Source organism: Aphidius gifuensis, linkage group LG4 (genome assembly GCF_014905175.1).
Source record: "Aphidius gifuensis isolate YNYX2018 linkage group LG4, ASM1490517v1, whole genome shotgun sequence".
Taxonomy (NCBI): Eukaryota; Metazoa; Arthropoda; class Insecta; order Hymenoptera; family Braconidae; genus Aphidius; species Aphidius gifuensis.
This window is the reverse complement of record NC_057791.1, coordinates 6,637,654-6,926,011: the sequence shown is the minus strand read 5'-3', so window position 1 is coordinate 6,926,011 and position 288,358 is coordinate 6,637,654. Positions and strand designations below refer to the sequence as shown.

At 28.3% G+C, this 288,358-nt stretch overlaps 4 protein-coding genes across 5 annotated transcripts; 2 read left to right on the top strand and 2 right to left on the bottom strand.

Moving 5' to 3' along the window:
- The first annotated feature begins 15,642 nt into the window (after positions 1–15,642).
- Positions 15,643–16,488, top strand: LOC122853804. The gene has a single exon (XM_044154226.1). It carries the CDS (start codon positions 15,643–15,645, stop codon positions 16,486–16,488), a length of 846 nt encoding a protein of 281 aa, XP_044010161.1.
- Positions 16,489–26,876: 10,388 nt separating this feature from the next.
- Positions 26,877–30,077, bottom strand: LOC122853803. Its single transcript, XM_044154224.1, has 4 exons — positions 29,871–30,077; positions 29,629–29,786; positions 27,388–28,268; positions 26,877–27,286 (listed from the first exon to the last, which is right to left on the bottom strand). Exons 1-4 carry the CDS (start codon positions 30,075–30,077, stop codon positions 26,877–26,879), a joined length of 1,656 nt encoding a protein of 551 aa, XP_044010159.1.
- A 32,527-nt stretch (positions 30,078–62,604) lies between these two features.
- On the top strand, positions 62,605–63,378 carry LOC122853802. Its single transcript, XM_044154223.1, has 2 exons — positions 62,605–63,034; positions 63,104–63,378. The coding sequence occupies exons 1-2, from the start codon at positions 62,605–62,607 to the stop codon at positions 63,376–63,378; spliced, it is 705 nt and encodes a 234-aa protein (XP_044010158.1).
- Positions 63,379–93,240: 29,862 nt separating this feature from the next.
- On the bottom strand, positions 93,241–287,561 carry LOC122854945 (homeobox protein homothorax). 2 transcript variants are annotated; one of them, XM_044155982.1, is made up of 14 exons: positions 285,672–287,561; positions 280,567–280,838; positions 276,670–276,811; positions 270,381–270,431; positions 264,324–264,374; positions 260,124–260,312; positions 224,363–224,492; positions 198,739–198,747; positions 174,665–174,775; positions 159,167–159,315; positions 129,743–129,819; positions 105,346–105,404; positions 96,054–96,222; positions 93,241–95,940 (listed from the first exon to the last, which is right to left on the bottom strand). In XM_044155982.1, exons 1-13 carry the CDS (start codon positions 285,684–285,686, stop codon positions 96,056–96,058), a joined length of 1,422 nt encoding a protein of 473 aa, XP_044011917.1. In that variant the 5' UTR covers positions 285,687–287,561; the 3' UTR covers positions 93,241–95,940; positions 96,054–96,055. The 2 variants fall into 2 exon arrangements, with proteins under 2 accessions (XP_044011917.1, XP_044011918.1); XM_044155983.1 differs by having other exon boundaries at positions 96,054–96,201; positions 285,672–287,554.
- Positions 287,562–288,358: the final 797 nt, after the last annotated feature.

Genomic DNA, 288,358 nt, shown 5'->3' with positions numbered 1-288,358 from the left:
AGAATCAATACAAACTAATCTCTGAATCTCTGGAAAAACAAGTAAACCTGAGTCATGTAGATACTTCAGCCGTCTTTATCAATTTTTTAAGGAAGCGAGAAAAATTATTTATACGGACAATATCTTTTGAAGTCTTACCAAAAACGTAACTATAAATATCGAATTTTTGATTAATAAATATATCTACAACTATATTTATATTTACTAATTTTAGTGGTTTCAAAAACAACATAACGTTTATAGCTTCAGCAGGAACGTTATTCTATAAAGTTGCAAATACTCGAGAATCTATGATGGTTTTTTAGAACCACATAGAAAGAATGAAATTAATCGTCGTAGCCCTGGTAGAAATATTTCTCCGACTTTTTTTTAACTTTTTCACACCATTTCTCCACTTTTTCACGAAAATGACCCATGGTTGGAGAAATGGCGGACAAATTTCTCCAACCTTTCTCTAACCAAAAATTTACTCCAACTTTTTTCCGACTTTTTTTCAACTTTTTTCCACCATTTCTCCAACCTTAAATTTACTCCAACTTTTTTCCAACCTTTCTCCAACCAAAAATTTACTCCAACTTTTTTCTAACTTCTTTCCAACTTTTCTCCAACCATGAGTCATTTTCGTAAAAAGCTGGAGAAAGTTGGAAAAAAGGCGGAGAAAGTTAGAAATAGATGGAGAAATATTTCTACCAGGAAGTCTTTTAAGGTCTTTGAAACTGCCTAACTATAAACTTTTTTGTTTATGGAATGGTGGTTTTAGGGACAGGTAGCCTAGATTAAATATGTATAAATGTTAAGGAGGTTATGCACAAACTCATTGCGGGTGTGGCGGGGCGCTTCTGACGTCACAGACAAAACTGAAATCCGGCTACACTGTAAAAAAATAAAGTGAAAAGCGCCTGCGCCCCGTATACAATATATGAGACTGCGGGTTTATGTTTATAATTAATTATTCATTAATTGAACGATCAACATATGAAAATTTTTCGCGCAATTATAGAAACTCGGCTTCTAGTATATGTGTGATTTTTTTCAAGACTTTTTCATCATTTTTTCTATGTGAAAAAAATGATTGAAATCTCCATGAGAACCAATGTTAAATAATATTTCCAATAATTAACTACAAAAAATTAAACCGATCAACATAAGAAAATAATTATACCGTTGTATTCAGAATGAAAAGATCTAACTGTGTACAAAATTTCAGAACATTCTCATTATATTTATAAAAAAAAAGAGTGATAGCTGCATAACCCCCTTAAATATAAAAACTTTTCTTCGATTTTCTTCGATACTCTTCCGTTTCTCTCCGATACTTTTCCGTTCCTCTTCGATATTTCTCCAATTTCCTCTGTATAGCTCAAATTCCTTACGATTTTTTCCGGTTTACCCCGATTTTTTCAGTATATTGTTAAATAAAAATTTTAAGCAAAAATTGCAGTAAAAAAAAATCATTTTTTCCGAATTTCTCCGATTTTCTCCGACTTGTTCTGATTTTCATCCGCATTTTCTCCGATTCTTTCCGAATGACTCCGATTTTTAAAAATCGGAGAAAATCGGAGAAATCATTTTCACCAGAATTTCTCTACAACCGTCTCCATGTACTTTATAAAAACGTTGAAATCTACTTTATCGACGTAGTATTCAAATGTCGTCAAAACTACCAAACCATAAACTTTTTCCGTTAGTGCTTTAAGGAACATGAAGCCCAAACTGAAATTCATACAATCGTTAAATATGCCTTAAAAAATAGCCGCATTGTATGTTTACTCTCAGAACTCTTTAATTGCAAGTTCAAAAATTTTTCTCTCTATTCACCTCTTTATAAATTTCGAAAAAAAGGTATCAGAGGATTTGAGGACTTCATGTAAAAATAATACAAAGAAAATAGCACCGTGACAATAGTATTCAACTTATGTTAATGTGCTCATTAGAATTCCGGGCGGAAAGTTCTTGAAACCTCGATTTCATAAGTTTCGAAAAAAATCTATCGGAGGATTTGAGGACATCAAATTAAAACAATAACAACGAAGTCCTATCATATGGCCCTAACACATTTCATAAATTGTCATTCAATATAAGTATTAATCAATAGATATAAGAAATATTGCAACCGTCAAGGCAGTCATTGGGTTGAATTAAAGTGATAATTGAATTTTTAAAAGAAAAGTCCTTGAAACCTCCATTACATAGTTTTTTAAAAAAATCTATCGGAGGTTTTGGGGACATCAAGTTAAAACGATAACAAAGAAGTCCTATCATATGGCCCTGATACATTTTATGAATCATATTCAATATAAGTATTCATCAATAGATATAAGGACTTTTGCCACCGTCAAACCGTCATTGAGTTATTTTAAGAAGATAAGTAAATTTTTAAAAGAAAAGTCCTTGAAACCTCCATTACATAGTTTTTTAAAAAAATCTATCGGAGGTTTTGGGGACATAAAGTTAAAACGATAACAAAGAAGTCTTATCATATGTCCCTGATACATTTTGTGAATTGTTATTCATTATAAGTATTAATCAATAGATCTAAGGACTATTGCCACCGTCAAAACAGTTATTGAGTTATTTTCAAAAGATAAGTGAATTTTTAAAACAAAAGTCCTTGAAACCTCCATTACATAGTTTTTTAAAAAAATCTATCGGAGGTTTTGGGGACATCAAGTTAAAACGATATTAAAGAAGTCTTATCATATGGCCCTGATACATTTTGTGAATTGTTATGCAATATAAGTAATAATCAATAGATATAAGGACTATTGCCACCGTCAAAACAGTCATTGAGTTATTTTAAGAAGATAAGTGAATTTTTAAAAGAAAAGTCCTTGAAACCTCCATTACATAGTTTTTTGAAAAAATCTATCGGAGGTTTTGGGGACATCAGGTTAAAACGATAACAAAGAAGTCTTATTATATGACCCTGATACATTTTATGAATTGTTATTCAATATAAGTATTAATCAATAGATATAAGGACTATTGCCACTGTCAAAACAGTCATTGGGTTATATTAAAGAGATAATCAAAATTTGAAAAGAAAAGTCCTCGAAACCACCATTACATAGATAAATTCTTCATGCATCGGTTGTTTTGAGGACTTGTGTCAAATCTTAAATTTTATGTATTAAAAATGTAAAATTTACTACTTCTATTTTTTGTACCTTCTAAATTCATGCCAACACAATACTAAAATACAAAGGATTCGAATAAATAAGGTAAGTGAAGGGTTGAAACAGTGTAATAACGATAGTCCTCAAAAGTACCAATCGATGAAAATTTTTTTATTTTGGTGTATACAATATAATCGTCTTATACATGAATGTACATTGATGTACAAAGTTCAATTACTGAATAAAATCGCAAAAAAAAAAAATGTCCCCGAAACCACCACTGGATATATATATATACATACATACATACATACATACATACATACATACATACATACATACATACATACATACATACATACATACATACATACATACATACATACATACATACATACATACATACATACATACATACATACATACATACATACATACATACATACATACATACATACATACATACATACATACATACATACATACATACATACATACATACATACATACATACATACATACATACATACATACATACATACATACATACATACATACATACACACGTACATACATACATACATACATACATACATACATACATACATACATACATACATACATACATACATACATACACATACATACATACATACATACATACATACATATACATACATATATACATCTATACATACATACATACATACATACATACATACATACATACATACATACATACATACATACATACATACATACATACATACATACATACATACATACATACATACATACATACATACATACATACATACATACATACATACATACATACATACATACATACATACATACATACATACATACATACATACATACATACATACATACATACATACATACATACATACATACATACATACATACATACATACATACATACATACATACATACATACATACACATACACACATACATACATACATACATACATACATACATACATACACATACATACATACATACATACATACATACATACATACATACATACATACATACCTACATACATACATACATACATACATACATACATACATACATACATACATACATACATACATACATACATACATACATACATACATACATACATACATACATACATACATACATACATACATACATACATACATACATACATACATACATACATACATACATACATACATACATACATACATACATACATACATACATACACACATACATACATACATACATACATACATACATACATACATACATACATACATACATACATACATACATACATACATACATACATACATACATACATACATACATACATACATACATACATACCTACATACATACATACATACATACATACATACATACATACATACATACATACATACATACATACATACATACATACATACATACATACATACATACATACATACATACATACATACATACATACATACATACATACATACATACATACATACATACATACATGGTAAGTCAGACACTTACTCTACAGCAGAGGATAAAGCAATTGTTTTGGGAACAAAAGTAGAGGAGTTATAAGAGTTCTGGCACACTTAATATTCATGGGTGGGTGGGTGGTGTGTGAGGGTGGTTGAGGGAGAAGGTAGTGAAAGGCAGAAGACGCGCCGCCATTTTTTTTTTTGAAAAATAAAAAAGTGTTTAGAGGGAGATTTGAAGGGTGGATGTTCAAAGTGAAAGTCCAGCAAGCTATCCCCAGGACCACGGCAGCAACTTGTGATAGAAATGGGTGAGGTGAGTGATACTTTGTTTTAAAAAATGGTTTGTTGGAAAACCGAATTAATTTTTTTTAATTTATTCTTTATAATATTATTTTATTATATTATTTCTAAATAAAATTTATTTTAAAACCAAGTAGAGCGGGAGAGATTTTTTCAATAGTGGGAGTAATTTTAAAAGAGGAAGAACTTGCTTTAAAATTAATATTGTAGAAAAATATTATTAGTTAGATTTTCTACATCTTAGAGTGTACATCATTTATCAAAAAAAAAAAATAAAAATGTCTGCATTTATCGATTTCCAAGGTTTTCAAGAAGATCGAGGTTTATTCGTGTTAAAAGAGCTAGCTATTCAACCATTGAGCTCTAAACTTAAACGAATAGTTAAAATATTTAAACCACCTTGTGAAAGAACTCAATTAAGTGATAAATTCAATAAAATTATATCTAAATGTGAATCAACCTATCATGGTATGTGTTGGGAATTCGATAGTGAAGAATATAGCGAAATCGCAAATATTATTAATCAAGAAATTGAAAAATTTTCATACTTATACGTAAAAAGTGAAGATAAAAAAAAGTGGTTAGCTTTTGTTATACGCAATAATCCAAAAACAATTTTCAACTGAAATGAGCTAGGATGCCCAGATATAAAAATATTAGAAGAAGAACATCCAGCTATACGACATTCACAGATGCATTTACACTGTGAGTCTTATACATGCTTTCTAGAAAACGTTGAGCGGATAAAGTCATGGTATATTAAGACTTTTACAACAAAAGCCAATATGAAAAAATCAATAATACATTTTTGTGGTGTGGATAATATTGCGGATTTAGCTCAAGCTGAAATTAGAGAACTTCCGATAATGGCAATTATCAAATTTGGTTTTCACCAAATAGATGAAATCTGGTATAAATTATCTGAAAAACAAAAGAAAAATCCAATAATTTTAGGATTAAGAAAATGCACTCAACATCCTCTACAAAATGATTTGGATTCAACAGATGACTTTGGACTTTTCTTACACGTAGCAATGAAAGATTGTTCAAAATGTAGAGAAGAAAGTTCAAATATCGAATCATAATGTAAAATAAATATTGCAATAAATAAATAGCTTTAAAATATATATATAATTGCTTGTTGTTTGCTTTTTATTTGAAATAAATGTATATTTTAATTGATTAGATTTAGATTGAGCTTCATAATATATATATATATATATATATATATATATATAATGCATTATCAAACAGGTCCAAACACGTTTGTGCTTGACTATTTCAACAAAGCAATGTAAAGAAAAAAAAAAAAAAGTTATTTTTTTTTTGTCAAACATTCACAGGTTTCACTATTTTCCAAATTCTATATGGTAGTAAAGAACTTGCGCATGGCAAGAGTCAAAGATCTTTTTAATAGGGAGGATAAAATTGAAAGAATTTAAGGTACCGCTGCATATTTTGAATTGGATCGTAAACAAACCTTTCAATCAAAAAAGGTCGATGCGACTCTACAAATTTTTCAGGTCAAGAAGATATAAATTCTTTCAAATATCAAATTATTTTTTCCTAAACATTCACAGGTTTCACCATTTTTTTCAAATTCTATATAGTATAGAAAAACTTGCGTATGGGAGGAGTCAAAGATCTTTTTTAATAGGAAGGAGTATAAAATTGAAAGAATTTAAGGTATCGCTGCATATTTTGAATTGGATCGTAAACAAACCTTTCAATCAGAAAAAGTCGATGCAACTCTACAAATTTTTCAGGTCAAGAAGATATAAATTCTTTCAAATATAAAATTATTTTTTCCCAAACGGTTAAAAATTTCAACATCTATTTAAATTCTATACGCTAGGGAAAGACTTGTGCACAGCATGAGACAAAGATCTTTCAAATATTTGAGAACACTAGATGATGAGGTCAAAGAATTTACGATGCCGCTACATTTTCAGATCATTGATCGTTTTTTTTTTTTTTTTTTCCTACATATTTGAAGGGTTTACTGTCTTTTCAAATACTTGTTAACCGTAGGAGGCAAAGATCTTTCGAAAATATTTGAGGGAATTTGAGATGCTTACACATATTATTTTTTTATTGATTTATAAACTAACCGTTTACCTGAATAGAAAAATCTTTTTGTTTTTATTTCAATGGACTTGATTCAACCTAATAAAAATAATGTGATATTTAGAGGGGATATTTGGTTTGTATTATAAATATGGATGTTTTTAACATCAGTACCATTAGTTCTCTTAGGAAATCTAAAGATTCAACAACAATTCCCAACTGATAAGTTTTCATATAAAATAAATAAATATATATTTTATATGCATAATAATATATCTATAATAAATACTAATTTCTTCATGTGTATAAATAATTTTGTTCTAGAATTCATGAAATGGCGTTCACAAAGACAAATCAGCTCCAGAAAGGTAAACAACGCAAAGTTATAAAAGATTTATCATAAAATTTAGCATACAGAATCACCAAATTGCTCAAGTTTGATTCTGGAAAATTCAAGTAAAAAAACTAATTATGAAGATGATGCTCCTGAGGTTGATGAATCAAGTAGTGAAGAGCATATATTCCATAAAAGTAATAGTAATGTAGAAGAAATATTTGATTCAACTAAGGAAGCAAGTTTTAACCCATTTTCTGAAGAATACCTTCAAAAAATTAATACTTTACATTGGGATGTTGATTATGGTGTAAAAAAAATGAAGAACAAATTAAAAATTGGAAATTCTGATTTAATATTTAAAAGTTATAATAAAATTAATATTGCACACACAACATATGAAATAACTCCTGGATTAATGGAATTATTGATTCTTAAAAAACCAAATAAAACAAAAATAACTCATGATGATGAAAAAAATTATATTGAAATTCTTCTCAATAAAAATGCTCATTTAAGGTATCATAGCATTAATAATTATATTAAAAATCCAGCGTCTATAAAATATATAACATTTATTGAACCATATATTGAGAAAAAGAAAAAAAAAGGGTTTGGCTTGCTTCCAACAACAGTAGTGTCTCTACCAGAGTTGTAGATACGCGGGTGGTAAGGGGAAAGGTAGATCGGAGGGGACAGGGGACTGCAACCTGATCGGTAAAACAGGGATGGTAAAATAGTATAATTGATTTTTATTATCAGTCGGTATAGAAGAATTTTATGTTGTATCTGTATATTATAAATTAAAAAAAAAAATTTCCGAGCTGGATTCGAACCAGCGACCTATGAACAAATATATATATATATATATATATATATGATAGAATTATATTTGATACTAATTTATATTAGAATAAAATATATTTTACATTATAATAAAACCAATCATGACCAATTTTTTTATTATTTATAAACATGAAAAACGAAAAAGAAAAAAAATTGCTGACTTTCCATACGTGTTATTTTTCAAATCGACCTATGTATATATAAATACAATTTTGCAAAAAAATTAGCTGACTCTTTATACGTGTAATTTTTCAAATATAAAATAATAAAATGCTGTAGTAGTATTTAATTGTTTATGATAAAAAATAAATATTAATTGCAAAAAATTAATATGCACGTGAGAATTTGCTGACTCTAAATACGTGTCATTTAAATAGGTACTCCTTCTACTATTCTATTGTTTTTATCCTTATATAAACGAGAAGTTTTTGTGAAATTTTATCATTCGAATATCAAGACTGTCAGGAAAGGTAAGAAAGCAATTTAATAATATACATATACACTAGTAATTATTATATTTATACATATTTATTTACTTGAAATTATAATGTTTGTAGAAAAACAACATTAAATAAAAATGGAACAGCAATTGAATAATGTTGCTAAAATGGAAGGCAAATTGGATCTTAAAAAAATGTCTGACTTGGATGTTAATGGAAAGTACAAAGTAACAGCTCTGCAGAAGATTCATAATGAATACAATGGAGTTATGGCTACATTAAATGATGAATTTAATGTCTTTCTACCAAGCAGAATCGCCAAGTTTATGAAAAATAATGATTATTTTACGAAAATTGAAAAAGCAGCGATCGATGGATGTTTGGATCTTCTTTTTTTGGGAGGAAAATACAACAAATGTGAGTTTATTTTCTCATAAAACGAGGAAAATAAAAAAAGTTTGTTAACTCTTCTTCAAATGTAATTATTATTATCTAGACAAAAAAAATAATTATAATATAAAACTGATAAACACCAAGACTAAGCGACTTTCAAAAAATTGTAAATTATTGAAAGATTTGACAAAAGATGTTTACTATGCTGTGACGAAAATTCAAAGTTACTATGGAAAAATGTCTGGTGCAAGACTAGCAGTCGAAATAAATAATAAATATACTGTTTTTTTACCGAAAAATAATGCTGAATATTATTTTTATAATAAAAAAAAGTTCCTTGAATTAGAGGATGGTATTAAAAGAAAAGTTTTACAATTCAATGTATTGGAGAAAATAATCAAGTTGTATTATTAGAAAATTGGCCTAAGCCTATACACACAATATTCAATAAATAAATTACATTTGAAAAAATTTATTTTGTTATAATTTTTTATTGAAAAATTCTTATACCTATATACATTGTAAATATAATTATTCATAATTCTGATTCATTTTCCCATGTATCATGTTCAGAATCGAAACCTAACCATCTTACAAGTACTTTATTTTTACGTTTTTCTAAAATTTTTTCAACAAGATATATATCTGGATAGCGTACTGGACTCAGTTCTTCTTGATAAAAACATCCTTCAACATTGTTATCTTGATAGTCAGCAAGCTTGTAAGTTATCGGTATTGTATTCAATACTTTTGTGATTGTAAAAACTTCAGTTGTCCAATTGGGAGTGTAGCCTTTTTCGAAAATTTTTTTATATTTACTTATTCGCACTTTATCACCAATTTTAAATTTTCTTTTCAACTTTAATGTGACACAAAACATTGGATTTTGATTATGATATATTTCCCTCAATATATCCTTTTCATTGTTTTTAGTTACATTTTATAATTTCTAATCAATTCAGGAAGTATAGTCAACCATTTATAACTGCCTTGGAATGTAAATCTTTCCCACATTTGATTTTTCAGGGTTCTATTAAACCTTTCGACTATACTTGCTTTTAAAGTACTATATGTTGAGTACATATTTATATTATATTTTTTCATGAGATTCTTAAATTCACTGTTGTAAAATTCTTTGCCTTGATCGACATGTAAATGTTTTTTTGGATATCGACCTTTCAGGAAAACAGATTTTATCGCTGCAGTAACATCTTTTGCACTTTTTGTCTTGAGTGGTACAGCAAATGCATATTTGGAAAAATTATCAATTATTGTAAGTATAAACTTGTAATTTTCATTTACGGAAGCATATGCACTCATGTCGACAAGATCACATTGCCATGTTTCATCGAGAGCTCTAATGTCAACATGTCTACGTTGATAATATCTGCGAGCAGGCTTGTGTAGCTCATGTGCCACAACGCTTCTCAAATAGTTATTGTCTTCTTTTTTATTATTTTTTTTTGTTTTATTCATTTTTATTTTTGATTTTCTAAACGTACTCCCAAATTCTCTGTCAAATAGTGAGATATACTTGCAACTTCTGTACTCAGCTCATCTAATGTATGACGTGATTTTTCAACACTTTTTTGCAATGTGTCCACTTTGATTGTCAGTTTACTAATGACTTCAGTGATATATTTTTGACTATCTTCTTGCATTATTCTAAGTATATTATTAGTTTCATTTTTAATTAGAATCAGTGCTACTTTTTTTGAGACAGCATCATTTATGTCTTGAGCATCGGCAATGTGACATAATTTTTTTTCTGCAATGTCATAATTTCCGTCTTCTGTAAATTTGAAACCTTCTCCAGGTGGTCCTCTTATTGTATCGCCATCACTTTTTCCTCCGATAGAATATTTTCGTTTATTTGATAATTGACGTCCAAATATATCAACACTAGACATTATTCCACTCCAATGTCCTTTTAATGACTGTACATTAAAGACTGAATGAACATATATATTAACAAATAATACCAGCTTCTCTTAATTCTTCAATAATTGAAAGAATTTCATTAGCGTGACTATTATTTCCAGCTTTTTCTGAAGCTACAAGTAATTGAAGACGATTGACAAGCTCATTGGGATCATCCCAATATATATAATTTGTATTATTTATTTTCTTATTTTTTTGTAGTGTTTTGTATTTTGGTAATACAAGTGCTGAACCTTTTTGCTCTCTACTTTTGTTTTTCAAAGACTTGACAAACAGTGATACATAATTTTTATATTTTTGTGTCCTGTTTGTCAGAAATGCACCATCAGGTTTGAAATTTTTACGATGTGCATTTGTTAATTTTATAATTTCAATAAAAATTTCTCGATCAACTTTCCGAATAATAGATGCATTAGGTGATTGTTGAAATAATAACTCCAAGAGACCTTGAGTAGCCGGATAAATTTTATCTTTCACATAAATATGATGATTTTTTATTTCAATCATTGAATTACCAAACAATAATTTATTGTTTTTTAATTTTTGAATGGTGTACATTATATTTTGAGCCTTGTCATGAGAATTTATTGATTTTTGCCTTTCAAGGTGCTTCTTCATCATCCAAATTTTTTTTTTTTTCTCCGTTATATCTTCGTCTGTGTCATCATCATCAGCATCACTAACATTATTCTTATGAAAAGTTAACGGATCAATATCAATTTTTTCGTCATTATTTGTCAATATTGATTTTTCATCTTCTCCTTCTGTCTCGTATTCTTCTTCTTCTGTCGTGTATTCTTCTTCTTTTCTTTGAGCACTATTTTTTTTTTCTGCTTGATTTTTACTGGAACTTGGTGTTGGTTTTTGTTTTGATACATCTGCTAGCATTTTTTTTAAAGGCTCAGTTATAGGTCCTAACACCTCACTTGTTATTCTTTCATTTTCAACTCGACCATATTTAATTAATTTATGTTTACGTCTTATAGAGTCACTTGCTTTTTCAATTTCATGCAATAATGATTTTTCAGCATGTAAGTTTGTATGCTTCATGATAGATAATGATGCTGTTGACAGTTCACAGTACACAATCCTACTGTCTTTTATTTTGGAATTTTTACTATATATCGTATAATATTACTCTAAATTATCTGATATTTTTTTTAGATAGTAGAAGTACCAGTGGTGGTAGCAGAGGGAGAAACTGTATTTTCAGCGGAATCGTTTGAAATGTTTATATAACAATCAAAACCTTTCCTGTATCGGCCATTATTAATGTCACTATCTTTGTCAATCACAAGGAATCCATATTTATCTTTATTCCAACATGTCGAGCATATATTGCGGAATTTTACAAATTCCATGTCAGTATTTACATGATCATTGTATATATGCTTTAAATTTCTTTCATCTTGACGAAAAAGTACAAAAAAATTGGCATTATCTCTCACCAAATGTTTGGGTATGTGAGCATAGGTCTGAGATAAATAAAAACTATCAACTGCTTGATGTCTACCCATGCAGAAAAATGCTCGAACATTATCTTGTTTTTCTGTAGATATATCATCGAAAATCATCAGTGAATTTGGTCTAGCCTCTTCAGGTTGAATAACTTTCTCATGTTCATTGAATGGAAAATAACCGATTTCTTCAACATTATTAATAATTTTTTCGAGAAATTTGTACTTTTGCTGATTAAGCGATTCGGAATACACATAAACATTCTCAAATCTTAATCCATTTGGGTGAATTATTATTGCAAGAAGAGCGTTTGTTTTGCCAGAATTTGAAGGTCCACAAAATACACCTCTCACACTATTCGGTAATAAACTTCCATGTCTTTTTTCAGATGGTTTTTTTGGAGCAGTTTTTTGCACAATTTGATCAAAATTGATGACTGGCAACTTTAACGGTTGTTCTTGAAATTCCATGTTTCTTTTTTACAATTGAACAAGCTGCTAGCTTAATCTGTCCTAACGTAAAACCATATAAATACTCGGGATTTTATTGAATGCAGTTAGTTCTTCAAAGACAATGATTGAGCATCAACGTGCAAAAAAAAAAATAAAAAAAAAAAGGAAGGGGTCTGTTGAACAGTATCATCAATAGCCTGCCATTTGAATTACACGTTCCACAGTATAATTATTGTGGTCCGGGTACAAAGCTCGATAAAAGATTAGCTCGTGGTGATCGCGGTGTTAATCCGTTGGATGAACATTGTCGTGAGCATGATATAAGCTATTCAAAAAATCCTGACAATCTCGAAGAACGACATAAAGCTGATAAAATACTTGCCGATAAAGCTTGGCAACGTGTATTTGCCAAAGATTCGTCACTTGGTGAAAGAGCCGTAGCTTGGGGTGTGACAACTGCAATGAATTTGAAAACGAAACTTGGTATGGGTTTAAATAGAAGCAAAAAGAATAAAAAAATTCATCATAAAATCAAGAAAATACAAACAACTGAAAAGAATGATAAAAAAGTTAAAATCATCCCAAAACAAAAATATAAAAAGTATTTAACAAGTCTCAACAGGATTATAGATATATCAAAACAATCTATAAAGCCTGAAATCACTGATCCAATAAAGACGGTTCTGGAAAGTGCACGTGTTGCTGTCAAAAAAGTTGGTGGAAAAAAAAAAATTCGTTTACCACGAATTTTACCTCTTCTATTGAATAAAGAAAATAACAGTGATGGTAGTATACCATTTTTAATACCACTATTTGCTGGATTAAGTGCATCTGGTGCAGCAACAATTTCAAAGACAATAAATGTTGTACATGCAGCAAAAAAATTACTACGAGAAAATCAACGTCATAATAAGAAAATGGAATCAATTGTATTGGGCAAAGGATTATTTTTATCTCCTTATAAAAGAGGACTAGGTCTGTTTTTAAAGCCCGCAAAAAAAGTAAATAAGAAAAAAAACTTGTAATGCTACCACATCGAGCTCTCACAAATATTGATATCATCAAATACGCCAAAGCTTTTAAAATTCCTTATTTCCGAGGAGTTTTCATGAGGAATGGATTACCAATAACTGGTCCTCGTAAAAATGAATCAGCAATTGTAAATATTGATGATAAAGATGGTGCTGGTACACATTGGGTTGCATACAAAAAACGGCTCAATGATGTCATTTATTTCGATAGCTTTGGTGATTTGAAGCCTCCACAAGAGCTGATTAATTATCTCGGTGTTGGTAGCATTAAATATAATTATGAAAAATATCAAAATTATAATACAATTGTTTGCGGTCATCTATGTCTCAAATTTCTGGCTGGCAAGAGACTATAAATAATCATGACACACGCTAAAATAATCATTAGTCATGGATGATTCATTTACGTTGACATTGTCGGGCAGGTCATCGACTCTTGAAACACAATACTTCCCGCCGATTGAGTTGTCAGCAAATAAAAATTATGTTGCTGGGCTTGTCGAGTTTACAACATTTAATTCTATACCGAATATTGACACTGGTAACAATAAAGTCTACATTGAAGGTTGTAAACTAATCACAATTCCAACAGGAAGTTATGAAATTGAGGATATTGAAAGTTATATCCAAAAAGCAATATGTCAGAATGACGTTACTATTAGTATTAAACCAAATAACAATGAACTACATAGTGAGGTTAAATGTAACAAACGTATTCATTTTGAAATAGAAGACTCGATTGGAAGATTGTTGGGCTTTACAAAACGAATCCTCGGAGCTGATATTCTACATAAATCTGACTTGCCTGTTGCCATATTAAAGGTCAATACACTCCAAATTCAGTGTAACATAACAACCGGTGCATATATGAATCAGCACAAAGTTCACACAATACATGAATTTTTCCCAGTTGTGCCTCCTGGATATAAGATTGTTGAAGTACCATCTCATGTCATTTATCTGCCAGTCACAGTGCGAGCAATACATCAATTGCAATTGAAAATTGTCGATCAGGATGGTGAAATTGTGAATTTCCGTGGAGAAACGATTACAATTCGACTACACATTAAAAGTGTCAAATAGGAAAAAAAAATATGGGCATCGTTTTTAAAAAAAAAGAAAAAAAAATAAAAATAAACATAATAATAATAATAATAATAATAATAATAAAATAATTGGACAAAGCTATAAATGCGAGACATTATGCCAAAAAAAAATCAGTCAAAAGCAAGGAAGCAAAGCGATAACACATCAGAGTATTCAGTTTCTCAAGAGTCTCGGTCTGGATCCACGTCAACAACATCAACGGAAATAAAAGTATCATTTTGTTGCTTTTTTTGTATTATACCATGGATGAAATTTTGAGTATACAAGATCCAATCATTTTTGATGAATCGATTGCCCATTGTGAGTTACATAAGCTCATCAGCCTTATGGCTCTTCAACATTCAATAACAACGATGAAATCCGGATTGGAATTCAACATCAAGATTTATGTGTACTACCAAGTAAAAGTTCACTACATATTACTGGACAATTTCTCACAAGTGACGGAAAATCTGTGCCAAAAACAACTTCATTGGTACGAATGGCAATAGCACACATGTTTGAAGAAATTCGCTATGAGATAAATGCAATTAAAATTGATCGGAGCAAAAATGTTGGTCTTACGACTCTTATGAAATATATATTTCCTTAAGTCCAAATCAAAAATCTTTATTGGAGAATGCCGGATGGTTAATGTCTGATGAAGAATCATTATTTGATTCGAGTGGTTATTTTGATATATCAATACCACTGAGCCTGCTGCTAGGATTTGCTGAAGATTATAAAAAAATAATTATCAATGCAAAACATGAACTTATTTTAATAAGAGCAAATAGTGATGTGAATGCCTGCCTACAAGAACAACCTGCGGAAGGAAAAAGTGGCGAAAAAATACAAATTAAACTTCAAAAAGTGGAATGGATTGTTCCATATATCAAAGTGTCCGATAAGCAGAAAATTCAACTTTTAAATTACATTGCCAAGGATCCATCCATAGCAATCAGTTTTCGTACATGGGAATTGTACGAGTATCTACTATTACCTGCAACTACAAAACAAAATTGGAGTGTGAAAACATCAACACAATTGGAAAAACCGAGATACATAATTTTAGGCTTCCAAACAGGACGAAAAAACTCTGTAACAAACAATTCAAGTGTTTTTGATCATTGTAACTTGCGTGATGTTAAGCTGTTTTTAAATTCACAATCATATCCTTATGGAAATTTAAATATTGATTTTGCTCATAATCAATTCTCATTATTATATGATATGTTTGCATATTTCCAAGCTTCCTACTATTACACAGAAACACCACAACCATTATTTACAAGACAAAAATTTTTGGAAGAAGCTCCACTTATTGTCATAGATTGTTCAAAGCAAAATGAATTTTTAAAATCTGGACCAGTAGATATTCGACTTGAATTTGAATCAACAACACAATTTCCAGCTCAAACATCAGCTTATTGTTTGATTTTACATGATCGAATTGTTGAATATAATCCAATTAGTGGTTCAGTACGCAAGCTCGTTTAATATATATTCAATTAACCTGTAAACTTATTAATCCTATATTTATCTCATAACAATATGTAAACAAAATAAATAAATCAAATAATGTACATAAAAAAAAAAAAAAAAAAAATTGTTGTATATATATATATTATTTTCTCCTTATTTTATAAATTACTGAAAAATAAAAATTATTATTCAAATAAATAAACAAATAATGTATGTTAAAAAGAATTTTTTCATTTATTCATTTTTATTTTGACATTCTTTACAATCTTTTATCATGGGTGATGGCCCGTCAAATTCATCTGATTTTCCGTCTAGATTATGATAATGTTCAATGCAGAGTTTATATTGGATGAAATCTTTTTTTGTTTTAAATTTTTCTGGCAATTTATCCCACACGGTATTTATTGAGTTTGGTGTAAGCAGAAAAATATATCTCTCTGGTAAATGCGCAATATCTTCTGTTGACATTTTTTCCAGACTCTCGAGATGACAGAATAGCTGAATCGATTTTTTCAATGATGAAACTGATCCCCAGTTAGTTCGGAACCATGCTCTCAATTTTTGTACATTATCCAATGCACAAGTAAGAGTCCATAAATTGAGATGATAACTTAGATGGTGAACATAGTTTTTTTGACATATCTTAGTTGGTAGTTTGCCATGCGCTGGACAATCCATATCAATCAAATCGATAATAGTTTTATTGTCTTTCAAAATATTGCTGAGCCATTTTTTTTTCTCATAACCTTTTACATATACGTAAATTGATGACTCAAGGCTGTCATTTATAATTTTTCCATGTTCATTATAATCAACATCTCCTGAGTTCCATAACAGTCCATGATGATTGTTCGTTAACCAATTATTTGTGTGTTTGCAAGCAGATGATAATGTACCCATAGCACAGGGAGGCTTGAATACCACCGACTTGATATCATCTTCTTGATTCAAATTTGCTATTGCAAATTCTTTAACAATAAAACTTTGATCAACATCATAAAATCCTTGAACATCAACAATATATTCAACCATTATAACTGAAATCTTATTCAAGACTGAATTTTTTTTTCTTTGGTACTCATATACGAAAGAGTAAAGACGCGCGCACTTTGGTATCAAATTTCAATTTATATATATTTATAATAATTAAAAAATATGACGTATGCACTTTTTCTTTGAATTTTGATAAATATTGCTTACGTGCACTCTTTTTTATCATAACATACTTATTATTATTATTATATTTTGTACTTTATTTTAGTATTATATTTATTTATTCATTTGCTTAAAAAGTGCATACGTACACTTTTTTTTATCATAAAATACCTATTATTATGTTGGAAATTGAACTTAACGACGCACACACAGATACAAACAGTTGCCTTGGTGACATCACATACACACACATATACATTCATGCACACACAAAGTACATACACTTTCTGGCGACACCTCAAGCGAGGATGTCACACATTCCACCTGTAATTAATATACTTTTACTCTTTATTAAATATCAATAATATAATTGTTGTTGTTACATTATTGCACCATTTTCCTAATCATAATCACAATAGGTTATGGGCCCAGGACACAATCCAAACGGATTAATAAAATTGGAGCAATAAAATTATTTAATAAAAGTGAGTAAAACGTGGTATCGTGGAAAGTTCCAGAAGCGTCATATTGAAAAGAAGTATTAATAGAACATTGAAATAGTGAATAATTAAAATAACAATTGAAAATAAAAATGGGTTCAAATAATGCATCAAGAATTGAACTATTAAATAAAGAGAATTTTGATACTTGGAAAATGCAAGTTGAAGCAGTGTTGGTGAAAAATAATTTGTGGGGTTATGTGTGTGGTGAACAAAAAGAACCCGAAATAGATCCAACATCAGAAACAACAAGAACAAGCTCAGAAAAATTAATTAAAACATGGAAAGAAAATGATAGAAAAGCAAAATCAGAATTAATATTGTGTATTCAACCGTCTGAATTAAGACAAATCAAGAAGTGTACAACATCAAACGATGTCTGGAAAACATTGCATGAGATATATCAATCAAGTGGACCGGCAAGAAAGGCCACGTTATTGAAAAAATTAATCTTGAATAAAATGGATGAAAATCAAAATGTAAGAGAGCATATAAGTGAGTTTATGAGTTCAGTGGATAAATTGTTGGACATGGACATAGTCATCAATGAGGATATGTTGTCAGTTATGCTATTGTATAGTCTTCCGGCAAGTTTCGAGAACTTTCGATGTGCCATAGAAAGTCGTGACTCATTGCCAAATCCAGAGGCTTTAAAAATAAAAATTCTTGAAGAAAGTGATGCAAGACAAGTTAAAGATTGTGAAAATATAAATAATAATAAAACAAATGCTTTTGTGTCAACATGTAATAATAAACAAAGTTGGATACAACAATAATAAAAACATTGAAAAAACTCAAGGTAAAAATAATAATCATAATGCATCAAATAATTATAATAAACACAAGTTTCAAATAAAATGTTACAAGTGTGGTAAAGTTGGTCACAAAATTGCCGACTGTAATTTTAATGTGAATCATAGTAATGAAACGACACAAATGGCGGATGAAACTGGATGGTATTCACAAGTCGCTACATGTGAATCGTCAATGCATACATACAAAAATGAACATAAACAATACAAATGGTGTCTTGACAGCGGGTCAACGTCACATATGAGCTCTTATGAAAATAAGTTTACAAATAAAAAGGGATGTATTGGCACAAGTGTAAATATGGCTAATGATACAACTGCAGATATTGATTCACAAGGAACAATAAAAATTAAGATTAAAAATGATAATGAAAACAGAATAGTGAGATTGGATAATACACTATTGGTACCTAACCTTAGAACACAGTTATTATCAGTTGGAAAAATCACAGATAATGGTTTTACAATATTGTTTGATAAAGATAAAGCAAAAATATTGGATAAAGATAATAAGGTTGTTGTTGTTGCAAGAAAAGAAAATGGTTTATACTTTGTTAGTGAAGAAATTGAAAAAGCAAACTTGTCAAGTGAAAATAAAAATAAAAGTTTGTTGTTGTGGCACCAAAAACTTGGTCATGTTAGTTATAAAGATTTAAGATTGTTGTTGAAACAATTAAATATAAATTTTAATGACATTGAAACACCACAATGTGAAATTTGTATTAAAGGAAAATGTTGTCAAAAGTCATTCCCAAAGAAGTCACAAAGAAAAACAAAGTTACTTGAAATTATACATACAGACTTGGCTGGACCTTACAGGGTACCCTCCAAAGGTGGTATGAGGTTTGTGATTACGTTTATCGATGATTTTTCTCGAATGTGTACTGTAAAATTTTTAAAGCACAAGAATCAAGCTTTAAATGCATTCAAAGAATATAAAAACATGGTGGAACCACAAACAAACATGAAGATTAAACAATTACAATGTGACAGGGGAACAGAATATTTAAACAATGAATTTGATAAGTTTTTATCCGATGCTGGAATTATTAGAAGATTAACTGTGGCACATACACCACAGCAAAATGGTATTGCAGAAAGAAAAAACAGAACATTATATGATATGGCAAGGTGCATGCTATTACAAGCAAATTTAAAGGGACACTTTTGGGCTGAAGCAATAGCTACTGCCAATTATTTAAGAAACAGGTGTCCATCAAAAAGCATCAATGGAGAAATACCTTATAAATTGTGGAATGGTAAAGCACCATGTATTAAACATTTAAAAATATTTGGATCCAAAGGTCATTGTTTGAATAAAGATCCAAACAAGGATAAAATGGCTGAAAGAACAAAAGAATGTATTTTTCTTGGATACGATGATGACAAGATGACAACAGGAACAAGTGAAACTAAAGCATATCGTGTTTGGTTAACAAATGAAAACAAATTAAAAATAAGTAGAGATGTTATTATACTTGATGATGATGTTGATAATAACAATATAAAAATTATTAATGAAGAACATTTGTTGTCAGAAAATGAGTTTATAAACAATGAAGATAATGAACATGAAGAAAACATGATACAAAATTATGATAATAATACCAGTATAAATGATGGTTTTAAAGGATTCAGTCCTGCTTCAATAAGTAAAAGTAATCAAAATGTAAATAAGCATCAAAAAAAAGATGAACAAAATAATAAATTTAGATCTTGAACAAGATAATGTAACACCAAGAGGCAAAGGACGTCCAATGATAATTAGAACTGGTGGACGTGGTAGACCACGTAAAGTATATCAAAATGTTCAACATCAAAAGACGTTAAACTATGAAGAAGAGTCAGCATGTATTGGTGAAGTACGAGTTGAAGATGCACTAAATGGTGATGATACAAATGAGTGGAAGATTGCCATAAAAGAAGAATTTGAGGCAATGCTCAACAATAAAACCTGGAATATTGTAACTAGACCAAATGACAGAGAGGTTATTGGTAGTAGAATAATATTAAAAAATAAATATGATGAGTCAGGTAAAATAAATAAAAGAAAAGCACGTCTTGTAATTAAAGGTTATTCACAACGTCCAGGGTTGGATTATAACAATACATTTGCACCAGTAGTGAGGCTGAGCACAGTAAGAGTGTTCTTGTCACTGTCAGTACAATTTGACATGAAGGTACACCAAATAGACGTGAATACAGCGTTTTTAAATGCTAATTTAGAAGAAAATATATACATGGAAATACCTGAATATATACATGAATCATTAAAAATGATTGTACAAGAAAATAATAATTGTTCACATCAAGCAAAACAAATGTTAAACAAGTTAAAAAATGGTAACCAAGTATGTCACTTGAACAAGGCTTTGTATGGATTGAAACAAGCCAGTAGACAATGGTACAAAAAGTTAAATAGTGTGTTAACAAGCTTGAATATGGTACAGTCAAAGTATGACAGCTGTTTATATATGTCAAAGAGAAATAAACAATTATTATTAGTAGTGGTATATGTAGATGATATATTGATATCATCCACAGATGAAAGTTGGACACATGAAATTAAAATGAAGTTGAAAAATTGTTTTGAGATCAAAGATTTGGGTAAAGCAAGTTATTGTCTTGGTCTTGAAATAAAGCAAGACAATGATGTAATGACAATAACACAAACAAAATATATAAGTGACATGTTGAAAAGATTTAACATGGAAAATTGTAAACCTGTTAAAACACCAATTGAAAAAAATCTACAATTTGATGATAATAAATTACAAGAAAATCAAGTGTTACATGAAGGACATAAGTATCAAGAATTAATTGGAAGTCTCATGTATCTGGCAGTGGGTACCAGACCAGATATTATGTTTGCTGTAAACTTCTTGAGTCAATTTAATAATAATAACAATGCACAACACTGGTCAGCAGCTAAAAGAATATTAAGATACCTACAAGGAACCAGAGATGTTGGTTTAAAGTATATAAAGGGAAACAAATCACTTGAGGGATTTGTGGATGCTGACTGGGGTCAATGTCTTCAAGACAGAAAATCATATACAGGATATATATTTTTGTTATCAGATTGTGCAATAAGTTGGCAAACTAAAAAGCAAAAAATGGTAGCTAGTTCGTCAACAGAAGCAGAATATGTGGCTTTGTCACAAGCGACAAAAGAAGCAATGTATTTATCAAGGTTGGTCAAAGAGATTACGAATGACAACGTTTACAACACAGTGAATTTATCAAATGATAATCAAGGTTTTAGAATCTCTTAAAAAATCCTCTATTTTAATATGATAGAGATTTGTTATACTTCCGGTTATTATATTACCTTTAAAAATATTATTCAAATCACTCCATTTCACTCTATTACCTAACACCGGTTCATGTTCGTTTTCTGTGCTCATACCAGCACCATGATGTAAAGTTTTTTCTCTTCTCATATGAATCTTATCAATGATACTTGTAAGTCTAATTATAATTAATTGTATTCTTTTTTTTACACCCACTGACTCGGCTGAATTTCGTAAGAATTTATTTAATAATTTTTTATTTGCTTCACCCCATTTTATCCATCTATCAATGCTCTCAACAGTATCAGCTGATTTGTATCCCGCAGTTAAAATATTAATAAGCTTTTCACACCGTTCGACCGAATACATTTTTAATATAGTATGTCAACCAGTTATCACGAGATCAACTGACCACTGACTGATAACAGACAGAATTTATAATGCATTCAATAATAATATACCTTTTTTATTTATTGTTCAAAGTAAAAAAAGGGGAAAAAAATATTTCATCAATTTCTATTTAAAATATACAGAAAAAAAAGAAATGAAAAAACAAAGCGCATCGTCAGTAAAAAATAAATCTTGGCACATGATTGAAACAATACAGCTGGAATGACCGCGCGTGCCCGCTGCCCAACAACAGATCATGTTTCGATGTAGATCTAACATAAAATATGTATTCTTTAAAACATCATTTAAATATGTATATTAAAAAGAGATGAAACTTTTCTAATTACTCTGCATTTTTTTTATCATGTTTGAATATATTTTACCTGGACGACATATCAGTTTAGTCGGGATTAACATTCAAGCAATACGTTGCTTCATTTTTATTATATTTCCGTTGTGAATTAATAAGTGTTTATAAATATGGATATGGACACATTAAAACCTCTGGTAATTATTATTTTTAAATATTATATTAAATTTTTTTGGTAAAATTTTTATTTTGTTTTAATTTTTTAAAGTTGAAACCTCATCGAGAAGCTCTTCGGAGTTTATCTGGAACGGAGATGTGGTGTCGATACAGACAACGAACTAATCGAGATGTTCCAGTAGTATTACGTAAACGAAATTTAATTTTGGTTAGTTTTTATTGATGGATAAATTATTTTAAAAATTAAATTCAATAATTTAATAATAATAATCAAACTTATTTATCAGATTCAATATCATATTGAAGCCATCTTCGGTTTATAACGTGCTTCAAAATTATTTCCCACATTAGCTGGGTTTATAATGTTTTACGATGATGATTTGGATGCAAAACCTAGATTCAAAATTGGTATGTTTTTTTCTTTTTTAGTTATGTTTATTTATTTATTTATTTTTTTGGAAAAAAAAAAAAAAAAAAAACCTATTGAAGTTTTTTACTGATATAATTTTTATTATTAGTGAACTATACACCAGAAGAGGATGATAATGTCAATGCTAATATGGAAGATGAAAACGACTTGGCTATGGATGAAATGGAAGATAACATATTATTACAACACATGGCAGGTAATAATTTGTGACTTTTACTTCTTATTTCGATTTTTCAAGTAAAAAATATGTGCAAATTAATCAACAACTTTCTTTCTAGTGAGCTATACATTGGTCCCCGATGATAGATATGGCACAATTATAACTGCTCACAAGTAAAAAATTTTTTTGTTTTTTTTTTTTTTTTTTTTTAAATAAAAAATATATAATAATAATATATTATGTGTACCCATGTTACAGAACTTTGTAATGTTGAGTACGTATCGGATGAGGAGCCAGAACATGTTGCGGCTGATCAAGGATCTGACACCGAAAATGATGGAGTGTCAAGTACACAACATGATGATGATATTATTATTGTTAAAGAATAATAAAAAGTTAATATTTTATAACAATCAGGATAAAAAAAAATATATATTAAATAAATATTGAAGGTCAAGGATCATGTTTCAAATATAATAATCCTATCATTGAGGAATTTACTGATTGTATAAAATAAAAATTAAAAAAAAAAATTCTATCATTGAGGAATTTACTCATTGTATAAAATAAAAATAAAATAAAAAAAAACGATTTGTTATTTTATTATTTATAATATTTTATTTTTTTAAAATTATTTACTGACGTCCTATAGATACCACTTCCCCGCTTTTGATGATCTCGACGCATCGTTCTCCTTCTTCTCGTATCCTCTTTGTGCTGATCTTTGCGTACTGACCACTGAGTGTTCCATCATTTATTATTTTATATATTTAATTAATTCATTATTTTTTATATTCAGCGTCGTTATACATGCAAGCCTGCGGTGTTGCCGTTTTTATTATATCTCTCTGACTTGAACTCTGTCGAAAAGAGATCGCGTTGTTTACATTCGATATGCATATGTTGTGCGTGTATATATACATATATAATGAGAATATACATTCAAAATATTATGAACATATATATTTACCTACATAAATATATAAATATTTTATTATTTAATATACATATATATAATATACATATATATATACATATATATATATATATTTGTTCATAGGTCGCTGGTTCGAATCCAGCTCGGAAATTTTTTTTTTTAATTTATAATATACAGATACAACATAAAATTCTTCTATACCGACTGATAATAAAAATCAATTATACTATTTTACCATCCCTGTTTTACCGATCAGGTTGCAGTCCCCTGTCCTCTCCGATCTACCTTTTCCCTTACCACCCGCGTATCTACAACTCTGGTAGAGACACTACTAACAACAATGTCTCTTCAAAAGAAAAATAAATCAAACGTTAATTATATTTATTGGGACGATGGCAATGAGCTCGTTGAACGATTACGCTTACTTATCGCTTCACAAACAGCTGGTAATGGGAGTCATAATAATAAAATAATGTCAATTATTGAAGACTTAAGAGAGGCAAATATTATATATTAATATTTGAGAAAAAAATGAAAATCTCAGTCGTTGTACAACTATCAAAAGAAGATGAGTAAATTTAAAAAAGATATTGTGCGAGAACTGCACGCACCAGCAAGGAAAAATTTTTTAAGAAGAAAAGTTGATATTCGTGACAAAGATGAGTCATGGCAAGCGGATCTTATTGATATGATTGAATATTCAAACATTAATTCGGGATACAAATATATTTTAACAGTGATTGATAATTTTTCAAAATTCAGTTGGGCTGCTGCGCTCAAAACAAAAACTGGAAAGGAAGTATCAGCTGCAATGGAATCAATTTTTAAAAAAGGTCGTGTTTGTTAAAATCTTCATGTTAATGAAGGTACGGAATTTTATAATTCAAATTTCAAATCAATGTTAAAAAAGTATGATGTGCATATGTATTCTACGTTTTCGAAAATTAAGGCAGGCATTGTTGAGAGATTCAATCGAACAATTAAAAACAAATTATTTTTTGAATTTAGCCTCCAAGGCAACTACAAATGGATCAAAATATTATCAAAATTAATTGATCAATATAATAAAACAAAACATCGAACAATTAAAATGGCACCTGTGGAAGTTGTTGGTGAAAATGAAAAAATCTTAAAAAATACTGTATTTAAAAAATTTAATTATGATAATAAAAAACTCAAATTTAAATTACATGATAGTGTTTGAATAAGCAAATACAAACAATTGTTCGAAAAAAGTTACAAACCTAATTGGACAACTGAAATTTTCACGATTAAGAAAATTAATAAAACATTACCAGTTACATATATGCTGGAGGACTATCAACATAACCCAATTCAAGGATGTTTTTATGAAGCTAAACTACAAAAAGTACGACACAAAGATATATATTTAATTGAAAAAGTGTTGAAAAAAAAAGGAAATAAAATGTATGTAAAATATCTTGGTTTTGATGCATCACACAATCAATGGATAGAGAAAACAGCTTTGTAAACATATCAATAAATGAATAAATAAAGAATAATTTTTTTTCCATGGTTGTTTTATTAAAAAGAGTTACATAAAATTACAATATTAATAATTTATATATCTCTAAGCTCTTGTGCATAGCCCCAAGGCAATGTATAATTTTTATTCTCAATGGGTTCTCGTTTATCATCGTCCCAGCTTAAAGCGATTTTCTCTGTAGTAATTGTATAAACTTGATGCTTTTCTGACCTTATTAAATTTTGTTTTCTAGATATTTTTGCATGATTTTCCAATTTCCATTTTTTTATAATCTTCAAACGTAATTGTTTTCATTGGTGACTTTTTTACCCCTTTAGCTTTTTTATGAAGTTTCACATTATTATTGCACGATTCATTTTCAACTAAAAATGAGTATGCTTTTGAACGCAAACTAATAAATTCCTTCATAATTTTCCCATTATATTCATCTTTCATTATACCTGGCACTTTTTTATTTTTTTGAGGAATATTATAGCGGTTATCAAATGGATAATCAGACGTATCGAAATTATCACATTCTTTGCGAATAAATTCATAAATATTAGATGTAAAAATGTGTAAAATTGCACTATCAGTATCCATATATACAAATTTAACTTTATCTTGAAATATTTTTTTAATATAATTGTAATAAAAATCATAAATAACTGTTTTTGAAATATCTAAAATACAAAAACCTCCATATATTGGTTTATTAAAAAGAATACTAAGACGTTTCATCTCAATAATAACTCAATCATCTATGATTAGTGCACTGTGAAAATTGGGCTTTGATATTAGAGCTCTTGCTCCACCACGTACTCCATATCTAGAAACTAATTTTATTATTCTTTGCGAACGAGTTGATTCCAACATTTTTCCGAAAGATATATTTATTAATGATTTAAAAAGATTTTTAGCAAAAAGTGATGTTGCCTTAGTTCGCAATTCCGTATTCAAATCAATATAAGGTTTCAACCATGCTCGTTGTTTAAACTTCAAAACTCTATATAATTTTCTAATTTTCATTCCTAGAGATACATATTGTTTTAAATTTTTATAATGAATGATATATTTTTCTCTATTGTAAAGCGTTGCTAATAATTTTGGACATTTACTTGTTGATAGAGGTGGTATTCGACGTTCTGGCGCTAATGGTAAGTCTTTGTGTTCATTATGTAAATTAATTGGATAATCTAAATCAACCTCAAGTATGTAGCCCCACTCTGAGTTATCTTCGATTGAATTTAATTTATTTACATACGTATATCAAAATTTTCTTCCCACTGAAAATCACTTACTGGTAGAGTAGAAGCCATTGCAAATCCATATAAATTATTTACATCAAAATACATTAAATAAGAATCTTCAATGTTCGGATTATATTCGCTTATATATTTATTATTTGCGATAACATGGCGATGTGAACATTGTGATAAACCTCCTCTAATACCTCCTTCAATAAACAATAATTTATCAGCATCAGTTATCAATTCTAATTCAATTTCTGTGAATTTCAACATAGCGTTAAAGCTTAATCCCGGCAATGTAAAATAGTGAGCTGGATCTAACTCATACGTTTTTAAACAAAAATATCTAAAATTGTCAAAAATATCAGCCAACAAAAGAACATCAGTACGCAGATATAAGTCTGAGTACTCGCCTAAATTTTTTATATGAAATTTTTCCCAAACATTGCAAGCATGATTATAATCAATTTCAGTTATATGTTCCTCATATAATTGTGAATAAAAATCAAGTTTTGAAGGTAATTGTTGTTCATTGAATTTTTCCCAAGAATCAATGTAGTCATATGGGAATAATCCTTTTTTAGTAATCAATTTAAATTCTTCTAGATTGTTGCAAAAACTAAGACTGATACTTTTATCTTTATCTTCTAATTCATTTGCTAGCGTGCTAATTGAGCTTGCCATAAATTTATATGAATCTATAAAACGGAATCTAATTCTAGTACTTTTTACATGTTTAGTGAAACTTATATAGCTCTCTTTATTAAGTGCTAATAAGTCAATCGTTCCTGGAAATTGTTTTTTTAACTGTTTAATTAAAAAGTGGCTATCATAATTACTCAGACCATGAAAAACAACAGCTATTGCGCAAGACTCTTGATAATTGAGATTACATCTGTAAAATTAAAAAAAAAAAATTGAAAATTTTCATTTGCTTTTTTTTTTTCTTATTGAATAATAATAATGATAGATAATTAAATTTACTTGCCCCACATGTGCAGCACCTCGGTAAGCTCCTGTAAAGTGACAATGATCTCGAACCTTGATATCGTCTGGCGTAAATTTTTTTGTGCAAATATGACATTTTGCATTGACATTCTAATTGTTCATCGAAAGTTAGATTCATTAGTTTAATATCATCATATATATTATCAACATTGTGTGCCAACTCTTGAAGTTCATTAATAAACCACGCGTTGCAATTTTTAGATTTTTCTAATTTGAATGTTGAAAGTTTTTTATCGTAACTACATTTAGTGTAATAAGCTATACTACTTGGTATGTGTTTTTGTTGAAATTTCTTTTTTATTAAATCGTTAGAAGTATCTGTTACTTTTTCTAATATACTTTCAAGGTCTGCATACACTACAAAAGGTACTCTGAGCTGATATTTATAATTTTTAAATTTCAATATATTATTTTGTTCGGTAGGCATCACCATTGCATATTGATTTTTTTCAAGACATTGTTACTTATGATTTTCAATTGATTTCGGTGAATGAAATATGATAAACAACTATCACAAATAAATTTTTACCATTGTACAATGATATTTGTTTACTTACAAGTCTCGATAGATTTTTAATCCAAGCAAAGTGATGATTTGTAAATTCGCTCAGTTTTTTTTCATTTAATGGATTATTAAAGTCGTATTCATCAAAATCGTCAGCATTAGACTCATCTTCTTCTTCTGCTTCTTCATCTTGTGAGCCATCAATTTTTTTTTCATTTTTTTCAATAATCAAAAGATGGATATTTTTGTAATTTGATTCAATATTATTAGACAAATAATATGGAACAATCCGCTCTTCACGTTTTTTTTTCTTATTGTTCTTATTCAAATTATCAGCTTCTTCATCCTCAGATTCAGCTTCTAAATTATCCGTATTATCAATACCATAAACATTTATTTTTAAATGATTATTCTTTTCAAATTGTTTAATTTTACTCCATGACATTGGGAATGTTATTCCATCTAGATTTAAATTATTTTTATATTTTTCATATGAGCTAACCCTTTGCGGATTTGTTTCAAGTTTGTAGATTGCAGCTAACACACTCTAAATAAAACAATAATTGTCATCATAATTTTTTACATTTACAACTGATCTTGTGCTTTTAATCCATGTTGGCATTTCAATAAATGTTGATAAACCACCACGCAAAGGTATATAGTCATTTATATTTATTTCTAGATGCATGATTTCATGCAGGGTCCAGCCTGAGCACTCCATTTCTTTTTCTTCTTTTTTAACTTTTCAAAATTTTTCGTCAATACTTCATCTAAATCTGTTGATTGTAGAATTCCTATGCATCCATCAGTAAAATATTTCGTTTCAATCATAATTTCTTCCTCTTTAACGATTTCAAAATTACATGCTAAAATTGTGTTGAGTTTAATAGCACTTTTTTCCTTCAATAAATTATGTAAACGAATAATCAGCAGAATTTTCACATCTTTAAAGAACGAATTCAAATTTTTATGTATTATATTAACGAACATTCCAGTTGTCATTCGCTTTTGAAATGCAGATTCTAAATCAGTCCATCTTATTCTTTTATTAATAGAATCTGCTTGAATGACATTATCTATAATTGGTGATGATGATGTGGAAATTTTATTTTGCATTGTACCACCACTTTTTTGTAAATGTTGTAATTTTAATTTATATGAGGTTAACAAAGCAACTGTTGCAGAGGTCATTTTTTTCCTAGATGTTGTAAGGGTACTCAATGATTTATTAAGATCTTTAATATGGGCTTGAATTTGACATATAGCAGCAGCAGTTTCTGTGTTATTTGGATTCTTCTCAAGTTGCCTTAATACACTACCGAAGTAGTTGCATCTGTAGTAAAAGTTGATCCATTGCGACAATTATAACTATGAAAATAAAAAAATTTTAACCTCATGAGATAAAAAATTATTAAAAGAAATGTATAATACACAAATCAACAGTGCATCTTCAAAAAATAATAATTGAAAAATTTGGACAATAAATTTAAATTGAATTTCGATACTCGTAACGAATAAAACTACTCGCACTCACCTTTATGTAAAAATAAAAACTAAAAGAACTTAACAAATTGAAACAATCTAAATAAGAATAATTTTGAACCGAGAGAACTTAACGCTCAAACGAGCAAGTTTCAACTAGATACAACGCTGCTAAGTAGTGTACTTATAAGAGTTCTGGACCACGGAAAACCGCGAGACTGTGGGTGGGATGGGTGGGTGGTATTTAAATAAATTTGGGGTAGAAAGAAAGAGAAGAGAATGTGAGAGGGGAATATGAGTGAGGAGTTTTTTCGAATTTCGGCCATTTTTATTTTTATTTTTTTTTAAATTTGTGAGAAAAAAAAAAAGTGTTTCGAAGGAGATTTGAACTCACGGACTTCGGATTTAATATCGAGCGCGCTATCCCCAAAACCACGGCTCAATCTTATTGGATGTTGGAAGTAGAAGGTGAGTGATACTGAAAAATTCGAAAATTTGTTGAAAAGAAGAATTGTTTATTTATTTATTTAACAATTAAATAGTTGATAAAATTTTTTTCTAAATATATAATATAATTTTTCATGAACTTTTAAACATAGAGTTTTAATGCAAATTGTTTAATTATGAAAAATGTTTATATTATTTTTATTTTTCTCATACGTATTGCTTTCATGTGAAAATTAATATCAATTCCCACCGCAAGGTTTGCTGATTTGTGAAATAGTTTTTTCATTTTCATTTTCATTTTCATTTTCATTTTCATTTTCATTTTCATTTTTTTTTTCTTTTCGTTTTCATCGTTTCGCGAGTGAAGTTGCAAATTTAAAAAAAAAAAAAAAATATTAATGAAGTCAAATTATAGAAGAAAAATGAAGGCCTACGTGTTCTTAGATTCATTTCGAGACGAGGAAAGTGTATGCTGAGTTTCTAAAACTTGAGGAAGACAACCGAGTGCATGATTGGATTTGGAAACACCAACGTGAATACTATGTGCATTATGTAATAAAGAAACTTTTTTTTAATAAACAATAATTAGTAATAAAAATAATAATAATGGCTCATTTTATGTAAATATTTAATTATCCATTCATTTTACAGTATAATCAAAAAAATTCTTCAATACGTGAAGATATAAAATTATTGGAAAAATTGGAAGAGAGTAAGAGAGGTAAAAAAAATTTTTTGTAGGTTTTCAACATTTTTTTTTTTTTTTATTTATAAATAAAACAGTTTTTTTCTTTTTCTGTTATAGAAATTGCTTAGTGTCAATATGAAGCTAAATTAACACCAATCACTAGAGATGGAACTTTTAAAGACCTGCAAGCTCTTTACCCTGAAGAAGTTGAAAAGTATGAAAGAGGTCCAACTACATGCAATGCAAACACAACCCTTAATCAGTTTGAAAGATGTCTTGAAAGGAATAAATAAATGTATTATATAATCAAATGAATACAGTTGAAATAAATAAATAAAAAAAATAATAATACAGGAAAATTCAAAAAAAAATCTTCTCATTTTTACCCTTAATTCCCAAACCTAGAGAAGCTATAAATAATTCAATAAAAAAAAAAATAAATAAATAAACAATAAACGAATAAAAAAGCAGAAAACAATTATGTGGCATAAACAAAAAAAAAACTAACCTAGAGAAGCTATAAATAATTCAACAAATATATAAATAAATAAATAAATAAATAAATAAATAAACAAATAAAAAAACAGAAAACGATTATGTGGCATGAACAAAAAAAAAAAAAAACAAAAAAACAAAAAAACAAAAATGGAAAAATAAATTAAATTTCAAAAATGGAAAAAGAAAAAACACACAATTAAATATATTTTTACAATTATTTTTTTTTATTTAAAAGAAACTTATTAATATTATTATTATTACAATTATGAAAAAAAAAAATATCCTTCTTTTCTCCTTTCCCATCCTATGGTCCCTCACTATCGGAGTCATGGATGGGGTCATCTAGAGGGCATGGAACGTCTGCCAGGACCCTTGCAGCACCAGTCTCTCTTTCCAACATTCCTGAAACAAAATAAATAAAAAAAACAAGATTGAAAAATGCAATAATTAAAAGAATGTTTTTTTAAAAAAAAGAGGAGGAATAAATGTAAAAAAAAATAAATCACTTACTCTCAATAACAATTGTTGCATTTCGAATGTCCATGTCCAGCTGCTCGCTAATTATGTGGAGATCGATAATCTGTAAACAAAAAAAAAACAAACAAAACAACTGAATTAGTATAAATACAAATAATCATTGGAAAAGAATAAGAAAATAAAGGAAAAAAATAGATAAATAAACAAATAAAATCTACAACTTATTTTTTCGTTGATCTGATATCTCCTTCCGGGTGATCTGTTCAGTCCTATAGCTAGATTCCTCTTTAACAGCTCATCCTTTTTGTTTCTCCTCCTGGTGATTTTCCTCTCCACTGACTCCCTCTGAAAAATGAAGAAAACATAACAAAAATAATTTTTAAAATTTTTACATAAATTAATAAAAAAGAGAGATGAACAAATAAATTATGGAGAGGTAAATGATTATATATGAATAGATAAAATGTGAAAATAAGAATAAACACGTGCACGAACGAAATAATAGCAAGAGTAATGAGATGGAAAAGTTTTATGATATGGAAAATAAAAAGAAAAACATTTCAACCTCCAATAATTCGTTGAAAAAAACAATTCAACAAAAACATATTCCAAACAGTGTAGCATACTATATTAAATGTTCTTATGATAATACGCTCTCTAAATTTAAATTAAAACGAGACAAAAATTGTATTAAATGGTTTATAAAAGAGCTTGAAGAGCTGGCACACAATGTTGATAATATATTGGAAAATATCCAACCGATGAATTTAACATTTGATGAAGAATTGTAATTTTTTAGTGCAACAAAGTGCCATATATGTAACAAATTGTTCACAGCGGAAAACATTAAAGCACGTGATCACTGTCATCTCAGCGGGGTGTATAGAGGAGCCGCCCATGCTGCGTATAATAGCCTAATTAAATTTTTTAATTTTTCAATTTTTTAATTTTTCTCTGATTTTTTTCGTTTTTTTTTTCACTTTTTCTGTTTTTCTTAAGAAATAAAACTTTATAAAAATAAAAATTACTGTTGAAATAAATATTAAAATGAAAATTTATTATTTCAGATGCAACCTTAATTATCAAGACTCTTGCATAATAGCTGTGGTGTTTAATGGTCTCAGTAATTATGACAGCCATTTCCTAATTAAAGAATTAAAAAAACAATTTCCAAGCAAGATTAATCTTTTGGCTTTAAATAAGGAGAGCTACATAAGCTTTACTAAATTTGTGAACGATACTAGGATTCAATTACGTTTTATAGACTCATATAAATTTATGGCCAGCTCAATAAGTACACTTGCTAATGAATTAGAGGATAACGATAAAAGTATAAGTCGTAGTTATTGCAACAATTTAGAAGAATTCAAATTAATAACAAAAAAAGGTATATTTCCATATGATTATATTGATTGTTGGGAAAAATTTAATGAAGAACAATTGCCTTCAAAAATTGATTTTTATTCTAAGCTTAATGAAGAGCATGTGAGTGATGATGATTATGCTCATGCTTGCAATGTATGAAGAGTATTTAAAGTAAAAAATCTGGGGGAATACTCGGATTTATATCTCCGTACAGATGTTCTTTTAGCTGATATATTTGAAAATTTTAGTTATTTTTGTTTAAAAACCTATGATTTAGATCCAGCTCACTATAACACCCTCCCAGGGTTGAGTTTTAATGCAATGCTAAAATATACAGAGATTGAGTTAGAATTATTAATGGATGCTGATAAATTATTGTTTATTGAGGGAGGCATTAGAGGTGGTTTATCACAATGTTCACATCGCTATGTCATTGCAAACAATAAGTATATGAAAGAATACAATTCAAATATTAGAGATTCATATTTAATGTACTTTGATGTTAACAATTTATATGGTTGTGCAATGGCTTCTACACTTCCAGTAGGTAATTTCCAGTGGGTTGAGAACTTTGATATAAATTCATTACAATCTATTGGGGATGATGCTGAGTGGGGTTATATTTTGGAAACAGATCTGGACTATCCAGTAGAGCTTTATGATGAACATAGGGATTCACCTTTGGCACCAGAACGACAAATACCTCCTTTATCCACAAGTAAATGTCCAAAATTATTAGCAACTCTTTATCCTGAAGAAAGGTATGTAATTCATTCATACCTTTCATATGATTTAAAAAAAAAAAAAAATTAATATGATTTAAATGAACAAAATTAATATGATTTAAATAAACAAAATTAATATGATTTAAATAAACAAAATTAATATGATTCAAATAAACAAAATTATATGATTAAACAAAAGAAAATTAATATGATCACAAAAAATAAAATTAACATGAAAACAAAAAATAAAATTGATATTAATAAATAACAATATTGCTTTGAATAAATAAGAATAACAAATAAATCAGATGGCCTCAATAAAAAAAAAAAATAATAGTATCCTACATTTATAAAATATCTATCTATTTTGATATATCTCAACAATTTATTAAATGTTTTTTTTTTTTTTTAAATTCCATGTATGCTTTTTTATATATATAAACTCTTTTGATTTTTTTTGGCATTAGTTTCACTGTCACATATGACATTATCACTCATTAAAACAGTTTTTGCAATTTTATTTAATTTTTTTTGTTAATATGATATATTTTAATTATTAATTTTTGTTGAAATAAGATTGTATTTTGTTGTTAAACTGTCTCAAGCTGTCACTTATATTTAGACAGAATGTATACAAAGCCATGGTTATGTTTAGTTATGTTCAGCATGTTTAGTCGTCAGAGGGCTGCACCAGTTTATAAAAAAAAAAAAAATATCACACCGTCATACAATGTTTAGTTGTGTTGGTGGTTTCCCATTAAAAATTGAAAAAATAATGTGTAGTTTTTCATTTTACGCATTATTTCAGTCAAAACAATGTGTAAAATGAAAAACTACACATTATTTTTATTAATGTGTATATTGAAAACTTGAAAATACGGGTGTAATGTAGTCTTTTTTAAGTACGAATGCCAAAAAATTTGTTTAAATATTTACCATTCGTATATTTCCAGCTCGCGATGTTTCATAATAACTAGTCCTATTTTCATGTCTTTCTCTCATTTCTCGAGATAATTCATCAACTTTTGGTCTTTCATGATTAATCTGAAAAGAAGATACAATATTATATTTACATTCTAAAAATTTAACAATAATACTGAAATACATCTATATCCGGAAATGCAAAGCTTCGAGAACTATATTGTGAAAAACTATAAAACCAATCGTCTAAATTTGTTTTTTTTTTTTTTAATAAAAAGTTGTATCGATTACGATTACTTAAAGTATGATTTTTGAATTAAATAAAGAACCGAGTTATTAATTATTCTCAATAATACTCTTTTACGCGTCAGTGTCAAGAAGGGTCACTTGGACACCAGTGGTTGCTCTATATTTACACAATCACTGACGTTGTAAGTCTACTATTCTTTATATAGAATATTTTGCTGATATTATAATATTGATATTTCTATATTATTGTAATTTTACCAGTATAAATAAAAACTACATCTTTCAAAATAGATAAATTCAAAAAGTTTTTCAAAGAAATTTTCTCTTTTATTTTTTTTTCATTGAAATTTTAATAATAATAGTTTCTTTCTGATATTGTCTAGTTTTAGCTCTATAATGTTATTAACATAATAATTAACAATATTTGACCGCATATTTTATTTATTTTCACTGTTACTCTCACTATTATTACTGTTAGCATATTCAATATTTGCTTAAAAAATAAAAAATCAAATCCGCTTGAAAAATTTATAAATACGAGTGCAACTATTAGACTGTTTAAAAAATAATAAAATGACACTATATATTGCAACTGATTTTTCCACCGATAAAGTAGAAGCCTCAGTTACTATGGGATCAACGAGGAGTTCTCACCATCCTCCTCTCCTACCGCCAGGAGGGAGCCAGCTGGTGTATAACGGCAACCAACGAACCGTGGGGTAGTTTTGGGAGCAATGGCCGCCGACAGCCATTTCAGTAGCGACTAGTTCAGTAAGAAATGGTAGAGGAGCGCGGTACACCATATTAGTTCCAAAACGTCACTCTGGCACCATTACTATAATGTATATTGTTTTTAGTATTGGCCGGGAGCGTAATAACCTCACCCCGCGGCGGCGGTTATTACCGTGATCATTAACTTTGGTTTAACTCACTCGCACAACCCAAGTCAATACGAGAACGAGGATATTCGTACCTCACAGGCTTTACCAAATATCCTCCTATTGCCTATTCACTCTAGTGCACCAAGTAGTCGAACATAAAGTTCATCCGCAGCCACGCTGGTTTTACGCCGGACCACTCTATGCATTTGGCTACTCGATTATAGGTTACCCTGACAGTAAGTAACCACACTAGAGCGAGAGAGCGAGTGATATACAACGTCCTACCTATACAGCGTAGCGACATCGTCAATCACCCCCGAGAGCATGCACCACGCATCGGGAGCTTGGTTGGACTCATCAGTGACATCAACTAGTTCCAGCCTAGGACCTAGTCGACGTCATCGTCTAAGTCGGCTAACTCCACCAAGGAGTCATGCCAGCTTCACCAATGATATCAACTAGCTCCTCTATAAGAGCATGTCGACATCACCAAGTCACCAGCCAACTCCACCAAGGAGTCGGCTAGCTTCATCGGAAGCCAACCACGGACTGTCACCAGTCCCGGTGCCATCAGCCAGCTCCGAGAGCCGGCCGACGACTAGCAGTGAGATGCCAGCGATCACCAGTTTTATGGACTCTCTATCCCCACTGCCGTTTGACCAACTCCATACGACCATCTGTGCGCACACCTCGATGCGACTCTCCGGTGGGAGTGTTGAAGTAGGGGATACGAATCTGTCGTAGCCAGGGTAGGAATCCGGATTATCCACTCCTGGTGGATGTCTACCAAGTCAACACTGACATTCAGGCGAAAATGGATGTCACTACCGAGGCCACTCACAAACCGGTGGTATTAATTAGCGTCTTAGTCGATAAAACCCCTCAGACCAGACCTCTAATTATTTTCGGGAGCGCGAGATCTGCCAAATCTCGTTACACCACCTTTCCCGCGGAAGTTTCGACCCGAAACTTAACAATCGTCAATTCTCAGGTCGCTCCCCTCTTCTCATCTCCTCGTCTCCTCCTGGGTCACGATAAAGTTTGAGGTCAACTATTGATAGTTTACCTCTATCCTTACCACCGAGATCGGACAATCTATAGACTGTCCTCGATAGCTTCTGCGTTATAACCCACGGCCCTATGAATGGCTTGTTCAAGGCGGCCGTTCGATACGCTTGGGCTTTGGATAGTTCTCGATTTCGCACCAGTACTAACTGACCAACTTCGAATTCGACATTTCGATGTTTTCGGTTGTACTGTTCAGCTCGTCGAGCACTAGCCTCATCGAGAGCAAACCGGAAAGCTAGTCTTAGTGCGTCATGACACTTCATGTATTCAATCCACTCTTCAGACCCTATTTCAACAGTTTCAAGATCATTCGTCAAATCTCGTTGGAGAGAACCTTTCGATTCTAATTCTCGCCCAAGATTTGCGAATGCCGGGGTCGCCATAAGAGAACTATGGTACGAAGTATTATAAGCGAATTGTATTTCACTCACATACTTATCCCACTCTCTATGGTCGAGATCAAAAACCGCACGCACCATCATCTTGATACTCCGATTAACCCGTTCGGTGGGGTTAGCCTGTTATCGTCGCTAGAACAGCGCCGCCTTCGGGAGCACGCGAGAGCGCATCTGGAACATGATGTAGTGCACCTTTCCTGTGTACTATCTCAAAATCATATTCCATCAGGCCGAGAGCCCATCTACCAAGTCGACCACCAGGGTCCTTCAAATTATGAAGCCAGCGTAAACTGCTGTGATCAGTGATGACCGTGAACTTGTATCCCTCCACGTATGCACGAAATTTCTTGATAGCCCACACGACTGCCAAGCATTCTTGCTCCGTGACGGTATACTTTCTTTCGGGAGCAGTTAACCCTCTACTTGCGTAAGCGATAACTCTTTCTTGTCCATCTTATACCTGGGTAAGTACGGCGCCAAGACCTACACTGCTCGCATCGGTTTGCAGTGTGAACGAGAGCCTCCTCTGGTTTTCTGGCCAGAGTTACCAGGTTTAATGATCATTATCACAAACCATATCGGGAGCGTTCAGAGAACCTACCTCCAGATAGTTAAAGCCAGAAGTCTCGAGAGCGTTCAGAAAACCTACCTCCAGCTCGTTGAAGCCAGAAGTGATTGCTCTTTACTCGGGATCGGCCTTATATACCCAGTTTTGAGTGGTGGGAGACTTGCATCCCTCCTCTCTATTCCTGCGCAAAGCCCGTGAGCGCATCTTTCCCTGAAAGGGGAGTGATGCCAGCGTCATCTGCTAATGTCCGTAGGTGGGGATCTACTGAACATTAGCGGAAATAGCCGAGAGCGTAGATTTCTGAAATATCACAGCCTGTAGGAGGACAGCCAAGATCGCCTTCAGAGACTACCGAGATCGTAGATCTTAAGACTGTCTTAGTTTTTCAACGACTAAGACTACCCGAAGGCTACCGAGAACGTAGTTCTATAGACTATCGTATACTGTACCAAACAGTTCTGACTGTGCCCGAGAACTACCGAGTCCTGTATCCACAGATACAGCGGGAACCAACAACCCTTGGAGCACGAACGACCAGTGAGTTGTCACAAGAACGAATAACCAAAGTTATTCCGGGCAACGAAAAAAAACGAGAATTTCCGATTGCAAACGAGATCAAGTGGACAGAACCACTTCGGGAGCGACTTAAAACTAGCCTGAAAAGATGAAGGGGAATGAAACGCAAAAGTCAGGTGATTAGAGAAATATAAAAGACTATTTATTTATTTCTTTACAGCCTTCTTCTTTTTCTCGTTCTTCTTCTTCTTCTTCTTCTTCTTCTGCTTGTCTTCGGGAGCGGCCTGAGCCCCGGATGTACTGGCTACGGCCCTCGCAACATTGCCTCCCAATGCCGCCACATAGGGTCCCTCAGCATTCCACCCATCTTTGCAGCTTTGGCAGGTCTTTAGCGTCACCCCCTTTCTACCACAACGCTTACAGAATCCACCTTCCACCATAGGTAGTGGACATCTGCTGAAGCGGTGTCCAGGGGCGCGACAGTTGTGACATAGAAATTGCTTGGCAACTTCTACCACACTTGCTGCGTCGTGACGTATTGGTGGACCACCAAAGATTTCCCCTGAGCCATCGAGAAGACCATGTCGTTTGGAAGGTACTTTGTATGCTTCTTTCATCATACGTTGGTGATGTACCTCCGGCGAATAGCGCATCCCTTGACCAATATTTAGCGCCTCTAGCCCACTTAGCTGTGAGGTGCCGGGTGTTGGCGTTTGGGGCCAACGAGGCATGATCGGAGGAGTGGGAGCCGAGGATGTCCTAACAACGACATCCAAGTGACTCCGCTTGGCATCCGGAGTCGCCATCTTCTCCTCTCTACCCCGCTTCATGGCTGCCTCTAGTTGGAACCATAGCCCAGGGTCTGCACGAATCTGCTGCAAGATGGATTGCAACGCATGCGACCGTGGTCCGTCATGAGCATAGTATGCTACTGGACTTGGTGCAATCGATCTTGCAGAGGAGGTGCTGCGGTATGAGTTGACTGAACGTCTCCCCATGAGGCGAGCGACCTCATGCTCCGTCTCATCAGCAGACTCGGAAGGTGTAGATTTAGCCTTTTGGCTAGGTTGACCCTTCTCAACCTCGGGAGCAAAAGGCTTAGCAACCTCTTCGATTGGAGTCGGCGGTTCAGCGGCCGATGGTGTTTCGTCCATCTTCCCCTGTACTGCTGCCTCCACGGGAGCGAGTGGAGCCATTGCTGGATCTGCCATCGTAGGTGGTGATAATGGGTCCACCAACTCGAAGTTAGTCCAGTGTTGGACGTCCTTCATCACCTCCTCGAAGGTCGGTTCAGTGGATCCTTTCACAAAGGTTCCCCCGGCTGACCAACCGATGGACTTGGTTCCTGGATTGACAGAGAATTCCCTTCGGGCACACCAGCACCAGGTTCCTCTGTTGGAGTCCATTCCATTGCTGGATCAGACTCCCCAGTCGAGAGCGAGTTGGTCTCTACCAACTCCAGTGGCTTAGGATCACCCATGTTCTCCATAGCCTTGCTTTCAGAAATTAGCTATCACACAAGCTTGGTCTCAAAGAGCAGTATCCCTCGTCGTAACCGGACGAGGAACGAGCTTCTTCACTCGATGCAGCTCCTTATATACGCGTGGAAGCTCGATATTTCGCCCCTCCAATTTGCTACAACAAGTATCGATCGTCTGCGCAACTCCGTCTTCCCCACCAATCACGCGAGGGGTTCACATGACCAATGAGAATGGAGCGCACTAACGCCGAGCCCTGATGCGGCAAGAGTTGGAACTACAGTACCAGACTTGCCGTGAGTGTCGCTTCGAAACCTGCATGGCAGGCCCCACGTTGGGAGCCATTTTGCAACTGATTTTTCCACCGATAAAGTAGAAGCATCAGTTACTATGGGATCAACGAGGATTTCTCACCATCCTCCTCTCCTACCACCAGGAGAGAGCCAGCTGGTGTATAACGGCAACCAACGGACCGTGGGGTAGTTTCGGGAGCAATGGCCGCCGACGGCCATTTCGGTAGCGACTAGTTCAGTAAGAAATGGTAGAGGGGCGCAGTCCACCATATTAGTTCCAAAACGTCACTCTGGCACCATTACTAAAATGTATATTGTTTTTAGTATTGGCCGGGAGCGTAATAACCTCACCCCGCGGCGGCGGTTATTACCGTGATCAATAACTTTGGTTTAACTCACTGGCACAACCCAAGTCAATACGAGAACGAGGATATTCGTACCTCCCAGGCTTTATCAAATATCCTCCTATTGCCTACTCACTCTAGTGCACCAAGTAGTCGAACATAAAGTTCATCCGCAGCCACGCTGGTCTTACGCCGGACCACTCTATGCATTTGGCTACTCGATTATAGGTTACCCTGACAGTAAGTAACCACACTAGAGCGAGAGAGCGAGTGATATACAACGTCCTACCTATACAGCGTAGCGACATCGTCAATCACCCCCGAGAGCATGCACCACGCATCGGGAGCTTGGTTGGACTCATCAGTGACATCAACTAGTTCCAGCCTAGGACCTCGTCGACGTCATCGTCTAAGTCGGCTAACACCACCAAGGAGTCATGCCAGCTTCACCAATGATATCAACTAGCTCCTCCATAGGAGCATGTCGACATCACCAAGTCACCAGCCAACTCCACCAAGGAGTCGGCTAGCTTCATCGGAAGCCAACCACGGACTGTCACCAGTCCCGGTGCCATCAGCCAGCTCCGAGAGCTGGCCGACGACTGGCAGTGAGATGCCAGCGATCACCAGTTTTATGGACTCTCTATCCCCACTCCCGTTTGACCAACTCCATACGACCATCTGTGCGCACACCTCGATGCGACTCTCCGGTGGGAGTGTCGAAGTAGGGGATACGAATCTGTCGTAGCCAGGGTAGGAATCCGGATTATCCACTCCTGGTGGATGTCTACCAAGTCAACACTGACATTCAGGCGAAAATGGATGTCACTACCGAGGCCACTCACAAACCGGTGGTATTAATTAGCGTCTTAGTCGATAAAACCCCTCAGACCAGACCTCTAATTATTTTCGGGAGCGCGAGATCTGCCAAATCTCGTTACAATATATATATATATATATATATAAATACAAACCTTTCACAACACAATTTGTTTTGTTAAGTATAAGGGTTCCGGAAGCACAAAGTCTCTATCTTCTGATTCTCCAAGGCTGAATATTCTTGACATTTTTTATTTCTAAATCGATGTTCACACTCGAAACACTTAAAATAAAATGACCTTTTTAGCTCTTTTCAATAAAATTTCCTTATGCAACCCCTCTTTTCTGAAGGTTAAAAACGCAGTGGGATAAATCTTGCAGGTTCATAATTTTAGATATCTTTCTATGATCATTGTAAATTTATCATAAAACCTCTCGTCTTTAAAAAAAAAAAACATTTCATCAAAAATCTTACAACTCTTGGAAATAAAAAAAAATAAATATTTGAAAAAAAAAAAAAAATATATATTTCTTCAACCCTTTCTCAAAATAAATTCTTGAAATATATCATGTTATTGTTATAAACAATAAAATTTCTTTCATAGCGATAATTATTTCTAGCGAAGACTCATGTTATTTTCAATATTTTTCATCGTTATAGCCCATAAATTAAAAAAATGAATTCCATTCTCCAACAAATCATTTTTTAAAACAAAGTATCACTCACCTCACCTATTTCCATCACATCAAGTTGCTGCCGTGGTCCTGGGGATAGCGTGCTGGACTTTCACTTTGAACGTCCACCCTTCAAATCTCCCTCTAAACACTTTTTTTATTTTCAAAAAAAAAAAAATGACGGCGCGTCTTCTGCCTTTCACTACCTTCTCCCTCAACCACCCTCGCACACCACCCACCCGGCCACCCACCCATGAATATTAAGTGTGCCAGAACTCTTATAACTCCTCTACTAACAAATCTTCATGCATTGACTGATGAATCAGATCCTGGATATTAACTTCAAGAAATCAACGATGACATGAGACGTTTTATTATGAAACAACAAAACGTTGAATCAGATGATGAACCATGGTTAAGAAAAAAAATAAAAAATGTGACAATTCAAGTTCAGACAGATGTTCATGAAACTAGAGGAATTACTTAAATAAACTCATTAAGTATAGGTACGTCTATCAAACAATTATTATCATAAATAATAGATAAATAAGTCAATAGTAAAAATATTTTCTTACAGACCCTCATGAGATATCACCAAACATATTAAACTTCGATAACAGTAATAAAAATTATATCATTACTGAAAGTTTGATTTTACGTTCAGAAGATGTTCAACCCGAAAATAATAATTATGATATAATTATAGACGAAAAAACACTTAACCCGATAAAAAAAGGAATGCAGAAACTTTGAAGCACAATACTTATTGTGATGGACACCCTAAATTTAATAATCAAAGGAATTGATGAAATAAATAATAAATTTTCTCAATTTGATGCCACATGTAAGGCTTCAGGTGAAGAAATATTACAGTTGAAAATGGAAACAATAAAATATGCAGCTACTCTGTCAAAATTCTTACTTTTACTTTTAAGAGATGAACATAATATTACTCTGCTAATAAAAAAGGAATCAAAGTTGAAAGAATTTGAAAAGCTTTTGGAGGATTCTTTATTGAATAATGAAATTGTACGTTTGAATAACTTAACAAGTGCTAAAAGTGTAATCAGTACTTTTCTCTCAAATGATCTAGAAATGGGTTACACAGCAGTCAAATTGACTGATAGAAAAATAGTATCTAGCGCTGACTTTCTTAAATTATATTGATGTTTTAAACGGTAAACTGAAAAGATAAGTCAAACTTTCAAACATTTTCGTGGTTTTCGTAGGAAAAGTAATGTTATTATTCTTTATTGTATAGATGGAATCCTTCAATTTGAAGATGCTGATATGATGTCAGTTATTACAGTGATTAGAAAAACTTTTACTGATGCTCGAGACTGGCATGGTGGCAGACCACTAAGAGTTGCAAAAAAAAAAACTATATGATTTAATGACAAATAAAAAGTTATTTGCTCAAAATGAAAAGACAAGGAAAGATCTACCAGCCAAAAATATAATAAACTCACCCTATGCTCCTGGTGAAGAAAATGAAAATTATGAGAAAAAAATCTTAATGTATTTACTGGACTGCACTCACAAAATGACAATAAAAAAATTAAAATAAAGCCAATATACGAGTTCAAAATGAAAAATTTATTATGCAAAAATACGTTAGCAATCTACACGCTTCGATTTTGATAAACAAATTCCTTTACTGTTGTGTAACCATGAAGTAATGGTTTTGCAAAATAATTATTTCTTTGAGTTCTGTCATTTGACTTCAAAGTAATCATTATCATTTTACTGATTATAATTTGTACTGGAAATGTGTTAACGATTGTTGTTGTTGGATTTTTCAATTCCCATGAGTGTAATTCACCTAACTTCATTTCAGGATAATCATAGATGTGACCTTCCATTGTAAGCCATTTACTAGAATATTATCACTTCTTTCTTCGTGATTTTAATTAAACAATGTGGCGATTCTTAAGTAAGACTATGTTGTCAGGTGCTTGTGGAGTCAATTCTCCTTCTCTGTATTTCAATCTTTTTATTTCGTTATTATGTTCTCTAATAACCTGTATTTCGAACAGTAATGGGGTTTTACGATTAATTGTATTATATTCATGAAGTCGACGAAGCAAATGTATTAGTGGGTGATCGTAGCGATCTCTTAATTTTCATATTTTCTCTTTGCTTTATATTTAGAAAACTCCAACAACATACGCATTTTTCTTGGAAATTCTGTTGGTAAATTTTTCTAATTAATTCTAGTCTTCTGGAGACTTCGTTTTTGCAAGTTCGGCTAGTTCTGAATGGCTTGTTGCTTTTCTTCGAAAACCAATACTCTAGCAACTAATCTATTACACTAAAGGCCACCAAGTACATAAAATTGAGCACAAATGAATGGACCATATCGACAGTTGGTGTAATCATAAGTAACGGAGATTGACTAAGGTGATGATTAATATCTTCGTAATTTCTAAATAAGTTATTAGTTCGTACAGCTTCAATGACAGTAAATACTGTAGTAATACACTCTAACTCCAGTGTTACATCTTAAAAATAATATTTAGGATAGTTGTTGTACGAAGTTTCGAAAAAAAAATTGATTTTTCGAAAAGTTTTATTTAGAAAAACTGTTTGTCCTGATGTGAACAATTTTTTAGTAAAAAAAATTGCACCTAACCTCAAAAAAAAACGATGTTCATACTTCAAACTCCATTACTTTTTTGAATTTTTTATTTTTTTTTCGTATTCGTCTTTTTGAACGTTCAAACTTTTTTTTTTTTAGAAAAAACTAAAAAAAAGAACTAAACAAAACTAAATCGATTTTTACATTGCCGAATTGATAGACGGCGGAGGTTTTTAGTTTTGAGAAAAAAAAACTAAATCGATTTTTACATTGCCGAATTGATGGACGGCGGAGGTTTTTAGTTTTTAGAAAAAACTGAAAAATTAAAAAAACTAAAAAAAACTAATCCAATTTTACATTGCCGAATTGATGGATGGCGGAGGTTTTTAAGTTTTTGGGAATATTAGTATTAAATACTTAGAAAAATATCTGCAAGATTTGAAAAAACGTAAACGATTACCAGTCTACAATTATAAACGAATATTTATGGATCTTTTAGAAGAAAAAGAAAACAAGTGCATAATTGTTACAGGAGAAACTGGGTTTGGTAAATCAACTCAAATACCTCAATGGTGTTTAGAATATTCTAGAAAAATAAATAATACAAAATCAATTGTGTGTAACCACGAAAAGTTGTAGCAATAGAGCTTGCAAAAAGAGTTGCATCTGAAATTGACGTTGAACTTGGTACTATCGTTGGTTATAATGTTCGATTTGACAGAATATACGATGAAACTACAAAATTAATATTTATGACAACAGGAGTCTTCTTACATGAAGTAATATCAGATATAAAAAATGATAAATATTATATAATAATTATTGATAAAGCACATGAACGTCGAATTAATATTGATATGTTGATTTCATTAGTATACTATCCATTGAAAAATACAGATAATTTAAAAATAATTATCATGAGTGCAACTCTTGACGCTGCAAAATTTCAAAAAATTTTTGATAAATCACCACTTCTTTCAATACCTGGTTTTACATATCCAATTGGAATAATTTATGATAATGAATGTCCTGATGATGAACAATCTGCTAATGGAATTCATGAGATATTAGAAAAAATTGCAGAACTAATAGTTCAAATTCATTTTAATAATACAAATGGTGATATATTAGTTTTTTTGCCGGGTAAAGAAGATATTTTGAATACAGAAAAATATATTGAATGTAAATTAAAGCAAACATCTCCCTTAACGGAATTATCTATTATTCATCTTCAAGGATGATTATCAAAAAGTAATCAAGACAAGGCTTTAAAGAAGCGAAAAGAAAGAAGAGTAATTTTAGCAACAAATATTGCTGAAACATCATTAACTATAGATAATATTATGTTCGTAATTGATAGTGGTTATATAAAAGAATCGTATTATAATTACAAAGAACAAATTTAAGAATTGCCAATGATAAAAATATCAAAAGCATGTGCTAATCAGCGAAAAGGTCGTACTGGAAGAGTATGTAAAGGCACATGTTATCGCATGTATTCTCAAAATGATTATAATAATAATAGATAATCGAGAAAGTGAAATGATTTTTGAAAATATAGAGAGTATGTTTTTACAATTGAAAACAATTGGTTATGTTGATTTGAATTTATTTGGATTTGTAGATCCTGTGCCACTAAGAAAATTACTTTCAACACTTGAAAATTTAATACACTATGGATGCCTCGAAGATGATCAACAAATTACTGAACTTGGTAAAATATCACAAAAATTTCCAGTAAAACCATGTTTGGCTAAAATTTTATTTGAATCATATCAGTATAATTGTACTGATTCAATATTTAAAATTGTTTCAATGCTGGAAAGTCCATAAGTATTTATAATTCCAAATAAAGAATTGACTGAAAAATGTGCAAAAGCAATGAATCAATTTATAATTGATGATAATGATTTTTTAACATTATTAAACATTTTTAAACGTTATAAAAATTCAAAAAAGAAAGATCAGTGGTGTAAAGAAAATTTTCTAAATGAAATATCATGAAAATATGCTTCAAATACATATGACCAATTAATTCAAATTGCAAAAAAATTAAATTTAGCAGAAAATTTAGAATTAAAATTTACAAAAGACAGTAAAATTAATATTAAAAAAGTATTAGTTTCTGGTTTTTTTATGCGAGCAGCTAAACACATAGATAATTCTGATAAATATAATACAATTTTGAGTTTGAATGAAAAATCTATGAACTTAGATAGACGCAATAGTTCTAGTTCTAGTTCTAATAGTAAGCCAGAGTGGATAATTTACTATAAATGTACAAAAATAAAAATAAAAAATGAATATGTTTTGAGCACCGTTACATCTATTGAATGTTAGTTGATTTTTTTTCTTTGATATTATTATATGAAAAATATTTTTATTAAATAAAATAAATAAATAAAAATAAATTTTTTTGAATTAATTTACAGCTTAATGGCTTCTGGAGATGGCACCAAATTATTATAAAAATTTATTATTAAAAAAAAAAATTAAAGAAGAAGCAAACATGATGATTGAAGAACTTTAAATGTTACGAACACAAATACAAGATGTCATTTGAATAATAAATCAAACTTTTACTGCTTTATACTGAGTAACAACTTTATCGACAAATAGATATGAAGAATGGCTAAACAAGGCATTCAATCTTGTTGCAAATAAATTTATAAAAAACATCCATTCAATTAATAATAATAATAATAATAATCATAGCTAAATTAAAATCGTAAAGGACGGCGTTATAAGCTATCAAACAAAATCAAGGATTTTCATTAGTATAATATATTTATTTATTTTAAAAAATACATACTAAACTCAATCATTCAACTAATGTTCAATTTAGTCAGAAAAAAGAAACATGACTAATATTAATTCATGTTTATTCTTGTCAGTCGTAAAAATTATTGGCTGGTCCATGGTTCATTGTCTGAATATTATTATATATTTTTTTAAATGATACATAAATAAATTATATTGATGAATAATTAAAACGTTTGTAACAAGTTAAAAAAAATATTTTTTTGATGAATTGATCATAACATCCAATTATATAATACACACATAGAGTCTCCTCTATTCGATAAAATCGTTAATTTGGAATATATTGAAATAGAGATTGAAAGAGATAATGGAGACAAGAAAGACTCTACAAAAGTTCCTTTTTTTTATCTCAACCAGGCGCACGAAATAAAAACATATTTAATAATAATATTAAATATCAAATATTTATTAATAATTATTTTTCTGTCTATACATACAGGTCAATTGATATTGATGACTCATTAAAAAATCACTTTTTTTGGTGCAATAAATATATTCGAATTTGTTAATAATAATTATCAATGATTTAATTATTTCTTAATTTTATCACCTCAATATATTTTGAGAATAGTTTTAATTATTGTTAACGAAATTTGCTTAACTTTTCCACACCCTTACTGACTTTCAACACAGAGAGAATTTTTACCAGGGATAAAATACGCGATGACTGTAATATGAGAAAATTGATAGATCATACATAACCATCTTGACCAGAATTATTCCGATTCTCTATCATCAAATGTTTTAGCTGAATAATTGCATCTGTAAAAAAAAATATTCATTTATTTGAATAAACACATTCTGATTATCATTATATCAATATAGTTACTTATTCTCGATTTTGTCATCGATTGTTGCGTTATCAACAATTATCGTATGAGGGTTATATGGTTTTTTTTTTTATTCTTTTTCTATTTTGATGATGGATTTACAGCCAACTTTATTTTTTTATCATCAAGTTTTCTTCGTTTCACTTCAAGTTCTTTTAATTTTTTTTCAGTTTCGTGAGCTTGTTTTACTTGAGCTAAATGGCTTTTTTCATCATCAAGTTCTTTTTTTTTAATTTTAAGTTCTTTCAATTTGTCGAAAGCAACATTTAATTCTTCTTTTCTTGATTCTTCAATTGGTTTTTTATCATGAATTTCAAATATACCTTGATCAGTTTCATTAGTTTCATCATAAATGTTTGTCGGAAAAATCATTAGTCGTTGTTTAATTACTTGGATCTCATTAAATTCAAACGTATTCTAATTTTTCAATTTATATATTGATTCGTACTGAACGTATTTATCAATCATTTGCTTTTGTTCTAATTCTGATAAAGTATCAAATTTTTTTCATTTTTATCGAGTAATAATTGATATTTACAGTCTGATAATTTATGACTATCTAAGCATAATATACATCCAGCATTCTTAATAATGTCTTGTTTTGAATATTTTACATTTTTTTTACAAATATGAAAAAAATACTTATCTTTTTCATCAGTACAATGAGGTAAGAAGTTTTCAATATTTTTTGATTTATTTATTGTGTGACAATCGTGTATTTCATCAGTTACCATATTGTTATTGTCATTATTAATTGGTTGAAATCGAAATTCATATAATGAGTTTTCGTTTTTTGTTAAATCAATCGAATTTATATATGCACTATATATGATTTGTTTTCCAGTATTTAAATAAAAAATATTTATAATGTTGATACATAAATTTAAGGTACATTGTTGGCTAGATTTTGTGGGCGTGTCCTGAAAAAAATCCTATGCCTTTTACATTTACGTTTTTGTCGTACCAACCCCAAAAAACCAAAAATTTGAACTTTTCGTGATCATTTTTTTTACGTTAACCGTTTATTTTTCCATTATTGATCAATTTTATGCAATATATTTCAATAAAAATCAAATATATATTAATAAAAACAATTATTCTATAATCTTTATTCATTCCAATATTGCGCACGAAAATTTTCTTTTGTTAGTATGTATGTATGTATGTATGTATGTATGTATGTATGTATGTATGTATGTAAGTGTACAGTATGTACATTATTGTATGAATAATAATGTAAATGTAACAATGTAAAATATATAATATTCATGTATAAACTTATGTACAAATGTGTATATGTATGTTGTATGTATGTATGTAAAATAAAAATTAACAATAATTCTAATATCTGTATAGAATTTTATAATAATATATAGTTCATTAGAAACTAATTGAACAATTATATTCAAATATATACATCCCGGGATAAAAAAATCATGTATTGAAAAAGTATAGAATGTATATAGAAGTATTAGAAATGTATAAAAACAGTATTACAATATATAAAGAGTATTGAAACAGTATGAATTTTCAATACTCTCTCGATACTTGGTTTTTTTTTGTGTTTCAAGGACCCGTCTTGAGTATTGAAAGAGTATTCAAAGTCAATACTTAGTATAATTAATGGTTTGAAGCATTGAAAATGTATTTATAATCAATACTCAGTATAATTGGATATCCTGAGTATTGAAAATATATAGAAACTCAATATTGTAAAAATATTGAATTAACTTATTATTTTTAAACAAACTTGGACTTAGAAAAATTTGGAAATAAACGTAGTACGTGTGATTATTGCTAATTAGTATTGACTTATTAAACTTATAAGCATCGATTGATACTTGAAATATTTTAATGAACAAATAAGGGACACCTACAGGTAATTGGTGAATGTTATAAAAAAAATGTTATAAGATGAAGCTGTACTTTACGTATTGACGGTGTTGAATTTACTTATATTTAGTATCATTATTTTCTTATACATTTCCCGCAATAGCAAAAAAAAAGGTAAAAATTCCAAATTATTTCTCTCTGTGTACTCATTAAAGTTAAAGATTCAAATTCTATTATACATATTAATCTGTTCAGTATTAATTAATCGATCATTTTATAATATTATAATATAAAAGAATATATTGTTTTTATTGTATTAAATTAATGCTTTCATTATTAGTCGTATCGAGTCATTCACTCCATTTCTAAAGTGTTCACTGGTTCAATAATATAAACGATATTCTCTGGTTTTACTTCTACGTAGAAACAAAGAGATTTTATATTGGTAACATTCACAACATGAATTGTATTAGTGACTGCTTCAGAGCGATGAATGAAAGGCATTGAGAATTCATCTTGTACTGAAAATGGTAAAACTGTTTCATGTTTTTTCACTATTGCAAAATATTGTGCATTACAAATTTCTTCACAAAAATTTGGACAATCACAATTCGATATTTTTGTAAAACAAAGAATCATGCCAAACTCAAAGTTATTGTTTAATTCATATTTTATGAACATTGAATTTGTTTTTGCAATTCTTCTGTAAAATTGAGATGTATAAAGTTGTCCAGATATTGAAAATCGATGGAATAGTTTAATGTTTCTACCATCGATTTCTGATGAGTGTAATGCTTGACGAACCACATCAGGTATACATTTAATATTGCTAATGGTACCAATAATTGAGAATTTGTCAGAAATATGATGAATCTTGTATTTTTTTTTTTTGTTGGTTATATTTTCACAATAATTTGAAGCTGGGTTATTTGGTCTTAACTTTCTTTTCATTTCAGGAAGGTTCTGAAAAAATTGATAACCCAGTACAAATTTGTAATTGAGAAAATTTGGTTTCAGTAACTAGCTTTTTTAATATGCCATTTGCATCTTCATATGGAAAACAAGATGTACAAAATAATGGGCCAAAATCCTTTACTACTTGTGGTAAGTGACAAAGAAGGTGCAAATTGGCAGTCATATTTTCACGTCCATATAAATCTCGAAATTGATACACAAATTCACCAAGTAATTGTTCAGCCAATATGATATCATTTTCTGAAACACTTTCTTGATTTAATAAATAAATACCGAATAAAAATAATTTGTAATGTTCAAGGTAGGTATTTGACATTATTGTTTCAAGAATTGGTAGTGAATAGTAAAAAAACCATGCCTTCAGCTCATGAGCTTTTAAATACTTCAAGTGCTCTACGATTGATCTTGGTAACCTTGGAACAAAACTTGGCGGAGTGAAAAAACGAATTTTTTTATCAACAGATTGTATAAAATTTCTCAATAGTCCAGTGAATTCATCAAACCATAAAATTAACAAAGCACGTACAACACCAAGAATTACACAATGCATATAATCAATTGATGTACTATAAATGTACTTATCTGTAATTCTTGAGATAACACTTGGTCCTTTTACTCCGAATACCTGATTCCCAGTGTTAGCTGCTTCTGTGGCCAAGTTATTTGTTTCGGTTTGAGTTCGTATTGCCAAATTTTCTTCATAAGGGTACCATCTTTTTAAACCTTCAGGATCTACACGTTTTGATCGGATGTAACACTTGGAACAACCGTACTCTGAATTAAATTGTTTCATGTTAAGAAACAATGCCTTAGCAGGTAAATCACAAGTTCCACAAATGACTTCACCTTGAATATTAAGTATATTATTTCTATCTGGTACTTGAAAATTTATGCCATTTTTAAAGTTGTCTAATTCGTCACAAATCGAGTTCAAGAAGAGAGAAGGTAGAGGCTTTTTGGATCCAAACCAGAGACCAGCAAGCAACATATTTTCTTTTCTCATTCGGTGTGTAAACGGTAATTCATTGATACTCAGGTAGAAAGGCCAAATTTCAAATTTTGACGACTTAAATAATTTTACGCCATCAGTGTTCCAAGTAAATGAGATATTATTTGGATTGGATAAAAGCTCACGTGGTCTACATAATTTTTTGTAAACTTGACCATCATAAATGTCTTCATAATTATTTAAATTTTTTTTATTTCGTCGAAATCTCCACTGTGTTAATTGAAAAAAATCTGGTCGTCTGTACATAGTTTGTAGTTGATTCACAATGGAAATTCTGATGAAATAAGAGACATTTTGAGTTACATTTGGTTCATCGTTTCTACAAGGCTCACAAATAGAATTATAAAATTCCAATTCGTTTAGACATCTTGAGCAGTAGAAGTTCCTTTCAAGTGGTACATTCACTGATGAAAAATATTTTTTAAATAAATACAATGTTTTTTTGCAAAAATTCGGTGTTGGACAGTGAATATATATTAATTGCAATAAAGATGCTAATGCAGCTCCTGATATAGAGTATCTTAATGCGAATGTCATAATACATGATAAACTTTCTGCCATGGAAAGTGGAGCACCATTGTAAAGTGGTGTGTCTTCTTCAGGATCAGGTTCCCCTTCATTTTCTAAATCACCTTCTTCATTACAATCAGCAAATTCTTCATCTGATTCTTCATCATTTTCACTATTATCTTCATTGCAATCATTATTGTCACTATTTGAGTCGTTAAAAGAATCATTATCATTGATCATTTCCTGGTCCTGACCACCGAGCCAATTCATTCTGTTATTATAATTTGAATCATTAGTATCATCATCATCATCATTATCATCATCATCATCATCGACATCATCACCAGCATTTTCATTGATGTTATTATTTGACTCATGTCCATGCTCATTATCAAAATCATTCATCACTTGGTCCTCATTGTTGTCATGATTGCTTAAATGGTCTGAACAATCCATGTTCAAATCATTGTTAATTTCAGAATCTGTTAAATTGAAAGACGTATTAATTCATTTATTAATGTTTATTCATTCAAATACTGAAATAAACTTACTTATTTCATTGATAGATTCATGGTGCAGCTGAGCAGTAATAACGTTGCCATGTGACCTTTCAATACTTGAAGCCCTTGGGAATAAAACGATATAATAACATGTTAGATAAGTTATTTGATTAAATTTGTAAATAGCCTACAAAAACTCCATGAATTCGAGTTGAAATTTATTATGATATTGACCAAGTCTTTACAGTTTATTTTTTTTTTTAGTTAAGAAAAAATGTTCTTCAATTTTTACTTAAAATCTAATTTTAATTAAATTATCAACTTATATCTGAATATTTTGTTATCATATTTATACATATATATTTTTATTTTATATTAAAAGTTAGAAATTCCGACGTATTCTTTATCAAATAAACTATGTCTATTTGTTTTTAAATCTGCTGAGCCATTGTGGCTCCGTGAAGTTGGCGCGCAACTTCATCGTAGAAACTTCATATAGGGCTCAAAAGAAAGGTCTGAATTTGCAGTATTTTGTAGTAAAAATATTAGAATTTGTAGTTCAAAAATAAAGGGTTAAAAAAAGGGTTGAAATCAACTTTCTTTAAAAAATCGACTAAGGACGTTGTATATAGGTCAAAAATCTTTGTCAGAATTTGTAGTAATTTGAAGTGAAAAAATTAGAATTTGTAGTTCAATAGTTTTCCCGGAAAAATAATTTATTTATTAGGGTATTTATAAAACGAGTTTATTAATAGAAAATTAGCGTGAAAATTATCAAACTAAAAATTATAATTATTTCACTACAAATTGCAGTAAGTATTTCTGCATTAAAAAAATATTACAATTTTCATTTTGGACAATAAACAAAAAAGTTATGCATTTGTTTATTGATATATCAAATTTAAAATGTTAATTAACTTTTTCATTTAGTAATCATATTCAAAATTAAAATATCGATTTAATGCAAGGAGACCTGCTGCAATTTGTAGTGAAAAAATTAAAATTTGTAGTCTCATAGTTTTCAAAAATAATAATTCTTTTATTATCAACATCTAAACAACAATATTATTCTATAATGTCAGTTAGGTGCAGGAAGGCTTCTAGAAAATTGTAGTAAAAAAATTATAATTTGTAGTTTAATAGTTTTCCCGGAAACCCTGGTAAAAATATTTTTTAGCGTTCGACATACTTAAGTCGAATTCAAAGTCGACCCAATGTCGGCCGTATGTCGGTACAATGTCGAACTTGCCCGTTTGTCGTCGTTAAATCGAGGTTATGGTATTAAAAAAAAAAAACATTCCTAGTATGGTTTTTATTAAAATGACATTATTGGCAGCGGTATTTTATTTATTATTAGATAAATGAACTACAAGTATTTTATTTATTGAATGAATAAGTTGTATGTATTTTATTTATTTAAAAAATGAGATACATCAAAATTATTCTTTGAAAATGAAAATTTCCAAGAAAAGCTGCAGCTAAGGAAAAGATGTGGCTGAGAAAATACATTTGCCAAAAGAAATATATTTTCAAGCTACATTAATTCCTTAGCCACATGTTTTCCTTAGCTGCTGCTTTTCCTTGGACATTTGTATTTTTAAAAAATAGATTCACATGTATTTTATTTATAAAATAAATAAAAAATGTCCAAGGAAAAGCAGTAGCTAAGAAAAAGATGTAGCTAAGGAATTAATGTGACTAAGGAATTATTTCCTTGAAACATAATTCTTTGACAACCTCAATTCCTTATCTACATCTTTTCCTTGGACATTTGTATTTTTGAAAAACAAATTCAGATGCAATTTATTTCTAAAATAAATAAAAAATGTCCAAGAAAAAGCAGTAGCTAAGGAAAAGATGTAGCTAAGGAAAAGATGTAGTTAAGGAATTAATGTGACTACGGAATTCTTTCCTTGAAACATAATTCTTTGGCAGCCTCAATTCCTTACCTACATCTTTTCCTTAGCTACTGCTTTTCCTTAGCTACTGCTTTTCCTTGGACATTTTTTATTTATTAAATAAATAATATACATGTAAATTTATTTTTTAATAATAAAAATGTCCAAGGAAAAGCAGTAGCTAAGGAAAAGATGTAGCTAAGGAATTAATGTGACTAAGGAATTATTTCCTTAAAACATAATTCTTTGGCAACCTCAATTCCTTAGCTACATCTTTTCTTTAGCTACTGCTTTTCCTTGGACATTTGTATTATTGAAAAATAAATTTACATGTATTTTATTTATAAGCAGTAGCTAAGGAAAAGATGTAGCTAAGGAATTAATGGACCAAAAAGAATTATTTTTCAAGAAAGGTTACCAAAGAATTATGTTTCAAGGAAATAATTCCTTAGTCACATTAATTCCTTAGCTACATCTTTTCCTTAGCTACTGCTTTTCCTTGGCAATTTTTTATTTATTTTATAACTAAAATACATGTGAATCTATTTTTTAAAAATACAAATGTCCAAGGAAAAGCAGTAGCTAAGAAAAAGATGTAGCTAAGGAATTGAGGTTGCCAAAGAATTATGTTTCAAGGAAGCAATTCCTTAGTCACATTAATTCCTTAGCTACATCTTTTCCTTAGCTACTGCTTTTCCTTGGTTATTTTTTCCTTATTTTATAAATAAAATACATGTGAATTTATTTTTTAAAAATACAAATGTCCAAGGAAAAGCAGTAGCTAAGGAATTCATGTGGCTAAGGAATTAATGTGATTTTCTGAAGAAAGTTGCTTTCAACCCTTTTTTTAACCCTTTATTTTTGAACTACAAATTCTAATATTTTTACTACAAATTCAGACCTTCCTTTTGAGCCCTATATGAAGTTTCTACGATGAAGTTGCGCGCCAACTTCACGGAGCCATCAATTGTTTATTTTTGGTACCAACTGTTTTATCAGTCAAAAAATAAATTTTATTCATAGTTAATCAGCTTGCTATTATCAATACTCAATAAACTATGTACTTCTCAACTAGATATTTTATTATATTGTCATGGATAATTTTTTGGTGGTATTTTTTTTTCAATTGGTATATCTTTTCAATCAATAAAACCAAGTGTTGTTGTTCTTTGATAATGCATACTTGTACTATTAACGTATCGACAATCCATGAACAAAAAAAAAAAAAAAAACATGATTGAAAAATCAGCTGATCGATTAGATATACCACCACCTCTATCATCAGCACCAAGTACTGGTTGTGGTACTGGTAGTTTAACAATATAGCAACTGGTGGTCATAAACAAAAAATAAAATTATGATACAAAGAAGTCAATCTAGAGTTTTTAGAAAAGATGGAAAAGAATAGTAATAGAAAGATTTTTCACTTGTAATTTTAAAATAGTACCAGCTGGTAAAATTGTTGATGTTGCTAATTCATGTGCTGTTGTAGAATTTTTTGTTAAAAATAATATATCATTATTATCATCAACACCAATGACAGCAGCAAATAAAGATTTATATAATTCATTGATATCAAAATTAATAACATTTAAGTTGAAGAAAGAACAATAAATTACCAAATTAAAATACTTGATAATTGTAGATTATTAAGAAAAGTTATGATAATAATCGTAATACATGAATAAGTATGTGTTCATCATCATACTGAACAAGGTCGAAGTGGTGATAATAGTGATGATGTTAAACGAGAATCATTAGCTTGTCAAGATGATGATAATTCAATGTTAATTGAAAGACAATTACTACTACTTAATGAGCCATCAGAATGAACCAAAACATCTGGTGAAAATAGTTGCTTGAGTATTGGCCACAGCATGTTAATTACTTATGACCAATTTTTTACAAGTACTTTTTTAGTTTATTTTTTGACTTTTTCCTGATAATCTTTTATTGATGAACCAATCTACATGAATCAAGATATTAATGCACGTGGAAAATTATCACATTTACTATTGTTTATTTTTATTCAAAATTAATGACTTTAATTATGCAATAATTTACAAGCTTTTAAATGCAAAAAAAAATAATTAAGTTACTAAAAACATTAATTTTCACATTAGCTGTGCTGGAACTAAAAAAATCTTACCTGGCATTGTTGCTACCTTCACCATTCATATCATTTGAGGGAGGATTCCTTGTTGAAGGTATCTCTTGAGTTATCCGGTATATGCTCCGTAAGGAATAGTCTTTCAAGTGTAATTTAGGTTTACGCCTATTCATTATTTATAAGATTTTTTTAGGGAATTTTAATTTCCTATTGTTTTCGCTTTTCAGCTGGACCCCCCCCCCCCGAAAATATTTTAAGTCACTAATAAGAAAATCAACATCACCTCAAGATACACCGATTAAAAGAACAATCTTGTCACCTACAACTAAAGACAATCCAAAACATCTGCAGAATCCATTCAACCCAGATAAACAAAATCTGCAAAATCAAAGTCACCCAGATCAAGCATTTCTTAACCCATACAATTCATTCAACCATTATCACCAATATCCAAATCCATCATATCACAATTGGTTCAACTATCCAAATTACACAAACTCAGTACATCCCAATTATCACAATCAACCCAACCATCATACCTGGGATTTATCGAATCTATACACAGATCACCAATTCTCCACACCAACTAACCAACTTCACACAAAATACAATGAAAACTTATTGATTGACAACCATGAAAATCAAAAAGATCAATATTCTTTCAATTCATCGAATCATGAAATGACAATAACTGATATATCATCAAACACTTGTCATGACTGGGATATTGCAAATTCTATTATTAACAGCTCCAGTACACAATAATTTTATAACTTTTGAGATTAAACATCATAAAACATTAATTAATATAAATATTGTATATTAATAAGATCATTGATTTTCGATAATTTAAAGATTTATAAATTATTGTATTTCGATAAAAATATTATTAACATGATATTTAATATAACTTTGAAGGATTAAAAATTAAATATAAATTTGAATAATTTATTTTGAATGTTAATATAAAAGAAGTGTTTAATATAACTTTGGTTCATGACAAGTAAGTAAACAACTGTTTTCCTTCAATTTAATCAATTTTACTCGAGTAACGATCGTTTATCGATTATTTACTTGATTGAAAATTATTAAGATTATTTTTTAATAATTTTCATAAAAAAATATTTGAAAGTTAAGAAATAAAATGAATATTAAAATATTATTGATAAAAACTATGATGTATCAATATTGTTTATGTTTATATGTTTTAATATCGGCTTATTTTATTTTTCTATTTTTTTGATTGTCGATATTGCTCGGTTGTGCATATAAAAAGTATTTTATAAAATAAAATAGGCCGATATTAAAACCATTATTCTATTCAACTAATAATGATATTATCAGTTATAATCAATCGTAGTTCATCAGCAAAAATAATTCATTAAATTATATATGACTTATTAATAAAAATAATATTAATCAATATAAAAAAAAAACAGCTTCTGCACGTTAGGTATTGATAAAGTATAGAATTTTAATACTTTTTTAATACGTTATGAGTATTGAAAGAGTATGGAAATTTCATACTCACTCTATACTTTATATTGAAAACGTATTGAGATTCTATATCCCAAACAGCAAACTCGAGTATTAAAAATGTATTTGTTTTCAATACTCCTCATTTTATCCCAGTATTGAAAAAGTATGGAATTTGGCAACCAGGAATACTCGTATCAATACAAAGAATCTTGTATTGATTTTCAATACACTTTCAATACATGATTTTTTTCTCCTGATATTCCGTTCAAAAGAATTTTTGTACCCTTCTGAGGTCAAATTTGTTCCTATGATTTAAAAAATTTTTTTAGGATTTTTTTTGAGCCTGCTCATCGGGTTTTTGTATTCCCTATTTGATTAACACGCGCGCGTATGGCTGTATATCTTTGACTTTGCATAACTCAGTCAGTTTTCATCCTAGAGAGTTGATATTAGTCTCATTTTTTAGCTCATGAAAATAACTTTAAATTGTCACTGTACATTTTTTTTGTACTGTTAATAGTTTTGTTTCAAGAAAACCTCGAAAACCATGACTTTATAGGTATATGCAATTTAACTTGTAAACGTTTTTTATTAATATTATTAGTAGGATAAGTATTATTATTCGAAAGTATAAAATTGTTGAGTTTGATAAAGAAAAAAATTTTTATGTTAAATAAAATATGTTTAGCAGTTAAATTGCAAATCATGATTTTCAAGCTTTTTTTGAGACGAAAAAAAAAACAGTACAAAAAAAATGTACAGTGACAAGTTGAAGGTATTTTCATAAGCTACAAAATGAAACTAATATCAACTTTCTAGGATTAGAACTGACTGAGTTATGCAAAGTCAAAGATATACAGCCATACGCACGCGTGTTAATCAAATGGGAAATACAAAAACCCGATGAGCAGGCTCAAAAAAAATCCTAAAAAAAAATTTTTTTCATTTTTTTTTTTGTGTCATCATAAAGAACAAATTTAGACCTCAGGAGGGTACAAAAAAAAAAATTCTTTTTTTTTGGACAGGTCTAATATACATATACACGAGCAACAAACGCGCCCAACACAAGCCGAGTAAAAACTCAACCACGCGCTGACGCCGAACTGCAACCATCCAGGTCCAAGAATTCATCAAACGGCAAGTCACATACCATGCAATACCATCAAATTCAAATCATTTAATTATTATACATATCCGTTTGAGATGATTAAAATTTAAATAATATAACTTGAATACCATAATCATTTGTATGATTATCGACCGAAAATTATCTCTGATAATTGCAGTCACAATAAATTACCATTGTTATTAATAACAATAATCAAAATTATTCAATTAATAGTTTAAATAATAAAATAATAAATAAAATCTATTAAAATTGGTGAGTGCATTGATTTATCGACTATTAATTGTCTCATTGTTTAATTAAAAAATAATCATGGTTTCCGTAAGGACCATTGTCCAAAAAAGGACCACGCTAAAGGCCCAGATAACGATGCTTCATAATTTAGTAGACACCGATTCAGTCGATCGGACAAATATGCGTTTGCGTATGAATCGAATCACCGAATTATACAAAGAATTTAAATCGTTGCATAATGACTTGATTGTAGCCGAACCGGATAACAATCATGAAAACGAATTTGAAAAAGCTTTTAGATAAATATTTTATATTAGCGTCTAAAGTAGAAAAAATCATGCAACCGGTCGTCCCAACGCCTCCTCAAACCGAACCCATACAGCCTAAGCGAAAATTAAAACTTCCACAAACAGTGGTTCCGACTTTTAACGGAAATTATGAAAATTGGTTGTCATTTAAAAATTCATTTCAAGCTTTAATTAAGGCCCATACCGAACTTGACAACATTGATAAATTTCGCCTCCTCGACGAGACTAATGAGGCCAAAAAGAAACATTACCCTATAGCCGATTTAAGTTACGAAAAGGCCTGGGCCACTCTAGAGTGCCTTTGAAGTTAAAAGAATAATAATTTGTCATTTATCTTCATACTCAATTTACCGACTCAAGAGCAGAATCTGCGGAAGGTTTAAATTCCCTTGTCGATCAATTGAGACTTCACATCACTTTCCTGAAACTTTAAGCGTAGAGTCGGGAGGAAATGCTTGTCGTCATATTAGAAAGCAAGCTACATAGATTCACAGCTAAAAATGGATTAATACTCGAAAAGACTCTTTCCAGTCTTATTAATTTTATGACAAACGAAGCAATTTGTTTGTCACAATTTAAAAGAAAAGAAATTGAGGTTATCTATATAACAAAAAATACACAACCCCCACAAAAAAAGAAACGCTTCAATAACAAATTTGTGAAAAAACCGAATAATAACCTTTCACACTCGACACTTGCAATCAATACCTCAAATAATAACGCTTTACACTCAACACTTGCAATCAATACCTCGAATAATTACATTCTTTGTAATGACCAGCAGCATCTTCTTTATAAATGCGAGAATCCCTGAAAGACGCGAAATCGTAAAAAAGGCCAATTTATGCGAAGTTTGTCTCCGATGTCACAGAGGAGAGTGTTTTTCAAAGAATTGCAGAATATGTAATAAAAAACACAATATATACTTGCATGAAAAAGTACCTGACTCATCAAAAAAAGAGACTGGGTCAAAAATCAATGAAAAAAAGACGGAGTGACTAGCCTTAGAAACTCCCGTTGAGCAGGATGTCTGTCTATTGACTCGATCACTAAAGACAGCTGTTCCTCTGCTACCAAGTGCTTTAGTGAAAGCCAAAGACAAGACGGGAAACTATATAAATTGTCGAACTCTTTTAGACACCTGCTCAACAGCCAACTTCATTACTCAAAGACTAGCATCTCAGCTGGATTTGGTAATGAAAAAATGTTCCATTTCTATCAATGGCATCAATGCCACTACTATTTTTACAAAAAATAGCTTAGAACTAACCTTCTATGCTCATTTTTATAATTATTCACAAACATTGACATTTTTTACGATATCTGAAATTACAGGGTTATCACCTCCTGAGTTATTTCATGATGAAAATCTAGAAATCCCTAAAAATATTAAATTAGCCGACCCAAAATTTTATATGCCACAGCCTATTGATATGTTGATAGGGGCAGAACTGACCTTATCATTAATGTCAGTTGGTCAAATACCATTATCAGACGAGTCTTTTCAAGTACGTTTTCAAAAAACTCTTCTCGGATAGACTGTAGCAGGTACTACCACGGCGCCTGACCAACCCTTCCCTTTATCTTGTAACCTAACTCGTCTGGAAAAACAAATGACAGACTTTTGGAGGTTAGAAGAGATCAGTTTTGGAAAACCAAAAGCAAAACACGATGTTTTATGCAAAAGCCATTTTATTAATAATATTAAACGTGACCCTAATGGTCGATATATTGCTAGGTTACCATTTATTAAAGGCGATCGTACGCTTGGTGACTCTAGAGCAGCAGCCTATCGGCGCTTCCATGCATTAGAAAATAAATTTTTATCTAAACCAGAATTAAAATCAGAATATTACAAAGTAATGCAAGAATATCTTGATCTTGGTCACATGTCACCTGTCTCAGATGATTCTGAGCATAAATATTATCTACCGCATCATGCTGTGATTAAAAAGTCCAGCTCGACTACTAAAGTTCGAGTAGTCTTTGACGCATCTGCTAAATCAAATAACAATAAATCACTTAATGATATTTTAATGACAGGTCCTACTATTCAAAATACCATCTTTACTCAATTGCTCAAATTTCGCTCCTATAAATATGTCTTTACAGCTGACATTGAAAAAATGTATCGTCAAATTCTATTACATCAAGACGATCGAGCATACCAAAGAATACTTTGGCGTGTGGGCGATCAAATTAAAACTTTTGAATTAAATACAGTAACTTTTGGTGTAACCTCTTCTCCATTTTTGGCTATCCGCACCATTCATCAATTAGCTGATGATGAAGCAAATCATTTTCCACGTGCTGCGCATATTCTAAAAAACGACTTGTATGTTGACGATCTTTTGATAGGTGCAAGTAATATATCAGAAACGCAGTAAAATTATTTAAACATCATCTCAAACGGGTAGTAGGTGAATCACTTTTCACATATGAAGTATTCACCACCTTCACCACTAAGGTTGAATGTATTTTAAATTCAAGACCTCTCACACAGATGTCCTCTGATCCAAACGACCTTAATGTCCTTACACCTGCACATATTCTGATCAGTGAACCTATTCGAAACTTGCCGGAACAAGATTACACTGATACACCCACCAATAGATTATCATTTTGGGAACATATTACCAAGATGAAACAACATTTCTGGGCTCGTTGGCATATTGAATATTTACACGAGTTACAGAAACGTCATAAATGGGCTAAGGACACCGCTAACATTAAGGTTGGCGAAATAGTCCTCCTGGTGGAGAAAAATGCTCCGTGCACTAGTTGCCACTCGGACGAGTGATCGAGGTATATCCAGGAGCTGACCAAGTAGTCAGAACCGCAATCGTGAAGACGGTCAATGGGGCCTACACCAGATCAGTCACATTGCTGTGCCCGCTGCCATTCAATGACGTCACACCAGTTCCAAACCAATAATTACCAATATTTGTGTCTTTTTATTATGTAATCTGTTACAGGAAGAATTGGAACCAGTACATATTAAATTAAAATTAAAAAAAAAAAAATATATATATATATAATGATACCATCAAAATAAAAATTCTTAATTTTTATATATTGGTTCCTTTAATAAATAAAGAGGTGAAATAAAAAAAAAATATGAATAAAAAAATTAGACAGGTTTTTCAAAATTACAAAATCAAATTTATAAACTATCGTAAGAAAACCGCCTTATTTTTTTTATTCATATTTTTTTTTTATTTCACCTCTTTTGTTTATTAAAAAAGGGAAAAATGAATCACTTTTGTATATAAAAATTAAGAATTTTTATTTTGATGGTATTTCACTTCTTTTGTTTAATTAGACGATATTCTGGAAAAAATCCTAAGTTTTCAATTTTCCAACAATTAAAAAAAATTTTTTTGAAAATGAAAATTATTAAAATAAAGTTTAGAATATGTAGAACACAAGTGTATATTTATTAAAATTTCGTTTCACAATTTCAAACAATTGTTTTTTAAAAACAAAAAAAAAAAGAATCTAACGCGCGCCAAGCCATCCCTGTATACAGTGAACCAATCCGATGCGCGTATCCGTATGTGAGTATGCGTATATATTGATGTGAAGTGAAATGGACATAGCACCGATGCATGTATAAAAGAGGACGGAGAGATAAACGAAGAGATCAGACCGGCAATATTAAAGAGGGAAAGAGAACGCGACGAAATGAAGCATTTTTAAGTTTGAAGAATATTTTTTAGTCAAAACTGTGACCCGGCATTTACGGGGTACTGTATCAATTTTATTATTCATCGGAAAAATTCGAGGATAGGCTTATTGGATAGGGAAACATCAATATTGATAAGGAAACTATTATTACTTCAAATTTAAAATTGATATTTAAGGAGTTATTAAATAAATAAAGAATTGTGACGTCATACACACGCAACCTATTTATATAATTACCCGGTAACATCTCTCGCGCTGGGAAAAAATGAGTCGAGACTCTACCGAGTCTCCTGATAATAATAATAATAATTAGGATATTTTCTGTATAATATGCTAAATTTAATTGATCATATTACTATATAATTATTTCAATATAGAATCATGATATTTTAAACTAACGTCATAGGTCAATAATTTAATCAATTAGATTTTCGATTTTGCTGAAATTTAATTAATAATTAGAATAATTATGTTTTCGATTTTTCTAAATGACCAATTTTCTAAATTTTAATTTGATTATATTTTCAATTTTTTAAACTATCGATTGTCAAAATTCAATTTATTATTATATGTTTTTTCCGACGGAACATACTCCCCCCGTTGAGAGAGTACACGATCAACTCAAATATTGTATTTAAGATTAAACTTATTTAACAGTTGATACATGATGATAAAAAATATTTTTATATTTGATAATTTGATATAATAATTATCAGTATAAGTGCGATGTGCTTGTGCACGCATGGCATCGTCTTTTTGAGTGTACCTGATTCCGTAAAAGGCTTAGGGAAACCATGGTAAAACCTGGCCAGTACACTATCTTATATTCCTCATATATTAATTACAACATATATTAAAACATATAAAAAAACCATGTACATGGATGTCACAACCAATGTCGGTTAAAATATGACGATCAAAGGAAATGTTATTTAGATATTTTAATTCGTCAACAAAAATCTGTCAAGACGTATGTTATGAATGGGACGGATTCGTCCCAATCAACCTTAGCCTGCCATATTTCTTGCATAATCTTTCTTGCGTGCAAGACGACTGACCCAACTAGTCCCAAGGGATCGTATATTCTTGCAATTTCAGACAGTATATTTCTTTTAGTAACCTTTTCTGGTATTACAATGGATTTTACTGAGTATTTAATTACATCAAATTTTGCTTACCATGAAATACCGAGAGTTTTTAAAGTACAATTTTTATCGAGTAAAAAATTAGGATTAACATTGACATTGGATAAATCTGTTATTAATTTTGGTTCATTAGAAGCCCACTGGCGAAAATTGAATTGACCACGTTTTAATAATTTAAAAATTTCATCACGAAGCTGACGCGTTTCTGATATATTACTTGCACCTATCAAAAGATCGTCAACATACAAGTCGTTTTTTAGAATATGCGCAGCACGTGGAAAATGATTTGCTTCATCATCAGCTAATTGATGAATGGTGCGGATAGCCAAAAATGGAGAAGAGGTTACACCAAAAGTTACTGTATTTAATTCAAAAGTTTTAATTTGATCGCCCACACGCCAAAGTATTCTTTGGTATGCTCGATCGTCTTCATGCAATAAAATTTGACGATACATTTTTTCAATGTCAGCTGTAAGGACATATTTATGGGAGCGAAATTTAAGCAATTGAGTAAAAATGGTATTTTGAATAGTAGGACCTGTCATTAAAATATCATTAAGTGATTTATTATTATTTGATTTAGCAGATGCATCAAAGACTACTCAAACCTTAGTAGTCGAGCCGAATTTTTTAATCACAGCATGATGCGGTAAATAATATTTATGATCAGAATCATCTGAGACAGGTGACATGTGACCAACATCAAGATACTCTTGCATTACTTTATAATATTCTAATTTTAATTCTGGATAAGCGTACGATCGCCTTTAATAAATGGTAACCTAGCAATATATCGACCACTAGGGTCACGTTTAATATTATTAATAAAATGGCTTTCGCATCAAATATCGTGTTTTGCTTTTGGTTTTTCAAGACGAGTTAAGTTACAAGATAAAGGAAAGGGTTGGTCAGGCGCCGTGGTGCTACCTGCCACGATCCAGCCAAGAAGTGTTTTTTGTATACAAACTTGAAAATGTTCGTCCGCTAATTTTACTTGCCCAACCGACATCAATAATAAAGTAGGTTCAGCCCCTATTAACATATCAATCGGTTGTGGCATATAAAATTTAGGGTCGGCGAGTTTGACGTTTTTCGGAATTTCTAAATTCTCGTCATAAAATAATTCAGGCGGTGATAACCCAGTTTTTTCAGGTATCGTATAAAATGTCAAAGTTTGAGAATAATTACTAAAATGAGCAAAAAAATTTAATTGTAAACTATTTTTTGTGAGAGTAGTGGTAGCATTGATACCTTTAATAGGAAAAGAACAATTTTTCATTATCAAATTAAACTGTGACGCAAGTTTTTGAGTGATAAAATTAGCTGTTGAGCAGGTGTCTAAAAGGGTTCGACCCTTTTCTTCTTTTCCTTAGCCACATCTTTTCCTTACGCCCTTCATTCTTTAATGCGACGATATAATTGATACTATCGATATTATTACTAATATTATATTGATATTATTGTTAATCATAATATTATTGGAGTTATTATTATTTATAATAATATTATTCATATATAACCATAGTATAAATAAAATAATAATTTCAAAAATATCATCGATAATAATAATATTAATATAATATTAGTAATAATAACAATAATATTATCGATTTATAATAATATCAGTGATATTAATAATATGAATAATAATATTGACAATAACATTCATATATAAATATTGATAATTATTAGTATTGATATTCAAAATATCATTATTATAGATATTATTATTGATATTAATACTATTGTGAATAATTGGTAATATTATCAAAATTATTGTTGTTATAATTATCATTTATATATATTTATAATAATTTTATTGTTATTATAATAATGATTCTTTAAACCCGCGAGATAACTATTGCTTGATACGTTCAAATGAATTTTTTTTTAAAAATCAATTATTTAAGTATTAAACTCAGTTGAACTGTTTAATAATATTTAAATAAATAAACAAACAAAAAGTCGCACACGCATACACACATAGAAGCTGACGCTCACTGACGCTCCGAGTTTATACGCTATATATAGTGCATGTATAATGCTTGCCGGTATAGCAGAGAGTATAGTAGAAAGTATACGGGAGAGTAAACGGGAGAATAAACGCCAGAGTAAACGCCAGAATATACGCCAGAGTATACGCGAGCGCGTAACGCTAGCAGGGCCTCGAATTTTTTTGCTACCCTCCGTAAAGAAGTTTCACTTCAAAAATATTATAACAAAGGAACTAACATTAAGAAGAAGAAACATCAATTAAAAATACTTATTACTGATATAGAACAATTCCATGAATTAAGTGACTTGTTAAAGGCTAATGATTTGTTGAAACACGAATTTGTAAGTGTAATATAGAGTTTATATTTTAAATTGTATATACTCTCAGATCATAACATTATTGTCTTTTTTTTCTTCTAGTGTGAAGTCTTAAAACAATACCTCAATCAGAAGAATCACTGTATTTCTCAATCTATTGTGACCATACTCAAATCAACCATCTCTAAAGAAATTGCGACAAAGTTTGTTACCCAAAGAGAATCACCTGGTAAAGTAGTGATAAGTGGTTCTCAGTTTTGTTCTTGTTTGAAAGGTAGAAATCTGTTTGTATTATTTCAATATTTTTCGCTTGTTAAATATCATAAATAAAGTAGCACTCAATTAAAACTAATCTATTTTTGTAGAAGTCATCATTGAAGATCGTATAGCTGCCAAACTAACTACCACAGAAAATGAAATAATGTCGAAACTTGGAATAGTCCTTTCAAATGCTAGTAAGTGGGGTCTATCAAAAAAAAAACCCAACAAGAAATGCTCTAAACCTATTCTTGAAGGAAGCAAAACGGAAAAATCTACGGAGGAATCTCACGTTATTTCTGATTCAAATTGATTTCGGTTTTTCTTTAACAATAAATAAAATAGTAAAAGATCATTTTCATGAATTATTATTAACCTAAAAACCTGCAAATTTTATTCTAATATATATCCAATATCCATCTAATATCTGGCAATTTCAGATAATCTCACTGACAAGTTTAAAGCCATATACTGTCTAAATACTATATAAATCTTAGTCCATCAAAACTGGACAGATATTGTCTAATGTAGCGTCTCAATAACCCCAAAATATACCTAACTTTTAATCAATAAATTACCCAGATAATGGTTAAACTCCATCGAAAATGTCTAGTTATTGGTTAAGTTTTAGACGGAAATTCTACCAGGGGATATAAATGTGAATCTCCTTATAAATATATTAAATAATATTGGATCTATGTCTAAGTTACAGAAGATTAATTAGCGTTTAATATACTTAGAGAAACTACTCAATAAGGCAGCCAATGCAATTTAGCAATATTAATTCCATAATTTATTTTTACAGAACTGTTGGACACATTAGATCAAGATGTTTTAGAACAATTAATTACTACAAAACAGAAGTCTGCAGTGGAAACGTATGCTAATTTGTTTTGCTTGCCTCAGTCATGACTTCTGGCAATGAATAGTTTAAACTATTAATTTACATTTCAATATTTGTTTGTTCGATGAATTATTAAATGTTATTTTTAGACGTTTAAAATCCTTATTTTTTTCGGCGAAAAAACGAGAGTTAATTGTTGATTCCAAGCCGACACATACTGGGCTTTCTCGACATGCCAATATGGGACCAAAAGCAGATCAATTGAGTGAAAAATTATGGCTACAGTAAGTTGAATTTATCATCAGGAATATATGTTCATAATTATGTTAAAAGTTATTCATTCTAGTTTCACTAGAGATGTCAGTAATTTAGGTATTTAAAAATCGGTTTTACAAGTTATTTATTCTATTCAATATTTTTACAATAAAATTCAATGTCGTGATAAATTTTAAGAGCTAAAAGACAAATATATTTTAAAAAAATACAAGATGCCGTATAATAAAGACAGTGGTGCTGCTAGAATTTATTTTGAATATTATGATCGTTTTGATTCCATATTTGGAAAAAAACCAACTATCAGCCCACAAGACTTGGCATCATTATCCAGAGGAATAATAAAGTCGAGTGATGGTATAGCCAGATCTGCGGGTGAAAAAGAAGTAAATAAAAAAAAACTGACTTGCAAAAAAAAAAAGCTGACAGCTTATGATATAATAAAACGGAAAAAGAAAATAGGAAAGCGAGAACGTCGTCATCAAGAGAAGCTTGAAGAAAAAAAAGGAACGAGGGCTTCATCGACCAATAATAAATTCACCCTGACTAAAATATTGACCTTGATTTCCAATAATATCATGGTACATGTGTGAATTTTCAAATATTCTGAAGTCACTAACTGACCCTGGATAACCAGTGAAAACATCAATAAATGTTCATTCATGATCACAAATACCTTGAAGTGTAGAGGCACTTTCTGGTTACATACACCTCTTTGTCATCACCAGGAGCTTTTATCCAGATGAAAGTTCCATCTATTGCACCAAGAACATTAGGAAGACCACCAGCCTCTTCAGGATGTTGTCTAAGACTTGTCGACGTTCTGGTGATGGCCAATATATTACATGTGGTGCAATTTCATTTAGTGCTTGCACAACGAGGTGAAAACTGTGAAATAGTAATGACTTTTCCATACCAAAACGATCTCCAATATCTGCATTAAATAAATAAATAAATAAAAAATAAATAGATTTATTAATTAATTAGTTCATTAAAATGAAGACGTGTAAAAAAAATACAATAGATATCATAAGTAAATATTAACCTGTATGATTCAGGTTTGGCCAATAGATATAATACTGACAATATTTGCTTCCTGATTGACATGAATGGTCTTTCAAATCCAAATTCATTAATATTTCGATTTATTTTCTTATCTAAAGTTTCATATGCCTCCCATGTGAGACGAAAATGACTTTGAAATATTTCAGGAGAATTACGAAAAACAACATCGTCAATATAGTTTTCAACCCGGATTGGAATATCATTTGGTCCTCAAGCAACGCCAATCAGTAGTCTCATTCAATTATTTTCTTCTTCATCAATATTACTTGATGAAGCAGTGTCAATAGCATGCTGAATAGCTTGCAAAACATCAACACCAGCTTGCTTTAGAACCTAAAAGATGAAAAAACCAAATGAATATAAGCTTCAAAACAAAAAATAATTGCTAACATAACCTCATAGATTAAGTGTTATTGTTTTCAACAAGTTCTACAGTGTTTACGGTGTTATCTTAATAAATGTCAACATTAATAATGAATGGAAAATTTTATTAAATAATTTAGAAAAAAATATTCACTTACCGTTTATGAGTGAGGAAATATTCAGTCAGACAAAAATTGCTTAAGTTTTGAATGCAAACTCAGCGGTGCTACCACTACAAAAATGAAAAATTCACCATAAAAAAAAATTGGCCAGCTTTTTGGCCTCGGCCAGATATCAAACGCTCCCCTGCTGAAATTCGCAGTTAGATGAAGATAATAACCAATTGAATGAGCTTCCTCCAGGATTTCTGCTCGGACATTTTCATTGTCATCACTGTCACTCTCACTTGACTCTGGTATAATCTGACTAATGTTTAACCCCACTTTTTTTCAATTTTTTTTTTTTTAATTGTACCAGTTTTTTGATATTTTATTGTTTTTTTTTTTTTTTTTAAATAATATGGTCATTAATTATTATTTATTTATTCTTTTAAACGCTACAAATACTAAAATTTTCTTTTTTATAGTATTTTTTATATCTATTCTATTATGGCTGGTTATAATTTGTGACAACTAAAGAATTTGGAGGGGAAGAATAACGGAAAAAAAACAGCTGTTGTATTAAGATCCCGACACAACGAAAAAGTTACATTGACGGGAAATTAGCTGATATAGTAAGCCTCTTGTACACATCAAATATTAAAATCACGGAAACGTGGAGTTACTCATTGTCCTACTCAGACGGAGTGAAGCAATTTAGTTGTGTTTACATTAAGGAAAGCAACTTGTGCTTGTCTTTAGAAAAATGCGGCAATCCCATGCACCAGTGATAAAAAAATCATTGCGTCTAAACTATCTCACAGAAAGTATTTTACTCGAAAGGTTTTCTGAACGTCTCTGTTCAATATTTTATGCTTTGCAATCGTATTTTGACTTGTGCAGTTAAATACCTCTTGACTAAAGAAATTCTTGAACGTAGGTAACCTCTTGTAATCAAGGCACTATCAGGACATGGTTTGCAGCTTGGGTTCACAACTTCGAAATTCATGGTGAACAAGTTGCCTTCTTGGACTCCCACTGCAGCACCATCTTTGTTGATAGTACAGCTCCTCTTGGTTATTGACATATTATAACCTTTATCAAGAGTTAATCTTACTGCATAGAGATTATACTTGAGTTCTGGAACATAATAAACATTGTTTAAACATTTTCTCACCCAATTTTTACCATCATAGACCATTCTTGATGACTTCTTGACCAATTGCAAATATTTCAGCACCGTCTCGAACTCTTTCTCTCTTGATTTTTGATGTGTAAACATCTTTAGGCGCGGGTTGGGTTAGAGTAAAAGGAAAAAACATAGAGTTTAGACGTCAGATTCGGTAACTGATCTGGGCAGGAATCCATTTTCTGTCAGTCTACATTGCGCCTTGCAGCGCCATGGTAATCGGTCGGTAACCATTACCATCAGCCGTTCCGTAGTATAGATGAGTTTAAATGCGCATATTTATATATTTAATTTATTTATTATTATATATATATATGCGCCGTTGTATATATCAATATACAAGTATTTTATTTGTATTTATTAGTTATACTTGCATTTGTTAGGCGAACTAAAGTTTATATTGTACATATATATACATGCATATGCAAGTATTTTTCATTTACAAGATTAATATACCTATTATTATTGTTTATATAAAATAATATTTCCTAAATACAAAACATAATATTGAATTATTATACAATAATAATTTATTTATAATATTGACTAATTTTATGTTTTAAAAAAAGAGAAATAGACATTGATGACTGATGTGTTAGTTTGAAAGAGAAAATTATTGTAATTGTACAGAAGAATTTCAGAAGGTATTATCATAACCGAGACAACATATTTTTTTATTCGGTTTTTATAGAAAATTTTCTCACGATTACGGGAAAAATACGGAAAAAATTCCTACGAATGCGCAGTGGTTAAAAATGGAGTTGAAATATGGAAAAAACGGCTATTTATCGGTTATATATCGTGTAGTTATTGAAATAACAATTAATTCTCAAATTTAATAATGGCCATCAATGAATCTCGTCAAGTAAAAAAAAAAGTCAACATAAAAAAATTCGATATCGCGAATAGTTTTCGAGTTATAATAATATATTTCGATATATTAAGTTTTTTTTTTTATCATTAATAAAGGCAATCGATAAAACTAGCCAAGCTAAAAAAAAAGCCCAATAAAAATTTTTATATCTCGAATAGTTATCAAATTATCGATATTTTTTTTAAAATGTATACAATTTTTTTTTCTCAAAAAAAAAAGTCGAAATTTTTGTTTTTTTTTAAAAAAAAAACTGCTAATTATTGATTGTCGCGTATTGTTAAGCACGAATATATATTTTTTTTTCGAAAATAATGAATATATCCAAGTTTTTTTTACTTGGTCGCTAGGTTTTTTACTTAGCTATATTTTTTACTTAGCTATTTTTTTTACTTAGCTATATTTTTTACTTAGCTATATATTTTTTACTTAGCTATATTTTTAACTTGGCAATATTTTTTACTTAGCTATATTTTTTACTTAGCTATTTTTTTTACTTAGCTATATTTTTTACTTAGCTATATTTTTTGCTTAGCTATTTTTTTTACTTAGCTATATTTTTTACTTAGCTATATTTATAGCCAAACACACAATACCTACATAATTTTACCAGCTATATCTTTTACTTAGCTATATTTTTTACTTAGCTATTTTTTTTACTTAGCTATATATTTATAGCCAAACACACAATATCTACATAATTTTACCAGCTATATTTTTAACTTAGCTATATTTTTTACTTAGCTTTATTTTTTTACTTAGCTCTATTATATTACGGAGGTGGGATAGACGCGAAGCGTCCCACCTATAGTATTGTTTTCACTATATGTTTTATGAATACCGCTCATAGCTTCTATAATAATTAAGCTAGATTATTCGTATTAGGCTCAAATTGAAGATCTCGACGAGCTCTAGAGCCTCTGATAAAATTAAAATTCTTTGGGTAATTATTGAGTGTACAAATGACGAAAGAAAAATGTAACGAAATCTTCGAAGCGAGATATTAAGAAAACTAAGAAAAAATCATGGATGCGAAAATTTCACAGATAACAGTAAATAATGAAATAAAGATAATTAAAAAAAGTTTATATTTTTTAAAATCGAATTCGTTTGTTTATTCAAGAAAAACTGAAACGACATTTTTTTGGAACATACATAACTTTTTTAAAAATTAACTAAGGGGTTTTATTTTAGTTTTAATGGATTCCTCGTCGATAAATCTACAACCAGGGCCATACTTGAAATTTTTTCAACAATTAGTTTTTTTATAATTAGTTTTTTTATAATTGTTTATAAAAAATATTAGAGTGAGTAGTTTATAAAATAAAAAGTACCACAAAGAAATCATTCAATGAGCTTATTTGGCTTATCAGGTTGTAGAAAATTTTCTAACAAATTTTTTGACTATAATATGAGATTTTTTAGTTAATTATTTAAACAATTAATGAAGACTTAGATAATCATTATTTTTTTTTTTATCATTTTTTTTGCCGTACGCACGCGCACTTGTGACTGTAGAGCATATACCACCCGGCACCCACTCATTTTTACCATTAGATTTTTTTTTTTTAAGATGGCAGATGGTAGCACTCAACAATTCTAGGAATCAATTTGGTTTATTTATTTTGTATTTATCCTGTTTTTTGAAAGTTTGAGATGAAAGTTTGATAAATAAATTTAATATAATGAATAATTGTAATATAATAATTTATTATATTACAATTCATAATTAAATAATAATAAATAAAAATTATAATTTCAATTAACGCGTCCTCCCACCGGAGTTTTGAAAATTTTCAATTTTCAAAGAGAATGCAACCGTTACTAATTCAATTTTATCAATTATGAAAAAAATTATCATTAACATTAGAAAGATATCGATAATTCGACAACTATTCGCGCGATCAAAAAATTGTATTCGATTTTTTTTTCTCCTTGATGAGTTTAATCGACTTCCATTATTAAATAAATAAATAAAAAAAATTCGATATATCGAAATTTTACAAAATATTATAACTCGAAAACTATTCGAGATATCGAAATTTTTTTTAAAAATATTTTCTTCTCCCCGACGATCTCTATTGATTGCCATTATTAAATTTGAGAATAATTTCGTTACTTCAATAACTATACGACATATAACCGATAAATAGCAGTTTTTTTCATATTTCAACTTCATTTTCAACCACTTTGCGCATTCGTAGGAATTTTTCGTAGAAACACGCCGAAAATGTTTACACATAATAAACCCGCGAGTCTAGATGGCTCACAAAATTTTTTTAAGTTTCTGGTTTTTTCAAAAAAAAATCAATGACGAATAGAAGGACGTCGGTCTTAACTTGATGAAACTTAGCAAAAATAAGAAGTTCTGTGGTCTAGAGGTCAAGTCCACTATTAAATCACTATTAAATTACCACTTTATCAAAAAATATTAAATTGACTCGTGTGGTTGCTTGCTCTGTTCCCATAACCTGTTGAAATTTGGTAATGTAGAGTAAATGATTAACGGAAAATCAGCGGATTAATTATCTAGTAATATATTTATTCAAAAACTATGTGTATGGTTCAGAGGTTTCAATAAGAAGAAGGATTTCATATCATGGAACAAATATAGTAGACCTAAAATTAGAAAGGTTATGTTACATTTGAGGTCAGGTTAGATTTATTTAGTTGGCATAGAAATATCTATACATGTGGAAGGTGGTTAACGAAGAATATAACCTTTTTTCAACACAAACAAACTTACTTTTATTGCAAGAAATTGACTGTCAGGAGCAGTCTCCAAGAACTTTTTAATTTCTGGTGGTTCAAATCGTTTGGATTTTTTTGCTTGATAACTAATTGATGTTTTTTTTTAATATTTTTTTTATCAAAGGACATTTTAATATATCAATGTTTATGAATAACTCTTTTGTAGCTTTTAACATTGGATAACGAGACCATAATGTTGATGATTTGTATTGTTTTTTCATCGCTGAAATAAATCAACACATAGATTTCATTTATTTTTTCATTTATTTCATTGTTTCTATAATTGGAATTTTTAATATTCAGCATCACATTTAATTCTTGATTTTTCTCGCAATAAATTTACTCTGATATCATTGACTTGATCAAGTATATCTTGCTCAACATTTTCATCATCTGTATCACCTCAATTCCTATTATCATTTGTATTGTCATCATTTGTTGTCAGATCATCATCATAACCAAGATTTCACTGTTTGTAAATCATTCATACAATTACATTTGATACTGTCATTATGATCCATGTTCACTATTATTGGAATATTAATTTTGTCATCTTGTTCGACACTGTCTTTATATTCATTAACTATTTTTGTTCAGTTTTTTTGTTATTTTTATCACTACTGTATTCACTGCTTCCAACTATCCAGTCAGCCATATTTTGTCAAAAGAAAAATATGTTTATAATTGAATCGATATTGTTCTTATTTTTTCAATGTCATATGATAAAATAGATATTATTTGAAATTTTTTTTTTTGAAATGTTTAAACAATACAATCGTTAAGACCAAACGAATATTAACTGTCATAACCAAGGCCCAAAAGAAACGGGTTGCAACGTGTCGTGAGACCACGTATATGAGGGATAGGACAGTGGTATGGTAGTGCATCGTAGTTGCAAGAAAAGCCACAGCATGAAATTCTAAAATGGTTTCCGGTAAAATGAAAAAGACGTCTTAGGTAGAATAAAAGTTACGGTAAAGTGAAGTTTACGTTTCCGGTAAAGTGATAGTTACGTTTTAAGCTAAAAGTGGGATAATAGTTAACTTTACCACCGCATAATCGTAGAAAAATTGCCTTAGTAAGGAAAAAAATATTCCAGGATCGATCTCATGCCAGAGTAATTTCTCAGGAAATGGGCCATAAAAGGAGTAATGCCGAAAAAAGTCGAAGAAATGCGGGAAAAATATTACTACCAGGGATGGCAATCGAAAGAAAGTACACAAAATTTTCTGCAAGATATTTCACAAACTATTAAATAAAAATAACCAATAGATTAAAAATAACTTACCTTTGTTCTCCTGATTTCGATAGGCCTTTACATTGACACTGTATTGTCACTGTATAATATTTGAATTTCAGATCAATTTGTCTCGATTTATCAAGTTTGGGGGTGCGTGAACCTGGCCTACATAAGTCCTATAAAAATTATCTAGTATACTCATTAGAAGCGTCTTGATTTGTACTAATTTGTACCACCATTGATTTAATTTGTACCTCAAAATTAAAGGGTCCAGAAAGGGTTAAATATCGACTTTTTTTCTAGATGACTTAGAGGGGTAAAAACAATTGATACAGACGCAGAGTAATTTGTACTAATTTGTACCACCAAGCCCGGAATTTGTACCTCAAGAATAACAACAAAAAAAAATTATTTACTCCAATATGATAATTAACAATTGCATATCTACTCTAATTATTGAGGTAAAAATTCTAATTTAATCAGTACAAATTAGCTCTTGTTCTGTTCTTTAAAATCAAAAAAAATTATTAAAAAATATTAATATTTGAAGGCGCCATGCATTTGTTAATGAAAATATTTGATAAACAATTGCATGGCGCTATTAAAAATTAATATTTTTTAATAATTTTTTTTTATTTTAAAGAGCAGAACAAAAGCTGATTTGTACCGATAAAACAAGAATTTGTACCTCAATAATAATAATAAAAAAACAGGTTACTCCGAAATATCAATTGATTATACTTTATTATTATTATTGAGGTACAAATTCTCATTTTATTGGTACGAATTAGCTTTGGTTTTGTTCTTTAAAATAAAAAAAAAATTTTTGAAAAATATTAATATTTGAAGGCGCCATGCATTTGCTAATAAAAATATTTGATAAACAATTGCATGGCGCTTTTGAAAATTAATATTTTTAAATTATTTTTTTTTTATTATAATGAGCAGATCAAAGGCTAATTTGTACCGATAAAATTACAATTTGTACCTCACTAATAATAATAAAGTATTATCAATTGATATTTCGGAGTAACTTGTTTTTTTATTATTATTATTGAGGTACAAATTGTAATTTTATCGGTACAAATTAGCCTTTGTTCTGCTCTTTAAAATAAAAAAAAAAATTATTAAAAAATATTAATTTTTTAATAGCGCCATGCAATTGTTTATCAAATATTTTTATTAACAAATGCATGGCGCCTTCAAATATCAATATTTTTTAATAATTTTTTTTGATTTTAAAGAACAGAACAAGAGCTAATTTGTACTGATTAAATTAGAATTTTTACCTCAATAATTAGAGTAGATATGCAATTGTTAATTATCATATTGGAGTAAATAATTTTTTTTTGTTGTTATTCTTGAGGTACAAATTCCGGGCTTGGTGGTACAAATTAGTACAAATTACTCTGCGTCTGTATCAATTGTTTTTACCCCTCTAAGTCATCTAGAAAAAAAGTCGATATTTAACCCTTTCTGGACCTTTTAATTTTGAGGTACAAATTAAATCAATGGTGGTACAAATTAGTACAAATCAAGACGCTTCTAATGAGTATCCTAGATAATTTTTCTAGGACTTATGCAGGCCAGGTTCACGCACCCACTTAAAATTCGTAAAGAACATAACTTGTTTTTCATTATTTACAGCTTGATTTTGTATGAGAAACATCGAAAAAATTAATTCCACAATTTATTTTTTTTGTTTCTGTCAGTGAGTTTTGATTTTATCAGAGGGAAATATAGGAATTGTTTTATACGGTCATCAAGTTATGAAGATTTTATTTTTCAATTTATAAAAAATAATGTTTTAAGTTTTTCTCTCAAATTTATTTTGATGGATAATCTTCAATATATTCTTACAATTATAAATTATATCGGTATTTTCTATCGAGAAAAAATTAAGTGAAGTGTGACAAACTCAAAAACTGACGGTAATGTTATATTATAAAAAATATAATTCGGAGAATGATTGGCTTCTTAATATTATTAATACATAATCAATTTGGGAATTTTTTTTTTTGTTTCTGACAGTGGGTTCAATTTTATCAGAGGGGAATATAGAAAGTGTCCCAATCGGTCATCAAGTTATGAAAATAATGTTTTGAGTTGTATTTTTACATTTATTTTGGGAAAAAAACTTCGATATATAGTTATAAATTATATCGATGTCTGAATTAACATGATCATTTCAATTTCTAATATCAATTTTTTTTTCTAATATTAATTAATTGAATATCGAATATAGCTCAAGAATTAATAACGATTACTAATTAATTGATTTAACTTTGTTTGTTTGTTTTTAAAAACAAAAAAAAAACAAAATTAACAAAAAAAAAAAAATATCAATGACTGAAAATAAAAAAATTCCCATGTAAATTACAATTTAAAAAAAAAAAAAATCAAATGTTTATTAAAATCAATAATGAAACAAAATTCACAAAAAAAAAAAAACATTCCTGAAAATTAAAGAATTTCGATGTAAATTAGAATGAAAAAAACAAAAAACCAACCCCTGTAAAAAAAAAAAAAAATTTAGATGTTTATTGAAAACAAATACAAAACAAAATTAATTTTAAATTGAGTTATTATTTAACGTTCATTTGTAAATATAAAATATGTAGTTTAATAACTTTTTTTTTACTCAAATCTAGAACCATGGGTAGCACAAACCCAATGAAACCTCCCTGTAACTACATAGCCAGTAACTCCGGTTCTTTCATTATTACCAGATGGAGCAGTTTAAATTTTATCGTAAACCAACCAAGAAGGCGGTCAACAAACCCAAACGAAACTCGGGTAAGAAGGCTTTGTCAGACTCTATGAAAGGTCGTAGGCTCTTAGACAGCGATAGCGAGAGTGAAGTGATACAAGAGCAACTCCAAGCACCCTTAGTGTTGGTGGAATCGTTGGAACCACATCGTAAGGAGCTGAAGTCAATCTCAGCTCGGAACCCGGATTTGATTTCGGCGATCTCCAAAATCTGCAAGCAGATCATACAACAGCAACATTCAGCGGCTAACGAACTGGGAAAGGACTTTGAGTTTATCAACTTGGCGGGAATGGGAGAACCAGTCTTGAGCAATACAGATCGGGAGTTAGTACAAGTAGAAGAAACAGAAGGAGATGCAGAAATAGAGAAAGTAGATCTGTTTGCTGTTGAGCTCAAGTAAACCGTACCATTGATCAGCCCAACTTTACCAAGTCCAGCCGGAGACACACTTGATTGTACACCGGGGATGGATTCGGACTTAAACCCCAGCATAGTCAGTTCTTATTCTTCAAGCTTGGCTCAGTTTATGGAGAAATACGAGTTGGAGAAGCCAGCCCGTGTCAAAGCTCCCTGTCAGCCTACCATCATATTTGTACAGAATACTTCTTTGAACCTACTGCCGTACAAGACCAGCCTAAGTACATTAGAGACGCCAGAGCTGATACTTGGCAAGACAGGTAACCCACCGAGAAAGCTCGTAAGAAATGCTCTAACAGTTAAAGTGTCATTTCCATTGGGGAAGTTTTAGTTTTGGTATTCCTCCCGTTAAATCAACAGCAGTTAAAATGCTCCCAGTGGAACCATTACAATAGTATGTCAATTTGTATGATTCACGTTACATCCAGGATGAGCTGCTCTCTGAAAGTGTCATGTGAGATAAACGTGGTCATAGTGTTTTATGTCAGTCGGTAAAAATTCTTTTTCAAAAATATGACATGTGTTAGCTATTTAAAAGTTCATAATTTGTTCATTAGTAAGAGGTTTTATTAAATTGAATTATTCAAAATTTCATTAACTTGTTGAATCCTTTCTTGAAGTTCTTCGACAAACCATTCGATACAATGAGGACCACGATAAGTCATATATTCCGACGGAGACTCGTCATATGTATTCCCAAATACATTCAAAATCTCCATAGATGCTGGTACTTTGAATCGATGATTCTTAAATTTCAATATATTTCCACCAATTTTTGGTAGAATTATTTTCTCTTTATAGTTATTTTTACACTCTGCAAACTGTTTTTTATATGAGTTTTTAATCTCAAAATGACAAAGACAACAATCACATAACCATTTTTTATGATTTTTTTCTAAATTTGTGAACTGACAAGTCGAGATAAACTTTGTATCCAAGCAAAATGAAATATTGGTTCATCAGTTGATAACTAACTATTCATAATGAATAAATAAATTGTTGATTTTACCGAATCATTTTTACTTAAATATTCTGATGGTACTTCACGTTTATCATTATTATCATCGATACCGTAGACATTGATTGTTAAACCATTCATAACCTCAAACTTTGAAATGTCACGTAACATCATTGGAAAATTTATCCCATCATATTTTAAAACTGTTCTGAAATCAGAGTATGATGAAACTCGACAACAATTTGTTTAAACTTTTTTTTTACAAGTAAAATGATATATTTTTTTGTTAAATCTGAACCTTCAAAATTTTTATATTCTTCATGAACTGGTATCATAAAATAAGCATCTTTCAGATCTATATTACACATGAAGCCTGCTTACATCAGAAGATTTTTTGCCGTACGAATATCTTTCATTTTGAAATGATCAGATTTATTGTATTTGTTCCATAGTAACGAGATTCATTCCTCTATGACCTTAAAATATCATAAATCACGCAAAATGGTCATTATCATACGATTCAGATTTTTAACTGAATCTTTGAGCGTATCCTTGACCTGAAAGATTACACAAAAACAGACCCGACTTAGGTTAGGCTGGCCACCTATCTCGGTCGGTTCAAGACAATGACTCAACGTGAAGTCTAAGCTACGACAAGTAATTTTCGAGCATCCGAATCTCAATTTTCTGCTCTTTTCCAGAAATTATTTAACGACCTTGCCAGAGATAATATATTTTTCTTTATATTGTCTCTCCTCTTTTTTTGTCTAAGTCTCTCTCTCTCTCTCTCTCTCTCTCCCTAGACCCATCTTTAATCCCAAAAGAAAATACAAGAAAAAGTTCAGTTCACGTCGGCCTATCGCTGCACGCTTGACAATCTGCTAACATCAATCGATGTATACATAAACAAAAGTCCTACATTCATCTCATTACAATTAAAAAACCGTTCTAACGAAAAAATTGTTTTTTTATTAAAAAATACCTGACTCCACAAATTCCAGTATTTATCCAACTTTTTTCGATTTGTTATGAACCTGTCAGATCCATCTTGTTTTGGAACCAGAAAACGAAAAGATAAATTGTTCTTCAGTGTCAGAGCATTTTTCAATAGCATTTTGTGCTAACAGACTTTATATTTAAATTTTGTTTAATTCAGTGTTCGTCAAGAAAGTTCCCTGAATTGTGTTTTTTGTTCAGGAGATATTATAAAAAGAATTTTATGCTTTTGGAGATACTGCAGAATCGATTTATCTTTTGTAATTTCTAGCTAAAAGTGAATAAATTGATTTTAACGACCTGCTGTACCTTTGTTGAAGATATTATTTTGATGATGTTTGGTTCATCATTCTGGTGGACTGACGAGATGAGAGTTAAGAAAGCTTCTAGTTCTTGGGCTTTAATCTCAATGATTCGTTCTTGTATTGGTCCCCCACCTCTCTCTGTTTGATAGGTGAGTTATTTTTAGTTTCCTGGATTACGTATAGTTGCTTTTGTTCTAGATGGTTTATCATCATTTTTAAGAACAGCACGGGCTTTGTCTACGAACTTTGTTTCATTAATCTGATCAACAAAGTTTTTACTATAATAAAACCCATCAGCTTTTGTCGCATCTAAAGTTGGTTTCATTTCTTTGTTCATCAATAGTGTCATGAATGACTTTCTTGCCACTGAGTGTTTATATTAAACATCAGTCAGCAGTTTACCAGCAGCACATAAGAACATCAACTAATTGGCATTGGTCAATACCATCTTCTGGTTCATCTTATATTATGGAAATACCACCATGTTTCCTTAAGGTTGATTCCAAGCAACATACATGAAGTAATATTTCACGCTTCAGGGGCCCATATATTGCTACGTTTTATTTGTGGCCCTTTCCTGAAAATTTTGTTGCGCTACTGTCGTAAAAACCATATAGGAACTAACACTACTGCAATAAGCAAAGTGAAGATCGTGATGCACCGCAATTTCTGCGTGCGCACATCCTGTATCTCTCATGCTGTATATCGCTCTTTATGTCAAAACCTAACCTTGTTAATATTGTTTACTATTAAAAAAAACTGTCTTATTAAAAATCTGTCTTATTTACCATTGAGAAATAAATAAACGTGAAAGCAAAATTCATGATGTCAAAACAGCTAAGATCAAATGGTAGATTCACTACAGAAAAAAAAAGTGATATTAGAGCAAAATTAAATAAACAGTTAAACGATTGTGAAAATCTAAAAAAATCAGCTTGTAAAAAGAAAAAAAAATGAAGAAAATATTAAAAAAAAAACAGTGTCAAAAAAAATCTGTGAAGGAAGAAGAATCATCGATGTTAAAGTACTTGGCAAAGCAGTGTGGAATATCAAATGTACTGTTTATGGAGCTCAAACAGACGTTCATACTAGTAAAAATCATTTTACAAAAAATGATGAAAATTTGTCTGATATTAATACCAGGACTGTGCTTGGTAATTATTGCCAATAATGTATTAATTATTTTATTTTTATGAGTACAAGTTCTGTAATTGATGTTTATTTTTTTTTAGGTGTTTACCATTCAGGTTATCTGCATTAAATAAATTGTTGGCTTGTCTCAATATTCCAAAAATAACTGACTATATTTTCAAGAAATATGAGCAAGAGGTTGGCTTATCTCGAAGAAGCTGCTAAAACGAGTTGCAAACAAGCAGCTGAAGTTGAACGACAACTAACTATAGAAAGCGTCTAAAAATTATGTTGTCAATTGTAAGCAACATGAACTGGAGTATTTTTTTAATTCATTTGCTAAATTGAAAATTTATTTACCAATTGTTGTATCATATAATTCATGATTTTTTAGGGAATTTTTTAAAATCTTTTCTTCATTAATTTTTGATTTTTTAATGTCATGTAATGCAAGACTATTTCTTGAATAATTTTAATTCAATTTATTGAACGACTTTTTACATTCATTCACTTTTTTTTCTTTGTTTTTTATTTTTTATCGTTCTATATTGAATATTGAACATTCACAAAAAAAAAAGGTACATGATTCAATTCAATGATAATAGTAAATTGTAATGCTTGACATATTGTTATAATTTTTAAATTAAAATAAATTTAAAAATGTGTATCTTGTCATATGTTGGTTTTTATTCATGTATTTTTTTCTTTCCTTCTTTTGTAGACCACCTGAAATTTTTGAAGAGTTATATCCAGAGGTAGATACCCTTTATTCTTATGGTACTCACAATAAACGTCAACATGCAACACAAAAAATTAAAGCTTTCGATGAAGCTGTCGGCAATATTGTACACATCATTGTGAGTTATGATATGGGCTAGAGTAAAAGGGGCTATGGTGAAAGCTATGATAGTCTTAAAGGCTATGGCACGATCATTGGATTTTTATCAAAAAATATACTAGATTATACAACTCGAAACAGGCAGTGTAGAAGTCGTGATCTAGGTCATGAACCCAATAACCATCTATGTTGGAAAAATTTTACTGGCAGTGCAAAGGCAATAGAGTCTGATACAGGTACTGAATTAGTCAACAACAGCCAGGTGTTGAAAATTGTAGGGCTAGATGTTCGGGCACTTATTGGTGACGATGATAGCTCTACAATTTCAGCTATTTTAAAAGGAAGTGTCCACAAGGTATTCAAACTATCGTGTCGAGTGCATCTAGGACGAAATTTTGTCAGTGGATTGTACGCTTTGAAAAAAAATCATAGTCAGTTGGCAAGACCAGGAGTCATTAGTCATTTGAAAAAATGTTTTTCGTGTGCACTTGCACGAAATGTAGGAAATGCAGCAAGAATGAGAGATGCTATCTTATGAATCCATGATCATGTAACATGCAACATGAAAATTGTGGTAATTGGTGTCATCGTGATGAATCAAAAAAAGACTGTATTTTTAACAAGTGATAAATTATATTCGGCACTATATTCTCATCTCTTAAAGTATACTGACAACGCCAGTTGCCCATAGAAAGCCCACAAGAGTGGATATCCCCGCTAAAGTTCTCTTTCTCATGTAAAGAACTATTTCATATGAAATAATACAAAAATACACCATAAAAAACATAAATAAAGGGTTCAAAATACCTAAAACAAGTGCATAGTTACAATTTTTAATGTACTTAATTTAAAAATAAACTGTATCAAATACAAACTAGCTTAAAAGAGGAAGGGCGTAGCCCTAACCTCAAAATGGCATCAAACTCACAACGAGTATCAACAAAACGTCAAAGAGACACAACAACACAAAGTGCTCCGAATTCACCACCAAAAATCAATAAAAGACAAGTTGGTAACTTTTCTATATGAAAAAATATTTCAAGATTCATTAAATTTTATAGATAAAAAAAAACAAGAAAATACAACCCAGCTCCAAACTTGGTGCAAAGGAAAAAAAATAAAAATACGTCACAAATTGACGAAAATGGACAAGAATGGATCACACCGAATCCATTAATATCAGATCAAAGTAAAGATCTCAATGTTAACTAACAATTAACACATAATGACGACGAAGACGAGAGAAGTAGTGTCAACTCATTCTCAGCTGTTGACGACCAAACATTCAATGATGACCAAACAAACACAAATGACACACAAGTAATTGATAAAAATGTGACTGAACATTTCAACTGGACACAAAAAAATTTCCAAGAGAACTGATATTGATGACACTGGACATGATACAAGGACCAAGGTAAAACTTTTATAACAACAAGCAACCAGCACCACTCAAACATAACATTCAAAATCACTGAAGGACTCCAGCAAGTGACAATCCCTTGTTATTTAACATCTTTACAGCCAACGTGCTAAACATGGCCGAGATAAATAAACCAGAATCTAAAGCTCATGTCATTGGTTTTGCCGATGACTTGATTCTTTAAGTAGCTGATAAAAAAAAAAAAAAAAACGTGAAAGTGATGCAAGAGAACCTAAATGAATTACTAGATAAAATAAATGATTTTTACATGACGTGGAAAATGAAAGTGAATCCTGACAAGTGTGAGTGTATCTTATTCAGACAACTCATAAACACATACTCTAAAAACAATAGAAAAGCAATACAAGACTTTTCAATAAATGCTATCAAACCAAGCACTGGTAACCGTGAAGTTGTACCACGTACTAACATTGTCAAATATCTGGGCCATATGCTAAAATTAAACAGTCACATTGACACTAAACTGGCCAAAGCCAAAAAAGCCTTTCAAGCCAACAAAAAAATATTTTACAACAAAAAAATAGAAAAAAAGGCCAAGCTAATATGCTATCAACTACTAGTCAGGCCAATCTTGACCTACACCTTTCCAATTCTTTGGAATATTAGTGCGTTAACTATGGAGAAGCTCAGAAGGTTCAAGAGAGACTGCATAAGAAGTAGCCTCAATCTACACAAGACAAGAGAGTCTAAATATTTAAAAAAACACAGTGATATATAAAAAAGCTAGCATACCTAGACTAGACTCTTTCATGGTATCCCTGTGTAGAGGCTATTTCTCGAGCAATCTCAAGTCAAACAATTTAATAATAAAAAACAAGTTGACAAATATATCAATAATAAAATGGAACAGCACAAGAGCGACTGGTTTCATACCACCAGAAAGATTTGTAAGGTGTGATGCATCAGGTATCATTGAATCATCAAATAATATACCAAGCTTATATCATAAACAAAGACACGCAAACAACAAAAAAATACTTTGGACAAGTGAGGACGTTGTCAATAAACCAAGTCAATTTATTTACTCGAAAGCCATGTCACCATGCAACACAAGGTCGAATCAAAAATTACTAAAAATCGAATACTGGTGGATCAACAATCCTGAACTGGACAACCCTCCTCCAGTAGAAACCTGAAGCTTCTTTCATTAATAAAAAAGATAATTTAATAAAAAAATAATAATGAAAACAATAAATAAGTAGTTTAGTAATTATTTATTATAAGGGTTTATTATTTCTTATTTTTTAACCATAATAATAATTTTTTCAAATTTATTTTTCAATGTTACCAATACTACGACGCATGGTTGTTGTGTTCACCCCTATCTATTATAATCAAAACTTTACAAAAAGATGTGATATCATAACAAAAAAAAAAACCTAGTTTTTTCTACAAAAAGAAGCGTCAAGTATTCGAAATTTTTTAGCTGTTTATTTTTTTTGTACAAAAAGATGTCGTACCAAAAAAGTCAAGAATTAAATATATTTTAAATGCATATAATTCAGTCTTGACTATTGACAAAATTTTGAACTTGACCCCACCTTTTTTTCACAATTTAAATATCATATTTATATAGGTATATGTTGAACCAGGTGGGGTCAAGTTTAAAATTTTTTCAATAGTCAAGACTGAATTATATGCATTTAAAATACATTTAATTCTTGACTTTTTTGGTACCACTTTTTTTGGTTTTTTTTTTTTTTTTGTTATGATATCCTAAACAGGAAACCTTAATAAAACAATAAAAAATTTTAAAATGAACCATCCTGATGGGATTCTGGTAAGAATCTGGATTAAATCAGGAGTCCTGAAATCGGGCAACCTGATCTATTTCTGATCGAATAGTGAACATTAACATTTTTTTACTAAGGATTGCATTATTGTATGTTTTTTTTATCTACATTCTTCACGAACATAGAGAATATACATACATTATACGTACTATTATACATTATACATGTATATAGTAGCACTGAATGAATATATGAAAACTACAAAAGTCAAAAAAAAAAGATAAATACAAGGAAAAAAAAAATTAAAAAATCGTCGAATGCGAACTACCATGAGGGGTTGAAACGCGATACTACCGTAATTCAAGTCAGTTTTACTTCTATACGACACGCGGTACATGCGCACGCTCACACGTTTTTAAATTGACGGCAAGTTTATGTTACGTTGTTGTCCTTATATACATACTGTGAATTTGCTGAACTCCAGAATAAAATCTTTGCATGCAAGCTTGATGGACGTTCGGTTGTTACCTTCAATTTTTTTTTTCTCTTTCCGTCAATGATGGTCTTATAACCATTAACAAGTTCAAAAAAATTTCACTCCTAATTTCTCATATGACAAATCAAAAAATGAAAAAATAAAAAATAGGTAGTCCAGAAAAAATATAGAAACTATAGAACAAAGAAAAATAATAATTAAAAAAAAAAAACAATTAATTGATTAATTTTTTAATTTTTTTTTTTCATATTTTCAATAAGAAAAACCAGACATTTATTTTTTTTTCTTACAATGAAAATTAATTTCGTGTTTTTTTTTGTTTAATTTATTTTTTTTTGCAGGGCTTGTTGCGAAAATGGGGGGTTGAGTTGAGATGGGGGTGGCTGTTTGGCGGATGGTTGGAATAGTGGACAAACGTCTGTCTGTTGGCTGCCAGCGAGCCAGTCAATCATTATGATAGACGCATGCGCATCCCTACTACAACTGGCTCACTCTTCTTTCACTCCTCATTTCTCTATCACCCTACTTTCTATTTCTCTTCCTCTTTTTCTATTTGCATTTTTTTTATTTTTTATGTTTATTTCATTTTTGCCCTGTGAGAGAGCTTGCAACCCTCTCGCATTCTCACCATCACTACATTGCACGCTACTCCACCACTGTTGCCGCCGCCCATTCTGCATATTTGAGCAAGCTGTCTTGCCATGCAGTCGTTATATCCATTTACCATGCGTGCATGTATATTTGAGCATACATGTATGCATTAAAATATGTATACAGATGAAAACACCATGACATGTATTCTCGTTGCCCTTGTCATATCTTTTTTCTTATTACATATATCAATTCTCAATAATGATAATATTAAAATTATTCATAAACAAGTTTTTTGGATATTTTATTTTTCTTTTCAAGTCATGTTAGCTATCTAGTAAAAAAAATTGAGGAACTTTAGTCAATGTTTAAATGAGTGACGAGTTAATTTACGATTTCCAAAAATTTCGAGGATAAAAAACGAAAGGTAAAATAAAAAAATGTTATCCTCAACTTACCTAATTTTAATTCAAAATATGACAACACCTGTGTCTTATTGTTTTTTATGTACAAATGTTTTATTTGAAATTCACAATGCACAAAATAAACTAATTGAATTTTTTCGATACGGATAATACTTTTTTTGAATTTTTTTCGGACTATTACTTTATTTTATATTTAAACCGAAAATATTCATAAACATAATTTATTAATAAAAAAGCTCTTTTGTTCTCGTAATGGCTATTTATCATTTAGCGTGTTGAAACAATAGTAAAGAAAAAATAACTAATAGCTGAGCAAATGTACTCTTAAAAAATTATTTCCATAATTTTCCAAAATTTCCTGGAGATTTCAAAAAAGTTCAAGTGACTATAATTTGAATTTGATTCACATAGGAGTGATGACCTCATTAACCAGTGACTATTTCTTCGAAAAAAATTTCAAAAATATTTTATGAAGTAAACTTTCTTTATTAACTTGTGTCTGACCATTATAGCACATTTCTACTTTCTAGTATAGTAGAAAATTTTTGAGTTTTTTATTTTTTGGCATCTGATAATTGTTGAAGTACATGGAAAAAAAAAATTTAATTTATAAATGTGATTATTTTCCATTAAATTTTAAGAGATAAAAAAATATATGAATTCTTGTCTTTAAGCGCCACCGTGTATCCAACGTCCGGAAGTCTAAGTTTGATGATAAAATGAGCGCATGCTCCACGAAAATTGTAGGGAGAGTATTTGAATGAGACAGTGATGCTCCCACTTAGGATCGACATACAACATTACGAAGAAAACCCTTGGCAGTATCGGTTAAGCTCGGATAGTTTCGGTTTGACAATGAGAGGGGTTGTTACCATGGTTACTGCGCTCGCGCCTTGACATTGACAAATGGCCGGGCGAGGGTGAGTCTAACAGTGGTGCTTTTACATATGCAAGGACACCCATTTGTCCATTTGGGAGAGTATGAAGGCATTTTCTGTCTTACTCTATTTCTTTCATAGTGTGTATCTTCAACATCAGGTTATTTCCGTACCTAAATTCTACATGCAACAATACTTTTGCTGAGCTTTATCCATATATACATTCAGACTATAGTTACCTGCCTATTGTCATTGTGTACCTTTTTCGTTTTATATATATATATATTACAACTAGACCTTTGCTAGAGCACTGTCACGACATTTCATGTCGTCTATTGTGGAATATTCGTTGCGCAACGTCAATCACGTTACAAATTAGATCATCTCAACTATTTATAATCTACTAAACCGATGGCTGCACTATCACGTGGTAGATTTTTGTATGACTACTATTCTAAATATGAAATGAATCTTTTTATATTACATACATATAGTTTTTGATAGTAATATCTTCTCGTTGTTTTTCTGAGGATATTTTTAATGAATTTTAACATCTCACGGATGAAAATGTCGCATATACACTACTTTCTCAAACATTTTTTTTTGCACAGTTAAAAATGGTGGTAATTACTTAGATTACCACCAAGTTAACTTTCTAAGATTTTTACCATACAATTGTTAATGGCATTGTAAGACTCTATATATATTTGCTATTGTACTATTGAACTACTTTTCTATATTGATAACTAAATAGTTATCTGTGAAAATTTAATTGAATACTTTTATGGATGCTCACATATAAATTACTTATTAAGAAAAAAAAATTTTTTATTACATGATAAGATTAGCTGTAAAGAAAATTCTTAAATTGTTTTGGATTGATAATTTTTTCTCAAATAGTTGAATATTTTCCACATCCTAATTAAATGTTGGATTCAAATCAAGTATATTTTTTGTACTTATGCTTACTTTATATTTTGAATATATATAAAAAGTATCAATTGAACTGATAATTGCTATTATTCAAGATCTGTGATGTAGAGGATAGTGGAGCAAAATAAGACACTTAAGTAAAATATATGTACTCTAACACTTAGTATGAAAATAGTATTTTTTTTCTATTACTTTTTCTCACCAATGAGGTACAAAAATCGAAATAATTCATTAGAATTGGAAAAAAAAAACCATTAAGAGCAAAATACAATACTAGAAAAAAAGTTTTCAGTTCTTTTTTCAAATTATTTTTTTTACCTGAAAATGATTGAAAAATGTTTTTGGACTATGTTTTCTATTTGTTTATTATTTGAGGGATTGTTTTCAGATTTTTGAATCAAAAAGTAACTAATAAACGAAACAAAAAACTTATGAGTTAAAATATTTTTTTGGTTATCCCATTTTCCCTCTCACTTATGAAATTATACGTTAACAAAAAGTATTTTATAATAAAGAATAAAAAATTTTTCTGTATTAAATTAGGCTCATGAAACTCTTATAAATTTTTTTAAACAAAAAAATTATATATTTTTAAATATAATAATTTTTTTTTCTCCGGTCACTTTTACTTTTTAATTTTAACTTTGTCATTATGAAATAATAAGCAATGTTGAGATGATGAAACAACATCATAATCATATCCCCAGAGATTGACTTATGCCCCATGGGCAGTATTTTCGTATCACCCTCAGTGTTATAATAACCCAGTGAGACAAGCGTCTTTCTCCCGTTTGCAATAGTAGCCACTCCCTTGAGTTGTACTTCTAATATCTCATTATAGAACTACCAGTAAAGCCATTACTTGATTGTTTGCTTTAATCATTTATGTGATACATTACTTGATTCATTCAATTTAATGAAACTATCATTTTATATTTTTATTGAATTTATCTTATTTTTTTCTTTTTATTGATTATTTGGTATTTATATATGGTGTCATTGAAATTATCAAAATATATCTTCAATTTCATTTTTAATACAATTTATATATATTTAAATTCAGCTATATATATTGAATCAAAATATTTGACGGAAATTAAAAAAAAAATATATAAATAAAATAATTATTAGCTTGATTGTCGTCAAACCAAAAAAGAATTGATTTTTCATATATTTTTTAGAAAAAATATATTGTACTTGCATAAGGCAACATATATTCTCGCCACATGAATTTTTAAAAATATGATCTTCTGTCACTCACATGGACATATACATATATGACGATATATATTCTAGCAATAGTGTTTTTGTTCAGCTAGTATTAAATGACTGACACATTGAAATTGTTAAAATAATTGATGTCTCTTCCTGATTCTTGACTCTTGACTTTCTACTAACAAGGTCCATTTCCATGAAATAACCATCAACCATAATTGGCACCTTCTATATCAACCCCTATTTTCTGATGTATCATATTTCGATGTTGGTTATACGAGATAAAATAAATGAAAAAATAAAAAACTTTGAAGTCAAACACAGCTTCTTATTTTTCCTTTATTTTTTGGAAACTAGTAAAAAAAAGGTAAAGGATTTTTTAGAAATTAATATAATACACTGGTCATTTTTTTTTTTTTAAATTTATTCGCCATTTTTTTTTTTTTCTCTTTTACTTAGGTGTCAATAGTCATCAATGCGCAAACAGTGGAAAAATTCTGATTCCATACCGATACAATAAATTTTAGCTTATTATACATCATTGTAATAATTATCACTTATTATTATGATGATAACGATAATAATCATCATTATCATAAACGTCATAATCGAATTATCATCATCCATAATTATACAATAATTAATATACATTATTTTCAAAATTCATACATTTTTTTTCTTATTCACAAAAATTCATACACTCACTATATTTTTTTATTTTATTTATTTAATTATTTTAATTTAATTTAATTTTTTTTTCATCTATTTATTTAGTTTTTTTTTTATTTTTAAAATTCTTTCATTCGTTTATTTTCATAAAAACTCAATAGTCAATTTAAGATTTATATGTTAACATGATTATTACTTAGATACCTTACTGTTATTTCGTATACATTTTTAAGGCGATGATTCAATCGAATGAACTCATTTTTATAAACGAACAGCCATTTTGTCCAATCGTGGTATTATTTTTTCTTAGAATTTTTTCGACTTTTTTATTTATTTTTTTGCAGAATCCGTCAGTTTGAAATTAATGTTTTTTTTTTTTAATTTTCTTTTACTATTTAGCTGCCAGTGTTCACTCATGCCAGTTTGATGACAATTGCACTAAACCGTTGATGCATTTTTAAAGACTAATACACCAACGAGATTCGAAAAATAAAAAAAAAAAATATTATAATATCGTAACAATCAACGCAGAAATAAAAAATGCGTTATAAATTATTATTATATATAATAATGGCATGAGGATCACATTGAACTTTTTTTCCAATTTGTGTATCCAACAATTGACAGCTATAAAAAAACAAAAATATTGACCCCACAGTTCAAGGTTTCATGATGACACAAATTTTACGAAATCAATCCGCAAAAATAAAAAAAAAACCGTCAACATGCCACGTTATCAAGATTTTTTTTCAAGTATAAAATTTAGAGAACCGATTCTTTAACAAAATTAAATAATCTACAGGTCAACAAATACATTTTTATAAAAAAAATAATCGATACTCTATGTAATACTCGAAAATTTTTAACGTGACGTAACAAAAATGATTTTTTTGGACAAAAAAATCTAGATTTTCATTCAGTTTTAATCAATACGAAATTTTTTTATGTTTTTAATTTTTTTTTTAATATGTGAAGTGATGCACATAACTTGCAATAATAATGGTTCAAAAATTTAAATTTTAATCTGTGCTTTTCCTGAAGCGAGTTTTTCTTTCAGTTGTATTATTGAATCAAATTTTTTTTTTTAAGAACTGTTGCACCTAAAATGTTTTTTTTTTTTTTTCTATTTTACATATATATGTATATATATATATTTTCACATTACACTGGACGTATTGAAAATATCAATAGTATTATTTTTTTTTTATATTATTTTTATTTTCACTGTGAGGCAAAGAAGTATACATTCGTATTTATGTTTATTTTAAACATCAATAAATATTTAAAAAATGATTTGAATATATTTATTTGACATTATCATTAGGTTTTTTTTTTATCATTATTTTACGTATTTTTGATGATTGAAAATTTGCAATTACCACCATTCACAATTCAAAGTATTATTAAAAATTGAAACGTAAAACAGTGAGCTGAAAATTTTATTTTTATCAAGTTGTTTAAACCGAAAAATTTCCATAGTTAAAATAATAAAAAAGTGTTTTACAAAATTCAACTGAAAATGAATAAATAAAAAAAAAAAAAAATTGGTATTTTTAGCTTTAATACCTACATGTTATTAATATATTTAAAAAAAAAAAAAAAAAAAGAACTTGTGAAAAAAACAAAAAAAACCTTCATTTACATTCTCCTTTTAATTTGTATCGTGTTCGGATATTCATATTTGTCCAAATGACAGAATCATTCAAAAAATCATCATGTTTTATTTTCAGTCACCTAGCTCACACACACACTCACACATTTTTATTTTATAATTATCATTTATATTTATTTTTCCCATCAATTTCAACATTCCTATTTCGCACTCAATTGAATTAACTATTTATACACAATATATTATAGTAAATTATAATTGTTAATTTTTAATTATTCCTAAGCCAAGTAGATGTAATTTCTCGCTCCTAACTTAAATAGTCATAAAAAATGACAAAACAATCTGTCAGACATTTTAAAACTGCAAACTCTTAGCTTCATTCTTTGAGTTCGTATTTTTTTGACAATTTTCTTTTCCGATATATATATTTATAATATAATTAAATGTTAAATATATTGATATAATTAAGAACTGTACAAATTTAAAGTCTCCTAAGTCAAGGATGTTGACATTCGGGTCTAGCACGCGTTTACGATAAGAATTAATAATTGAACGGTAAACGTCAATTAATTTTTTAATTTTTTAGCACTTATTATTATTTATATAAATTTTTTTTTTTTTACATATTTTAATTTTTTTTCGTTTTAACGAAATTGTCAATACAGTTTCCAAGCCAGACCCATCTAGTAAGCAGTCCTCATGAGCGCAGTCATATCCCATGTGAACACTAGGTAATGTACATGCCCGCTATTTTTTTTTTTGTTTTTTTATTTATTTATTTATTTTTTATTTACTATCACTATAATTCAAATGTATAGTCTCTTGATTGTGATCGTATTAAAATTTAACATTTATATCTCAATCACTACAATATTACACCACCATATTTGTACAAAGAACAATCACATTAATTTTTTAAAATTTTTTTATTATTATTATTTTATTTATTTAGTTTTTTTTTTTTTTTTTTTTTCTATAATGAACGCGATCCCATTTTAGTTGTTTCACTTATCTGGAATATTTTGGCCGCGTTGTTTATTGGATTATTATTATTTTTTGTTTCATTTTAAATGTTTTATCATTTTTATATTTTTTTAGCTGTCTGTTTTTTATAGCAATGCATGGGCATGTGTATATGAAGCTAAACCATGTCTGACTATGAACGCATTTTTCACTTAAAGCGACCTCATGGCCAACTATACAATTTTGTCTTCCAATATTTGTTGTTTTTTAATCAAGTAAGTTCTTTTTTTTTCTTTTCTTCTTCTAATAATATTTACTCAATTTAACATCATTTTTCGAGAGTACATGGCAAGACATGCGTTACGTCAATTAATGGATGCCAGATTTTATTTAACGTCTCCATGGTTTGTATTTTTTTTTTTTATTTTATTCATTTAGTAATTCCAATGTTAACAGCACCATTTATCTAGTTTTCTAACTGTAATAAAAAAAAAAAAAAAATTAACAGTGTTAATAAACTTTGATTATGTTGATGTTAATATAAATATATTATTATTATTATGTTTTTTAAATTGAATAAATTCAACGAACCTTTATAAGTGGTGTCCATAGTACTCTGGTGGATAATGATATTGATTGTGAAAACCAGGATCACCTGGCGGTCTATGCATCATACTTGCGGCTTGTCCATCCATCATGTAACCCGCTGATGGATCTGGGCTATAAATACCACTTGGACCTGCGGACATTGGTGGAAATACTACCCGTTATTATGGTTAGAACCCTGTTCTACAATTGGCAAAGTAATATAGAATATGCTTTAAAAATTCTTGAAGTATTTCAAGAATTAAATAAGCTGTATTTGTGTGTCTGTTAAAATATGTATATTTGAAAATTTAATGTGAGTGTGTATGATAAATCTACAATAATAATTGAATTTTTTTTTTTTTTTTAATTTTTTTTTTTAAGGTTTTTAGAGAGCTCAAAAAGAGTGTGGAATATAGGGTTAGGGGGAAGGAGAAGTAATTACGAATTCAATTTCCGCATTTCAGATTGTAAAGTTGGAATGTGTATGTGAGTTGAGAGCAGATTTTCTCAATCGATCCTCAACACTGTCATCGGCAGAACTGTAATGGAGCTCGTTCGTCCGTACTGTTTGAGGGGAATGACTACCCCGGTAGTTTTAATGTTGGTATCTTAATGTATATTGCCACGATAAATCAAGGCCACTGATTGCGTTCGACCCTATATACCCACTTGCCAGTAAGACCCCACAGTGCACAAAAATATTTCGATGAAAATGTTTTATATAAATATTTTGTTTTGTGTATTATACCAGTTCTTCAAATTTATTTTTTATTTTTTTTACATAATAAAATATCCGGGTAATCTCAATCACTTGCAATGATTATTTTTTTATTTTTTATATTATTATTATTATTACTTCACGACTATTTTTAATTTAAAAAAAAAAAAAAAACAATTTCTCGTTGAGTTTATTATTTCTATTTATAATTTTTTTTTTTTAATCATCATATTTGTACCCAGGTAGAAATTAGAGTCAATTTGAGTTCACTTTTTGACTTCAGACGTTAATTTGATATGAAGAGTCAAAAAATTGGCTCTTATTTCTACCTGGGTAGGTTAAAATTATTGATGAATAAAAGATTATTAGTATGAAGTAATTTTTCAGTAATTGATATTAAATATAAAAATGTAAAATTTACTGAATTTATTGAAGTTTTTATATATATTTTTTATCGTCTTTTTCGCAAAATAATAATAATAATAATAATAATAACCATAGAAAAAGGAAAAAATAGAAATGAGAGTACACTGTGCACGTTTTGCTTTGCCCACGGGGCCATGGCAGTGCCGTAAATCACAATTATTGCGAACGTTTTCTCCCTTAAGAGTGTTTTGCAAGAGCGATCCACAAGGTTAGTCAATCTCATCGTATCTTTTTTTCTCTTTTCATCTTTCCTAGCATCGCTAAAGATTATAGATCGCCAGTACTGGTCGGCAAAAGCATACAGCATGAATATAGTGTTTCAAAATATATATATATACTTAAGAATATATATATACGAAAGAGAAAATTCTCGTATATCGCGGTGGTTCTTCTCGTTTATATCCTCGTGGAATGTAGCCTTATATATTATCGTCTACACTAACGAGGGATGCGCTTGTTGTGTGATTAAACCATTATACGCCCTATAACCCAGTAGGATTCTTGATTATTTTTTAATTTAAAGTGAAGTAATATAATAATTGAAAAAAGAAATTATAAAAATAAATAATAATGTTCAGTTTGTATTAAATAAAACTTAAATATATAAACTGTAATTTATTTACATATGTTTTGAAATTTATTTAGTAAGGTAAAGTAGGGTCAATTTTGGGATAAATGAAAATTTAAATTGACAAACCAAGTTTACATACATGTTTTTGGATCAATAAAAAAAGAAAATACAAAAAAAAACCCATGTGTGTAATACAATAAAGACTATGGTAAAGGTTACATAACTATAGTGAAGAGGGTTTTTGGTATGTCGGTTTTTCTCTCACACCATTCAATTGCCTTAAATTTCTCGTATATACACTGTGGGACCCTTAACACAACAATATATATACATACATTGAATCTAGCAACAAACGAATCATCTGTACCTTTGTAATTTATTTAGAGGGTAAATGAGGCAGTCGTTAATTGCCGTCCGCTAAGCTGCGAGAAAGTGTACCATCGGGTAATGTTGTTTTTGTTGTTGTAGTTGTGCGCAAGGGAATCATTTTCACGCTAGGATTCAAAGGTTTTTTTTTGTTTTATCTATCTATTTATTTATTTATTTCATGAATTTTGTGTGTGCGTAAGAAATAGCTCAAGAAAATTACTGAACTTACAGTCAAACGACTCAAGGTTATGGTTATGTGTTTGGACGATGACTGGATTTTTCATGTGTGGGATCTAATGTGTCGTAAATAAAATTATATATATATATTAAAGAGACATTGAGGGATCATAACTTGTGTTTATTTTTCTATGATAATAAAAATTTTGGGCTGATCTGTCAAATGATTATTTACAGCTTCATCAACTATACTTTTATGGTAAATAATATTTAATTATTATTTTTTTCTTCAAATTGATATTGCAAACTTGACTTTTGTTGATCTTATAAATAAATTTCTAATTATATTTTTTTGAAAAATTACAATAATAAACAGAAAAGCAAATGATATAGTAAGAGAAAATTTTACCATCGGCCAAACTAAACACGAAAACAACATTAGTGGTAACTTATGGTTGTGGTCTGGTCTCTCGCGTTGAGGGAGAAAAGTGAGCAAAGCAAAGTAAAGCTAAAGTTGTAGGTGACTAAAGAGAGTAGGTAGCTATGTGTGCTCAAGTTGAGACCTTTAAATGAGAAATAGAGAGTGAGAAAGAAAAAGTCAATGTGGCAGAGCTAGGGAATGGTTGGTCGACGCGGTCTTGCCACCGGAGACGGCTGTACGAGCAACTAAGCAACGACGAATTCCTCTGGGAGTCTAAAACCCAACCAACTCTCGAACTTAACTTTGGCGACGACACAACGACTGCGTTCACTCGCGTTGAAGTTTCTCTTAAAGTTAAGGATACAGTTGCTATTTCTCTTACCCTTTTTGAATTCAACCCCTTGAAAAGCTGAACCAACGTTCTGGGATATGAACACTATGGTTCCAGCTTTGAACTGTTACTAATCCTTCCAAAAGTTAAGTATAAAACTGAGTGAGAAAGAGAAAAGTCTATAGGACAAGTTTGAGCTTACTTTATGAGTCTGTGAAATCCTGATGGATTTGAAGACAACAGTAATTTAACCAACTAAATGATTCTTGAAGTCAAGTAAAAAAAATGAAATAAAATAACTGTAAATATATTTTACAAGATTGACAGTTTAATCATAAGGATACTTTGAATGTTGTGATAAGGATGCTATTATTAAAGTTACAATGTAAACTGACTAGTGTCAAATGACAAGGTAATAATAACTTTTATTCTATTGGACTGATTTTGAGAGTAAAATTTACAAATTCATGAAACGGTAATAGAGAAATGATCGTTAGACATAAAGATATATAGACACACACCCCTTTTCACATTAAACTTGATATTATTCGACGAGAAATTTTAGCTCACTAGTGAGTTTTAGCCATAAAGGAGAAACTAACAGAGATGATTTTGCAGACGGAAACCGGAAATGTGCACCGGAACCTTCAACAATCCCTCGATGAAACTATTGGTCATCCATGACGCAATAACGGAAACACCGGATCTAATAATTCATCCAACTTCCCTTCATATCTTAATCATAATTTTTTTTTTTTACCCTATTTTCATTTTCGTTATTATTCCAGTTTTCTCTTCCTGATTTATCCAACAAGCGAGCAGATATTTATTTCTGATTTCAAGTTTTTTACATTATTTTTTCTATCATTTTTCTAAAAAAGATCTCTAATAACCCAGTGTACAATCACATGAACAAGATCAATCCTGATGTTCTAGCTTGGTGAATGTCTTGAGACCTTGTTAAGCCACGGTTAAATCCAAAATCGATTTTTCTATTTTAGATAAAATTTCCCCTCTTGTTTTTTCTTCCACCAAAAAATAATGATACAACTGTGTGATAAACTATACCTCAGTTTCTTATTTCAAAATTTAAAAAAAATAAAAATTCTCATATATATGAAAAGTGCAATAAGTAGCACACATGAAAATCTCTGAAAATATTTTTCTTTTTATATAGCTCTTCAGAGGTCGATAACTTTCGCTATTTTTTTCCTTTGTCTTCGCAGCGAGTAACTTGTTTTTTTTTTTTCACCCAGTCACTAATCTTACATTTGAGTTATATTACCATCACACATCAATCCTTGTACTATCTTTCGATCCAATCACAAATACCTTTTCTTAACTCAAAATTTTTATTACCTTTAAAATTATATTATATTTTATATTTTTTTTTTTCATAAATACCTTAGTCAATTGTCACATAAATACATCTTGAACAGACATATATCGTGCATGAATATATTGTGAAAGTGATTAAAAAAAAAAGATCGAAAACCTTGAATATAAAATCAAAAGTTTTTATTTACAGTTGACACGATAAATAATTAATGATTGAGACAAACTGACCAACTCCATAAACCACTTAAAATTTATAAGGTATGATGGCACAAACATATATAAGAATTAATGGGCGGAGGACTGAGTTAAATAAATGTGAATCTTGCTTGGACTTATACGTCTATGTGTATTTAGATATTTTAATTAACCAGTTGCCAATAAATTATGATAATTGAAGAGGCGCCGAAGAGAAGAACTGTAGGTGAAGCTATATCTTGTATTATATAATGATTATAATAATCGTTTTTATTTGTATATACAAACTACTTTCTTTCTTCATCGTTTTCTAGATCTTATTTCAATTTGATTCATCAATGCATGCTCGTATATGTATACAGTCGATTGACTATATGCATATTTTATTTCTCTTTAGTACGACCGAATGATCGATGAATGTCTTGCTGTTATTTGATCCACTAATCATCCTGCGTGTATTCAGTAACGAAAAAAAAAAAACGAAATAAAAGAAAAAAAACTACATTATACAGGAGAGCAAATTTTTTTTTATGTTTATCTCCATCGGAATTGTCATAGACGACAAGGATAAAAAAAGAAATAGTGGTCAAGGAGATGAAATAGAACGAGCCATTATACTGGACTGATAAGAGCTGATTCACCCTCTTTGGTCTTGATATACCGGACGCGATCTTCAGTATGAAAAATCTTGTATACTTAGAGAATTCTCACAAGTTGAAAAGAGAGATAAAGGGGAAAAGAGAGAGAGAGAGAATATGAGGAAAGGAGTTAAACAAGTATAGAATGGTCAGTGTCCATGAGTCTCGAGAATTCTTATCTTTTCATAGCGATCGTGACTCTGTTGGAGACTCCATTTCTGCGGCCAAGGAACCCTACCCACCAATTTATATACTCCTAACGAGATGGGCCTGGCGCTCGTTTACATGTACGATATCGGTTTTCGTTTCTACACCCATCTTAGGAAATAAAAGTGAGAGGATATATCGACTTTTTTTTTTTTTTTTTTTTTTGAGGGTAATGCTCTGACCATTCCTGTGTCAATGAGTATACGATAAGTCGAATATGTATTGATACATAAAAACTTAATAAAATGTGTCTAGATGTCATTTTTGTTTTTTTTATTTTTTTTTATGTATAAACATCCATGTTGAAAAAGAGATAATAATACAAAAAAAAAAAAAAAGGTAATGCAATTTCCTGAATATAAGCTATATATGATTTTTTGAAAGTGTCAATTTCTCTAACACTCTTATGTATACATATATATATTTTATATCGTCAAATAATATTTCTATAAATCGGTCGTTTATATTCGACGACTGGTGCTAAAACACCCCATTTCAATTAGTGTATGATCTATGCCATATACATAAAACCCAAGTGGCACCACCGTTCAAGCTTCTTTTTTTCTTTTTAATAAATATATTATATTTTTGTCTTTGTCTAGCTCTCTTTTTATTCAGCCTTGACGATGATCGGATAATGCTGAAGGGATCTCGTAACTCTAAGTAACTCTATATCACCTCTACGTGATGTGAGTCGGCCAATATTCTGTGCGTCGAATTTTAGATATTATTTTTGACCATTGTATATATACATACATGTCAATGGATAAAAAAACAAAAAATAAAAAAATAATATTTGACCCTGAAGCACTTTTTTACTGGGTTACATCAAAATGTTACAATAAATCAAGATTATTTTTTTTTATTTTTTATTTTTTTCAACAGAATACGTAATAGAACAAAAAATGTCCACTGGGATATAAGTGAACAATTCTAAAGACTCCCAAGACAGATTAAAAGAATAAAAAAATTCTGTGAAAATTTGACCTTTTTGACTGACTATTGGCAGTCAAAAAGGTCAAATAAGTCGTACAGTGATACAAGTATCCAGTGTAATTTTTACCAATTTTCTCATTCTTTTCAGAACATTCATTTTACTTAACTTCAAGACATATGACGACAGAAGCAAGAAAATTTATTTCGTTGGATAATACTGTTATAAATCCATATACAATATACTGAAAGGAAATTTAAGCTTCAACCAAAACACAAGAAAATAAAAAAAAAAGGATGAAAGGTATATTGGAGATTTTGGGAAAAATAAAAAAAATAAAAGTAAAGAAACTACTAAAAAAAGAGAAGCAAAGAGGAAGGGTCATTGGAAGGTTCCATTCGAGATGGACACAGAGAGTTGCCATTACAAATTGACAAGCTTGATTGATGGTGTCCACAAGAAGGGAAATAAAAAAAATAAAAAGGGGAGCAGTAGAGTCAAGTGAGATAGAGTGCAGAGACTCTTTATTCGCATTGAAATCCAGTGGTGGTTGAGATAGCTAACATGTCTATATATATATATATGTATGTATAAGACAAGGCTTGTCCCCAGGGTGCGAGACGACGAAACCCATCGTATCTACAAACACACCCGAAAAGGGATCGGGCGTTATCGAGACAAGCCCTCTCAGCGACTGCGTGACGAATGGTTCGCGACTTGATTCGTTGGGGTCCAGACACTGTGTTGTTCTGCGCACCAGCTGAAATATACGATGACCCCTTCTTATTCATTTCCTTCTTGTTCTTCTTCTTCTTGTTCTTCAATTTCTCTTGTTTATTCTTTAGCGTATATATACACAGAAGTCATGAAGAATTTTAGATTGTACTGGACAAAAATCTTTTATCATTTTTTCTGTTTTTTCATAGTAAAATAAAAAACATTAAATAACGAAGGAGCTCAGTACCAAGACTTAAAAGTTGGTTGTAAATAAATATGTAACCTGCATACATTATATTTATATGTTTGGTCATGTCTTTGACAGTCGTAAATGACAATACGACTTTTTTTTTTTCTTTTTTTTTTTTTTTTGTTATACATCATGATCATCATAATACTTGACAGTTAAAGAAGCCGACTTTTGTTGTTGATGATGTTGTTTTTTTTTTCTTTAATCTTCAGCTGGTGAACTTTCAGATGACCTTTGAGGCTACCATTGGTATGTCCGAAGGCAACAAGAAAAACTCAATAATTATATTGCATTCTTAATTTGTGTTTAATAAAAAGAGAAAGGAAAAAAATATAATCTTTGCATGACATTGAGTGACCGATGTTTATTGAGATTATACAAAATTATTTATTTTAAATAATTTTTCTTTTTTTGTATTTTTTTTAACAATAAGAATTTACTGTTTAAATATATGTAAAAATAAAAAAAAGGAAAATAAGAAAAGTAATAAAATTAATTCTCATGAATATTACAGTTATTTGAAACATAAAATAATGTGTATGTGTTTGAATCACGAGCAATCAACGTAATGAAAGTATGATTGATGACGCATATGGGTCAAGCATCATTAGCCGAACGGTATCATGACAAGCGCATGGATTTAAACACATTACACATTAATGCAATCACCAGTGATAGCAAGAAAACATGATAAATTATGAGATAAATGCGTATTCTAATTATCATTTTTTTTTGTTTTAATATATATATATATTTATATATGTTATCCAAGTAGATAGTAATTATATTATTTTTTCTATTTCGTGAATAAATATATATGAAGTATATATATCATGATTCATGATATATTCATAAAGAAAGTGAAGAAATATCAGTTTCAATTCCCCCTGGCTATTTGAAAAATAAATTTGTTGGTCAGATATAAATCCACTCTGGGGTCTAATGTATCAACCATTAGTATTTAATAGACAACTTTTGGGGGAGTAAATTTACAAAGTCCATGTCACTTTGTTACTAAATAAAATAAAATTTATATTTTATTTATTAAATGGATAAGCTGAATTTGAGATTATATTTTCATTGTTTCAGAAGCGAAATTAAATTTATTATGATAAAGATTGGCTCAATGTTGATAGTTAAATTGAAAACATGAACTTCCACTTTGTCCATTTACCAACACTTGTGTATATATATTGTTTCATTCTCTGATATTTTGATGTTAAATAACTCACTAAACATGCCGTCCGACCAACACTATATTACTTTTGACAAATATTGATATACCTATAATATTTTGTGAAAATAAAAAAACAATTTCAGGGAGTTTAAAAATCGATGTTTGAAAAATCTACAAGTTCATATAGAAAATATGTATTTTTTTTTCATTTTTTTGAGAAAACCAAACAAGCTATAACATATAGTGAGTGTTTATGAGGGTACTAGTCGTAAAAAAAACGCGAATCACTTTATGTTTCGGCCGTTGGGTTGAACTGTTGGTTTTTTTTTTTCCACATGGTGAAAAACCAAGTGAGAAAACAGAAATATATATACATATATATATATATATATATATTTTAAAAAGGTTTTTTTCCCGGGTTGAGCACGTGTAGGATCGTAAAATTTGGTCTGATCACCGCTACCAATTATCCGGCTGTTATCTGGACGTTATCCACCTTTGTGTACTTTGCTCGTATTGCTCTTACCCTTAAGAAATAATATAATAATACGTTTTTCTTTTACAACGACTCTCTTGTCGCTTTTTACGACTAACGCAGTGATTCCCGCCTCGTAAAAACTGATATCTTGAGAAGAAAATAACTAGGGGGACATTTTATGTATTTTTGAAGGATCATTGCTTGAGGCTATGTCATGTGAATAATCGATTTGAATTGAAATTAATTATAAATCTTGAATTGAATTTTTTTTTGTGAAATGATGATAATTTTTGTGTTTAGTGTGTTAAGAGTGTAAAAATGAAATTTCATACAATAAATTTGACTTACCGGCTCGATTGCTTTGGTCAATCATTGGTTGAACAATCCTACGTCTGGCATTAATAAACCTGTGAACAATGAAAAAAAAAAAAATCATTCAATAAAGAATTGCAATTATAAAGCAAACAAAAAAACTTAACAAAAAAAAATTCTTGAGTAAACATTTTCTACGATTCTACATTTTTATATCCAGAAAAAAGAAAGACTTGTTGAGAAATTTCTCAACAATAATACATCTTGGTCAACATTTTCCAAAGAAAATAAATAATAATAATAATAATAATAATAATAATTGAGATAAAATTTTGATCGTTATATTTGTAAGAGAAAAAAAATAAAAAAAGGGGGTTGTAGGGGCGTACGTCTACCGACGTCAACATCGCGTTGCTTTAATGGGCGCAGACGCCGGAAGTGATTGGGTTTCTGCTCGACTGAGTCAAGTATATCTCATCCCCAAAAAAGCTCAACCACTTGCACAAGGGAGTTTGAGGTAGAACAGTGAAACAAGGAAAAAATTTGGCGGTTTGGCAGACTGGGCTTCAAAAAGGGTAGGGTGTGAAGAAAAAGAGAAACCAGAAGAAGGAGATGAACTCGAAGAATAAAGCAAGGAGTGGAAAAGAGGTAATAGACATGCAACGTGAAGTGAAACCCTTGTTTTGTAGCACATCTTTCTTGCTTAGTCTTACGCCTGGTCGAGTCCCAAGAAAGTCTTATGAATAATAATTATTAAACTTTCTCTTTGCTTGGTACTTGACTATATAGTTATATAGAATGAGCAGTACACGCGATAAAAGAGAGGAGAAAATGAGTGGAAAAAGGGAGTGAAAAGCACTGTGCAGAATGAGAGAAAATCCAAAGTAAGTCCAAGATCTTGTCTAACAGGGTAGTAAGAACCTTTCAATAGGATTAGTACCAAGATATTCAATAAGAGCAAAAGAGAATAATTATTTTATATATATAAAATTTAATAATTTTATGTATTTTTTAATGACTAGTTGAATTTATATATACATATATAATAAAATGGATATATATCATGATAAATTGATTGAATGATATTTTATTTTTCTATTTGGCATTAATGTTTATAAACCGGAATCAGGGGCATGCAGGAAATGATAACGCTGTATGTATATAAAAATGAAACTGGAAAATAGTTGAAATGCGTCCCCTCAATTTTAACAATAACACAGTAATGTGGCCTTGGATATCAGATGAAAGAGTATATATTCCTCAACGTTAACATAGCCCATTCTCAAGCCTCAAGTATTTTCAAGCACACACAAGCTTGCTGGTGGAAAACTCCTTTGGCAGCATTGGCGGCATGTCACAGACAGCTGACTCTCTCAGCTCCCTCTTTCTTCTTTGAGTCCTTTTTCAATCCTCTACTACTACCCTCTATAGTCTCCCTCTGGTGGTTCATTCATCCCCTTTATATACCCCTTCCCAGATACTGAAATATAGCCTGAACAATGGCGCACTACGTTTTGCTTTCGCAAATTCCATCTCTATTTTTGGTTTTTTTTTTTTTTTTTTTACTGACTTCTTTTTAGGACACTCTGTGAAACGGAGAAAAAAAATAAATCAAGAAAGACAAGAGCTTGAACTGGCCATGGTTTATGTAGCTCCCTCACACTTGACAAACAACAGAGAACCAGAGGAAAAAAAATACCTCATGAAAAATATCGTCAACCGAGGAAAACTTAACACAACGATAAAAATTTTACAGTTGGAATAATTTAAATTTTTCTCTCGTCTTTATTCTTTTATATTTATTCTATTTTCTTCTTTGGGACAGTATTATTTAATTGGTTTTACGAGGGGTTGATTTTTGTGAATCGTTGGATTCATGTATGATGACTGTACATTTTTATTCTGTGTCAAACAGTATCATCATGATGATCAAACATTTTTTTTATTTTATGATTTAATACAGCATTTTCTGTGCAATTTTGTGTTAGGTATATCAAGGGAAGATCTTGATTCACATAAAAATGCAATATCATCACAATTTTTTTTCAGGTTGTAAAAAAATGTTAAAGCAAATGAATAAACATTGGAAAAGAGGATAATCATTAGCATGATAAATAGTGTTTTTTTTTTTCAACAAGAAAGGTCAGCATGACAATGTGATGATAATTAAAAAGCTCTTTGTGAAAAAAGAAAAGGACAATGAATATATAATCACATTAAAACTTATGATAAAGTTATTTAATGAATTGCAACTGGCAACAATGGATGTACATATAATTTAGCACAAGGTATACTAATCATGATGTATTTATATTTATACGTAAAAATTATAATAAGTTAAAGTGAGATACAAATTGTTGTACATGATTAGCAGTGTTCAAAAGCATATATGTAGACACATATTTGTATGAAGGGGTTATTTTGATTTCATTTAAATATTTCTGTGATAAGTCTTGAATAGTATTGCACAGACTGTGCTGATGGTATACCATTAGACATCGACTAATTTAAGTGGAGTCAGGCCGCAACGACGTTGTATATAAATTTGTGTCTCACTTTCTCAATACAGTATAATATCGTTATGGTATATATCCATATATATATACACAGATGAAAGGAAGTTATTGGTTCAACAGCTGTTACTAAGCACAAGCCGGCAGTCGATTGTCACCGGCTATATCGTCTGTGAACCTTTAGGGAGGTCAGACTCATCGTCGTCGACGACGACGTTTCAACACTGCGACCCTTTTGTCACGTCCAAGGCGTCAGCTTGTACCAAGTCTCTTAAATTCTATCCTCATGAAGTATATGTTACAACTGCTGACGCTGTTATAAACTACTATGGCAATGGGGCTTTCACCCCATAATCGCATATTATTTTTAAACACTTTTTCTCTCATATTAATGCTATATAATACAAGATTAAATTGTCACACAATATATATATTTTTTTTCCATGAGTTTATTTGAGTCTTTATATATTAAATTTAATTTAATTTTTATAATAAGCCAAAATGTGCTGAAATTAAGATTTTTTTTATCTAAAAATTTTGTAAAATTTTTTCAGCTACAGTATCAAGTTTTGAAAAATCAGTTTATTTAAAAATTTAAAATAAAAAAAAACTTGTTATTGCCACCTAGGTCGTCAAACAACGTTATTTAGATTTAGATAGGTCTCTGGTTAGATAACGGTCACTGGATGGCCCTAAAGCGTCGCATTTACCATCTCTTTTGAACGTTTTATCTTTTCTCATATCTTTTTTTTTTTTTTTTTTTTTCATTTACATATATATATTATAATGTAATTTTTCTGCATATATATTTTTGATAGGATTTTGTTTCTTTAGGACAACTATCAGAAAGATATGCATATATATTTATATAAATAAAAATAAAAATAAATAAAATCAGAATATTTATTAACGCGAGATGGTTTATATGGAGAAACTGGAAAGGCAGGTTAAGGGTCTGTAAGACCAATCTTTTATACAAGTTGAGGGCCACTCAGTGCCGTGGGGTACAGCACATAATACACACATACATGGAAAACTTGTTTTATTTTTTACCTTTTATATCATTTTTTATTTTTTTATTCCAACTCTTGTGTGGTTCTGTCTGTGCCCAAGTGTTTTGCGTACGGAATTTGAATCCGCTTGTAATAAAATCTCTGGCTTTATGCGACAACCAAGTTTGTATAGTCTGTATATATTTTTGCTTCATTCCTTCCGCAAAAAAAAAAAAAAAAAAAATAATATTTTTAATAAATATGAAAAAGCATATAGCTAGAGTGTGCTCGAGGCGTGCCAGGCGAACCACGATGTAAATAATGCTGCAAAATCGCTACCAGATTTTTTTATTTTTTGCTCAGTTACGCTAGCTTTTCTCTAGAGAGAAAAACTGAAACATATGGAATATGAAAAATGTTTTGGATAAAAGAACTGTGTGCGAATGACAGTAAAAATAATGCAGATGAACAATAATTTAAATTTTTTAATATTTATATTATTAAAGATATATAATAAAAAAAATACAAAATAATTATGGTCAATAAAGTTTCAAAACATTGACATTGACAAATAAACTGAACGTAAATGATCCACGTGTGGCTACAGCCAAAATGTTGATAGCAAAGTCAAAGTAAATTGGATTATCAAGGGGATATTATCCACATAATATATGTATACGTATGCATATGTATCCAACACGTACATTTTGTCAACCATACATATATATATATATATATAGATATAAGTTGTATTCGAACATACATATGAAAATTTAAAGAAGGGATAGGTGGTTGGAGGCACACTGGGCTGAAGATTGCTCTGGGGAAAATAAGGGTGTGCGACCCGTCGAGATAAAGGGTGCAGTGTATATTCGTGTATGAGAGAAACCGGGGTAGATTGTACGAGGGTGAAAGGAGAGAAGAAAGAGGGGGGAACATGTTTTTCTAGACAATTTGTTCGGTAACATTAATCACCGCGGCCCGCCACGTTTTACACGAACAAAGAGTGGGTGATGAGGAGTGAAAGAATGAGGATGAAAAAGAGAAGAAAAATAAAATGAACAAAGATGATAAAAGATATTTTACAAATGTACATATGTAAAATACATATATAATATATATGTATATATTGTAATATCAACAATTGTTGACATATTTTTCGTTCACATTCTCATCTTGTATATATTTTGTGTATATAAAAATAAATAAAATTTAAATTTAATTATTTTATGCAATGATTTGAATATGTAGAATATATATTCACATGGTTGATATTGATAACTACAAGGTAACACAATACACCTTGTGGTGATGATTGTATCAAGAATTACTAATTTTGTTGAAAAAAAATTCTTTCATGGTTTGATTTAAACACATACAGATCACATAAGTCTGATGTATATGCAGAGGGTGAATTGGTGCATGAACGGAAGGGGATGATACAAGTGACTGCACACATTGTGCTGCAGCAAAACGAACTGATAGACACAAGAAAAAGTGAGATGCCTACAATGATTACCTACATACATCAATTTTTTTTATTTTTATTTTTATTTTTTCTTCACCATTCCATATTGCTTAACAAAACATTTTTTTTCTTTTTTACAAAGCCTAGCTGCATATGAGCTAGATGCTAAACGCATTTTTGTAAATATATACATATATGTATACAATTCATTCGGACCATTTGTAATTTTCATTATCTCAAAATAATATAAACGATTTAACTGCTGTATCACGTAGACAGTTAATAGAAGGGACGAGAGACAGTTAATTCACTGGGGACTTTCGTTTTGGGTTATATTGTACTGCTAGTTGGTATGAGTAAATTCTGATGAAAAAAAGATAAATACACCCATTGAAGATAAACGCAATTTGTCGATTTTATTTTCTGTATTTGTCAATTCACCTTGTGACTTTTGATATCTTTTTTTTTTTTTTCTTTTTTTTTTAACAACAATTTTCGAAAATCTGATGATATTGGCTGGTGAAAGTTTCCCTTGTCTTTCAAGATAAGTATACATCCACAGATGATGTTGGCATTTATTGACTACTTTAGGATCGTTTCTATGCGGAATACGCATTTTAGTTAAATAAAATTACCTGCCTTTTTCGGCAAAAGTCCAGTTCCATTCATTTTTTTTTTTTTTTCTATCTACAATATTATTATCACGTTCCATTTTATTGGATTAATATACAGTCAAAAAAATAAGCTACTAAAATAATAATAAAATGATTGATGTGATTATGAAATGCTGAGGGATCTTTAAATTGAGTTTTATATAATTTTTATATGTGCTATGACAAGAAAATCAAGTGAGAGAATAGAAAAAAAAAAAAAAAAAAACTCATAATAGATGTAATTTCTTGATGGATGTCGTAATATGCTTGTTAGCATGATCATTCTTTGGTTATCGGATTGTATTGTTATAATAAGAGATGATTGTGTCTATTGGTATGTGTTGGATACAAATTTATATATACAAAATTTAGGTTGCACGAGAAGTTAAAGGGTTGTTATATTTTGAAGGGTGAAATTTCTCTTTCTCTCCCTCGTGTTTGGAATCAGCGCGGGGATAATAACCCATTCGAGTGTAATCGGTCTCGCAAAACTCCATCACGTTTTGCTAATAGAGCCCGCGAGGGAACGAAATGGATGGATTGACCTCGGTGGCTTTATGGGCGGATACTAACTGACTTTCAACTCCTTTACCTTTACAATGTATATGAGAATGTGTATGTGTGTATAATATAACAATGTTTTAAAATTTAAACCTTGCACAAATTTGTATTACTTTATTATTATTTTTTAATTTTTAAAATAAATTTCTTGATTATCTTTGACTCATGCAGATTCAAAACAATTATAATTACATATATATGTATATAGTATATGATTTCGCAAATATGCTTGAGATGGTTAAAATTGTCGAAACAGTGTTTATTTTGTTAAAATAAATAGAAGCAAAAGTTTTATTCCAAACATAGATGGCACACCTGTGGAACAAAATTTGCTAAATGTTTACGAGTGTATTCAAAAGGGTAATTCTATAAATTGCATTTCTTTGTGTTACTTTTTTGAGTCATTTGTATATTTGTATATAGCTAAAATTTTAAACTATTTAGTATCATCATATCGTTGATATTACCATCGAGACTTGGAAAATTTTGGTATTTAAAATTTTCATGACAATCTTAATATAAGACTACTGTGCTTTTTTTTCATTCCCCTTTATGTTTTTTTTTTTTTGTCAACTTCTTATGACGCAAAAACAGTACCACAGACTTTCTATAACTATACGCAAAACTTACTCCCTTGATTTCCTTCTAAACTCCAGTATATTCCTTCCTTCCTTCCTTATTTCTTCCTTCCTTCCTTCCTTTATTTTCCCTACCTTTTATTTAACACCAAAACGTCCAAGATTTTGACTTTACTATAAACTCACACAATCACAATTCACCCGTACTTTCAACAATTTTCTGCACCTACACTCAACTTCAACTGAATTATGAATGTGCCCAATTACATCTTAAAAGCTGTGCTCCATTAATTTTCACAGCTGCTACCACTTAATTGGAATTCTAGGCTGATAATAACCCCAGTTATATGTGAATATTTGTATACAATATTCATAGACAGAAAACAAATTTGTTTTTTTTTTTAATTTAGTCGTTTAAAAATGTAAAATATATCCTTTAAAGTTCAAAATTTTCATTGATATTTTCAGCGTCCTTTCATTTGGAAAAAATTTAATTCAACAAGTTTTTGTTATTCTGCTTTGATATTTTTTTAATAAATATTTTGTCCTTGGATTATAAGTTGAAAAATATTTTTTCATTTATAGTTCCTTAGAAAAATTTCATTGAAATATCAAAATTTTTATTCTATTTCAAAATATTGGAATTAATTCATTTGGAACAATTCAGGTGATTTCATTTAATTTTCAAATGAATAAATATTTTTATGTTTTAAACCATAAATATTTTAAATTTTGACATTGAAAAAATTTGGATGTTTATTTCTTTAAATATGAAATAAATTTTTTTGTATGATATATAGGATATATAAATTGTAAATTGAAATTTAATTTATATTTTCATTTGTTATTTAAACTTATATTAAATATTTCAATATATATTTTCACCCAAAGTCAATTGATATATACGATAATTTTCATTATTAAAAATTGGAGCTCTTTGCCGATTGCGTGTGGCTGTTGAAGCATAACAGATGGACAATGTCGATGATTATGCTTTCAAACCACACAAAAGTCAGCAGGTTGTGGCATGCTCTAAATTATATACACATCATAATGTATGGATGTATGTATATATATGAGCAAAACCATCAAATTAAAAATTATTTCAGCTTTTTACAAAAAAATATTTTTAAAATTATAGCAACTGTCTATAATAATTTTTTTTTGTTTGCAAATTATTAAAAATAATTTCATTAACTTTTTGTTCATCAATATTTAAAAAATTGTTATTGTTATTTTGTTTTTTTTTTTTTTCTTAATGACTCTGAGTAAATTTATACAAAAAATATTTATCATTTTTTTTTTTTTGTGCAACAAAACACCAAGAATAATTGAAAATAAAAAAAAATAAAAATAATATAATCGTGGAATCCTTCATACATAACTTTAAAAATAATAAACGAGAAAAAAAAAATGTAAAAATTTAGGGACTTGTTTTTTGATGTTGTCTTCGAGTTATGTAAGTTGTGATACGATCTAAAATGCTAAGGCGAATTTAAATCCAACGTTTCGATTTGGTAGACACCATATATGATGGTGTTGGTGTTTTAATCTTTATTCAATTTTTACAACAACGAGTTAGCTACGCAGTGACCTTGTCGTTAGTATTTTTAATTATTTTTTTTTTTTCTTTTTTTTTTTTGACTCGAGTACCAATGTTTTTTTCTTGCCCAATAAATATTACACAAGTCAATAATCCTACACGTATACAAAGAAAGTATATATATACAAAGAAAGTTTATATACAAAGAAAGAAAAGAAAAAAAAAAAAAAATGTTGGTAGACGAAGTAGCGCGTCGAGAAAGCCGGGAAAATTGAAGGGCAGACAGAAGGAAGGTGGTTGAGTGGGCGATCAGGGAGGTAAAGAGGGTGGAGGGCAATGGCCCGTGAACCACTGGGCTCAGCGTAATGACGCGGCTCTCCTTTCAAAGATTGCATTGCCAGGAAAAGCACTGTGCTGGCAATATCTCGCTGGCCTTTCCCTATTCCCTACTCATATTTTATTTTTTTTTTTTCGTTTTGCTCATATATGACTTTTCTACATTCTGTATTATTCTCAAAACCGATATCAACTTTTTTAGTAATTGTATTAAATTTTATTATTGCATGAAAATAAAAATATTTCTTGAAGTTGAGTTATTTATATTTGTTTAAATATATATAAATAAGAACATATAGGATATAATATCAACAAATATTTTAAATATATGACGACAGATATTTTAGCTTGATCTTTGTGATTTTATTGGAAAAAAAAAAAAAGTATTTTCGGTTGCATTGGCTTTTGATTGATGGACATGTGACCGTGTGTCCGTCGACATGGTTTATCCGATAGCTAGTCATTTTCCGGTGCAAATACGTATATATATTACAAAATGTACATAAATATCGTTGAATCATAAATAGCAGAGGGTGGCGTTGGGTGGATTAGTTTAAATGTTCGATGAAATAAAGCAATAAAAATTGACAGACAGAAAATCTCACAAAAACATTGAAGAGATCGTATATGCGAGTAATGCGAGAAAAAAAAATATAATATCAATATCATGGATGTATAATTTTTTTTATCTAAATGTATTTAACCATAAGTTAGTAATATTACTCAATTTCGAAAAATAAAAAAGAGATAATATAAAAATTATCAAAATAATGAAATTTTTAAGAAAACTTCTAGAATAAAAAAAAATTTCTATATATTATTAGGAGAAAGGCAAGTCTGTATTTGCACATTCACTATCGGCTGTGTTTCTTCTTTTCCCTCTAGATAGTTTCACAGTTCATCCCCTCATTTCTAAACCCAACCACCACCCTCCATCACCATTCATGCCGGGATAGACTAAGGGAGAATCTAGAGGGGAATTGCGGCAGGCGGCGCTAGGCAGATAAGAGAATTGCACTGTCAAGCCAGAATGATATATTTGGCCAACATTTCCATATAGCCCTGGCACAGGCGCCCAAGCATCACACCATATACTCTTACACATTCTCTATACCCATTCCAATACCAATTTTTTTCTTCTTTTAATTTAGTCTTTTGTATATATCAACTATTTTATTTTTCTTTATTTTAGATATATATATTTTTTCTATAAAAAATTGAAAAATTAAAAGGAAAAAATAGTGTATAAAAAAAGAAAAAAGTTTGAGTGCAAAAAATTTTTAGTTCTTTGAGTCGCATCAATAAAATAACTTGGTTTCCCTTAAAATTTGATATATACTAAAAAGTTTTAAGCTGTTTTTAGACAAAGTGAATTACTAAGTTTACGGAATCTTCTTAAATTTAGAAAAAAATTAATAATTATAGAAAAAAAGAAGATACAATTGATATTTTATGGAGAAGATATGTCAAATATATATTCATGAAAATTATTATAAATGCATTGTAAGAGTTAGCTACACCTTAATGATCATTCAGTATGAAAATAAAAAAATTTTCGAAAAATAAAATGAGATGTTTTCAACGATACTGTATTTTCTTCATGAAGAACCCACCGTGTGGCACGTCAGAGTGACCTCCTGCTGATCACCGCGTGTGTTAATTTGAATCAAGAGAGATTACGTAAAGACTCCCCATCGCGAGAAGCCATTTTGTATAAAAATGTCGATAGAAAATATTTTTTTATTTGACCCCAATGATAATGTCAATCAATTTTAAATTTTTTAAAAAATATTCTTAATGGAATTTTTTTTTTTTTATAATTATATAATTACTAGTGTAATGTATTTTAATATATATATATATATATATATTTGTATATGAAATTTGCCGTATGAAGGATTGGCCAATGGACACTACGTAAATGTCACTCATAATATCAAATATTCACGGAAGCATAAAGCAATTTGCTTGTAAACGGAAGAACATGGAAAACTGAAATATTCACAGAATTGTTTCAGATACAAATAAAAGTTATGAGTGAGTTTAACAATGTTATATTGTATTTACACACAGATATATAGTGAACAATTGTTTGATATATGACCGATAAAATGATGATTGTATGATGCTCATAGAGTGGACATTTGTCTTTATACATTCATAGAATATTGTTTTCATATGCACGCATTGATGGTCGAAACATCACGTTTCCCTTTATGTTATCATTTCCGAATTTAATCATCCGTGTGCTTATGTCAAATATTATTTATATCTTATAAATTTCAAGCAAAAAATATATATATTTTATTTTTCATCAGTACTTTTGGCTATACTTATTTGCACCTTTTTAACGATATGACGAGTAAATTATGACATAACATCTCTAGAGAATACAAAGTATGAAAAAAATTTTTTTTTTCTACCATGTAGAAGATGAAAATACTAAGAATCGATATTTACGAGATTTCTTTTTCTTAAAATGACCCATGGTCAAGCAAAAATAGTTCTTTTATTCGCAGCTTCTCTTTTCCCCTAAGTCGACAGACAAATATGATTTTTTTTTTTCATATATTTTTTTCGTTCGCGATGAATCCCTCACAACACGGTCCGTTGATTTTTTCATTTTTTTTTTTTTTCAGCGTCTTACCGAGTTTATCTTTATTTTTATTTTTTATCTTTGAATAGCCTTGTCCAGATTCTTGACGTGAAAACGATGAAGGTTTTTTTTTTCTTTTTTCTACTCACCAATTTATCAGGTTTATTATATTATTTTTCCAGTACTCACCTGAAACATGAAAAAAAAAAATTAAAAATTAGATTTTATATATTTATAAGTATAAATTTTTATTGTTGTTATATTATTATAGGATTTTACATTAAAATTATGATAAAATATAAGAAAAAAAATTCTTCGCGAGAGTCTCTCTACTTGTGTAATTTTTCCTTACCCACACCTTTATTTTCAGTTTTTTTTTTTTGCACATAATTTAGTTTTTTTATCATACAGACACTAAGTGGAAACTTGCAATATTACTAACTTGAGAATAGATATATAAAATAAGTGAGTGAAAAAAAAAATAAAAAAATGAACAGTGAAAATGAGGGAAAAGAGGAAGAATCCTTAAGAAGACGAAGAAGAAGAAGGTAAAACAAAGTCAGAGTGCCGGTATACATGGAGAAAGTAAAGAGCTTTTTCGGTTGTGAGGGTATAATTTAGGTAGCAAGAAATTGGTTTTCTCGACAATGAAATAGAATTTTTTTTTTTTTTTTTAAAAAAACACTCATTTTGTTTTTGTCTTATTACTCCAGAAAAATTTAAACGAGTACTTGAAAAAGCAAAATAAAAAAAAAAATTGTGAACGAAATTGTGTTTTTGATTTATACTGTTTTTTTTTATTCAAATGCACACGCACATGTATGTATGTATGTATGTATATATTTTTTTTTGGCTTACTATCAAGATAATGAATAAAGAAGGTATTGGAAAGAGGAAGTTGTTGATGTTTATGCATGGCTGGTGTTGTAATTATAAACATTGAATTATCCTGATTTCATGTATCCTGCATATGATCAAATTTATATATATAATACATTATATATACAGTATATTTTAAGATAATAAGAAGCCAACCATTGTATAATTATTTGTCTGTATAAACCACAATTCATCGGTTATGCATTTTTTGAACTTTCACTTGTAACATAACGTCTGTCAAATGAACTTGCCACACGTCACTCAATCTGACGTAAGAAGACACCGCGTAGTCTTTAACTTTAATTTAAAAAAAAATAGAATAAAATTGCACACGCAGTTGAACTATTACCACCATAAGCAACTTGCAATATTTATATATATATATAAAATTTACAAAGTCATGCGAGTTTATTTTTTGTATATATATCTTGGCATTTTGTTATATCCTAGCATGCACATACAAGTTGGCAACGATTTATGTTTTAAAAAAAATAAAACAACCCTATCAACTGTAATTTCCTAGTCATGCAATAATAATCTATGGGGATAATAGTTTTCGTAGGGGTTAGAAAATCACGCACGCGACTACTTTTGACAAACACCAATATGTATGTTACTTTGTTTTTTTTTTCTTTTGTTAAATGAGTTTTTGTGTTCAATATGATTTATTAGGTGTGAAAATCAAATTGTTATGTTTTATAATAATAGTAATGAAAAAAAATATCTATCCTGGCTTTTTATTTATACAATCATCAATACACAATTAATCAAAATAATTATTAATGATAATTGATAATTAATTATAAAAAAAATAAAACAAAACAAAAGCTGTCGATAAAATCAAATCATCATTAAACAAGTAATGATAATAATAAAAACCAATGATGTCAATGACTTTGTGGTTGTTGACCACATGATAGGGGTGTTTTAAAAATACAAGAGGTTACAGGGGTATGTCGATGGTTAAAATGATGGCCATGCAAGTTAACGTGTCGACATGAATCATAATTTTATTCTGAATTGCAGCTAAAAGTGGTTTTTTTTTTTTTTTAAATTTACAAATTTTTTTAAAGAAAAAGTTTATGATTCATTGGTAAAATAACATGCCAGTTTATGAATTTTTTTTTTTTTTTCCATTAACTAACTGAGAAATTTAAATTTATGCTATAGAGAAAATTTTCGTACAAGATGGGTTGAAAAGAAAAAAAAAAAAAAAAAAAAAAATTGTAATGGAGAAGTGAAAGATAAGCTCTGTGTTTTTTTTTATTTTTTTTTCTCTTTCGTTTGGCGTTGGATCGAGCGCACAATGTAGACATCTCGAGAAGTGAGGTTTTAAAGAAAAAAAAAGAAAAAAAAAATGGTGAGGTCCAAAAGCCCAGCACGAGGTATGTGAGTCCAAGGCAATCGTAAGTTAGGATGATGGTAAAGAAGAAGATTAGCTGTGTGGACATAAAGTTCTAGACTTACGACGTAAGATTCACGATAGCTCCCTCATGGTGGGTATGAATGCATTTGAAAAAATAAATAAAGTAACAAGGTAAAATGCAAGTGCATATATGCATATCTCTCTTCTTTTGTACCACAATATATATAGATATTTTGTGTTTCTTCTTTTTTCTCTTTTCGTTTTTTATAACAATAATTTTACATTTATTTATTTTATTTCATTTTTGGTGGATATATTCTTTCATGACTCAATTCGAACTCCCACTGTGACCAACCTGTCTTCCAACAGTGTCTTTATTTCATATACATTTATGTCGATATCAAAAATACTATATAGAAATATATACATATATTGATGATTATTAAAAAGACAATGTTGAAAATTATCACACGAAATATTTTACCATTTATAAATAAAATGATAATTCAAAAAAAATATAATAAACAAAGAAGACTATATGCGGATATATTTTCATTTTTCTCATGTAAATATCATGTTTTATTATTATCTTTAAGTTATTTTATATATGTATGTATTCAGAACAACGTTACTGCTGGACAAGTCATCAAGACATTGCTTACTGACCCTGCAACTTACAAACAAATACAAAGAGATATACTTGAATTTCTTGATGTAGGTGTAAAAAGAGACAACTGACCGTGAAATATATCATGTGACTTTACACGGTGATCACAAATCACTTGGACCTCCTGTTGGCTTCTCATCATGTGGGTATAGAGTTAAACTTGAATGATATAAAACCTTTCTTTTTTTTTTCTCTTTCATATTTTTTTCCGATATTATTTTTAATAATAATGGGGAAATTTTTTTTTCTAATATTAAATATTATATATACATTTAAGTTCATTTATAAAAAATGTTCAATTTAATTTTTGATGATGTATTTTGAATAATAGAATTTTCTTATGAATAATATTAACGAATATCGTTTGAATGATATACAAAGAAAGAGTAAAATAACGTTAAATAAATAATAAAAAGTCGTTTCAATGTCTGGGCTGTTGTTGTGGTTCAAAGTGTTCGAGAAAATAATGCTCAATGGAATGTGACCCATGCACCTTTAAGGTACGTGTGTGGTTCAACACAAACAATATATATATATATATATTGTTTTTTTTTTTTTTTTTAACTTAGACAAAATGATGATCATTGCAAGGGAGATTTCAACGATGTAAAACATCTTGAATATCGTCCATTGCCTCTAGTGAGCAAGACGACGCCGATGAGAATTTGACAAATATTTTCTTATTTTTTTTTCATATTTTTATTTTGAGTTATATTATTTTTTAATTTTTTTTTTTTTTTGTTATTTTTATTAAGATTGGATATGGCATTCATATATGAGTGAGTAAATTCTTCGGTCTAGGACATTTTATTCTTTCAATGATAGGAATGTGTCTGACCAGTAGCGACGCTGAATCATTATAATGATTCGTATCTACCTTATATTTTATTTTTTATTTTTCTCTCTCTTTTTTTCTTTCTCTTTCTTTCACCATCAACATTTTAAGCCATTCTTTCGAGCCGGTCTTTTCTCAGCTTGTTATTAATATCGAATAACGAGATGCTCGAGAACGAGTCAAAGGTATTCATGCTATGGTATTCTTTATTAACGATGCGTATACTTTTTAAGATTGTGTCTTTACAAAAATAAAATAAAAAAAATACTTGAGGTTAAATTTAAAAAAAAAAAAAAATCAAAACGTGTGAGGTCATCGTGTATATATATATGACAAAAATCTATAAACGTATAGACCAAATAATATGATGCTTATTTTCTCAATTCAGAAAAAAAAAAAAAAAAACTTGAATAAATATTAATTTGAGAAAAAATATGTAAAAAATGATTCACATGTCTGGAATATCATTCCACGATCTTAATGTGACTCTTATTGTAACTCTTTCATTGCATTAGTATATGCTATACTAATAAAACAAATGTTTTTGTTATTATTTTTATTTTCATAATGCATCGAGCTTAATGAATGTGAATAAAACCACATTTAAACCTAATGATTATTGATGAGACTTTTTATATATATATATTATTTTATGCGATGCTTTTAAAAGAAGAACGTTCATCGCGACATTCCTTTTGCCAACAGACGAAAAATAATATTATTATATGTATATAAAAAGAGGGTGCAAGACCCTTCCTCCCGCTTTCTCCCTTCACCCTCGTATTATGTTGTATTTCAATGCAAGACTTGTTTGTTTTTTTTTTTCAACATTTTTATTTATTTTTTTTTATTAAATAATTTCATGTGGAAATTTAATAATCTAATTTAACTGTATAGTCAATTAGATATAACTTGAAAATGCAGCCCCTTTTTTATTTTAATTTTTTTCTCTTTTTTTATTTAATTTTTATTGTATATTTTCTCTTTCGAGTACCAACTCCCGGAGGCTATGGTGTCATTGCAATGTACAAACAGTGTTATCCAATCTCATCAAAAACTTGACAAAAGGATTGATAAAGAAACTCAATTTAAAATATGTTTGAATAGAATAGGGGTTGTATATATTACTCATTCAATATAAACAGTATTAGTTTAGCCATTCATTATATGTCTAAAAATACAAATTAGTTAAATATATTATGACACTATTTGTTTTATAATTTTATTTATAACTATGTTGAATTTGCATTTGTATTGAATTCTTATAATCAAATAATTTATTACATCAGTAAAACATCTTTATTAGATTTATATGTTATTTTTAAAAATAAATTAAAATAATAGCTGCTATTTTAAAATAAAAATTATAGTTATTTATGATTTATTAAAGGTGAATTTTATTTAAAGATATAAATTCTATTTTATATATATATATATAAAATTATATCATATAAAAAGCGCAAGTGTATATTGTAGGGTGAATCGGTTAAGTGTGGATTTAATCCTTTATCCCTCAAAACATTGTATATTAGTCTCGTAAAAACTAATTAAATGTCAGAAAATAGCTTTTGTTAAAAGCCTCATTTGCCTTTTATCTTTGTGTTAAATAAAATAACATTAATTTTTTTCATAATATATATATTTAAACACATTGTTACAATTTTAATGATGAAAAAAAAAATGTATATATTTTTTCGTTTTAAAAATGCTTCTTTTAAATAACAATAATCGTTTATATTTGACAAGATCAGAGGATTTAGCAAACTGTGGTATTCACAAAGAACTCTACGTTGTTTTTTTTTTTTTTTTCTAATTTCAAATTTATAAACCGAGTGAGACACGGTATATGCCGTTATACAACATCACTGAATCATTGTTAGTGATAGATCGTGCAGCTGTTGGTTTTGGCTTGTCAAAGATCACAAAGTTACAAAAATAGTTTATAAGCAACAATATATGTTGCCTTTATAATTTTTATTATTTTTATTTATTAATTTCATTATTTATTTGAATGTAAATTTGATTATGGTGCTTCAGGTTTATATATAATAAAATTTATAATTGAATTTTTATTTTTTTTACGATATCTTAGGGATACAATCTGAATAATTTTGAGGATTTTGGGTAAGATTAAAGTATGATTATCAGTGTGCCATTTTGTATGTGGAGTTTATATTATGAGGGATCGACACGAATTAAATGAAAGACCAGTAGCAGGTATATAACCAGGCCAACAAGTTTACGGTTTTAGTGATGAGGTACTCAAGTACCGGGTTAAAAACTAGCTACTGTATAATTACGCCACCTTTACCCAAAAATTATTTTCAACTAAATGACTTGTTATTGCCAAGGGCCTTATATATATATTTTTTTTTTTTTTTTTTGATGAATTAGTTCCTAAATTGTGAAAAAAATAAAACACTAAAACATCTGGTTTTCTCGAAAAAATACAGATTTTTTTTCTTATAATTGATAATTTCATTTTGATATTATATATTTTGAAGATTTTATAATATTATTTCATTGTAAATTGATGGTTTAAAAAACTGTCTAATGTTAACGTTGAATTTCAGCTAGTGAATGGGGGAAAAAAGGATGAAGGCAAAACGGCTCTCTTGGGTGCGATTGAGGCAACCTAATAGCTTGTGGAATTGCCTCTAAAACACCTTTTTAATGAACTATTGCTGGGGCAAATGAAAATGGAGAAGACTACAACTACATTAAATACTATATACATTTTTTTTTTTTTTTTATAAATCTCAAACTTAATATTTTTCTTTGTCCAATCTCGAGTAGAAAAAATAAATTTGAATTATGTTAAAAGTAAATATATTAATTACATTTTATGAAAATTATTTTTTTAAATTATATTTATTTAGAAAAAATAGATTCGGGCATTGAATATTAAATTTGCACATCTAAAATAATATCAATATAGTTTAAATTCATTAAAAATATTATTTCGATTCGTAAATATTTTATTTTCCTATCCGCTTTTAATATAATTAACTGCAGGTAGATTTTTTTTTTCTATATTTTGCCTCAAATTTAATTGAATTATATTTGTTTTTTTCTGAATTACAAAAAAATAAACAAATAAATGTAAAAAAAAACATACAATATAGACTGATATATAACAACTTTAACGTCTATCCAAGCGAATAAAAGTTTTCTTATCACAGGTAATTATAGGATAAAGTTTTTTACTGCCTCAGGATGTTTCCTACAGGGTCAGCAAAAACAATAAAAAAAAAAACTTTTTGATGTGAACAATCTATAGTTTTTTTTTTTTGTTATTTTTTTAAATAAACGTTATTAGTTTTGTCTGTAATGTTGTATGAAAATTCAAATTGTTATTAACTCACTTTTCCAATTTTATTTTCTTCACCACCACTACGTCATCATTTTTTATGAGCATTTTTTGCTAATTTTTTTTTTCTTTTCTATATACCAAGGATCTCATATACCAAAAAAAGTTTTTTATATTTTCCTTTTTTTTTTTCATGACCCACCTCTATCGATCGTTAGCCAAGATAAGTAACGAAAACTTTTTTTTTTAATAATGAAAAATTTTTTTTTATAAAGTTTTAAAGATGATATGTTTACTATATAGAAATAAAGTTTATTAACGTACGAGGATATGGCGGAGTTAAAATTTGGTGTAGTCCATAAATAGTTGAGGGACATTGTAACAAGATATGAGTATCATCATACATGATATTTTGAATATAGTTTATTTGGTAGCGGATGTCAGTTATTGCTCGCCCACTTGGATGTCATTATGTCATCATGATTCTCTTCTTCGCATATCAACTGAATAAGTTGACATAAGACGCGTGCGCATATTGAGAGAAATTATTTACTCATATATTAAACATCAACAATATATACGAATAATAAAAGTATATCTATATATATGATATTGTTATTATTTTTTATTTAGACTTTTTGTTTTTGTTTCAAGCTTTACGATGCTTGATAATATTTATCAGACACAATTGAAGTTCCGGTGACACCTACATTAATTATTATTATTACTGTTTACCATATGTCATTTGGTAATATAATGTGTCTTGTCGTCTTAACCAACATCAATATAATTCATGAGTTCATCATATATTATTTTGGTTAAATTTACAAATAAATATTTTGAGGAGTAAAGAAGATTATATTATATATGTATATGATTCTTCAATCTCTTATTTTTTTGAACCATTTCAATTTTATAATAAGCTTGCTTTGTTTTTTTTTTTTATATTTATTTAAAAATAAAAAAAAAATAATATTATTGGAGATGACAGATTGTAGGTATAATTTCGATTGGTAGATATTTTTTTTTTTTGGATTCACGATTTTCCTTAAGAAGGATTGTGCTCCCCTGAGGAAAATACTTTTCTTGGTTTCAGGTTACATTTATGGGAGTAAAATAAAAAAAATATATATTATTTGATATTGGGCTTTTTTGTATATTTATTCATTCGTGTAATATCATTCGATTCTATCGTCGAGGGATCTACAAAGACAATCTTAAATTTGTTTTATTTTGATTTCATGAATTCTTTAAACACATGGAAGAAATTTAATCATCAAATATTTTCTATATACAAGTTCTCTTTATTTTCGTTAGGTGATTTTATTTTATTTTATTTTTGACGAAGGCGAGACAGAAAGCATCTCATTTACGTTATATACGACCTAATAAAAGCTTAGTTACGACTTTTTTCCCGTCTGTACTTGTATTTTTATTTTTACTCTGCGCATAATAATTGTTATACACAAACTATATACTCAAGAAGAACTAAGATTAAACGAAGTACCATTAAATTTGAGCAAACATCCGAGCATTGACTGTCATGATTATACTCCAACATTCCTAGACATTGCAAACTCCAAAAAAAGCTCTTTCTCCTTGATTTTTAATGAAACAAAAAACAACGCATAAAAATTGTCTTACGGATATATGTGGTGTATTTTTTTTTTTTGATTGAAAGTTTTAATCTTAAAAACAAAAGCCATAATAATGGTAGTAATAATAACAGGTGTAGGACACCACAATAAAAAAAAAAAAATTAGAGAAAAAAAAAAAGGTAAATGAAAGATATAGAAATAATCAACGTTCTCATGAAGACACATGCTCGTGTCCACAGGGGTACACTATGTGTATCACGAAAAGAGCGTCGTAGTTGTAGTTGTTGTTTTTGTTGTTGTTTTTTTTTTTTTTTTTGATGTTGTTGTTATGAGAGACACGAGGGTGAAATATATTGTTTGACGGTTGATCGTTGTTGGAGGCTCACCACACTGCTCCAGGGGCTCGTCTGATTGGGTCGCTGAAAAACATCTGGCAGTCTCCCGTAGGGCTTACCAAACGACAATCATCCTACAATCGTGCGAGGTAATGTCTCGAGAGATATCTTCATCTTATGAGATCCAAAAAATAGTAGATTTTCGTCACCATAAGAAATATGACGGAATATATATACACTTGTTGGCAAGAAAAAACAAACAACTCAAAAAATATGACACTTATATTTTCTTGAAAATTATATGTAAATTTTTTTTTTTTTTTTGATATATTTAATTTATTTTATAAAGTCAAAAGAAGTATTACATTCAATGATAATGGATCCTTTGAGATAAAGAAAAACTATAAAAAGTAGAAAATGAACAGAAATCGTGAATTTAAATAAAAGAAACCGCGCGGCAATGATGAAAGCATTGTACTTTTTCAATGGCCTTTCGTTTTTTTTTTTTTTTTTCTTTTTTAAGTAAAAAAAAATTCATGAAGATTGTATGAACATTTAAAATCCCTTCTACCAAACAAATTTTTCAACATTTTTATTTTTTTATATTTTATACAAACATACGTAACATTTCGCAAAAAAAAAAAAAAAAAATTATACATCTTCGTTTTTTTTTTTTTAATTCTCGAAAAAGACCTGTTGTTTTTTTTTTTCAATATAAAAATAAAGTTATAAAATTTAATGTATAATGAATTTAATTGAAAGATCTCTGACATTTGAGATGATCTGTCCGAGTATTTGCCTGTCACTCAAAAAAAAGCTTAGAAGGGTTCTTTCACTTGATTCAAGTATGAGTAATAAACGTAATAATCCGTTGACTAAAAATAAATATCGTGTCTCGTTACACTTTCATCAACTTATAAAATTCAGAAATTTTATATGGTAAACCCTTTTATTTGTTAATATCATCGACAACAATCACTGATGATCGATCATGATCGAGCACACTGTATTTGCGTGCCTTTTTCATAAACACCAAATGGCATTTTATATATTTCTTGTGTTAAATAGTAAAAGGGAAGAACAGAAGTAACGTGTTAGGGTTAAGAGCAACCCCTATTATTCTATAGAATAAGGGGAAAAAAAAAATTCGATTATTATTCTTTAGGCGAAAACTATTTACAAAGTCGATGCTAATGGCATCAAGAGATTTTCTGTATCCCCTTATATGTTTTTATCAAACCCCTTAATTTCATGTTGTTCACTTGGATTTTTTTTCTGTAATTATCACATTGATATTTCATGTTATATTCTCATTAGTTGAATAATTAACATAAAAATTTTTCAACAGGAAATAAAAGAACAATTATAAAGTATAATTTTTCAAAATTTACATTTGCAAATTTATATATTAATGTTATAACAGATAGAAAACTAGGTTAGTTATAATTGTTATACTCAAGTGGAACAAATATGAATGTGTAAATTATATTAAAAATATAAATGACATTTATATTTCGACATGAAAATTTAAAATTTGGATGCTTAAATTTAATTGTCATTTATATTCATTTTGAAATATACTCAGGCAACGAATCGGATCAGGTAGATTTGGCAAATTTTGAAGAGGAAAATATAACGGAGAAATTTTTTCATGGCAAAGAAATGTCTAAGAAAATTCAGAGCAATCTCGCACTAAAATGATATGTTAAAAATGATAATACACACGATTTTTTAAATTTAAATATTTTAATTTTGTATATTTTTTAATTTATTAATTATTATAACAACTAATAACACTTGAGCAATTATATTGACATTTTAAAATCCCCCTTTTTTCAAATTGTGCTTTCGAGAATTTTAGTTTATCTTGAGCAAATTGTTGTTGAGTTGAAATATAGGTTGAGGTCGATATCAAAACTTTGTGAATTATAGAGCTTTCAGAGTTTATGTTTGGATAATTTCTATATATAAAAAAGAAAATTATTTAATAGATGAGAAGGTTATTAATATGAAACTTGTACTACTAGTTCATTTTTACAAAAAACTTATTTTGTATTTTAAAAATTAATATATATGTTTTAGTTTGGAAAATGAAAAATTTATTATTTTAGGTAAAATAATTTCTATAAATGATCAACGATTTGATTATGACAATAAAGAAACATGATGCCACGCTTCATCAATCATTAAGAAGGAGTTTGCAAAAAAAAATATTGTCATATGGTCCATAGAGCACATACATATTAATCATGGATTCAAGTATCCAAGAGTTTGAACATTCTTCATCACAGAAAAGAGAAATTGTTAAATAAACCAACACCTGGTTTCATGTATGACATGTTAACTTGCGGGTGCCAAAAACTATTGCAATATCAAGTACAAAGACCAATAAATAACGTCTTGTTTATTAGGCCAGCTTCCGGTCTAAGTGTATTGCTGTTATGATTAAGTAGCTATACTTGAGCTGCTTAAATGAGGATAAATATTTATTTAATAACCTTATTTTTCATTTATACATTTAACAAACTAATTTGATTAATTTTATAATATATATTTTTCTTTAATTCCTTAAACATTTTTTTTCTATTCTTCTCTTTTATTTGAACTTGATGCTCGAAGAAAAAAAATTTAATTATGCAATAAAATGGTTTGTTAAATAATTGCTTAATATAAAAAAAATTAATTTAAAATAAATTATATCTCGTTAACAATATTTTTGAATAAAACACAAATGAAATGTGTACATATACAAGCATATCGTACGGATGGGTAACAAGCTGGCAAGGCTTCTAACAACTGTCCAAATTGATAAATGTGACAGTAAATTGCAAGAAATTTAAGAATTATACATACAATTTAATGCTTTATATATATTTATGTGTATATAAAATTTATATAAACTCTCTTTTGTAATTATTTTCATTTGTTTCGAGTATTTTAATTAGAATAACTATTTCTAAACATAACTATAGGTAGTACATCAACTCGTTTACAACGACGACAGGATCTAATTACATTATGAAAACATGAGTTTTCACGATGAATTATTTACGAAAACATTGTACTTGTTCGTGAAATTAGATTATAAAACCTTGTGATGACAAATATTCGGTGAATTTAAAGTGACATGTAATTTTTGTAAAAAAATAAAAAAAATAATAATAATATATATTTATGTATACATATAAAATATTTATATAAGAATCATCTGAAGAAAAAAATATCAAGTATTTTAAAACTTTTGCATGCAATTGTATTTATTTCAAGAGATATGAAAATCGTAAAATTGACTGTATAATAGCATCGTGAATAAAAATAAATAAAAAAAAAAAAAAAAAACGTCCAGTGAGTAACTTGAATTTCTTTGAGATTAGCCATGCATAAAGTGTCCTGGTAATGTTTACACGTTTCTTATCTGAAAGTGACTCTTGCCGACTTTGGTGTTGGCTCGATCCAACCACATACACATACGTTGTATAATTAATTGGCAAAAAGATCTCACATTGAGATTTCACGGTTACTCTATACTTTCTTTCATTTATGCCACATATACATATTTTATTTATATAAATTTTTTATTTGATTTTTTTTTTTTGGATTAAGTGGAATTTGTATGGTCCATTTAGATGTGCATATATGTATTTAATAAATGTACTTTATAACCTCAATTAAATATTGGTTAACAAAGTCCGTGTTGTATATAGCAGTTGAATGCTTGCAATAATATAAATGCCATGACTAGATGTCGCTTAATGACAATTGTACAAACTAACAAATATAATTTACTAAAAAAGCTGAAATATTCTCAAAAATTTAGCTCAATATTATTACTATCATTTTTTCAATATTTATCGAAACGTTTTTCTATATTTTTTTTTCAAATTAAAGGTTATTTAATGCTAGAAATTTGTGCCTATTTGAATCGACAATTGAGATAACTAACCTAAAAATAATTTGGGTACGTAGCTTGAAACATTTGTTGTTATTTTGATGTAATTGTGTATTGCTATTTGAAAATTATTTTGTACTGAATAAACTTATATTGTTTTAGCATGTAGACGTTATTTAAAAAATACCGGAAGATGAATAAAAATATTATTTATGACGTGGGAGAAAGGTTGATAATTTTGACACGTGTCTAGATAAACTTACTCGACGTAGAAATGTTAAAAAAATATACTAGTATCATATTATTTAACTCACCAATTATTTACTTGAAGAATCGTCAGCCCTGTGTCCTGTGCCAACTGTTTTTTCTGATCTTCTGATGGGTATGGATGCTGCAAAAAATAAAAATAGTTTTTCAAAATTATTAAACTATCCAAATATTGTAAGTTGTATAATATTAGAATTTTTTGGTTTTATGGATACAAATTAATTAATATTTAATACTAGCATAAATTTCATCCAGTTTTATTGTAACATATACTTTCGGGACCAAAGGAGTAAATTTTTCAATTAAACTCGTAATTTGAATTTTCTAAAATTTGTGCTATTTTTAAATAAAAACAGATAGTGCCTCTTAAAAAGTGTCAGTATAGATATAAAAACAAACAAGAAATAAACGAAATAAAAAAAATAAAATAAACATCAAGTTAAAACCAATAGATTCTTCAGCTAGAATCTAAAAATGAAATGAGATTCCGTATTTTACTCTGCTGACATGCACGCCACACGTTCCGACATAGCCATAGCACTGCTGCTACGGTAGAAATATGTGTAGCTATAGCTATAGGTTTCTATATCATATATATACATTGTGTTACAAGTTCACTGTATCCCCTAAGCGCACCTGCGAAATATTATTTATTGCCAGAGGGGATAAAAGTACGCGCCTGAGAGAAGGTATAACCAAGAAAAACAAAAAAAGAGTAATAAAAACAAACAATATATATATTAAAAAAAAAAAAAAAGCGGAGAGTTCATTGAGGCGGAGGATAGCCAAGTTTTTATCACAATCCAACATCGGTTTAGATGTGGCTTGGTTCATATCAAACGGTAAAAAAATTTTTTTTTTCTTTTTCTTTTTTTCATATTGTATAAAAGTCATCATATCAATCTCCCTTGAATAATGTCATCGATACAAAGTTTGGAATTTTTAATCATTATACACATCCAGGCAAATAATTATGAAAAAAAAATTAATAAAAAAGAAAAAAAATAGTGAAGCATGTGGCCGGTCGCATCGTCAGCCACATAAAAGCGTCGACCACCGTGTCCGTATACCATATCATATTTTTACATAATTAGCACGTGGCGCTCTTGGAGTATAATGTTCCCACTACAATTCTCAAGCGGTGTTGTGCTTGCAACGTTATTTTTTATATTTTTATTTTTTTCACCACTGTCAGTTATGTGGTATTTTTGGAAACCACGGTAGCGGCCACAGCCCACAAGCTCTCACATCAGTATATCATGTTTCTTGGATACGAGCCACACTAGTCACTACCACCATCACTAATTTTAAATATACTTTTGTCTAGGTTAAATAATATTATCCTTCAAAAAAAACTATTATATTTGTTTTTTCTTATTTGAGTCAAGATAAATATTGTGAAGGGAAATACGATAAGATAAAAACAAGCATTTAAAACAAAACAGTGAGTATGAAAATCAATTTTTTTTTCATTTTTTTTTTTGTTTGTCGCATCTATGAAAAATGAGCATCAGCTGAAGTCTAGCTATGTTGTTGTATATACAATGTATATACATGACATAGTGTGTATATGTACACAAAACAATCAAGATAATTGTTGAAGCTCAAGCTTGGGTTCGACAAAGAAATATAATTTTTAGCCCAAGGGAGAGTGTGTGTATTTGTATGGGTTATAAGAGAGAGGGTTGAAGAAAAAAAAGAATATATAAATGAAACAAGCATAGAAAACACGAATGAGGGAGACCAAAATATCCAATTACATTGAAAACAATAGTCTTAAAAGCTTTCAGGATTCTTCCACGCCCTTGCCATTATCATTCCACCACCTGATGCAATATGCCTTTTAGACGAATCACTTTTATTCATTGATATGCAACTTTCTTACAGCACACAGAGAAAAAAAACACACACATAGCAAAAACAAGTATTCAATTTAAACACGATTTTAAAAGTGATCAAGACAACAAAGAGATAGTATAAGTAAAAGAAAAAAGATTTGAATGTTAAAAAAGAAAAAAAAACAAAGAAAGTAGAAAATTAACCCATTCGGAAATTATAGGGGATAGAAAAAAGAAAAGCAGTCAAAACAAGCGATAAAAGGCAAAATGAGTGGTAAAAAGACAATATGAAAACCATTTGAGGGTTGGCTTGTGTAATTGAAGTGAGAAAGACATGGCAATGCTAGCTAAGCGTGTAAATGAGGCTGTAATTCAGGTCAATTGCTTCCAGATGGTCCTATTTTTTTTTTTTTTTTGTTTTTTTTACAAATATACTTAACTTGAGTATTTGACCATACCACTGGACCAATATATTTCTAATCATTAAATTGATGTCTCAACGTTTGTTCTGAATTTTAAAATCCATATAAGACAACATTTTTTAAAATTAAAATCAAATATTTTTCACAATTTTGGTACTTGGAATGGCTGAAATTTTGAACGAAGATTTCCATAAAGAAAAATTATTTAAAAATTTTATTATAATTTTGCTGAGTTGATTTTGCCTTACCAATGTCAAGCATAATGTTGTTATTGTTTGAAAAAAAATAATAACATGAGCAAGATAATCGTGACAAAAACTGAAATTCAACTAACATTAAATTCAAGAATGACATGTCGATGATGACGACGATTGCTGAGTCTAGCTAACGAGCTAGTAAAGATTGCGCTTTGTCATCATGCTCTCTATATCATGATGCAGAAGAGCGAGAGAGAGAGGAAAAAAAGGGATAATTTGAGATAGATATATATATTGTGAGAATTCGTGACGAAGAGGAGAATGATGCATAACGACCAGTTGATGCAAATATATATAGAAAGAGAGACAGTGAGAGAGTGAGTTGAAGAGACATAGAGATGTCAGTATAAATGCAGATAGGTTGAGGTACTTTGGTCTGTATATGTGAGACTTGGTTGTCGCTGGACTAAACGGATCTTGACAGGATTACCTTGGTAGAGCTATTTGACGGAAGAGAGCTCGTGAGATACAGACGAAAGAACATATTGAGAGTGTGAGAAGTGTAGGTGTGGTGGAGACACGTCAGCATGTCACTCATCCCTAATGCCTTCATTTTGTCTGTCCCATTGCACCATCACTTTATGCTGAATTGTCTGACTCCTGTGTTTGTCAAACGTATATTTTAAATATTCTAAAAACTGTCATCACTTTTTCAATAATTTTATTTTATAATTTATCTTCTAAAAAGAAAAAAATTTATCCAGCTTTTTTGATTTCTCATGTGATAAAATGTCTCGTTTATTTTATTATTTTTTAGACTCACGTGGATTGTCAGGACTAGTGTAATTACAACAAATATATAAACAATGGAATGCGATGAATTTATACGATGTGAAGCTTTAGCTATCCGATATGCCCAGATAAGAGTCTACTTATATATTTATATATATACTCAAAGATCCAAGCTTCGATCAAAGAGATATCAAAACTCACACAACACATATATACAAGAACAACTTCCATCTGTTGTAATATTATCTTGTCTTAAATCATCCTCGTCACTGGGCGCATACACGCAGCAACAGTCAATCTTTCTGATAACCAAAATTAATAGTACCAGTATCTTCAGTAAATTTCTGCCATAAAAAAAATAAATATATACGTGTTGTTATAGCGGAATGTTTTGTTGAGAATATAATATAATCTTTATATATATTTTCGAGTTTTTCTTAAATGTTGAATATTTTTTTATCTTGTGAAAATTTTAATATGCAAATATTTAGAACATCGTTAAGTTATAGGCGTGGTTTAATTGGGTATCTGTGACATTGGCACCTCAAACACTGTGTGACGCCCAAACCTGTCATTATCACACAATCCTGTCCATCCAAAATCTACATGAATACCAGGCGGTCCTTATACAGACCCTAACGACGTTCACACATATTCAATCGTGAAGGTATACATTAATACCAGAGATGTGTCATTGAATGAGTCAGAAAATAAAACTACCACCGCCTAGTCACTTCACCCAACCATTATATCCTACATCAAAAAGGTCGAAGTTGTAGCAATGAAGATAAGTATATAGAATTTTTTTCTTTTTTTTTTTTCTACGTTATTTTCCAGTAGCACAAAATAATCAATTTTATTGATTAATCAAATATCTTTTTCGAGACGTTGGCTTTTCATTGTCACTGATTTTATTATCATAAAATTAATTTGATAAATGTATTTTTGTTTTTATGAAAAATAAAAAATAAAAAACTAATCGTTTGACGTAAATTAAGAAATTATTGTTTAATTTTTAATAAACATTTTTTGCTTTTGGTAATAAAATGTTTATTGTTAATATAAATATTATTTATCTAATTCTATCTAGACATATATTTTCTTTTTTTTCCAAAAAACTACCTGATTCCTGATTTTTTTTGAAAAAAAATTATTAAGAACCTTCCTAATTTCTTAATTTAAAAAAATAAGTTTTTTTTCGCTTATGGAAACTTTTTTTCGTTAGTAATTGTAAAAAAATTTATGTCTTAGTCATAAAGTGGCAAAAATATATTTTTAAATAGCCAATTAGCCATATAAAAATATGTATTTTGAATACAAAAGGCAATATCATCTGGGATAATATTTGTAAGGTAAAAATTGAACAAAGAAAATGAATTTAAGTATAACACAACAATTTATTATTAGTTATTTAACTACAAATTTAACTCTATCGAATAACATAAACCACCCTGCAATTGTGAAAATAAGGATAATTATAACGTCTATAGTTGTTTAGATATAGGGCGGACATACGTACATGAGTGCCGAGTCCAATTGCCCCGGGGCTACGGCAATTCCCGGTCTCATGCTCGCACCGGAACCTAGTAATCATCCTCAGTCAGTCTTTCAGTCAGTAAAGTTTTGCTATTTAATTATCCATTTAGAGTATATAATTTTCTCAACAGTTAACGCCAGGGGTAAGTTTTAGGCACGTTCTCTCTTCACAAATATATATATATATATATATAACTTGATCGTTCATATATACTGCAGCGTGGGAGTTGATTTTTTGTTTTTTTTTTTTTATTTAGCTAAAATAATTTTTACTTTCAATGATGATTTGTTCACACGTCGATCAATGTTATTTATTTATTTTATTTTTATTTTTTTACTAGTATCATTTTTATCCCTGACAATATTCTGATCTTCCAACCCCCCATTTAGTGTCAATCTATTTGGGATTTCCGAGATTCTCAGGGCTTTGCTTTCTCGCACGTATCGCAAGCTTCGACCGTTTGCATAATATTGTATTTATTTTGTCTTGTAAAACCCGTCGCACCCCAGTTTTTCGTGTGTGTCGTCAAATGATCCCTATACATATCTATTGTGTTAAAGAATATCACCCTATACTATTTATTTATTTTATTTTATATATATTTTTTTTGCTTATATGAATAAAAGCCGAAAATTGGCAATACTTGGGTAACATGAAAATTCCATGTAAGATTTTGCCATTCAGGAATTTCTATTACAGTAAATGTAAATCGATAAACAAATAGCTCGATCGCATATGCGCATATATATATATATTTTTTTTTTTTGTTGGAATTTATTATAATATACATTTATTTGAATGATTAATTAAATTGTTTGTAAATTTTTACATTTATTTTTAATTTTTATAGAGATAGAAATTTGTAACTTGTCAGAATCAGCACCTGTTTATGCTGAAAACATGCGCCGACAAGACAAGCTAGACAAGTGATTGTCAGTTGAAGCAATATGCCTGCCGGCTCTTTTTGCCATTCTGTCCGTCATCTATTTGTTTTGTATAATATTACTACATGATATGTATTTTCATATATACTATAAACTCATCATGTTATTTATATCTGATGGATAACTTGAACTATATATCAAATAATATTCAAATGTACTTGTTAACCTCATGAGAAGCTGATGCTATCAAGTTTCATTATTTTATCGCTTGATGTTCCATATTGCAATTTAAAATTTTTTTTTTTTTTCAAATAAAAATCAGATTTTTATCGTTGACAGCTGCATTCAATTGATTGCATTTTTTTTACAGAAAGATATAAAGAGACTGACTTTGTTTTGGACATTGTTGTAGTTTTTTTTAATTAAATTTTATAGCTTAAAGAGCGTAACGAGTTGTTTTAACTTCAATGTCATTTTTTCTATATTATTGTGACAATTTAAATTACAAATAGAGATCAATATTAAACTGAATCTTGATGTTTCTCGTTTTCACATATTGTTTGTATTTTTATATCTCTGATTGGAACACAATTTGAAAGCTTATCCAAGTCGTTTTGTATCTCAGATAAAATTTATTATAAAAACAAAGCTTTTTATTAAATTTTCAAAAATGTTTTCCAGCAAAAAAAAGGACGATTATTATCAGAGAGTTTTTAATTTTGCATTCTATTCTTCTATGATATTATTATGTGAATTGTTTTTTTGTTAGAAAAAAATACCTACATCCTTTTATCATATTGAATTTTTATCTTGAACAAAAAAGCTCATTTTACAGGAACACATTTTAATTTAGGAAACAAAAATAAATAAATAATGAACGTGCTGACATTCAATTTATTCATATACTAAAATTAAAGCATTATAAACAAAAATAGAGATAAAAAATCAAAATAAATAAATAAAAAACTAAATAAAATATATGATGATAAAATAAATAAACACTTCAGCATGTATTTACTACATTTAACAAATGAAAAAAAATTCATTATAAATTGTTTTTTTATGAATATAAAATTATTGATATTGAATTTATGACAAGCTATCGAATTTTGTAGTCATCTGTGTATATACATATATCGTAAAATTTTTAATACAAAAATTATAAACTCACAATTTTCATATCACACTAACGACAACCAAATACATTTACCGTAATTTTCGTTCAACTCGTGTATTCTATGCTTCTCTCTTTCAATCATGATAAAATACAAAAAAAAAAAAAAAACCAAACACATATATCGATATTTTTTGGGTAGAAAATTTGATGTGATAACAATGAGCATTGCTAAAATTTTACATGTTGAAATGGTATAAAATTTAAAATGAGATATGATGAGTTGACGTTATTTATTTATTTTATTTTTAGTAAATGTTTTTAGTATTGAAATTCTCTCTCAATGTTTGCATTTATCAATATAAAAATAATTTTAATGATTTAATGGAGTATCTGGTGGATGCACAAATATTAAATAGATTATTATTTGGATAAAAAAAAAATTGACAAATAAACGATAAAATATTGTCTTTAAAAAATAATGATTGACATTTTTATATTTTTATGTGATGCCTCATTTAATAATCCGTTTGCCGTTTTATGGTTGCCCGTAGCATTTACCCTGTCGATCTAAATTTTGTATAAAATTATTTGATAAATAACTTATCGATTGATTGATTTAAAATACAATATTAATTTTGTGACAGTTTAAAATATTTTTAAATAAAAGCTGAGCGAAAATTTATTTGGGTTTATATATAGACAAGTAAGATAGGTCTAAGTGTACGAGTTGTAATTAGAATCAAGAATTGGTAAGTCAAGAGATAGAACAGTGAGGTCATAGAAGTTCAAATTGCCAGAGCAAAAAGGTCTTTCTACTTCTGGTCATCGTCATCATGGCAATTACAACTAGCTACTAGTATAACGTGATGCATTATTTCACTTTTGATCCACCTCTTTTTAGAGCTCTCATTCATCAAGCTCTGTTGCATTATTATATCTTATAAATATACTCTTCATTATTCTCACAGATATATATATATATTTTATTCATCATTTATTCAGACACTGAATTTGAAAATAAAGAATGAATCTATATTTATATAAAAACAATGTATAATTACTTTTTTAAATTTTATTCCAGAAATATGAACAAGTGATATACTGTCAAAATAATAAGCTTAGGCTATATTTGGCAAAAAATTTAAGGTTCAATTTTTATGGCTCTCAGTGACTATTGCAAAGTGGTTTTTCTTTTATCATCTTGTTTTATTTTTAACTCCACTGAATAACTGTATACTTGGATTTGGAATACTTTATAATTCTACAATATCAACGTTGTCATTTTCACAGCATCTATTTTGATATTACTTTTGTCTTATTCCTTCAATTAATATTAATATTTTATCATCATAATTATGCATATTTCTATCATCTAAACTAATTATCATTTACCTTCCAAAAATACACAAACTAATCATCCAACTTTATATTTTTAATTTCGATTTTATCATTGTTTTTTGTCTAAAATAAAAAAATCCAATAATCATATTATAATTCTTAACTATCTTGAGATTTGATTGAACGACTGCAGATATATGACACATGTCAATATGACAAACATGAATTTCAAATTTCTGCGTATATTTATAGAAAATTTGCTTGAATTTAATTTCATGTTTTTGAGGAAAATTATGTATATATGATGATGAAAATAGATATCTAAAAAGAAAGAAAAGAAAATGAGGATTTTTTAAGTTTTTTAAAATAATTCAACGGAAATTTCGAGTGTATCATCGACCAACATGTGGAACTTAATATCATCTTGATGCATGGCGATGACACTTTGTAGAGCAATGTCACTGCACACCGACCATATCGCATCGTGTTTTAACATATCTGTTTACACGCTCGCTAATCATATTCCTGTTACATTAACGTTGTTTATTTTCTTTAGAGTGACATGATATTTCGAAAGTGTTGATGTATATTAGAATTAATATTGTTTTGATAAAATTAATTTAATAAGTTACATTTAAATTTATATAAATAAAATTCGCAAGTGAAAGTAATATATGTAAATTTTAAATACATTTTTCCAACATATTTAAAATTTATATGACCAAATGTTCATATATATTTCATATTATAAATAAATGAAAATAAATAAAAAATTCTTTTTTTTTTCATTTAAATTTGAATTAACTAAAAAAGTATATTTTTCACTATTTAAAAGTGAATATATCAGTGAAGTCTATTATCGATGAAAATTTAAAAAATGGGTTACATATAAAATGTTTCACTTGCACAACTATCTCTTGGGATATTGCTCAACAAAAAAAAAATATAGAAATTCTAAAAAAACGCGAAGCAGAGACCACAGGACCTATCCACTCGGAACATGCTGGAGCTTTGGGATATCCGGTTATGTCTCTCTCGGGAACAGCCTCTGATGGGGTTACAGGCCTCCAAGGCCTACTCTTTTGGTTCAGTCTACCTACCGTTTTCTTTCCATTTTATTTCATAATATACCTAAGGGTTACGGACAAAAGGCCACATACATACAAATGTCACCAGAAAATATCCACAGAAATTCAACTGGGATTATATTTTTTTTCAAGATATTTATGGAAAAACAATTTATACTCATCATTCGTAAAGTATCCATAAACCAAAGTCAATCAAGTTTTGAAACTTACCTAAAACAAAAAATAGAAAAAAAAATATTATTAATCAAGTACATAATAATAGTACAAATAAAGAAAAAAAAAAAAATTAAACTTTTAGTTTTGAGTAGTGTATATAAAACAAGAGAAACAAAAAACCATAAAGTACATAATATACAAAGATAAATTTGAATTTGCTGAGGCAAGTTTTCAGTGTTGCCTAGTCACCTCGACACATTGTTGACGCTAGTATGTGTTTTCCGGGGGTTGCTAGAGTATTCTTTGTTGTCTTTCAACCCAAAAGTGAGGGTAGATGTCTCTCATAGTATAAGGGTACACACATAACTCTGGCTTATTCATTTCTCAGGAAGTTAAACGAAGGAAACGGATGACATGCAGATCATCCTTCCAGTTGTTCTTTTATTTTTATTTTTTCTCTTTACACATTCATAATAACAAATAACATGACTTGATGAAAGGAACTCATATCTTTTTGTTCTTATAATTCAATCGAATCTTTTGTATAAAACTTGTTCATTATATATTTTAAATAAATTTTAATCTTTAATTGAAAACTTTTATTTTAAATAACATATAGAAAACTTTGAATGATATATATATTCATGACAAAAATAAGGATATAGATAAATCCTTTAAAATTGGTTCATTCAAAAAAAAAAAAATGAAAAAGAAAAAAAAAAGCTGTAATAAATAACAGTAACCCAGTAAAAATGTGAATAGTCGAATTCGACATTTTTACGTTCCCGTGAGGACCGATTGTTCTTCGATATTTTTTTTATTTTATTTTTTTGAGGAAGGGTGAATAAGATTTGAGATAGAGAGAGGTCTGTGTGATATGAATCCGTTTCCCAACTTCAAATCATTTTATATTGGAACCCTTCTTGGACCGGTTACGCTATGCTAAGTTTATATACACCATGGGATGTCGTTCTTGTAAAACCATTTCCAGATAACGTATTACCATCATTATATGTCAGTGTAAAGTCACACACACACACATATGTATACATATACACACTTTTATATATGTATATATTATATGTATCGAATTTCTTCACGAAGCATGTGCATCTTTTGCAATATATATAAGACATGCATATCATTTATCCGATCGGTTTATGGTTTTATATTTCTTCTGGGGTTTCTATAATGATTGGAAATACCACATATATATATTGACTTTGTGGTGGTTATCCAGATATATATAGATATAGGTTTAAGCAATATGTACTTGAAAGATCATGGCTTGAATCGAAAAGAGACATGGTCATCAAAATTGCATAAGTAAAAGCTCTTGGAAAACGATCACTAAAGTTTATCCCTTGAGAAACATTTTCATCTTTCTGGCACATCAAAACGATTACAGAGCATGTATTTTTAATGTAACTCTTTGATAGTTTATACAATTTATCTTCAAAGACTTGTTCTTATTTTTTGGCTTTTATCGGTCTAAAAATAAAATTTAGTGAATATAAATTATAAAGAGTAGCCTAAGCTATGGGGTCAACAATCAATAGTGAAAAAAATTTACACTGAGAAAAATTTGGTTACTGATGATTGAATAAGAGATTATATCAATTATATTATAGGGACAAGATCATTTTTATGCAAAAAAGATTGAAATATTTATTTTCAATTCAGGTTTAAATAACTGAAAAAAAGTCTCATCTTATGTATAAATTTATAAATGTCATATATAAATAGAAAAAAAAAAATTATTTCCAGTAAATATGAATTAAAAAAAAATTATATATACATTTTTAAAATGTTTTTTAAAATTTATACATGCTATATTTTTTTCAGGGTTAATGAAAAAATAGATTATCTCTTGTTTCTTGTTTTTTTTTTTTTTCGATTCTCCATCAAGAAGCTCGTCAAGACATAAAAATAATTAAAATAAAAAAAAATAAAGAAACCAATACAAGATAGAAAATAAGAATAAGACAAAAATGAACAATAAAAAAAAAAAAGAAACAAGGGAAAGATATACATATACACAACAAAATGAGGATAGCCAAAGGGTTATATAGTCGATGCGCTGTTGAGATACTGGCGGCACGTAGCGAAGCAACCGTCGTATCGAATAATTGGCTCCCGCGGCAAGTGCATATAGACCTCTCTGTTGTTTAACTCATTCCCTTTGTATAACCCTTCACCCTCTTTTCCCTTTTCTTGATTCTTTGTATACTTTATTATTCGCTTTGCAATATATACAGCATTTACTGACATTCACCAATAATGTGTTACAAATCTTGGATTTATCAGAACAAAACTGATGATGTGTCTGATTTTTGTCTCATCACGTTAGCTCAAAATTACACTGTGTTTTTAACTTATTTAAACTGTTTATTTTATTTTGATAAATTTCTAGTCTACACTCTACTTATATTATCAAAGAAAAACTACTGTAATCACTGAGTCGACAATTTGATTTGATATCGTTTGATCATTCAAAAATTCTTAATGTAATTTTATTGTCTCATCAAGTTAATAAAACTTTAAGACTAGATTTGTAAAATGTTTATGTCAAAATTTTATGATAATTGTTCTGCTAGTTTGAAAGATGTGTTGTTAAATTTAACAACTTTTATAGTAGAAGATAAAAGTAATAGGTAACTAAATAAAATTCAAATTATTAGTCATTTTAATTTTTAACAGTTAATTAAAAAATTATTTTTTTTTAATTATTATGGAAAGATAATTTAAAAAAAATTAGTAACTACCTACTCGTTCATGAATAATGACTGTTTTCTTTTTTATTTGAAAAAAAATATATGTATAATTATAATGTGCGTGTATTATTTTCTTGAGTTTTTTTTTTTTTTTACTAATTATCTGTTATCAAAATTTTTTTCAGCAACAAAAAATAGAATTACAAGTTCCTTATGAGAGATCATATATATTTTTAAGATACCTATATTTTGAAAACACATGTAAGACAAGAGAAAATTTAATTTTGTTAAAAACCATATACAGAAAAATGTGCACATCCGAATGCATATAGACTCAGCCACATAAAAAATTTATATGGAAATAAATTTTACAATGATATAATTATATATTTTATACATCATACCATACAATATGTGTACAATATTTTCTCTCGAAATGAAAACTGGTTAAAGAATAATTTGATGTAATTGCGTATATTAAATTTTCCTATCTAGAAGGATTCAGAAAAATTTAATATAAATTCTTTTTCTTTTTTTTTTTTCATGTCTGACGTTGAAGGAATTTTCTACTGTAACGTACGTTGAACCATTAAATTTCTGTTAAATATATATATATATGTGAAACATGAGTTAAACATAGGGAAAGCTTGCGAAGTGCAGTAGACCATAATTTCATCAACAATGAACGTGTGTATATGCTCGTTGGATGCTAGGTATATGCATTTGAATTTGATTAGTGGTACGAGGGAATATAGCTAGGGTGATGAGACTGGATAAAAGGGAAGGGAGAAGTAATGAAAGGAGTGGGTGATGACACCCTTTGCTACCACAACCCCAAATCCAACACTATACCAAGCGAATGTGCACAAGTTTCTGCATGCTCATATATATAGATGCAACTTCTGCAATTATCCACACACGTCATACATGGCTGCATTATGTGCTAAAGCTCTATCTGTGCTTGCGGTCAAACACCATAGCCTAGTTCATACAGTTCATAATAATACCTTTAATGATGTATGAATAATAAACAAAATCATAAATATTCATCAAGTTGGATATAGAATTTCTAATAAATTTTAAAATTTTAATTTTCATATAAACCTAAACAGAATCAATGGAATAGTGTATTGAAATAATGAGTCTATAAATTTATAAAAAAGAAAAAAAAAACAACTTAACGACATTTTTTTTATATCGATTCGGTTGAAATAATGAATTGTATTTAAAAGCTACAAATATGGCGTCGTTTGGCCACATAAAAAATATAGTGAATATTTTTCATTGGTCTGTTCCTTGATTTTAATATTATTATTTTTATTTTTTTTAATTTTTTTTTCTTTACCATACAAAAGTTTGCCCACCTCTGAGAGTTACTCACCATCAAGAAAGTCTTGTGAGGCGTTGAAAAAAGACAGAAATAAAAAAATAAAAAATATAAAAAAAAAGGAATTGGTCGAGGCAAATGAAATGAATGAGGGAGATGGACATAGACATGGGGAACCATGTAGCCAGAGCAATAACGACGAGCACACCAGACGCTAATAACATACCATACTGACTGCCCATAGGCCATCGTCAGGCAGGCAATGAAACAAGAAAAAGAATAAAAATAATTTCATTTTTATTTTTTTTTTCTTCATTTATGTTTTTTCGTTTCTTTTTTTTTTTTTTTTCAAGGGAATTATTATGGAGAACAGAAATGTTATTCAAGAAAAAGAATATGAGAATGAAAGGCCCGTGTAAAATGGAAGTGTATATTTGAAAAATAAAATAACAAATGGAATGTATAAGCGCTTGGTAAAAGTATTGGTATACTTGGCAAAGTGTTAAAAGCCAATCGAGAATGATAGCGAAATGTTGCAGTAGCTGTTGTATTACCAGTCAAGTCTGCTGCCGGCAAATTTCTCAGAATATGTTGCTCTCAATCGGCATTTTTTAAATATTTTTTTCTTTAAAAAAAAAAAAAAGGATTTTTTTATCATGAATCCACGCCTGTAGGCAGTGAGAAGGTTGAGTATTTTGTTTATCACATTAAAAAAAAAATAAATTTCAAAGTAAGCAATAAACGCAAAAATAAAAAAAAAGTAAAGAAAATGAATGTTGGTATGAACGATAAACACGATGATTAACGTCACCATTTAATACACTGTGGTATGATAGAATGTAATCGCGTCATTGGCGTGGGAAGTCTGATGATTTGCTGTGAGGAAAACATTATATTTTGTTTTTTTTTATTTGCGTTAAAGCATTCTTATAACAATAATATATATAAAAACAAAAAAACTTTAAGAGTCAAGATGATGGGAAACGACCTTCAATGATGCCCTTGTGAGTGTCATATAGGTAGACTGTATAAGAAATTTTTAAAATTATATTTTCATCATGGAGTTACATTGTCTGGCAAACAATGCTTGAAAAATAATGAAGATATTAAAATTATTTTCAAGTCTATTTTCAATCAAGCGAGCTTTTTAAATGTTCAAATATTTAAATGAAAAAAAAAGTGAAACTGACAAATCAGATCACTCGCGCGTTCACGACATTAACATTGAAAAAGTATAAAAAAAAATAAATTTCAGAGATTTCAAAAGCCGATGGTATATACCTATATGCAAAGAAGGAATAAAATAAGCATTGATATCTTTCATCAGTTATCCACTGTGGCAATTCTGCATAATTATCGTGACGGCGGTACACATCACAAGAGCATCTTTCGTTGTGGTCGGCCATTCTCTAATTATTCTGCACTTCTGTCGCTCGTCTCTTTTTTATTTTTATTTTTTTCACAGCAATATCCATTGTTTTTCAATTCGTTACATTGACACGTACAATTATCTGTTATTCGTTTGGTTTAAATAAATTTATTTAATATATTTGTGTTGTGATGTTTTGCAATGGCTACCTATCAAATTAAAAAATATAATCGGAAATTTCTTTGGAGTTTTATATTTTTTAATATACGTTTGGATATTTACGTTGATGCAACAGACGTATGGAACATAAATGCATTTAAAAGGCTCTTCTCAGTTGGACGTAAAATACAAGAGGCAGAAAAAAATGGCGTCAATGATAGGGCAGGTGTAACGCCCGCCATTGGCCCTCTCGTGCCAACATGGCTTCGCAATATAATCTTTCTTTAAAATCTTTTTTTTTTCAACTTGCATACACATCAACGTGTATAGAAAAATCACCCCTTGATGAGAAATAGAAATAAAAAAAAAAAAAATATATGCAATTATATGCATCTTTCATGACCCAAGATAATCAGTACACAAAGAGAATTTTATTTTTTATTTTAATCTGGGATAGTGTAAATGTTTTTAATCGCTCATTGCATTTTTAAATTATATTCAAACTTTTTTAAACTCTAACTCTACTCAATTGATGGTTTTTATGCACACTATTTTATGGTAGAAAAAAAAAAAATGTTAATTTAACATCAAATTTAAAAAAAGGTATGTAAATTTTTTTTTTTTTTAGATGTTTCTTTAAAATTTATAACTTGAAAAATCTAACACTTTTTTACATGTTTAATTAACAAATTTTAAATATTGTTTTCCTATTGCTTAAATATTATTTTCATAATTTTTCTTTGTATACTTTAAATTTAAATAATTTTACAAAACAATAGATGATGATTTTGATTTTTTTTTTCATCAACAATGTTCCTATAGTATTTTCGATATTCTTGTAAATTAAATAATTATATTGCCCAAGCATCTCAGAATATACAGGTTGAAATTAAAGAACACAAGATATGGGATCTTTTCTTTTGTGCATTTTGTACATTGTGGTCTCATTTCATCTCATCGTAATGGCCGGCTATATTGCTTTTTTTTTTTATGTTATTATCTCTGTTTATCAGTCTGTCTTTATCTTTTTCTCTTAAAGCATTTCTGCCCCTGAGAGAACCATAAGCAATTAGAAGTACGAGGTAAACACAGAGTAGTGGGCCTTACTTTGCCAATGGGGCCATTCGAGTGCCACGTTATTTTCTGCCTTCTCCGACGTTAAGGTCTATAATAAAATATTCCAAAAGGCCAAGTTTCTTTATTATTATTTATTTTTTGTTTTTTTCCATACAATATAGTTAAATACTCGTGTCTCACATCAATCCCTGTGAACCCTAAGAATCAGTGAAACCTTTTTTTTAAATATTTTTTGTTTTTTTCTTAATACTATTTTTTAACTTTCGTTTTTTTATGCCTATATAGATACAAAGTTGTTGAAAGACTCAAATATTCATCGTATAAAAATACTATAAATGAGAACGCTCAAAAAAAAAAAATAAAAAAAACGAGGGAGTGGCATTTTAATAAATCATTTTTAGTTTCTCAAAACATATGAGACCTGCATTTAATAATATTTTCTATTTTTTAAATACCCATTTTTTTTATTTTATTTATTCCAAGAAATATTTAATACTTTTTTTTTTATATACTAATATAATTATATTTTTTTAATTATTAATGAAATATATATTTTATTATATTGGTTTTTTGTTTTGCTTATGAATAAAGCATTAACTTTGCATATATATATATATACATTTTACAATTAGTGAAAATTAAAATTATATGAATTGTCTGGACAGGGAGTAAATTTTTGGTATGAGTTGTTATATAACATGCGGGTAATGCACCATTTGTTTTGCATTCGTTGAAACGAGATATACAGTAATATAATCGAGAAAACGAGATGGTTAAAAAGCACAGGTATATATTTATATGTGTGTATATATAAATATTGAGCTTCTGAACGAATGAACGCACATATATATATTGATGTTACACAATTGGGTGTATGGTTTTGTGAAGGGCGCATCGATGCGCGTGCTTTATAGTTTTCAGTTGAATTCACGAATGATACGGATATCCGTGTTTCGACATACATGTGACCTTGTGTATATTACAAAATTTTACGTTATGTCGAGTATTTCAATGTAGCGTTGTTATGCGTATTGATCCATAAAAGTTTCACGTTATTTTTTTAAATTTCATTTAAATTAAAAAATTAATAAATTGTTATAGATTTAAAATTCCATTTGCCAATTATAAATGTAATTTATATTTTTATTATTATAGATCCTATATATATTTTCAACATAATTTAAATATATTTTTTTTTTTTACTATGCGATGAAAGCTTCATGATGTTTTTTAATTTCTTTTTTTTGAAATTAATAAAATAAATAAGAGAGAAAGATAGAATGAAATAAAAAGAAAAAAATTGAAAATACTATTGATGAAAAAATTAAATAAATAAATCTAACCACGTATGTGCAGAGTAGATATATATATATATATATATATGTATTCAAGTTTGTTAATGTTTTGGTGTAGGTAAAGTGCACAGGGGTCGTGCACGGTTCCATTTTGTTTCTCTGGCGGCGTGTGGCAGTGCGATAGCAGTAGCACTCTGTCACACTGTGACGTTATCACGACACCCCTTCTACCAGGGTTAGTTGTCCAATATTACTGTCTTGCTTTTATGCACGTATATACTCAACCGTCTCTCTACATACCCTTAAGGGGGTACGGGTACGTGGATCAAGGGTTGCTGACTGCTACCTCGCTTCTACATCTCTTTTTTTTTTTTTTTTTTATACTTTATCTCTTCATCTTTCTCTTTTACTGGGAGCTTTATATATAAATTTCTCCTCATACCCACCCTCTTGAAAAAGGTATACATATATATACATACAAAGAAAGGCCAAGCTTCGGTAGAATGCCGATAAGATTGTAACCAACCGAACGAGTTACAATATCCCCGTAAAATGTAAAACGCTTTTGCATCTTAAAGTAAAAAAAAGTTTATTTATTTTTTAAATTATCATATATATTTTTAGTTTTTACTATTTGTGTTTGTAAATATATATACATATGTATAGATAATGTATATATATGTACAAAAAAGATTTGTTGATAATTGAAAAATACCGGCTTTCTTCGGAGATTTGTGGATTTATATTTTGTTGAATAAAAATTTGTGATATTTTGTTTTAATAGAATTTTGAAATATATTGCGAAAATATAGGGGTAGACATTTTCCTGTTAAACATTACTCGTATATATCTATGACCCTTATATATTTATATGACTTGGTTTACTTGAAACAGTATTGAAGAATAAAAAAAAAAAAAAATTATTCCAACAATCACGTAACGTTTCTACAGTTGTTTGTTTCGTGGTTCAAACTTTAATAATTAATTAGATACTAAATTTTGCCGTTGGCACTCTCTTGTCTGGTATCCATTATGTATACATTATACATAACCAAGAAAGTCCCTGAATTATAATTTATTCATTCATGAAAAAGTATTTTATTTATAGCAATTGACATTTTTTGATTACTTTATTTTCTACTTTCATTGATAAATACATCATTCAAGAATTTTGCATTTGTCAAATAATTTTTTTATCTTTTATTTTTATACAGAAAATATATATCAAAGATATTTAAGAAATATGATCACCCTATATATATATATAGCATGAATGTGAAGAAGAGCCAATGTACAATGGATGAAATTGATTCTCCCCATTGAAAAACTCTATAGCTAAAAAATTTTTTTCTTATTTTTATGTAAGTTGTTGGTCTTTTGTTGCAGGATCGACCACAATGTTGCTGCCATTTTTGCGAACCCCTCACATATTTTCTTGTTTTTTTATTTTTTTGCCTATATTGACAATTTCATTGAGTTTTTTTTTTTTTATTTTTGATTTTAGTTTTTTATGTAGCCAGTGTCGTTCCTAGAACCACCAGGATAAACTGGGATAAATGTCCCGGAAATAAAGTGGCCCCATCGTCAGCGGCCGGAAATGAAAGCTTGCGGTCGGATACGGATATGTATTTCGTTTGGCTTGGCGATTTTTTTTTTTTTATCAATCTTTTCATGTTATTTTTTGTATTATATTTCATCGTCTTTGAAGCAAATCGTTACTTGGATAATGGTGTAATGGTAAAATTGTTGGATTATATGTTCATGAGTGATCATCAATGTGTTTTCTCACATGATGATTTTTATTTTTTTACTAGACATATTTGACATGTATATATAAATTTGTGATTTTTATATCATAGAGAAAATTAAGACTTAAAAAAAAATTATTATATTCATTGAATTGTAAGAAATCATTCATGATTCATGATGAAAAAAAAAGTATATAATTTAAAAATTAAATGAATTTCAGAGGATACCGCCACCATCAAGAATAAAACTCATCAACTGACAGATGCAATTGCCAAAGTCGCCACCACAACCGACAATTGCACCCTCTTTTTTTTTTTTTTCTTTTTTTATTTTATTTTATTTCTTGCATTCTCAGAGTCTTTTGTATATATTCAACTGTGCGACCTCTTATATACTTTCTTTTTTCGCCCTTATGATCCTTCTTCCTTCACCTCACCGAGAAACGAGCAACGAGCAATTTCATTACTGCTTAACGCCTGTCATAAATCTCGATGGGCACCTCCTTCCCCACCTCATTCTGACAATCCAACCTCCTGGCATCAGACTTCTCCTTCTGTTGTCCCCTTTTATTATATACCTTATTCTCACATTGACTCAATGCTTTTCAACTAAACTATTTTCTCAACATTCAACCAAACTTTATTTTATTTTATTTTTTTCATTTTTCATTACATTTTTATTCTATTTCATTGTTTTTATCAGAACATACTATCTGATCTTCAAGTTTTTCGGTGTATTCGTAGCTTTTATTGAAAATGTTTTTCATTTTTCTAATATTAAAGTTTTTATAATTTTAATATATGTGTTTATTTTATTTTCCTTATTAAAATAGTATAAATATAATAAAATATATAAAATTGTTAAGAAAAATGGATTATAATATTATTATTTATTTAAAATTTGTATGCAAAAAACCTGAATGTAATTTACATTATTATTTTCAATGCAATTTAAAAATATTTTAGATATAATTTAGACACATTATATATTCGATAAAGCTCATATTTATTTTGACCATAGTTTAAATTTATTTTAGTTGGGGATTAAAAATTAAGAAAATTAAAAATTTTTTTTCTTTTTTTTTTTTTTATGGACTTAGATGTTGATATACAAAAAGCTACAACATATTATTTGATTTAATTTCTGCGAATGAGCGAAGAAAGCGAGAAATCAAAAAAAATATATATATATATATATATATAAATTATAATGAAATTAAAAGTAAAAAAAAACAAAATAAAAATTGAGATTGTGGCACGCCTGGACGAGTTATTTTTTTCGCGATTGGAATGCGTAGATGGCATTGTCAAGGGCGCCAATCGGTTTTGTGTGCAGGTCGAGAGGCGTTGATGAGCCGGCGCGGTCCACAAATGTTTTCTATGGCCTCGGCGGCTCATTCTCACCATCCTCAACGCGACAACAAGGGACACGCCGCATGCCACTTCGACCTATCACTATGTGACTCAAAATAAAATTAAAAAAAAAAAAAAAAGAGAATAGCCATCAGTTTCTTTAGCGGCAAAATAAAAAAAAAAGTCAATGCGACAAGCAAAAAGATAAATTTTATAATGAAACTAAATGAGCAATAAAATGGAAATATAAATTTTTTTTTTTAAATAAATAATATGAGTTTTAGTATAAATATTTATTTCATCAACTCCATGTAATTTGTAGCAAATTAATAGAGATTTAAAAAAAAAAAAAAAATTTATATCCCTTTATATGTACAATAAAAAGTTATTATTTTTTTTTTATTTCTGAATTTGACGAGCACATAATACTTTGAATAGTCGGAAAAATCGTAACGATATTTATTGATTCATAAATACGCAATAAAAAAGCAATATTATTTTGTATTCAATATGTCAAATAGTTATGATCAAAAGATTGCTTGTAATTGACAATATAATTTTTTTTTTATTTACACGAATGAATATTTATTATTTCAATTTTAATCACATCATTGCTAATTGAATTTACCATCAAGTCTAGTCTCTGTAAATTGAAATGAAGATATACAACTTTTTTTTTTATCTCCAAGTATTTTTAGTACATAAGAAAAAAAAAAAAAAAAGTAATTTATAACATTACTTTCTTGATTTTAATTTATATTCTTAACGTCATGTAATCTGACAGTCTTGATTAATCAAGATTATTGTAAATTATTAATTAATAATTAAAAACAAAGTTTCATATAAATCCATGGATTGATATATAAATATTTCAATATTAAATATATATATTGTGACATGTGATATAAGGACAATATAATGAAATAAAAAATAATTCAATTCACGTGAAGAAGACTTCATGAAAAAGTGTCACGTTGATAGTCTAATCATGACTAATGGCTAGACGGTATTACCATTTCCAAAAGAAGAAAATGAAAGAAAAGAAAAAAAAATAAAATAATCATTGATGATCCCTGTGATTAATATGGCCTAGCAATCACGAGTAGATACGTGCTTTTAATGTTCATAATATACTATCTTATAGATAATGTGTATTATTGTAACGTAATTTTTTTGTTATATGCTAAAACGATGGGTATATATATATGTATATACTTTTGGATAATGGAAGGGCGTAGACGATGAAATTGCTTAGATACATATATATATGAAAAGATGGCCATACATGATATAAGATCTCAGAGATCCCGTAGGAAATCCTAGGGAACGAATATATCTTACCCCGAGGGATAGCCGACGGGTTCACCTGTCAGACTGAATTAAAGAATGGTTGGATCGTTGAATTACAAGACATACAGAAACATTTTCTTGGCACTTTGGAGTTCATCTTTGCAATTGAAGCATTTGCAGTTTCATCTACCTTATCATTTTCTTAAAGTACTGTATATAAATAAAGTAAAATACATTTTGACTTGGATATTAAATGAAAAAAATAGTCGCAAGAGAATCGTAACTCAATCCTTAGCTATATATATAATAATATATTTATTCTTTTTTTTTGTTGACAATAACACTGAATGTTTTTCCCTTTTTTACATATATAACACAACAAAGTATTCTATCTCATAAATTAGAAAAACAAAATAAAAATTTTTTTACCATTTTAGTTAATATATATTCGATGAATTTATAATTAAGCTGGATGACCGAACAGGGACTAATTCGATCGCGATTCCAATCGACGCGTTTCACGCATCGAGTCATCTTTATCGCACGACACAGCCGATAAAGATGACTCGGTCGGTTAGCCGACGTCAATTAGGCGAACCGGCTACAGTATATATATATATATATATATTTGTTCATTGACTGGTGAGTTGAATTACCCATACATTATTATCGCATCAACATCACCTCCTGAAGTGATTGAAGAAATTACAAAAAACAAACAAAAAAAGATTGCAAAATAATTTTACAATATAACTCAAGTCAACCTATAAAGTTGAATAATTCAAAAAAAAAAAAAACGAACCTCAACCAACAACAGCATGATGTTTATCATATTGTTCAAAATCAAAATTTATGTTTGTATATATAGAGAGATGAAATACAGTAGCAAATACATTGTGTAAGTTAGATAGCTACGATGAAGGGGATGTTACCCCCTCATGAGACTATTAAACGCCAGTGGGAGATTCGATGGTCAAGTAATCCTGCTATGAGAGATAATGGACAAAGGATAATTTATTGCTGCACAACTAAAATTTTCTGCTTTGACCAGTTTGATGTTGATGATACCATATATATACATATTATAAAACTCACAATGAGAAAAAAGAAGAAGAAGAAGAAAAAGAAGAACAAAAGAAATAAGACATCTTTATTGATTCTAAAAATATCGTAATTAAAACAACAACAACATACAATGCTAACTATAGAGCTTTGAATACAAATGTAATGGCCGGAAATCAAGTTGTTTCATTAGCAATCAAAGTGTGTGTTTTAAATAAATATATATATATATGTTGAACAGACGGAAATAGGAAGTACCGACTGACGATATGTCTGTACTGTACCTTAGATAATTTTATATTTAAAAAAAAAATAATTAAAATAGTTTGATGATATATAAATTGAAATTTTGAAAAAAGATATTTGATATTGACAACTCAGAATATGGAAGATGAGATGAACATGAGGTGTTGATCAGTAAATTCATGTGACAAGGAAATTATAACTAGAAACTACTGCATGTGCATCTAATCATTGTTTCATGTGTCTAGATATTGACGTCAAGTTGACGTACATACGAAATATCAATCTCCGGATACAGGAAATATATACATCTACATATATAGGCGTAACTTGATCGTTAAAATTCAATACAAAAAAATAAAAAGAAAAAAAAAATGTCAATGATCTAGTTTCACTTGGAGTGGTCATTACCAGAAATTTTTTTTTCCCAAATGTCCAGTGTGAAAGTGTTCAATGTATTGTAAATAATATGATTCGCGAGTCGATCTAGCTTACAACTGATGCCTTTGGGAAATTGTATGGATATATACTTTTGGCAATGAGGGTTGAGTATAAAAAAAAAAAGGGATTGGTTGAAGGGAGTATGCATCAAGTATTGATGCCACTTTTGGATGACCACCAGCACTTTGAAAAACTTTTAGATATATATATAGTCATGCATAGTAGTTTCTAGACATATATACAAGTGAATAATCATGAAATAAAGCAGGATGTTAGTCTTCTCAACATGTATGTATATACGCCCACACGACTATTAAACTTCTAGATGTCTAGCACTCTCTCTAATGGTATGCTACCGATATTTATGCATTTTTTTTCAACTGATACACTTTTCTTTCTCTCTCTCTTATGGATAATAAAATTTACTGATCTTTTGGGGAATCATTTTCTTTCATTGAATTGATTTTTATACATCATTATTATTATTTCCTTTTGTTTTATAAAGTGATTCGACAAGTGATTTTACTTTTATTATATTTTTCATTGTATGGATATTGTGACATGTCAACGTGGTTAATTATCAAGTCTGACCGAGCGTTGAAAACGCATTTCTCTCAATGCATATTTATGACATTGCCGTGTCACGTCCATTAAGGCTCAGACTTAAAGTCATGTTGTGCTATAATGTGTCAGCTCTCGACTTGAATATTTTAGTGTACGTATTATTGGATTAATCTAACCAACGAAGGGGTCTCTCATCCTACCAATAATATTGTTGAATACTTTTTTTAGAGTTTAAATATTTATCAAAATATATAAAAAACAAAAATAATAATTTTTTTGTCGTTCAAGATTTTCTTGTTTTTTTTTTTATCAAACGACTGTCTACATCATGAATTTAAATGTTTTTAATTTTTTTTCCACTGCCATTGGAATTATCTAGAGTCACTAAATCGACGAATGCATATTCAAGATAAATCCAACCAGGATTACCAAGTCCAGATCGGGGAATATTGTCTGGGTCATTTTTTTTTTTTTGTCAGTCCTGCCGAGCCTGAATGACAAAGTGAATTTTAGCGACTCGCAGAGACACATTCTATTATTTTCAAAATCGACAAAAGCAGGGGTTAAAAGAAATGAATAAAAAAAAAAAAATTAAAAAAAAATAGAATAAAATAAAAATGGCATCGGAAATAGAAGGAGATTCAGCATCGCACGCGGGGACAAGGGATTAATGCCGATAAATTTCACAAAAATAGGGGATTACACTGTCGACGAAGCGACAGTCTAATCCCAGTACTATTCGCATCCTCTCTACCTTCTGACCTTCCTCTTCCAACTGCTACCAATATTTTCTCTTAGGAGCGTATATGGTGTATATAGAATACAACACAAGGTCACCTTTTTCAATTATATCTAGATATAATATTACTTTTTTCATCCATCAATTTTACTTCATATATATTTTTGTTAAAATAAATAAACAATTTAATCATGGGTATTTCCAATTTACGTGTCGTAATTATATTTTATTAATTTTTTCGATATACTTGATGTGTAATTTATATTTATACTTTTAATATATATAATCGAAATATATTTTTTCCACTTGGATTTGTGTTGAAGAAATAAATATATTAAATGACAGGAATGAAGCAGGAAGGATAGTAATAAATTTACGTATCGAAGTGAACGGTGAAGTTCAGGAGATAACAGTCTGCGCTACCGAAGCAAAACTCTTTTAATTACCAACTGCGGAGTTTACCAGCTATTGGAGTCTTTCCTTATTGAAAGCATAGTTGTATGTTTTGTATATAAATATATATGTATATATGCTGAAGAGAATATTCAAAAATGAAAAAATAAAATAAATTGAACTTGCAAAGAGCTTCCTTCCTCAGAGTTCACGTTGGGTATACATACAATAAATTTACAGATCTAACTTGCACCAAGGAATTGGTAATGAAGGTGAAAGAGGTTCAACAAGACTTGCTTCCCACCTTATTCAGTGTCTGTAACCTGTACAAATAACCTTGATAGAATCGACTAGACGGCGCCCTTCCTATTTATACATACATATATATATGTTTACAATTCGTAGAAAAAATTATTTATAAATTATTATGAAGAATAATTTACACATCAACATGATTGTAGTTATATCTTTGCGCTTGTCGGCAGTGACGAGCCTTGGTATTATATTCAAATAACCGCCCTCTTTCAAATGTCAGCTTGAAATGAAAATAAAAATAATTTTTTTTTAAATTTTCATTCATATGTAAAAAAAAGAAAAATACTGTAAGTATTTATTCAAGTGAAAAAATGCCAGAAGTCAATGTATGCAAAATGTCTTGCAAAAAATTTATATTATTTTATTTTATTTTTTTATTTAAAGTCAATGGAGTAAAAATATAAAAAAAAAAAAAAGAAACTTATATACGCTTGAGATGATATTTTATTCAGACGGAATAAAATTTTCCAATACAAGAATCTTTGAAAAAAAAAAAAAAATTTTGATATATTAAAAAATTTGTTTTTCGTTGAGATAAAAAAAAATAAATAAGTTGATATATAAATTTTCAATTGGACGATCATTGAATGAGTAATTTAACGTTGTAAATGTGGTGAGTAAAAAAAAAAGAAAAAGTGTTACAATGAAGAAATTGCCAGAGGGACAATAGATGCCAGCTACATTGAGTTTTCTTGCTTGTGTAAGAGGATGATACAGATCTAAGTGGGCCATTTCAAACTATGGTTATGGTCGCATAAAACGCTCCGCGGTGTGTTTGGTAGGGTTGGCCCAAAAGGGAAGTAAAAAAAAATCAAGCGACACAGCACAGGATGCCACCAAGTCGAGTACCAAGAGAAGCCCCTTTACTGTTGAAAAAAAAAAAAAAAAAAAACTGCCACTATGATTCTCTATGCAAATTGTTTAAGATATTCGACAAAACGACAGCACGAATTTTTTTTCCATTGGCTAAATCTTTTTTTTTTTTCCCTCTTTCTTATCATAAAAAGTGAATGGATCGTAAAGGACATGTATTTCATGATTATTTGTATTCCAACACAATATAATTCTAAGAAAAAAAAAAGCAAGAATAATAATAAAAAACATTTTTTATTTAATGCCATTTTTGTGTCATTTGAACATCCGGAAAGTTGTTATATTTAAAAAAAATATATACAAGTGATAAGGCAAACGACATACGACTTTGGAAAATAAAGTTTTTTTAAATAAAAAAAAAAGTAAAGAGTCGTGTGTGATTGAGCAAAGTTGCTGGAAGGAAACCGGGAAAAAATACCATATATAGTGACAGTATATTCAATTTTTATATAATTTTATATATCCATTAAATTTATATAACAAAAAAAAAATAAAACTTGCAGTTTTCTATAAAAGCATTTTTTTAATTTGCAAAAATAAAAATAATTGCTAGGAAATTAAAATTAAGCTGGTTTTTTTACTGAATAATTTTTGAACAAGTAGAATTTTCATTATAGGCATAAAAAAATACCTATCATAAATTAGTTTTAACATTTAAACATGAAATGAAAAATTTTATCAACTTGTGTCGATGAATGAATTATTGGATTTTAAATCAGTATTATATTTAAAGGCTGATAATATAAATATAAATATAATCTATTGTAAAATTCGAGCATTTTTTAAAGCTGTCATAACCATATTTATCAATTGTTTTTTATAAAATAAAAATATATATTAATAAATCTATTAGCACACTCAGTAATACGTTTTTAAAATTTCCATTTGGATATTATATATAAAATGAATCATACCGTAGAAATCGAGTTGAAATTTGAATGGAAATTTTGTCTGATGACAATGTATATTTTAATGCAATATAAAATGGTTTTAAAATATTGATTTTTAGATAAAGCCAAATGGGAAAAATTATATTTACACTAATGGTTATAATGATTTATGGAAAATAAACAAGTATGAATAATTTCACATTCGTTTTTAGGGTAAAAAAAAAACAAATGCAAACAATGAAAATTGTATTTCTCATTCGAAAAATTATTCGATGTAACAGCCCAGCGACGGATGAATAGAGGATAAAGATTATCAAGTGTTTTTATATACTCAGGAATTCGATAAATATAACAATCATTTTATGTCAATTGTTTTTTATTGATTTAATAAATTATAGTGTATATAATTTATTGTTATAATATTGATTTTTGCTTTTCGTTAATTCATGATCATGAATAATATTCCATTTTTATTTGAAATATTTTTAAAACTTTCAAGAAGAAAAACTAGTTTATTATTATTTTGAATAAGCAATATGATGAAGCGTTTAATTAAATTGAAATGCATTAGATAAATTAAAGATTAAATAATTGAAATAAAAATAAATAAATAAAGTGTTTCAGTGAAAGAATGAAATTAAGTGATGGCATCAATAATACATATATATATATATATTTGATATTAACGTAAGCGTAAATTTAATCAAATTATTGTGTTGTTGGATAGATAGAATGTGATTGTGGTTGTGGGATACATGTGTACATACACAAAAGGGTATATACACTGCACATGAAATTAATTTAATTTATATTTAGCTGTCCAAAGCGGCTCAAAGTTGTGGTCAGGTGTATTTCTATCTCATTTTATCCTTCTTTATTAAATCACTATACTTAAGTCTCATACTGCAATTTCATTGGCGCATGCTCGTCTCAGTCACAAACAAAAAGTATTGATATGTGAAGTTAAAATTCGTTTGCTCTTATTGCATTCTTTTTTTGTTTTTGTTTTCAATGTGCAGGTAAAATATCAAACGAGTTATTTTATTTACAATAACTCAAGCAAGAAAGAAACTTTGGTAAAAACCTTGGGTTATCATTGTAACAACTTAAAACTATTTTTATTAATCTAAACATTTGTTTCAAAGTGTGAAGAAAATAGTTAGAATTTTTATTTGCTATGCTGCTTGTATGTATGGGTAAAAAAAGCTACCAACTTTGCAATTTAGAAGCGAAATTAACGAAAAAAAAATAAAAAGAAATTCACGTTAAAATTTTAATATCTATGTAAATTTTTAAGTAATTAATCTTGAAACAATTAACAAAGGCTGGTAAATAAAAATCTTAAGAACATTTCATTAGTCCATGAAATTCATTCACTTGAATAGTTTAAAAGTTATTGAGGATTAAATAAAAAAAAAAAAAAAACAGAAAAAGGGGTTTTTACATTAAAAAAAAGCTTCTTTTAACCATACTTTGAGATATCTACGTCTGTCAGCTTGAGAGCTTTTTTTTTCTTTTTGAGAAACGTGATATACAACAGTTTAAATTGAAAAAAAAAAAAAAATAATAACAAACAAGTCAAATATTTAACGACGAGTATCATGATGTAATAATATTTTCATGAAAAGCATACATTTATATTTTTTATTTTTGTTATATATGAATTTATATATTAAAGCTGGTGTGTTTATTTAGTTGTGATTATAATGGAATAAAGTGAAATAGTTTATATATGCATTGGGGTGAGTGGGAGGTTATATATTCAGCCCCTTAGTATACAGACATGTGGTAATGGCATTAACCAAGCTTGCAATATGATTATCGCTGAGCAAGGTAACCCGATCACATGAAAATTCAACTTGCTGTGTTCAATGCCAGTTGAAAGAGACATATACACTACTGTATTAGGCAACTGCGTATATATATGTATACATCATAGTGAATTCTATATAGATTGAAAGAGGGGAGGCTAATCGGGTTGTGCGTTTTGCGGCTCATATTACTCGTGAATCATGACGAATTTAGAGAAAGATAGAATAATACATAAGAAGAGAATGAAAACGTTTCAATGAATGGAAAATAAATATATATTTCTTATCTTTGCATTGGTAGAATATTACGTATATAAATATATTTAAAGGGGGCAACAATATTTTTTTATCTCATGTCTCTTGTTTTATATACACAACTACAACTACTACTATCATACTGGAAAAATCTATTATTTTTTTTGTTTATTTTTTAACTTACCGTCAGGTGTTGAAATAGCCACGCCCTTAAAATATTTGTTGCAACCTTGGGAAAAATACCTCGTTTCTTTTGATTTTTTTTACCCGAAGAATCATCATCTTCTTCACCCGTACCTTCACCACTACCAATACTCGCATTACTTGCGTCACCTGAAACAATTCAAATAATAACAAAAAAAAATTATAACAAATGAATATCATGTTTCGTTGATAGATTTTTATTATAATAATAATTTTTTTTTTTTTTTTTTAGTCACGGGACACGTTTTTCATTCCCCTTTAGTGACGGTCCATTTTGACGACGCACACGTCAAAATGCGAGGGGTTGATTGTAATATCACCCCTCGCACTAGTTCCCATGCATACAAACACTATTAAGCCACCCGCAATCACCCTCGTTCTTCTATACTATTCTGTAAAATTTACCCAACCCACCCTCACTTCTGCCAACACCATATATACACCCTCCCACTGCCACCCTGTAACCACCTCCCTTTCATTTTTATACGCATTCATACCCACAAAAATACTTTCTTTGCTGTATATGCCCTCCAGAGGTCTCTACCCTCAGCATTAATTCCATGTCATTTATCAATCTTAACTTTTTTAATTGCACAGTGCTTTTTCTCGTTGTCCCTGAAGGGACAAGGGTGACTTTGAGTAGGACAGTAATGAGAGATATTGCCATGGATTCGATTTTTTTTTTTTTTTTTTTGTTTTTTAAGTCTATGCAAAATTGTCACTAAATTTATTATCATTTTTAATTTTTTATAAATATATTGAGTGCTTTTATTTGCAAAAAAAAAAACTGATAACGATGATGATTTTTTTTTTTTTTTTGATCATACCAACTATCAAAGATCCCCCATCGATTCCCTATTCACATAAAGCTCTTGAAAATTTTCTTGACTTGGGATTATAAATGACCAACTCTTATCGGGAGTGTAAAATGTTTTTTTTTTTTTATTTTTTCCATTTCAATGTCGAGAATATTTTGTTATAAAAAAATATGAGATTTGAAAAAGTAAAAAAGTTACTCAAATGATTTTAAATTTAAAAATTTAAAAATTGATTTTTTTTTATTAAAAATAAAATATTGAAAATTTTTTAGCGATAAAATTATAAATGATATTTTTTTTTACATGAAAAAGAAAAGTGAATATAAAAGAGAAAAAAAAGGGTGCTCGTTTTATATTGTACTCATGTAAATTTATGTGGCGCTCTACGCATTTTTATTGCTACGTTATAAAGATTTAAGTACAGCCAATTATACGTTAACTTTTCCTGCTTTGGATTCAACATCAACCCACACATATGCATTCAAACTCATCTTTATATCGTATAGATGAACATAAAAACCAAAATGTGACATTATTATTTTTTAAGTTATATTTAGAAGAATTGAAGAAAGTCGTAGGAAAATATTTTAAGATTGGCAGCAGCAACATCGTCATGACTGTAGCACGTTGTGTATATGTCTCATGAATTAATGTTTCAAATAGCCAAAATGAAAAAAAAAATATTTAAATTATATTAATCGTAAATAATCATGTAAAAAATAAATAAACTATTTATAAAAAATTTATGTGTCCAAATTTAAAAGTAATTTATACATCTTTTTCGACATGGGACAATTTTGATTTGATTATAGAGCCTTAAAATTGACAACAACGTCGCGGCATTGAGCCAAAAAAAATAAATAAAAAGTCGAATTTTATCCAAGTGTATAATGAATACTAAAATTACATGTCATTAAGCTATTATCATTTCAGGCTATTCCCTGTTTTGGGATCCACTATAATGTGTATATAAAAGTATAAAACATGACAAGGCTAAAACAAACTCTATTTAGAGTGTATCTTGTCCTCCTTCCACACAGAAGCTAAAAATAAACGATGGTAAATGGTAAGTTACGTATCATAGACATTTGTCGCACTATTAAAAAAACAAAAAATTTTCTTTCTTTTCTCACATGTTTCTTCGAATATAGCAAAGGTAAAAAGATTTAAAAAAAAAACATTTTTATTTGAAAAGAATTCAAGTGCTTTCTATGTGCACTTTTCTCATGTCTCTTTATATTTGACTTTTCACTGTGAATATATATATGTTTGGCTTTTCTCAACTGCCACTTATCATACAAATGTAAACTAAAATTGACAACCGGACAGACATTTCGTTTCTTGAGAGCAAGCAAAGGCGACACAAAGTCATCTTATATTCTCGGGGTCAAAATACTCAGCATGAGATCACAGAAAACAAGAAAAAAAAAAAAGAATTAAAATAAAAGTAAATAAATTTTTATGAGTATCAAGATCAAGAGGATAAAATAAAAAATTTATTGATACATATACTTATGTCAATCTTTTGGGAATTAAAATATTCATGATGAATCAGAATAATTTTATGACACGCCGCGAATAATTAGTTTTTTTTATTTTTTTTTAACAAAGATTTAGTTGAGTATATATACTTTGTATACGTAAAATGTGTGCATGTTAGGATGTCAAAGAGAGACTGGTGAGTCACTTTGACAATTTAACAATTTATTTTTAGCGATGAAATACATATATATATATAATATAAGCTACAAAATTTCATCTCTAATGTGATGGTGGCTCAACGAAAAATCATATATATATTTTCATTCGTTTTATATTTACGAAAAGGCATTCACAAGTCAACGACGGTTGGAAATTCTTGGTCACTTGTCCTCTTAAATATATATATCACTCAATTTGACGTGATTTTTTTTCTTCTTCTTGATTTTTTATTTTTTTAATGAAAAAAAAAAAAATCATGAACTACTTTGTGGAAAGATTAATTGTCCGATTGGCGGGGTGATGTCCCGCAATGAATTAGCTTTATAATCATCTTCCTAGTATGTGTGTGTATCTGTCTCTTTTCAACTGTTGAAAATTCACAACCAATTGGTGATGAGACCAAACAAATGTTGGTGAGATAATATGTTTTAACTACAGAAACTTTAGTTTGTCTTACAAATGAGCCGCATGACGCCGATGATTTACAGCCCAGCTGGTTATTTTTTATTTTTTTATTTATATATTATTATTTTTTTCTGTCTCTCTTTTACTCTTTATAGCATAGTTTTTCTTAACATAAAATCATTGTGTGTGTGTGTATTTAATTTTTAAACTACTACCTTTCGGTTATTTTCATGATAACAATGTGATCATAATCATCAAAATTATGGTGAATCATGAACGATAAATAAATCAGTAACCTCAACATGTCAACAATGATATAAATCTTTTGATGATAATAATGCTTGAGACTATATGCAAGTTTATTCATTTATATGTTTTTTTTTTATACTGATTTCATCAATTTGAAGAAAAAAAAGAAAAAAACATTTTTGCAGTGTCGCGACATTGTGCCATTATTCACTCATGTTAGAACATTGCTGGCCAGCATGCAAATTCTGACGATATTAGAAAACAAAGTAGATAACTAATAAAAATAAAAATAAATATAAATGTTGAATAAAAGTTCAAGTAGCATGGCAGTCTGAATAAATCCAAAGAAACTTGATGGGACATATATTTTTTGTGACGAGCACAAGGGAGAGAACAGGAATATTCATTAACAATGATCGATGACAATTCATACAGTCACTGATGGGAACATTCGTGACCAACAGTTTAAAAAACAGAAAAAATAAAAAAAATATAGTTAAAATATGGTCATCAGTTGTCCATGTCGCAATTCCATAACTCGATCCTCACTGAACGAAATAAAATAAAAAAAAATAATAAAAAGAAAATAAAGACAGTTGAATTTATGAATAAAATTGAGCACTAGAGAGAAACCAATTAATTGAGAACAATATAGTACTACAGTTATAAATAAAAATAAAAAAAAAAACAAATGCAGATCATCATGCTGTTGCACGGTAACGAAAAGAACTTATAATTGAGACATCGCGACCCTGACAGTTATCTGATTCATGGACATACCGAGTAGTAATTTATGTCGTACGACCTATGAATACAGATCGATCGATTCTTCAACCGCAGAGAAAAATGACCATGCTGTGTCAGGCCATTTAAACAAACACTGACCCCTCTCAAGGTGCATCCAGATGAGTGCATGAAGCTACTATAGTTGGATATATACAAGTCAACATATCAATTATCAACAAGTATAATTTATTACTTGTAAAATAAAAATAAAAATTCTTAACATGTAGGTCAAAAGTTTGGCTTATTGTTTCAAGTTTTTAAATAGTCAATAGTCGATATATAAACTTTATAAATCAATTCCAAGTGGAAAGGTATGATTAAATTATATTTAAAATTTATCTGAAATGTAATTTTTAGGTATTTAAAAGCAATCGATAAACTAAAATTTAAATTTTCCAGTAAATAATTGTATAATTCGAAAAATAAAATAACAATGTATAGAAGAAAACGAGATGTGATATCTTGTACAAAATTAATGTGTATTGTAAAAGGGTTCAAATTAGAATGAGCACGTATTTGAGATTGTATTAATTAATACGACGAGTGTAGTTTTGTCCAAATGGTACTGTAGAAATTCAGTGCTTTCGTGATATGTCAAAAGCAATGGTTATGTTACAATGATAATTGTCTCAATTAAACGTGAGATGCTGTCTTAATTATCAACTATGACAGTTTGTGCAATTTGATAATTCGATATCAAGTATATGCTCAAGGGCTTTTTGGCTACTCACAAAATACACACACACATATAGTTAAATATTTGACATTTTTATAATTTATGATTTTTTTTTTTATCAAATAAAAATCAAGTGTTATGAATTTATAATATTATTTACGATTTAAAATGCAGACCACCATCATGGAAAATGAGGAAAAAAAATTAGCTTTTAATCTATATTTGTATAAACGCCCAAGTGTATCAAAAATATGGATAAAAAAAAATGAAAAAAAAAAAAAAAAACGAAACTTGTTTTTTGAGAGTGGCGTTAACGTGCGGAAATGCCAGTAAAATTTTTCGTTGTATGTTCTTTATATATATAGTAAACCGAGGCAGCAGCAGTAAAAAAAAAAAAAAAAAAAGTGTTAATGGTAGCAAAATGTAAACTCTGTGTTCCTCGTCTCTCACCCTTTCTCATTCTATCTCACATTTGAACGACATGTGATACGCACGTGCCTCTTTGGACTAAAACTCTCATCTTTCTGCTTATAGATACAAGAAGGATGTTGTTTTTTGTGGTCTCGTCATTTTATACAACATCCCTTAGAAAAAAGAAAGAAATAAAGAGTTGACTGTAATTAAAATCTCTGCCGGAAATACATATTGAAGTGTTTTTTCATTTTTTTTTTTTTTTTCTTGTTTTATTTGAGACAAAAAACTAGATCGTAAAAATAAAGAGATCTTCATACTAATAAATCTTGGTGTATTTTATGAATGACAAAAACAAGAAAAAAAAAAAAACATAAAAAGAAGGGAAAAACTTTGGTAAAGCTCGATGGGGCCTGTGCTCCTCGTTACCAACTGAAAGTTTTATAAAATTTTCAACACTCCCACAAAAGCCTTGTTCAATGTGTTTTAAATTATTTTAATCAATTATTGAAGTTTAAAACTTGAATCATAATATAGAGAAAAAAAAAGTAATAATATCGATAAGCTAGAAATTTTTGTTACGAATTCACTCGTGGAAAAATAAAAAAAAGTTATTTTTACTTTTGCGATCGTACAAATGTCGACATTTAGAGCTTTATTAACAAGTAAAAAAAAAAAATTAATTTATATATAGATACCAAAAAAAGTAGTTGAAAACGCAATGGGCTGTTAAAGTGCGAAAAACCAAAGTTTATCTTAAATGATAATGATTTTGAGTGACACATTGAGTTCAGTGTGCATCATGTTTTTGTCGCGACCACTGGTATTGAAGCCTCAATACATCGAGGGTTGTCATGTATATACCACCCTCCAATTTTGTCGTACAATAAAACACGTGGCGACAAATTTACCGCTCAATAACCATGATGAAAAAAAAAACAAAACAACAACAACAATAATAGTAATAATAATAATGTCTGATGGCGCTTGTGGTAATTTTTGATGACGGGTTTCTCCATCTCCTTTTCTTTGTCACAAATGTATTAATATACATGTACATCTGCTGTCTGATTGAATGCAAAATAACACAAGTGTTATATTAATAAAAAATAATAATAATAGTTTTGATGTGAAGAACATTAAAATATTTTTTAAACTGTCATACTATTTTGCCTCTGAAAGCAAATCGACTTATATCAAATGATTGAAGTATTTTTATTTCCTCCAGAGTATGTTGCAATATATATTTCAAAATACAATTTATCGAAAAAAAATTCTGAAAATTTATACAGTTAATTCAATTCCAATTATTTTCTGGATGAGTGTACAGCAAGACTGGCAAAGTCATTGAGTGAAAGAAAAAAAAAAGTGAAAAAAAATTATGTATAGATAAAATCCACGGTAGATCTCAATCAGCCGGCGATAACGAAGATGGATACGAGCGATAAATTAGCTGATGCCAAGCGACAAGGTAAAAAAGAAAGAATGATAAAAAAAAAAAAAAAAAGAAGGACACTTGGTGTATGATGATACTCTTGGGAATATATATTGAGAAAACGATGAGATCCGTGTGTGTTAAAGAAAAGGTAAATCGAAATAATTGTTGCAAGAAATTTAATGTCCCGATGATATTAAATGGTCTCCAACATATCGTCTTATTGCAATTTAAAAAACATAAATTAATTTAGCTGTATATAAACAATAAAAATAATAATGACAATATGTTTCTTTTAAAAAAGTTGAATAGAAATATATTTTCAAAAAAATAAATGTAAAAATCCAGATAGTTCGGGATGTTGAAAGAAATATGTGTCGCTATCTTGAATCTATCTTGATGGAATGAAAAAAAAAAATCAACTTGCGCACATCGTTTTAAGATCAGATATTGTTACTCATATATTTTATCATATTTTGATCGTGCCAGTAATTTTGAAATATAAAACCACATTGTAAAGTAAGCGTTTGATATAAACAACATAAAAAATAATAATTCAATATATTTATATAATATACTACTGCAGATATGAAATATGTGAGCCTTTTTGCATTTTGTTTTTAAATATTGAATTATTTTGATATGGATTCTTGATGAAAAAAAAAATCAAGTTTATCATGATTATGTGATATTTTCTTCAAAGAGATATGTGAAAAAAAATGTAAAAAAAAAAACAAAAGAAAAAGACTGTTGAAGTGATGTTGAAGTCAGTACATAAGAAGAGTATATAATGTTAGTTTTTGCCTTTGGAAATTTCGTTGTATGTATATGTTCAATGATGGCCTCTACTCGTGTGGCTCGTGCAGAGGGAGGGCCTTTTGGGTCGGAGGCAACAACATTCCATCAAACCAGCCACCATCTCTTTGCCAAAGTTATCCCTCAGGCAATGAGCATCACAAAACAGGCCTTTCTTTGACCGTTGTAGTATTCGAATATTTTTTTAATTTCTCGCTTCTCTCATATGTATGCTTACGACGAAACAAAAAAAAAAAAAAAGAAAAAATGTTAAATTAAAAATATAAAAATAAATTTATAATTTATTTTTATTTTTTTGCTCTAGCAGACTTTTGACAAAAATAAAATTCGACAGATTTATAAATGAGAAAGAAAAAAAAACGAAATAATGATTAATGTTTTTGTTTGGGTGGTGAATAATTGTGATGATGAGTTTTAAGCATGTCGTCATTGTTGTTTGTTAATAGAGGTGCTGACATTGGACGACGAATAGATTTTTATTTTTTTATTATTTTTGTTAAAGTTAAAATAAATACAACGTGATATGTTGAGGGATTGTAAATTTAGTGAAAGATTACAGTAGAGAAAAGTAAAAATAAAAAATAGTCAGACAAAACAGTAGCAGCTGCGTTGGTATAGTGACAATTCATCGAAAACAAGAATTTCATTTTCATCGTGTCTATAAATTTAAACCTTGAGATAATCATCAGCTGTGTACTGGAAGAAAATTAAACAAATTTCGATTGACTCAAATCAATTTGTCAAGGATTCTTTTGTTAATAATAATTTAAGCAATTAGAGAAGAAAAAAAATTGTATGCAAATTTTCATTGAGCATCTGCGTGATAACGTAAAAGTAATTTGAATAAAAAAAATCAGATTTACTCTTTGGACCACATGATAACCACAAAGTTTTCTTGTGCTCAAATTGTGAATAAAAACCAGCAATATTGCGCCTATATAGTGCATATATTCCCAACCGGGATATATTATAATAAATACATAATATCGATACTTTACATACAGTGAGAGGTAAATCCCTGCGGCGATATACGAGCAACATGGCGAACAAAATATTCGAATAAGTGGTGCCCCTTGGGTTAGGTTGATGTAATTTCTTAAAGGTTGCACCAAGATATACACCATGAAAAACATTCCCAACGAAAAAAAAGCAAAAATTATTAACTACGTGATATTTTTAATGTGTAAATTGTTATGATCAAAATTCTGCAAAAAAAAAATACCATATATCCCGAGTAAAGATAATATTATTCAAGTTATTTCAAAGGTAAATGGACAATTTTTTGTTCCATCAAAATATATTAATTATAATGACAAATAAAATTGTTTTTTATTTTATGAATTATCTATCAAACAATTAAATTTTTCTTGAAGTTAATTTTAGTGAAATTCATCATTTCCATTGAGACTATAGTTATAACAATGTTCAATTTTTTTTTAACTCTAAATAAATTTAACTTAAAATTTTTGGATAATCAAATGAGAAAGACAGTAATTTTGAGTCACATCTAGATTATTTTAGGACCAAATTTCCATATGACATTGTTGCTAATATTTTATAAAAATATATATAAATAAATTTACAACCCGACGATTGAAATTCATAACTATTATTTGAATATAATAACCTAACTTGAAAAGCACTCTCAAAGTAAATAATTATCAATCAAGTGTTGAGAAAAAAATAAAAATAAACCAACATTATAATAATAAGCATAATGTACCTGCAGCATTATCAAAAACAATTGATGTATAAATTAAACAAAATAAATTTGTTTGTTCCGTAAAATCATATCACTTATCAAAGTTGATTTTGACTTTCGACTAATTTTATTGCTCAAGTATCCTCATACTTCATGCAGAAAGGAAAAAAAATTAAAAAAAAAAAACTTTTGTGTGTGAAATTCAACACTTCATGTGCAGAAACAAACACACCCTTATGGCGCGTGTACATACTGAGACTTTGGCACTTTTATATATTATTATTTTGCATTGTTTTTTTTTCTTTAGCGTGTTACAGAAAATCTGTTGTCGGTACTCGACTTTCAAGCACCCTTGTGTTTAGTATATATATACACACTTTAACCCCCTGTTACCCCTTTTCCAACATATACGCGTGCCACACTTATTTCTTTATATACATGTATGTTTTGCTCGAGTGCTTCTGATTTTTCAACCACTCTTACACACACTGAATCAAACCCCTCATGGTCAACATCATCCCCCAAGTCGACAATTAGTTTCTCCCTATAGCCGGAATGCGTGAGATTTACAAACTAAATATATAAATAAGAAAAAATAATATCAAACAATTCAGATTAAATGAAAACTCGAGAGATTTATGGTTAAGCGTGTTTGGAATTCCAATTCGTACCTCATTACCAAAATGTCAATGTTATATATGTAGAAGTAAAAAAAAAAAAAAAAAAAAAGAAAAATTCTCCATAAATGCAGTAGCAGTCGATTTTTTTCTGTTCTACCATGTTACAAGATAAAATATTCCATTTTGTCGTGTAATTGGACGGTCCACGAACGTCGGAAATGGAAATGAAAGTGGTGATGATAAAAATTAAAATAAAATAAAAAAGAAATTACAGCATCAGAAAGGTGCAAATAAGAAAGATTCACTAATTAACGAGGTAAAGGTGTTGAAATCGAATCGCAATATATCACCAAGGTGTCGCGGGTGGTTGGTGCCATTGGTTCACGATATGCACCAATAACAAGGATAAATTAAACGTAAATTTGCAACAGTCCAAAGTGTGTATATATATTTTTTAACACATAATAAAATAATAGGCAGAATGACAAACATGCCGCTCATGAGATAAGAGGTGCCAAAAGTCCAGTATAATTATTTGTGTTTTTTTAATCTAACAAATGTCTCAATTAATTTTATTAAACAAAAAAATAATAAATATCGCATTGAAATCATCAAAAAATTAATAATAAATTTCTTTGGTTGTTTGTTATTTAAAAAAAAATAATATTTGCGGTTAATTTTATGAGACACGAGTGAAAGACATTGATAAAAATGCTTTTGTTTTTTTTCTTGTGCAAATGTCGAGTGAATATATCTCAACAATTCGATGCGCCAGTGATCTATACCGATCTGTATCATACATAAGCCCATGGCAACCACAGAATAAAAAATCAACAACCGAAAAACAACCGCATGATGAGAAAAAAAAAAAAAACAAGAAATATACATATACATTTAAACCGGTCATGTATAAAGCTCATTGCATCGTTAAATAATATTCAACAATAGTTATGATAATGATGCGATAACCCGAGGCGAATCACTGAGGGATGTAACGAATTGATTACTCTTCAAACATTCAAAAAAAAAAAGAAAAAAACCATATATATATCCGCTTACATATTTCAAAACTTCTTATCTTTCACGATTTTTTTTTTTTTTTAAATTAAGACGTCAGTAGAAAAAGTAATTTTTGGTCAGACATAATTTTTTTTTTTTTCTTCTTTTTTTCTCTATTATATTTTATAGATAGACTAGAATAAAATTCATTCACAAAGAATGTATAAAAATGAATTTTTATTCCACCGCAATTTTATAAATGTTTTTTTTTTGTTTTTTTTAATTTAAAAAAATACTTTTTTTTTTTTTTGAATAAATTACATTTGAAAATTAATATGGAATTATGTATACACTTTCTCGTCTATATATATATATACAAACATAAAGAGAATACAAATACATATACGCAAAATTGTACAGTAGTTGAGTATAAGCGGTGGAGGATACGCTACACGGGATACTCTCTTCATTTTCAGGCTGTCAAGAACAGAAGAAGATTCGGTCTGTATTTGACAGCTGCTGGGTCTGGGTATTCTACCAGTATGTGTGTATATATATACAGTGAAAAAAGGAAAAAAAAGAAAAAAAAAAGTATAGCTAGGTTGAAAACTTCGTACAGGGGTACAACGAAAGGGGGGAAAACCAGACTCAGTCATGCCATCTACTCTGTACCGTTTTGTACCATGCAGTGCCTATATCGAAGAACTACCCCATCAGCTTCCAAAGCTTTTCTATATACATATATATTTTTTTTTTGTATATGTATGTTTGCGTTTGTCCTATTTCCGTGTCCTGCACTCCCCCATCATCATCAGCATCACGAACAATTTTTTTTTCCTCTCTTTTTGTCTCTTCCCTTTTCCTCTCAAAGGCTCTCAACCCGCCGCCAACAGTCCTCTGCATCTGCACCTCTCTTGCTTTTTATATTTATTTATTTATTTTTACGTTTTTTATATATTTTTTCCTCCCACTCACAAAGGTATATCATAACGCACCCAGCGGGTGTCGTCTGTTCCCTTCGTAAATACCACATTTTAATTATTCCATCGTTTTGTTTTGTTTGACCACCAGCAGGGTTTTTTTTTATATAAAAAATATATATGTTTTTTTTTTTTTAGCTTTTTTTTCGTTGGATAAGCTTGATGTGAATTTATGCGAGCTATACAAATTATTATTATTATTTAATTTCGTTTTTTTTATCCTCTTTTTTTAACCTATCTCATCGTAAAAATTCTTTTAAAAATACAATTCTCGCATAGCTCAATTTATTTTCAATAAAAAATAAAATGTAATATATATTTATTTTTTAAAAAATAGTGTGAATAAATGAATATTTTTAGTATGGAAGAATGAAGCTTTGAACAAAAAATAAAAAAATATGTTGAATTGTTAAAATTTGTAAAAGAAAAAATGTTACGAGTTGGTACGCAGATGCAAGAATAGTTGGTATTTAATATCAGGAACATACATGATTCACAGTGAGACACATTTAACTAATATTATAGTCACAGACAAAGTCATTTACATATCTCACTTGGGTATTAATATATTCAAACACATATATGAATATTATATGTGAAATAATGTGAAATTGAGAAAAGAGATTGAATAGAGCCAAGAGAGAAAAATTGTAATTTATATTTATGTTAGTTGAAATGAGAAAATCACACTGACATTGTGCATACAATATTTTGAATCTTTTGCTTTGATTTTTTATTGTTTTAAATAAAACTTTATTTTATATAAACATATATGTGAAAAATATTTATTTAACTATAAAACTGTCTTGATAAACGAAGTCGAAATAAATTACGTGTTTGTGCTTTTTTTTTACTTTGAAAATTATACTTTTTGAAATAATAGTTAAAATCATAAAAATAAAATATTCAAAGTTTGAAATTTATTTGAAATAATTAAATTTCTTTTGATTTTTTTCTTTTCACTCTGTAATCTTTGGGTTAAATAATATGCTTCAAGTTATATCTGGATAAAGTGTCATTTTCGTAAAAATAATTTCAAAACTTTGAGAAAGTTGAACAACTCTCACTGATGAAATATTTTAAATTAATTTTTTTATATTAAAAATTTATTAAAGTAACAATTATTCAATTGAAAATTTAGAATTTCAATAAGATATTGATTAGAAATATTAAAAAATTTATATGGTCATTTTTTTGTTGCTAAAATTTAATGAAAAATAATTTCTATAATTTGAAAAATACACTGGCATGAAACTTGGCAAGTAATTTTCTTTATACATTTGAGGAAAAGAAAAAAATAAAACAAAAAAGGCTAAAGGAAACGAAAAAAAAAAAAAACCTTGATGCGTGTGTACACGCGCGAAACAACATCACGTACGATTGTCCAAGCGTACCAAGACGGGTCAAAAAGAGGACCAAGGTCCTAGATGAGTAGTGGGATGTTGGGAGGGTGAGTGACTGAAAAAGCCTGAGGAAAACGAAGAAGAGCGAGATGAAATGGCGGTGATGGATCGTCCAATCAGTGCCGCGAGATGAAGCACGGTGGAAGAACGAGAGAATTCGAGGCTCTATACCTTGCGGCATCATCAGAAGATGTGAACACACGCGGGACGATCGGGTAAAGGGGAAATAAAAAAAAATATATAAAAAAAAAACAGAGGTCATGGTCGGGTGGGTTGTCTGCTAATCGAAGAACACATCGTGGTCACAAAGAAAAGGAAAAAAAAAATTATATATATATATGTATATATATATAAAAATTATCCTCGCCTTGTTCTTGCCATTGTATAACTCAGATATCTCAAGTGTCTCTCAATCAGAATGAGAAAAAAAATTTTTTTTTTAATCAAGGATAATCAATATTGAAAATAATTAGTATAGCATATTTCATATAAAAGTTTTTGAATCTAAAATTAAATAAAAGGTTCAACAATTTATATAAATTTTATTAAAATTGAAAAAAAAAAAATTTTAATTCATTTGAAAATGATATTTTGATGAATCTATATATATACATATAATTAATTTGAAATTTAATTTTCCATGAATTTATAAAATTTATATTATCACATTTTGACTTTTCAATTATTAAAAACTCTTATTTATTATTATTTTTCGATTAATTTTTAAGGTCAATATTACGTAGATATCAAGAAGATTTAGAGCTTTATTTTTTTTCTATTTTTTTTTGTTGTAATCTAAAAGGATAAATTGTGTACGTGGTTGAAAACGTCGAGCTTACGGCACTGAATTGTTGGAGACGAAAAGGAAAGAGTGAGAGAAAGGGAGAGAGTGAGTGAGGGCGGGTTAACAATGGCCGCCAACCAAAACATTCGATAAATCTAACTAGTCCTGGACCTCAAGCACTCGAGGGATTTTAAACTATTTCTATCTCACTTAAACACACTCTCTTTGCCTTGAAAAATAAAATAGAAAAAAATGAAAAATAGAAGAAAAAAAAACTGCGAGTTGCCAAGGGCGTACAACCCTTACATTACGTTACACTCGACGCGTGAATTAAGGGAGTAAAATACTCGGACCCTGATGGTATATATAATAGAGGATGGAGGTTTATATAACGATAGTGATATACGAAAAACCAAATCGAGCGAATTCCAGTATATGTTCAAAATCCTGCTGGGTAAATCCACCTACTCTTGACCCCTATCTCATCCCTCTGTTTACCCTTTGTGAACAGAGGCGTTGGACGATCGTAAAGTCAAACTATCCAAATGTCCATACGTCTCTGTGATTACATAAAATTATATCAAAAACTAATAAAAATAATTATTATGTTCTTCTTTTTTTTTTTATATAAAAATAAAATTCAAGTGCAAATTATCTGCATTTCATGATCAATTGAATTTATAATAAATACCCAAAAATCGAAATTCAATTTAATATGAAAATCATGCTTTTTTTTTTTAATTCTTGATATGTTCACTTGATTTCCTTTCCTTTTCTTTTTTTTTGTTTTTATATATATTTGAAATCACAGGGATGTAGTACGATATTATTAATGTTGTTTTGTTAGACAGCATCCAGAAACGAGATTGCGAAAAAGAAGGATGTAAAAGGGAGTATGTGTATATTGTTGTACATGATATGTGAGTGTGTGTGGATGTATGTTGAGATGAAGGAGATGAAAGGAGTTACGAAAATGAACCGGCTGGACATTATGTGGGAAGAAGAAAGAGGTACATATACATGAGTGAGCATGAGATGAGAATGTGAAAGAGGGGCTAAAAGAGGATGGACAGGTTGGCATGGTTACCGTCGGATTCCCGCCTCGATACGTATCCATGGTTACTTGTTATACATATATATATATATATTTACAAATTGTACGCGAAACTCACTATAATATTGCTATCTCTTCATTTATCTTAAAAAAATGTAAAAATTTAATTTTTGAGCTTTATTAACTTTTAAATAACTACCGAATAAATGAATGACTTTTAATTGAAAATAAATAATAAAATATATATATATTTCATATGTATTGGATTAAAAATAATATTTAAAAATTATGTTAACAAATTGTATACACAAAAAAATATTTATTCAACACAGTGACTGCACAAATTATGATAAAATATGAACAATACGTTAATCTCACCAAACTACTGTTGTCCATATTTAAATGCTTTAGCTATTGCGTAAGCACGTAGAATTGAATCATTGTTTACTCTACATGTATGCATAAATTTGTTTTTCAAAAATAAAATAAAATAGAGGAAAAAAAAAACGCTTTATATATGTATATATTAAAATTCAATGAATTGAGATTGAGGGGTTGTGATTTATGTGAACGATATATTTACTCGATGTTTATCAATCCATCAATGTTCACTTTAATTTATCAATTTAATGTACTTACCAGGACTACCAAGAAAAACAGATGAGTAAAGTACACCACGTCTTGCTGCATCACTTGCCGCTCTTTGTGCGTCGGGTGGTGAATTCCATTCTCTACGCGGACACCATTTACCTGAAAAATAATAATAAATAAAATATTATTAACAATAAAATAACCAACGTATTATTTTTATTTTTACATTTCATTGCGTGATGAATACATTTAAGCTGTCTTTTTTTTTTTTACTCATCAACATCAAAGTTTTATATTGTGCTATTGACTTGACAAAGACAATTGCATAATTATGGTGATTGTTAATGAATAGATGAAATTATTCGTTGTTATATGCACTTGACGTCAAAACATCAGTTGATGAGTATAAAAAAAAAAAAAAATTAAATAATAAAAATTGTTTCTACCATGACATTATTTTGTTTATTTCATTTTTTTTTTTTCTCAAGTTATAATTTAAAAACGAGTTGCATGTGTGGGGTAAGGAAAAGAGAAAAAAAAAAATTGAAAATACCTCCACAAAATTGCTATTTCTCAGATACGAAAATAGGAAAGGTATCTACTTTATTTTCCCGGTGAATATCCTATCCGAATGAGGATACACGAAGTAAAAAAAAAAAAAAAGTATGATGCTTCAGAAAATATCTGTGTATATATATACATTGAAGTAAGCCGGCAAGCAAAGTAATTTCACACGGGTGAGCGAGGGTGTTTTACAGTGTCAGGGGCGAAGAAAAGGAGCTATATATTATACCCGCCTGAAGACGAAAAAGAAAAAAATAAGAGACTCAAGAACCCAAGAAAAAATAAAAAAAAGAAACAAAGTTATGCGAAGTCTTATCTTGAACGATATAGCAATATAGCAACTACGGCAGTTTTTCCACTACAAAAATTATATTATATAAAAATAAAATGATGGAAAAAAGAAGCTGGAAATTGCTATATCTATGAGTTTTTTTTTTTTTTCCATTTTTGTGACTCAACATGCAATAATCACTGTCCTTTATTTCCGTAAAAGAAATGAAAGATAAAATTTATCAGAGGCGGAGCTTCTTAAATATTAAAAAAAAGTAACAAAAAAAATATCATATATATACTATTTAATACATTGTCGAAAGATACGATCCTATGGGCTTTCACCATTTCGTTGCATTAAATCGTAACTTCATAAATCAAAAGACTGTAACTCTTTTGAGTTCTCCATGCTCTCGTAAAAATGAATTACGACCGATCTCTCGTAAAAGATGCCGCTCCACGTGGATAATAAAAATAAAAAATATATATTGTGAATTGATAATCGAGACTCCTAGGTATATTATTTTTAAATAATTTTTTGTAATTTTTTTGAAAACAATCTGACTCTTTTGATGTGGTTGTGAAGAAAAAAAAAATATATATATATATATATTGGAGGGTTTGTCTGATGGGATCTTAGACTCAACGTCGCCTTGTCAAATGGACTTTCAAGAATGCGGAACGAGGTCGACAGCTTAACAACATTCCCTGCTTAAATTAACATATGAAGTTAAAAAAAAAAATAATCATAAAGTAAGCTTTGTAAATGAGAGAAATTTTTATATACTTTATTTGCGCATGCGTGAATAACAGTTTAAATTAAAAATCATTAAAGTATACAATTTCATGGTGAAATTATTTTTAAACATAATATGCAAAATACGCATTGAAAATTCTAATCAGTATTTAACAAAATCGTTACGCATGTGCATTATCATTTTTAAATAGTAAATTTTTATTTAAATAATTATTTATTTGATGAATTGTTACGACAACGATATTCTCAGTAGAGTATTAATATTTTTATCGTCAAAGGTGATTATTAAAATTCAATGAAGCTGATTGGAATACTCAACGATTAGTTTTTTGTTTTTACGCATTTTTTACAGTATTATACGTACAAAAACTATCTAATGCAGCTCTGATATTTACACACCGTTTGCGGGGTTGAGTTTGTGTAATTAACTGAGGTAACTTACCGTGTTAATTACGATGAATAATATGCTAAGTTACTTGTTTTGTACATTAGGGAATTGACCTAAAGCGCCATCGAACAATAAATATTCCGGAAGAATTTAGTTTTGTCGGAGCAAAGTTGGCAAAATTTTTCCACTAGCGAGTGTTTCTTTACTTTATTTTTTTTCTATTATAAACACCAAACTTTGTCACTTTTTTCGAGTACCATATTTTTCTGCAGTTTCATTATTTCATGAATTATCTTTTTCCTACGGATATAAAAACCAATTCTACTCAAAAATTGCTTGGGTCGTTCAAGTAATAATATAATTTAAGACTGAAATTTTTTACCACAATTTATTTGCTGTACTTTGTAATTATTCAAAAATAAATTATAACTATTTAGCTTCTTTGTTCTATCATTGAATAATTGATTTGACACATTTAAAATATGATTTGGTGATTCAGTAAGTTCATTAAAGTATTTGATGAGTTTTCCGCTTAGCTGATTTAACCAGCATTAAATAAAATCCAATTAAAAATCCTGACATTACAGGTCATTTGTTGTCTTTATTTTAAATTGTTTCTCAATATATTAACCAATTTTTTTTTAGCTTATTCCCAGTTTTATAACATATTATTCATCCCGATTTTTTTTTGTTATTATTAATGAATATATTCCATAAATAAAGATACAATATAAAGATGGTTTTCAATTTTTGTAAGAACTCATGCAGAGAAGTATAATTTTGCGTAAAAATTTAATATGTTTTTTAATTTTCGTTATTTGAATGAAACAAAATATTATAAAAAATATTTTCATAACACTATATTGAGAGGTATATGATGATGTCTTTGATTTCTGATCTGAAGAGGGTCATTCTCATGGAAAAAAAAAAAAAAAAGTTTCAAAAGACAGTTCAAAATATACCTGTTCATAATACTTGTATAACTGAGTTGAAGAGGCACGCGGTATCTTTTAAGATTTATAGTCGTTAAGCGACAAGGTATAATCATACGTATCATCCCGTCAACCTTGTAACACTGATTTACCGTGAGAATTTTGAATAGTCATTTTTAAATTCCACACATTAATGTGGTCACAACCCACAAGCCACTTCCTTGAAAATAAAAAAAAAATAAAAAATTTAGACCATAACATTAAAAAAAGAAAAAAAAACTAAGACTATATTTAGTTTTATGATGCTTTTTTTTTTTCCTTTTTTCAAATGATGAGTTACAATTTAACAAATGACAATGATATTAACCACAATGTAGAATTATGATCACTTTTAAATAAAACATTTAACAAAAATTTTGATGGGTGTGTATGTATATGAGTTTGTACAATGTCCAATGTGTCAGTTAGCTTGTCATCTCAAGGCCAGCGTGAAAGTTAAACAGAAATGGGGGAGGACATATATATCTTTTAGAAGACTAACTCAAGTGGTTCACTGAATGGACATGAATACGAAAAGCACGTCATGTTTCCTTCACAAAAAGTATCTTACTTATATTCAACTTTTTTATTTTTGTTTTCAAGCTTTAGAAATATATACACACCTGGTACAAATTATTGTTGATAATTTAAAAAACTTTATGATAAAAAAAACCCACTGTACCATCCCTAAACAAACCCAAGTTGTTTTTTTTTTTTAACTAAAAAGAAGTTGGAAAAGGTTTTTAAAAATTTAGAAACAAAAAAATATGTGGGAAAAGAAAAAAAAATCAAAATTTTCCCCCAACAGATATAACTATCATTTTATATAGCTTTAATTTTGATAATTATATTAGATAAATTGTCTTAAAAAAAATATATATATTTATTAAGTTTATTTATTATATATCTCATATGTGAGAGGATTCAACAAACTCAATTTTACGAAGCCCGCTATAAATAAATCAATATACAATGTAAGTTGTTTTTCTTTCTCAGACATTAGAACCCCCATTTTTTTTTGTTTCAGTAAAGTGACGTATGAGACTCTTATCAACCCTGGTAAAAGTAACAAAGTAAGAAGACCCTGTTATTTCACGGTTAGGCTCACTTCTCAGCATAACCCTCAATTCCCTCGTCTTATATTATTTTGTTCTTTTTTTTTTATTTTTTTCACTAACCTCCCCTATACACTCTTCAACACCTCCTTTCAAAGTTTCCACTTATAAAACGCGTGCGAGTCTCAAGGGATGCTTTTGTCCTTCATCATTGTTGTAAGCAACTTTTTGGTATGTCATATTTACACCTGGGTATTAATTTAAATTGTTATATAACCTCTGAAATTTGTTAAAACTAACCTCAAATTGAAATTAAAATAAATATTTATTTATGCGTAATTTAAATTTATAATTTTAATTTTTGAAATATAAATCAATAAATGTAGGCATAAGTTAACTGTACTGCTCAAGTTTTTCATGGTTTCACTGAGTTTCCATAATAGGAATTAGGTATATTGCAGGTTGAATGCACTGAAAAAGTCGACATCTATGACTGTCACAGAATAGATTGTTAAAAAAAGAAAACAACAGTTAACAGAAAAGTCATCGACAATAAGTATGTTGAACAATATATACATTTCTCGAAAATAAATTAATAGAATTATCTTTTTTTGTTACAATGCGAAAACTCAAAGATCATAATAAATATTTATGACCTCAGAGTAAAATTAACATAAAGAAATAAAATGTAACATTTTGTTTTAAAAAGTGTGTTACAATGAAGAAACTCATTTAGTCATAAAAAAATATATTCACTTTGTTTTAGCATATAATTTTAGAGAGCAAGTAAAATAAAAAGTTATATTTAACAAATAAAAAAAACAAAGCAATTTTTCTAAAAAATTATATTTGTTTTGAAATATTTTATATACATAACTCTACAAAAACATTTTAAAAAATTATTTCAAGTGACACATTTTATGTTATGGAAAAACAAATTGTCTGACTTGTTTATATTCAAGGGTTTAATTACGAGTATAGTGAATTTGTTGGACAAGTGGGTGGTTACATTTACGAGTATAAACTAAACTTGGTATGTAACTGTCTCATTTGTGATCTCTCCTTTTGGCATGTTGCCTATATATATAACCTGAACAACCCCACAGGACCGCAAGGCAACCTTTTCTCAACGACCAATCACAAAACTGCAATGTGCACTTAGTGTAAATATCGAATTTAAAGATTATATGTCATTTGATATATTTTGAGATTCAATTTAATGGTGATTTGATGTAAAAAAATAAGAAAAAAAAAACAAACTTCTCTCAGCAAGATCGTTACATAAATCCTACTGCCACTCTCTTTTTAGAATAAAATGTATATATATTTTTTGAAAAAAAGTGAAATGTGCGTGTTGCGAAAAAATAAAATAAATAAATAAAAAGTGAGCGGGACGTTACAACTGTGAGATAGGACAGATTTAAAATGTTGCGGCAGGTCGGGGTACTAAATGATGATAAACTATCTCGTTGGTACACGCCCCCTCCCTGTCGCTTCGGTTAACTGACCCACACTGGTTTGAATTACGGTTTTTTTTTTATAAATAAAAAAATCATGACATTACGAACTGACAAAAAGTTTAAAAAACAAAAAAAAAAGAATAAATATATAAACAGTATTGAGGAAAATATATGGATTGAAATTTCATGTAATTTTTATTAACGAAATATTTTTTTTTTAAAGCTTTAAAAATAGTCAATAATATTATGCATAATTTGTGGATATGAGAGATATTATAAATATCAAAATTCAAAGGTTTTAAAAGAGAGTATTGCCACCATGTTTTCAGCCAATTAATAATCACATTGACCGCTAATTAAATCTGAAAAACATGCAAATCCACTGTTTATATTTGAACACGTTCAATATATATATATATACGTATGTATGAAGAGAAAATATTTATTCAATGTGATATTGGATAAAATACACGGGGGATCCAGTTACAAATTGTTTAATAAAAATGCATAAAACATGATTATCCTACATTAATTGTGTTTCAACAAAAAAAAAAAAGAGAAATGAAAAATAAAAATACCAACTGACTGGCTTTTTGCATAAAAGCAAAAGATATTTAAAATTATTACTGCAATAATTTTATATTTCGATGTGCTATTTTTGTTTCATTAAAATACAAAATAAAAAAAAAAGTTATTTAATGTAACAATAACTTGTGAATTTTTTTCATGTGTTTACATTGATGACACATTTATTTAATTTTTTATTGTTTTCATTATGTCAAGATTCATTGGTACAGTGAACTCAAACTATCATGGAGCAATTGATCAGATAGCCAAAGAGCTTGGCATCGTTTCAATCGAAATAACACACACACACACACATCCAGACGAAAGCATTACAGCTATTTTTGTAATAACGAATTTTCCTGCTCGATGTCACTTGTTTAATTCAAAAAAAGAAAATAAAAAAATTCATTTATTTGGCTCAGCTGTGTGATGGAATTTGTTATTGTCTGGATGATGATGATGATGAGGGAAAGAAATACATAAAGCTGTAAAGAAACGGCCCTGCGAGTGGTGCCAGCTGATGGCTGTTTGTTGTACAAAATAACTCAACCTGGTTGAGGCGTCGCGTACCGGTCGTCAAGTGTAACTACATTGCCCCCACTTTATATTATATTGCTAAAACCTTTTTGGTACGTGCCACTATTTTATTCTCAGCCAGCTATGAACTGGCATCGCAGAAAGGCTAACCGATGGTGCGGTTGTATTAATTTCACCTGAAACTATCCATTATATATTATCATGAAAAATGATATGCTATACAATATTCTTTTTTTTTTTTTTTTTTTTCATTCTGGTTGACTACAAAGCAAAGCAATTAAGTCATAAAAAATAAATCAACAATTACGACACATTTTTTTATATAATTCCTATTAACAAATCATATTTTTTTAGTTCAATTCAGTATGTTTTTCTAGCATCAGCGACGAAAGTGCAAACTGTGTTGGGTTCTAATAAAGTAGTCTGACTAAAGTTACAATGTTTACTTAGAAAATAGGATTAAAAATGAATAAATATAATACATTTTATTTAAATATTCTTGCGAGTTCCCGGGTTTTTTTTTTTATTCCATGCAGCCATTTTGTTTTTTTTTTTTTTTTTCGTTGGAATATTGATCAATAAACATGTAGGTAAAGTCAATGAATAAAAAACACCGCTGGGCTTGGAGCGAACAAATCATAAAAATATAAAACGACAAACAAACAAACAAGTAAACGAACCAACCGACTATGTTTGGGATTAAATGTTTTCTGTGTCGTTCATGCTTTTGTCTCAATTTTGTGCCTAGAGGATTATCTTAAAGAGATTTTTTTTTGTCTTTTTTTAATTTAAATAACCAAAAAAAAAAAAAAAAAAGATTTCTGGGTTGTCGGAAAAAGAAACTTCAAAGCCAATGCCTTCATTCCTATTAAACAAAGTTTTGAAAAAATAAAACGAAAAAATATGTAGTCAATTTTATTTGTTTTTTTTTTTTCAAAGAAATATCAAAGAATTGCATTTTACGAATATTCAATTGTCGAGATATGTACCGACAAACAAAATTAATAGCACCATTGGAAAAATAGCATCATAAAAAGTTCGTGTATCAATAATCCTTTCAAAATCAGTATGAAGTATTACTTTCTTAATTCATTATTATTATTTTTATAAAGTTTTTTTTTTTTTTCATTTCAATGTGAATGATCAAGTTGAGCAGGGCAAGTTAAACCAAAACAAGTATATAATATGAAGGAAAAAAAAAAAAAAAAATTACGATTGTCACAATCGATGTTGGTAGACGATGCAATGAAGTAAAAAAAGAATAAAGTTACAGCAAAGTGAAATACACGCATGACGTTGGCGGTGAATCAAACGATATCGAACTACTGGACTAATTTATGCACCAAAGGCTGTTAAAACATGAGACTCAAAGGCAATACCGCCACTTGCAATCATACGGCTACTGTGTACAGAGCCCACCCATATACACAAATTCGTCTCGCCCAGTTGTTATAAACCTCAATATGCACTACACCTCTTTACCTCTTCATATAACTTCATAACTTTTATCAACTTAAACAAAATTTTTGTATATATTAATATTCAAAATTCGTTGTAATTAATTTAATAAATATTTAATTCAAATGGAAAAAAAATTAATTTTCAAGGCCAATAAGACAAAGTAAAAAAAAAAATGGCAAAAGAAACGATGGGTATATGAGAAATTCACCATTCCGCAGTTCCGGGCATTATCAACATTAGTAAGAGCCTTGTTTTGGTAAATAAAGTAAAAAAAAATATATATATATATATATTTCGACCAACTGCATACCTTCTCGCCTCACTGGGATTCAATTTACCAAATCCCACCATGAGCCTGATAGCCATACGAAGCGGATGCACTGTATACATAGGAGTAAAAGAATGAAGCAGACGAGTGAACCCAAAAAATCCAAATAATAATAATTCAAATAAATATATATATAGTATGCTAGTTTCAGCTGTTTTTTTCTCAAGCAAAATAAAACACAGTTTATTTATTTGAAGGTCCACATATTTTACTAATCACAAGGTTCATAAATTTTTTTCTATCAAGTGTTAAAATGTAATATAACCTATAAAATAACTGATCTAACATAACCTAACCCACTTAGCTAAAACCTAAAACAAATCGTAAAATAAAAATGATATTAATTCACAATTAAAATTAATTAGTTGACTTTACGATCGAAGGTTGAATTTTATTAAATTTATCTATAAATTTAATGTCATTAAGATTATTTATCGATGAATGTTGGTACTCTTGATTAATTTCCAGTACAAATTGAAGTTATTAATTGTCGTGTAAATATACAATTTCGAATAAAATTTTATTGTGTGTAAACATAAATATAAAACACTCGAGTTATATGAACTTTTTTTTTTTTTCGTTTTATTAATATATGTATTAAAATTACACAAAAGTCAAGTTTAAATTAAAATTCATATTTAAATTAAGCGTTAAATTGTTTATCAGTTTGTTCACACGAAATTTTTTATGTCGATAACAACATGAGTGACGATGAAAAATTGTATATGGCCCGTTGACCAATTTCACACTGTGTGTGTCTGGCATGTTGTCCCCTCTGACGTACATGACACATTCAAAAATATACGAAGAATATAATAACCGCAAACAACCGATCGAATGTTACCAATCGATTCAAATTATAATAATAATATTAATAATCTTTAAATAACGATATATAGCATTTTTTTTTTCAAATTAAATAAATAATAAAACTCAATTTACAATAAATATATCTATAAATAAATAAAATCTTTAAAAATTTAATAGAAGAGAATCGAAAATGTTGAGATTTACTGGCAGTGCAAGTACTCCATTGTGAAATAAATTTAAAAAAATAAAAAAAAAAGAATTTCCAAGCGTCGGAATAAACAAAGATAGAATTTTCAGGACAAGAGGGATAAAAACGACAATACGATTGGTTTGTAAAATCACCATTCACAGTATAGTTGCTATTTTGTAGGTTGAAAATAATAATAAAAAAAATAAAAATAAAATGAAAAAGAAAAAAATCATAATAATAATAATGATAATAATGCGCAAGCGCTATATAGCGTCTGCGCATTAACATTGACGTTGTAAAGCTATCCTGTTTTATCTAAAAGTGTTAAACAAAGATGAGCTGTAAAAAGCTTCACTAGAAATACTTGAAATTTCATCGACCAACCCCTGTGTAGAGCTTGACGAATGTCGAGACGCCTTGCGCTTCTAACTCCTACCGACACTTTCGCCCTCTAATGTGACAGAACGAACCTTATTCACCAGTTCAAAAATTACCTACCCTTTCTCTCATTGTCATATATATAAACCCTTTCCCCTTATAAATTTTTTAACATTTTTTTCATTAAGAAAAATATTTAAAAAATTATTATTTTCATAAATTATTAAATATAGCTCAGACAAACAAGTTCTTGACCTTTGCTTATTTATAGAAAAATATATGGTTTGTTTTTTTTTTTCTTTGTAAAAATATATAAAATCAGATGGCCAATGTTTGACGATCCGTGTGATTTTTACAAGGGTTGATTGCAAAGGGTGCTAGTATTTTTGAATGCTCACTTACAGGATTTCAAGAATACAGTAGGGTAGAAAACATTATTTAAGACAGTTATTTACGATTGCATTTTGCCTAACGCCTCTTGTTGAGGCAGGTCACGATGAAAGCACTGACTCATATTATTAAATGTTTATAACTAGCACAATAACTACTGACAGAATAGCAATATAACTCAACACTATAAGATAATTAAAAATATTTATTATAAATGATAATGATTTTTATTCATAACATCAATGTTTCTTTTTTTTTTGTGAGAAAATAAAATTTTGCATAAAAATATTTACGACAGATTTATCATATTTATTACGCATGACTACCAAATTAACGTGATGATAAAAAATAAATGTATAATATTGGTTAACGATTATTGAAAAACCAATTTTAGATTATTTCATTACAAAGTATCACATGAATTGAATAAAAAAAACAACAAGTTAAAAATAATTATAATTAAAACCAATGAAAATTAATTTTTTAAATTTATAAATGGAAAGTATACAAAGCTATTTATGTAAAATACAAAAGTTGGATATTGTTTTTGTTCTTTTTTTTTGTTACAAGAAAAAAAAAAAATAAACGATGAATGTTTAAAATGTCTGATTAATTCTTGTTGAATGTCTCTATTGTATTAATTCCTTGGGCGTAGTTTGTGTCTGTTCAGTGTATGCAAAATATAGATAAGACATTCTGACACTGGTGCAACACTTTATACACGAAAGATATGAAATCAGCGTCAGTTTTTTTTCGTTCAGTTTGAAATCCATATAGGAAAATTTTACTCGTCTTTGCTTCAATGAAAAACATCTCTGTATGAATGTATGAATATTCAACGAAGTGCAATTCACAGCTGCATTTATATATTTGTAATATTAAAATTAGTCATTGAAACTTGAAGTTAAATTTGTCGATCGAATAATCTATTTGTAACTGCACCAGCACATGTCATGGTTCATTTGTTATCAATCAAACACTGTTGAAAATTATTCAGAAATTATTATCATATATGAACAAGCTAATTGAGAATAGCCATTCAGTTTTTGTGATGTTAAAAAGTATTTTTTTTTTTTTTTTTTAATGGTAAAGTGGTTTATGAATTTCAAAATCGAAGTCGTTATAACAGCACCGATACGGAGAAACTTACGAGAAATACGGCGATATTTACGGGTTCCTCACATGGTGCAAATAATCCTACACACACAATTATGTTTACGGTGAGTTTCCCCGTAACCTGTATAAATTTCTCCGTAAATTCCTTCGTATACAATGGCGTTACCGTTTTAAAATGAATCAGCAAATTATCAAAATTCTTTTTCAAATTTATATCTAGTATATGTTTAACCGACGGATCTGGAATGTGAATCGTGTTGTCTATTTAATTATATTCATGTTCTAAAGTGCAATTAAAACTAAATTTCATATTGAGAATTTCTATTTGCATATAGCTCTATATTTTTGCAGGTTCTAATCACCATTAGGAAATATGTAACAATAACTCAATTTAATAAATTTTTTCAAATTTCGTGACATCTTCACAGCTTTTCTTCAATTGAATTTGAAACGTTGTGTTTCCAAATAAATACTCCAATTAATTATTTTAAAATTTAATAATTGTCAAAATTAATTCTGGCTATTATTAAATTTTGAAATAATTAATTTGAATATATTTTCGTTACACGTTTTAATAAATACATTTTCCAAAGTTTTTAAAACTTGTTTCAAAGCATTGCTTTAACTTGAATGAACATTATCTAAATGTTATTAACATTTTATGAATTTGAATATTTTTTTGTTAGTAGTTCAATACACATTTGGAAGCGTTAGTGGTTCTCCAGTTCAGGGTCGAGGCATACAGGTGGTCTATAACATAACAGTCACTGCGTTTTATCTGGCAGTAAACCGACGGCAGGCGCTTGCCTCTATGATTTAATACTCTTCTCTACGCCCTTTACCCCATCACCACCACCATACAACATGCATCGTTACACTTTTATTTATCCCATTCAATTTAAAGATATTTTAATTTGAATAATGACAATTTATTTTTTATTAAGAAGCTAAATTTTGACACTTTCAAAACAGGGGATTTAAAGATATTTTGAAGTTTTACTAAGTTCCATAAATTTTAATATTCATTTACAATATCACTGTGAATTTGTTAATGGTATTTTATTCTTTTATGATTATATATTTTCTTTATAAATAAATAAATATAGTTTCATATAATAAGATGGATAAAAATTTATAAAACTTTGTGGTAAAGTAAAATTGGATGAAAAAGATGGAACATGTCGACGTTGGAAAGTGGAGTATATGTAGGTGCGCAGAAGAAAGGGCTCAATGGGTTTCACTAAAGGGTAAAATAAACGTACATATATATATGTAGATAAAGCAAGAGGGAGTCACTCTCTTGTCGGGGGCGTGGGGAATTTCTCGCGTTTCTTGGCTTTGCCGCACTGAGTTGAGGAATCGATATGCCAGTGAAATGCCTCAGCGCCACCAACGTCTCGCAACATCATTGCACCCAGCAACACACCAGGTTTATCCCTTCTAAAAATTTTTTTTTTTTCACATTGTCGCCTTTTTTTGCAAAAAGTTTTGGTTTTATTTTTCTTTTAGTCAACCATCTTCCGAAACATTGAAATTATGCATTTTCCAATATTATTTTATACTAAAAAGTTTTTTAAAAATCTTGGATCATTAATTTATTAAATATACATATATTTTTTGTTCAGCTGGATGGTTCTTAAAAATTTTATAAGTTTTTGATTAATCATTTTAAATTTATTTAATATATTAGTTTGAATAACTTTTGTGTTCAAGTTATATTGAACTTTATACTAATTATAATATAAAGTTTTTGAATTTTAGTTTTAACCGTATATTTAATAGTATTTTTATAATTTATTCATTTAAATATATTCATTCATTTGGATGAATTTTATACAGATGCGATTCTTCAACTTTTGTTATGCAAAAGATTTTTTTTTTTCAAATATATATGTATGTTGTCTAGCGTGTACAGACATATTAAACGTGTACTGTAATTTAATTACAATTCCCTGTTGGACAAGTCGTGGGATTCCAGTTTTTTTTTTTTTCATTTCCACTGTGTCTATTTTTAATTCAATTTTTTTCTCATTCGTATTATTGCCATACAGGTTTAAATGACAGAAAATTTATTTTTACACACAACATTTTTTCGATATTGATAAAATTTAATAATTAAATAATGATTGTTATTCACAAGTTGAAAAAAAAATTCAAGATAAAGTGTAAGTAAAAATAAAATAGAGAAAGAAAAACAAAAAAAAATAAATAAAACTAAATTCAACATTATAATGAGAGGGTAAGAAAAAAAAAACAGTTAGGGTTGATGCTCGTAAAATTTACTGGCCTTACTCGTCTACCATTATACTGTTTAAAACGACTCTACGTTCATTGAAATCTGCTTACCTATTCTCAAGGGTAACTTTTTCGCGTGCGCGTCACTGCAAAACTCTACATTTAATGTTGAATATTAAATATTAAAATTCAGAGGGTTGAACTCTATTAACTTTTATTTTATTTCATTTTTTTTTTTTTTTTTTTTTTTTTTCGATCAAAGTGAATAAACATATAAATCCTTTTGTATATTATTATTTTACAATAATCATCAATGTATTTGTGAAGTAAAAAATAAATATATTATTTATCATTTGAACATATGTGTTGATGACGACGAAATTTAAAAGTTGAAAATAAATTTTATGATTTTTACTGAACGAAATGTTGAGTGTCCCAATTGGGTGATTGTCAGATTTTGCGGGAGTTGTAATAATGCTTCTTTGTGTAATTTTTTTAATGACTAAATAATGTCTTTTTAGATTAAAATAAAAGCTGCAAGCTCAATGACACTGTTGCATATATCTCTTTGTATTTGTATAGTTATTTTTTTTTTTTTGACTGTCCATATGCACCACAGTACAGACTGAAATCTTTTTATTTTTTTTTTTCTATATTTTATTTAACACTGAAGAAAGAATTTGCAATCAAACATATGGTTACGTATAAATAAATATAAAATTAATTTATTTTTAAACTCACATGAAGGGAGAAATTAAATAAATGTTACATGAAGCCATGTAGATGTGATCGTATTGAAAGTGGCTTCTTTGGTTTCAAGGTGTTTTCAGTTAAAGAAGCAGGGATTAATAGGCAGAACAGGGCTTCGCGTCTCATCGTCTGGAAAATGGCTTACAGCTTACATTTGCCTACATCTTACCCTCTTTCATGATAATGTATATATGTATACATACATCTATTTTTGCTGAATAACTTTCATGTCGTACATGTAAATTTAACATGAACATGAAGCACATTCTTGTTCATTTCTTTTTTTTTTTTTTTTGTTATTTTTTTTACTCTGACGAGACCTTTATCGTTCTTTCACAGGACTTTGATTATTTGTGAGACGATTTCTATGGTGATTAATTTTATTTTTAACTTTTTATCGTGATTAAACTTCTTCTCAAAAAAAAAAAAACTATTTTATAAATTTTTACATCAATTGTGTTTTAAAAAATAAAAAATTATATTTATTTTTATTATTTTTCATTACAATATTCCACATCACAATTTTCAGAGTTTCAAAAGTTAACATAAGCGTAAAATAACTGTATAAAGATTGTTGCTTTTCAAAGGAGAAATATTTGAATAATTTGTGGTTTTTTTTTTTAACGGTTGTAATTGAAGATAAAAAATAGACATCTTCATCATAATTATCAATTAATAACCAGAAAATTAATGATACTATTAAATAGAGAAATGATGTGTCGGTTATTGGTGTTACTTTTGAAATATTAATGACAATTCAATGTGACACGCAAGACACGTCTTATAAAAGAAATCAAGTTTTTATAAAATAAAAAAATTGAGATAAAAAATAATCGAAATGTTAACAACATAATGACGAATATCACTTGAGTTTTATATTTTATTTTATATATATAAATTATCTTAATTTTTTTTATTGATAAATATTTATCAGGAGAATCCACTGATCAATGATTAATATTCAAACCAGATATATGTTGAAAAGTACTGCTTGTTATCATTGAATCTTTTGATCATGTTCATTATAGCGGACAAAGTCTTTGATCATTGACTTGAAATTATTGAAGAAAATAACAAATACCAGGAATGTCTACCTGCTGTTGAAAATAGTTTCCACACGTGTGATCAACAACGTGCTAGACTTAACACCAACATTGAGAAAATAAATAAATAACAAAACAACAACAATAACAACACGATTTAAAATACCAGACCAAAAAAATCAAGACATAAAAGAAAATAAAAAACATTCTAAATGAGAAAATTGCGTTGATGGTGAAAAAAAAATAATCCATCTAAGGTATAGAAAAATATTATAAACTAAAATATAAAGAGACAAGAATTTTTTGAATTTACCAAGAACTTCATTTCTATTTTTATCAGTGACAATTTTTTTTCATTAAAAAATCAAAGCCAATAATAATTTTTAACGAGGTAAAACTAGCTGAAGGCTCAAATATGGACAGTTCAATGATGAATATAAGACTGATCGATGCGTGATCTGTGGTCTTCATTACCGATTGAAATTTAAAGCACATTGGCGGGAAGCCGTGTGGATTTAAAACACGATTTATTAGATAAAGAAAAAAAAATGAAATTCATGGTTATGAGTTTACACTTTTCAGGTCTTTTTTGACAGACATATATATTAAGTTTTTTTAAGATGTACTAGTATATAGCGTTGGTGGCAACTGCAAACAGTACATAGCCGCCATTCTACGACTTTAGAATTCTCATAACGCCCTCGTTGCTGAAATGTAAATTATTTCTATACGCTGTCATGTTTCTCACTGATTCGGGAAGTTCAGCTGAAAACACGAGTTTCACTGAAAAGGGTTTTTGAATTTACCATGATAATAATTTCCGTTTTAGTACTGACTCTGAATCTTAAAGTGACCGAGCTTAATATTGTTTTTGATATATATACACTTGACGTAGTTAGAGTTACCGTAAGATGGCATTGCTATATTTTTTTAAACATTAAAAATTAAAATATAAACAAGATCCTACTGCTATCTTACGGTAACGACAACAACGTCAAATGCAAATCAGAAGTAAATATGATTGCGTGACTAAAAAGTTAGCGTGTGAACATAGCTTTAATGTTTTTTTTTTTATTTTGAAGCAATACATATATATATCTTACTTTTACTATTTCTTCATCTTTCTCTTTTGTCATTGGGTAAATATATATTAAGTTGTATGTCATGATAATATGTAAATACTCTGTTATCATTGGTTTGCCTAGGGCCCTTACCAACTTTGTGCACCCACCATCAAGCGATTATACAGTTCACATTGTGACTCATACAATTACCAAGCTTACGACAAATTGATAGCTTTTAATTACGCGATATATTTGTGAATTTAGGTGGTGGCAAGAGGGTGGTTTAAACCAGCTTCCCTTTTACAGACTCTTATTCTTTTTTCATTCGCCAAAGTGCGAACTTGATTGCAAGAAAATTACAGAATGTATTCATGAGAAGAAAAAGAAAGAAACAAAAAAAAAAAATCTCATTTAAAGGTAATTAGAAGTTACGATTATTTTCAATGTGACATTTAAATGACATCATTATTATTCGTTATTTGATTTGAATATTATCATCATCATCATCAACTGTATATATTTATTTAAAAAAAATATATAAAATTATTTTTTAAAATTTTTTAAAAAAGTTACAGTAGCTGATTTTGTCCTTAAAATATTATAGGTTTATATTCATAAATATATAATATATTTATAGGTATATTATTGTAAAAAGGATGAGACAGTTGAAGAAGCAGGAAAATGATTAGTTATTAAAATACCCGTAATTACATATAATCAAGCGACCGGGAGTGACCCCCTGTATACATTTATACGTTCCAAGCAAAACTCTTCTCCTCCTCTTTTTTTATATACCTTTTTTTTTTTTTTTTTGCTTATATGTATATGCTCATCTGGTGATTCGTTTGGCTGGTGCGAAGACGAGAAAGCCGGAATTTGCGCATTATAAGAAGCCTTTAATAACTGTTATCCACAATCTTGAGTATATTTTTGCTTACAGAAGCATATTGGTCGACGAGCTAAATAAAAAGTTGAACCAATTTTGGTTTTTTATTTTTTATCATCAATTTGTAATAAAAATAAAACAAATATCACTTGTACGTCATTTTTATATGATACTTTTCATGACAAATTTTTAAATTTTTAATTATTAATAAAAATAAGATTTAAATTTTTAAATTCATTCGTTATTTAAATAACTTGAAATTATTTGAATTTAAATTATTTTTATTTTCCTGTCTTTAATTACTCAAAGTCATTCAGCATATCTTAAGTGCGATAAGTTCAAGTCGATGCACTGCAATCTTTAATTGTCGGTACATTAATTATACACCTTAAAATCGAAAAAAAAAAATTTACAAAAGAGAAAGATATTGACGCTGTTGGTGCTTCGTCACACGGGCTTATCCGATTGTGGCTACTTGTATATATACGACTACCCTCAATGAAAAAAAACGAAAAAAAAAATTGTTTATTATTCATATATATAGTCAGAATATGACGTCATCAAAAATGATATTAAAATTAAAATATATATAATTTAATTTTAAATAATATTATATATAAAAAAAAAATATTGTAAAATGTTAATAACTTTTTTTTCTTTTTTAATTGAAATTAAATATATTTTGAAGCTTTTGGTAAAACTCGAATGAAGGACATATGATGAGATTGTAAAAAGATAGGCTGCCTGACGCCATCAGAGTGGTAGACCTTGATAAATTATGTGAACTATCTTTGATGAATAACGAAGGTTATACATATTTAATTTTTTGTTATTTTTATTTTTGAATAAATGTGACGATACCTTGGTAAAATATTAAAATCGATTAATCGAGCGATTAGTGACCCGTCTCCTATTATCAGCATCAAAAAATAAAATAAAAATAAATGCAAATTTAAAAATAACTAAAATATATATGGTCAATAATTTTATTCAAAATATATATTATAAAAATAGAGAAAAAAAAAATTGTTGTTTATCATTTATATTGCATAACAAGCTTGGATTTTTTTTTTTATAAATAATAAAACTATGTGAATTTCATCTCATTAATTGATTCAATGCTGACACAAAATTATCGAAAGACCATAAGAGCCATCAAACGATCACGTCATCCTTATGCCATTCTCAAGATATTTTTTATTTTATTTTTTTTCTATCTTTCGTCATTTGCATTTGGCATAAAGGTATCTACTGTAATCACATACAATTCACATTTAACCAATGCACGATGCAAAACAGAAAACATTTTAACTGCCAAATGCAATTTACGTACAATTTGCAAAGACCTCCCTGTCGTTTGACAGTTATTTTCATGTTTTTATTTTTTTTTTAAACTTCAAACTACATGTTGAGTCATTTGAAAAACAAAAAAAAAAAAATATTTGCATATAATCAATTTTTAAATACCGTTACATAAATATATAAATTTATTTTTATAAAAAAAAAACCATGTTATTTACATATTTTTTTATATTTATATTTTGGTTTTGTTTAATAACGATATCCATGTGAAATAAATGAGAAAAAAATACTGTTGCACATTATAAAATATTATGTCGAGGAATAAGATATTTTTTCTTTTGACATTTTTATGAACACATAATTAAACTTGATACATTATGAGAATGTTTATTCATTTTGTATCAGAGGATTATCTGATTAAGAAAATTCAATTATATTTCTTTTTTTTTTTTTGTGCAATTGAGTGTTTTCGATGTGAAGAATTTTGATCAAGACTTGATTGATCAATTTTTTAAATTCAATATTCAAAGATTTGAAGAAAATATATAAATATTTCAAATATTTCAAATGTGATTAATGAAATAATGTTCATTTACTTTGAGACATTGACGTTAATTTTATTAAAATTTTCAACAATTTCAATTGAAAAATCATCGACAAATTAATTCTAGTTTTAAAAATATTTTTAATGAATAATTATGATGATTTTAAAAATAAAATTGACATGTTAATTTAAAATTTAATATTTATTAATTAATATATAATACAGGATATTATTTTTTTTATTGATTATTCGACGCTGTTGAAACATTTAATATATATATTTTTGCTGTGCTCTCAATACTTTGGATTTTGGAGAACATTTAATCTCCAATATTTAAATAATTAATTGACACATTCAAATTGTGATATCGAATTCAATATTCCTCAGAGATTCATTCATTATTTTCTGAATTTATTCAACAGTCTTTAAATTTAACAAGAATGAAAATAATATATATATTTAATTCTCTATTTTATTGATTTCATTCAATTTAAATTTTAATATATTTATAAATTTTACCCAAGATATTATTCAATTAAATATTCTTTTTTTAATTAACGCACATTTTTAGATGTGTGTGAAATTTATTCAAAGTATATTTACGAGTTAAAAAATAATGATAATTTAATATCATAAAATAATGCAACGTTTACAAAATAATTTTCAAAGATGTTTAGTCCTGACACTAATTTATTATTTAATATTTTAAAATATAAATTCTCTATATAGAAATATATTTTTAAAGATTTTTTATTATTTTTTATTCATTTTTCTTTAAGTTATTGCATGTCTTCCGCAATTATAGCGGCATTCCACTTTCCTGTCTTTATCGACAAACTCGTGAATTTAATTTTTTTTTTATTATATAAATTTTTTTTTTTTTTATATTTTCCTAATGGTATACCAATACAGTATGCATCATCACGTGCGACCACGTGACAAAGACATGCCTCATAAAATATTCGATCGTCCGAGAACCGTAAATTGACTTAGAAAAATAAGAGGGTGCATTTTCAAAAGAAAAAAAAAAAAAAAAAGAAAAGAAAAACCTTTTAAGCCGAGTACCAATATTTTCGTATATCGTTCTCTATTCCTCTACAAATTGTATCTATCGCAGGTTGATTCTATTTTTCCATTCTTTTTATCTATTTTATCTTATTTTTATTCCTCGTTCAGTTTTAGCAAATCAACTTGGAATGCTGACCACTGGTCATACTTTATGTATGATGCACACTGTGGTCAGGGTGAAAGACATTTCGTATTCCTACAACTTCCCAACGGATCTGACCCGGTGCTACGTGTATTCGACCTTTTCAACCACCAATTTTACTTTTTACTTCCACGACAAACATATTCTTTTATTTCTTCTCTTATCTACCATTTTTATTCATTCAATTTTTCTTCTTTTTTTTCTCTCATGCAATATAAATACAAATATTATTCATAAATAATTGAAAAATGATTTTAATTAAAATTGTATACTACTTTTGAAATATATAAATAATATTAAAAATAAATTTAAATTATTATTCAATTTACGTTTTAGCATGCAAATTTTTAAATATGTTTTAAACATTTTTTAATATTTTTTATACATTTTCGTATAAAAAAATATATTTTAAATTCCAAAGCCTAAATGAAATTTTATATTTTAATATAATTTAAATATATTTTATTTAAATGGCGGTATTTTTTGAATTTACAACGGCATTTTTTAATGTCAATAATTGACACGTGCGCTTGCGCATTGCAATTGTCCGTTTTGCTGTAATTTTTTTTGAGCTACTGAATGAATTTTAAAGTCTCAAATTTTTATGATAATAATTGATGATCCGAATAAGTTGTATTGAGCGATTTATCTTTTAACAAGTGCAGTGGAGAGTTGATCGTTTATTGTAACCATAAAAATAACAGTTGACTCAAAGTTATGTGAATGTTTTGCAAAGCTAACCTTAAAATATACTAACTGAACAATGTAATGCTACAATTTTTTGGATGCCAATGATGATCAGAAAAGTAAGACTGAAAAGGATAACATATATAATAAAACTATGGGAAGAAATTGCGATGTTATACGTGCGAGCATTCACTTCAGAAATGATCTCAAATATGCCCAATTAGCTCAGTCTGATATAATAAGTAGATAAACAACTTTAAATCTTTGTCTTTAGTCTTTTGAAGCGGTAAGATCTTAAAAGATTGGTATGACATTTTTTACAACACTTCTACCATTATGTAGTCAATATAAAAAATTTTTTAAAAAAAGTTGATATAAATGGTTTTAAAGTGATAGCATTTTATATACAATTTAGTCACCCGTTCGTCACGCAAATTTTTTTTTTTTTTTGTTTCAATCGAGATATACAACACACTGATATAAACTGATGAAGAAATTGTGAGAATCTTTTTGTGTATACCGAATTTTCTTTTTATGTTTGAATACAATTTTATATATTTTCGATCTTTGTTATTTTATCCCCCTGTATTTTATTTAAAAAATTTAGTGTATATTTTTTTATTATTTTTTATTTAATATTGTAAATTCAAAAATGTATTTATAGAAAGATTAATCACGAATGAATCTCCCGTTGTTGGAAGAGATACTTTTATAGAAAATCGCCAAGCGTTTCTGATGGATGTTACGAGGGTGAAATTTTAATGACATCTTCCTATTTCCTTCCGCCAGGGTTGAAAAAGGGCTTTTTCCATGTAATATACGAACGTATACTTGATAACAAAAATGTTTCAGAAATTCCTCAAGTTTGATAATGTTTCAATTTTTTTTTTTTATGTCAAAATAAAAAAGTAGATAAATAATTTTTGGTGAATAAATAGGAATAAATATTCGTGAAAAAAATAAGGAAAAAAGAAATTTTTTAATTCGAAGAAAAATTTAAATATTGATCGGCTTTATTTATTTATTTTTAAATTATTCAATTTTTAAAATAACTCCAAAATTTTCTTTTTTATTGTGCTCTTAATTTAAAAAAAAAAAAAACAATTTAAGGACACCGTATGAGTTTAGGAATTAAGATAGAAATTTTTAAATTTAGACTTTGATAATAACTGACAACTCGTCAAATCAATTCAAGTTTCCATATGTGAAAATTATTTTTTTTTCCATGAAACAATTTTATTAATATTAAATATTTATTTTTTCCATGCAACATTGTAGGTTTTCAAAATTTTGACGTGTGTGCTTTGGAGTAAACGTTTAATTTAAAAAAAAAAATAGTAAAAATGATATAAAGAAAAAAAAAAAACCCATTGAGTGGGTGAGGTACGACACGGTAGATGAGTACGTGAGTGGCATGGGGAAAATAAGCAAGAAAATTTTAGGGTGAAAAAAATAGGAGGGGACCAAGAGGGCGCAGAGGGACTTCACCAACCACCGCAAAATGTAGAAATACGCAAAGCCATAAAAAAAAAAAAAATAAAAAAAAAAGAAAAGAGAAACCCTCGGTAGCACGTAATCTATTTGTCGAAAGACCGCAATGCTTGCAACTTCATCTACTTTTCCACGCACGCGGGCGGGGGTGACTATGAGGCGTGAATTAGGAAACGAGCCTAAAACTCACACCCTTATATTATTTTTTTTATTTTTATTTTATCCCCTATACATAGATTTTTATTTATTTATTTATTTTTTATTTCACATCACGCACGTTTACATCAATGTATATTGAAACATATCCATACTTTACATTATTTTTTATTTATTTATATATTTATTTTTTAAAACCGGTTGCTAAATCGAAATGAATCAGAAGTTGACTATCAAGTGTTTCTTTTATGTACCCATATATTTATAGCAAAAGACAGTTGAAAATAAAATATATAAAAAAAATTAAAACTCCCAGAGCTTCGAATCTCAGATGACATGAGAACAGAAGCGTGTAAATGGTACGTATGGTCTTCTCATTCTCATCGGTTTTCGCAGAATAACGAGCTATAAAAGGCGTCGCTTTACTGCTTCCAAGACCGAAAACGCATTAACGCTTTAAACCGTATACTCTCTTTAACTCGTATTTTTCAGTTCTGGCCATCCGGTAGTCACTGGGTGGCAATGCTTAGTTTATATATATATTATTTTGAGTTTTAAAAAAAACAACATATCATAATCATTATTGCTTGTATTCTTATTATCCTGAAATTTAAATTTTTCCATCTTCTTTATTTACTACTACTACTACTACTACTACCTGTATTATGTCACATTATTTTGACATTTTGAGTATCAATAAATGGCTATTATTTTCTAACAAATGAATTGACTCGAAATTTTTTAAATGTCAGGGGTCAGTTGACTCAAATGAAAAGGTCATTGGTATTTAGATAATAATCAAGGAAAAAAATATATATAATCAAGGGAAAATAATACAATGACATGAATGAGACAATACCGATAAAAATCTTAAAAGGGTCAAATCAATTTTAGATTTGTTAAGATATTTTATGCTTGAGATGAGATTTGATTGTCATACAATTGAAAGTTCTTTGAATTATATAAACTCAATAATAAATTTACTTAATGAAGAATCTATATTGAGTAAAGTTCACGATTTAATTAACAAAAATTGATGATTTTTAAATATAAAAAAAAAAAGTTGCAGTAGCTTAATTATACAATATTTAGATATTTTTTCAATTTGTTACTTGGTTTATACGATAGTCAAAATATAATAAAATTCATTCTCGCTATCCAGCTGATACATGCCAAATAAATTTAACTTTTTAAATAAATATTTCAACATGTTGGCCAAAATGTACCACAGTTTGATACACCTCACGCTGACGCAAATTATCTCCATTACTATTCGTAGAAATAATTTAAAATGTTAAGCGTTTCTACACCGTAACCGCATCCACAAAAATTGACGAATTATTATTTTTATTTTTTTGTTCATTTAAATCTATGCACCTGTTTTTTTTTTTTGTGTTATCTTTTTATTATTTTTCATTAACTTTTTGGAGAGGTGAATTTTTAAAATTATATTAAATCATACGAGCTTACCCTTTTTGCATAAATTTAATTTATAATTGAATTTAAACTCACCCATTGCATCTGAAACAAAAAAAAATTAAAAAATTATTAATTTTTGTTAATTAAAATATTAATAATAAAGTAAATTTATATAAAATATATTTTTTCACATTGGCTTGTATATATTATATGCAAATATATTTTTATCGTCATTGGAAAGTAGTCAAGCAAATGATAATACAAATAATTAATTTGATCCTAACGCAATGTGCTTGGTTGACGGTATCTTGATGACGGTATTATCGCTTCATTTAACTTCCGCACAACTTCAGTATATTTAATTTAATTTTTTTTATCATTATTTTTTATCTCGTTACATGTTATTCTGTTTTGTAATTTCCTTCAATTATTAACGTACCGATTAACATAATCAAAAAAAATAATAATAAAAAATTTATCAATGTAAAGAATTTTTTTTTTGTTTTTTTTTTAATAATATTAAAAATCTTAATGCAGTTTATGATGCTGTTGTCAACATTAATTTAAATCGTTTTCAAATTAACTCAAGTTAATGTAAAAATAAAATATTAAAACTTAAAAAAAAAGTTTATAATAATAATAATAAATTCAATGTGGCGCCTCTTGTCGTGTCTTGTATGTCACGCAATTCAAATGTAAAAAAAATAATATATCCACGCAACGTTGTCATTAAGACTTCCTTGTGTATATATATAAAATATTTATTTTAAACAAAAAAAAAAAATATAGGTGTACATATTTTTTATATACAAAAAAAAAAGAAAAAAAAATATAATAATAGTTGCGAATTGATGATTTTTTTTTAAGGTGTGAAAATTTAAAGTTAAAAAGATAATAAATAAGATGTTTTGATGTTCACTTGTTGATTGGTTTTCTATGAATTTACAAGAGATTACTTGGAATCGATGCAGCCAGACATAAATTCTTTTAAATTTTTTATAACTGAGCTGAGGGGGGTCGTCGAGACGTCCTCATGACTTTGAAACTCGCCTTGGCCATTGAAGAATTTTAATTATAAATTAGTTGATTAACTCAATAGGGTTTTTGCTTATACAACCTGAGCCAGTCGTTTCTTTATTCTTTCTTCGCCTCTTTCTGTCACGACAACACACGCGTTCTCATCGTGTCTCGTGCGTGACACAGACACCATTCATATTTAAACACTAAAAAATATTAGAATTTAAAATCAAGGTTGTATTGATTTTTAAAATATATAATTAAAATATATTTTTTTAAATGAAAATAAATGTAATTTTTATTTAATTTTTTTCAAGCTGAAGATGGAATTTTTAATTGTTTAATTAATAAGGATTAAGGAAAAAAATATCAAAAATCATTGATTTGATTTTTCCATCATTTTCCCATTAAATGACAGGATGTGTGTATGGTAAACATTACTACTCTGACTTGTCGAGCAGGTGTGAACGTCGATGGTATCTCTGCGTGCAGGTAATTCTCAAAGAAATATATGTAACGACCGGATTTGCCTTTTCAATAGTAATTTTTAAAAATATTTTTCTCTTTATATAAATAATTTTTATTTGTATATTTATTTATTCATATATTCAAGCGTGGAAAATTTATCATCTGTGAAAAAAAATATTACTGATGATATAGCAATGAAATAGCAGAGTTGAATAAATCGAAAAAAAAAAATATTATTTTTTAATTCTTAGTCCTATTGACCAGATGAGTCAACTTATTTATTTAATTTATTTTGGACCATATTAACGACATTTAAAACCCCCTTCTCTTGTAATGATTTTTTTTATTTTTTTTTTTGTCTTATTTCTATTCGTCGTTGTCACTCTTGGCATGTTCAGTATTCGAAACGCGTTTCACTTGATATTAAATGAAATATTCCAAGTGGGGAGAAGGTCGATTTCAATAGGTATATAGGGGAGAAGTAGACCGTTTGCCAAGTGACTTAAGAATGTTACTTCAAAAATCTTCTCTCTTATACCAATGCTATGATTTTGTGGCAAAAACATTTTGCATTAAATTTTCAAGTTAATTAATGGCACATATAAATATATATAACAGTCTACTAGATATCAAAATCAAATGTAATATTCATGATCATAATTTATTTTACGATGCGAAAAATATTATTTTTCAGTATGATAAAAATTTTTCGTTGACTCATGTTTTTCGTTAGCCTCATTCATTTTACATAACTATATATCTTGCTATATAGTCTTTCTATATGTCTCTTGAATTTTCAAATGAACATTGGTTTTTTTTTTTATTATTATTTTGTTAGTCGTAGTAGCTGTACTATACTACAAAAAGTTGTAAAAATTTTTGATCCAAGAGAGACTCTCGCTCAATTCTCTTCCACTCAGCCATGGTCATTTGTTCAGGTTCGTTTTTTATTTTTTTTTTTTTTTTTTTGTTAAACCCTCGAAGCGTACGAGACACTCCGGTGCAACCGTCTGCAGAATTTAAAATATGCAACCTCATAATCAGCAATATATATCCTTGATATTTTATTTTCTTTTTTTTCTTTTTGAAGCATTCACCTCCAGAGAAACGATAAAAAAATTAACCTAGATAAAACAATATAATATTATTTTAAAATAAAATAATAAATTGAAGCTTTTTATTATCGACATTCCATTGTATAATACATACACCTGATGGCGGCAACTTGTATGTAGGATTAACAACACATATTCAACTATTTTCTTATTTCATGTTCAGTAAGTATACAGTATGCGGTAGATAGTCAAAACGACGTCATGTTAAGCAAATGTACTTTACCACTTTAGCAACTATTATCTTTATATAATAAAGTCTATAGTGCTGCAGCAGAAGCAAGTAGCAATGATATATACACTAGTCAGAAGCTGATGGAATCTATCGATTTATGAATCCAATTGAATACACCGATATTATATTTGTGTTTTTTTCTTTCATATAAAAAAACAATTTAAATCAATTTTTTTTTTCGAATAAAAAACACACTCTATCTGGTACGGAATAAAATATATATAAAAGATAAAAATTTTTATAAAATTAAATAGAAAATATGGCAAAGTGATTTTTAAAAAATCATTAAGTGAAATGCCATGTCCACAATCTTTCGTCTTTCACAGTCTGCCTCACCTCTTACGGATTCCAAGACTCGTTCACTTATCAACATCATTTTTTTTTTCCTTTTCTTCATCATCATCATCTTTTTTTTTTTTTACTTCTTCTTCTTTGCCATATGTGCACCAAGCACGAAATCTCAAGTTATTAATAAGCCCACTGGTATCTAATGCAATTATATTCATAGTCCATTTAAAAAAAGAAAATATTTACCTCTATTATTATGTTTATTAATTTATTAATTAATTTTAATTTTTATTTATGTAAATATTTATAATTTTTTATTTAAATTATCGATAAACATTAAGAGGTTGCTAACCTTGCCATTCATATTTAATAAATATAAAAATAATCATACGGCCACTGAACTCGATCAAAATATATGTGGTAGTTTTCGACACTCCAAGAATAAATATATCAGTTGTATAAATTTAAAATAATGTGAAGATGTAAATTGATAAATTATTTATATACTCAGTCTACTGAAAAACATTATTCAGTTTGTGTGTGTATAAATATACTGATTAGATTAACACTCGATATTGTACAAAATTATCTTTGAAAAATTTTCATTAACTACATATAAAAATACGATTTGAAATTATTTAATCAACAGTTTTTATTTTTAGTTACACACAAGACATGTGTCAAATTATCGCTCATTTTTTTTTTTTTTAGATTGGAATGAAATTATCAATTAAAAAATTTACATCATTCATTTGGTAAAGTTCAATACACCAATGATTTACTAAATAATTAATTCAAGGTGAATAAATTGATGAAGAAAAAGAAATGAGAAAAAATAAAACATGATCATGTCTATAGATTATAATCATGATAATAAAATGTGTATGCTGTAACAGTACAATTACAAAAGTCATAGTGTACAAGTACTGGAAATGTCATGGAGACGAGATAAAAAAGAGAATGTAAAAAAAAAAAAAGAATGAAGATGATGAAAAAAAAAAGATGAAGAAGACGAAGAAGAAAAGTAAAACAAAAAACATTTTCGATTCAAGAGCCCAATTAGTCTTCAGCAACGAGGAGTGTAGAAAAAAAGAAAAATAAAAAAAAAAAAGGCATTACGAGTTTAAAAAAAATAAATAATAATAAAAATAAAAACTTCATTTCAAGCGTAGATTGTATCTTGGGTGCATCGTTAAATTGGATTGCAAGTCTGAGAGAAGTCACAAAGAGACTAGTTATCGTAAGTGTCTGCTCGTAAACACTAAAAAATTTACATACAGCGAATGACATCTGGTGGGTCTAATATATAAAATTTTTTAATTCTAATGTATAAAGCTGCAAACATCATCAATAGAAAATGTTGTATGAAAAAAAAAAAAAAAAATGCATATTTGCCTTATTTTGAATGTTGTCTAGATGAATACTGGTTTTTAATTTTTTATTTTATTTTTCAAAGTATATACACCTCTGTTAAAGTTAATCCCGGAAAAATAAATGGCAAAACCACACCTATATATATTATTTTTGATAAAAATAAATGTAACAAACTGATGAAAAATAAATAAGCTTTATTTTTCAATATAAATAGTAAAGAAAAAAATGGTTTGTTGTTGTATATTCTAACTGAAAAACTTGTATCATTAAGTTACAAACAAATAGGTATTGATAAAACAAGAAAATTCTATCTTGAAGACATCAATTATATATTTTTTGTTAACACCACCTGTCTTACACTGTTCGATACTTTTAAACAACTCTCTTTCTTGATACTATATATGACAAAACACCATAATAGTATATATACTTTAGTCTGATCAAACTGATTTAAAATAATATTTCTTGTTGCATTATATTCCTCAACAATGTAATTTAACATTCTGCTCAACAACAGGGTTTTTTCATTATTTTCTTTGGTATTAAACACAAGAGTCATCCAACATTTTCATTAGTTCAAACATTTTTTTTTTATTTGGATTTTTCAATAATACTTATGCAGCTGATGATGATGACAAGTATTAGCCACAATCTTGTTCCACTTTATTTTATGTTATTGACGTATGAAAATCAAATAAAAAAATTTGTAAAATTTGACATTGTCTTAATGACAAAGTGAGTCTATAATTTAATATAAAATTGAGCTTTAATTTTGAATTTAACACTTGATAAATGTTGTTTTAACTTTTAAAGATGTTGAAAATTCAACGTTCAATTTTATATATATTTTTTTTCTCCAACTGTGTACGAATTAATAGTCAACTCTTGTCTTATCATTTTTGCCAAGTCACCACGCTTTGAGCTTACTGATCAGTCAATGTTAACATTAATCTTTGTGGAAGCAATAAACATATAATGATAAATCCTTTATTAAATGAATTTTTACAAATTAAAATTCAACTGATCTTGGTGTCAGCATTAAATGTAAATTAGAAAAAAATAAATAAAGTGGCTATTGCGAATAAAAATAACAATTAAAAAAAAGATACGATTAATTTTGATTAATTGAATTTTATAAAATTTAATTCTTTCTTTTTTTTTTTGTCGTTATTCAAATATGTATGCGTTGATAAAAACCAGCTGAATCACATATATTTATTATGCAAATATATGAAAACCGGGAGTTAACTCAACAGGAGGTCTGTCGAGACAAAGTCACAGCAGGAACCTATTTCCATCTTTTTCAATCCTCATCTCACCCTCTTTTGAAATAAAATTTTCCACAACATTGCATTTAAATCTGATTAAAGTGAGAAAGAGTAAATGGATACAAGATGAGGGAGATTATTATGTTTTTTTTTTTTTTTTTTTTCTATATATAAAATCGATTGATGTTGGAATATTCATAAATCTCTGTAAATAAAACTGTGACTTGTGTATCAATACTGATGAGATTAGAATTTAAATAAGGTCCCCCCAACTGTGTCAAACTATCAATTGTGTGATACATTCAGTAAAATAGATTATCATGTTAAATCCACTTGAATATTATGGCCTCCTGCAATTTTACAACGAATCAAATGTAATTTATCTAAACTTGAAAAGCCACATTCACACTAATTTCACCAATAATCTGTCAAATTGAATAATTAAAATTCCATTCAATGAATTATTTACATCGTCGGATTGATACTTCATCTCATTGAGTTGTATTTTCCATTGATATCTTTTAATATTAATATTTTTTTACACATGTTTAGACTGTCATTATATGTCAAATATATACATGTTTTCTTGTAAATCTGTGTTAAAGATAATGTCAATTTTAGTCTTGTCAATTCTAGACAAACAACAAGAATATACAGTGAAAATGCATCTTCGACATAACACTCTGAGCTTCATTGCTAGAGAGTCTGACATTGATAGACACATACTTGCAGTGACATCACTTTTCTCTTTGGAGAAATAGGTCTGAGGTACTTTAGCATTAAGTGTACCTAATCCTGTCTAGTATATGACGTAAAAATAAAGTAAAAAAAAAAAAAAGATGATAAATTTTTTTTTTCATCTTTTAAAAGAAACTTTCAAAAGTATTTTTATACCCTCTTACCGCCACTAATCATTTAAAGGGTCAAAAAAAAAAACCCAATTTTTGGAAATAATAATGTGCGTGATATTAAACATGTTATTTATAGATGAAAAAAATAAATAAAAAAAAAAGAGATTGATGTTTGTAGTGTCACCACAGGTGTGGACACTTTTATAATAAACGTTTTGTTAATAATGACAGGTCAAAAAACCTAGCTTAAATAATTGGGGCGTTGTCTCACAATACCTCTGATATATATTTTTTTTTCTATTTTTAATAACACACACGCACAGAAAAAAGTAAAAAGAAACATCAATAAAATATAATAAGAAATCAAAATAAAGATGAAAAAAAAAAATAATAATATAAATTAATCTATGTGAAAAATAATTAATTTCATTCATTTGAAATAATGATAAATCATAGATCTATAAAACAAACAACACCTAACGTGATATAAGACAATCAAAAAAAAATATAAAAAAAAGTATATGGTTGTTAGATGTTACCCAAAGGTGTCGTTTCTAATGTTTAATGTGCGTGATGCGTAACGTTTATGCTTACAGATATAAATGTTAAAAGGTAGGTTGGTACTGACATACCCTCATATTATTGCCAACAAGATCAATGATGCTGCTGACCTCTCCAGTTTTCATTCAATTTATTATTTTAACATATACCAATTGGAAAAAAAAAAACAACGTAAAAATACTTAAATTATTATATTAAAAGTGTAAGATTAAATTGTATTTAATGTAATTCAATAAATTTCAAATATTATTATTTATTTTTAAATTAAAATTTATATTTATTTTTCATATAAATTATATATATATATTTTTCACCAACTCGACAATTATTTTTCTAGCATAAAATTAACATTTAAATATGAAAATCAAATATGTATATAAGTAGTTAAATTTATTATCATAAAAGAAATGTAAAAATATAAAATTGGCTGTTTCAGTTTTAGCAAAGATAACTTTAAACACCTTCAATGCTTCTTAATGTCCACATTGATGTTTTGTATATGCATACTAATAAGTGTATATATATTTAACTTGTGTTTGTATATATACACATAGGTTATTGTAAAACTAAAGAGAATGTTCAGTGGCACATACAAAGTACATTATGAAGACCACTCATCTGAAGATGATGTTGGGTTAAGGCCAACAAAATCTTCAACTAACTTGCTTTTTCTACAGTTTATTTAAACATATTTACTCGTGACTACACTTCAAAATCAACTCATTCGTCTTGCGTTTTATTATTAGTATACCTGGAATCACTTACTTGAATTTTTTTTTTTTTTAATTTTTCAATATTATTTTTTGGTAATTTTTATATAATTTTGTTGATTTTTTTATGTTAAAAAAATGTAATTTTTTAATAATAATTTTGATAAATGTAAACACAGTGTGTCTGTTGAAGAAGGGGCCCCATGAAATATACAGGATAAACATGAAGTCAATTTACCAAGTCAAATATTTGGGACTGATCCCTCTTCAACGTTATCTCATGTAAACACTTGACATTTAACAGCATGTTAAATTCATCCAAGGTGTTTAACAGGTAAGCAAAAAAACAAAAAAACCATATGAAAACAAAATTTTGTGAGAAAAAAAAATATACTATCAATAAAAGATATTTTTTTCTACACAATTATGAGAACTATATTTCATATCTTGACTAATTTCCTTCCTTCCTTCCTTGATTTTTATATTTTTTTAGGTTTTCACCTGACTCAAACAAACAACATTTGATTATCTAATCTTGTTAGCAGTTTTATTTACAAGAAAAAAAATAAAAAAATAATTTTTGTAATCTTCGAAATGTTATTATACAAAGAAATCTATTGTTCCAAGTTTTTGTGTATGTTCTTTTATTCTGAACCACGAAAAAAATCAATAGCAAAAAAAAAAAATATATAATAATTCAAATGAACTGTTTTTATGTGGTAAGTTGAGAAGAAATATAGGGAAACAATAAATCCTGGTTATTAGCAAAAGATTACGTACATATATGTATTGCGATAACAAATCCAAAATAAGTGGTCCAATAGAAGCATTGTGTGGGTGATTCAAAAAAAAATAAAAAATAAAAAAAAACAGGGGATGTAAGAAGATTCCGACGCGTGCACATTGTTAGGGGAGTCAGATTAGCCAGAGTATCCTGATGTATGGTACTCAACCAGTGCGTCCATGTCGAATCAACGCTGATCTTCAATCTTCATCCCCAAATTTTTTTTTTTTTTATTTTCTTTTTTCTACTATAACATTATTATTCAATATTTTTTTTATCTCTCAATCCAGCTTCAATCAATTGATTGCCCAATATTAACAGTAATAAATATAAAAATGAAAAAAAAAGGTAAAAAAGAGATTACTTGAAAATTGATTTTAAAATATTCAATAATATTGAGCTCTAATTACCGTATATGAAAATCCGGTTTAATAATTATCGTTGTGAATTAAGGTCACGAGATATTGAGGTAGTTATATTTATGTGGATCATACAAATTTTAATCCATCCTTCTTATGACACACTCAGCATGAATGCATAGTCAATAAGATTCTTTCAATATATAAATAAAAGCCTAGTAACCCTACTCAAATTAAAAATTCAGTTGATAATAATTTAGCATAACTAAAGATAATATAATTAGCGTTATATAATTAGAATTCGTGCTGTTGTCGTTGAAAAGTCTTAATGGCTTTTAAGTAAAGAAAAAAAAGAAAAAAAAAACTTCGTCTTATTTAAATTTCTGTAATCATTCGACAGGTCGGTGCAATTATCGCCTCAGCGTGTGAATAATATCTTTTTTTTTTTTTTTTTTGTTTTAATTTTTTATACTTAGTCATTATATGCTTACCGTTAATGTATCGGGCATTTTTTTTTAAGTTTAAACTTGAGTATATAACGTATGCATATCATTTTGATTGTCGTCTTTCATTGGTAGTATATATGCAACTTGAAATGTCACCCACGTTGCTTTATGCGTGTATCAAATCGAGTGTTAGTTCATGAGCTAATGAAATTAAATATTAATGGATGTCTGTCGAAGTCAAACGCACCAATCGCAACCCCAACCGAGGAGTGTGTCTTGAAAAAAACGAGGGGCACAAAAGGAGCGGCATTCGCAGTTAATTTATTCAGGGGGCTACATGTGAATTGTGCAAAGGGATAGTTGATCTTTTTAATTTCCGAAATGCATTAGATCGACCTAGAAAAACTCTATGTAATATGATATTGGCTAGACGACATTTTGTTGATCCATGCATTATTATTTAGTTCAATCAAATTAAAATTTGAAAGTTTAAAAACTTTATGCAGAATGAAGAAGGAAGAAGGCAATTAATCAAAATATTTTTAGTGCTTTAGTTTTGATGTATGCACCAACACTGATAAAGCATATATAATTTTATCTTATTTTCTCATACGAGTCAGTAACTTTTTCAGTCGGTAGATGGTGAAAAAATGCTGGTGCCTGCGCACTTTGCAAGTGTAATAACGATTTTGTATTTGACTAAACCTTTGTGCTTTTGAATTTTCAAAAATAAAATATGTCATGATGTAAAACTCCACTGAAACTAGGCAAATATTTCTTTTATTTTGCCTAGACAAAATAAAATCAATGTCAAAAATGAAATGAACATTTAAAAAACACCCCATATAACTTGAGGTTTTTTTTTTTTTCGTAGCTATGTTCAGACGGATGAATAAAATTGAATAATTGAATGATTGACAGCTGATATTTATGATGTAATATGTACCATTACTATAAGGTGATTATTTGTTGTTATTTCAAAACTGCACAGACACCACCAATCCCTTCAATGTCGTAAAAAAAAAAAAACACATCACGCTAAGTTAGAACCCTGCGTTGTAGTTGGTTTCTTATCCCCTCCATCACGCCATACTTCTAAACAACCATCCCACTCTTCAACTCGTTGGCAACTTCACATGATACTTTTTTTTTCCGCAATTCTATTTCATGCCCGGGGGTTAGTATTAATCCTTTTTTTATTTTATCGAACACAACCTTACAATCACTTTATTTTTTTTTCTTTTTACTATTTCTTATCGTTTATTTAAGCTGCTCCATCCCCAGTCAAAAAACCATTGAAATCTTATGTTAGTACCTGTATAAAAATGGTTTCACTCTTTGCCAATATTATCCGAAAGACATCACATTTTTACCAGTCGTTGGCACCTCGTCATTTTGTTCTTATCTCATCCAATGCAGGAGGGAAAAAAACTATACAAAAGACGTGCCAATGACGAGATCATCAAATCCTCAGACGATTGAAAATTATACAGGTATCAGTTTTATTACATCTTGACACCAGAAAATTCTACATCGTGATCATCAAATTGTTTTTATTATTATTATTTTAAATATAATACTAATAAAGTATATAGACAGAAGTTTATGTAGATTGTTCAAACTTTTTTGATGGACAGTTAATGCAAAAGATGGTAATATCCGATGCATAATACATGTATAGACACTAGAATTGTTGAAGCTATAGTTGCGAGTAAAATATAAACTTTCAGAGTATATTTGTCGATAAAAAAAAAAGAAAAAATCAGTTTGAAATTTATAAACATTTAATTGTTGTTATAGTGTAAAGCCAGAATGAGTGACTTTCATATTTATTTTCTGTAAATAATATTTAATGCAAAGCCTGTTACAATTAAAACTATGAGTAGCTATGATTTCATATTATGTTTGAAACATTTTCTAATTAAAAAGTCAGTTTATCGATATTTCCATGATACACACATGAAACAAGTTGCAAATAATAATAGACAATGTTGTTATTATTAAGAAAAAGTAATTTAAAAAATGAATGAAATTGATTTAATTATTTTTTTCTTTTTGTCGAGTATTTTTGTTCACTTGACACGTGATAACTCATTTCTAAGCTTCTCCATTATCCAGACACTTACAGACTCCATACGTTAACCGTAAAAGACAGGATCAAATTGCTTCATTAGCCATGCAATATTTTATACAAATTAGGAAGTAAATTAAACTGAGTTTTTCCCTGCAAGATCTTACATAACGCTATTATTTTTTTAATTTTTTTTCTTTTACTTTTTCAGGAAGAGAGAAAATTAGTAATTAAAGCTTCCCTCGGTATCTCTAATGTAGGTACATGATAAATCGATCAAATAAATGAATGGAGAAAATAAATATATATATATATCTACAATGTTAAAAGTTTTAAATTAAAATTTTACTAAAACTTTTATTATATATATATTTTTTTTTTTACAAAGTACGTATATTAAAAAAATACCTACAGTTAAACTTGAAAATTAATTGTTTAAAAAAAAAATAATTTAGACTTATTTTGTCATTCAAATAATGTTAAATTTTATTTTTCTAACTGTGCAAAATAACTGGTTTAAATCTGGGTAGTGTGTTCAATGTTGAGACTTAAGATGTGAATTTTATTCATCAAATAAAAAAGAAATAAAAACATTCAGTCAAGACAGACGGTATATTAATGAGGTGCTTTTTAATCATATGCTCGTTAAAAATTCTTATATTCATTTTTGGTAATAAAAAAAAAAAAAAATGAAAAGTGGCAATTGCCATCGTAATATGTATGAGAGATCGATTGCAATCGACATTATTGATTAATATCCTGAGGCTGATATATATTGCAAATTGTCGCGTGCGAGTATTCAACCATCAGTTTTAATTCTATAGAAAATATTTTCGTTGAATATAATACAACCCGCATTCTATATCTCATTCAGAGTTTTAAAAAAAAAAAAAAAAATTTTTAAATTGGCAATGGATAAGGGGAGAATTTCATTTTGTTTATCGTGATCTATTGCATTCTTTCGGAAACAAAAGAAGATTTTTTAAAAAAATTAAATGAATAAATGAAATCGTTTAAAACGTCGTAATGATGTTCAGACATTTCTCTCTTAATTTTTTTTTTTTTTTTTGTATATACATTGAATAACGAATACAGCATTTATCTTGGATATACTATTGTGTCGTTTACTGTTTTTTTTTTTTTCATTTTCAACTCGCAATGAATCTTTTTTTCCTTTTTATTCTTATCAAATTTCGCGGTACCTTTTTAAGAGAAACAAAAAGCAACACGCTGCATTTTAGAGACTTTAAAATATACTAGATAAAATGAATTGGCAAGTTTTAATTAAGATGATATCATCTCATGCCCCCATGCTAGTGAGTGTCTCATTGAAGGGGCGAATAAGATGTGCGAACGAAGGGAAAATAATTTTTTTTTTACTTTACTTTCATGGTGAGGGATGGAAACAATGTTTCATCAAAAGACTTTTCGTTTTTTTTTTCTCTCGACTTGGTACAGGTTAAAAATTATTGCAATGAGAAAAGAAGGTGAATTTTTTTCTTTGTTTCGTGATAACTATTCATCATCTGTGACAGTTTTTTAGATAGCGAGTTACTGCCCTTGGGGTTCCTTAATGGAAGCCCTAATCTTCAATGTGCTTCTCTCATTTTTTATATTCTTATATATATTTAAGAATTTTTCTGTTTATAATGGAAAAAAAAAAACATTAAAAAATTATCTAGATGTATATGCATCGTTTTGTGATTTGATCAAATAGAATATATCATCTGTCACTCAAGTAACTCTTTCAAAGTTAATTCAAACTTGAAAATTAATTACCATCTGAAAATTGATTGTCGATAAGTAATTGTGTATTTGAAAATTTAATTTTACTGTTTCGTATGGTAGTAGTTAAAAGTCACTCAGCCAATAATTCAATAAACTCATGAATATATCAAATATATACCAAAAAGTTGTTTCTGAAAAGTGTCAGTAACATTATGAATAACTAATAATACCTTCTCAAAGTGTATGAGGTATTAAATATTTTCTTGTATAAAAATAAAACCAATAAAATGTAAAAAAAAAAAAAAATGACATCTTCATGTCAGCCATATGCGTGAATATGAAAATAAAAGTACAACCCTGAGAGAATATATTCCTCAGAAAATGAGCAGAAAAATCATCCCCCTATGTGTGTGGATATGTCTCAAGGGGCAACACGTGGTGGGAAGCGCGAAAATAAAGCCGCGAATATATATTTCATTTCTTTTCTATCCACGAAAGTACGATAAATGTAGAGTGTGACACAAGGCACTCCCCACAACATTGCAAAGAAAATCCTTTGGGACATTGTTGATAAAAACTAATGGGTCTTGCCAAAAAAAAATAAAACAAAAAAAAAAAAATTAAACTGAAAGAATATTGCGAGTGATTGTAACTTAAAAAAAACATAACTTGCAAAAGCTATTTTAAAATAAAAATTCGTTTTACCATTAATAAAGTTAAAATTGCATTTTTAAAATGATAATGATGCTTACAGGGTGTTGATACTCAAGTTGTGATGTTTTATAACGACATGAAATAACATTTTACTTCAGTCTCATAAAATATTTAAGTCTCGTTTTCATATCTGACTTTTCAGTGATACGAAAGTTGACAAAAAAAAAAAGGTAATATTATATTGAAGTGAAGAAAAATAGGTTCATGATAATTTAACCCCCAATATTTGACACATAATGAAAATGAGGTATAACATCTTGAAAGTCTGGAGGGTAGGTTTTCTCGATATTACACGGAACAAGTCTAAAATTTACTTGGCTATTATTATTCATTACTTTGTATATCTGATTGCGTTTAAAATTTGATATTTAATTTATCAATTGGACAACACATTAATCGCATGGTTATGTTATTAATGTTCAAATGTTTATGGCGAATACTCATGAGCGTTCACGTGGTACAAACAAATATCCGGTGTTTTAACCATTTGAACAAACAAAATAGCTAAGCTCCCGGAGTTTTGTCATTTATTTTTACCACATGGTCGTCTGTATATTTATAAAACAGTTTATTTTCAATTATAAATTAAATTGGTATTCAAAACGACGACAACACTTTAGGAGAAATATATAGCTGTCATTGATGGTGTTATGCTTGTTCATCATAAATACCATGACATGTAAATATCAAACCCCAAATAAGCGTTATATTATGAATCTTAAGATATTAAGTACTTTACTCACGATTAGATCTCTCATTGTGTCTTGTGGTGTCTGACAAGACGGTTGTGTTCACTCAGTATTTTAGTATGATGAGAAGCAAGAGACCCCAAGGTATATATATACAGACAATACTCATGCTAAAAGACAATTGCTTAGTGAGTGAAGAGACGCACTTATAACTGCTGTATAATTTCCTGCAACGACACCTTCATTGTTCATCCATGGCATTTCATTCTTATCGCTCTGTCGAGTGTTGTTTGAAGAAGTTTTAAGTGAAAGGTCGTGAGTACAATCAATAAGAGAAAGTGAGAAGTTTAAGATATATATACTGAATGAGAATAAAGAGAGGCCAAAAGGGTGCAACTTTAAATCAAGATTCGTAAAAAATATATTTTTTTCTTTGTTTGTTTATAATCAAAACAATATATTGTTTTCAGTTGACTTTTCAGTTGACCGGTTGTCTCAAAAATCAAGAAAAATCTTTGTTCAAATAGTAAAACTTTAAACGAGATAATTTTATCTCTGTGTCTTTTTATGTGTAGGTATTAAAAATGATGGAAATCATTGAACACCATGTCACATATGAGACAAGCTAAATAGTCCCAATTAAAAATTAATGTACCCCAAATAAATTTCCCTCGAAATTTAGGGGATATGAATATATTAAGTCCCCCTTTTATTTTTAATTTTTTTTAATTTTATTTTTTCAACAGCACAGTAGGTATATATCTCGGCAAAAAAAAATTATATATTTATACTCAAATTGTACACGTACGTTACAATAACAAAACATTCAAAAAAAATTATTATTTATTTTATCTATATACTCGATCGGGCTTCAATATTTTTGTACCAGTTCAAGTGGCATTGTAAGTTGAATGGCAAGCAACAGTTATATTTTACAACTACGTCCACTTCGATTAGCTGTCTTTGATACATATCAAAATTGATCATTGATTACATTTGAAATAATTTGTTAACAAACAAATCTAATATGTAATAATTTTATGTAATTGTAGTTACATAAATGTTGTTGAAATTCGTTCACCCTGTGTTATAAAAATACTAGGGGTTTCAAACGCTTATACAGAATTTTTTTTTTTTCAATTCTTTCGCTACGCAAGCCGACCGCAAAATCAGAACTGAATGAAAATAAGTGACACAATGCAACGGTCCGTGTGCTTCAATGCAGCATTTTATTTTGTACCCTAACTTTATTTTTTCTATGTATGCACAGGGAGAGTTAGAGAAAAAATAAAAAGAGAGAAATTTTTGTCTGTTCGTCGCGACCAACCCAATTTTTTTTTTTTTTTTTTTTTTTGTACATACATTTTATAGATGCATTTTTAAACCGGCACAACTCGAATCAAGCATTCATCGGTGTCAGTATATATACAGTAAAAATAAAAATAAAAAAAGCAGGTCGTTTTAAAGAACGCAGTGATGCGTGCAGGGTACAAACTCCCTTATTTATTGTATTTTCACCCCATGTGTATATAAAAGCCGGGCATAGAATGGTATCTGCATGTGACGGATCGGCATGTTTTTACCATCAAACTGAAGAGTCAAAGAATTTTACGGATCCATTGACCCCTCCCTTCACGACCTCTTCTCGCTCCCATCATTTATATTTGTTTTTATTTTTTTTAAACTCTAACATACATACAAACTTGATGAATTAAATAAAACTCATCATCGTTTATTTATTTATATTATCATGATCATTATACAATATTATGAAATACTAACTCTCATCAAGACCAAAAGCAATCAAGTAATTACCATCGACCTCCCACCAACAATCATTATTACGTCTTTTATCTTCCGCATCAATTGAGTTTTTTGTATAATGGTATTTTAATGAATAGTTTTAAATTTAGTTATTTTATTTTTAAATTATACGATTTATATTAATATACGAGGTTAGATATTTATTTAGAATATTTTTGAAAAAATTGAATTGTTATGTATAGCAAAAGAAAAGAAAGTTATTATGTGATTGATACAGTTATTTTTAAACGATTTAAAAATAATAACAGTTTTACTGTGATATATCGATTTTATTTTTGACGAGTCTTACTTATAAATATATGAAAAATAATACGAAAATAATAATTAACTTTTTAACTAAATGATGAAATTAATTGGTAAATTTCTCGTAATTTTTTTTTTACTATTAATCACAAAACTTTGTTTATTTTAATTTATATTTTCTTATATAGATAAAAGCCACGTTCATTCTTGAGGTTTCATTTAAATTGTTACCAACTTTTAATATACTCAAATAAATAATAAATTTATTATTGCAATAGATATTCAAAGATTGTCATCTTAGTTGCGGATTTAACGAAATATCTTTTCATACAATTACCAACGTTTTTAATCATACACATGACTGACTTTGATTATTACCAAATTTAGAAGCATTTTATGATTTAGTACTTTACAACAATTTCTCTCTCATACTTGAATTCCCCTCAAACTTTTATTTTCTCACCATTATTTCACTACATTTTCCAGGCAAAAAAAAAAAAGTAAATTCTTTTTTCCTATATATTTTATCGAAAGAAAAGTAAAATGGAAAAAAAAAAAACCGATATCTAAAGACCATTGTAAGTCGGATGCGTAATAAGTTCTACCGTAATCGATGATAGCGGTGCCACTTGATATCGGTTCAATTTGAAAATAAATTAAACTTATTTTCTCGTTCAATTTTGTTTTTTTTTTTACTTCGATTTTACGAGGTAATTTCCAAGCTTTAGGATGAAAAAAAAAGGATCTTTAAGATTGAACTTTGACAGTAATTGTAAATCTAAATTTCAAAGCTGGATAAGAATTTAAGATTATAAAATTATATATAACTTTAACTAGGAAAACATTTCAAATGATATTTTAAGTATTTATAAATAATTACGTTATTTTATGTATTTACAAAATTGGAGTTTATAATAAATTTGCTGTATTTATACTCATGTCACCAAGCTGCAATTACCAAAATGCCCAAAAATTTATTGAAAATTAATTAAACGAATAGTTTTATATCAATTTGAAATGAACAAAAATAAAAAACCCAAACAATTCCAACAATTTTCAAATTATCTTCAATAGTACATCGATTTGCATTCTCGTGGAAAGTTTGTTTAAGTATTTTTATTGAAATTTTTCCATGTAAACAATCCTGTAATTAAATTTCAATCAGAATAATTAAAAATTTCACAAGGTAATACCGTAGAGGAAAATTTTAATTTACCATATTTACTTTTGTAAATTGTAATTTGCAAAAAAAAAAAAAAAAAGGTATTTTATTTATATTTGAATGTAAAAGTACATGTAGGAAGTGACGCCCGTCAAATGTTAATGTTTATGTTAACTTTGTCGTTTTACTGCCATCTACTTTGTGGTTTTGAAAAAAAAAATAAAAATAATACTAATTTAATTTAAAGTCTATCTGTTTTCAGTGGTCCTCAAACTTGAAAATATATATCATGAACATTTATATTTTTGTTCAATGAACTTGATAAAAATTCAATGTATTTATATCGACTTGGTAATTCGTTACACAAGATCTCAACACCTGTCACAAACAGACGTCCAGTGAAGATGTGAATTGTATAAATTTTCACAGTTGGGCAACAAGATGATCGATTCTTGGTCGTCGTCATGAAATTTACCGTCATTAGTTTGGTTGGTTACCACTCATCTTGTCTTTTATTTATATATTTATTATATTTTATTTTAACTATGTCTTTTTATTCGTCTTTTCATATACACATATACACGACAATGTAAAGATTCCACTCACTGTTTCACGCAGTTTCTGCTACCCACATGTGACGACTCTTCGTCGCCCTTCAGAAACTCTATATCTTTCTTTTTATATATTTGTGCGTGTGCAGCAACACATATATATAAATGAATTCTCATTCCAGACGTAAGCATAAATACACTGATATTGAATAAAAATGAAATGAAAAAGAGAATAACATTTATATATATATGTATATACGCCTTCTTGCCACGAGCATCATCGTGGTTATTTTAACAACGTGGCAACCTCTTTGTAGCGCTAGACCACATGCTTGAAAACCAAGAGCAAAGTCTGTTCGTCTCGTTCTTAACTTAAAAAAAAATATATATATATAAAATAAATAAATAATAATAAATGAAGAAAGAAAAATACATCGACTTTTTTTCTCCAGTTCTTCTGCTATGCTTCTTTAGTAATTTTTTTTTTTTTACCTCCTTGTTCTCATATTTTTTTTGTAAATCCGAATCAGATACAAAAAATAAGACCGGTCCTCAAAAATTTTAGGTTTGATTAAATTTTTTTTTCTTTATCTTTTTTAAACTAGTTTTTTTTTTGTATTAATTTATTTAACAAATATTGAATAAATAAAAAACATGGTTGATTTTCTAGAAAGATTTGACTTGAATGCTTATATATATTACAAATGTTTTTTTGTTTTTTAATTATAAATACATGTTTGTTGTGTCTATTTTACTTATGAACGAGTTAAATTATTAATTGTTGATCAGATCTATTAATTTGATGAAGGAATTGACAAATTTATACTTATTTTAACGAAAAATACAACGAAATTTATGAAATGATATAAAGAATAATATATTCTTTGTTGCAATAAATAAACTTTATAGAATCTGTTTCCTTTCAAATTATAATAAAATAACACTTGTCAAATGAATGACGATGCTGCTTGTGACATGTCTGTTCTAAGACGTTAAAATCATATAATGCAGTGAAATATTTGATTGCAAATCGATCAGCTGTATAGATTAAACACATGTGGATATGTTATTCACCCTCGGTTTGAGTTTACTCAATTTTTATTTATAAAAAAACACGCGATATCGAATGAAATAAAAAGAAAAAAAAATTCTTTCAAGATAAATATTTAGATAAAATATTGACACTAGAAATTATTTATGGTTTGGGAATATTCAAATGCATTTTAGTCTTTTCTAAAAAATACAAAAAAAATGACAAACAACTCATTAGAAATAAAAAAATGTGATGACACGTGAAATGAGTTCTAGAGAATCACAAATATTTATTTTATATTATTTTACAATTTAGTGTAACTATGTGTATTTTTACCCTGATCAAAATTTTGCTACCCTGACTCACGTTTTATATTTAACATCAGCATACTTTAAAAATATGTCGCATCTATCTGTATAACACAATGATGTTTTTCAACATCATAACGTGTGGTCCATTTATTTAAATAAGGGCACAAACAGCTAAACAAGTTTAATTCTTTTTTGTTATTTAAATAGACATATATATGTGTTTTCCATGAAAACAAATACTTTTTCATACTTTTAGATAATTTTATTTAAAAAAAGAAAAAAAAGAACAATGGTTTCTTTTATATATGGAGAAAATAAAAATGTTTTTTTTTGGGTGTGGTGATTTGAAAAAGAAAACGATGTGACAACCCCACATTTTAAACATTTCTCATTCCTATAAGTTTTACGAAAAAGTTTCATCAACGCAAACTCATTCTCAAACACCACACTAAAGATTTAAACTTGAAAAGTTTTAACTTCAACTTCTCGTTTATTCTGGATGACTGCACTTTCCGTTCTATATCCAAATCCAAACTGAGTATATTTTTCTTTGTTTTTTTATTGGTATATTTCTTGCTCTCTTGTATTTACTTATGGGACATTTTAAAGTACCAGAAATCGAAATTTTACTCTGTTTCACCCTGACACAAAAGTTGTCTCTTTTACATTGTTACAAATATATATATGCTTTCATGGTTTCTTAGTGAACCATAAAAACATTTTCTCATATATTACCTCAGATAATACTCCATAGCAAATTTAGTTTTATCAGATAACAACGTCGATCCTCTTGTTTTTTTATTTTTGTATTTTTAAAAACAATAATAACAAAAAAAAAAAGTATAGATAAAAAAAAAAAACAAGTATAAAAAAATTAGTTAATGGATTGCAATGAATCCATAATGGATTCGAAATGTTCCGCAGTGGGATTTGAAAAAGTCTCAATGGATATAGTCCAAGTTGTTTTTTTTTTTTTTGGGATGGTGGTAAAAACACTGAGGCAAGCAAAAAAAAAGGAAAAAACAAGTAAAAATAATAATAAGAAAAAGATAGATAGACAGAATGGCTCTGTTGGAATAGAAGAGAAAATTCAGTAAGAGGAAAGTCTCTCTAGTGATGTCGTGGGGCGTGTAATACCCAGAGGAATGCAAGAAAAGATGGAAGGATAGATAGGAACGTTGGCGGCAGCTTTTCTATACTCTTCTTGTCATTCTTGCTTTGTCTTTTGGTGAAAAAAAAAGAAAATAAAAGAAGCAAAAGGGGTGTTTTTCCACTGAAGCAAAACCATAGTAAATGGTGAATCCTTGCGGAAAAGCTTTAGAGTCTTAGACTTTCGTCGGATGAAATGGTGTTTACGGCATGCTCCACCTACATTTTATATTTATTTATTTATTTATTATTTTTTATTTATTTTTTTTTTTACTTACAAGAAAATTGTAAATGAAAGTACAATGTTTTTCAACCCTCTCTTATTTTGCTATATTGATTTTTGATATAAAAAAAAAAAAAAAAATTGATTTGTATTCATGGGAGCTGTGATTTTTTTATTATATATTTTTTTTTACTTGAAATAAAAAATTTATTTTTAAACATTATGTCTTTTATTAATTTTTTACTATTTTTGAAATAAGATTTATTCTATTTTTCTATCTCGTTTGATGTTGTCTGTGAAATTTCTTGTGTCAAAAAAAAAAAAAAAAAAAAATCATATAAAATAAATTTAAAAAAATTGTTTAAAAAAAAAAACCGCGTAAATTATATTTCTTAGAAGACAATCAAAGAGACCGGTGCTAGTTATTTTTATCATTAATTATTATTATTATTTATTAATTTTTATGATTATTATTATTTTTATTTTTTTTTTTAAGTTTAACAATTTGGCCGGTTATTTATGCATAGCCAGCTTGAAAAAATAAAAATAATCAAGTCAATATATATACACGCGAACTAGCTAACAACATACAGTCAAAGTAGAGTTTTGGTTATCTTATATATGCTTGGATTATGCAGCTGTCGATCAGTGATTCTCAACTAGTTTATAATATATACTTTTATTTTATATATAAAATTATAAACAAAATGAAAAAATAAAAAAACTAATTTTTAAATTTCTGTTAATCAAATATTTTGATTGAATTATTTTTTTTAGTTTTATCAAAATTCATTAAAACCAAATTAAAAATAAAACTAAAAAAAAACAAAATTGAATGAAAAAAAAAATTATAATGAATGACTCATTGAAAATAACAAATATTCATTTTTTATTAAAAGTATTTTTATCGATCCTCTTGGCACTTAATTCTGTATCAGACAAAAAAAGTAAAAAAAAAATTTATTTTTTTATTTCCAAATTATTATTGTATTATTGATTTGTGCTTTTTTTTTTTTTTTATTTTATTTAAAACACACCCATCATGATCATGGAAAACAAGGACAATTTTAAATTTATAAAAAAAAACAATAATAGCAGTGGCTCAATGTAAAAGTAAAATTGAAAAAAAAAAAAAAAATTATTTTTAAAACTTTTTATTTTCTCTTTGATCGTCTGGGTACCGCGATAATGTGGCCATCGATAGTGTGCCTGGATTTGGCAATCGTTCGTAATTGCTTCGATATTTCACGTAAGCGGTTTAATTGATTTTTTTCCCCCAACAAAACGCAGGCAGCTTTAGCACTTGAAAAAAGTAAAAAATACAAATATACCTATATATTGAATGATATGGCTCTAGTAATATACGCACAAATTTTATATTTTCATTTTAAAACTAATTTTCAAATTATCCACGTATTTTGACATTTATTCAAACACACACTGTTGCAATAAACCGATAAATTTTTTTTCCAATTAATTTTTCTCAATCGAAATTTCTTTTTCTCACTGATCAACGTCATATTAACAAGAAACTAATCATCACCAGACGATAAAAGAATAAATAAAATAATAAACATCTATATATTTAATGGACTCTGATATTCTCATTGTTTGTAAATTAAAAATAAAATTATCAATAATAATAATAATAAAAAAATTCAATTCATATTAATATTATCATCGTTAAAATCATTTTTTTTAAATTTATAATAATCTTTTAAATCTTGAGTGTACTTTCGAGTGTCGTATTATCTTTATTATTTTATTGGCCGATAAAAGTTCTTCAAGAGCAAAAATTAACATATAAATTTGTTGAAAATAATATTATTGATAAAATAAAAATATAAAAAAAATTAAATTAATTGGACATTTGTTTGGCTGCATGAAGATACCAAAGTATCATTGCTTGTTTTTTTAAAACATTTTACGTTAAATTAAAAAAATAAGAGAAAACCAAGAAGAACCGGAAAACGAAACAAGGTATAAGAAAGTTTTCGACATAAAGGTCTCTCGATATAAGCCAAGTGTTGATAGTGTTTGTAGGTTTTTTTTTTTTATTTAAAACTGGTATATATGAGAATCAAAAGATTGTTTTAAAAAAATAAAAAATACAACAAACAAGAGGGGCAAAATGAAAAGAGAGGAAAAAAAAACAAGAATGATACTGATAAGCAGTTGATATGGAGAGTCTTTTAAAACACAAAAATACGAAATCAGCCTCATTACTTGTATCTAACCCTCGCAATATACCATCAGAGTTCTTCACATCAGTAAAAAAATTTCCAAGAATTTAACAGTGTGATCTTTCGTCTTTCGACTCTTCTCCCTCTTGCCACCAATACGCCATTTATATCCACTATCCAGCAATGTCAGTGGAATAACACTGTAACGTGTGGGACGTTAAATTTTTGGTCAAATGCAAATGATGGTGTCGTTTCTTGTGTCCTTCGGTAATATGAGAGTGTGACATATGTGGCAAATCGGGAAGAACTTTTGCGGGGCGGAAACGCGTAAATTAGGTCGGCTTACATATACCCATACACTCATGAAAATAAAAACTTGTGAATGCTTGTATGAAAAAGAAAAAAAAAATTAATTTTAAAAGCTAAAAAATAAAACAAAAAAAAATATTAAAAGGGTTAAAAGGAAATATGTATTAAAGCGAGGGCAAAGGTATTAACGAAAAAAAAAATAAATAAAAAAAAAAATACAAGCGGTTGATTATATCTCGAACGCAAACATATACGACCAAACATTTATATATATATTTTTTTTTTTAAACATCTTATTCATAGTTTAAAAAAAATATATATATTTTGTCATAAATAAAACAAAGAGAATAAAAATTATTCATATTTTTTTTTAAGAGCTAAAAAAATTTGAATTATCTTTATTTTACAATCGATAAAATTATGATGATATGAGGGATTTTATTTTGAGATGATTTTAAATTATATTAATAGTAAATATATAAACAAATGAAATATGTACGTGGTGTTTTATTGTTAGAGAACGAGAAATTTTTTTTTTTTTTTCTGTTGGAAGCATGTGACATCGATAGCAATCTTTAAATGTTGGACAAGTCCAAGACCCTTTTGTAATATAGAGTAACAAACAACACACAAAGTAGTCACAATCTGATGTCTATAAAAAGTTTTTTTTTTTAAATATATATTTATTATATCAACGCATGTTGAACGTCAATTTTATAATATTAAAAAGTTTTTTTATTATTCATTATATATTTTTATTTCTGTGAATATAATAATAATTTTTATATCTTTGTTATGTGTGGTGCATAAACAAGGTGGGTGAGCCCATCATCGACATTTTATATGTATATACATATATATAAATATAAATAATAGTATAATTGAGAATTGACGAGAGGATAGCATGCTGAGTGCGCGCAGTCTTGTTTATCACACGGAGTCAATTCGACAGATCTTGTCGGCATTAATGGGTATATATTTTTTAAACAGTGACTCTCAATTGAGAAAGTTTAAAATATTTAAATAATATTACGACAAAATTTGTACCACTACTTACAATTCAAATTTGCTCGTTTATTTTTTTTTTTTTAATAGTTTATTTGCCCTTAAAAAAAATAGTAAAGTTATCGAAATCTTCAATCGAAATAAAGCTGCAATTCAAAGAATTTATAAGGCTTGATGGAAAATGGCTCGTTAAAAAAATTTCGATTAAAAAAGACAAAATTCTATGAAATGAAAATTAACAAAATTTGGCTGTATCCAATGATTGTCATTCAAAATAAATATTATTTTGATTTTAAAATAATTTTTTTTTCATTTTTAATAGTACAAAATTCAAATGGCAGTTGGCATATTATTATCATGAACAAAAAAGGGGAATTTTTTTATAATGTTGGCATGACAGTAAATATAGACGACACGAGCTTAATGAATCTTTATGGGATGGTGTCGTGAACTTGTATTTCCTCCAGTGACTGACTGAACTTTTAACATCAACAAAATATTCACACATTGGCGTGATACATTATACCAACAACCAATCACATATTTGAAAGTTTAAAAACAAAAAAAAAAGCATTCATCAACAATAATATTTAAACGAATAAAAAAATAATTTTAACAACAATTATCATTGAATTTTGATGCAAGTAAAAATGATAATATATATAAGTTAAGAATTTTTATTTTTATATATATATTTTTTTTTTGGATCTTGAATATACAAGCTCGTGATGAAATGAACGTGCGAGAGAGTCATAAAAAAGTTCAAGGGCAGATATACGATGTCGACGCCACTGACACACACAGAGTCAGCTCATTAGCCTTTCTCGAGTGGTGGCGTTGAATGACTCTTTTTTTTATTTTTTTTTCCGTGTTGACGTATACGAAAAAATATATATACATAGATGTTGGTTTGTAAAATTTAAAAGAGAGCAATAAGAGGGTCTTAATTGTCCTCAACAATATCATCATCAACATATCATTATAAAAAAAAATAAATCAAAAAAAAAATGTTTGTTTTATTTTTGTTGAATAAATAATTGATAACTTACCAGGATCTGATGAGTCCAAACTAGTAGGTGCTTGTTGGCTCAATGGCCCTGGTGTACCACCACTTCCTGGACTTCGTGCATCATCATTTGCCCCCGCACCGGGATATGAAAGTGATGAAGATGGTGGCCTCTGCAAAAAAAGAAAAATAAATTTTTACGATTAATAACTAGTCATTTGTCATCACTTGATGAAAGTCAAAGCATATACTAAAATTTAATACATCAGTTGGTGTCGTTGTCTCACATGCGTGACACCATCTTTTACATCAAATTGTTTTTTTTGTTTTTTTTTTCTTTCTTTTTTTAATGGATACATGTTAGTAAGCCTGCTGGGATTGATGACTTGTAAATTTACGTTGGCGTACATCAGACAATATCAAGCAAGAAGAGTACGCAATGTGTGACAATTTAATATTAAGAGCAAGATATTGACCTGATATATAAACTCGAAGGGAGCTTAATCAACATGAACAACAGTGATTGATACCAACTCCCACGTGGGCTGTGTCAGTATACATAAAGTATTATATTATTATTTTATTTTATTTTTGAAATAAATAACAACGATTATTGTTTTTATTTTTAAAATTGTTTTGATTAAATTTAATGGCCCTGATAATGAAAATAAATAATTATAATTTCAATGTCAAATATGAACTAAATATTTACTTTTTTTGTTAGTATTATTTATGAATATTTAGTTGATTATTTTTCATGGAATATTCAAGTGTAGCCACAATGTAGAATAATATAATTTTTTTTTATAAAAATGACGTCACTTCCTACTAAACGCCCTGGATCAACATTTTTTAAGTGGTCAAGGGGGTCCCCAACAAACTATGTGACTTGTGTCGATGCAATGATAAACGGTTTAGTTGGTTGACGCTCTCGACGCGCACTCATTGTCACTTTTGTCACCCCTTCAATTCTTTTGTCTCTTAATTATTTATTTCAACCTTTTGCCTACACACGATTTCATTTAGAATGAATATATATATATATATGAGTACAATTTTTTTCTTCTTTTTTTTTTTAGGATAATTGACTCTTTCAAATATGTCATATACAATTTTTTTTTTTTTTTTTTTATTTTAATTAAATTTAAGACTGCGAGAATAACACATGTAATAATCATAACTATTTAATTTGACATACCGGATATTCATGTTATGTTATACAACAATTATAAATAAATCACAACCCGCATCATTGTTTATTCCCACCTTAATAACCAATTTAATATATTCTTCTTTTTTTAATTTACAACTTTTCAGTCATTAGATAGACACTTTTACTGTCAAAACATGATATCAATCAAATAAATTTAATTACTTGTAATAAATTTAAAAATAAATATATATATAAAAAAGGTTAAAAAAGATTTTTTTTTTTTTGTAGATTGTCAAGGCAAGATCATTGTGATTTTAAGATGAAAAAAAATATATAAAAACAAGCTTATTTTTAATGAATTTTAAATGTCGTAAAAAAAAATATAAATAAATCATTATAAATTTTATGATCTTTTACGAGTGTTTTTGATAAATAAATGAAATATTTTTAAAATAAAAAAATAGACTTTTTTTTGTATGCAATGTCGTTATTGTTTCTTCATTAATTTATATTTATATATATATTAATTTTTCATAATTTAATGACATATAATTATGCAATTTATAATAGATAAGTGGTGCTAGGAGAGTGTTGACTGGTTTATTGCTACGATACGTAAATCTTGGATACAAATTAATTTATTAGTGGTTATATAGTTTGTTGTGTGAAAGTTGAAGAAAAAAAAATATATATCTTGTAATAAAATAAGAAGATGAAGAAGTAGAGAGAGATATTAAGATCGATTAAATCGTGGCATCATCAGGAGTGTCTAGAGATTATCTAGACATGTTCAAAACCAACCACATTGCGAGCATACATATATATATATCCAATACATATTAAATTGCGTGGTTTTAAAATATAAATGTATATATAAAAATAAATAATAAAAAAAAAAAAAAGTGATTGTGTATGATATATGTATATACACATGAATTGACTGAAGATAGTTTTGAATTTCCAATGAATATACCACACACCGTTGTTACTTCAGGATCATAAATTACAATTTATTACTGTGATGGTGGCACTGTGCCTTCTGACCAACGGATTATCTTACTGTTTTATGTCAGCACCCGTACCCACAATTATATTTACATTTTCCACGCAATGAAATTCACACTGACAACACGATCATACATGCGGTAGCTTTCTTTAATATATACACACACTTTAAACATCAATTCATTTACAATTTCATTATGATTTTTATATTTTTATTTTACAGCTTTTAAAATTTTTATCTACCATGCCGACTGGTATAGTGTTGGTAAGGCAGTATGAAAATGTTTTGATTTATAAATTTCAATTTTCATTAATCATTTTTTAATTTATTGGCATGTTACTTGGGTAAAAAAATTAAGTCTTTTTGAGATCTCATAGAGACAAATTAAAGAAGAATTGAAGAAAAATTAAAGACGAATTAGAGATAAATTGAAAAATCAAGAACGAATAACTTTTTGAACTTTTTTTTCAATAAATATTTGCTTGTACCGACTCCGACTCGACGTTTTTTTTTAAATATGAATTCTAAGATTGGCCTAAATATGTGTAAATAAATTTTTTTATTTCAATAATAACACAATTAAATAAGTAAACATTCAAATTTTAAAATTCAACAATATCTACTTGCACCAGCTTTAACTCTGACCTTAAGTCCGACTCTATGTTGTTTTTTATCTGTTCTGTCACTGGGAAATTTTTTTATTGTCTATAATTTTTCTTCAATTCTTTTTTAATTTGTCTCTAAAAAATAAAAAATTTCTATCCGTCTCACAAACGAGATTTAGGAGAGATTTTTATGAGATCCCAAAAAGACTTAATTTTTTTACCACCAATTTAATGTTAATTAACACCAAGAATTGTTGATTTGTTAAATAATATAATTCATTTATTTGTCGTATAAAAAACTCGCTTGTTTATATTCCAAAAAAATTGAACTTATTTAGTTCGCTTCAACTGACAAAATCAAAAATATTGTGGCAAAAAAAATACTAGACTCATTTGGTTAGGCAATCACGGATTATCTTATACATATTTTAGTGTTAATTTAAATATTTTTATATTTATTTTTTTTTTATTCGTCAAAATATGTTCAGACACAAGAGGAAGAAAAAAAATAATAAAAAGAATATATATATACTTTGCAAGGCAATGTCCAGCGTAACAAGCATCCGCACCTGATCGTCAAAAGAATTTAAAACGATCGTATAAACGAAACAAATTTATGGCGGTCATAGGAAACCCAAAGACTTCTTTTTCATGTTACTGTATATATATACATAATATAATTTTATTATTTATTATTTTTATATGCCAGAAGGCACGAGCGTACATGAGTATAACATGCGGTAAAATTCGACACGTTTCTGGCTTTATATATATATGTATACTATTATTTTATTATTTTTTTTTTTATTATTTGTTTTGGGTTGTATAGCAGAATGACATATTCATATCGATCGTAAATATGGAATCTTTGCGGGTGAATGATCTCATGGACAGTTTGATAAAATTTCTAGTGAATATCTTGATGTGCTATATGTGTTTTGACTTGACGATCCTCAACTGTAAACTAACTGGCGAATCATCATTTTATACTGCCATTTCACTAACTTTTTTCAATATTATTTATTTTTTATTTATATTTTATTTTAGCCCAATAAAATGTATGCTAAAATTTAGAAAAAAATATATCTTGATGACCGAGATTTTTTAGATGGCGATGAACAACTCACTGCGGGTGACTACATCTCTTTGACAACTCAAGATTCATTGACAGTTTATTTAATGGTGATAGTGATCTTTTAAAAATGTAAATCTAACCAAGGACAAATTAACTTGACAAATAAGATACAAAAATAACTAATAAATAATCTAAACATTGAATAAAAAAATATATATAAAATTTATAAATGCAATTATTATAAATATATGCGTATTTGCATACAAAATGATGTTTTCATTTTATAGTTATGTTTATTTTAATAAAATAAAATATTAACGGTTCTAGTAACCTTTTCGTTATTCTCATACAGTCAAGTATGTGTAGGCGAAAGGAATTGATTTCACGATAGGTGCAAAGAAGGCCAAGATGTTGTAAAAATATGCACATTCAAAGATGATGTGCTTGACAAATGCCAGGTCGATTACGTGCATCATCATGTTCACTTTATTTCTACAATAAATATATATGATAAAAATCATGTGTAAATGATAAAAGTATATCTAATGAAATAAATAGTATTTTTTTGTATATTTCAGTCACATTTACATAATAAATAAAAAGGTCAAAGAATTATCGATAGATCGTTAAGGGTTTCTCTCTCAAAGCTGATGGATTTAATCAACATTCTTCCCTAATCACCATTTGGCTCCATCATCATTCTCCGATGATGGGATTCTCATATATATTTTTATTCTCCAGTACCTTTTCTGTCTTGTTTCTCTTTTTTTTTTTTTATTTCTTTTTTAAATTCTCTACTATTCTTGGCTTAATTCCCGCATTCGTTTCAAATTTTATTCAACTGTAATAAATTATAGTCTTAAGTCAATTTTATGTCACTGCAAAAATTATATTTTTTTTTTTGAGTCAATTTTATAAAATGAAATTTTGAGATATATATGTTTTGATGATTTTCAAATTATTTATTTTTTTCATAAGATATTTAGTATACAAAAATGGAAAAAAAAAAAAAGATAACGGGCCATTGGCAAGAGTGCTAACTTCTTGGACCACTCATATCAAAACAACTGTGCACAACATTTTTCAACTAATTGGTTTCCCATGTTGTCCATACTCCTGCAGGATAAGATGTCTCATCAACTAATTTTTTTTATTCAAGAGTTTCTTTTTTTATATCTTTTCTTTCTTAAATTTTCATTAAATATATTTTTTTTTTCACCATAAATAAACTTGCAATCAAATTTTAAAAATTAAAAATCACGTATAAATTTTGATGACTGTTCGTCAAGCAAAGTTATTAACACAATGAGAAATCAATTGAAATTTCTATTTTCATTTGAAAATTCATTCGATGTCAATGACGACAGACAAATTGATACAGAAAAAAAAGATAATTAAAAGAAACAATTTGTCGATAGAACACTTGAGGATTATAATCATCATTAGTAATGAATTTTTCTTGCACTTTTGTTAATTCATATTAATGAGTGTAACGATGAAAGTTTTTATTGATAAAATAAAATAAAAAATTCAAGTTACACACACACACAAACACAATGACGTTTGCTTTAAATGTGGCACCCATCAAGCAACAATTTTGCCAAGAGCTTGACTTTTTATCGTGAGTTGTAATCACATTAGTAGACACTGACGCCCAGTCGACTTTCATTAGCGTAAAGTAATCGAGTAAAACGAGTTTTGTATATAGCAAATGTTACCAAAGTAAAAAAATATATATTTAAAAGTACAGGTACATTTATGAATATATTTTGATGTGTTACTTTGTATGATCATCAAGGTCAAACAAAGTCAGATGTATTTGTCAAATCCGTCAGAAATATAACACATATGTATATATGCATTTGATGAATTTCAAGTTTCTAAATTTATTATTAACATGTAAAAAAAAAATTGTCTGTAAATTTGTAATGATAAAAAAAAAGCTTGTCACATTGTTTGATCGATAGAAAAAAGATGAAGCCCTTTGACGGTTGCGTATACACTCATGAGGATAATAGTGTCCCAAAGTGTGGCTGAATATGCGAAATATATCTGAAAATATTCAAAGCCACGATCATAAAATGCATTCATATTTAATACGAGTCATGGATAAAATGTATACAGTGATGCTACAAATTTTTGTATATAAAAGCTTAGTCTCGTATATATTTATTTTTTATTTTTTTTAGGTTTCAGAATCATATGCTCCCATGGCACCAAGCACTATCAGAAAAATTGGCCCCAGAGTGCGTGGCTCCCACATCTGATAAAAAATATATAAACTTGTACTACCCAAATGAATAAAAAAACAAAAAAAAAAATACCAAAATTCTACTGTAACAAAATTTTTAATGGTTGCACACATCATCTAATGATTCTCTCTTAGTTTTTTAATTTTATTTTTTCTATATACGATCATTATAATGGAAAATACATTGGTCTCGATTTTAAAATCTTTAATTTATTTTCTAGTTTAAAATTTTTTTTTTTTTTTCACTATTATATATTTTAACCCTCGTAGCCGACTTCGCTCGCCTTCTGTCCATGCGTCTGTCATTCTCGACACGCAACACTCGCACGCCAGGTCGTTATTATTATTATTATTTTTTTGTGGATAACCTAACCCAGCATGTTTTTGAATATATATATATTTTTTATATTTAATTTTTTTTTACTTGGTTTTATCTACTGATCGTGTCACCTCACCCCATACAATATAAAAATAAACAAATATATATTTTTTTTGTTTAAATATTTTAAAAGAATTCAAAATACATTGTTGAATAAAAGTTTGTTAAATTTATTGGATATAAATGAATTGTAAATATTTTATTTTTACAGTAGGGATGCTTAAATATTTAATGAGTTTAGTTGCCTTAAGCAAGCTTAAACAGCTTCTATAAATATATATGACCAACAAAATGAGACACACAAGGACATGTCAGTCATGATTTTAAAGGGCGTGAACAAAATATTTATTTTTATCAGATTAAAAAAATTTCAAATTGACAATTCAATAACAAACAATTTATACACACTGCAAGATATAATATTTTTTAATTGAAAAATCATTGAATATTAATTATTGAAATTTTAATTAATTATAAATTTTTTTTTTTAAGAATGAAATAAAAAAAATAAAAATGTAGAAAAGGAATAGTTAATTATGAATAAAATAATCAGTATTATTTATCAAAGAGTTTTATAAATTTTGTACAATTTTATCGCAATATTTTTTATTATTAACACAAGAAATTGAAGAGTTAAATGAAATTTTATATTTATTTTCCAATGATTATCCAGCACGCTTTATGGTACCGAGCACAAATGCAATATAATTATCATATTACCAGTATGTTTATGAGAACTTGTGGCTTTAATTAAATGAGTATATCTAACCATCATATATATGGAGAAAAAAAACAAACCAATTATATACTTTATTATATATTCCATCTATAAAAATAATTTAAAAAAAAAAAAAACTCATAGAACCAGTCAAAAACGTTAAAATATATACATAAGCTGCGAAGCTCATAGATATTGACATTATTTATTTATTTATTATTCAAACTGATTTTTAAATATAATTTTTTATTCCGTCCTTCTAATGACAGACCACCATCAAAGATATTATTTTTGCAATAAATATACGCATGTCCCTTTGATTCAGTAAATTTTTTTTTTACTTTTTGTTTGTTTTTTAATTGCATCCCAACAATTTTATTATGATAATTGTTTTTTTTTCTTTGTTACTCAGACATTCTGCCGATGAAATGTCTAGCGTTAAAGATTAATTGTTTTAGGAGGCAGTATCGATCGTTTTACACGCCAACTATTTCTTAGCCCTTCCCATTTGCTATCGTTCTCTTACACTCTGGTGAATTGAAATTGAAAAAATTAAAAGAAAAAATATACTAAAGGCGCGGCTAATCATTTTTTGTTTAACAAACGTTTGCTCGTATTTAAACAAAGGTTATCTTTGAAAAATAACTAACTTGTGAAATTAGTTTTCTTTGCTATATTCTACTAAGACTTCATGAAAAAGCCTCATGCTATTCATACATGAGAATTGTAAGTGAAGAAATAAATATACAAAAAATCAATGAAAAAAAAAAAAAAATTAATTAACACTATTATTATTTTTAAACACAAATAATAATATATTAAATTGATTCATATAGGATAAGGCAAATTTAAAATAGTTGATGTGGGTGTTCATTATAGCATATTAAACGTTAGCAAAACGTGATAAAAAATTGGGGGGAGACTCGCACGCGTTAGACAGTAGAACAAGGCGGATGCGTCCAGTAAAAAATTAAAAAAAAAAAATACTTCCGGTTATGGTCAAATAAAACTGAATGTTCTGATATACATATAGTGTTTTTTTTTTTCTCGTCATTAAATCAAATATTATTAAAATATCAAAACACATGTTATTATGATATGTATTTTTGTGAAAAATTTATAAAATCATTAGTCAAAAAGAAAAAAAAAATTGCTGAGTAATAGGCACACTGACATAAATTTTGACACCACCAAGTGGCAAGTGCACGATGACATTTGTCAAACATTTGTGAAATTTCATCACAATAATATTAGTCAGGCGTGTTGTACTGACATTTTATGATATTTTTTTTAAATATATTTTTATGCGGTACATTGCAACTGCATTATAAATATACAGCCAAACGATGCAACATGATTCAAAGTGTTTGCCAGCACGCACCCATGCTAGTCTGAATGGTTTATAATTACAGCATTGTATATATAGTACGAAATATTCATTATTTTTAATTTTTACTTATTTATTCAATTTTATTTTTTTCTTTTTATTATCATATATAAACGAATATTTAAAAGTCTGTAACATCTTTAAGTACTGAGAAAATATGTCACATGAGTTGTTGTCCCGTTAAATATAGATGTGAAAAATAAATAAATAAAATTGTTAAAACATGCAAGACAAAATATATATATAAATTGGAATCTTCAACATTGAGTGCAAGATCAAACGAATGGGGTAATAAAAAAGCGTCGAGATACGAGTCACGATATGTGAATTTTAATTTTTTAAATTTAGAGAAAAGTTAAAAATAAAAGAATTAAAATACTTGAAATATATATTTTTTTATATTATAAAAAAAGAAAATATTTGTATTATTATCAGGTTTTAAAAATATATTTATTTATGAATAATAATAATGGATAAAAATACAGGACTTATGCATGGTGGAATTTACAAAATTGCATGTACCTATATATTTTATTGAAAAAGTACATTTTGAGAAATGCTGTTTCTTTTTGTTGGATGACCGTTTTTTTTTTATTTTTCATGTCCTCTTTACTTGTGTACACCAAGGGCGATTTGAGGGGAGGAGTAGTGCATTTCGACTTTGTTGGTTTTTTGCACCAAATGACACGCCGGGGGTTGGCCACCGGTCATTACCTAAAGCATTCCCTCATTTTTTTTTATTTTTTTGTTTGCGTTTCTATCAAGGCATAACAGCTCGCTTCCGGCCCTCATTTTCCCAACGGAGATTTTCCCATTTCCTTTACTTTTATTATTGTTATTATTATTAATAGTATTAATATTATTATTATTGATGTTTTTTTTTTTTGGAAAAATTTGTTTTTAATTGTCTACTTTGTGAGGATTTATTTTTGATTAAAGATCATTATCATCAGATTGAAGACTCAATGTCGAAATTAAATGCTGATCAATCTTTATAATGGATATATAAATTTCCTAAAAAAAAAAACATTGTCTTGTTTTTTTTTCTTCTTGAATTACATAAGTTGATGTGAATACATGTGAAATTAATTTTCGATAAAATGTCTTTAAGTAGATGGTATAGAAAATGAAATAAAAAATTTAAAAAAATTAAATTTAATATGCTTGTTATTATTTTAATTACCCTCAAGTTGTAAAACACAGCGTGTGGAAAATGACTCTAATATGACGTGTACAGGCGTTCAAGTTTTTATTATTTCATAAAATTTTTTTTTTTTTTTTACCATATGCATATAAAAAGTGTTAATTTTTTTTATTTTTTAATGAGAGAAACGAATTTTTTTGAGGACTTTTATGCTGTCTTTTTAGTAACTAACGAAGTAGTTGTTTTTTTTTTATTTTTTCTTGTAAAAAAATTGTGATTTTGTCTACCTGGTTGCATTGAACTGACTATACACACATCTGCCAGAAATAAAAATGAAAAATTTTATCAGCTTAACGAAGCGTTCTTTGTTCTCATAAACAAAAGAGTTTATTTTTAAAAATTCTTTCAATTTACTTATATTTAATACACTTGATTATTCAATTAAAAAAAAAAAAAAATATTATTTAATTTTTATTAACAATTTATATTTCTTTTTCTATTTTTTTTTTTTTTTTTCCGTTTTGATAATCTCTGATGGAACTTTGATAAATAATCAGCATACTTGGCATACGTCATCATTGATATAATCTTGTGGGATATAAAAAAGTAAACATGCTAGCTCTGCAAATATTCATGTGAATACATTTCCCCTCTTTTAATTTATACTACAGTAGCTAAATAATAAAAATTACATCCAACAGCTGATTGTGTAATAAAAAAAAAAAAATTTAATTTCTCCATGATGTGTTGAGTAAATAGATTTTTGTTCAACACTTCATGATAACATTTTGTTTGATGATAAAAATATGAGTACTGTGCGAAAATAATAATCCTAAAAATTGATATAAAAATAGAGCAAATATAAAATAACAGAATTAGCTGTCATTGACCTACTATAAATTTTGAAGCAAGTCGTTAAAAAAATTGATGATAGACTAAGATTATAATTTGACTATGTTATTTCTTTTATTTTTTTTTTTTTGCTTTTAATTTTGTCTATTTGTTAATATACAAACGGAAATTGTAATTGAATTAGAATAATTGTATTTTATTTATTCTCACGTGGTGAAAAATTCACATATATATTTGTATGTTAATATGTGAGTTTATCGAGATCTTCATTATCGGACATATAATCCCCTCCACGAGAAAGCAATAAACATAAAACCCAAAGCTAATGAAAGATTCATCAAGGTAATTGAACGTGCCTTTGTCATATAATACAATTTTATTCGTCAGTATATTCAATCGATAAAACAGGGTGCGAAGTCGTCACACTGACATTTGATCAGACTCTTAATAATTAATTTCAGCTAAAACCGATAAATTAATAATAAATAAACCAAGTTCATATATATTGTATGAAAATAGTTAAAAATAATTCTACAAAATTTGTAAAATAATATTCATTCAAACAGATAAACAAAGAAAATTTAAAATATATATTTTTTTTTCTTTCATCAAGACCAAGGCTTTGATGAATTAATGAGTTTTTAATGAATACCAGACTACCTGTCCCATGGAGATCTTATCAAAAAAACTCATGGGGCAGATTACAGTTTTTGATAAAAAAAAAATATATATACTTTTTGCCAGTGCATGTAAATGACAACTGGTGAGTGGTGACAGCAATTTTTCCATCGTTTCTCTAAACACTTGCACTATTATTTTTTATTATTATTATTTTTTAGAAATTTTTAAATGTAATTCTTTTCGTCATGCTGTATATAATAATAGGACTCTAACAACAATGGCCATTTTATTTTTCGACAAAGCCGACAAACCACATATACAAGATAATTTTATATTCTCTAATTTGTTGGCAATTGTTATGCATTTAAGAAACTAGACTAATATATTTTTATCTTTTATTTTCAATTGTTGACTTTGTTCTTTGAAACTCTTTATTTTACAATAGACAAAATGTAAAAAGAAAAAAAAAAAACATCACAATCATTTTCTAACGCAGTATGAAGCTATATATATATATGCTTTATAGAAAAAACAATCCTTGAAATGGTCATTTGAAACTGTCCCAAGAAATTTCGGGTTACTTAGAGAAAAATAAAAAAAAAAAGGCGCCAAGTGCTATAGGACAAAGAAAAACATTCTGGGAATAAAACTCGCATGGTTTTTAAGCCACTCGAAATGTAGTTTTTTTATATTTTTTTTTTTTAGTTTAAACTCGAGCACACCCCCTGAGGTTTTTCCATCGTGTTTTTGTTGATTCAGCGTAAAGAAAATGTAACGAGAGATGTTACGTTTTGAGAAATTATTTTTGATGGGATTTAAAAACATGTGGGGTCCATCTGAAGTTGTGCTCACAACAGGAGGTACCATTAAAGATTTGGTACTTTCACTTTCCAAGTGGCTGTCCTTGAAGACAAAAAATAGAAAAAAAAATAAGAAAAAAAGATAAATATATGTGTACTATTTAGCTTTAAATAACACAAGATTTGATTCATCAAAGAAAAACAATTTGGAAAACGAGCCATGGTGATCTGTTGGTACATCAAAAAATAATAAAAGAATAAAAAAAGAAATTTGTCCTGTACAGAAGAGCTTTTTGATTTCATGGTGTCGTAATAGATCGAACTAAACCGAGTGAGAGACCGTTAAAGTAGCATATAAAGATTGGCTATTTTGGCAGTCAAACCATATGAAATATCAGAATGAGATGGATATTGTAAATAATAAAAGAGAAACAAGGAAAATGATAAAAATAAAAAATACATAGATACACACTGGGAGAGTTGAGCGCTCTTCAACTATAAAGTTTACGACTCGTGGCCGCATAAACTCAAAGTGTTGTCCCTAGTATTTTTATTTAGCTCTTCTTGAGTTATTTTTTACTCACGATAAAATTATTTTTAAATCATTTAGAGCAACAAAAAAACAAAAATTCACGTCAATGTGAATTTAACAACGCAAAAATAAGAGTAAAATTGAAAAAAAAAAGATGATTTTATGTAACGCATAAAATGCATTAGTGTGATTGAAGAGAATATTTACATTTTTTATTAGTGTATGATTATTTGATCAAGAATATATTTCATGAATAAACCAATAATGGCGTCATGATGGTTTTTGGAAACAGTAATGAATACATGAATTATTATATAGCAGAACACGTTTCACTTGAAAATACTCGTGTCACCTAAATTCACAAGGACTACTGTGAGACAATGCCTCTTCCGCAATTTGAATTCAGTGAGGATTAACCCATCAGAATATTCAAAGTCATGACAAGTAATTGGTGAAGGGGTATATGAAATATATGAGAGAGACAACTCTGTGTGTTAAGGTTGGTCGTTCATATTGTGTTGATTATATATTACCAAGTTTCCATTTGATCCACGTAACGAGGACTTTGACCTTGTCCCTTGGTATATCTCATGTCAATTATCCAACAATTTCCAAAAATAGGATATTTATTTTTTTAATTCATCATTTTAAACTAAATTGATCATTCAATATTTCTTTCTCTTAATGTCACCAACTGCTTTGGTTATTTTAAATTATTTTTTGAATTTTGTTGTCTTTTCAACAGTTCTTGACTATAATTTTTCAGTTTCAATTGACATGATGATCCAAGTTTTAATACACTGTACTTTTTAATAAAATATTAATCATATTTTTACTATGTTCATAAATTTCTCATTATAACTCGATTAAATAAACGTGTTAAATATTAAATCACTAATATGCTAATTGCAAGAGAATTTATTCTCTGATTAATAGTCAGACACAAACACGTTATTCATATAGATTTGAGAGTAAAAGTAATAAAATATTCAGAGAAGATATATAAAATGTCCTAATTTGTGATGCTTTAGAACTGGAGTAAATAATTATAATGACTCGCATATATTAAATCATAAAATTCATATTAAAATAATTAATACTGCGTTGACAAATTCATCAGTAATATAGTTGATCATGTCAGCCATCATATATTGTGTACGATGAGTTACAACAAAATAAAAGTATGTGATTGGCCAATATTGTTATATATTCATACATATATTCATTGACGAAAAAAGGTGACAGCTGCTATAACTTGAAATGTGCATCTGAGTCTTTCACCATGAGTGCAGGCTCAATTTCTCTATCAATGTATCTGGATACTGTACAAACATATACATATGAATGAATATGAATACATGGCTTGATTGAAAAGGGGGATATTATTATATATATATATATATTTATTGCCAGACTGCGCTAAAGCAAACGGGCGCCGCTGCCAATCCTCCAACATCGCACGCTGAGATACCAATGCGCTACTCGTTGTTTTTGTTTTTTTATTAATCTCTTATTTTTTCCTCAAGGTATTTGTAACTCGTCAAAATTAATTGACGCAATATTCATTTACAATAATACAGTGTGATATTAACATATGAACTTTTATTGCGACCGCATATATTGATTAGTAATTTTTAATTTTTCTTTTTCGCACGAGCTTCATTAAAAAATTATGATACATTAAAATTGATGATTGGCATAATTTTTTGTAAATTTATACTAGAACCAAGTTTCAATAGTCTACAATATATATATAACCATAAAAATGATGGGGGAAGTTTTTAAATCCATCAGACTGTTGGGGGTCGTTACCACCTATATATATAGAACAGGGTGTTTCTATTCAGGTTAGCCAACCGCGGCTTGGTGCGAATCAAGCCAGGCATTATAATATCGATAATGAAATTTGATGATATTGTTCATTTTGCTGGTTCTTTTCACAGTTTTTAGCTGATGGGAAACTCCACTGGGATAAAATGTGCTCTTCGTCTTTATTCATTTTTTTGTTCTTTTTTCAAATTTTAGCTGTGTGTGTGTGTTCACAATGTATTGTCAAAAATCAAACCACACACATGCATGGATATTATTAATACTCTCTGAACTATATAGCAACCGTTATATATATGTACACTAAAAGATAATGTTTTGAATTAGGCACTCAAAGAGCGTATTGTCGTTGAGGCGTGCACAACATTCAATCCACAGGGTCTGAATTTTATTCTATCAACATATCACGAATTGCAGCATAAAAATATAAAAAACTAAATAGATGAATATTATTATATATATTTTTTTCTTTTGTCTTCCGGTTGAAAGAGTTTATTATTGTTCATTCGGTGGTTCTTATGTTCTTTTCTCGGTCGGTGTAATGTATAATGGATTCGTAATTTATTTGGCAGACTGTCGGTGGTCCACCATATGTTTATTGATGTTAAAATTGTACATAAACGTCAAGACTCAAATGAAGAAGGGAGAAATAAGAATTGCTTCTACGAATTTCAAAGTTTATCATAATAGTGATGGAAAATCTGAGAAAAGTTTGTTATTTTATATCTTGTAATAGTTTTTTTATGTTTTTTTTTTTCTTAAATTATTTTACATATACACAACTTATAGATTTTAAGAATTTAATATTATTTTATTTGACTAATGAAGATATAGTACAAGTCATATGTCTGTTTTAAATTATTTATATTATGTATATATATGATGATGAAATTATAAATTTTTAAATATATATTTTTAACAGGCAGAAGGTGTACGAGCTGAATCAAATTACTTGACAGTACATAAAGTGCATCAAAATGTATATAAAAAACAAGAAAAGATGAGGTCAAAATAAAATCAAAAAAATACATATATAAATTTATAATTATTATTCACAACGTGCATCACGTCTCTGACAATTTCCGACGACGAGACCAAATGCTCGTCTGTTGGTCTGTTTACTAAATGTTAAGAAGTTTAATTCAACTTTGTCAAAACGTGATTAATGCTTGCTTTTTTTCCTTTTCTTTTAATTTATATAATAACAACTTGATAAGCATTATGTATGTAATTTAATTTTGTAATTTTCATTAAACAATTATACTTGAGAAAATTGAGACACGTACATAAGCTGTAAAGTAATATAAATAATATAATGATTAAAAAAAAAGTTTCAAGAAAATTGGTATAAGAATTGATGTAAACGAGTCGTTCATCATCATTCAACACTGTGTCTTATTTTTATAATGACGTGGGACTATTTCTTGATACGTATTACACGTATTAAACACATACATATACAAGCAGTTTAATTTTACTGTATATATAAAATTACTGTACGTGAAATTTATTAGTAATGAAGTTGAGTGTGCGCGCCCGTCAACTTGAGTGCTCCTAAGAATTAAGGTATATATATAAAATTTTATAAAAGCATTCAAAGATGTATCTTTTTTAGTATATTTTATCACAAAAATAAAAAACAAGTGGTAATGGATATATATTTAACTTTGAAAATTTTCTAGCAGTTGAATTTTTCCTTTTTTTTTAAAATTTAATTATAATATTGATTCTTAATTGAATTGATCAGTAATTATTTTAAATATTATATATAGTCAATTGAATTATATGTTAATTTAATTTTTAAAATTTTATTTGACAGTCAATACATATATTATTTTTGAAAACATCGTTAACAGGGATGACTGTCAAATCTTGTCCTATTAACAAGTTAGATACACACTCAAACAAAAATAACTAGTTGTTCCATTGACGACAGTAATCCCCTGTTTTTATAGTAAATAATTTTTTAGCTCAAACTCCCGTTATTGTTACGTCATTATTTGATACCCTAACCTTGAGGGAATAAAAATAAACACGCATATACATTCATGTGATTTCAAACCATAGGGCAGTAATTTTTTTTTTTTTCTATCTTTCGTGTGTCCATGATAAAGAACGTACATCAGCATGCCTATATGTAAAACTTTCTGCATTCTAGATTTGTTTTTTCTTCGCATACTTGCGTTTAACTGTCCTTGTTTTTTTGTTTTAATTTAACCCCTTGCAACATGGATATCTACTCAATCCAATTTAGCAACATTACGAAATAAAAAAGAAGGAAATTTTTTTAGATACAAAGAATAAGAGGAAAAAAAAAAATCCCTTGTCAAGTTGATGAAATTTTTAGGGGTGACTATGATGCCACATCAGTCACCCATCTGGCACTTGGGTGGTCCATCCATGCGTACTATGTTACATTTCGTCTTCTCTCCATTTGACTTGATGACAACAATGCATCCGACATGTCATGAAGGGTGCATATACATTTATAGGGTACATGTAAAGTGAGAAAGAAATAAAGAAAAAAAAACAGCTTGATATATTTAAGAAAATAATCAAAATGTAAATATACTTTTTCTCAAATATTTCATGACACTATTTTTAATTTTTTCATATGATAAATTTGAATATTTTTTTTTTTGAATAAAAAAAATTTGTTCCTGAGGATTATGATGAGGGCGATGGAGACAAATCGAGCGTGTTCGTGCCTAGTTGAGTTGAGTCAATTGGTATTATTAGATTGGCACCCCTGGTCTGTAGTGTCCGTCGATATATATATATGCTGGGCAACCCTGACTATATACGAGATACTGAATTTATGTTGAGTGTACTCAATCTAGTTACAAGCCAGAATGGTGGTGGTACGTGCGTGATGCTTGGCGGTAAATTACATTTGAGTTGGAAATTATCACTATTGAATCAAATGCTTCACTCTGATAGTTAGATTTTCAGTAATGTCATTTATTTTTTTTTTTACTTCTCAAAGACTTCTAACTCAATTTGTAAAACTATAATTCATATATACTCTTTGTTGAAAAATAAATGTTAAATTTTACATAAATCAGATATTTAAAACAGTTTAGACTCAATTTTTTTGTTGGTTTAATACTAGGCTTGTGTGTTGAATTAACTCACAGAATTTTTCATTGTATCCTGTGTGTATACTGACTTATCAAATGCTTTATCAAATACATATCCGGATGTAGTTTAGCTCGGGATATATTAAAAGAAATATAATCTAACTAAAAAAATGTTTACAAAAATGTTTTAATCTTTTTGTCATTTTTAACAGGTCAAAATTATCAAACTACACAACTTGAAATATCTGTAATTTTAAATTTATTGTTTAATATAAATTTGACAAAAATTTTTATTATATATATATTATTTTTTTTTTCATATTTAAAATTCGATCATATTACGAGTGTTAATGATTTATGCACGACCATGTCACGGTCAACTTGATACAGTTACAACTCACTAAACTACACTCGCAGTTGCTTTGCACTTTCGACAAGGATCTGGTCGAAGTCAAAAGACGTGTGGGCGTAAAAAACAAATATTTATATATATATATTTTTTTTCTTTACAACTTGGTTTCATTTTTAATCGCAATAAAAAAATATCAAATTAGCATCAAGTTAAAATATATATTTAAATTTTTTTTTTTTAAAAAAGAATAAAAATATGCATATAAAGCGGTATTAACAAAAGAAAAATCATCATTTTTATTTCATTTTTTAAAAGTCATAAATCAATTGTTAATTATATAAATCTTATAATATTACAAATTTAATTTTGTACTTTTAACAAAGAAGAAGAAAATAAATAATATTATTTTTAATTTTATTAAATCACATTACAATCTAAAAGAATTAAATAGAAATTTTGAAAAATTTTTATAAACAGTCATTTTACAATTGATTATCAAGATGATAAATTTGTCTATATTGGTATCATTGTACTTAAGACTTCATGTCTCGATCTTTGAGATTACAAATGTAGTACCGTCTACATAACATTAGATGTCACTACTTCTTAGATACCAAAAATAGATATATCGATGTCCTATCTACATCTACTCTTTAACATCATACCCGTTTTTGGCGTTAGATAAAGTTCACGTATTTTTGCAAAGCACCAAAGATGAATCAGAAAAGTTACAAGTAGATGAATTAAAAAGAGACAACCATTTTAAAGATATACAACTTATTGGTTCTACTCTTTCCCTGTCCAGTAATCATCTATTTTAAAACTCTTAACTAAATGAGGTTAGAAAGTAAATAGGATATCGATATATCGATTCTCACTTTTAGTATCTAAAAAGTGGTGACATCTAATGGTAAGTAGACAGTACCACATTTGTAATCATCTCGAACCAGCCACTCATATATATAATTTGATTATACTAAATGCCTAAATGTCTGAGCATCATCACTCCCACGAGTTTGATCATTCAAAATCCTACGCATATACATCATATTATAATCACCAATAAAAAAAATAAATCAAACAAATAAAATAATCAAACTAAATGATCTTAAAAGATACCAACAGACACACTCCATTATCAAAATAAAAAATAAAAACGAGTCACGAAGGTAGATAAATATTTTTGTTATTACAAACAGGCAAATTGTTCGCTTGAGTTGATATCCACCAATCGGTTATGGTGGTTCATTTGATTCCCCTATTATGACCAATTCTACATAAACATTCAAGGGTACATGTTACTCTAGATAAACTTGCACGGATTACGAGGTTGAAGTTGATAGTATTTGTGTGATCAATGCCTGCTATGACGATCACGATGATGATGATGATGATAGTAACAGCCTCCAGGCCATAACAAATTTAGAAGAAAAATATTACAGTAAAAAGAGAGATATGATAAGTCGAACATACATGGGGAATAAAAAGAGGGATGAAAAGATACAACAATAGTATATATAGCAACCCTGTGAATTTTTTTTTTTTATAAGTAACAAATGAAAAAATGGCCTAAGCATTGCTGCTGTTGCTGCTGCCCATTTGAGCCACCCTATATATATATGAAAATACTTTCAACATTGAACCCCAGTCATCTGGTGGTGACTTTTGTAAACACCTTGTTGTATTCCAAGGGGGTAAAGATGAATGCCTGCAACTGATGGACCATGTCCGCCCCTCTTAAAATGAAACACAAGCGATTCTTTTATATATATATGAAAAAAAAAATGAAAAAAATTTAATTCTTTCATTAATATCGTCTCGTGAGATTTTTTTTTATTTTTTTATTTTTCATGGGGAAAAATTAAGCGACAATTGGCCGATATTTGAGACGAACGAACCTTTGAATAAGGGCTTAAAGCTTTGAATTTTAGTGTGTGTATATTGTACATGGTATTTTCTCATTCACAAACCTTCTCTTTTGTATACGGTTATGTACCCTCAAAGTACACTGATTACATAACCACAACGGTAGCACGTGGCTTCATATCTACATATACACAACAACAAAACGGTCATGGTTCTCGCACCAGGCAATTTGTGTTTTAGGATATAATTTTCAAACTTTTCAATGATGTGTTTAAAAGTTTTAATTAAATATAAATTTACAAATATATATATTTAAATACGCATTTTCACAATCAACACACATGATGCTTTTTATTTCTTTTTTTTTTTTTTCTCTTTTAGGAGGAAATCAAATGGTTGCTTTGGATTAAATCTAGTCAGTTGTTATTTCTACAAAAGGAAAAACTCACAGCACGCTATGAAAAGATGGCTTTTTTTTTAAAAAAAAAAAAAAAAACCTTCTAAGAATTTTTAAGACTCGCTTACAACAATAACTACTAGGAAGGTCGATTATTTCGACGAACTTTTACAAACTTTTCGACCTTCGCGTTGAAGAAAAAAAAACCCGCTTCGTGGATATAAGATTTTCTTTTTTTTTTTTTTATTTCTGCTTCGACTGTTGTTACAAGTTAAAAAAAGATGGATGAACATGTGGATACCATTTATGCTTATGGCTTTCAGAACACAGATGATAGTCACAATGGAATTAGTGCTCAACAAAATCCGTTTAGACAGATTAAGAAAAGCTGCAACAGCAGGTGGACAATTTTGACCATATTTATTGTCATATAAAAGTGTGTGGCCAGTATTGGATAGACAGTGTTTTGACATTCGATTGTCGAAGGTAGACCAAAGTTGATTTACAAATCAAAAAACATAAAAAAAAGTACCTTTCATCAAAAATTTATGATAATTCTTTTTTTTTTTCTATTCTTTTGGCGATGATTATTGTCACAAGGGTTCGAGGACAAAACAAAAAAATTACCGGTACTCTTGATATGACATCGAGCATAATAGATATAGGGGAAACGAAATAAAAAAATAAAAAATAGAAAAACAACAAAATAAATATTAATAAGAAAAAAAAAATCAACAATGGTAAAAAAACTGATGAAAAAAAAATTAAATAAATATAATAATAATGGGCAAAAGAGTAAAATAAAATTACAGCAGCAAAAAGGGTTAAACTCTATTTTTTATCTTCAAAAATTTCTTTAGCCACGTGTATATTTCGTATGGATAAAAAATGAAAAAAAATAAAGTCTTTACATAGACGATATGAATGCCGACCTGAAGAGGATCATTTGAATAAGTAATACTACACCTCGTGGTCTGTGCAACTCCGACCCACACTTGAACCATCTACAATTATATTTAAACATACACAGAGCCATATTTTTTTTTTCCATTTTTTTTGTTTTCTATATTCATTGTAGAATCATTGCCAGTATAAACAATTCATAAAGGTAAAATTTTACCTGATGTACAACTTGGTTTAGAGTTTACCAAACTCCCCCACAATTCATTTATAAAAATAATTTTTTTTTTTTTTATATATAAATAAAGGGTGCACTTTTGAACAAGCCGAAAATTTTATTATACAAATTTTGATGATGGGGACAAATGACAATGGTAACGGAAGTTTTTGCCATTCGAATTTTTGCCTTATGCCAATTTTGTTGTGCGGGGGCGGCTGTGATTTCAATAAGTAAAATAAAAATATATTATTTTTATTTTTATATGTACACAAACAATTGAAAGAGCCCTTTTTTTAAAAATAAAAAAACAATTAAATTTTCTTTTGTTTATATTCAAATAATATATATATTTATTCGAAAAAAATTTCAAAAATAAAATTGTAATTGAATTATTTATTGAAATTTATAAATAATTTATTTAAAAATTATTATGGAAAATAAAAATATATATTTTCAACAGTCAAAAGTTATTTCAACTATTAAAGTTTATAAAAAAAAATAGTACAATGTTTTTTTTTTTTTCATGATTTTCCTCTTTTTGATGAAAAGAAAAAAAAATGTTTAAAAAATAAAAGGAAGGAATTTTACTTTGTACACACCTTTGATACTTTTTTTATTTCTTTTTTTTTGTCACAACAATGAAAAAGGTAAAATACGACTAGACAGAAGGGCTAAATTTCAACAAAAAAAAAAAATAAAAAAAAATTTAGTAGCAGATACAAGTTCTTCCTCTGACAGAAAACATTTCAACAATATGACGTTTGCATTGTCATTTTTTTAATTTGTATTTTGCGTTTATTCATTTTTTTTCTCGGATTTCTAATAAAGCTCATGTGAACACCCTAGAACTGCAGTAAGTCAGAAGTTGAAAGATCATTTAAGAGTCAAATAATAATTGAATTTGCATCGATAAAAGTTGATCATGTCAGTTATCATACTGTGTAAGTTACATCATATTAAAATTGGTAATTTACAAGTATAGTATCAACTTTTTTACTAAGGTATCTGCAGATCCATGGACACCTTATAATTAAAAAAAAAACACATACTAATAATTCCCATAGATTTAAAATAGTAAAAGAATTCTTCAAATCATGATCTTTGATCTAGTACATGTGAACCCTCATATGAATATATAATTATCAATCGAATTTGTAATAAATATATTCAACAATACCATCGACAAGACGTTTTTACAATATTTTCCTTATTTTTATATTATTTATATACTTGATCTCATCTTATTTTCGTGATACCCCAGCTATTCAAATTTTTCATTTCAACGCCCATGCTATTTAAACTAGAAAATAAAATAAAAATAAAATTTACTCCAACAGTAGACGAGTAGAGTCAACGAGGGTGAAAAGTGAGATGAAAATAAAAGAGATGAATAAAAAATAATAAATATATGTATGAACATAATCATACAAAAAAAGTAAGTGGATATCACGTCGTCGTATCGTTAAATTTTGCAAAACCGAGGTAGATCGTTATGCGTCTAAAAAAAAAAAATATAAAAAGGATGGGTGTGTGACGAGAGATGGCGTCGTTGAGTCTCTCATATATATCGCAAGGGGTGGAAACAACCCTTGAAGGTGGAATGCCGCAGAGACATTGTACACGTAAAGTTAAGATAGAGACTCGTTAAATATTCAACACCGTAATACAATATCATCCCGATGGGAGACACAACGATTAGAGGTAAAAAAATAATAATGTTTTTATATAAAAATAATATTAAGAAATATAATTTTTTCATTTTTATTATTAAAAATTTAAATTTACATAATATTAGAATATAGAATCTTTTTTTTTTATTTGATCTTTTTGTTTTTTTTTTTTATTTTCTTTTTATAGGTAAAAATCATAAAAGAATAAACTGATGAATTATTTTGATAAGGATATAATAAGACGTAAAAAATGATGTTAAATTATTTGTTGGCAACGATGATGATGATATTAAAAATAAAAAAATACTAAAAAAAGAATGTATAAAAATAAATAACAAAAAAATAGTAAGCAATTTACTGAAACGTTTATAACCAAGAAATAGTCATTAATAATAAGTCAAAAAATTTATCATGCATATCAATCTTTTATTAAATATTTTAGCTCTAATTATTAAACTTTTAAAATTACCTGAAACAAATTCGTCTATGCCTTGTAAAATTATAATATTCTAGCTGACTTCATTCACCAATATTTTTTTTTTTTTTTAATTGCAATTTATAATCTTGCGATTCAAGTTTTTATAGTCAACGAAAATTACAAATAGTAGCTTAAAATGTCATACCGAATTCAAAGTTGAAAATTAAATTATACTAAAAATATTAAAACCAGTGCAATGACTCGACAAAATAATTTGTCACTAGATAGAAATTTGGTATTTCCTTAATTTTCTTAAGATTTATTTCAAGTCTCACTTAACTATTTTTATAAAAAAATTAAGTATATATTTAGTATATTTATATATTCTTTTTTCATCACAGTTTAATTGTAAAATTATCACCATTATTTTACGATCAGAGATACTTGTTTTCTTATGATTTATTACAGCAACAACTCTACTCAAATTATTGCCACATTGTACATTTATATATTCACCACCAACAATTGTCTATTTTAATTTATTTTTATAAATTATTTTTATCACAAGTTATTGAGATTAAAAATAAAGTTGAGCTTTTATTTTTTTTATTTTTATATTTACCACCCAGCATGTTTATTTAATTTTTTTTTATTTTATTTATAAATATATATATGTATTTTGGAGACTCAAAATAATGACACACTCTCTCTACACGGGTTGAGATATTTTTACGTCAAAGTGGAGCGAGTGTAAATTCAAACACACACACACATATAATAATAATATAAAAATATATATAAATTGATGAAAAGAAAAAATAAATTTTAACCATCAATTTTCTAAAAACAAATAATAAGGAAAAAAATTTTTTATAAAAATAATAAATTTAAATAGTTAATATATTTTTTTGTATTTAAAGTTTAAAAAATAATAATAAAAAATTTGATTTGATGAAATGAATAATTTTGTCTCGAAGCCCCTTAAAGTCTCGACCCTAAAAATATCAAAAATTCCATGGTTTATAAATAAAATTAAATATATAACGTAACTAGAAATAAATATACACTTTTCTATGGATGTGCACATTTGCCTGACAGCATATACAATTTAAAATAATATTACGCATGCGCTTAAATTTAAATTTGTATATATATTTAAGATGGTCTAGATGTTGTACGAAGACATGCCGGAATAGATATTTGTATGTCGGTATTTAAACTTGTTTTTTTTACTATTTTTGATGAGCCACGAAAGAGCATCATCAAACCAATTAAATAAATAATAAATTAAAAGTATGAATATAAATACTAAAAAACAAATCAAATGAATGAATTGTAATATTTTAAAATGAAATTATTGATGAATTTTAATAAATCATTAAAATATTAAAAGACATACTGCTACCAAAGTTGTACAGTTGATTTAATGTAGTTGATGCTAAGTTTAGCTAAATGTAAATTAGACTCAGTGGATTCACAAACGGTCAGATAGCGAACAAAGTTGTATACTATAAGACAAAAATCAGTCTGAACTTTACAATCAAAACGTTGTATTGAAAATGTACGTATTTTGTTGGCACACCTGCCAGACATTCCACAATTGCAATCTAAATAAAAATCAACATGTCATTTAAGTGGTAATATTTTATCTTGTGAAAATGTGTATATATTTTTATTTTTTGTATTTTTTCAATAAATAAGGAAACGATGATGATGATGATGAAAGAAATTCATTAAAATCCCACAATTCGTTACAACCATTAAATGATGTGGTCTTTGTGATATATCTCTGAGAGAGAATTTGAGAAAAAAATAAATATAAATAAACTTTTCACTCTGTATGTGGGAACGAAAAAATATACCCTTCGAAAAGTCGATAGGATCTATTTGAATTAGAAAGACAGTGTAAAAAAGAAACGACGACAATGTTGCCTGTTATTTTGTCTTGATGTCGACTCTTCAACTCTCATACTCTTCACCAACTATGTTTCTTTTATTTTTACTCTTGTGTAAGAACTTTTGCCACCATGTGATGACTACAAGTGAGACAGAATAAATAAAAAAAAAAAAAAAAAAGATCGTCAGTCCATTGTCGTGAAAGATAAGCCGTCTTGGATACCTTCGACGCCTTCTCGTCCCGTCGACGCGACTACAACGACCACCCACTGTGTGTGTGTCCCCAAAAAATATAAAAAAAAAACTTTTTTTTTTTTTTCAATTCTCTAAACTCACTATCGATGAATGATAAATCAAAAGACACCTCAAAATGTGGCATTTGTATATTTGAAGCAAATACATTCGTAACAAGTCATGTCAACGCTTGAGCTAAATTTTAACTTATTTTTTTTTTTTTTTTTCATGTGGTTAAATTTGCTTGATGGAGATAATCACGTAACTTTCATCATCATGTCGGTTTTAACGACTCATCAAGCATTTTTTAAATGACATGTAATGTTTGTTTTGTATACGTATTATATATAGGTGTTTTAAATGTGCTACATTTTGAATAACATTCGATTACTCTTTGTTTTTGGCATCATCACTCAATTCCTGATCGTTGTGAAACAAGACACTGGGACGCACAGTGTCGAAGTCATCTATTTAACACGTCAAAGTATCTGAATTTTAACAATGCCGATGTTTAATCCAAGTGCTCAAAGATCATCAACCAATTACTCTTTATATAAACAATTTAAAAAAATAAAAATAAATTTGCTTTATAAAAGTTAAATTGTAAATATGTAATTAAATGCTAGTGACTTTCTCGCTTTGTCAATCAAAAAGATAAAAATAAAAAGAGTTTAAGGCGATGAAGAGATTTATCCCCCTGTTGAGGGTTAAAATTCCTTCCAGTATTTGCATGAGCTTTTCACGGAAGCGCTCATGGTTTTCTGCACAAAAGAGACAATATTGGGGGGGTTATTTCAAGATAGCGAGCAAGAGAGAAAGAAGGGGACAGGGGGAATTATATGACGGTAAATTCCCACCGTACTCTCGTAGTTTTCCCTCTAATCCTCTAATAGGATTTATTCGTGTGAGCTCGATTACCTCTAGTAAAGGATACCACGCACCCACGCAGTAAACATTTACCCGCGCTAATTTTCATCGTCCTTTATTATCGAGATGCCATTATACATGTATATATAAAGTTTATAACTACACACAAACACACACACACACAATCGCTTGAATTTTATAGCTCCTGATGATACTGAATATAATGACCCAGTATACGAGTAGGAAGAATCTTAAAATTAAAAACAAAAAATTACAGTCGGAAAAAAAATAATAAATAAATTTATGTATGTTATAAAAATTATATTAAAATTTTTTTTGTATAATTGTACTGATTTTGTGTATATAAGTATATAAAAACAGTAATTTTGACAACGAATTAATCAGCTGTAAAAAAAAAAAATACAAAAAAAATTGAATTTTTGAAATTTTTAAAACATTGGATGTTACATTATTTTGTTTAAAAAAAGTTTGTTTTTTTTTTCTTTAAAATTTATTCACGTATACACTTGACTAACGTATATGATTATTTATATTTTTGTTTGGTCATATATTTACTGGTGAAGTTAAAAAAATGCCAGGTCAAATAGTTGTCTTCGCGCCTCTTTCAATATTTTTTTTTTTTTTTTGACTCGACATGTTTCCTGGTCCAGGATCTACAAATCTACACACTCATGCTTCAAAAAAACAAAAGATAAAACAAAAAAAAAAATGCCTTTCCCACTATTACGTTACAGCAATATTTATTCCATCGTCATTGGAGCCGAAAGTCAATGGAATGCATGCACGATCAACTCCTGTTTTTCATTATTTATTTATTTTATTTTTCATTTCAATTTAGCATCTTTCTCGTTTTCTTAATGTTTTGTCATTTCATACCATCAGTTTCTCTGTCCTGCCATTAACCAGCCAAACAATCAATTTTACTTATTTGGTGACCAATCGTACCGCTTTTTTTTTTATCTTGTTATTCTTTTTATATATAAAAAATAAACTTTTTTAAAAAAAAAGATTGCAATAAATAAGTTTAACCAAAGCTGCATCAATCATCCTGCAACAAATGTATATATACTCTTGTCCTAATATTATCATACTTTTTCTATCTTTTTATTTTCATCATTTTGTTTATTATTTGCCATTCTCATTTACTATATAACCACCATTCTTTTCATGATAGCCGGTACGTTAATCCTCAACATATCCCAAAAGAATCCCACGAAGATGCAACTGAGAATTTGCATACAAGATCTTCTCTCGACTGTGTTCCTTTTCTTCTTCATCTTCTTCTCAAAATTCTACAGACATCCTTAAATTTTTTTTATTTTTTTTTTTTACCTCTTCTTCAACATACTCCAAACTATTCTTTTTTATTTTTTATCTCTTGAGATTCAACATGCTCCAAAAAATACAAACAATAATGAAAAAAAAAATTAAAAAAAATTCTTAAAAACATTAAAACATTACTACTTTTAAAAAATATATGAATTGAAAATTGAAAATTTAATTTATTAATAATAATTCTCAGCATTACAAATTAAAAAAAAAAAAATGATAATAATTTACTTGTTTCTCATTATTTACAAACATAAAAAGAAAATTAAAAATGGTGGGTTGTAAAACATTTGCAGGAAGTTAATCCTTACCATATACAGTTGTAATTATTGTTAATTATATTTTCCTAGTGCGTTGATGCGGATATAAATATTTACATTACGTGGTATAGACATACAAATGTATAAAAACGCCGCGTGTCAAGCCATATTGAATGGGATAAAAATTTTCTCATTCTCTCTCATGAAAAAAAAAAAAAAACTTATCAAATCTATGAGACACTGGTGTGTACATTGAAAATAAAAAAAGACAGATATATTGTATAAAACTACCCTCGCATATTTACTGATGGTACCAACCCCCTCAGCGTTAATACAGCAATGGCGAAGGGCAGGATTAAATTGGCACCAATTACCAGCAAAACACCCTCAACGCGTATATGCACTCCCTTTATTATTTTCATTTTTTTTTTTTTCTTTTTTTGCTAGTGGTATGGATCAACCCCTCGTTTTAATATATATATATGTATATACACTGGAGACCACAGACAAAAGTATTAACACAAAAGAGAGATACTTGCATCTTTGTTTTTCATATTTGCGATATAAATTTTATCCTTCAATGTTACACTCGATCCTTTTTCTTATTTTTTTTATTATCTTGATATTATTTCTCTTAACGGAAACTGACATTACAACGATATTACATTATGAAAATATATACACATATCTTTGAAGCATTGTCGCCCTTCCATCCAATGGAATTACAAAGCTCTTTTTTTTTTTTTTTTGTTCCTCGTGTATGTATTTTTTTCTCTAGACTCTTATTTTGTTTTTCAACAATATATTTTAAATATTAAATGAATTCTTTTGATGGTAAATTAATTACAATTAATTATATAATGTACAATAATTGAGGCTCTGGTAATTTTCCTTAGCTACAATGATATAGGCGTATTTATTTATTTCTTTTATATTTTTTTCTGAAAGCCAGTGAACTGATGTAAATGGCTAAAAACGTATGCCACGTCATAAACACAAGATATAATTATATAGTTGTGTTAAATTGTGTATATATTTGCACGTGTGCTTGAGTCGATTGGATACGACAAACACATCGTCGTATTGGCGGTATTAAATACACAAATGGGCGGTCTTTACGGAAATGAGTACATATGAAATAATAATAATATGTATTTTATTTTCAATTGGTTCAAAGAATTGTTACACTTATCGTGTAACCTCGGTAAATTGTATGTTTTATAAAATATTATAGTAGAAAAATTTTTAACAGAAGGATCACCACACACTTTTATATACCTCACGTACAAATATTATTAGTTTTTATTATTTCTTTTTTCATATATAAAGAATTGTATATATATAAAATGATGAAAAATAGCGAAAAACAAAAGGAAAAAAAAAATAGAGGAAAAAAAAGGTGTATATTTGACGAGTGGGTGTGGGAAAATAATTTTCAAAGAAGTCTGGTTTAGGTTATTTTAGTTTTGACACTGACATGTGAGAAAGGGAGAAATATACGAAAAAAAAAATAAAATAAAATAAAAATATTACACTCAGGGTGAGAATAGATTGCCAACATGAATGTAGATTTTATATTGGAAAATTATTTTTACAAAGAATAATAAAAAAAAAATTATGTAATACATCGATAAATCGATTTTACTATTTTTAGAAAATAATTTCCTTATATTTCTTTTGTAAATTTGTTGCAGTGTCACGGAGTTGTATGTTTTGAGTGTCTTTGTGTCAAGGTAAATGTTGTTTATTTATTTTGTTGTTTTATTGTACCAGCATATGAATATCACAAACTCAACATGATGTATATATAAATTAAACTTGAATAATTTATAATGCTGTCAGTGTGTCGTTTACAATGACCACCTTAATAATTTTTCTGACACAAAGATTATCATCAAGACCGATCTCAACAAATCATCATTTACATAAATAACGTGACAATGATAATCCTTAAAAAAATATATAAAATCATTTTGATCTCTTTCATTATTTCCTTTTTCAGTATGTAATTTTTTGATAATATGAAAAATTTATTAAAAAATATTTTGAGAATTATTTTATCAATTGAAAAATATCAACATCATGTACCTGCATTTTAAATGTGGGTGTTGCCCATGAAACATTAAATTTACACATGACAAAAAAAAGAAGAAAAAAAAAAAAAAAATGCATTCTTGTGAATCAGACTTGTTTAAATATATGTATGTGTCTTTGCACTAAAAATATCACTGTCTCCGGATGATGTCGGCGCCATATAGTTTCCTTCAAGACATTTATTCCCTTTTATTTTTTTTCATCTTGATTTTAATTTTTTTTTTATTTCCTTCTTTATTTTGTCTCGTGTCAAGTCGCAACAAAAATTGAACATTTTGTTTTTTATTTCCTTCATGATGATGATGATGATAGTTATAATTTCAAAATAATTTTAGGGAATATATTAAAACACGTTTAAAACTTGCAAGGAGGGTTGCAAATATATAAAAATAAAAAAATATATATTTACATGTTAGTGTGAATGTTGAAGAAAGTGGTCCCGTTACAAGTTTCATTGCAGTTTTGTGGCTCAAAATTGCGAGCGCGTAACTGGTATACCAATTGAATTTAAATATTCAATTATGCAATGTGTAAATGAAATAGAAGTCCTATGCAAATTCACTACACGCTAAGGGTTGTTGCAAATTTAAAGGGTTAAATATTTATTAGATGAGGGGTTAACCGAGATTTATGGTCAGACCTTGGCGTCTATGTGCCAATGCCGCGTCGCGAAATGTTGTTGTTCATGAGACAAAGATTTTTAGAGATAAATAAGTTTTGTATGTCTTTTGGGAATTGTGCAGATTCATTGGTGAGGGTTTAACATGTGTCTGTATAAACATTCGCAAGGTATAGTTTTAATACCAAAGGATATACAAGCACCCAACAGAAGACATGTATTATTTATTTATTTATTTTTTTTTTGGAGCACAGGAAAAAGACGGCGCAATTCAAACAATATGTATTGTTGAATTTTATTATTAATAATTAAATAATATATACATATAAATAAATAAATTGAGAGCACCTTATTCTTATTACCTAACTTAAAATTAATTATAATCTATTCATGCAAAAAAGGATTAAGGATTTTTTTTTTCATCGAAAATGCGATCGATCGTTTTTTTGTTTTAAATAAAAAGTCATGTAATATTTGTTTTAACTCAACAATGCTAACATTTATTTATAATGAAAATACGTTGATTGAGACAATAGTTTAAACAGTATCATTATCGATAATATATATATTATCAGTTATCAATATAATGCTAGTCGTATACAATGTGCGGGTGAGTTGTTTTATTTATTAATTTATGTTTTTTTTTTATTTATTTTTAGTTTATCAATTTGCCTTAAAATATTATTAGGTTTTAAAAGTATTTAACACACATACATTTACAAAAAAATTTTCATTTAATTATATATACTCTTTCTGAATAATGAAAGGTACTTATTAATATTATTATTTTATTTATTTTTTTTTTTTACGTATTTTCGATTTTTGTTAATTTAATTTTAATCCATTGTCGTTTAAATAATCAATAATAAATTCAAAAAATTAATAGTTTTTTTTGTAGTATATCAACGTTAACAAATTACAGATACAAATATGTGAAACAAAAAATAATAAAACGTAACTATACGACATCAACAAATACTCGAGGCCATAATAAAAAAAAAACTGGCCATAAGTGAATTTTATTTTGTAAAAATTTTCAAGAAAGAACTTTTTTTTTTATTTTCATACAATAGTTGAATCTCTGTTAAAAATTTTTACAAAACATAAGAAAAATATATATCACGGAATTCTGCACTTTGTCACATTGTCAAATCACATTTTCATCTGTTTTTTTTTTTATTTATTAAGCTTAATTTTGTTTATTTTTTTTACATAAAATTTATCCCCGGAGAGATTTTTGATGTGAGTATAGTACTAATAGATAAATATAAAAATTTGATTGACACATGAATGATTAATGTGAATGACGATAGAACAATGTGCAACTAACGAAATATGAAACTTGCGTTTTTTTCTATCTATTGCGACTTTATATAAGACTATATATTAACCTCTATTTTACGTACATGAATGATTTTATTTTTATTTATTTTTTTTTTTTAATAAAAGACATTTTACCTCTCTCATTGTCAATTTTCATTATTTTTTTTTTGACATATATATAAACTTTATTATTTTTTTTTTTTTTTTTATAAATATTAATTAAGTACACAGTCTTTGCGCAAACGCACACTGCAATCTATGGCACTGAGTATTCACGTTTATGTCGTCACTTCGGTCTTAATCCCACGCATTTTGTTCCTCTTTTATTCCATTATTCTGTACGAAAAAATAAAAAAAACTAATAAAAATCTCACCGAATTCATTGGACGATAAGCAAATTTATAAAAAAAAATAAAAATAAACAATATCACGACCAATAATAAGAATAAACAATTTTTTTTTTAAAATAATTATTTAATTAATTATAATTTATTTAATATTTTTTTTTTTTTAGATGATTTATATGTTGTTTTTATTTTTCATTTTCATTATTTTATTTAAGTTTGAATAAAAACTGTTTATTATTTTTTCCCTATATATCACTTTATATAATTTTTAAAAAATATTTTTATTTCTTGTTTTTTTAATATAGTACAAACCTGAAATTTTATTATTTGCATTTTGGTTTATTATTGAAATAATTACATTAGGGAGATGTGGGAGTAAAAAGCTGAGAAATTAAATAATATCTCGGCCCTAGACTCGGCACTCGTAACTAGGGTTCCAGTCAGCAGGTGCTGAGATCCACAATTCCATAAAACCCGTACTTGAATCAAGTACCGACTCGTAGAAATTTAAATAACGCATTTAATATTAGAAAAAAAAAATATAAATAAATAATTGCAATAATTTAATTATTATTCTCCGAGCATATCCTGTGACTGCTGATCCTTGATGCCCTGCCATGACAATTATTGACAGTTAACCCTGCACCCCCGTGTATGAGATTGTGAAAAAAAAATTTGTAACATAATTTTTTTTTGTTTGTTTGATAATTAAAAATGTTTATCTGTTTATTATAATTATTTAGGCACATGCGACTTTAATATATTGAGAAAAAAAAAAACTAAAATTGATTTAAATTTTTGTAATTATGTTGGTAATTGTGTCAGTGTATATGTAATATAAAATTTTCACTTAAAAATTGATTAAAAAAAATTAAATTTGGATTTATGATGGCACAAGGTTAATTTTTTGTATTTTGAATTTCTTTTTGTTTCAGGGCATCTCGTTTGACATGGGCGAGGCACCAAAGGTATACAGCATCACATAATAATAAATATAATTTTTTAAAATATTCAATTAATTCTACAAGTCAGAGGGGGGTCAAGTACGGGAATTGGGGGTGGGTGGACCTCGCGCGCCCTGCCGGCCAGGACTTGTACCTCACACAACTCCCTAGTTACGAGTACCGAGACCTAGTTTATTATAATTCATCAATTATAACGCATTATTTTATTTTTTATATTTTTTTTCATTTTTAATCATTATTGGGTCGCACATCTTTTTTTTTTTCTTTGATTTCTCACTTTTTTATTTTCGATATACGCACACACATTATTTTTATTTACTTATTTTTAACTATTTATTTAAAAACAAAAAAACGTCATTCTCGCTACAATATATAATTTTTATAATAATAATATTAATAATAATAATAATAATAATAATAATATATTTACAAAATTAGAACAAACAAATTTTTAATTATTCACATATCTTGGCTAAATGAATTTTCTATATAAATCATTTTGATTATTCTCGCGGTATTTTTTTTATTTTATTTATTTTCATTAATTTATTTGAATTATTATTAACATCGTTCCATTAATCACATAGCCTATTTCATTCACGCATTCAATTAATTTTTCAACATGCACACACGACAATGCTCCGCATTGTTAAAACGCAAAACAACTGGTAACGCTATTTATTAAATTAAAAAAAAGAAAAGAAAAAATAATAAAAAATGAAATTTTCTATTTTTTTTTTATTTTGCTTTTCTTTGTTTAATTTTTAATTTATTTGTCTGTACGATTTTTTCATTAATATTATTATTATTATTTATTTTTTAATTTTTTTTAGAGTATGAATTTCATTCAAAAATAGACATTAATTTATTCGTTATACGACCTTAAAAACTATTACGTATATCTTGATCACGATTAGGTAAAATGTCGATAATGACAAGTTTTATAATTTTTAATTTTTTTATAATTTATATTTTCTTGTTCTGCAAGATTGAGTAGCTCAACCATATTCGGCAACTTTCTGTTAATTTTGTTCTTTTTTTTTTTATTTAAAAATTTTTTTTTTATCAAACCATATCTTGATTTGGGCCCAGCGGCAAAATTGCAAATCTACAGCGCGACGACTCGCGGTATCCTTTGCATTCAATACCGCAATTATTTAATTTTTAATTTACGAAAAAAATTAAATTTCGTCTTGTCAAATATATAAATTTTTTTTTGATTTTTTAAAAAGAAAAATAGAAACCAAAATATAACAAAAAGTATTTAAATGACAGTCTATTATTGACCGAATTAAAAATTATCAATTTCAAGCAACTTAAATGTCTTGACCACAATAAATTTACATTAATTAATATTTTATTTTTCGATAAGTCAAATAGATAAATAATTTTTTTATCCAAAATGTGGGCCTCATTGAAGTTGCTTGAAGTATATTGATTTTATTATGAATATTTCTGAAAGAACCTGGTGCTCCCTATCAATTGATTTATTTATACAAATAACATATTTAAATAAATAAAAAAAAAAAAAAAATTTGGCGATCTCGCCTTTTTCCTTACTCTTAACAACAATAATAACATATCATTTGTCCTTCTGGCCCGCGCACGACCACAAACCGCTCCATGCCGATTCAAAAATAACCAACAAAAAAAAATGAAAGAATAAAACAGAACTAAAGAAAAATAGATATTTTTTCTTTATTTATAATTTTTTTTTCTGTTTAATGGGACTACATTTTTCACAATGAAAAACAAGAATAATAGAGACAGAATATAGAATAATATGTACAATTATTTTTGTTGGTTTTATTTTTGTTTAAAAAAAAAATATATATATACGTTCAACAGTGAAAACGAACAGTGGGATGATCACGTTGTGAAATGCATGTTGCAAGATGAAAAATATTCAACAATATTTAAAAATAAATATATATCCATGCGTGTTTATTGCATATATATATATTTGAAAATGGAAAAAATATTTTTACAAAGCGATGCTAATAGTGAATCAAGAAAAAAAAGAATATAATAAAGACTACATGTGACAGAGAGTCAAATACATATATATATATATTGTTATTAATATTAATATTTAAGATATATATATATGTATTTACAATAAATGGTAAATGAATAGGTGTATACAAGGAGAAGGATAAAAGCACAAATTTTGAAAAAAAATTTGATACAACCCGTATATATAGATGAATATAATTGTAATGATTACATGTACAATTATAATAGTATATCAATATTACGAGCACGGATAAACTGCCGAATTGATATTATGATAGGCGGCTAGGGCGGCGTGCGCGTGCGCGTGCGCAGGGGACACGGAGGCGGCATGCGGCGAAGTGGCCATTGCGGTTGCCGCCGCGGCTGCCATCATCATCTGTTGGTGCGTACGCTTTAGGGAGTTGGGAGTTGTGGCGGCGCTACTTGGGGTAGTGTTTGACTGCGATGGGTGATTTTGGCTTTGGTTTTGGCTGAGTTGCAATGGGGTAGTACTGCCGATTGCATGGTGATGGTGATTGTGGTGATGGTGGGGGGTTAACGCGTCGTGCGGATAATAAGTTGACGATGGTGAGGTACTCACGACGTCCGGCGTACTGGCACCATCTGTATGACTCGTACTATCAGCTGTACTTCTTGGTCCACCATCAAGACCATTACCAAGTTCTGATGGTTTTGTGCTTTCTCGATCATCAATAACTAAATCAATTGGCATTTTTCCTTTTAGACAACTGATGTATCGATGACAAAAATTATCACACAACTCATGAACCTGTAACAAACAAATAAAAATTGTAAATTTAAAATAATTTATTATTATTATTATTATTAATAATAATAATGATAATTATTTATTAATGAATAATTTATAATATATTTCATGTTTTTAAAAATATTCAGTAACACTGAGAAAAGAAGCTTGACCAGTGTGTCCAGTCAACCAGAATGTTATGTATGCAAATGAGCCATGAGAAGCCTTTTTTTTTATATTTATTTTTTTCCCCTGATTCGCATTTCTCCCCTTTGATCGGGAGCCAAAGCAAGCGCTTCGATTTAACTTAGAAAAAAATATATTATATAAGCCAAACAAAAACAAAAAAAAAAAACAAATAAAAAATGTACGAAAAAATCGTTATCTTGTTATATGTAAATCGGATAGAATCGACTGTGGCGCATTATGATTATGCCAGTGTGTGTGTGTATGAATGTATAAACCAACACAGCTATATAATATGCAGGTATAACTGCATCATTATATATCAACTACCTATACCATGACGGTTACTTAGAACACTGCTGTTGCTGTTGTTGTTGTTGCTGCTCTTATTAGGCAGGTATTCAAATGTGTAATAGAAAACAGCCATCTTGATCAAAGCCACATTAAACGAATGAAAAATATAAATAAAAAAAGGTTTGCTTAGAACAATGCATGCGTTTATCATGTGGCTTATTTTTTTCACTGTGGTTCCTTTTATCTATTACCGCAAAAAAAAAAAAAAAGCCACGTTAACTTTAAAACCTCTCTTGCAAGCTTCATGCGCGTCATTGAAGTTAAACAATACCACAAAACCACATCACAAATTCCCACATGGTAAAGACATTCCTAACCAAATATAATCCAAAAGATATATATACATATATTTTTTTTCGTTCTTTTTTAACATAATATTCAGTATTTTTTTTCTGTATCGAGTAACACAATGCTCAAAGATGATTTTAGACTCGAGATGGATGATGAAAAAGAGTGATGAAAGAGCGAGAAAGATCTTGTGAAGGACACCGGCTATATAAGAGCCAGACTGGTTAGAATTTGATCCATCGAGAGTCGAGCTATAACCGGCTGACAATGGTCAGAAAAAAGAATAAAAAAATTATTTTTTTTTTTTTAAATAAAAATAAGAATGATGATTCTTGGTCACTGATATAGGAGTCAAGGAAACCAAATATATATAGTCCAACAAAGTTCGGCATGATCCAAACATAAAACTTATTGATATACAAAATTTTTATTTACTCGAATTCTCACAGCCATATACGTCAAAGTAATACAATATCCATCATGATATGTGGCTCATAAACAACAATAAGTACTGCACGGAAATAGTAAATAATTTTGAGAGAAAAAAATTAGCTAAAATTTTTTTGAATAACGTTTGAATGATGATTTTTATATAGAAAATTTAAGACAATTATAGGTTATGTTTGTATTGACAATGATAGTCAGTTTGTTTAAATAATTTTAAATATTAATAATAGATTTTTGGAAACAAAATAAATGAAAGAATTAAATCATCATGATTGTAGAGAAAAATTGATTAAGACAAGTTACTGGATATACCTTTAAATGGCTGATTTATAAATTTGAAAAAAATAAAAAAAACATATCTTTATTCCCAAGAGACAATTTTAAATTAGCAATAAATTATACAAAAATATTTATCATATTTATGGTGCTGGTATGAATTTTATTGTGATGGTTTTTGATAGTATTATTGATTCGATAAAATCAATACAATGATATATACAACTGAATCAAAAATAATATAAAAAATCTCACGTGAATTAATGAACTGGAAGGATAATAGAAACGACTCAATTTACTCTTGAGATACCCGCATTTTCTACTTGAATAAATTTTTAAACTCATTTATATTATAACAGCCAAACTTTACACCCTTTTTAACAGAATAACACCCATTCAACAACCACAAAAATCACTTGTGTACTTTTTTTTATTTTTATCATAAAATTTATAAATATATAAGTAAAATTTTTATGTCAATATAAATTTAAAAAATATGATAATTTTTTCAAGTGATATTTATGTTGTTAGATAGAAATAATTTACAACTATTATCAGGACCATTTGACATATAAAAAAAAAAATATTTATTCTTTCACTCAATTTAATGAAAAACGAAAATAAAATTGTCATCTTACAATTGACGAGATAATTTGAAAGATGTTTTTAAATTTTTCAAAAAGAAAATTGGCACTCACTCGCACCATATGTCACGATTTGAACTGTAAACTGAAAAATTACAGTGAAGATGCAATACGTATGTATTTATATGAAAAAAAAAACAGGTTTTGTTTAATGCACGAAACTCGCTACAAGTAGGAAGTAATGTTGAGAGTTTTTCTGACTTTATATTATCATTTATTTGAAAAAAAAAAATACATATATTGAGGTATATATAAGAAAAGTCTTCTATATTGCAATGAGATATTGTCAGCTGATTTTATAGCAATACAAAATGATTATAGCATGACAAGAAGTGACCAGTTACGAGGCATAACATTTTGCTTGGGTGATCATGGCCCAACCCATATAATAAAGTCACTTTTCAAGGGCCTATACAAGAATCGAGACTGTCGTTCAACCATCCACAGCTTTGTCGTTGGAGCGCGTCGACACGCCGCTCCCTTTATCCAGGTAAAATGTAATTATGCTAATATGCGATTGGCTTATAAATAAAAATGTTGAATATAAACGGGGAGAGACCAACAGTGTAAGCCGATTGGTTCGCATATGGTCGACGGTATTTATGGAATTTTTAACCTCTCTCTTTCTCTCTCCTTCATCAGCACTACCATCACCTCTTTCTGCTATTCTGCAATATTTTTTTTTTAATCAGATCTATTTTTTCATTTCTTGATGGTAAATATTTTTATATGTATTCCATTAAATTGCTAGTATCAATAATAAAAATAAATATACAACGTGGGAAAAATATGCTCAAGATGATGCAAACTTATATGTATTACCGCATGATTCAATATTTTTTTTAATGGTGATTTTACTTTGACATGTTATGTCGATATATAGAAAAATTGTTAATATTAATGGCTACAGGTCGATCAAAAAAAAGGGGAAGAATTTTGCTCCAGGCTTACAACATAATCACCATAAATGAGGAAAATTGGTATAAAATTGGCTCGCTAAAACCAGGCTGACCGGTAGTCTTAGCCAATTGGTTTGTCCGTTGGGCATACCCTAATCCTAACATATTGCTATATAGTTTGACCATTTCAATGTAAATTGGATAGATGTCTGGTTATATTTTTTTTAATTGTTTTTTATGGTTTTTGTATCTGTCTATATAAAGAATTAAAGAATTTGATGATTATACTTTTTAAGGCAAGTGTCAGAATTGATGGTTTTAAACGCACCAAATTCTTGTGTCAAAAAAAAAATAAAGGATGAATAAAAGAAATTAAATTTCTCAGTAAAATGTCTTGAAAGTGTCACCACTATGCAATTGGTGTGATATATTTTTTTATTGTCAATCATTGGACAGCTAAATCGTACCACTTATATATAGTTTAACTATAAAGCAATATTAAAGACAACTAACAATTCAAGCTTTTCCTGTACAATTACAGGAAATTACTTTTCTATACAGTGTTTTAATGTGACAGATGTGTTTTCCAGGTGTTATAAACACACACCCCATATACCAAAAACGAACGTGACTAAATATAATCACGTTCAGCACGAGCAACATCAAGTCTATATATGTATTATATATAGTTTTTCTTTTATATATTGTGAACTATATATACAGACTGGATATATCAAATGAAAAAAATAAATAAAATAAAAAATAATACGAAAGAGGTGTTGGAAGTTTCAAAGAACGATTTACTCTTGAACAGAATTAACGAGCCACTTGAATGACCACTCGAATAGCTCAATTAAATAATACATTGTTGATTAATTGTATAAATTTTTTTTTTTTTCTTTTTTATTCCTTGAATAATATAAAAATAATTGGCTTACCTTTTCAAGTTCGAGGAGGTGAAACCGGAGGACTTGAATTGCTTGTACCATCTGAAAAACATAAATTTGATATAATGTTAATAATAAATTAATCAATAATTATTACTATTTATATTATTATTTAAATATCAGCAAAAATCACTATTTAATTACTCTTTCTATCGTTTGTAATTTTTACAAATTTTTATCTATAATTATTATCTTCATCAAGCTTTATAACTACTCACTAATGCTGTGTTTTTATATTTATAAATTATTTTTTTTTTTTTTGCCCAGCGTTAATTGACTTTGTATCCGTGCCGAAAAGAACGAACGGAATGCTTCGATACGGTTTCATGACTCGAACCATTCTTAACCAAAGAAAACATCAACTTTTTTTTTTTTTCTTTGATGTTAAATAGCTCGTATAATATTATTTTTCTCAGTGACGTTTTGTTAACAACAAAGCATCAACCCTTTTTTCAAAAAACATTATTTTTACTTAATAAATAAACAACTTGTTCAATTAATTAAAATTTGTCTGTTGTAATTAGAGAAAAATTTTAAATCTTCACCTTAGCATAAATATAAAACAAAGAATATCATTATTCAAAATATCGAAGGCGCGAATATAGCGCATTAAATTCGCACCAGAGAGAAAGTAAATTAAATTCTCGAGTCACATTTTAAACTTGAGTATTCAAGATGAATCTCCAACAAGTACAATGTGTCCTCTGTACTAGCTGATAAAATGTAAAAATAAAAATCAAAAAAAAAACAAAAAGGAAGTCTGCACGCCTCCACCATAGAAGGCTTAATGTCCATGTGGCTCAATTTGTTTGTTATTTTATTTTTATTCATTTTTTTTTTATTGTTTTTGCCAGCTCGTGTGTTGATGTACATCGATAGGCGCCCAAGCGTGATCCAACCACTGAAGAGAGCGGTTTTGCCACGATCGCTCATCACGTGATATTAATTAACCGAAAATAAAAAAAAGGGGGGCAAGTATAACACAAAATTAAAAAAAAAAAAAATGTTCAACATGAAGATGGTGTTATTTATAAGGTCAAAAGGCAACGTGAGCAAATATTTTTATCACCCTTCAAGATGCACAAGAATGTGTCATAATTTTTTTATTTTTAAATTTATTTGTAATTTATTGAATAATACTTTTTATTGTTCATTTAATCGAAAAAGAATTCAAGAATATATACATGAGGTGTTTTTGATGTGATGGGAGAATTGACTTCCATTGTCAGATTCACATACCTGATGATTTTATCATTAATTAGTTGAATGTTGTATACTGTCTCGAGTAATGTCGGTATTTTATTTTTATTTTTTTTATGTGGCAATTGTTGTTGAGAGAATGAACAAAAAAATAAATAAAAAAATGTACATTTATATACACTTAAATAACAAGTACATACATGTGTTTATACATCATACTGTTGGAGTGTTATTCAGCAATTACAATTTTCTAACCGTTACAGTATATTTATACGACGTTATAAATCTTTGATCTGTAAGTCATCATAGATCTAATGCCAACCAATAAGCCATACAGGTGAATTAACTACTGATGAAAAAATATATATAAATAAAACTGTCGATGTTGAGAAAAAACACTACTAACAAAAAATAAATTGTCAATAAAAAAAACTATATGATTTTATAAAATGTTGATTTTTTTTTACTACTCAGCCAGGTGAGATGAAGATTAAAAGACCTGAGGGGTAAAGAAAAATAAAAAAAAAACTATCAACTCTATTAAGCTGAATTCAATTTGCCAATATTGCTTGACACAATCACAAGTTATTATGACTTTTTTTTTAAATAGATATATATTTATTTATTGTTATAACTTGATTTGTAATATAAATGTTTATAAAAAAAATTGAGACATGATTTAACGAGTAATTTATTCATTTTAAATATCATTCAACTATTTGCAAGTAGCTCATTAATTTTTATAGCTAATTAATTTAATTGTTAATAAATATTAAAATGTTTAAATTTATAAAAATAAAATTAGTGATTTGTTATTTAATGAATTAAATGTTAATTGTATCAACAATTAATGTGAATTATTGACAAAGAGATACATCATTTTAAATAAAATTAACACGACCATTATAAAGTCTTATCGATACAGTGTTGATTTATGACACACTGGTTGTCTAACACTTTGAAAAAAATAAATATAAATAATTTTTCATTCATCAAAATAAATACATCATTAAAATGCATAGATAATTATGATGTTTTTTTATTATTATTTGTACAATGAATTATTTTTTTAAATGAATTATATATATTTGTGTGTATGAGATAAAAATATATAATAGCTCACAAACTATCAAACACAATATTCTTGCAGCATCTTAATAGCTAAAGATTTATAGTCACGACAGTTTTTTGTGAGCTGAGACAGACTAAAAGACTAGTCAGAGTTATGCATACATATATATATTTGAGAAAGAGAATAAACATTAATGAGTTGAAGAAAAAGTAAGCACTCTCGTCGCGCCTATTATATATATACAACGACGATGCTATACCAAGAATAATATCACCAAGAAACACTAAAAATATATACAAAAAAATTTAAATACGTTATTAATAATTTCAAAAATAAAATAAATATATACATCTTGAAAATGAGTTAGTGTTTTAGAAGGTAAATTTAACTGCACCTGCATTTTTGTGTGTTAACAATTTTGACGACATAAACATGTTAACGAGGAGACCCTTTAAAAAGTTTAAAAATTAAAATAAATAAAACAATTTTACGGTTTTTTTTTTTTGTTTTTAAAGTATTGTTTTAAATATATGTATACAACAAAAATGTCAATGTCCGTTTAACTATTTGCAATAAAGTGTGTTATGCTCATTGGAATTTAACATGACGTTTTTTTATATTTAAAAAATAAACAACAAAAGTAATTATAAAATAGAATAATTTAAAAAAAAAAATTATAAATGCACAAGTTTAAAATCAAATTGACAAACGATGCAGATGTTAATTTTTTTAAACGAGACTGAATTTTATATGAGTCGTTTGTTGTTTTTATTTACGATTTTTAATTTATAGTTTTTTTTTTTATTTTTCTATCTTGTGTTAAAACTATTTAAAAAAAAAATTTTTTTATTTTATTTTCATTCTTGTATATTGGCTACAGAGAGAAGAGGTTGAAGGATGGATCCTGGCGCGAAGACCACCCGAGTTGATTTTGACATACATATTCGTATATTTACGCACACGCTTATTTCGATCCCCCATATCGACATTGAAACTTTTGATGATGATAATAATATTTTTATTTAAAAAAAAAAATCGTGTAAAAAAAAAAAAGCATCACTCAAGAGAGTGATCTTAGTGGATCAATATCCTGATCATGCTTGAAAATTTTGTAGTACCCTTGAAGCCAAGAATATATAACGTTACACCCCCAGCCCTTGATTTCTTTGAATTTAGCCCCATCTTTTGACTTTTTTTTAACCACTTACTTGTCAATGAATCACGTCAGCAAAATAAAAATATATATATCAAGAAAAATAAATTAATAAAATGTTTTTATTGATAGACGTCAGCAGATTTATGAGATCAGTCAAAGATCAATTGTCGAAATTGATATGTCCCTTGTCTCTAACAATTATTGTGTGTTTAAATATTTTTTTTTTCATCAAACTTTAAATATATTTATATGTATGTAAACGAAATCTATATACCTGCAGATGATGCAAATTTAGTCAATATATATGAAAAACAATAAAATAAAAATATGAATAAAAAAAAACACACTGACAAGAATAAAAATATAAATAAATATGAAAATAAACAAGAGGGACCAGTTAGAGTACGTTTATACGCCCACCTCGAGTGTCGTTTCAAGTATCCATCCTCATGAGGCCACAGACCCTGAACACATACCACACATTTAAAATAAAATTTAAAAAATTGAAAAATTAAATATATGCAAATATTGCACATATGTATTTTCAAAAAAAAAAAGAATACAAAATTTAGATAATATTCTTTATTTTTTTTTTAAAAACAAACTGTATTTTTTTATTATCTATTTATTTATTTAAAGGCGAATTTACAAGGGTTAAAATACCGGTTTATCGAGTGTCTTCACCAATAGCCATATTGGTAAAACTCCAACATTTATTTATCTTACTTGAGGTAACAGAAAAAATAAATATAATATAAATCGAAAGATTATATAAAATAAAAAAAAAAAGTTGTATGACTTCCATAAACATAAATAAAATAATCACTCGGTTAAGACAATTGTCTTTTCTAAGGAGAGATACAGAGAAAAGCAATCTAGTCTTTTGGCAAAGTTACTAAAGAAAACATTTTTCCATTCTACGAACTTATATGATCGTTGAAGAAAAAATAACAAAAAAAAAAAAAAAGTTTACTTGGCAATTGGCAAGAGGTTCAGATATATATACTTGAATGGCAATGAAAAGATGGAGTAGGTCGAAATGATGGTTTACAAAAAGGGATGACTTGAAGAAAAAAAAAATAAATAAAAAGCCATCTCATCTTGAAAGGAAATATATGTAATATACGTGCACATCAATTCTCTCTCAAAGATAGAAGGTACTCATTGCTTGTGGATTGCAATTTGCTATGGTGGTAATGAAGCAACGATGGCGGCATCATAATATTGTTGTCTTTTGTTATGATGATGGCCTCAATAACACTCAAAAATATATTAAAAAATAAAAATAATAAATAAATTTAATAACAACAATTCGCATATTTTAGTCAACCAACCAATCGTTGTTAAAAACATTTTATTCATTTATTTTTTTATTTGCAGCATCATGTTGGTCTTTTAAAAATAAATAAAAAAAAAAATACAGCATAACGTTGGAGAAAATTTTTTTTTTCTTTTTTGATGAAAACAACCGGATAAACTAGCTAGCAAATTCAAAAGTCCCGCTTGTTGTTTTCTACTTTAATTTAACATTCTCGCACTCTTGTCTGTACAACGGTATGGACATATATTTTGTTTTTTTTATTTATTTATTTTTATCCTTTTTTACAATTTAGATGAAATCCGTTTTTCCTCGACATTGCTGACGCCCAGAGAGACACTCATATATAATACACAATGTGGATGCATTATGCAAGGCCTCTGCAGCGAACTACATTATATTTTCTTTCTGATATTTTTTTTTTTTTTTCTATTTGCTTTTTCGATGGAATTTATTATATCTTTTTTTAATTTTTTTTCAATGAAATACTTATAAAAGCAGCTGGCAACGACCAGTGACACTTTGTCATTTTAAAAAAAAGTACCAAGTGAATATAGTGCTTTTCTTCTTTCTCTGACAAATGAGTGATTATCAAAAATAATACAAAAAATATAAATCAAAGAAAATTTACTTTGTCGGTAGATGAATGATTCATTTTTTTTTTTTTAATCCACAAGGATAAGAAAAGTAATGATAAAAAAAAATTGTATGGCTCTTGTTATCCATGTCTAGATTATTTATTTCTGAAGAGAATTTTTTATTTTTAAATTTTTAAAAAAGCCATCTTGCAATTTGAGGTTATATGAATATAAAAGAATATTTTCAAAATTAATAATCCAGCTGAATGTGATAATGATAACTCTGATCTGGTTTTTAATATTTTTTAAAAATTAATTGAATGAATTTTATACGAAACAAAAGAAAATTTCTTTGAAAAAGAGAGCACTCAAGTTGACAAATAATTTAATTTTCATTTTGGCAACATAACCAAAAATATTGTCGTTAGTTAACCACATACATATACAATCCCTGTCACATTTATTTCATCCCTTTATACAGTCCACATCCTAGCGTCAACATAGATCTTTTGAATTGAGACTCTGGACGATTTTGAATGATGAAAGACGATTAACGATCTTTAAATCTTTTGTAGTTTTATTTGTTCAACTTTAAACATTTTTAGTTTCATTTTGATTCAATTTTAATATATTGTTAATAAATTGTTCATGTCAATGATTATTTTGACCACCATTTAAACTACTAACAATATATGAATTCAAAAAAAAAAACGGATAAACTTACCAAGGAATCCACCTCCGGATCGGCAATGTAGTAGGGTTTCTCTTGTCTGATCTGTAACAAATAAATAATATTTAGCATGAGTACTTGAATAATTAGAGATTCCTAGAGTAAGATTGACTACAGTATATATACATATAATTGTGGCATCAAGAAGTTAGATATATATATAATAAATGATAGTATCGGACGGCATAACGCAATAAGCGATTTCCTTAGCGTGCTCTCACTTTAATTGGTCGTTACTCCTTAATAATTTATACATATATACTGAATACATGTATATCTGCATACATAAAATTCAGTTAGATACACAGAGAAGAAAGTAAAGACCGGGAATTCTGGCATACCGGAAATAAACCGGAATAGTATACGATACTCAACGTTTCACAGCCCCATTGTCTTTTTTAACCTTGGACAAAATATTTAAGATTAACCTAACAACCATGACTGCTTTTAATTTCATTAATTATTACATTTATTATCACTTTAAACAAAAAAAACAATTCATAACATCATGAGAAAGTATTCTACATTACCGACTATGATTTTAAATTGAAATAAAAAGAAGAAGACAAACACAATTTATGCTGCGATATAAAATAACGAAAAAGAGAGGTGATGAAGAAGAATAAAGAAACATAAATGTAATAACAACAATGATAATAATAAAAAAAAAACATGAACTAGTTTCTTGCTTGAGTATCTGTACGCTCACCGCTGGGTTTTTTGATGGTCCCTGAGCGACTGGTATACATATAGGCGCCATACCAGGTAGACATCAACGATTACAAATTGTAAAGTTTTAATAAAACAATTCAATTGTTATTTGATGATAAAAAAAAAAAGGCTTAATATATTTTTATAAAAATACACATAAAATGCGAAAGGAATTTAATATATTTTTGTAAAAATAATAAAAGATATTTTATATGTCAATTGGCTTGAGTCTTGACGGAATATTTTTAGGTTAGAAAAAAAAAAAAGAGTTTGAGATCAATAAAAGAATAAAGTTATTGGATAAAAATATTAATTAATATAATATATATTTTAATAATAATGACGTTGCATTTATTTTTGATGTGTGTGTGAGTAAAATGTACGGCAATGTTTAGTACAGACATACGGTGATCTTTCTGAAAGATATGTATACGTATGAAGCAGCTGCTGGTTTATATAATAAAACTTTGGGCCACCTTTTCACTTCGGTAACCCTGAAGAAGACCCTCGCTCCGTTTTTTTTTTTTTTTTTTATTTTTCGCCATAACCAATCACAAATTTTCTCAACAAACGAGCAAATATCTAACAAATAAAAAGAACAATAGAGAAAATGAAAAAAAAAAAGCCATATTTAACATGTGAAAAGTAAAAGATAATAAATAATAATGATTATCGTGTTATGAAAATTTGGGATTTACAAAAGACATTAAAGTTTACAATGAAATTTTGGGAAGAAACTGTATAATCTGGTCATTAGTAGTAGTTTAAAAGAAATAAAAAGAAAAAAGGAAAGATGACTTTGACCATGGAAAAACATTTGCAATAAATGTATTGTTGAAAATTTTGAAGGTTTCAAAAAGATATTTGCCGAAAGATCTTTGGATGGTTTTGTACCGTTTTTTTTTTCTTTTTTTTTGTACCCCTGGTGATGATGGAACCCAAAGGTTTCGCGTTAATGTTATTTAGTCCTTGTTGACTTTCTCCCCTTGAACTCATGATGAGGCAAACACCTTTTGACGAAACGAAAAAATACGTTTTGTTTTTTCTAATGCCATAATTTTAACAACCAAATCGATAATGAAAAAATAAATTCAAGAAAATATAAATGTGTCAAGTTGAGTTTATGATGATAATATGAAAATTGTAGGTTTTCATTGAATTGCATGTAATGTATTACCTGTCACGCTATTCAACACATTAAAATAATTTTCAATAAACTAATTTATTATTATTTATGAGTAAATAATTTATGTATTAATTTTAACTTTGTCAATTTCAAGTTTAAATATATAACTATTGCTTTTTTAGACACGTTAACATCACCTTGTTTCCTAAACATTCAGCTCGTTTCTGACGTCATAAACTGGTTCAAACATTGTACGAACCCGTTGTGGCTGATATTATAAACCGAGAATGCTGACCATCACGCCTCATTTTATCATACACTAGTTTTAAAATATATATATTTATTTTTTATACAATATAAATTGCTATTAATTTACTAATTAACAAAATTAAATATAATAAAAGCTTTAATTTTCTCTATTTTTGCTGTTATAATTATTTTTAAAATATATTTTACCATTGTGTAATTCATAAAAAAGAGTGAAAAATAAAACAAGACAAGTTGACCAAAAGTCTGACAGTAAATAGCCATTCTAGCTTATCAAGATGATCTAAAACGCGTGGTTGCTTATATTTTTTTTTATGTGCATGTGACCGACATCAAGTTTTACTTTCACTCTTGAAGAATCATGGGTCCAGTTAAACAGCAATGCATATAAAACAAGTCAACCTGTTGAATAAATATACGTAATACTGTGGTCAAGTTGAGAGACAATAATATCCATCAGACACCATAAGAATTCAACTATTTTAGAATCAAAAAAATCACGTGTTTAAATTTTCAATTTTTAATTTTGAAAAACAAGTTTGATGATTGAAAAAAGATGCATTCAGTAACGAAATTTTCTCATATACATTTTGATATAATAATTAATTCATAATAAAAAATTATAATCAATTATTTCGTCAATATAATAATGAAAAAATAAAAAAAAACACGAACCAAGTGAAGGAAGAAGAATTGGAAAAAAAATGGCAGAGATGCGAAACGGGTGAAACACAGAGTGGTTGCTCTTTTGGCCGTCGATTCCTGGTGAGTTAGCGCAAAAGTGGAACGGGTATAAAGATAAAAAGGCCCAAACCATTGGGACAAAGAACAAAAAAAAAAAGAAAAAAGTAAACTGAGAAAAAAAAAGCAAAATAAAAATTGTACCGGAAAAAAATAAAAAAATAAAAATGAAGGGAGCGTCAACAATGAGCCGCGCGAAAACAGCAGGATATACCCGTGGCACGTTTTAAGCACGGAACGATGCACCAAGAGCAACAACTGGGACCCCAAGTATATGTATAGTGTAAAAAGGCCTCCTGCGTTGTCTCGGTTAGGTTATACAAGGTTTAAAAACGTTCATAGTATATACACAGTTGGTGTGAGTATAAACGAAGAGATGAGCCAAAGACCACGAACCCGCGGGGGATATAATGGCGTTGCCCTATTGAATAGATCAATTTACAATGGCACAAAATGAGCAACGGCCCTTTTATATTGCATTTATGAATTTTTCTATTTCACTCTAACTATGCGCATTTATATATTCTTTATAAATTCAAACTTTTTTTAACCATATAAACCTGCAATGAGCAATATTATTCGAGTCTGGCATTGCGCATTTGATGTGCGCATGCGCAGTAGATCTCATTATTTTTTACTTTTTGTATGCATCCTGTGATGATGATGGGCGCGCGAAATAATCCGTTCACTGCAGCGTATGGCCCCCTTCTTTTTGACGCTGTTTTATTTTTATTTATTTATTTTTTTGGGCCCTATCTTCAGCCAACAATCAACAAGGACAGTCGCGCGCACATATATAAACACACATATTTTTAACTAAAGTTTATGATACAAAGTATATCAAACAAACACAACCGCAAGAGGATTGTCACCTGTTTCATTATATACACTCATGAAAAAATATATGAATAAATTTTTGTTACTCAATATACATGGGGTTTATTATTTTTTAAATTTACAGATATGCTGCATTGTTTTTATCATTTAAATATAAAAATAAAGATCATTAATAAGATTGATATAGGGTCAAGTGTCACATGTTTATGTCACAGGTTATCTGAATCGAGTTGTTGCAATTACTGCCACACGTATTGTAACATTATGAAAGTTAAATTTATGGTTAAAATATTAAATATATATCAAGTTTTTGTTCGTTCGTTATTTTTCATTAGGGTGATCATGGCTAAATATAGTTTTTTGTTGATGAATTTATGGCTTTGAAAAATTAAATTCTTTCTCTTTGACGAATATTTTTGACCTGTGGTGGGTTTAGATCTAGTGTTAAAATGAGAAGAACTAAAATTCACAAATTCTTTTAAGACATTTTTAAGATGAGTGCTAAAAGAACCTTCGAATATTTTTAAATATTTCAGGAGAGAGCCAGTGATCTTTTTATTTATTTTTTTTTTTCCTTCTAAAAAATTTATCATTTATTCTTTGGATACAACAAAGCACAAAGCTCCAATTCTTATCGTTATCAGACAAATTGCTAAAACTTATTATGCTACTTGTCTTACCTATGCTTGAAATAAATTGATAACGCGATAATTAAAACTCGTGATTTTTTTATATATCTTAATCCCTTATATATCATTCCACACAGTAGCAATAATAATCAAATTACAAAAAAAAAGAATAATTAATTGTTTTTAATAACGAAAAAATTATATAAAATTTAAGTTAAGCAAAGAGTACACGAAACGTGTCATGTATTTTGTATAATCACATGTAAAACAAACTCATAAAAAAACATAATAAAAAAAAAAACAGCTAGTAAAAATAAAAAATAAAAATCCGAGAAACAATAAAAACACACAAGACTTATGACTGCTAAGTACATCAACATTGTGCGACAACGAGTTATCATCAGGACTCGTATAATATATATACTTTAAATAAATTCAAAATGATTTCACTTGACCTGTCCCAGCTTGTTATCAACAAGCTATGCTCACATTAATGACACTTGATAAGTTGCAAATATAATGCAAATTACAGCTAAAAACATTTTTCCTTTTTACAATTATAAAAAACACACTATTGTTTCTATTCGACTCGAGTTGATCCATCAATTGTATTTTCAATTTTTACATAATCAATTAATTCAATAATCTATTAATTAAATTGTCATAAATTGAAAAATTATCTTGAGATTTTTTTATCATCAACAAATAAATAACATCTTTTTTTTTTAGAACAGTTAACGTGCCTTTTTTTTTATTATTTAATTCAACACGTATAAACAAGCATTTAAAATAAAAAAAACGGAATTTTCCTAAATTGATTATAGACGTATTGGATATTTAAAGGGTGTATATTATTTTTGTTTTTTTATTTTAAATTCTTGAGGTACCCATCAGAGGTACACGTATGTGCGATGGAATGTAGACGGTGAACTGGTACTTTTTTTTATTTATATTTATTTATTTTTATTTTTTTTTTCATTAAAAGGCCCCGAAAAATCTGAGTATATAAGTCTCAGGTTACCAACACAACGTGTCCTTGGGGAATGCCTCGTGGTGGGTTTTATAGAAAGCCATCGAAAAAAAAAAAAAATCCCGCAGCAAGCTGAAGATTGTACGAGTGAGACAAAACTGTAAAAAAAATCAAATAATAATAATACAAGAAAAAAGGCATAAAGAAATAAAAGAGATGAATATAAGAATAAAAATAAATGTAGAAAAAATATATATGTTCTCAGGATAAACCCAAGTTGGAGTATGTTAGAAAATTCAAAAATAATTTCTTTTGGAATTTCATGTGTATGAAAGTGGGTATTTAGTGATTGTCAGAAAAACAATTTTTTTTAAATCTTTTTATTTTAAAAGAAGAGTAAAATTGAGTGTACATTTTCTCCCTAGAGAAATGTTTATTTATTTTTTTTATTAACAGAGTTAACAAATTGAAGAAAAATAAAAAATAATTTTTCGAAGCAAGACAGGAAGTGGCGTCAAGACGCCCATTATCATTGAGGCGAGTTTCTATGCTCCAAAAAAAAAAAGAATTCAAAATATAAATTTAATACAACAAAGTTTGTCTCAGTTAAATCATATAGCTGTATTTTTATTGAGCGACAGAGAGCGCTAGAATCGAATTTAATCCAAGATCGGTATCTACTTGTTATCTATTTATCAGATATTTTTTTCGAAAATAAAAACTTTATAGGTATAAAGTAGATGTTTACTAGCCAGTTATTTTCTATTCCAACTGTGTAAGGTTGGATTTATATATTTGATAATTAATAATACAAATTTTACAAGTTCAAAACAAGTAACAAAATATTTAACTATAACAAGATGCCACAAGCCACGTCACCGAATAATTGAATAATTCTTTACGAGCACACCTTTTAACTTGATGGCCAGACACAAAGTGAAATTAGAAATATATAATTTGATAATTTTACGTTATAAATAATTAGTTTTTTTTTGTTCTTACCTGTTTTGAGAAAACCGCAATGTCCTCATTGAAACTTTCTGAAGAACAAACATCACCACCAGCAACACCTGGTTCTCTTGGTGTACATGTTGCCAATTCACATTTTTCAAAAATCAATGCAAGCAAGGGAAACAGTGGATGTCTGAAATATGAAAAATAAAAATTAAATTATTAAAACTGCAATAAAAATTATTTTAAATATTATTATTATTCATATTTCTAAATTATTTTATATATTTTTTATTTCTTTAGCAAGAAACGAAATTCAGCGTGAAGGAATCTGAACGTTTTCTCTCCGTTCCCTCCGTTTTTCGTTTCTTCGTCAATACAAGAAGATTAAGAGAGCAAAATACAGAGAGAAAGAGAGAGAGGCGTTGAGCACGCGGTCCGACGGAAGCCGCGTGAGCAACGCCGTGTAGCAGCTGTTTATCGTTGGGTACTCTGACCCATCAGGGTGTTCCTTCTATTCGCTTCATCCCAAAAGCCTCTACACAAAAAAAAAAAAAATGAGACAGAGAAAAGAAAATAAAGAAGATGGAAAAAAAAAATAAAAACGAACAGAGATAACGAAACCAGTGTGGATGAAAAAAAGACAGAAATATTTTCTCCCTGCCTTTGAAAAAATTTTCCTTTTTTTTTCCCATTTTATATTTGACATAAAAATACATACTGTATATTCAACGGATTTAAGAAAAAAAAATTTATATTTTCAAATTTGTCAAATATTTCAGGGTAAAAATAATTTTTTCAATGTAAAAAAATAAAATTGTAAAAAGATTATGAATTTTTTTTTATTTTAGTGTTACTCTCAAGATAAGATTAGCTATAGAGTGTGAATCTCATGGTGTTGTTGGTATCAACGTCATTTTAGTGCAATGACCCTAAATAAAAAAATTTTTTTTTTTTTTTTTATAAATATATTAAAATTGATATACATATTTATATTTATATATGTTCAGATTTAGTTTAAATATACGAGTGTGTTACACACTGTGCATGTCCAAATAAAATTTTGAAAAAAAAAAAAGGCCAAGGTCCTATAACAGCCTCAAGCATAAAACGATTCGGAACGAATTTCGACAAATTGACATGAACGCATGCCGGGGGTATATAAATATATATAGAAAATAAAAAATAACTGCAATTTTGCAACCGTATAGTTAAACAACACAGCACTCAGAAAAGTCTGCTACCTAATATTTTTTTTCTCTCTGTCTCTCCCGAAAAAAAAAATACTTAAAAATTACAGAACAATTTTTAAATCGGGAGCTTATATATATTATTTTTTATTTATTTTTATATATATTTTCATTAAGAAGGTAACTACTGTGGTGAAATATTTTTTTCGTGTTCAGTACTAAATTTAAAAACACAAGAGTTAGCAAAGGATTCATCAAAGGAGGCGTGTTTCAAGAAGCAGCTCCCTTAATTCAAGATCGTGAAAGATAAGAGTATCCCCTGATGAACTCCATAAAAAAAAATTTTTTTTAATATATCTACGGTATTCAAAAAAATAATAAAATGATAATGTAAATTTGTTTTTATTAATTTTTGATTGACATTGAAAAAAGGGGCAGGAGGGAAAGAGGTAAATGATAAATCGTAAGTGCACGTGCGAGAAAATCAGTGACGAATAAACAAGGTGTCAGGATGATGACCACAAAGGTAATGATATGATTGGCCGTTGAACGTTGTGTTTGGTGAATTATGTGGTTTTGTGGTTTCCGTTATTTTATTTATTATTATTATATATTTGTTGTCTCCATTTTCTTCAATCATAAATACATCAAACTATTTTTCTCTTATCGAAAACTTTATGATTTTTAAATTTTATTCTTTGATAAATTTATCATCAAGTTGCCATCAATCTCATGCATTTTTTTTCCGATCAAATCCAACAAAAGAATCAATGATCCGAATCAAAATGAGACGTAATGCAAAAGATCAAGATAAATGATTGCATTATCAACTGGTCATTATCAGGCCTTGGTAACCAACCCGAGCAAAGAGCAAAACACGACCGATAATACACAAGAAAACACAAAAAAAGATATTTCACTAAAAAAAAAAAAATTTATGATAACGAAAAAAAACTCAATCAAAACAAATAAACAAAAAATTTATTTAAAATGATTTTTTTACGGAAGGAATAATTATTTGAATAGACCTACAAGGGTTAATAGTCTGCTAAAATAATGCACTTGAGAAAAAATAAATAAATAAAAAAGATATCTAGTGAATATATTCTAGGAAAGTTAGAAATTTAAACCCACGCAAGTTGGGGCACACGACGAGTGGACAAATTGCAGGTTAGGTTAAAAAAAAAAAAATAATAAGCTTCTGTTCTTGGTGGGATACAACCAAAAATCTTGGCATTTTTTAACGACGATAAATCATATAGAACATGTATATGTGTGAGTTGTAGATGATTGAAGATAAACGTGCCATGAAACTATATATTTTTTTTTTTTTTTTTCTAAACGCCCACATGATGGAAATCGCCTCAATCTCGCAGTGATTTTGATGTGCAGTGTATACCACATTCCTACATGATTCTCAAGTTTATGTATTTGTCTTTGATTCCCACATTATGTCATGGAAAAACCTGTACAAAGTACAGCTTTTTTTTCCAGCTGGTGTTCAACTCTCTTTGGATTCGTCTCCGAACTCTGACACTCTATAATGTTGATGAGAGTCTGATGGTTTCATGCATCCTCCCTCTAATAATTTAACCCCCTTCACGAGAAAATAAATGAATTATTTGTGTGTGTCTCTGTTAATTAGTTGGCATGGTGCAAAATAATAATCCCTAATAATTTTGCTGTTTGATATTTTTTTTTTCCTTACACTTGGCCGGTGTAGAAATTTTTTTTTGACCGTTTGATGGGATTCGATAACCGACCCGTGATGAGCTATATGCTCTACCAGATGCATCTAAATTTATTATATTTTTTCTTTCACATTTTTTACCGACACTGTCTCGTGCACAATCAGCTTTCAATTTTATAAATTGTTATAAAGTAAAATTTTAATTGTAAGTATAAATAAAAAATTAATTTATCAGTAATTCATCGACCGCATAGATGCCAATCACACGACTAAATTTCCCTCAAGTTTAAAAAATTATTCTATTATATTTTTTTTTTCCGTTAATTGGCACGCAACACTCGGATACGCACAATGAGTTGATTCACCATAATACTGAAAAAATTCAGTAAATAAAATATGCATAAAATATATAATTTTTGTAGAAAAAAAAAAAAAAAAAAAATGTGTGTGTAAGCAACAACTGCCTTATAACCGATGTCTCTATCAAAAATATATATTTATATACAGAAAGTAGGAAAAAAAAAAAACAAGAAATAATTTATTTTTATTCTTAATTGAATGAACGCTTACGAGAAAATTAATTCTTGACATTAAAAATTTATTTAGCCACTATATTTTGTGAGATATTTATCTTTTAATTATCATTAATAATAATAATAATTAAATAATTATAATTGTTAGATTTTTTTTTAACTCAAATACAAAGTAACAACAAATATATAAAAAGAAAAAAAAAATGAAAAATCTAGTGGAGTCGTTAAAATGTTATACTGTTAAACCAACTATATATATTTTTATTTATTTATTTTTTATGCATTTAAAAGGTGGTAAATTTGCTATACAACACTATCTTATATTTTGTTGCTCAATAAAAAAACAAAAAAAAAATTTATTGCATGTGAAAGATAATTTTTTTAACTATTTAAAATTTTTCAAGTTATACTAATTTTTAACAATAATAGATTATATTTTTTTATTGACTATAAATTATATTTTTTATTCTCAAAGATATATATACAAAAAGAAGAAAACTAAATTTATCATTTTATTTAAAATTTAAAAACTTACCCATAAATTGCGTCTTTGTCACGTTTGTGTACATCAGGTACTGCTGCTGCAGCGGCCGCTGCAGCCGCTGCAAGTACATGCTGTGGTTGATGTGGTGGTGGTGGTGGATATTGTGGATGAGCTGGTGCCATTCCACCTAAATGTGGACTATGATGTAGACCAGGTACACCTCTTGCATTACCATGTGGATCATACAATCCTGCACCTCCACCGCCTCCTCCTCCTCCACCGCCACCTTCGAGGTAGCCACCATGCAGCCCGCCATCATCATACTAAATAAAATAAATTTTTTTTCATTTCAATTAATAAATAATATATACAAAGTCAACAAAGAGAAACAAAGAACATAATAAAATACACAAGTGTTACATCAAAATTTATCTCAACAGTTGGTGCAGATATATATGGGAACACATTATATGGTGGTGCTATCAAGTACTCCATATGTATAACTGGCAATACTCTAATGCAGTATATTATTTTGTCGACAAAAATAATGTACTTTAATTATTTAAATATTATATTTATTTATTTTTTTATTTAAATATACATAAACTCAATTTATAAAATAAATATATAATTAAATGAAAAAAATTTAATAATACATGTTTTTTTTTTTCTTCTTCTTTTGCAAAATTAACGCGAGAAAAATATTAACCTGGTGTTCACCTTTCCTGTTTCATTGTCTTTTGACGGCTAAGTACAGATGGCTGATGTGCATGAATATTATTTTTTTTTTAAATAAACTCAAACGGAAATCCCAAAGAAAATTATAAAATTTGCATAAAATAATATATATTTTTATTGTTATTATTTGTATATTGTTTATTTAATATTGTCAACCGATTAGTATATATCATAAATTAAGTATTATTGTTTAAAGTGTATTACTTGTTAATATGAATAGTAAATAAATATTTGACGTGTATCTGTGAATTGCGTGACGTTAATTATCATTCAAATAATCACCAGGTCGTGACTTTATAATATCAGGCACATACGTCCTTAAACAATTAATAAATGATAATAATAAAAATCCCTGACAATTTTTTAATATATACTGAAAAGAGAGACAGTGTTACCACGAAACAGTTCATTGAGTTTCAAGATGCTGTATGGCAATAGAAATAACTGAAAGAGAATTGCCATAAAAGTTGATCACGAACGAATGAATAAGATGAATAAAAGAAAATAAATTAAAAGAAAAAAAAAAAAAAAATACATACATACATACGAGAGAATATAAAGAATGAAATAATAAATAAAAATGCGCAATGCGATCTCATGAGAAGTAGGGGGTCCAATTCGAAAGTGATTTGACGTTATAAGGTACTTCTGGCGCCACGTATTTATCACTGACACGTATTACATGTTTAACTCATATATTTTATATATATTTATATATATTGACATTTACGATTTTTTATAACATTATAATTTATTTTTTATTATACTTAAACATGAATAAGATAATTGTGTATTTTTTATAAAACTACTAATCTCAAAACTAACCTCAAAAAACAATGATTTCTCTTGACAATTTACTAGGGATTTTAAAGAAATCAAGTTGGTAAATTCTTGTCTGGTGATTTTTCATCAAGAGGGAAAGTTTAAAAAAAATTATATTTGTACTACTGTATTATATAAGTGAAAGGATATTTTCTGCATCGTGTGTGATTGATGTCGACATTTAGAAAAAAAAATCATTTATAATATATTGATGGTTTGTTGCAGGACTAGGTTATCGGGTATTTTTCTAATGAATATGTAATTCCCTATAGATATATGAGAATAATAATGTGCATCATTTGAGAAAAAAATTTCCTGGAATATAAGGAAGTTGTCTCGCGGCAAGACGTCACGTGCATTGTATTTTTTTTTTTTTTAATAAATATATATCGTGTGTGTCTGTATGTCTTGTCTGGTGTGTTTTTGGACCACGAACTTTGCTGGCTGATCAAAAATCCCTTCGGGCACATGCATTTTTAACTTTTTAACAAAAATTTTTGTTTTATTATTTAACTTTTTTTTTTTTTTCCTTCCTTCATGGCAAATAAATAAAAAAAAAATTTATATATATATATATATATAATATTGTGCTGAACATACACGCGAGCATTGAGACACGCATCATGAATTTTAACGGTTTTTTTAAAAACGAAAAAAAAAAAAATTCATAAAATAACGAAAAAAAAAAAGAAAAATCCATGAAAATATGATTTTCTAACGGTATAAATTTATACTCCATAGCATGAATTCAAATAATGAAAATAATTAATTTATATATTTAATGTAAACAAAAAAGTTTTATCATTAAAATCGAGTAGTATTTTTTTTTTTTTGAATATTAATATTATTTAAAACATTTGTTTGATACATTCGACTGATTATTTTCTTAACATACTTGATTTACGACCTCGTTGATCGTCAGTTATCTCACAAACGGGGCCAAATTTTCGTCACTTTTTTTTTTTTAATATATATACGTTCCCCGCTATTACACTTACAGCAACAGACATTTTTTATATTTTTTTTTTATTTACACAACACTGAGCATACTGATTTAATAAATTTAAAAATTAAATTATAATTATTTACTTATTATTATGTTGAGTTAATTGTTTTTAATATCAATGAGTGTGTTGGATGATGATAAAAATTATTAATCTATTTTTATATCAAGTTTTTTAAATGAAAATAATTATTAATGCATTGTTTATATATAAATTAATGTGGTAACATCAATGTCTTGTGAGACAATAATAAAACTCACTTTTTCACGTTATAAATAATTTTCTATCTCATCACAACTCCAATCTTTCTAACATACAAAATATACATCTATAGAGTTTAAATTCTTATCATCAATCGTGATGATAAAACTTAATTTTATGATGAAAAATAAAAAAAATATATAAATAAATAAAAAAAATCTTTTTTTATCATACCCCGCGGTACACGAGGCCCGTTATCACAAAATAACACCATTATTTTTTTTGTGTCTCAAGTATTCTTTATATAAACTACCTAATAATAAAAAAAAAAATTTATTCAACTTCTAATATGTCAAAAATTAGATGCGACGGACTGGCACTGATATTATTTTTTATTAAATTATTTTAATTATAATTTTTATTATTTGTAAATTAAACGTCAAGTATTTTAATAATAAAACAATAATATTTACAAATAATTTTAATCTGTTAAAGTCATTGATTCATTGATGATAAACAGAGTATTTTATTTATTCAATTTATTTTCCTGATAAATAATTTGGATGATCTTTGCAACATTGTGTTTGTGAAAATATAAATTTTTATGTATCAACGGCCGTAAGTGTATTTTATAAAAATTCAGAAAATTTGTTGATACAATAGATCTAATGAAAAAATATGTCAAAATAATAATTTTATAAATACTTCTATTTATTTATTGAACCGTGCAAACTAGTCTCAGGAAAAAAACAATTCGTTTAGTGATGAATTTAGACGTACAGTTGTCCGTAGGATCAGAAAAAAAATTTCATTCAAAATATATAAAGTTTAGAAAGATTATTTATTTATTTGAAATAATTTTAATATACAAAACAGATTACTCCACTTGCACGTATATCATTAATTTATATTTAATTTCATCTTATAATAAATCTAAATGAATATTTCGAATTTCGAATTAATACTAATTTCTAAATTTTTCGAAAAAACGTAAAATACAATAAATTATTTTGTAAAGTGCTTTTAATATTCAAGTGTTCTAACGCCAATAAGTAACCAGTTTTAATAAATATAAATAAACAATAAACATTTTTTTTTAATAAATTAATGAATGGTAAATTAAAGATTTTTAAATTCGAAATCGGATATCATATTTCATGTAATTTTTTGTAAAGTTCAACACTATATGTAGCGAGATAATATAGCAAAGCACACTATTATTTCTATTTGATTTGATTTTTTTTTTCTAAGATGGTAAAGAGACGACGGAATGATTTTTTAGTAAAGTAAAAAGTATTAAATAATTAGTAAATATATATAAAACAGACGTTAGTGTTTAGAAACAACAAAGACTCTATCAATAACTGATAAACTTATGATCTTATTTGGTATTTGTTTTTTTTGTAAACAAAGTACTATCTTAAAATTTGTTACATTTCATATATGAAATTACGCATATAAATAAGCAATATATATTGTTTAAATCAAACTTTTGTATCTAGAATTATGTACAAGATTTAATTATAAAATATTTGATTTAAATTAATAAATTCACAATTAAACCGAACAAAACAAATATAAAGATAAGTTCCCAAATATAAACAAAATAATTGATATTTTTTTGAAAGAAAAATCCGGAAAATGCGTTTCGAAAAAAATATAAACAAATCAAGATTGATTGTTTAAATCTTCTAGCTAGATTTGTAGAGAAATAAATGAATTAAAAAATATTAAATATTACAAATATATAATAGATCCAACTTTGAATTGGTAAATAACTAAAATATAAATATTTTCCATTTGTAGAATTGTTAAAAATTATAAATTTTCATAAGAAGAACTGATAAAGCTCCAAGTATTTTAATATCGTATTCTCTTAAAAAACTTAAAACTAAATCAAAATTCCTTAAATTTATTTATAAAAGAATAAATTATTTTCATCAAATATACTTCTAATAAAATAATTTTAATAATAATTATAATTTTACATATGAAAACACATGTGTTTTTAGATTACAAAATTTTTTATTTAATTCTATAATTGATAGATTGTAAATAAAAATCATTCATGAATAAAATTTAATTACAATGACTCAAGTATTTTATAGGAAAACTTTCGATATAAATTTTTCTAGTATTAAGTATTTTATACAAAAATACTTGAATAAACAAGCCGTCGGTAATTAAACGAATTTTTTTAGAGTCAATTTATTCACACTTGAATGAATTTATTTATTTTTTTCTTTTCATATGTTTTTTTTTTTTTTCGTCAATTGGAAATAGTTTAAATGAATGCTTTGAAGTAAAAATTAATAAAAAATAAATATTTAAAGTAAGCACTTGTGTATTTTGTTATTTTTCTAAATTATTTATTTATGATAATACACATACCCTTGGCTGAGCCATGAACGCCCTGGCCGCGCCGGGGAAATCTGCGTGCTGAGCCACCGTAGCGGCTATATTTCCAACAAATAAAAACGACGATTCAAACTTCACACTATTGTTTAAACAATGTCACTTTGTCTTCACTTGATATTTAATTATTTAAAATATATAATATAAATTGTATATTATTAATAAACTAATCACTCCAATTTTTAAAAAAGTTTCAGTAAATAAATATTACTCACAAAAATTGAGTATTATGTTTATTTTTTACAAAAAAAATATTTAAATTTTCGCGGTTAAATATCCGCGTTACTCTCCGCCCTCCACCCGGGGCTATTATTCCAACACACTTAAATTTTCTATGCAAATTTAAAATATGCTTTATTTATTTTGTTTATTTTGTTGGAGCAACAAAATTATCTTCAAATAATATTCAAATTATTTGATTATTTGCGTCAGCACTTTGTCGTACATTTATTGCTCAAGTTCCCATGCTTCCTCATCTTGACTTAATTTTTTTTTTTTCTATATTAATTTATTATTTATTTTTCTTGTTTTACAACTTTCTTCTTTTGATATATAACGACAAAATAATCAACACTCGTTATCGCTTATTCAAGAAGTTATCAGACCCAGAGCAGGTAAAACAAAAAAAAAAAAAAAGAATTTCTTATCAGTCGTTATTTTATTTATTTTTATTCTCAATGAAATAATCACTGAGTATTCATTAAAAATTATAAAAAAAATCACTAACAATAATAATAACAAACTTTTGTTCCGCACTGTCACTGATTGGAAAAAATAAATAAATAAATAACTAAGTAAATAATTACTTGTCAAGACCGCGATGATTAGAGACAATAATTTTTTTTCCTTTTATTTTTTAAATTTTTTTTTCTATGGTAAAATCTCACAAAACACAAAACGAAACACGATGTCACTATGCACAGCCGATATACATCCTTTTTGCCGACGGGGGGCTTAGTTGCTGCTGGGTCTTCGGTGTAATGCTTCTGAGTGGGGGAAATTGAGGGGGAGAATGAGGGGAGGTCACTCTCCAGGTATAGACAAAATTGTATACAAGCCACGAGGGTTTTATCTTCGTATTTTTCTCTTGTGGTATGTCGATTTTTCTTACTTATGTTTTACGCTTGTTAAATTATAATAAAAAACAATAAGTAAATCGACTACCTGGTAATTTTTGTCGTTACCTTTGATGTTTATTATCGTGCTGATTTTTCTTTCAAATTTTAGCTACTTATGTTGAATTCTTTAACAATTGTAGATTTTTAATTTTCAAAAAATTTTGTCTATTCTCATGTATATATCACGACTAGACTTTTTTATTTAATTAAATAATTTTTTACTCTTATTTTTTATCTTGACATGTGGATACAATGATGATGATTATGATGATATTAAATTAATAACACACGCGATCGCGGAAACAAAAAAATATTTTGTTTTTTAAAAAAAGGCGGGAGAGTACTATTTATTTAAAAATACGAAAAAAAAAAAAAAACAATTAATTTTTTCACTTTAATTATTACGCGTCACAATTAAATACTTTTGAATTATTATTATTATATTTATTGAATATAAATTGATCAACACAATTGTGTGTTAATAATAAAATGATGATAATAACAATAATTAATTTTCATACAAATTGATAAACTCATTAACACGATTGTAATTTATCATATGTATTAAAAAAAATATTTTCATATAATTCAAAAGAAAATAAAAAAAAATGTATTTATTATTCACGTTAATGCGAAAAAAAAAATAATATGTTTATAACATTGTTTAAAGTTTACCGAAAAATCAAACGAGCGAGCGTGATAGCGCCAAGCATTGAGACCCTGCGCCGTCCGCAGTCGTTCGCCAACTGTCAATCACCGAGGTGCACTGTTTAAGAGTGGGGATGGGGGTATGCTAACCACGCCCATTAAACAAAATCTAGTGCGCCGTATTGTAACCGCCCATCTACTGTGGCGACACCATACGACACCTTGATACAACAATGATTTCTCCGCCATCGCTTGAACCAATACAATCACAAAATTTCGTTTTCACTCGGTTCCATCTCTCCTTCGTTCAATTTTTCGTCGATCCCCACTATTTTGTTTTTCTTTTTTTTCTTTTCTCTCTTATTCACCGAGCATCTACATCTCCTTTTTTTCCCTAGCACATTGCCAATCACATCTACTCATCTTTCTCGCACACTATCTATCCTACTTTTGCTCACTATCTTCCTCTCTTTTTCGTCTCTTCTTCTGCACCACTCTCGGAAAAAGCTTTGCATTTTTGCTCATTTTTTTCTTTCCCCTTTTTTTCTATTTTTTTTTTTTTCATTTTACTTTTGCTGCTTTTTTTTGCATTTTTTTTTTTTTTCATTTGATTTTTATATTTTCGTTTTTTGTCTTTCTCCCACTCTTTTTTTTTTTTTCGCTAAATCCACGGACACTGTGTATATGAACGCCGCTGTCTGGCCAGCCTCGTTTGCCCGCTACCACGCAGAAGAGTCAGTGGTATTTTCTCCTCTTTTAACCTCTCTTCTTGTCTGGCTTTTCTCCATAATACATTTTCCGATCCAAACTCCCTTGCTATTCTTGCAATGTTTGTTTATTCCAATAACTATTCTCTTGAAAAATATTTTTCATATTAAATATTTTTAAATATCCCTA

Coding starts and splice junctions, on each gene's coding strand:
- LOC122853803 (XM_044154224.1), bottom strand. CDS start 30,077: ATGACCTCTGCAACAGTTGCTTTGTTAACCTCATATAAATTAAAATTA. Junction 29,787..29,870: donor GAATGACAACTGGAATGTTC/GTTAATATAATA, acceptor AATTTATTGAAG/GAAAAAAGTGCTATTAAACT. Junction 27,287..27,387: donor GGAAGAAAATTTTGATATAC/GTATGTAAATAA, acceptor ATGAACACAAAG/ACTTACCATTAGCGCCAGAA.
- LOC122853804 (XM_044154226.1), top strand. CDS start 15,643: ATGTCTGATGAAGAATCATTATTTGATTCGAGTGGTTATTTTGATATA.
- LOC122853802 (XM_044154223.1), top strand. CDS start 62,605: ATGACAGACTTTTGGAGGTTAGAAGAGATCAGTTTTGGAAAACCAAAA. Junction 63,035..63,103: donor TAATGATATTTTAATGACAG/GTCCTACTATTC, acceptor ATGTCTTTACAG/CTGACATTGAAAAAATGTAT.
- LOC122854945 (XM_044155982.1), bottom strand. Junction 129,820..159,166: donor GGCTATTTCAACACCTGACG/GTAAGTTAAAAA, acceptor TATTTTTTGCAG/CATCCATACCCATCAGAAGA. Junction 105,405..129,742: donor ATTCTTCAAGTAAATAATTG/GTGAGTTAAATA, acceptor CATTGTTCACAG/GTTTATTAATGCCAGACGTA.